This window comes from Leptodactylus fuscus, chromosome 11 (genome assembly GCF_031893055.1).
Source record: "Leptodactylus fuscus isolate aLepFus1 chromosome 11, aLepFus1.hap2, whole genome shotgun sequence".
NCBI lineage: Eukaryota > Metazoa > Chordata > Amphibia > Anura > Leptodactylidae > Leptodactylus > Leptodactylus fuscus.
In genome coordinates, this window is record NC_134275.1 from 6636000 (window position 1) to 6911723 (window position 275724).

At 44.8% G+C, this 275724-nt stretch overlaps 4 protein-coding genes across 5 annotated transcripts; 2 read left to right on the forward strand and 2 right to left on the reverse strand.

The window, feature by feature from the left end:
* Positions 1-31954: 31954 nt before the first annotated feature.
* Positions 31955-67368, forward strand: IL13RA1 (interleukin 13 receptor subunit alpha 1). 2 transcript variants are annotated; one of them, XM_075260819.1, is made up of 12 exons: positions 31955-32233; positions 51189-51334; positions 52734-52887; positions 54798-54921; positions 55512-55547; positions 56515-56690; positions 57754-57911; positions 59249-59384; positions 59593-59686; positions 61592-61666; positions 63456-63519; positions 65264-67368. In XM_075260819.1, the coding sequence occupies exons 1-12, from the start codon at positions 32149-32151 to the stop codon at positions 65348-65350; spliced, it is 1335 nt and encodes a 444-aa protein (XP_075116920.1). In that variant the 5' UTR covers positions 31955-32148; the 3' UTR covers positions 65351-67368. The 2 variants fall into 2 exon arrangements, with proteins under 2 accessions (XP_075116920.1, XP_075116921.1); XM_075260820.1 differs by lacking the exon at positions 61592-61666.
* Positions 67369-68759: 1391 nt separating this feature from the next.
* Positions 68760-98710, reverse strand: LOC142185624 (interleukin-13 receptor subunit alpha-1-like). Its single transcript, XM_075261049.1, has 11 exons — positions 98632-98710; positions 81125-81258; positions 79247-79394; positions 78763-78883; positions 77135-77185; positions 76599-76783; positions 75800-75930; positions 74281-74446; positions 73856-73952; positions 73244-73307; positions 68760-70282 (listed from the first exon to the last, which is right to left on the reverse strand). Exons 1-11 carry the CDS (start codon positions 98708-98710, stop codon positions 70181-70183), a joined length of 1278 nt encoding a protein of 425 aa, XP_075117150.1. The 3' UTR covers positions 68760-70180.
* A 10193-nt stretch (positions 98711-108903) lies between these two features.
* DOCK11 (dedicator of cytokinesis 11) lies at positions 108904-227635 on the reverse strand. Its single transcript, XM_075259872.1, has 53 exons — positions 227509-227635; positions 214723-214839; positions 214541-214630; positions 213373-213455; positions 211558-211627; positions 209307-209402; positions 205562-205696; positions 200611-200788; positions 198225-198304; positions 194543-194626; positions 194158-194298; positions 193620-193832; positions 192543-192665; positions 192020-192102; positions 191802-191924; positions 190816-190892; positions 189174-189358; positions 189025-189090; positions 187974-188066; positions 187553-187676; positions 184883-185004; positions 183548-183631; positions 181850-181939; positions 181245-181363; positions 180253-180322; positions 179760-179885; positions 177325-177396; positions 176772-176918; positions 173619-173702; positions 170378-170489; positions 164338-164516; positions 161658-161774; positions 160968-161043; positions 158897-159000; positions 158184-158295; positions 157575-157641; positions 155855-155902; positions 152546-152685; positions 152249-152364; positions 150436-150573; positions 150150-150332; positions 148477-148590; positions 142974-143189; positions 141210-141267; positions 139337-139443; positions 128842-128964; positions 125985-126098; positions 118076-118222; positions 115556-115766; positions 115197-115387; positions 113952-114052; positions 112872-113010; positions 108904-108997 (listed from the first exon to the last, which is right to left on the reverse strand). Exons 1-53 carry the CDS (start codon positions 227608-227610, stop codon positions 108914-108916), a joined length of 6174 nt encoding a protein of 2057 aa, XP_075115973.1. The 5' UTR covers positions 227611-227635; the 3' UTR covers positions 108904-108913.
* A 14241-nt stretch (positions 227636-241876) lies between these two features.
* HTATSF1 (HIV-1 Tat specific factor 1) lies at positions 241877-268113 on the forward strand. The gene is made up of 9 exons (XM_075259049.1): positions 241877-242161; positions 244858-245038; positions 247739-247786; positions 247875-248029; positions 248283-248446; positions 260149-260248; positions 263788-263877; positions 263981-264118; positions 267501-268113. The coding sequence occupies exons 1-9, from the start codon at positions 242006-242008 to the stop codon at positions 267783-267785; spliced, it is 1317 nt and encodes a 438-aa protein (XP_075115150.1). The 5' UTR covers positions 241877-242005; the 3' UTR covers positions 267786-268113.
* Positions 268114-275724: the final 7611 nt, after the last annotated feature.

Here is a 275724-nt window from a genome sequence, read left to right on the forward strand (position 1 = left end):
GTTTGCACAGGGGTTCTAGTGCACCCTCGGCTCTGCTACATCAGATTGCTACATCTGATGTAGCAGTGCCGAGTGTGCATCAGATGTGTAGTTGAGCAAAACTGACTCAGCACTGCTAAGTCTGCATTCGCATAGGAATGCATTGGCCAGCCTTCGGCCAATCAGCGCTGGCTCTGCCGGAGGAGGCGGAGTCTAAGGTCGGACCTGAATGGAGACTGGTGTGGAGCGACCTTAGACTCCGCCTCCTCCAGCAGAGCCAGCGCTGATTGGCCGAATTCCGTACTCTGGCCAATCAGCACTGGCTAATGCATTGTATTGGCTTGATGAAGCAGTGCTGAATGTGTGTGCTTAGCACACACATTCAGCTCTACTTCATCGGGCTAATAGAATGCATTGGCCAGCGCTGATTGGCCGAATTCCGTACTCTGGCCAATCAGCACTGGCTAATGCATTGTATTGGCTTGATGAAGCAGTGCTGAATGTGTGTGCTTAGCACACACATTCAGCTCTACTTCATCGGGCTAATAGAATGCATTGGCCAATCAGCGCTGGCCAATGCATTCTATTAGCGTGAACTGAGTTTGCACAGGGGTTCTAGTGCACCCTCGGCTCTGCTACATCAGATTGCTACATCTGATGTAGCAGTGCCGAGTGTGCATCAGATGTGTAGTTGAGCAAAACTGACTCAGCACTGCTAAGTCTGCATTCGCATAGGAATGCATTGGCCAGCCTTCGGCCAATCAGCGCTGGCTCTGCCGGAGGAGGCGGAGTCTAAGGTCGGACCTGAATGGAGACTGGTGTGGAGCTATCTTAGACTCCGCCTCCTCCAGCAGAGCCAGCGCTGATTGGTCGAGTTCCGTACTCTGGCCAATCAGCACTGGCCAATGCATTTCTATGGGGAAAAGTTAGCTTGCGAAAATCGCAAACTGACAGGGATTTCCATGAAATAAAGTGACTTTTATGCCCCCAGACATGCTTCCCCTGCTGTCCCAGTGTCATTCCAGGGTGTTGGTATCATTTCCTGGGGTGTCATAGTGGACTTGGTGACCCTCCAGACACGAATTTGGGTTTCCCCCTTAACGAGTTTATGTTCCCCATAGACTATAATGGGGTTCGAAACCCATTCGAACACTCGAACAGTGAGCGGCTGTTCGAATCGAATTTCGAACCTCGAACATTTTAGTGTTCGCTCATCTCTAATAGGATCCCTTTAAACTAGCCATATGCCTTTGATAAATGTCTGCGAGAGATGTTTGGCTGCATTTTCTGCTGCTTTCCCTAGTTAGACAACATTCATGCTCATCCAAATGTGCAAGGTTGTGAGAAGAAGAGAGAGGTCGTTGTGGGTTAAAGAAATATTTCCTTATGTGTATCGCCAGAGCTGGTCTAAAAACCAAAACCAGATTATAAAAAAATCACCGGTTTCCTTAGTCCTAATGGCCTGAACTGCGCAAATTACATACTATAGGAGAGATAGTCTCGTCCTCAACATTTAGGGACACTTTGTGCGCTCGGAGATGATAGGGGAAGGGTTCAGAAAACATATCATTACTTTGTACCCTACTGACGCTAAACATGAAATGTTATTTGTACAAATGTTATTAAATAAACTCAACCTTACTAAAAATCCAGAGCGATGTGAGTACCCAAAGAACGCACCAAAGCGTAGCCCCTAAATTATACACCGCATCATGTATAATAATGAGTTTGTAGACGGCAAAGTGCAAACAAGAAGGAGAATGTTTTACCCAGAAGTAAAGATGACTTCCCTCTAATTTCCACATTAAGCGAATATTTAGAAACAAGCCGTTTATTTATAGGAACTCATTTTCCATTAGTCAACAAAAGCAAACCCCAAAAATCCTGCTTGTTTAGGATGACCACCGGGACGGTGTCCCTTGTGGGAATGGTGAGCAGAAATTCAATGAATCTTTATCAGCACATTCATAAAAACCCAGAAACAAGCTGACGATAATACGGTGTAAAATAACAAAATATTACTATGCTGAAATCCGTCCGGGCCCTGTGTTGTCGTGTTTGTGCAGCATATTATAGCAGTTTGGGGCTATGTGGTTGTAGTCCCCTCTATGTATATCTATGTGGTTGCAGCCCCCTCTATGGATGTCTGTGTGGTTGCAGCCCCCTCTATGGATGTCTGTGTGGTTGCAGCCCCCTCTATGCATGTCTATGTGGTTGCAGCCCCCTCTATACATGTCTTTGTGGTTGTAGCCCCCTCTATGGATGTCTATGGGGTTGCAGCCCCTTCTATGGATGTCTATGTGGTTGCAGCCCCCTCTATATATGTCTATGTGGTCCAGCCCCCTCTATATATGTCTATGTGGTTGCAGCCCCCTCTATGGCTCTCTTTACATCCAGTAAGATATGCCTTTCTTGTAAAGCTCACCGCTGGTATGTTATCTATATGAGACGTTGCCAGAAGTGACCGGCAGTAATTTAATTTGCTACACTATGTTCTGCTCAGCGTACAATTATTCATGGTGTAACGTACCGACCACATCTTACATCGCGTACAGTCACTTTTTCTCAGTTAAGGAAGCTTTACATTACCAAAACATATTAAGTATTACCAGTAGGCTCCTCTGTGAAATCTTATTTCAATACCGTACTACTGTGGCATGATATTACTGTGGTATGATATTACAAGCTGTAACTACTACATCATTTTATGCATTGCTGTTGGTTTCCTTTCACTATAAGATAAGATAAGATAATCCTTTAATAGTCCCACCTTGGGGAAATTTCAGCGTGTTACAGCAGCATAGTAATACAGATACAGGATAATACAGAGTAATATGTTACAGACGTAGACACAGATAAGCTGAGAAGACCAAACGTCCGCCATTGTGCTCTGGCATGGACAATGGTGTAGCTTTCCTAAAACTGATTGACCTATTCTCAGAAGTTTCTGCATACGTACACCAATGGCTACTCGCTTCAGTGCTGTCATGAAGTTTGTGGTTTTATCATGCTGACAAGTTGCAGTCATAATAAATGGTCATTGTGCTAACTCTTAAAAACAGCTAAGACACTGACAAAGCACACAATTGTGTGCAACTGGGGGGGTGCAGAGGGTACAGTCGGATCAGGGCACAGGAGCCTTGGGGGGCCCATAAGCACTGGCATCAGTATTTGGATTGCAGCTTCCATCTGTCCCATAAGCCAAGGAGACCACAGATTACCCGACCACACTAAGGTGGATTAAACTCCTTAGCACCCGTAACCATCAAAAATTTGCTATAGGGATGAGGTAGGGGGCCCCGGATAAAGGATTGCATCGAGGCGCACAACACTTGCACGTAAAAACATCATTCAAAAAAATAAAACAAAAACCCTCATCCACTGTTATAAAGGTTAAAAGCGCCCTCTAGGGGTGGTCTGTGCCATTACATTCAGCCATGTACTCCGTTGCAACACACATTTTGCATGACTTATACGTTAGTATCACTTGGGTGATCTTTAGTATATTCAGTAGCTTTCTGTGACTCTGGAGATTTTGTGACTTCAGGGCAATGTTTTATATTGAAAGCTTAAGATGGAATACATCGATTATTTTTGCAACTAATGGTAAAGAAAAGTAAATCTCAGGGATGGAGAATATTCCTGCGCTGACGTCTTCATCCAAGAGAGGGGGGCCTTACAACCTAGTGTCATTGCAGGGCTGCGAGGAACGCCGACCCTGACTCTTCCATAGCCTTGTACCGTCGGGGTGAGGGGACGTATTTATAACAATGACTAAAAGTTGATCATGTCAGCAACTCCTTTGCAGTTGTCTATAAAGCTGTGTGAATACAAGTCCCTAAAACATGGTAGTAAAAGTTACAACTAACAAAAAATACTAAAAATGTCTTTGACTATTGTTCTCACTTCTGAACTTGCTCAATAAGCCTTGATTTTACAGACATAATGGGGAGCTCCTGCCGTCACTTATACTTTTCTTTTTTCTATTTCATCGCATTAAGATTCTTTTTTTTATTTTTTATTTTTTTGCTGTTACAACGTAGGAAGTTGCAGCTGTTTCCTCCGGTATTCTCAAGAGGCTGTCACATTGTATTGTACTATAAAACAACAGGTAAATGTGTTATCAAACAGGGAGCGAAAGGATTTTTTTTTTTTATAAAAGAAATATCAAACATTATAAAAATAAAAGTCATTCGAAACGGCAGGATTTAAAAAAAGAAATTGTTTGTGCTACGGGATTCTTTTTTTTATGGGGGGGGGGGGTGGCCGCAGACGGGGGGAAGAGGTGTTGTAAAGTGGGCCGGGGTATGGGGAGGTGGAAAGGGGGCCGGGTCGCCGGGGGCCAGGTTATGGTGGTGGTGGTGGTGGTGGTGGGGGCTTGGATTGGAAAGGGGGCCAGGGTATGGAGGGGTGGAAAGGGGGCCGGGGTTGCCGGGGGCCAGGTTATGGTGGTGGTGGGCGTGGATTGGAAAGGGGCCAGGGTATGGAGGTGTGGAAAGGGGGCCGGGGTCGCCGGGGACCAGGTTATGGTGTGTGTGTGTGGGTGGGGGGGTTGGATTGGAAAGGGGGCCAGGGTATGGAGGGGTGGAAAGGGGGCCGGGGTCGCGGGGGGCCAGGTTATGGGGGGGGGGGGTTGGAAAGGGGGCCGGGGTTGCGGGGTGGTGGAAAGGGGACGCAGTGGGGGGTCGCACGAAGCGGGAACACTGGCATGGACGAAGTCGCGGGTACTGTTATATTTATCCCAATACACCTGCCCCACCCCCACCTCCAACCCCACCCCCCCATATAGCGGTCACCAACGAAGAGGAAGATGAGACTCCATGGACTGTTATATTTATCCCAATACACCCGCCCCACCTCCAACCCCACCCCCCCCATATAGCGGTCACCAACGAAGAGGAAGATGAGACTCCATGGACTGTTATAACCCAAACCACCACCCCCACCGCCCACTTTACTAGCTTTGGCAATGCCAAACACCTATTCGGACGTGCCAATAAAGCATTTTTGATTTGATTTGATACTGCTGCTAAGGGATATATATCTGCAGAATAACACTACACTAGGTTTGTAGGAAATGGAGCTGTTGAAGGTTTTGAATCGAGACTATTTGCAAATGTCTTTTTCATTTTTTTTTTTTTTTATGGTGGATGCACCATCCCAAACCACAAGAACAATTGTGTTACAAGGGTTACCAATCAGTAAGGCCTACGTGAGGGATCTACTTCTCCACCCAGCCGTTATCATTCTCTTTAGTTTGCTATGCCTACTAGCCAAACCCTGCCTGGGTCTGTCAGAGATTTGAGATTCAGAGCCAGTCAAGGCTGAGGCAGGGTATTAAAGTCTGACCCTTTCCTTGCCCAGGTGCCTGTAATTCTCAAGTGTCCCTGTATTCTCTCAATTCACTCCCACTATCTTGCCCTGTAAGGGGGCATTCACACGGAGGGAGTTGGCGCTGATTCTGGCACGATAACTCGCATCAGAATCAGCGCTGAAGTAAAGACTCCTATTGTCTTCAATGGTTTCCGTTTTTTTGCGCGGAACCTATTGAAATCAATGGAAGGCTTTTTTTTTCCCCTGGCAGTGAACTTAGTCTGTCTGCTGCATGAGTGACCTATGGAAAGGGATCATTCCCCCTATACATACCCAACCCACTGATCTTTGGTTGGATGGGCCTCCTGTAATTTAAAATTGCAGACCATGCCCCCCCATTTGCTGATCAAAAATTCCTCTTATTTGACCCACACCCCCACTCTACTTGCCCTCACATGTATTACCCCTTTTACTGGCTCCCACATAGTATACATATACTCACCTTGCCTCACCTCTCCTGGGCATCTTTGCCACATCCACTGGTGCCCAATGTCCTCTTCGGGCCTCTGTCTGATGTCATGTGCCCCAGGGTCACCACTGAAGCCAGTGGTTAGGTCTCATCTGTCACTTGGTGCACACCAAGCATCATGAAGTTACGATACCTGGCACACTCCATGTGACCGCTGAGACCCAATCATAGGCCTTAGTGGTGACTCTAGAACACATGATATGTGATGGAGACCAGAATTGGCTTGAAAAGACATTGAGAGACCACTGGTTGTCCAGGGGAGGTGAGTATAACTGTTGTTTTTTTTTTACTCACCTTCCCTGGTGCTGCACAAGTTTGTCCACTACCTATTGGATTATTCCAACAGGTAGTGGCTGATGTTTTACTCGCCGATCCCATCTTGTTGCCTCCAGGGCACGGATGCTAAAGTATGTTGCAGTGCCCTCTGGAGGAAGAAGTGGAACTGGAGCAGGGATTGGTGAGTAAAATGTAACTACCTGTTCATAGGGCAATTCTCAGTATGATTGTGATTTCTCCAACAAAGTTCATCTTGCTTATTTCCATCGTTCATTGAACAGGCCGATCCTTCTTGGCCTGCATCCATAAAACCGCTCTTCTTCACAGTACAACGTATACGATAGTATGAGCCAACACCCACCTGTCTCTGGCTCTGCCCAATGTTCTTTGGTTGTTGGCTATGGTTTCTCTTCCACATTTTAAACCTACTTTGTCATCCATGTTCTGCTTTTCGCCACGTGTAAAGTGAAGGGGATTGCGATACCAAGCACAGCTGCTACAAGATTTCCATGAGATGCCCAAAATAGTCTGTCGATATGGAAGTCCCAGAAACCCAATTAAGGCTAAGACCCCATGGGATGACCCGCAGGAAAAACCATGGCGGCAACACATCGCGGTTCTTCCCGCAGCTTTGCTGAATTTTCCTCTGCGGACTTTCTGTTACAATTATATCCATGGGGAAACTGCCGGAATTTCCTTTCTTGCGAAACTAATGCCTTTCTGAACAGACCTGGTCTACCAACATGGAGCAAACTGTAAAGTATCTAGAAAGCAGCGATTTTCAGGCAGAAAACAGCAACATTCTTAAATATAGTGCAACACATTGGTCCAGAATCACATGCTCAATGAAATATGTTGCCTAAAAAGTTAGTGACAATTTAAGCCAGTGGTTCCCAAACTTTTTGAAAGCGGTACCCACTTTTGGATGAGAATTTTTCTGGGGGCTTCCCCCTTAACAAACTTAGCCGCCTTTAATTGTCCCTACCTGTATTGGTTCTTATTCCACTATAATCTTCCTCTTATTCTGCCTTTTATTTATTCTATCAGAAATTTTGGGGCATTATAACAGCAAAATTTGTAGCCCCCCCCCCCTCCTACCCAATGTATCTTACAATTTCGTGTCCTTAGGCCTCCACAAGTGTATAGAATGTCCCCCAGTTCTCCATGGTGGCCTCACACAGTATAAAATGCTCCACATACATTACACATTGTCTCCATACAGTATAAAATACACCCAAGATCCCCCCCCATAGTGTAATACTCCTAAGCAGCCCACACTTTCATTCTGCACAATAGCCTTACACATTGTTATGCTCCCCCGCAGTATAATGCTCCACAATAGCCTTACACAATACAATATGCTCCCCGTAGTATAATGCTCCACCATAGCCTTACACAATATAATATGCTCCCCTGCAGTATAATGCTCCACAATAGCCTTACACAATATAATATGCTCCCCCGCAGTATAATGCTCCACAATAGCCTTACACAATATAATATGCTCCCCTGCAGTATAATGCTCCACACAATATAATATGCTCCCCCTATAATTTAATGCTCCACATTGGCTTCCACAGTATATGACTTACAGCGGCCACTTTTTCAAGATTATCCTGGGGGTACGAACCTCCATTACTATCAGGGTATTACTACCAGGTCCTCACAGTGTGAATGAGGCTGACGGTTCTGTCGTCATTCTGAATATTGGGTCTGCTGGTGATATCAGACTAAATGCAGGTAAAGGATAGAAAGCAACACAAAGCTTCATCTAAGTCTTCACTCATTGCCAAATTTTATATAGCTGCCAGCATCTGCCACTAGGGGGAGATCACTGCCTATGATCACATTCAACTTCTTCTGATCTGTGTAAATCTACATACAGCAAAATGCAACCAGTCGAGACTGTAGACAGCCAGACATTGTAAATATCTGCACATATGGAGGGAAATAAGAGGGGTTCAGCTTCTCGCTATGGTCCTTATAGCAGTGAGCAGTGGTATGTTCTGCCTGGGGCGTAACTAGTAGAGATGAGTGAACAGTGAAATGTTTGAAGTTCGATTTGAATAGCCTCTCAATACTCGACTGTTCGATCAAACATCGAACGCCATTATAGTCTATGGGGAATAAATACTCGTTTAGGGGGAAACCACTCTTCGACTCAGGAGGGTCACCAAGTCCACTATGACACCCCAGGAAATGATGCCAACACCCTGGAATGCAACTGGGACAGCAGGGGAAGCCTGTCTGGGGGCATCTAGCATGCCCAAGTCACTGTATTACGTCGGGATCCCTGTCAGCTGGCGATATGCGTGAGCTGACTTTTTCCCATAGGAATGCATTGACCAGCATTGATTGGCCGAATGCCATACAGAATACAGCAGTCGGCCAATCAACGCTGGTTCTGCCGGAGGCTCGTCTGTGAGGAGGTGGAGTCTAAGATTGGACCAGAATGGAGACTGTTGTGGACCGATCTTAGACTCCGCCTCCTCCGGCAGAACTAGCGTTGATTGGCCAAATGCTGTACTCTGTATGACATTCGGCCAATCAACGCTGGCCAATGCATTCCTATAGGAAAAAGTGAGCTCCTGCATTTTGCAAGCTGACAGGGATCCCGACCAGATAGAGCCCCAAAGAGCTGGGTGCGTAACATTCCCTCCTAAATAAAGGTAATCCCTAGCTAACCCTGCCTGTACATCTGTCCCTGTCTCACAGTCACATAATTCACAGTTACATTCCAATTACTTTTTCCGATTTTTTTTTTTTTTTTCCGATGCCTCCATTGTCATAGTTCCTGTCCCACCTCCCCTGCGCAGTTATTGGTGCAAAAAAAGCACCAGGGAAGGTGAGAGGGGAATCGAATTTTTAGCGAGTTTGCCACCTGGTGTTCAACTGGAATCGAACATCTCAAACAGCCTGATATCCGATCGAACGTGTACTCAATCGAACGCTGATCGCTCATCTCTAGTAACTAGCAAAAAGTGGCCCCCATAGCAAACTTTTGACTTGGGCCCCTCTACCCCCACATGGTATAGCGCCCCCTTTCCTGACCCTCACATGGTAAAATGCCTTATTTACACACAATATAATGTCGTGTAATGGCCCCTTCACCCAGTATAGAATCCGATAGTGGTCCCTCGGTAGCAACATTAGTGCAAACCCAACCTGTGAGAGACAGGGACAAAAAAACTGTAGCAAACCAGTTTATTCAGAAAAAAAACAGCAAAATAAGTAAACCTTTAGGGCTCGTTCACACAGGGATTAAGGGGGCAGTTTATGGCGCGTAATCTCGTCATAATCCTCCCCCTCACAATGGCGGTCTATGTAAACCGCCAGACTACTTTTTTTTCGGGTTGCCCTTTCTTCAGGCGGCTTATGCGTCTCGTTGAGCCTCGGCGTCCACCTGGCGGCAGTAACCTCTGCAGTCTGCCCATTCATTTGAGCTGACTCCGGATGGGGAAGCCGCGACTGTTGGAAGCCGCGACAGTCGTGGCAGGCGGCTACCCGCGTCACTCTCGGTGCTAAAATCTGCTCCACGACTCAGTGGCCATTATGTGCAGGATTCATTGTGTCTTATAGAAGATGTCTGCTGTATGGAGGAGAGGAAGCTACAGTAAAGTGACGCACACAGTGAAATTTTGCACTTGAAAAAGGGTTCCTTTTAACCCGAAACGCTGTACTGTATTTATTGCAATAAAATTTCTCTCATCTACATGATCGATCCCTGACCCTTTATGCACGACCTCTGAGCGCGGACCCTACTCTCTCCCTGTTGCTACGTCTACTTCCCGGTTTTCCGGTGTATGTTTAAAGGGATTCTACCACTAAAACACTTTTTTTTTCTAGTTACCACGTCGGAATAGCCTTTAAAAAGGCTATTCGTCTCTTACCTGTGGAAGTGCTCTCCGCCGCGCCGTTCGTTCAAAATACCGGTTTGTACCGGTATGCTAATTAGTTCTCTCGCAGCGATGGGGGCGTCCCCATTGCAGCTCGAAAACCGACCGCAGCACCGCCTCTCTGGTCTTCGGTGTCCTCCCCTTGCCTCTTCAGCGTCTGTCGGACGCCTGCGCAGTATGCTCTCTGTTCGGCGAAGCTTGCCGAATGTACTGCGCATGCGCGAAAGTGCGGTGCCCGCACTATGGCTGGGACCGCAATTTCGCGCATGCGCAGTACGTTTGGCAATCTTCGCCGAACAGAGCGTACTGCGCAGGCGTCCGACAGTACGCTGAAGAAGCAAGGGGAGGACACCGAAGACCAGAGAGGCGGCGCTGCGGTCGGTTTTCGAGCTGCAATGGGGACGCCCCCATCGCTGCTCCTGCGATGGGGACGCCCCCATCGCTGCGAGAGAACTAATTAGCATACCGGTACAAACCGGTATTTTGAACGAACGGCGCGGCGGAGAGTACTTCCACAGGTAAGAGACGAATAGCCTTTTTAAAGGCTATTCCGACGTGGCAACTAGAAAAAAAAGTGTTTTAGTGGTAGAATCCCTTTAAGGAGCTGCTGCCACTCTTGCCTGCACTACCTACTAGACAACCCAGACCTTGGGCGTTGTGTTTCATCACAATCAGGTGAGAGGCCAATTGGTCGTTGTTATAAGTCAAGACCTGACCCATCCCGACAGTTTAATACTGCACTTAGTGCACTCGGTGACTCTCTCTTTTCTCTTACATATGTGTGGAGGAGGGGATGTGCCAGGAAGGAGCATGTTCAGCGGATTATTCTGGCGCTGAGCCCCTTGTGCCAGCACTTCTGATATTGATAGGAGTTTTCTTTGGCTCATGTTGTGGTCAGCTGATCGGTATAAACACTTGGTCCGAATATGATCGTGTAGTCCTAAGTAATGATTGCTTTGTCTGATGGTAAATACAGGGGTTCGGGTTATACCTCCTTGGACTCTATCTATTGTGCTTTGTTCATTATTATTTCCTTACAATTGTACATTTTTGCATACCGCCCAACCGTCCCGATTTCCGCGGGACACTCACACTTTCCTGCCCTATGTGTCCCGCTATGTCCCTTTAATGATTTACTGTAAGGATTGGAGTCAGGGTCAGGCAGTGCAGAGTGACACAGCTGGGAAAGCAACACTGTGCAACTAATGACAAAAGGGGTCGTAGGCCCTGCAGCTAGAACTGTGCTGTAGATCTGAGATGAGACAGACCAATGCACTTCCTAATTGAAGTGCGCCTACCATGGCTCCTATGCTACTGTCCAGACGGCTAGGGTCAGGGAAGAGGAGGCCCTGAAAGTGCTAGGGGCTGGAGTAACGCGGGTGACACCTAAGCAGAAAGCCAGTGTAAAATGCAATGCAAAACCAAAGACAAAATAGCATAGAACAAGGGAGAACAAAAAGTCCCAGCAAAAACACAGAAGAGAAGGCGGGGTCGGACAAGCAAGAGGTTAAGCCAAGAGATCAGAATAAAGTACCAAATCAGAAGACAAGGAATAGTCAAATACAAGCCGGGTATACAGTAACCAATAAACAGACAGAAAGACACACAGACTGGATATCTGGAGGAGACCAGGAAACACTAAGTGAATGGCTGGCAAGGATCCATGCCTGGGTGGGGTTTAAATAGCAGCAGAGAAAACCACCCACAACACCTGTGATGGCTAATGGCATGGAGAACTGAGAGCAAGGAAAAGATTAACCCTTAATCACCTAAGCACAACCAATAGAACTCTTAACACGTCTCCCGGGGAGTCGCCGCGCAGCAAGGAGACCGCGGCGACTCCGTATCCTGACATTTACTGTTCAATCTCTCCTCTGATCACCGCCTGCTCTTATAACAGATAAGAGGCTGCGGTGATTGGAGGAACGCTTTACTATGGTTCAAGGACTTTGTGTGACATCACACGGTCACATGACTAGGTGGGCGTGTCAGTGTCCCGTGCAGTGAAGAGAGAAGAGATCTGTGTAAGGTACTGAGAAGGGAGGGGGATGTGAGATGGAGAGAGAGAGAGTGAGTGTGTGTCTCTGTCTGTCTGTGTGTGTTTGTCATTATACTGGGGGCAGAGATGGAGGGGGGACATGAAAATGGGGGCAGATGAAAGGGGATATGAAACTGAGCGAGAAATGGAGGGGGGAGATGAAACCGGGTTCAGAGATGGAGGAGGGGACATGAAATGGAGCAGATAAAGGGGGCACTAAAACTGGGGGACAACTGGAGAGGGCATTAAACTGTGGGAGGAGCTGGAGGGGGACTTGTCTGCCTCTAGTTGCCCCCAGTTTAATGTCACCCTCCATCTACCCCTACGGTTTAATGTCTGCTTCTAGTTGCCCACCGTTTAATGTCCCACTTCATCTGCCATTTATTTATTGCCCCCTCCAACTACCCCCATTGCTAATGTCCCCCTCCAGCTGATCCAGTTTCATGTTTAAACTGGGGCACCAGGAGAGGGATTTAATACTGTGGGGCAGTTGGAAGGGGGACATGTAATGTGCGGGTGACTGTAGGAGGATTATACTGTGTCGGGAGACTTGAAAAATGAATGGGAACGGGCGGAGTCAATATAAAAGTGGGCGGGGCTAAATTTGTGCACACATTTTGTCCCTCTTTCTGTTGTTCAAAAGTTGGGAGGTTTGTTTTTGCTTTTACCTTTCTATAGTATTGTGGGCTATTCAGATTACATTTGGGCTATGCACATTTCTTATGACTTTGTCTTTCTCTATAGTTACAGTCGGCTCCCTGTTTCCGCAGCTGCACGATTCCATCCAACTGCAAGGACTGCTGGAATTGAGTTGCTAACTTCAAAACTTTTTTTTTTTTTTTTTTTTAATTTCCGCTTAAGAACAATGAAGTTTTCCAGGGTAGCGTGCTATGCCCAAGAACAATGGCAATATGTCTTCTACCGTAATAGATATGTCGCGTCTCACAGGAAGGCTACTTGTGAGAAGTATTGTTAATGACTTGGACTAGTGTTAAGTATCTTATACCGTTATCTAATTTCTTGTACTACTTTTTAGAAACCTTGACTGTGCCTAATATTGATGGTGTATCTTTAGAAAGATCCTATATTAGATCTGCAAGGTTCCAACGTCAAGGACCCCTGCAGATCAGCTGCTTCGGCAAAGTTTAGATGTTGGGAGACCGTGCTGCTCGTTCGCCGCACAAAGTATAGTGGCAGCTTTAGGTACTGCGGCGCTATACTACTATGGGGCAGTGCTGCCATACCTAAAGCCACCGCACTATATATCATATAGCACTAGACTAAGGTGACCTTACAGGGCCAGTATTTGGTCAGTATTTTGCATCAGTATTTGTAAGTGAAACTCACAAGTGGAAGCTGTATAGATAAAGATATAATGGAAACATTTGCATCTCCTCTTTTGTTTTTGCTTACAAATACAGATGCAAAATACTGACCCTATGAAAGTGACCTAAAGGCAGTGGCGGATTGGTAATATAGTTTACTGGAAACTTTTCCAGGTGGGCCACTCCACTTACCAACTAGGAAGCCGGCCTCCTCCTGCACCGGCAAATGGAGGAGGCTCCATGTACTCTTGTTACTGTGATAGGTCATATGGAGCACCAAAAGGTCCTGCAGTCGCAACTAAAAGAAGACTCCGGACACTGGAAAAGGAGGAGTTAGAGAGGGCGTTCACACTTGCCCACGGTGTAAGCCCTGTGCCATTCTGCCAGGTTTCCATCTTCAGTCCAAAGAAAGTGGACAGGGGACATCTACCCGGCGATCATCATTCATTTGAATGGGTCTTTAAAAGTGACCGCCGATTTCCGCAGGGGGTGCGACCAGGCCTCGACGAGTACAAGGCCCGCGGCCAGCTGGAGATGCCTAGTTCCCCAACTGTTGTAAATATTGTTAATGGAATGGAGCCCAGCACTGTTGTGGCCTATGATTGGGCCTTAGAGGTCACATGGGGTGCACTGGCATAATGACATCAGGCCCAATCACGTCCCAGAATATAATAATAGCACCAAAGTGACAAATCTCATGAATATTCATCGAATTTGGTGGGGTTCACCTGAAGCGCCTCTAGGGGGCTCTTGGGATCATTTTATACAGTGTGGGGACCACTGTGGAGCATATTATACTGTGTGGGGTGACACTGTGGAGCATATTATACTGTGTGGGGTGACACTGTGGAGCATATTATACTGTGTGGGGTGACACTGTGGAGCATAATATATTGTGTGGGGTGACACTGTGGAGCATATTATACTGTGGGGTGACACTGTGGAGCATATTATACTGTGTGGGGACACTGTGGAGCATATTATACTGTGGGGGGACCCTGTGGAGCATATTATACTGTGTGGGGGACACTGTGGAGCATATTATATTGTGTGGGTATCACCATGGAGCATATACTACTGTGTGGAGCATATAAATGGGGACCAAAACAAGATGAGAGACACAAGGAAACATTGCACTGTGTGGGGACTACTGGGGGGACATTATACTGTGTGACGACCATGGAGGGGGTCATTCCATTGTATAAGGCCCCCTGGGGGCACTACATTGTGTGGAGGCCACTTATACTGCATATATACTGCATACTGCACTGAAGGGACATTATGTTATGTGGATGCACACAAGGCTTCACCACTGAGTGGTGCACAAAACAGTGCACAAAGGAACTGGTTGGGATTGGACAAGGTCAAAGGAGCCATGGTCAGGTATACAAGCTTAGCTTCATCCTATTATTATTATTAATATTATAAATGTGAAAGTTTGTGAGTTTGGATGTTTGTGGGTTTGTGTGTTCGGATGTTTGTTAGTCAATCACGCAAAACCCGCTTGACCGATTTGGCTGAAATTTTCCACAAACATAGTTAATACACCCCATTGCGCAGTAGGCTACTTTTCGTCGCAATAGCGCACATACGTTTTTCCCAGGACCCCCACAAAACCCAAACTCACACCACCATCTCTGCAATCTCACACACTTTGGACCATAGCAAGCCACAAAATTCCTATTGCCCTCTACAGCCTCGCCCCTAACCCCACACAATCACATATACATATACTTTACCACTTTGCCCCTCACCTTAACAATACTCCAGGAGGCGCTCTATAACGCTCCGGAGCAGCCATGTTTGCCAACCCCCACCGCTCTGACAATCCGCGACACCGCCCACCCATGTCAATACCCCTAGGCGGTCTAATAAATGCAAAAAAAAAAGTTTAAAAAAAGTAAAAAAAATATTAAAAACAAAAAAAAAAAAAGGATTAAAAATTCAAATCACCCCCCTTTCCCTAGAACACATATAAAAGTAGTTAAAAACTGTGAAACACATACATGTTAGGTATCCCCACGTCCGAAATCGCCCGCTCTACAAAGCTAGACAAATATTTTTCCTGTTCGGTAAACGCCGTAGCGGGAAAAATGGTCAAAAGTGCCAAACCGCCGTTTTTTCACTGTTTTTATTCTGATAAAAATTTGAATAAAAAATGATCAAAGCAATAACATTTCCTGAAAATGGTAGAACTACAAAGTACACCCGACCCCGCAAAAAAAGACGCCCTATACATCCCCGTACATGCACGTATAAAAAAGTTACGGCTGTCGGAATATGGCGACTTTTCGAAAAAAAATTTTTTAACAGTTTTGGATTTGTTTTTAGGGGGTCAAAATGTAACTAAAACCATATAAATTTGGTATCCCCGGAATCGTAACGAAGCACAGAATACAGGGGACATGTCATTTTGGTTGCACAGTGAACACCGTAAAACCAAAGCCTGTAAGAAAGTCGCAGAAATGCATTTTTTCTTGAAATCCACCCCATTTTGAATTTTTTCCCTGCTTCCCAGTACATTATACAGAATAAATAATGGTGGCATCAGGAAGAAAAATTTGTCCCGCAAAAATTAAGACCTCATATAGCTCTGGGAGCGGAGAAATAAAAAAAGTTATGGGGTTTAGAAGGAGGGGAGTCAAAAACGAAAATCAAAAAATGCCATCGGCGGGAAAGGGTTAACTTCAAATACTTCTGTCCCAAAGACACTATGTAAAGTTTCTCACAACACCGTATATATAGCAGCTCAAATACAAAATCACTTCAACACAAAAGTCTCATGTATTCTCTGAATTACAGCAAAAACAAGATACAAACTTACATTTCATATCCCATACCTTATACACACTACGAAAACCTTACCCGCGCCTGTATATACCCACTGCTACAATCACCGCAGACCAAGTCGCGGGTACCAGCTAGTCATATATACATTTTCTGCAGTGCACTGATCTGAGTTCTACCCTGTAGTCTGTCCACAAACTGTGCAACCAATACATAACCAGAACAGGTTTATGTCCATGGGAGGTAAATGATGGTCAGTAAGCAGAAAACCTTGAGGAACTGATACTGAAGTACACTGGAAAAATGAGTAACTTTACTTTGTAGAAACCCCAAACCAATACACCCCTTTATATTCCTCTGAACTGTCATGAGCAGGAAAGAAGAATCTCAGCTTCTTCATAAACGTTGTTTCTTTGTAAATGTATGGCGTATAGGGGAACAGACAAACCGATGACAAAAGGTGACAATTTCATACTTCATACCGCGCAGGAAAACTCTGCAAACTATCGCTTTATACCTGCGGCTCATCCCTTAGGGCCTTAGGCTGAACGTGCAGGTTGTACACGCCGATACAATACCATAAACCAGAGCAGAAGCTATACGGGGTATGCCAGTAGATAGGGGTATATACACACCAATAGACAGAAACACCGTACACATTACACAAGATTTATAGTAGGTGTCAGCTCAGAGCGGCTCACTAGTCATTGTCTGGTAATTCTTCTATCTGTTCTCACCTGTTCTGTAGACAGGTGAAGCCTTGATGGGAAGGGGTGGGGGCGATAGGAATCCTTCTCGCTCTTACGATCATAGTAATTTTTGATCTCAGTGGTTTTTTTTTTAATTTATTGTATGTTGTAATAGCACACCTATCCTATTGCACAACTGTATGATGCAGCGGTTCACAGTATATGACATGTTGTTAGTAGAGATGAGCAAACAGTAAAATATTCAAGATTCGATATTTGTTTCGAATAGCCCCTCAATATTCGACTATTCGAACGAATATCGAACCCCATTATAGTCTATGGGGAAAATGCTTAGTTTCAGGGGAAGCCACACTTTGACTCAGGAGAGTCACCAAGTCCACAATGACTCCCCAGGAAATGATGCCAACACCCTGGAATGCAACTGGGACAGCAGGGGAAGCCTGTCTGGGGGCATCTAACATGCCCAACTGCCTGTATTACGCCACTATCTCGTCAGGATCCCTGTCAGCTTGAGATATCTGGGAGCTGACTTTTTCCCATAGGAATGCATTGACCAGCGTTGATTGGCCGAATGCCATACAGAGTACAGCATTCGGCCAATCAATGCTGGTTCTGCCGGAGGAGGCGGAGTCTAAGATCGGTCCACAGCAGTCTCCATTGTGGTTTGATCTCAGATGTAGCAGTGTTGAGCACACAGATGTAGCAGAGCTGGCCGTGCGCTGAGCTCTGCTACACCCGAGATGTAGCAGAGCTGAGTGTGCACTGAGCTATGCTACACCAAAGATGTAGCAGAGCTGAGTGTTGGAGGAGGCGGAGTCTAAGATCGGTCCACAGTCCGATCTCAGATGTAGCAGTGTTGAGCGCACAGCTCTGCTACACCTGAGATGTAACAGAGCTGGCCGTGCACTGAGCTCTGCTACACCCGACATGTAGCAGGGCTGAGTGTGCACTGAGCTCTGCTGCACCAGAGACGTAGCAGTGCTGAGTGTGCGCTGAGCTCTGCTGCACCAGAGACGTAGCAGTGCTGAGTGTGCGCTGAGCTCTGCTGCACCAGAGACGTAGCAGTGCTGAGTGTGCGCTGAGCTCTGCTGCACCAGAGATGTAGCAGAGCTGAGTGTGCGCTGAGCTCTGCTACACCAGGCCACCCTTTCTGCAGGCGGATTCCTCAGCTAAGTCAGCCCTGACGTCCGCCTTGTGGCAGCACCCTCCGGTCTAGGCCCATTCATTTGAGCCAACTCCACAGGGGGAAGCCGCAACTGTTGGAAGCTGCAACAGTCGTGACAGGTGCATTTTGGTCCAATTCTGATGCGGCTTCCCGCATCAGAATCAGGACCAAAATGCACGGGGCTTATCCCCGTGTGAAATAGCCCAAAAGAGCAGGGGGCCACCTTCAGACAAAGGCAGATAGAGGGACATATTTAGCAATATTGTTGAATCCCGTTTGTAGTTTCTATATACTTATAAATCTGTCCTACGGACCTTCATAAATCCGTCTTACATTCTGACGCCTCAAAGTTCTGTCTCCCTTTCCAATGCATCACAAAATCTGTCTCCATTGCCCATGCACCAATGCACCAAAATTCTGTCTCAATTGAATCTTTACGCCATCTTAAACTTGGTATACATTGTGCAAGAAATGTTGCGGCACATTTGTACTGTTCTGTCTTAAATCTGTCGTAAAGTTGGACCCGGCCCATTCTGGTACACGTCTTTCAAAACGTTGTTCATAAATTGGTTGTAAATGCCGACACCATACATTTTGGCATCATTGTGGACAGGAAAGTGGCGGCCTTCTGTTGCCTCAAAGTGTGACTAAGTGGGCGATGTCACTGAAGCCAAGGGGGGCAGAGATGGATGGCAGTCACAGGGTTATCTAGAAGAGAAACCGACGCTATGGCAGGAGAGGAAACGCTCAGAACCCTCTCGTGCTTCTGCCAATTTTCGTATTGCCATTTCCGTTTTTCCCCCCTCTCTATTCCCAGAGCCATCATTTTTAAATTTTTCAGTTCACCGTCATATGATGACTTATTGTTTGTGAAACAAATTGTACTTTTGTACTGGCACCATTTAATATCCTGTACAATGTACTGGGAAGCCGGGAAAGAGTTCTGAATGAGGTGGAATTGGGAAAAAAAACACGGCATTTACGCCAATTTCTTGTGGGTTTCATTTTTACGGCATTAACTATGTGGAACATATGACGTTCCCTGTATTCTGCAAGTTAGTACGATCTTGGGCCGAATACTAAGACCTGCTCAGACTAGCTAACCCAGCACTTTCTTGGTGGGTGGGGGGAATCCTTCTCACACTCGCCTCTTCCCATGACTTCGGCTGCGTGTTGTTGGCGTCGACGATTCGCCTATATTCAGCAAATTGCTGCCGTCGATGGTTTGCCTGCTCTGGCGTTTCAGCAGCTCTTAAGCTGTCCTGATGCTGAACTTGTTCCTCACGCGGTGCCTGTGTTTGTTCCGGCAGCTCGCTGGAACGCCATATAATGAGCGCGTTTTTGGTGTTGATGATCCACCTGCTCCAGCGTTTCAGCAGTTCTTAAGCTGGCCCTTGCTGGACTCCTTCCTCGTGCTGTGCTCGTGATTGTTCGGGCGTCTCAGGAGCTCACTGGGACGCCATATAATGAGCATGTTGTTGGCACCGATGATCCCCCCCCCCTCCATCGCCTCCACTTGAGGAGATCTCTGTGACTTTTGACCCCTTCATAGCTCTTGTCGTTTTAGGGGGCGTTCACACTAGCGTCGGTGTCCGCTGAAGATTTTAGCATCGGACTAAAGCTGCGTCCGTTTACATTTTGCATTATTTTAAATGGGACACCATGTTGTGTCTTTTAGTGTCCGTGGGTGTCCTTAAGTGTGCGTTTAAAAAGATGTCTGATGTTTTAAGCGGACCGCTAAATCCTACATGTAAGATTTTGCTGTCCTCTTGACAATATGCAAATGCTTGTACACAAGCCACTGAGGGTTAGCTGAGTGTTTACACAGAGAGATAACAGCCCTGGTACCTGAGATAAGCTTCTGCAAGTGCAATGTAATACCCTATTTCCCCAAAAATAAGACACACCCCCCTTCACCTCCTGGACCACCTACAACCGGCAGTCATGTCAGTGCTCCGCTAAGGAAGTGCCGGCATGACTGCTGATTGTTCCCCGCTCCAGCTGCTGCATAAGACATCCCACGAAAATAAGACAGGTCATATATTTCATATATTTCTTGTCGCACACAACCGCCTCCATGATTTCTCCCGTGCATCCCCCATACTCTGGAACTCCTTACCAAGACACATAAGACTGATCCCCACAATCACAGGATTCAAGAAGGCGCTGAAGACTCATCTATTCAGGAAGGCCTACACCCCCCAATAACACTATCACCGCACCGCCATCTGTACAGTCTCCGCCTCTCCTTCTGTCTCTACCCCCTTCCCTCATAGATTGTAAGCCCTCGCGGGCAGGGCCCTCTACCCCACCGTGCCAGTCAGTCACTGTTAGTATTATATCTGCCTGTATATTTTGTGTATTGTATGTAAACCCCCAAATGTAAAGCACCATGGGATTAATATAATAATGTACAGCACCATGGAATTAATAGTGCTATATAAATAATAATAATAATATAAGACACTCTTATTTTTGAGGAAACAGGGTATAGTATGTGAACATAAATTCATAACAGTCGTGAAGCCATTTCATTTACCGGGATAAAAAGCAGCCGATGTTTTAATCGAAGTTACAAACTATCTATGTGCCAAATTTCATCCAAATCCCTTTAGCTGTTTTTGCGTGATTCAGTAACAAACACACAAACTTAATATTAGTACATACATACATACATACATACATACATACATACATACATAGTACATTTATAATATTAGTAGGAAAGGAATTAGTAGGATAGGATAGGAAGCAGAGGCGACTGTGATCAGGAGCGGGGATCAGTAAGTGAGGCCCATGGTCCCACGAACGTCCCGCTATCATTACACTCCAGGGTTTTCCCGACTTTAAGTAACCGCTTTTTTATGCAGATAGGTTTCTGTTTGTTGGCACCCCGAAATGAAACACAAGTGCAGAACTGGGCCTAATAAATGTATGATTGCAAGGGATTCCACGCCATACAGAAGTGGTGGTGACACATGTTCAGTCCCATGCACCGCATAATGCTTGCGCATCACCACCGCTCCCGAAAACCTCTTGTGGATCCTTTTTAAGTGGTCAGCGGGATCCTAGGGACTCTGCGATCACACCCTTTATCGTTTATCCAACATGGAGAATTGTCACAGTTTTCTGAAAGAACAAGATTGCACAATGTGAAACCTCCAGGAAAGAGAGATTGTAATAACTAAAGCCTGAACCAGTGTCACGGCTAGCAAAGGAGCAAACTGGGTAGAGTTTGAGGAAACCATAACCCTGACAGGAAGGTGCGGTTAACAGATTTTGTCAGTGGGAACTTGTGCACAACAGGTGTGAATTTGGTTTCTTAAGCTGCACACCACAGAATGTTTCGTCAATCCGCTAGAGTTCTGGATTTCCTGAGTTTGCCTGGTTTTTGCACCAGATTGCCCCTCGTGGGGTGTATTTGTCACACATCATAATCTATATGTTCTTATATTGCGTACTATAGTGACAGCGAACTGCTGCATAAAGTCGGCCTTTCATTCATTTATTGGAGCATATAAACGGCCTGGAATCCGGAGATGTACTACCGTATGTACTATTACAAGCATCTGGGGGATTTGTCGGTTCACAACTTCTATAAATCTGACATAGCAGCTGGGCTCTTACAAATTAGTGACATATAATGAGATTGATTGCCCCCATGGGTGGCCTTAGAGTCGTCCTTGGTCGCTGCGGCCTAACTACAGGCTCTTCCATGGACTGGAATCCCGGCAAACCAAAAGATTAACTAACTATATGTTGCAACTGTGGCGGAGGGTTCATATTAACTTTAACCCCTACCCGGCCAGTGACTCCTTCCAAACTCCATAACTTTTTTTATTTTTCTGCTCAGAGTTCTTATGAAGACAACGTTTGCGGGGCAAATTGCTCTTCATAATCCTACTAATATTATAAATGTGAAAGTTTGTGTGTTTGTTCCTCAATCACGCAGAAACGGCTGAATGAAATTCGGCACACAGATAGATTGCAACCTCGATTAACACATCGGCTACTCTTTATCCTGGTAAATTACATGGTTTCATGACAGTTATGAATTTATGTTCACATACTACTGTTCCTGCAGCAGCCTTATCTCAGCCAGGACTGTTATCTCTCTGTGTAAACACACGCTAACCCTCAGTGTGTAGATACATTAGCATATTATCTGATCTGCTCCAGTACTGACAAACATGGGCAAACACGTTTAATCCAAATTGGCAGTTTGCCAATTTTTAACACGCCTGGAAAAAGAGAATCTAATTTGTCACAACTACAGCTATGAAGGAGCCAGAAGTCACAGAGTTCTTCTCTGTGAATCATCGAGATGCTGGAACAATCACGGGCACAGCGCCAGGAACAAGTTCAGCGACAGGCCACCTTGACAGCTGCCGAAACGCCGGAGTAGGCGGATCATCAACACCAACAACACACTGATTATATGATGATCCAGCGAGGCGCTGAGATACCAGAACAATCCCAGGCACAGTGCAAGAAACGGCGGCAGGCCAGCTTCAGAGCTGCCAAAACAGCGGAGCATGCGGATCATCAACGCCAAGAACACACTCATTATTATAGTGTCCCAGCGAGCTGCTGAGATGCCGGAACAATCACAGGCACGGTGTGAGGAACAAGTTCAGCAACCCAAATGCCAGAGCAGGCAAACCATCGACGGCAGCAATTTTTTGTTCAGTGCTGCTGACCAGTGTCATGGATTTTTTTTGGCCATGAAGCCGGAATTCCTCATCAGGATTCTCCATTTTTGATAGAATTTTCTGAAGAGACCAAGAGTATAATGGCAGTTTTTGTTAGAACCTGTGCGGTCTGAATGAAACCACAGGGCGAACCTCGCGTGATGAATTTTGATTCGTCCAACACCTAATTTCAGTGCCGCAGTCTGCAGCGATAGTCAGGGTAAGGACAGGGCCCCTAGCGGTCCATCTATATCTGATCAGTGACAGTCTGACATCCCCCACTCCCACTTGGTACTCGCAAGCACCAATTACTCTTTCAGGCATGATATGTCTCATCCATTTGTTGCCACTCAGTCCCATCCAAATGGACTGGATTGAGCTGCAGTACCAAGCACGGCCACTATATAATGTATGGCTCTGCTATAAGTGATGAGGCTCCATCGCTTCTAAGAATACTACACCCCCTTCAAACAGCTGATCGGTGGGGGTGTTGGGTGTCAGCCCTTCACGTTTTTTGATATTGATGTATTAAGAGAAGGTCAACAATATTATTCTTCTACTAAACCTCTTTAAAATCTACAGTACGGCTTCCTAGTGTCTGGAGCCCTGCCGAGCCAGCACTAATAGAAAGATCAAGTAGTCGGCTTAGCCTTTCACATTCCAGGCATTCTCGCTCTTCATTGTTGACCCAGAGGGGAGTGACCCATAAATTTAGGAGCAACAAGAAATATCCAGCAGAAATACTAAGCGAAGATGAAAGCGTCAGTGTTTATTTAGTCACATTATTCCCGTACACAGAACACGACCTGCAGCGACTTCTATGTTTCGGGTAAATCTTTTCCTTATGGCTTATAACAACAGGTTGCACCTTTTGCTTTCAAGATCACATGACCAAGTCTCACTGAGATACAAAGTAACAGTTTTATCATATGTAATAATAGTGAAGACAAACTGTTAGATTGTATCTTATGTTCTAACTTCTCGCTTGTTTAGCAGTTAGCAGGTTTCCCCATAAAGTTGTGGAAATAGCGTCCGATATCTGCTGGATATATGATGTTCCAGCGAGGTGCTGAGATGCCTGAACAATCCCAGGCACAGTGCAAGAAACAGCGGCAGGCCAGCTTTAGAGCTGCCGAAACGCCGGAGCATGCGAATCGTCAATGCCAAGAACACGCTCATTGTTATAGTGTCCCAGCGACCTGCTGAGATGCCGGAACAATCACAGGCATGGTGTGAATTTGTCTCTGAAGAGCAGGTCTTGTGATCCTGGGGAGGTGTTCACCATGTCATTGACCTGTGGTAGACCTCCAGTTGTCTCTATATTCATTGTAGACACAGCGAGACCCCCGCTCTGGAATAGAGATCTGCAGATACAAAAATATAACTGGTCACGGCTTACCATGGAGCAGCGTAATATTACATATAAGTGACATACAATCAGTCACTGCTGGTCATTATAACCTGGGTTATACAGTAGTTGGTTCATGGTGGTAAGGACCAATCCTTTTTTGCAGGGGATCAGGAATTATTGGACTCTGCGCCCCAGTTTCTTCATTGCAGATCTCTGGTGACATGGAGGATCTGATCGGCTGCAATGTTCTGCAGAACCCCAGGATCATCTTCTCCAAGAACAATAACCACTTGTTTAATGTTCCTTCTGGTACAAAAGGTGAAAGCAACGAAGATCTGACCCCTATCTATAATATCAGTAACCCCCCCCCCCCCCCCCTTCATTTATTACAACCATTACATTAAAGGAATCATCTTAGATCCCTCACTGGTTATATACTGGTGCCATCAAGTCTGTGAGGCAGGGGGAGCATGGGAGAAGGGTTGCCTCTACGCGGCTCAGTGCCACCGCCAATCCGCGGACAAAGTTGCGGGCAGATGCTAGTAAAATATAAAAAAAATTAAATAAAATTAAAAAAAAAATAGTAATAAAAGAAAAATTTGTCCCGGAAACATTAAGACATCCTATGGCTCCGAGAACAGAAAATTAAAAAAGTTTTTGGGTTTGAAAGGGCCCCCCGAGGGTTGGTGGAGTCAAAATTGAAAAATGTCACCAGCCGGGAGGGGTTGAAGGGAGTTTGTGAAGACCAAACAACCTAATAATAATGCAGTGTAGGGGCCTTTAATAGGAGTAGGAGCCTTTATGGCTACAAACCATCCCTTATAGATTGGCAGATCAGCCTGCACATACATTAGGTCCAGCCTGGTCCCTTGACGAAGCTCTTTTTGAGCGAAACGCGCGTCGGGCGTGGGCAGGCTGTGTATGTGGTATAGGTAACAGCTTTACAGGGAGTTCCATGCATACCTTTATTATTTTACGTTTTGTATTTATTGGGTTTCACAGTAATTTATATCTTACCTCAGTGTTTATTCACTTCTTCCATTTAGAGTTGCACGTTGCAGTTATGTGATGATTTATTACTTTACTCTCACATTCACTCAGGCATTTGTTGTTCACTCTTCTTTATATGTATATGGGGTTATATATATTTGCTGTTTTGGTATGTTTGGCACCTCAGCTGATTTAGTACATTTTTACATGCCACATTCCTACCTGCTCATTTGGTGTGGACACTTCAGCTCCTCCATTTATGATTATTTATGTTTATATGTTTGTATATTTTTAGATTAATAAAATTTATATTTTTTGATAATCTCTTTGGTCCGGGTTTTTGTTTTTTATGTCCAGCCTGATATGTAAGATCGGCCTGCAGACAGCTGTAATACCGCCAGATGCTGAGGATGTCAGTCCCGTGCTATCCTCTAGAGACAAGACCTCCGTTATTGCCATCAGCTGTATTACATGTGTGTCGGTGAACAAGTGTTATTCTTGTCAGGATTTGTGTGGGTGTGCGGGGGAGGCGGAAAATTATATTTTTAAAAGTTCAAAAAGGGCAAACTTGGCATTATGTCTTCAATATTGTACCAAAGTTGTGCTTGTAATTTTATATCCTAAAACACATACAAAAGAATCATTTGCTGCTTACTATGGGTGTCACTACCGGGGTAGCGGGCATAGAAGTAAGGGGGGCATTGTCACAGCCCCCCCTACAGTGCAAAGTGATAACTATGGATGATGGAAGAACAAATGCACATCTATTACTTTACATCATAATGGCTGCATATGACATCATGGTAATATGCTGTGATGTCACCGTGTGTATTATCTCTGTACTGTGACATCACTGTGTGTATTATCTCTGTACTGTGACATCACTGTGTGTATTATCTCTGTACTGTGACATCACTGTGTGTATTATCCTGTACTGTGACATCACTGTGTGTATTATCCTCTACTGTGACATCACTGTGTGTATTATCCTGTACTGTGACATCACTGTGTGTATTATCTCTGTACTGTGACATCACTGTGTGTATTATCTCTGTACTGTGACATCACTGTGTGTATTATCCTGTACTGTGACATCACTGTGTGTATTATCCTGTACTGTGACATCACTGTGTGTATTATCTCTGTACTGTGACATCACTGTGTGTATTATCCTGTACTGTGACATCACTGTGTGTATTATCCTGTACTGTGACATCACTATGTGTATTATCTCTGTACTGTGACATCACTGTGTGTATTATCCTGTACTGTGACATCACTGTGTGTATTATCTCTGTACTGTGACATCACTGTGTGTATTATCCTGTACTGTGACATCACTGTGTGTATTATCCCTGTACTGTGACATCACTGTGTGTATTATCCTGTACTGTGACATCACTGTGTGTATTATCCTGTACTGTGACATCACTGTGTGTATTATCTCTGTACTGTGACATCACTGTGTGTATTATCTCTGTACTGTGACATCACTGTGTGTATTATCTCTGTACTGTGACATCACTGTGTGTATTATCTCTGTACTGTGACATCACTGTGTGTATCATCTCTGTACTGTGACATCACTGTGTGTATCATCTCTGTACTGTGACATCACTGTGTGTATCATCTCTGTACTGTGACATCACTGTGTGTATCATCTCTGTACTGTGACATCACTGTGTGTATCATCTCTGTACTGTGACATCACTGTGTGTATTATCCTGTACTGTGACATCACTGTGTGTATTATCCCTGTACTGTGACATCACTGTGTGTATTATCTCTTTACTGTGACATCACTGTGTGTATTATCTCTGTACTGTGACATCACTGTGTGTATTATCCTGTACTGTGACATCACTGTGTGTATTATCTCTGTACTGTGACATCACTGTGTGTATTATCCCTGTACTGTGACATCACTGTGTGTATTATCCTGTACTGTGACATCACTGTGTGTATTATCCCTGTACTGTGACATCACTGTGTGTATTATCCTGTACTGTGACATCACTGTGTGTATTATCTCTGTACTGTGACATCACTGTGTGTATTATCTCTGTACTGTGACATCACTGTGTGTATTATCCTGTACTGTGACATCACTGTGTGTATTATCCTTGTACTGTGACATCACTGTGTGTATTATCCTTGTACTGTGACATCACTGTGTATATTATCCTGTACTGTGACATCACTGTGTGTATTATCTCTGTACTATGACATCACTGTGTGTATTATCCTGTACTGTGACATCACTGTGTGTATTATCTCTGTACTGTGACATCACTGTGTGTATTATCCTTGTACTGTGACATCACTGTGTGTATTATCCTGTACTGTGACATCACTGTGTGTATTATCTCTGTACTGTGACATCACTGTGTGTATTATCCTTGTACTGTGACATCACTGTGTGTATTATCTCTGTACTGTGACATCACTGTGTGTATTATCCTTGTACTGTGACATCACTGTGTGTATTATCTCTGTACTGTGACATCACTGTGTGTATTATCCTGTACTGTGACATCACTGTGTGTATTATCTCTGTACTGTGACATCACTGTGTGTATTATCCTTGTACTGTGACATCACTGTGTGTATTATCTCTGTACTGTGACATCACTGTGTGTATTATCCTTGTACTGTGACATCACTGTGTGTATTATCTCTGTACTGTGACATCACTGTGTGTATTATCCTGTACTGTGACATCACTGTGTGTATTATCTCTGTACTGTGACATCACTGTGTGTATTATCCTTGTACTGTGACATCACTGTGTGTATTATCCTGTACTGTGACATCACTGTGTGTATTATCCTGTACTGTGACATCACTGTATGTATTATCCTGTACTGTGACATCACTGTGTGTATTATCTCTGTACTGTGACATCACTGTGTGTATTATCCCTGTACTGTGACATCACTGTGTGTATTATCCTGTACTGTGACATCACTGTGTGTATTATCCTGTACTGTGACATCACTGTGTGTATTATCTCTGTACTGTGACATCACTGTGTGTATTATCCTGTACTGACATCACTGTGTGTATTATCTCTGTACTGTGACATCACTGTGTGTATTATCCTGTACTGTGACATCACTGTGTGTATTATCCTGTACTGTGACATCACTGTGTGTATTATCCCTGTACTGACATCACTGTGTGTATTATCTCTGTACTGTGGCATCACTGTGTGTATTATCCTGTACTGTGACATCACTGTGTGTATTATCCTGTACTGTGACATCACTGTGTGTATTATCCTGTACTGTGACATCACTGTGTGTATTATCCCTGTACTGACATCACTGTGTGTATTATCCTGTACTGTGACATCACTGTGTGTATTATCTCTGTACTGTGACATCACTGTGTGTATTATCTCTTTACTGTGACATCACTGTGTGTATTATCCTGTACTGTGACATCACTGTGTGTATTATCCTGTACTGTGACATCACTGTGTGTATTATCTCTGTACTGTGACATCACTGTGTGTATTATCCCTGTACTGTGACATCACTGTGTGTATTATCTCTGTACTGTGACATCACTGTGTGTATTATCCCTGTACTGTGACATCACTGTGTGTATTATCTCTGTACTGTGACATCACTGTGTGTATTATCCTGTACTGTGACATCACTGTGTGTATTATCCCTGTACTGTGACATCACTGTGTGTATTATCCCTGTACTGTGACATCACTGTGTGTATTATCCCTGTACTGTGACATCACTGTGTGTATTATCCTGTACTGTGACATCACTGTGTGTATTATCCTGTACTGTGACATCACTGTGTGTATTATCCTGTACTGTGACATCACTGTGTGTATTATCTCTGTACTGTGACATCACTGTGTGTATTATCCTGTACTGTGACATCACTGTGTGTATTATCTCTGTACTGTGACATCACTGTGTGTATTATCCTGTACTGTGACATCACTGTGTATTATCCTGTACTGTGACATCACTGTGTGTATTATCCTGTACTGTGACATCACTGTGTGTATTATCCTGTACTGTGACATCACTGTGTGTATTATCCCTGTACTGTGACATCACTGTGTGTATTATCCTGTACTGTGACATCACTGTGTGTATTATCCTGTACTGTGACATCACTGTGTGTATTATCCCTGTACTGTGACATCACTGTGTGTATTATCTCTGTACTGTGACATCACTGTGTGTATTATCCCTGTACTGTGACATCACTGTGTGTATTATCCTGTACTGTGACATCACTGTGTGTATTATCTCTGTACTGTGACATCACTGTGTGTATTATCCCTGTACTGTGACATCACTGTGTGTATTATCCTGTACTGTGACATCACTGTGTGTATTACCCTGTACTGTGACATCACTGTGTGTATTATCTCTGTACTGTGACATCACTGTGTGTATTATCCCTGTACTGTGACATCACTGTGTGTATTATCTCTGTACTGTGACATCACTGTGTGTATTATCCTGTACTGTGACATCACTGTGTGTATTATCCCTGTACTGTGACATCACTGTGTGTATTATCCTTGTACTGTGACATCACTGTGTGTATTATCTCTGTACTGTGACATCACTGTGTGTATTATCCCTGTACTGTGACATCACTGTGTGTATTATCTCTGTACTGTGACATCACTGTGTGTATTATCCTGTACTGTGACATCACTGTGTGTATTATCCTGTACTGTGACATCACTGTGTGTATTATCTCTGTACTGTGACATCACTGTGTGTATTATCCTGTACTGTGACATCACTGTGTGTATTATCCCTGTACTGTGACATCACTGTGTGTATTATCCCTGTACTGTGACATCACTGTGTGTATTATCCCTGTACTGTGACATCACTGTGTGTATTATCCTGTACTGTGACATCACTGTGTGTATTATCTCTGTACTGTGACATCACTGTGTGTATTATCCTGTACTGTGACATCACTGTGTGTATTATCTCTGTACTGTGACATCACTGTGTGTATTATCCTGTACTGTGACATCACTGTGTGTATTATCCTGTACCCTGTACTTTTTATATCGTACAGCTATATCCGACAGTAGAACGATGCAATAAGCTCATTATCTGCGCACTGTCTGCTTTATTATCACTTCTATCCAACCGTCTCCCTACTTGTGACTCACCAACCAGCTCTGGTGTCTCCCCATAGAGGCCACTTCGTAGACGTTTTTATATCTGATCTCCATTGACTGTTGGGAGATGAAATCTACTCTTATATTATCAGAGAAGATAATGTCACACATTCACAGGACTTGTCTGAAAACCACATTTTCCACCACTCTTTCACATTTATACATTAATAAATAACATATTATGAAAGCTACATTCCACACGACATAACTCAGATCAGTGGAGTCGCTTCTATTGCCGCTGTAATTATTATTATTTTTTTTTTATTACAAAATCATTACAATATCAGCTAAGAAATCATTTATATGTTCCCAAAATACAACTCGACGTACAAAAGCTCCTCTACAGTTGTATTTTCCGCTGTATTGAAGGAGGTAGTTACATTTTAACCCCTTAAAGGGATCCTATCATTAGAATCCATTTTTATTTTCTAACAGGAATAGCCTTAAGAAAGACTATTCTTCTCCTACCTTTAGATGTCTTCTCCGCGCCACCATTCGCTAGATATTCCGTTTTCCGTCTTTATGTAAATGAGTTCTCTCCCATCAGTGGGGGCGGGCCCCAGTGCTCCTTCTGCACTTCAGAACTCTCCAGTGCCGTCTCCATCTTCTTCAGGCACCGCCTTCTACGCGTCATCTTCCGGCCTGGCTTTCAATCTTCTATGCATGCTCAATCAGCTCTGCACCTGCGACTGCACCTGCACGCGGCCATTTTTTTGTGGACGCTTACTACAAGAGCTTGCATAAGCGGCCACAAAAAAATGCCAGGCAGAGCCGATTGCGCATGCGTAGAAGATTGAAAGCCAGGCTGGAGGATGACACCGGTACCTGAAGAAGATGGAGGCACACTTTTGGATTTTTGTTAAAAGGATCCCTATCATTAGAATCCCTTTTTTTCTGCCTATCACGTAGGAATAGCCTTAAGAAAGGCTATTCTTCTCCTACCTTTCGTTGTGTTCTCCGCGCCGCTGTTCGGTAGATATTCAGTTTTCCATCTTTATGCAAATGAGTTCTCTCGCAGCACTGGGCGTGGTACTCAGCGCTCAAGCAGCACTGGGGGTGTCCCCAATGCATCGAGAGAACTCTCCAGCACCGCTTCCATCTTCTTCAGGAACAAGTCTTCTTCCGGGGGTTGGCTTCAAACAGACGCAAAGAAGACCTGTTCCTGAAGAAGATGGAGGCGTCGCTGGAGAGTTCTCTCACAGCATTGGGGACGCCCTCAGTGTGGTTTGAGTGCTGAGGACCGCCTCCAGTGCTGCGAGAGAACTCATTTGCATACCGGTGAAAACCGGAATTTCTATGGAACAGCGGCGCGGAGAAGACATCTAAAGGCCTTCTTAAGGCTATTCCTACATGATAGGCAGAAAAAATTAAGTTTAATTGATAGGATCCCTTTAACAGATCAGAGGAGGTGCAGTCCCCAGAATCACGGATGGAAAATAGAATAAAAAAATCTCTAATCAGATTGGAAAAAAAAAAAGGGACATATTTCACTATCTGGTGTTTGTAAATGAAATAAGGTGATACATTCCTATAAGGGGTTAACTTTTACTTTCTTTGTAATTATGTAACAATGAAGGACACAATCCTATTCGGGAATTTCCACGAGTCACATGACTACAGGTCTGTGGTTTCGCAGCCCCGTCTATGATCAGACTGTGGATACAACTTGGTCAGTCACATTGACATTAAGGCAGGGAGGTTTAGGATTCGAGCACAGGAGGAAATCATATCATGGTAGGAGGAGACGGGGCCGTCATGGCTGACGTAGAAAATGCCAGGAAGTTAGTTTTCTGGGAACATGAGCGTTTTCCGTAACTTCTCTACTAATGACTCACAAAGAGCAGAAGCTCCAGAAGACGAAGAAGCAGCAACTTCTCAGATCATTGTCTTAGTAGCAAAAAGTGCCCAAAAACATGAAGCCGAACGTCCCTTTCTCTGCACTTTTACGGTTATTCGTTCTGGGGATGGTGGCCGCACCGTCTACAGCATCTGAATTCAGTGAGTGGTATTTATTTCCAGTTTTTCTACATTGTTTCCATTCAGGTGATAGTGATACGGGTTCAGTGAGTGCAAACACAGCTGGATGTAGCAGAGCTGGATTTGTCATTTAACTCTTTCTTCAGCACAGATGTTTCGATCCTCCATTTACAAACAGTTTATTTTGTACTGGAACTTTTAAGCCACATATTTCAGAAAGTTGCAAGATTGTATCGTGCTGGATTCTATCTCCAGCGAGGGAATTGTTCAGGCCATTCTGACCCGGTGCAGGGTAAGACATGATCACCTGTAGTGTAAACGCCTGGTGCAGATTGCTAGCGCAGGATGCGGATGAGATTTTATTAAATCTGCTCCTCTTGGCTGCTCCTCTCCATCTTTGAGTCCTCAGGCTACATTCACACCACTAGGATGTATACAGCTGTTGTGCACACCTGTCATAGACATTTTTTTTTTTTTACTTTTATTTTAGTTTATTGTCTAGAAGTTTTTTTCTTACAGAATTGCTTGATATAACTGTGCCTTCCCAGCTTTCAGCTATATTATTCTTTATTCTTATTCTTTATTAATTAAATAATATTATAATAAAATTATTATAATAAAATTATTTAATATTAATATTTATTCAATGGGTTTTTTCATCTTATAAATTGATTGGGTATCACTTTATATAAAATCATTAGGATCGGTCCGACCAATCATCGATAGGCTTATAAAGTGGTGTAATATGTTAGCGCTATGCCTTCACTTCATAAGGTGAGAAAATGCCGAAACATATGTCATGGATTGTATTTGTCTATTTAGTGTTAAATTTTTTTGGGGGGAACTAGATACCAAGATATTAATATTGCTATTTGGCACCTATAAATCTTTATTAGAGATGGGCGAACAGTGAAATATTCGATTTCGTTTGGAATAGCCCCTCAATATTCGACTATTCGAATGAATATTGAACCCCATTATAGTCTATGGGGAGAAAAGCTTTGTTTCAGGGGAAACGACACTTCGACTCAGGAGAGTCACCAAGTTCACTATGACACCCCAGCAAATGATGACAACACCCTGAAATGCAACTGGGACAGCAGGGGAAGCATGTCTGGGGGCATCTAACACGCACAAGTACCTGTATTACACCACTAATAATGCGGGAGCTGACTTTTTCCCATAGGAATGTGTTGACCAGCATTGATTGGCCGAATACCATACAGAGTACAGCACTGGGCCAATCAACGCTGGTTCTGCCGGAGGCTCGTCTATGAGGAGGCAGAGTCTAAGATCGGTCCACAGCAGTCTCCATTGTGGTCCGATCTCAGGTGTAGCAGACTGTGCGCTGAACTCTGCTACACGTGAGATGCAGCAGAGCTGGCCGTGCGCTGAGCTCTGCTACACCTGAGATGCAGAAGAGCTGGCTGTGCGCTTAACTCTGCTACACCTGAGATGCAGAAGAGCTGGCCATGTGCTGAGCTCTGCTACACCTGAGATGCAGAAGAGCTGGCCGTGCGCTTAACTCTGCTACACCTGAGCTAGATCACGACAGAAGTTTAGCACACTGCTGGTGCACCCTGTATGATAAAATTGTATGGGTTGTTTGGAAAAGGGGGTGCAAGACGTTACCATCACAGCGCTGATGATGATTATAATAATGGACATCACAGTGCGTCCTCCCTGACTATATACTTATAGTGTACATTACATTATTTAGGAGGATATTCACAGTATATTCCCAGCAGGTAGAGCTGATACTGTCTCTAGCTCCCCATATGGTGCTGTGCTGAAACATTGTGGGATTGATAGTAAAGAGAAGAGAAATCTAAAATAAATATTAAATTCAAGATCCAGTTTTATTAAAAATGAATTATTATTAGAAAGAGAGGAGTCCTCAGTGCAATAAGTAAGTGCAGTATGTGCAAAAGTAGTGCAAAATACAATCAGGTGGGAGGTGCAGACATGAAACCTTTCTGCTCGATGTCTTTAAGTGTACCTGGTTAAGAATTTACATAATACTAGTGATCAAAGTGAAGGATGTTGGCTAATCTTACCAAGTAAGAACAAGTCTTATATCAAGATTTATCTGTAACAGACATGAGCGACTGTAGCCGCAGTTTTATAACAATAACCAGCGTGAGATAAGGTTCTGATTCTCTAACGGGCTGTATGTGGAGTGAAACCGGGGTAGAGGGACCTTCACCCCCACAAAGGGTAGTGACTGCCCCACCGGGATAGTAGGAGTAGTCTCTATTAGCAATGACTAGAACATAAGAGAGACATAATAACTCTTTAGTGATCCCACCATGGGGAAACGGCAGCATGGATAATACAGTAACAGCAGTGGGGTAACTAGGAATGGTGCGGCCCCGTGGCGGACTTTTGACATGCCCCCCCGAAGACCTCGACCGAGCCCCTCCTACGAATTCCTGCGTGCTTTATTTTGCCCCATAGTGGCCCCTCCACACAGTATTATGTCCCATAGTGGCCCCTCCACACAGTATTATGTCCCATAGTGGCCCCTGCACACAGTATTATGCCCCATAGTGGCCCCTGCACACAGTATTATGCCCCATAGTGGCCCCTGCACACAGTATTATGCCCCATAGTGGTCCCAGCACACAGTATTATGCCCCATAGTGGCCCCTGCACACAGTATTATGCCCCATAGTGGCCCCTGCACACAGTATTATGCCCCATAGTGGCCCCTGCACACAGTATTATGTCCCATAGTGGCCCCTACACACAGTATTATGTCCCATAGTGGCCCCTCCACACAGTATTATGTCCCATAGTGGCCCCTGCACACAGTATTATGCCCCATAGTGGCCCCTGCACACAGTATTATGCCCCATAGTGGCCCCTGCACACAGTATTATGCCCCATAGTGGCCCCTACACACAGTATTATGCCCCATAGTGGCCCCTGCACACAGTATTATGTCCCATAGTGGCCCCTGTACACAGTATTATGTCCCATAGTGGCCCCTGCACACAGTATTATGCCCCATAGTGGCCCCTGCACACAGTATTATGCCCCATAGTGGCCCCTGCACACAGTATTATGCCCCATAGTGGCCCCTGCACACAGTATTATGCCCCATAGTGGTCCCAGCACACAGTATTATGCCCCATAGTGGCCCCTGCACACAGTATTATGCCCCATAGTGGCCCCTGCACACAGTATTATGCCCCATAGTGGCCCCTGCACACAGTATTATGCCCCATAGTGGTACCTGCACACAGTATTATGCCCCATAGTGGCCCCTGCACACAGTATTATGCCCCATAGTGGCCCCAGCACACAGTATTATGTCCCTCAGTGGCCCCTACAGGACTAAATACTGTCATGTCACCCGCTGACCGCTATACCAGGACAATTGTGGATAAAAAGTCTGGTAATGTGCATTACAATTTAGTAACTCCATGTGCCTCATATTAATAGCAGTTAACCCCATCATGTCCCTCACATTAACCCTTGTGTACCTCACATTAGAGTTACTGATATGTGAGAGACATGGAGGTAATAATAAAGTATCTTCATTATTATTACCCCCATATGTCTCACATATTAGTAACTCTTATGGTGAGGCACACAGGGGTTAATGTGAGAGACATGATGGAGTTAATTGCTATTAATATGAGGCACATGGAGTTACTAAAAGAAAATTAATCCTCCCAAATGCCTGATATTAATAAGTAACCCCAGTATGTCCTGTGTACCTGTGTTTCTCTTTTTTAGTTTCACTTTCCTGGAGCTTCTTCTGCTCCTTGTCTTGTGTGCAGGACGGCAGGAGCTTGGCAGGGGTAAGCCCCGCCTCCTGGGCACTCCTCAGCCCTTTCATTGGTGGGTAGAGGACAGCCAGAGAAAGGGAGGGGGGGGGGGAGAGAAAGCGTCCTGAGAGCGCTGAGTGGAGCCAGACCTGCAGCTCCTGCATCGGCTCCTGGGTGTCAGCCATTGCTGCAGCTTTGGACATATACTTTCCATATATTAATAGGGAAAGTGTTCCACCAACAGGGGGCCCCTGCAAGGGCTGGGTTCCTGGGCAATAGCCAAGTTTGGTTTTGTTCCTATCCCTAGTTGATATCTACTCCCCTAGCAGGCCACTCTGAAGAAGATGGCTGATGCTACCACAGAGTTGAAAAAGACCCTAAGAAGTGGCCCCTGGACTCCAAAGGCCCTCAGTCTCTTGAGCAGGTAGAGCCTTTCTGCCCAGCGCATCAGGTGATTGGCCCAGTCCAGCATATTATTGAGGAGCGCACCCAGTTACTTGTAGGTGTTGGCTATCTCAATGCCCGCGCCCTGGACGTCCCCTAGTTTCAGAGCATGCTCCGCACCAAGCTAGCATGCAAGAAACTTTGTAAATAAGTGCATGATTCAAGGCAAGCGATGTCGGTAATAAATTGGTACACATGCAAAGGGCAGGACAGGTAGGGGGATCAGTAAAAAAAAACAAAAACTGATGCCAACCCCTTTGCAGAAGAATGAGCCAAATCTACCATATTACAGAAATGGCTGAGGAGTCTGTATAACACTCAGGTCTCCTGTCTGGGCGATTCCTTTTGGTAGCAATAGTTCTATCAGGCCAGATGTCTACGCAGGCACAAGATCCACTGCAGGGTGTTGCAATCACAATGTAAGAGGACAGTGGTGGACACTAGAAGATGGAGGAGGGTGTGAGATCGTGCAGCTAAAAACAGTGATGTCGAAACAGTAGCTTAGGGTGTGATTCATAATTCTATTAAATTATACTGTTCAGACATAAAACATCCTTCAAAAGTGGAATAGACCGAGTGTACTTTATATCATACTATCATATCCCACTTCCCTACCTCTTTGTGTTGGAGCTTCCACCCCTATAAAGCACATCGATGGGTTTCACTTCCGAAATGTCTTATGTTATCATCCTTACTGTCTGATTTATTTCCTCACATTATTATAGTCCTCCAATGATTAACTCTTTGTATCGCTGAGTAAGGTCCCATTCTCCTGTTTTGCACAATAAGCATTTCAGCTGGCAGAAATACATTGTATTACATGTTGTTCTGCTCTGGATATAGCTGCCGTCTTCTCCTCTAATAACAAGGCCATGGATCGTATTCCCAGGTTTTTTTTTTTAATAACATTTATATCTACTGTATCATGTACTGTCTTCTCCCAAAATTCCCAAACTCTTCTATAGCACATTCCTAGATTCTATGTTGTTGTATTCCTATTGCATCACATTAACCTCTAAAGCAGCGACCAGACACCAGTGTTGTCTCAGCTGGACTTGGTATTCCCGGCAATGCCGGGGTATTTGTATAATTTACCACATCCCGATGAAACTGTATCGTTTCCTTGACTTTTCTGGACTTAATCTCTATCAGTGGGCGTTACCTTCCCTTGGTTGTGTGATAAATAATAGCTGCTTGTCCGCGTTTACCAACCAATCAAAAAACTTGCGAGTCTTCAGTAGGTGATACCTTTTTAATAGCTAACTCATAATGATGACAGAATATAACGCTGTTTCCCTGATTTAAAATTCCCTCTTGAAATCAAAATTTTCATGTCATTGGTGATATGATGATCTTCATTGCAGAAATGTTTTGGCACGGGAAGGTCCATTCTCTGTTCTCTAATTGTATGGCCATGTGCGTTCATTCTCATTCTGAGCTTCTGACCGGTCTCTCCAACATATAAGATCATAATATCACCAATGACATGAAAATTTTGATTTTAAGAGAGAATTTTAAATCAAGGAAGCAGAGACGGATTCATGAATACAAGAGCATGACCCTATTTAACAGTCTGGAGAATGGAATGAATGTCTCACATGGGTTCATGTCATGCTATAGAAATCACTGAACTAAGACAGTCATAAAGATAAGAACCTGGGAACTGTGAATTGTTTACATGTATATACTAATAAGCCTCTTCTCCTCATCCCCCTCCCTCCTGAAATCCTATCCCTATGTGTCCTGTTGTACATAAATACACAGCCTTCAGAAATTGTTCTTAGATATATCTGAAGAAGGAGCCAAAGATCCTCGAAACGTTATATTCTGTCATCATTCTGAGTTAGCCATTAAAAAAGGTATCACCTACTGAAGACTCGCAAGATTTTAGTTTTTTATATTTCATACCCACTGGCTAACACAGTACAAAAACAAACATTTTCTTCCTTATACTAAAACCTGCAGTACAAAGTGACCTAGGCTGCTGGTTATAAACCCCAAGATTGTCAATTGTTGCTGTAGGTTTCGGCCACTGGAACGCAATGCAGTATAGGGTGGTGGCTTTAAGGGGAACACTCTGCTACATTCCCTTTATGTCTGATCCAACCTGATAACTTTACTACAATGAATCTTTCTGTGTCGCTCACAGAGCCTATAGTCACCTTGTAGCTGAGGTTTGGGTTTCGGAACGTGTTGTACAATGTCGCCATATGTACATAAAATGCCCTTATTCACTGACCACAAACAATATTGGAAATTAACAAGGAATTGAAACCTATTCGAGAATACCGCAGTTGAATCCAGCACCTGGTATATAAAAAAAAAAAAATCTGTTTAATCCACACCTAACTTCATCCTCCTCGAATGCTTGTCCCCCTCCCCAAACTCTATTCTAAAGCCTATATACATGGCCAGGAGATTGCTGTAAATTTTATAAACTGTTCAAACTCCGTATTTACATGTTATGTCCCTGGACAATTCAGGGCGGGTTCACACCTTCGCCCGGTCTCCGTTTTGCGGGTTTCCATCTTCTACCCGAGAAACTGAACAGGAGACAGAAACCCGGCGGTCAGTTTTCAAACTGAGTGGGTTTGCAAAGCGTCCGCCCGTGATCATCTTCTGCCTGTCCGAGGCAAAACCGTTTTTATGTAACCGGACACAAAGTCGGACATGCAGGACTTTGTGTCCAGTTAAAAAATAAAACTGGTTTCACTGCGGAGACCAGAAGACGATCATGCGCAGTCACTGACCGCTGGGTTTCCGTCTCCTGTCCAGTTTCTCGGGCAGAAGACTGAAACCCGCAAAGCGGAGACCGGGCGCAGGTGTGAACCCGCCCTCAGCGCTGATGTTTCGGTGCTGGAGAGGTGGAATATTCGATGAAAACTGTGATTTTTATTTTGTAATTGCTGTTGCGTTATTTTTACTCTTGGACAACCCCTGCACTTTATTTGCATAAAACAGGAAAATCCCTTTTAAGCGAATAGTTCTATAGAAAAATTAGATAAACAGAACGTGCCCCGTAGATTGTTCCTGCAAAGATACAGTTTAGTAATCCAGACCGGCCTTTTCTCTTAAGGGGTTAAACATTGGATCTGGTGTATCAGTCATGGAACGCATTATTTCCTATAGCATACAGTATATACACTCCGCAACATTGAAATCGCAACACCAAGATGTAAACGTCTTGGAGCTGAAGAATGGAGAGATATGTTATTGATAAAATAAAAACAGGAACAAAATATTCAAAACTCCAAATAACAAATGCAATGATTCAGTAATGAGTTTGGGTGCAGGCACCTACACGCCTTGGTACGCCACCAGCGAAGTTATTAATGGATGTCAGAATGTTAGGGCACACAATACACCTGGGCACTCACATCATCTAGACTGGCACCTGGCAGATCCCTTTGCAATTGCCAACCAATGATGTCCCAGATGTGCTTGACAAGTCTTGAGAGGCTGCAGGCTGTTGTGGCAAGTTTAGGCGGCACAGACTCTGACTTCTGCATGAGCAACATGTGTCCCTGGAGTACTGTGGAGAAATGTCTGTACTAAATCAACGCCAAGCACCAAGACTACAGAGGTCAGGCTATTGTACATCATCCCTCCCCACACCATAATCCTGGGAGTAGGGCCAGGGTCACATTCCCTTGTTAAGGCCTTTTCATGGTATTAACCACATGGTCTCCAGACCAATCTCCGGCTATCATTGCATCTGAGAAAAAATGTCCACGACCTGGAGGTGTCACACCATCTCACCTGAAGACTGGATTTGATTCGTTGAGGTTTCAGGAGACTACAAAGCTTTACTTTCAATCTGGCTTTTGCGCCCCCTCCCACAGGCCACAGTTTGAGAGTACGTGCTTGCAAATGTGATCATTTACAAATCTTAACACCACGGCCTACTTCCCCGATTTGCAAAACTTCGGCTTTTTCTTCTTGGTGTTGCAATTTTGGCGTTGAGGAATATCTGTTTTTTTCCTCAAACATTCGCAATACAAAGTTACATTGTTCAGGTCCCTTTATTTCTGCATTTCTGTCCATGTAAGTACCTTGGCTTTGCCAGAGAAGTCACGTCCCGCTACATAAAGGATTGTCTTTCACTTTTTTATCTGACTCGTGACATTTATCACCAGAGAAACTTGTTTTTGAGGATATAGGGCCTTTTCCGGATATTGCCTCCTGATAAGTTTTGCAGCGTCTTGCAACTAAAGGAACCCGGTGACGTTGAGAATAACTTCCAATCTGCAGGCGGCTGATCCTAGGACAGGATGAGAAAATAGTTTTATAGGAAGATACTCCATAGAATTTATCAATCAGACATTGAAATCGCTGCTCGTTCTGGAAAGTACTCGCCTTCCCTCACCTCTTTTGTGCTTCCTCATAGGGGACTCCAATGGGCACCCATGATGCTTGGCGTGCCCCATGTGATCACTGTGGCCCAATCACAGGCCTGAGTGGTGACCTCTGGTGCATGATGTCACCGAGGAGGTCCTGAGAGAGCGCCAGACACCATGGAGAAGGAAGGCGAGTGTCAAAGGGCCTCATATGTTACCATACAGTGCCACATAGGGTCCCATAGTGCCGACTTCTCCATAGCTTACGTATCTATATGTTCCCAGTACTACTTTTTCCACTGGAAGCCGCCATTTTCTGCACTATTAACAGCATTTAGTGATATACTTTACAGCAGTCTCATGGCCATAGACAGCAATAGTCTGGTAATGACTCATAGATGACTATGAGACGTGCGGGGGTTGGGGGAGGGGATAAGCTGTGGTATTCTCTATTATCTGTAGTGGTTGCAATCTGTCTGTCTTGTCCATGACGTAAAGTGAGGTGAGTATTGCAAAGAAAACCCAAACAAAAGACTCAAGTGTCAGTCCGTTATTAGGCTTGTCCACTAGTTGCCAGGTGAAAATTGCAGGATATGGGGCACGGTGAAATGGAAATAAAAAAAGAAGAGCCACAAAGCTCAGTGATGACCTGGTAGGAAATGTAATGGCCGTAGCTGAATAAGAAGGGACAATGACACCGGGATCTTACAGCTTCAGCAAATCCTCCAGTCCTTCCTGATGTAGAAGATTCCCCGCTGACCTATTATTAGCAAACAGACTGTTCTTCAGGAAAAAGTCCAACCCGATTCTAACATTATCTGATGTGTCTGCCAATTCCAGGCCCTGTTGGAGATGTTGACGTTACGAGTCTCTGTTTTATACTTTATATCTTAGTCTCTTTCCTTCCAGCCCCAAGTGGTGGCCTCTTGTCTTGCTGTGATCTTAAGAGATAGCTACAGAATTGTGCAGGGATCATATACATCAGGGGTTGGGAACCTTCGGCCCTCCAGCTGCTGTGAAACTACAACTCCCAGCATGCTCCAGTCACTTCCATGCGAGATCCAAGTACAGCAGAGCCAGTATGCATGCTGGGAGTTGTAGTTTTGCAACATCTGGAGACCCGTACGTTCCCTACCCCTGATCTACATTAACCTTACCTGTGTAGCCAGTATAAAGGCAGGGTACAATAACTATGTCCAAGTGAAATTATCCTGCATGTTGTACCTTGTCCCAGAATTATGGTGTTTCCCAACTCGCCACTGTTCGGGCAGGAAGGTTGTAGCAGTTTTCCAACAACTTCAGAATAGAGATCAGTTTTTCAACCGGAGGCGTTTTTTTGATTTTCGTTTTTGACTCCTCGCCTTCCACACCCCATAACTTTTATATTTTGCACTTAGAAGAGCCGTATGAGGGCCTAATGTTTTCAGAACAAATTGTTCTTTGTAATGGGATCATTTATTATTCTATATAATGTACCGGAAAAAATTCAGAGAAAAAGTGCAAAAAAAAAATAATTTGGTGCACGTGCCCAGAGATATGAATTGAAGCTCCCATTCCCCAATGTAGAATCTATAATGGGGCACCCACATAGAATGTGCTGTCTATAGTAAGTGGTTACTGATGTTGTAGAGAGGCCATTGGGCCCCCTCAGGCTCCAGGGCCCAGTAACCACTGCAGCCTCTACACCCCCTATAGTTACTCCCGTGCTTGTCCTGAATTTAGGATGCACCTCACTAGACTGTTTAGGAAACCATTTGGAGCATGTCTAAAAGGAGTCTTAAAGTGAGTCATATTTTGCACCAAGGAAGATAATCGTAACATGTCTAAGATATCTGGAGCCGCCATGATAAATTTGGGACATCTTCTTCTTGCCGGGTCTAGTTTTATAGGAGTTTTGCCATGAAATACAACACTCGGCGATCCCTGACACTCTTCTTACAATGAATGGAGCGGTGCGCCCCCTGCCTGACTACTGAACGGGGGACAAAAATCCCCTATTCTCCGGAGCAGTGGGGGTCCGAGTGGTCGAACTGATCTGCAAGTCAAGTTGTCTAGTTTAAAGGAATCTTATCATTGCATCCCCTTTTTTCTGAGTAACACGTAGGACTCCTCCTACCTTTAGGCGTCTTCTCCGCACCGCCGTTCGGTAGAAATCCCAGTTTTCGTCTATATGCAAATGAGTTCTCTCACAGCACTGGGGGGGCGGTCCCCAAAGAACTCTCCAGCGACACCTCCATCTTTTTCTGGAACAGCCTCTCCTTGTGTCGTCTTCCATCCTGGGTTTCAGTCTTCTAGGCCTCGGGTCTTGGAGCAGAACTGACTGCGCATGCCCGGGCCACAAGAAAATGGCCGCTTACACCATCTTACTGTGTAAGCGGCCATTTTCTTGTGGCCCGGGCATACGCATTCGGCTCTGTATCCAATGATAGGATCCGTTTAAGTTTCTTCTTGGCACCTTCCGTTTTATACAGACTGCTTTATTGTGCAGACATATTAGAAGTATCATCCCGTATATGAAAGCTCTTCTACAAGGTGCTGAGGTTCCTACTCCTGAGTCCTCTCATCTATATAGGTGGATTTTATAGATTTAGGGGGAGAGGCTGAGCGCTGCTATATATAGGGTTATATGTCCTATATACTGTTAGACACATATGTGTAGAATGTGGAGTCTTCTCTATAGAATATATGTATCCAATGTCTCTACTAAGTATCCATGTGTTGCCTAATGTATCAGCCGTTATAAGAATCCTTTATCTGGATTCTCAATCTGATAACTGCATTTTATGTAATAACGAAAACTGACAAAAATATTAAGATGATCTATTACCCTAAACTGGAAATTGAGCCTTTATAAGACGATATAGCAGGTGCTTCTTATATGTTACACAATAAACGTAATATTCTGCTGTACGTGTGTGTGAGGAGCGATAACACGAGATCAGATCTAACACTAAATTGAGATGTGATGTTTTAGTGATCGGTGGGTCTTAGTAAACCCCTGTGTTCCCCATGAATTAACAATCCTAAAACATGTTTTCTTACCATTCCTTTGTTATTCTGTACAAACGCACCCCTTTGACAAGGAGAATGGTAACGCCCAGTTGTCAATCTATTGATCTAGGAGGAATAACAGAAGAACATAATACAAGAAACTAGTAGTACACGCGACTTTGTCTGTGGCCCCCTCACCCCCTGCGTGACCCACCTGTAACGTGGCCACGAACCCCTACCCCCTTTGCTGTGCGGGCGCAGCGGGCACCTCCCACACCATTGCACCCATGGAACCCCAGGCCCCCTGCCACCCCTTCCTCCCCACCTGCGCCCCTGTCCCCCCCTCCTTCCTCCTCACATCCCATCCATCCTACTCCTCCATATACATAAGCACTCTGCTTTATTGAGTGTCTCCCTTGGCCCAAATCCCAGTTTTCACCACCCATTAGTAAAGCGAATGACCCAGAGCGGTCTTTCTTTCGTACGCCACATACACCCTTTACATAATACGGTATTTTTCTGGATCAATAGTGACGACTAATACACATAGGGTGAATGTTCTTCAGGAGAACCACCCAAATTGTATAGGAAAGTGATCAACGGGGTAACAATAGACGGTCAGCGTGCGTAATGTGTGTTGGAACTGAAAACTGATTTTCTCGAGAAATTCTTTAGAAGACGTTTCACTGTATTGTTGTGTCTAATAAAAGGGAAGTGCCAGGGTTACATCATGGAGGGCGCATGTCTACCTGAGGGTGGGGCACACACAGAGACTCCACATTTTCGGGGGTTGCATTGGTGAAATAGAGGCTAAATATTTGTCCTGATTGTGTAACCCCTTAACCCCTGATGGAGCCTCATGCTAGTGACAGACTCCTATATCGGAAGCAGCACCTAATGGATCCCTGACCTACCAAAATGTACCTGATTTTTTTATATCCACCCTTACCTGATGGGGGTGTCAGCAAGTCACTCTGCTTTAAAGGGGTTTCCCATGAACATAACTATATATTAACTAGCACTTCCCGCAACTTCTTCCCTGCCCCCGCGATCCACCGGCGTGCTGACTCCCGTCAACAGTCCCGCTTTGACTTCGTCCGCAGCCCCCCCCAGCGTGCTCACTCCCGTAAACAGTCCTGCTTCCCCCACCCCCGCTGCCCCCCTTCCTGTATTTCCCCCACCCCCGCGTGGCCCCAGCATCATGTGGCCCCTCGTGCCACCACACCACAGAAATTGTACAATCTATAAACCTAGACACCCGTATTCGTTCCACATCGGGGCTGAAGTGTAGCAATCCCCATATATATTACTCCAGTCTCCTGGGTGCGGTACGGTGAGCCGCTTCTATGTCACATCTGCTGATGTTTATCTGATTTTTGTCATTGCACTTCTGTTCTTTTGTTGCAAAACATTGTTTGAGTTACACCTTGTATCCTGCGCAGCTTTAACTTCCGCAAATGTTCTCAGGTGCTTTTATCTATTTCTATGTCTCTATAATGTTATTGTGCTCTTATGAGGGTAAGCGGGAAAACCCAAAAAGTATCTCACTTGTAACTGATAAAACTTCTTCAGAACTTGTCATGCAAAATAAAAAAAAAAGCCAAGTCCTTACTCGTGCCACTTCATATATTTGTGTCACTAAGGATTCTATAGCCAATACAGGCAGACTGTGTTTGTGCAAAAATTTTATGACTTCTTAGAAAGTTGCAACTCAATAATTGGAATGAGATGGAATAATAAATCGTCTATGGTTTGTAGCGCGGGCTTCAGGCCAACATCTGGTCACAACATTTAGAAGAGAAACTCTGGAAATGGAAAACACACCGAAAAAGTGCTGCATGTGACGCCATTGTCAGGGGGCGCTCTGTACTTTGTGGTGTGACTTTCTTTTTTTGAAGTGTGTTCTTAGGGTTGTTTTTGGAGACTACTTTATGACGCTCCTCTTATTGTAGCCTGTCTGGTAGGTTTTATAGTAATATAAAATATAATTTATAATCTTCTGACTTTTATAGAATAAAACTCTAAATTTCTAAAATATTGTAACAAAGTTGCGTTAATACTGCATGTACTTAAAGGGATCCTATAACTAAAACGACATTCTTCTTTAAGAAAGGCTATTCTTCTCCTACTTTTAGATGTCTTCTCCGCGCCGCTGTTCGGAATAAATTCAGGTTTTCTTCAGTATGTAAATGAGTTCTCTCGCAGCACTGGGGGCGGGCCCCAGCACTCAAACAGCATTTGGGGCATCCCCAATGCTGCGAGAGATTTCTCCAGCGACGTCTCCATCTTCTTCAGGAATGGCCTCTCCCTGTGTCTTCTTCCAGCGCTGGATTCAAACTTCTAGGCCTCGGGCAGAGCCAACTGCGCATGTGTAAAAGTTTGACCCCAGCGCCGGAAGAAGACACAAAGAGGGTGCGTTCCTGAAGAAGATAGAGGCGGCGCTGGAGAGTTCTCTCGCAGCATTAGGGACGCCCCCCGTGCTGTTTGAGCACTGAGGACCGCCCCCAGTGCTGCAAGAGAACTCATTTGCATACCGACAAAAACCTAGATTTCTACGGAACGGCGGGGCGAAGAAGACATCTAACGGTAGCAGAAGAATAGACTTTCTTAAGGCGTTTCCTACGTGGTAGGCAGAAAAAAAAAAAAAAAAAATTTTAATGATAGGATCCCTTTAAAATGTATTAAACCGCCACTCCAGGTAGGTGTGAACACGTCCATGAACATTTCTTCCAAGCAGGACGTAACTAAGTGTCAGTTTATGATCTTACAGCTGCAAAATATGGATGATGATGATTATAGGAAAATGTCTATATTCGTGTTTTGCAACAAGCTGTCACATTTACACTTCCCCAAATTGTCTCTTTACCTTGCCCTCCAGAGAGCTGCTGTCACTTTTTTTAGCCTTAAGAAACTGCAGCGTGAGTAACATTCACACCCCGAAGACCTTGAGGATCTATTGCCCAATATCCGAGAGGAAGCTTGCACCCTGCCGTCTTGTACCCCGGCCACTAATATTGGCGGTTTGCTTTTGTCCCCGTTTTTTAGCGCTGTGTATACCAGGAATCCGATGTACGGTCTTATTTCTAACGCTGCACTTTTTAGTACTGAAAGAAATTTTTGCTGGACCGTGACCAAATGTGTGTGTGTCCTTGGGAAGGGGACGGGGGGTCCTAGGAGTTCAGGAGAACGCCTAGAATTAGGAAGAGTTTGCATCTATTTTGGGAACTTTCAGGATCTTCACACAACAGACCCCATTGAGTTATAATATATACAACATTTTTCTGGAGAAAACAGCGCTCCATGGGGTTCAGTTTCTTCTGTAAAACGTGATATAACCAAGGATGCTTCATTATAATCCCTGGAAAACCCTTTACATTTCTTAAGAGCGGTGCAGGCAAAATCCATCATGTGCAGGAACTGGGGGCTTGTGCAAAGTAGTGTCTGCAATCACCAGACCAGACGTATGTCTATGGGGCTACAGCAAAGACTCTGTGCATTTGCACAACATCTAGCCTAGACATCTTCTCTATTACCAATGGAAATCCTATTGAACATTTGCAGTGTCTACATCGAGATAAACCGGCGGGGCTTCGCTCTACACCAACAAGCCAAATGCCCCGTCCGGGGAAAAGCTCCAACTGAGTATCCCCAATGGACACGGTCATGTGACAAATCCTGACCCAATGTCTTCTGACACCTGCCTCTGCTTTGAAGACGGTTGGGTGGGTTCGGGGTCACTAACCCCTCCAGGTGCCCAGAACCAAGAACCCTACATTGAAAAGATTTGTAATAAGATTCATAAGGTGAAGTTTTGTAGTAAGGTGACAAGGTCAGCATCATTGTGGTTAGGGGGGGGGGGGGAAGAATATTGTCTGAGTGCACTTGGAAACCCCCTTCTATATTATTCCTTTGTAGTGAGTGCACGTCATGGGTAACACAAGCTGCCATCGTGTCCGCCGGCCAGGGCGCAGAACTGCCAGGCCAATGACAAAGGGAGAGGATTCTTTCCTTGCTCTGCCGACATCTAGTGGTCAATACAAAAAGTGTAATATTTTTTTAAATTTGTCTCGGCACACTTAAAATAAAAAATATGAGAGAAGGGAGAGCAGCCAAAAACAATGTGTTTTGTAGAAAAACAAAACCCCTTCTATTTATGAATAAAGTTTGCAGTACAGAATTAAAGGGGATTATATACTCCCTTCCCTGCGCCCCAGATCCTATTGCAGACGAACCAGGGTCATGTGATTAGAACCAGAACCCATCCTTTCTGGTGTTCATGGGTAGTTACCTGTATTATTGAGGGTTGACTTTACTATTCCAATAATGTATTCAGCAGTGGCGTAACTAAGAATGGCAGGGCCCCATGGCGAACTTTTGACATCCCCCCCCCCCCCCGACCAAAAACGATGCCAAAGACCTCGACCGACCCCCTCCTATGCATTCCTGCACGCTCTATTATCCCCCATAGTGGCCCCTGCACACAGTATTATGCCCCATAGTGGCCCCTGCACACAGTATTATCCCCCATAGTGGCCCCTGCACACAGTATTATACCCCATAGTGGCTCCTGCACACAGTATTATCCCCCATAGTGGCCCCTGCACACAGTATTATGTCCCATAGTGACCCCTGCACACAGTATTATCCCCCATAGTGGCTCCTGCACACAGTATTATGCCCCATAGTGGCCCCTGCACACAGTATTATCCCCCATAGTGGCCCCTGCACACAGTATAATGTCCCATAGTGGCCCCTGCACACAGTATTATCCCACATAGTGGCTCCTGCACACAGTATTATCCCCCATAGTGGCCCCTGCACACAGTATTATATCCCCTAGTGGCCCCTGCACACAGTATTATCCCCCATAGTGGCCCCTGCACACAGTATTATGCCCCATAGTGGCCCCTGCACACAGTATTATCCCCCATAGTGGCCCCTGCACACAGTATTATCCCCCATAGTGGCCCCTGCACACAGTATTATGCCCCATAGTGGCCCCTGCACACAGTATTATCCCCCATAGTGGCCCCTGCACACAGTATAATGTCCCATAGTGGCCCCTGCACACAGTATTATCCCCCATAGTGACCCCTGCACACAGTATTATCCCCCATATTGGCCCCTGCACACAGTATTATGTCCCATAGTGGCCCCTGCACACAGTATTATATCCCATAGTGGCCCCTGCACACAGTATTATCCCCCATAGTGGCCCCTGCACACAGTATTATACCCCATAGTGACCCCTGCACACAGTATTATATCCCCTAGTGGCCCCTGCACACAGTATTATGTCCCATAGTGGCCCCTGCACACAGTATTATGCCCCATAGTGGCCCCTGCACACAGTATTATGTCCCATAGTGGCCCCAGTACACAGTATTATCCCCCATAGTGGCCCCTGCACACAGTATTATCCCCCATAGTGGCCCCTGCACACAGTATTATCCCCCATAGTGGCCCCTGCACACAGTATTATGTCCCATAGTGGTCCCTGCACACAGTATTATACCCCATAGTGGCCCCTGCACACAGTATTATACCCCATAGTGGCCCCTGCACACAGTATTATGTCCCATAGTGGCCCCTGCACACAGTATTATACCCCATAGTGGCCCCTGCACACAGTATTATACCCCATAGTGGCCCCTGCACACAGTATTATGTCCCATAGTGGCCCCTGCACACAGTATTATACCCCATAGTGGCCCCTGCACACACAGTATTATGTCCCATAGTGTCCCCTGCACACAGTATTATGTCCCATAGTGGCCCCTACACACAGTATTATGTCCCATAGTGACCCCTGCACACAGTATTATGTCCCACTGTGGACACCCATAAACAATTATTATACTCTATATATCTTTTCAGACCCCAGAGTATAATTATCGGAGACCCAGGGGGAGAAAAACATTAAAAAAACCCTCTGTTTACTCACCTATCACCTGGCTCCTATGCTGTCGGCCTCCACTGTAGTCCATCTTCAATGACATCAGACGTCACATGACCCAGGAGACAGGCCGGGGTCATGAGACGTCAGACGACTAGGCCGAAGCCTGCCCGGATCGTGGAGAGGTAAGTAACAGTGTTTTTTTATGTTTCTTACCTCTCCCGGGCCACCGATCATTATACTCGGGGGTCCGAAAAGACCCCCGAGTATAATGATAGCAGCGGTAGCAGCTGTCACCGGGCCCCTAATGTCTCTGCTGCTACGGCGGTAGTTACGCCTCTGGTATTCAGCCCCCTGTACTCCGATACCCCTCAATAAAATCCAGTGCGCAAGATGGACTTCAGAAGTCACTGAATGAGGTAATAGAGTCCGGCTGTGTGTAATGTAGTCTCAGTGTGTGTATATATATATATACATATACATATATATATATATATATATATATATATATATATATATATATATCTGTTCTGTGAAGGCCTCAGTGGATTGTTAGAGAACAATAGTGAACAAACAGCATCATGAAGACCAAGGAACTCACCAGTCAGGTCAGAGATAAAGTTGTGAAGTTTACAACAGAGTCAGGTTATAAAAACATGTCCCAAGTTTATGTCTGTTATAAGTATGGTCCAACAGGATAAGGTAAGTGGCTCGTATTTTTGGCTCATATTTTTAGGCCTAACATGGCCCTAAGTTGTAGCGGAGATAACTGAGATAACTAAGAACGTGAAGAAGAGCACAAATGTGAATCTTTAGTAACAATGTATCAGTAGGTGATACAAATAGACAGATTCAATCACAAACATACAAAAGATACAGGAACCGTCTGCTGACATCTGCTTTGTGGTTTCCTTTATAAAAGTGGATGTTGAATCTCTACCATGGCTCCTATATACGCTGCTGCCCGGCAGGTCCTTCCATCCTACAGTATATAACGTCTGGTTTTCTGTATTGCTAAGACTAGTGTTGGAGTTGCAGCAGAATCCGCCTGAAATAATGGCTTTGCTCTCAGATTGTTGAAAACTTGGGAGAAACCCAGCGGACCCCATTAAAGTCTATGGATCAGCGGGCTTCCTCATGTAACCACTTTTTGCCTTTCAGGTCCCCCATATAGACCCGAAGGACAGAAACCCGAGCACGAGTGTGAAGCTGGGGTGCCAAAGGTCGCTGGTCTCAGCTGTGGGGGGAGGGGGAGCAGGGGCAGCAATAGCCCCGGGAATCAAGTTCTCCTTTTCTATATGCAATGCACCTCGTAGGCACAATGGGACCCACAAGCTATAAGCCGTGGCTTGGCCCTTGTCACTTCCCCAATAATGAGGTGGTGATTGTCTCACCATCATGGGATCGACCACATGAAAGGAGTTGTATAACCCGGGCACTTCTTACACCACTTCATAAAAGTAGAACTCGCTGCAGAAAGTTCTGTGCAACCAAATGTAATAACGTAATGCCGTTCTTTTGTTTCCATGCAGATCTGCCTTCTCCAACCAACATCACTGCTGAAATGACCAGTATGTTCTGCGTGATCTTGAAATGGAACAATGTAGCTGCCAATTGTTCAGTAAAATACAATATCAATATTACATTCGAAGATTCCAGTCCGAAACCCCCAATACCGGTACGTTCACAGATGGCAGTTTTTTTTACTCACTTAGCCATTAAAACTGATGCAAAAATGCATCCGGAGTCATCAGGCTTTAAGCAGCATTGTACTAGGAGTGGGGGCTGTAACCCCTTCCCGATATCCCTCATACTAGTACGGCGGATGCTGGGTGTTAAACTATGTTAGCTATGGTGGCCGCCCGGGAGTTGGGCGGCCGCCATAGCCGCCTGGTGTCTGCTGTTTCACACCATGCGCTAGTGTCCACGGTCGGTACCCACACCGATCATGGACATTAACCCCTCAAAGCTGACCGAGACGCCATTTTCCCAGCGGCGCCTGGGCGCTGCCATTTTACTGGTGAGCGCCAGAGCAAGTTCCAGGGCCGACGTCACGTTACCATGATAGCCATGAGCCTTGTAAAGGCTCCCGGCCGGTCTGCATTCACTTTCTTTTGCAGGCTGGTCTATGCAGCCTGCAAAAGAAATGACGATTTTTTGCAATGTATTGCACTACATTAGCATTGTAATGCATTGCATCAGTGATCAGACCCCCTGGGGTTCAAGACCCCTAGGGGGACTAATAAATGCAAAAAAAATAAAAAAAACATAAATTTTTTTATAAAGTATTAAAAATTCAAACCACCCCCTTTCCCTAGAACACATATAAAAGTAGTTAAATACTTTGACACCCCTACATGTTAGGTATCCCCGTGTCCGAAATCGCCCGCTCTACAAATCTATACAAATATTTTTCCTGTACGGTAAACACCGTAGCGGGAAAAATAGTCAAAAGTGCCAAACTGCTGTTTTTTCACTGTTTTGCATCTGATAAAAATTTTATTAAAAAAATCATCAAAGCAAAAGCAATTCCCCAAAATGGTAGAACTGAAAAGTACACCCGACCCCACAAAAAAAAAAACGCCCTATGCATCCCTGTACACGGACGTATAAAAAAGTTACGGCTGTCAGAATATGGCGACTTTTAGAAAAAAAAAAAAAATTGGCACAGTTTTGGATTTTTGTTAAGGGGTTAAAATGTAAATAAAACCGTATACATTTGGTATCCCCGGAATCGTACCGAAACACAGAATACAGGGGACCCTGTCTCACACCGGAGGAGGACACGTCACTCACCGTACACTAAACAATCGGGATTGCTGAAATGTGAATAACCAAAACTCTGTGGCTCGGCATATTAGTAGGGGGTGTAGCCTGGAGAAAGTGGCGTGTCCCGAAATAATGGTCAGGGGATAATCGTACACATTAGGGAGAAATAAAGGTTCATTCATCATAATCCAGGTCAAATCCTCAATTCATCATGACTTTGATTTAGGCCGTAATCGCCCAGGCCTGGATGTAACCTATTGTCATTGTGTCCCATCTAACCTGGAGTCCTTGTCCTTTTCCTGTAACAGATGGAGGTCCCTAAAAGGTCATGGACGATTCTGCCTATTGGGGGACAACTTGATCTCAACAATTACTTTTCGACAACAATTCAGGCTGTTTGCAGAAACGACAACAACAGTAAAAGCGAATCGGTCAAAGAGACTCGCATGCAGTTTACACCAGGTAATGTACGAAAATAGAGATCTCAGCGGGGGGACTAAGTAGCCGGGGGATTTTTTAATACTACACAGCATGGACTCCAAAAATTAAAGCATTCAATTTCTGGACTCCACGCTGTGTAGTGAATAGGATCATTTTTAAAATCCGATCTTTGATCGTTAAAAAAAAATCCCATTGACTTGCCTTAGGATCGGAAATCGGATTTTAAAAACGATCCTGAAATCTGAAGATCGTCTCAACCCTACCCACCCTACCCTATATAAAGGACAATTGGCTGCAGGACATACAATGTCAGACTGACCGTCAGAGGAGTACGCCCCACCAGCCAGTGCTATGTGCTACGCATGTGCAACAGGAACCTTCTTTGTGTAAACTCTACTATGACGTTGGAACTCAAAGCAGGGTCAGGGGAATCAGCAGAATGACATAGGAAGGGGTGCAGGAGACACCAGGGGTGTAACTTCAGGGGGTTCAGAGGGTGCAGTCACACTGGGGCCCAGGAGCCTTAGGGGGGCCCATAAGCACTGGCATCAGTATGGAGATTGCAGCTTCCATCTGACTCATAAACCAAGGAGACCCCCAGATTACCTGAACCACACCAAGGTGGATTTAACTCCTTAGCACCCGTAACCATCACTATCAAGAATTCGCTGTAGGGATGAGATAGGGGGCCCCGGACATAAGATTACACCGGGGCCCACAAGATTTTATTTACGCCAGTGGGAGACACTATACTCTTTCTCCCTGCTTGAATGAATGACATACATGTGCCATCTGTCAACTCCACAGAGCTATACGTTTTCTTATTGTGCCTAGGCTGCAAAATGGATAGGAATAGCCTCCATGCTAACAGCCCCATAGACTGACCTGTGTGTGTATAAAGGGATCCTATCATTAAAACCACATTTTTCCTCCATCACACATAGGAATAGCCTTAAGAAAGTCTATTCTTCTCCTACCTTTAGATGTCTTCTCCGCGGCGCCGTTCGGTAGAAATTCCGGTTTTTGTCTGTATACAAATGAGTTCTCTCGCAGCACTGGGGGCGGGTCCCAGTGCTCAAACAGCACTGGGGGTGTCCCCAATGCTACAAGAGAACTCTCTAGCGCCGCCTCCATCTTCTTCAGGAACGGCCTCTCTGCGCGTCTTCTTCCGGCACTGGGGACAAACTTCTAGACCTCGGGTCTTGGGCAGAGCAGGCTACTCATGTCCACAAGAAAAATGGCCGCTTACACTCAGCTCCGGAAGAAGACGCGCAGAGAGGCCGTTCCTAATTAAGATGGAGGTGTCGGTGGAGAGTTCTCTCGCAGCATTGGGGACGCCCCCAGTGCTGTTTGAGCGCAGAGGACCGCCCCCAGTGCTGCGAGAGAACTAATTTGCATACTGTCGAAAACCGGGATTTATACCGAACGGTGGCGCGGAGAAGACATCTAAAGGTAGGCGAAGGATAGCCTTTCTTAAGGGAGGAAAAATGTGATTTTAATGATAGGATCCCAATAAGCAAATAAAAGGGTTGGCCATTAGAAACACAACTAGAACACTGACCAGGCTCCCGGCCGTGTGTATGGAGGTAACAGGTGACTTTCCTTAGCAGCAAATTGCATATTGACCTAGAAACAGCCTGTTCATTAGGCCAATAACAATCCCAACGAGCCTTATCCTAGGACATTTACGATGCTGAAAGGGATTTGCAGCTGTAACGTGCCCCATAGACTATCACATAACCGTCATACATCGCACCGCAGCTTATGACTGCTCGTAACTTGCTCCTTCTCCTAGATAAAACTTGAAAAGTTGCAGCCAGGGTGAGATTCAGTATTTTAGTATAAATCAGACAGCGCGGAGACCTGGCGGCAATGACACAATCAGAGATGACTTGTCAGACGGATGTAGAATTACTTTCCCTGAATTACAGGTGATGAAAGATCGCCAGTGAAAAATGTCCAATGTACTTGGTACTATCTGGAGTTCATAGACTGCACCTGGGAGCTCAGAGAAGAGGCTGCGCACAAGAATATTCAGTATAAACTGCTTTATTGGTGAGTATCGGGAACCATTTATATCTCCTAGATGTCTAGTATAGTATGCAGTTAGCAGTGTCAGGCTGGGGTACCTAGGGGGCGCACTATAAATTGCCGGTGTACATTTGTTTTCAATAGTAGCTTGCTTCCTTGCCCTTGCCTTTAATGGTGCCTGTCCTGGGGTCCCGTCCGTAGACGTAAATTAATAAATAGTTATACTCGCCTCTCCTGGGCTCAGCGTCCTCTCCGCTCCTCCGTCTCATGATTAGGCCCCGACAGTCACATGGGGGGCGGCAACCTGATGACATCAGTGCGCCCCTCCAGGACCAATCACAGGCCACAACAGGGATGTCCGGAAGATGGCCGAAGACAGCCTGAGCCAGGAAAGGTGAGTATTATGGTATGTGATTTGTATTCACCTTCCCTCTAGGCCTCCAATTATTATATTCTGGAGTAAATTTCTTACAAGTGGGAACATGATGTGACGATCGGTACACCGAGAAGGAAGGGTTGTGATCTGTAATACTGATTCACAGAGTCCAATAGCTTGAAGACCAAGATACATGTCTACTGCGTTTATTGACTCCATTTTATTTCTTTTAATGTAGGGAAAAAAAAGGAGACTTTTGCCCCGATTCTGCAAAGTAAGTAGATGAGGTGATAAGATTATTTTGTGCCAAGGCGTTTTATTATATGTAAATGTAGAGACTCAATATTTAAAGGCATCCTATCATTGGATACCCCTTTTTTTCCTCCCTTGAGAAAGGCTATTCTTCTCCTACCTTTAGAGGTCTCCTCCGCGCTGCCGTTCCGTAGAAATCCAGGTTTTCTTTGGTATGCAAATGAGTTATCTCGCAGCACTGGGGGCGGGTCTCAGCACTAAAACAGCACTGGGGGCGTCCCCAGTGCTGCGAGAGAACTCTCCATCTTCTTCAGGAACGCCCTCTCCCTGCGTCTTCTCCCGTCCTGGGTTTCAATCTCCTAGGCCTCGGGCAGAGCCGACGCCGCATGCTCGGGCCACAAGAAAATGGCCGCTTACACCAGCTTACTGTGTAAGAGGCCATTTTCAGCGAATTACACAATTCGTACGTGAAGTCACAAGTCAGAATGGTCATCACAATCGTTTACATTTCCCTTGGCAGGACACACAAAGACAATTACATAGAGATTATTTAATGGGTTTGTCCACTTTGGAACTTCCCTTTTCGGTAGCGCTGTCCCTTTATAAATTGTTTGTAATCTGTGAAGGAAACGGGCAGCAAGTGTTCAATTTCCCTGCAGCGCCTCTACAGGAGAAATAAAGTATTACACGGTGTTCATTGCAATCAGTTGGCTTTTCACATTAGACCAGGGGTAGGGAACGTACGGCTCTCCAGCTGTTGCAAAACTACAACTCCCAGCATGCATACTGGCTCTGCTGTTCTGGGAACTCCCCTGGAAGTGAATGGAGCATGCTGGGAGTTGTAGTTTCACAGCAGCTGGAGAGCCAAAGGTTCCCTACCCCTGCATTAGACGTACTTGGCCAATTCACATCTGCATGGTCATCTCTGATTTTCTGTTCCATAATAGGAAATTGTTTATTTATTTGTAAATTGTTTATTTGTATTTTAGATTTCACGACATATTACGCTCCGGAACTGAATGTCAGAATTCTTATCCTTCGGATGGATTGCATGTAGGGTGCACGTTCACGTACAGCACTCTGGGTCAGACACTGATGTTTGCAGTGACGGACGCATCCTACAGCGTGAAGCCGTTCTTGTACTATACAAATGTCAATGACATCGGTAAGTGTTATTCCAACCACAACTAGAAATTTTGTAATAAAATGTTGATCCAGGGGCCAAGTCCGACTGCCGTCTTCAGAGTCGGGAAGGAATTTTTTCCACTGATGGTGCCATTGGCATCCTTCTCGTGAGATCTTATCAACTTGGTAGGTTTATAGCTTGGACTGGCCGGACTGTGGACATTAGTGTCCTAGGTGTGACCCCAATGGTGATGAAATTGATGTCAAATTTAATGATAAACACTTTGGAGATTCTGCGCTGGAGTTTGGAGGAGCGATAAAGCTTGTGATAAGATGGATGCAACTAAGAATACAAAAAAGTAACGTATAAGGGGACCTGGCCATTGTATGCAATGTCGCTTAGACCAGACAGTAGGTGAGGAAGTCTGCACATAACTCATAAACCTGAATGGGGGCTCCGAATGTCAAGGAATCTGTAGAACGGCGAAGGCGATATTATCATCCCTCAAATATCAGGAAATGCAACACAAAGGCAGTAAAGAGGAAACGGGTGTCCAGGCCAAAAGCGATGGAAAGACAATACAATGTTGACAAGATGGATTGGAGGGATTCCATATAAAAGGTAGAACATTTGCCAATGAAAATGAGTCCCAAACAAAAGCGCCAAGTGACCTTGAAAGTCACTCAAGGCGAAAATATATTCCTTATTGGGATATCTATGGAGATCAAACTTTACGCAACTTAATGATGGAAGCAATTCCAAGAGAGAGAGATCTTGTAGATAAAATATGTAGCGAGAGGAGGGGCAACACGGTGGCTCAGTGGTTAGCACTGGAGTCCTGGGTTCGAATCCCGCCAGGAACAACATCAGCAAGGAGTTTGTATGTTCTCCCCATGTTTGCGTGGATTTCCTCCCATTCTACAAAGACATACGGATAGGGAAAAAAAATGTACATTGTGATCCCTATACAGAGCAGCTTCTTCACGTGTTTGCGGCGCCCCCTGTGTGACTTGTGGCAGACGAGGCTTCTTAATTCTTTCTTTCAGCAATGCTTTTCTTCTTGTGCCCTATTCACACTTCACTTTCACTTTATTTATTACAGCAAAGCCCAGAAGTCCGGTGATAACGAATGTGACCAAAGGAGAAAATAATACCCTACATATCAAATGGGATGTGTCACCCTATCACCGCAATATGGTATTTCAGGTGACCATTGATAATTTGGAGGATCCATTCAAGGTGCAGCCTACTGATAATAAGGTAATAATAATAATAATACTATATATCATTCACAGTATAAGATCTTCTATAGGTTTCCCAGCATGCATTACTACCTGATATTCCGTCACTGAATGTCTGACTCGTCACATACAGGACCGATGCCAATTGTATGTCTTAAAGGGATTATAGATTTTGATGACCTTTCCTTAGGATACAGCTGGTCTTCAATATCAGATCTTTGGGGGGTTGACCATAAGCGCTCCCGCCTATGAGCTGTCCTATGTGTAATGAGTGTGTCTGGATGGGGGCAAAGGGAATAGATGGTAAACCTGGCGTGGTCTCAGAACGGATCTCGTGGGTCTATTCTGTGTGTTCAGTTTGGCCTCGGCTACTGCTGCTGTGAATGGCAGATCGGTGCAGGTGCTGGCCATCAGACTGCCACCGATCCGATAGTAATAACTTCTCAGTTATGGTTACAGACTGACACAAAGAATACATGATGAATATTTCGTCATTGAAGCCAATTTATTTTCTTAATAAAAAACCCATTTGGGAGGTTTCCGCTTTCATAGGAGACATTTCTAAAACCAATGGATGAAATTACAGTCAGGTTCTAAGCGTCTGATTCCACAACATGGAGAAGCGACAGAACTTGTGTCAGGGCCTGTAGGACCGAGCTGGAAGGGGCTAAACGATGTGCAGTGTCAGGACGCCGGTCAGCTCTGGATTACTCCGGTGAACTGTAGGAGGAGCTTAGTCATAAAGATTCCCACGCATGATGGCGACTGACTGGGGTAGGGAACACAACTTTAGAACTGCGCCTCTCCAATGAGACTTCTCCTGCCCCGATACAACCTATAGCACCAGAATGGCGCACATCTCAAAAAAAGGAAGATATGTTGCTATTCTTCTCCTACCTTTAGATGTCTTCTCTGCGCCGCCGTTTGGTGGAAATCCCGGTTTTCATCTGTATGCAAATGAGTTCCCTCGCAGCACTGGGGGCGGTCCTCAGTGCTCAATCAGAACTGGGGGCGTTCCCAATGCTGCAAGAGAACTCCCCAGTGCTGCCTCCATCTTTGCCTGAAACGGCCTCTGTCCGCGTCTTCTTCAAACTTCTACGCATGCGCAGTCGGCTCCGCCATGGTGCCCTGGGCAATGCCCTTAGGACTATCCCAAAGCCAAATGCCTTGGGGGATGCAGAGGCCGCCCGAACCACTGACTCTAATCCAAAGCATATTGTGGGATTAAAACTTCATCCATGGGCAGGAGAGCAAACAATCCAGTAACTGCGCAGCCGCGTCTCCTTACTACATAGTGACATATAGTTTTGTATAACTTTTGTTCCTCTTGTATTTATTAAAATCTGTTGTTTTTAGGAGTCACACACTCAGATGACTATAACGATCCCTAATACTGATCACACATTGAGGATCAAAGTGCGGGCTCAGTTCTCTAAGGCTGTTGCTAATGCTAAATATTGGAGCGACTGGAGTGAAGAATGGATCATCCCAGGTAGCGTGCAAGGGAACTGTATGTGTATAATATAGAGATTACAGGAATAAGCATGGCGCCTACATCTCGCTAGTAAGTCGCCCCTGTGTGTTCACCTTAAATACAATTAACAAGTTTAACACCAACACCCCGAGTAGGAACTTGAGCGAGAAGGAAGACATGGCGGACGTGTCTTGTGCTCAGAATGAAACTTCTTCCTATTTTATAGGCAAAGCCAAAAATAAAACCCCTCTGCTGCTGCTGATCCTGATCCCGGCCGTCGTGGTTGTGGCCCTGGTCGTCCTGCTCATCTTCCTGAAAAGGTAAAACCAGCTTCTAGTTCGGCGTCACCGCCCCTGACGTGTCCCGTGTAGTGCAGACCTGGAATTCCCATGAAATGTCAATTCTGGAGTTATTTCACCAAGAAATCTATGGCTAAGTTGACAACTGGGTGTTACCGTTCCTTCTTGCCAAATAGGGGGGTGTCACCGTCAGCACAGATTGGAAGGTGTCGGAGTATATAGGACACACCCACAACTGGTAACACCCACTTGTCAATTTAGTTATAAACTTCTAATAATAAGAGAAGACACCACCGAGCTCTGAGGACAGAGGATCCTGAAAGGTTATGTTGGGGGTCAGTTCGTCACTAAGCCGACATCTTAGGGAGGTGACAAGTTCTCTTTAAGATCCAATCTAAGAAGTAATGTGCTAAGTATAAGTATATCATCCTGTCTCTGCATGGAGATGTCATTGTGCACAGTGCATGTGTGTGTGTGAGCAAATTTACATGTAAAGACGAGCAGGGTCGGACTGGCCCGCCGGAGCACCGGGGGATGCCCCGGTGGGCCCCCGGGCCCGGACTATACTACTAATCATTTTAGCATAGGCAGGGGCCCGATCGGGCCCCTAATCACCCCATTGATGATCGGGCCCCTGCCTATGCTAAAATGATTTCAATCGGGCCCCTGCCCATGTCAGAGGAGGATTAGGGGAGGCGCTTAGGGCCCCTCCCCTAATCCAAAGAACCAGCGCAAGGAGAGCTACCGATCTCCTTGCGCTTGTTCAGCCATCTACGTATCAGCGTAGGCGGCGTCATCACGCCGCCTACGCTGATACACAGACGTCTGACAGAAGAGGATGCGGCAGCAGCGGGAGCAGCAGCAGCGCGCGGTCGGTCGGTAAGTATAATAACTTTTTTTTTTTTTTTATAATAGGCCGCTGCCTGCTGGAGTATCTACCAGCAGGCAGCGGCCTATTTACCAACCCGGACCTGCTCACTGCCGCCCCCTCTTCCCCTTGTACTTTAGGCCGCGGCGAGCGGTAGTGAATAGGCCCGGGCCAGGCCGCGATCCCACTGCCGCTAATATTATACTCAGGGGTCTTTTCAGACCCCCGAGTATAATAATCGGGGCCCCAGGGGAGGTGAGGGAACATAATAAACACTGTTACTCACCTCTCCGGGATCCGGTGTTACTCCTAGCTGGCTTCGGGGCTATATGTTAATGCCCAGACGTCACGTGGTCTGGAATATTACCATATAGGCCCGAAGCCTGTTCTAGCAGTAACATATAGGCCTGAAGCCTGTGGTAGTAGTAATAACCTGTTACTGCGAGCACAAGCTTTGGGCCTGTATGGTAACAGGCTGTTACTGCTACCACAGGCTTTAGGCCTATATGTTACTGCTAGTACAGGCTTTGGGCCTATATGGTAATATCCCAGGCCACGTGACGTCTGACACATTACCATATAGGCCCAAAGCCTCCTAGGAGTAACATCAGATCCCGGAGAGGTGAGTAACAGTATTTATTATGTTCTCTCACCTCCCCTGGGGCTCCGATTATTATACTCAGGGTCTGAAAAGACCCCCGAGTATAATAATAGTTCATGGGTGTGCAACTGTGGGGCATAATAGAGCTTGAAAGGTCCACTGTGGCCCCTGTAACCTCTATTATGCCCTACAGTGGCCCCCCTGCAACCTCTATTATGCCCCACAGTCTATTGTGCCACTGTGGGGCATAATATAGTCTGCAGGGGCTGCTGTGATATATATACATATATATATATATATATATATATATATATATATATATATATTTATATATATATACATATATATATATATATATATATATATATATATATATATATATATATATATATATATATATGGTCTGGATGTGTGGAGAAGTGAGGAGTCAAAGATGTCTGTGTTTCAAACTTTACAGAGTCAAGTCACAGCTGGAAGAAGTGGTCATGGCGGTCCAAAGGGAAGAGACGGGAAATGTGGGAAGACGTCTCCTGTGAGTATTACTGCACAAAATATTACTGCATTGTATTTATTGTAATGTTGTGATTTATTGTAATGGTACTGCTAGCACCCCCAATCCCCCCGCTGTCTGAGGTGGACAATCGAAAGATGCCCCCAAATCTTTCAATTACTACAACTCCCAGCAGCTCCAGATGCCCTGGAACTGTTGAGAGTAGTAGTCCACCCACCCCATAGATAATGTCCCACTCTATTGTTATGCTGGTGCCCTTTTCTAGAGCTCCAGCATAACAATATCCAAGTTTCAGAAACGCTGAGGACTTAGGGTATGTTCACACATCAGTATGCCATCCGTCCGTTTGAATTCAGTTTGACACTTCAGAAGGGACTGATACACATACTGATCTCTACTCTGGTTACAATTGCTACTTTTAATCCCCTTATCTGTCCTCTAGGGGTCGGAGAGCGTTTGCTATCAGTATACAATCAGTATGTGCATCAGTCCGTTTTGAAGTGTCAAACTGAATTCAAACGGACGGATGGCATACTGATGTGTGAACATACCCTTATCTGGCTGAAAATGGCTGACACCTGGCGGACCTCATTATGTTAATGAGGTCTGCCACTGTCTGTGTGTAACCGCCATTTTAATAGTCCACCTCTCCGTCATTCTGGTCCCATTGTGGACCTGTATGACGGAGAGCTTGCCGCTGTTGTGAACCTAGCATAAGGCTATGGCTACACTATAACTTCTGTCATACAACCAAAGATGTGTCGCCCTGTGATTCTTTCACTCATGTTAGTGAATGGAGTCACATTGCAACCTGAGGGACCCAATGCGACTCCATTCACTAATGTGAAAGAGTCCCAAAGGGACACTGCGATCTTTGGTTGCATGAAGGAAGTAGTAGTGTAGCCATAGCTGTTTTGCACACTGTATTGTGCGTGAAATTGCACTTTAAACGAGTATAATGGCAAAAACTGGACGGGCGATATTACATATGGCAGTAGGGTGGGCCCCTGGAGATAATCCCACTGGTGGGCCCTAGGCACCCCAGTCCGACCCTGAAGACGAGTGTAATGATGTGCACTTACTCATGAGCTTGTATGAGACAGGAGTATGGAGTGTATTACTATATCTCTTATATACACATTTGTATCTGTGTGTGCGCATGAATTTGTGCGCACGCATGTGTATGTATGTGTGTGCATATGTATGTTTGTGTATGTATGTGTATATATATGTGTGTGTGTGTATGTGTGTGTGTATGTATGTGTGTATGTGTGCGCATGTATATGTATGTATGTGTATATGTATGTATGTATATGTATGTATGTATGTATGTGTATATGTATGTGTATATGTGTGTGTGTGCATGTATATGTATGTATGTGTATATGTGTGTGTGTGCATGTATATGTATGTATGTATGTGTATATGTGTGTGTGTGTGCATGTATATGTATGTATGTGTATATGTGTGTGTGTGCATGTATATGTATGTATGTATGTATGTGTATATGTGTGTGTGTGCATGTATATGTATGTATGTATGTATGTGTATATGTGCATGTATATGTATGTATGTATGTGCGTCTGTGTGCGCTTGATGCCGCCCTTTACTCTCAGCAGCCTGGGAGACCTGCCCGGACTTATTCGCCATACATAGTGCTGCAGCTTTCGGGCTCCAGACAGTGACAGACCCCTTTATGCCCGTTGCCCTGTTTACAGGCTGTGAATTTTTGCTATTACAGACACTGTATGAATCTTTGTATAATTTGTGCTGATATGTTCTGACTATTAATCATCTGACATTTCCATAGAATGAAAATTTTGATTTGGCCTTCAATCCCTCACCCAGGAAAGATGTTCCAGAATGATCTGCAGGTAAGTGTCCATTGTACCGACCTCATGGAGTGTCCTTATCTATCCCCTTATAGTGGGGGGATATTCAGATGAGCGTGCCATGTTCTCATCCCTGACTACATGGCCAAGTGGATTCCACGTTACAGATCCCTTATAGACTTGTGACGTCAGCCCTAGCGCGTTCTTTCTTCTCTCAGATCAGTCACATGTCAATTCATCCTTTCATATCTATAGACAGCAGCGAAACAACAGATGATGAATTCTGCCGTGTGAATGAGGTTATAAGACGAATACTTTCCATGTAACGTGCACTGAAATGACCGATACCGTTTGTCACCAGAGCCCGGCCCCGCCGGTAGAGAGGGGGTAATGTCTCCTGAATCCTACAGTGGCTTCCCCTTGTCACACTGCGCCTCAGGGTCCAAGATATTGCAAATCATCTCTTTGGAGCAATGAAGGCTTTGCTTCTTATCCTTTTCGAGCAATGGTAACGCCCTCATTGCTCCAAAGAGCTCATATGGACAAAAAAAAAGGGGGGATCTCTCAGCAATGGCGGCGCCAAGAGGAAATCACTGACTGATGGAGGTGACCCTAAACTATCGGCAGGGCCGTTACATTGGGTTCTGGTGACAACTCCCTTTAAGCATGAAGGAATAAGAGATGGATGAACCGCACAAGATTCGTTTCAACAAATATTTGTAGGGTTCAGCCCTCTGTCCTCTGCCAGTCCCCCTCTCGTTCCTCCTGGAAATTTATAAATAAGTGAACAAGACCAATATAAGGTTATAGTAACAAATAGATTTGTGCAAGATATTTGGCTGATTCAGTCCCTTGTATAAGGGGGCGTCAGTGATGTATAAGAGGACGTCAGGGATGTGTAAGGGGGCGTCAGCGATGTGTAAGGGGGCGTCGGCAATGTGTAAGAGTACATCAGTGATGTATAAGGGGACATCAGCGATGTATAAGAGTATGTCAGTGATGTGTAAGGGGGCGTCAGCGATGTGTAAGAGTACGTCAGCGATGTATAAGAGTATGTCGGCGATGTATAAGGGGACGTCAGCGATGTATAAGAGTATGTCGGCGATGTATAAGGGGACGTCGGCGATGTATAAGGGGACGTCAGCGATGTATAAGAGTATGTCGGCGATGTATAAGAGTATGTCGGCGATGTATAAGAGTATGTCGGCGATGTATAAGGGGACGTCAGCGATGTATAAGAGTATGTCGGCGATGTATAAGAGTATGTCAGTGATGTGTAAGGGGACGTCAGCGATGTATAAGAGTATGTCGGCGATGTATAAGGGGACGTCAGCGATGTATAAGAGTATGTCGGCGATGTATAAGGGGACGTCAGCGATGTATAAGAGTATGTCGGCGATGTATAAGGGGACGTCGGCGATGTATAAGGGGACGTCAGCGATGTATAAGAGTATGTCGGCGATGTATAAGAGTATGTCGGCGATGTATAAGAGTATGTCGGCGATGTATAAGGGGACGTCAGCGATGTATAAGAGTATGTCGGCGATGTATAAGAGTATGTCAGTGATGTGTAAGGGGACGTCAGTGATGTATAAGGGGGCGTCAGTGATGTGTAAGGGGACGTCAGCGATGTATAAGAGTATGTCGGCGATGTATAAGGGGACGTCAGCGATGTATAAGAGTATGTCGGCGATGTATAAGGGGACGTCAGTGATGTGTAAGGGACTGAATAAAACAATACCCACAATAAAAGGACGTTAATCCGGTTTTCATTTTCTCTCACCAGCAATGGCTAAGGAGTGAACGGCCGGCAACCGTCTGTCCGAAACCAGAGGAGGAGCAGATAAGTCCATTGGCTTTGCTCAAGGCTTGATCCCGATTCCTTCTTCCATCTGGACATATTTTCGTTACTTCTTTAGATGAAGTGAAAAATCCGACAACTTGTTAATATTTCATACAGGAGCCATCGGAGCGAAGGCACAGACCTCATTGTGGATTACTGTATTGGTGGTGACGGCGGATACATGTCCTACCACTAGTATCACACTGGAATCAGCTTGTGTATACAGTGTATATATATATATATACTCATTGACTTGTATATTTAGTGCTCCTATAGGAGCTACTGTAACACAATAACGCATTATAGGGGTCAGGTCAGGCAGAGGTCACCTGACGACCCCTGTCCACCTCTAGCATCTATAATGGGTATGTGAGGATCAGAACTGGACCTTGGACCATTCATAGACGGGCGTCCGCTGTGGCAAATCAAGTTTTCCTTTATGGCGCGTGCCCAGACCTGGGGAAGACATGGTGCCTGGATGTATTATGGGAAGAAAGCAAGGTATGATGGAAGGGCAATGCTCGGCTGAGAAACTCCGTCCCGTCTTTCAGGTGCTTGTTACATTGACCACCTACCGAAACATTGTTACAGATCAAGACAAGACCTTTATACCTTAAGAATAATTCCCAGTGACCTGGACACAATGCAAACATTATTAGGGACGGTTGGAGGAACAGGCCCAAGGATCCAAGGTGCTGGCCTTCAAAGTCTCCATAGCTCAAGCTGAAAAACAAGTCTGATCCAAGATGGCCTCACATCACAACTTCTAGGATCTGCTGCTAACATCTCCGTGTCACAGGACACCTTCAGAAATCTTGTGGCATCCAACAGGATTTCACTTTTTTTTTGGAATGGTCAGTTTTAGCCCACCATCACCTTACGATAGGATCAGTCTTGCAGATCCTAAGACCTAACCATAATGCATGTCAAAAAGCAAAGACTGAAGATGGAGATGAGATGGATGGAGGGAGTAGTGGTGGGTTTTATCTCTATTGCACAACTCTAGTTACTGGGGAGCGTTATTACTTGTCAGCGGGACACTGGGATGGCATATTACTTGTATGGGGGGGAATTATTATCTGGCAGGGGGTCAATGAGGGAGCACGATATACTATGTGGGGCCACTAAGGGAGATTGCTGATGGTAATATGTGAATTTTTGGACAGGATGATGTCACTTTGAGGCTGCATTCACATGGTGCAATTCTGATGTCACAATTCCACCAAAACGGCAACAGAATTTCGTTCAATTTCAGGTAAGTTTTAGGACAGTTTACTGTAGAAGACGTCTTATAATGCAGGTCTTGTATCTGTCCACACGCTGGTCCTTGTATATGACACATCACAGTCAGTCCAGGGTGTTCTAAGGAATAACTTACATGGTTAGACCGGTTGCGAGTCGCCGCTTATCTCCTTACCTCACCTTAAGGCCGTATTATACCGGAAGGAACAATGTGCAGCGACTCTTCCGACCCCATTCAGAGGCAGGGATTGTTGCCGGGTTAGCGGGTATGATGTGCTGTGTATATAGTATATCCTGCGGGTGCACATAGGTCAGCTGAGCGGCGGCCATATTGTGCTCTGTATATCGTCCAGTCTAATACGGCCTTTACTAAACCCAGGGATGATATTTTTGTATATAGTGTAGAGATTATTATGTAATGTCGGATCTACTATCATCAATATCATATATTCCATAATCCGACCTGATGAAGGTAATAGTACATCCCACAAATACTCCCTTCTACGTAACGTGTCCTGGTGTCCATTGTGCTGGCAGTGCAGCCATGACCTCTATCCCGTATTGATGGCCCATCCATTCCTTATATCTGTTTGGTTGATGTCAGACATTTGGGATCTTTACCAAGCTGCTGTTTGAAGAAGCGTTCAGGTCTCCGAGTACCAAGCAGAGCCCCCCCCCCCCCATACGTTGCATCAGCCATTCACAAGTGATGAATGAATGTGCCGATCAGCTGGTCTGCGGCGGTCCTGGGTACTGGACATCCACCAATAAGATATTGATGACCTATCACCATTATGTAAGTCATGGAAAACACTCATAGGGTGACGCCCCCCCCCCCCCCCCCCCCCCCCCTCAATGTATCGCAGTGTTTTCCTCTATTATACCTATAGAAATGCCGGCCGTTTCCCCATAGGTATAATTGACATGCTGCGATTTCCAAAACCGCAACATTTATGGAAATCGCCGTGTGTCTGCTACACGTATATGTGGCTGGGAGTCACTAGAGTCTCCTCCGCTTTGTAAGATGCTGCAGCATTTATAGCAGTCGGGGCCTCGGCATTACAAGGGATGATTCTGTTATTCTCTCATCAGTATTGTGATTTTTGTGTGTTTTTCATTGTGTTGCTTATAAAATGATATTAAAAGAATTCCCCGGTGAAGTTGTGCTGTCGTTATACGTAATGCAGAATGTCCTAAGTGCACAAGGCGTCCGTGACAAACGCAGGAAGTGGACGGAGGAGACGGGAGAATGTCCCCGGCCGCAGGAGATGGCCCCTGACCTCCAGCAAGTCACTGACCAGTCACTATGTTCATGCACAAGGTGGGGGAGGGTAACGCTGAAAAGCAGGAAATTAAAGCAATTGAGAATCTCTGATAAAGAAACAAACTGCGGCCTCAGACTAGACCGGCACCAGATGTGTCACAGGAGCTCACACTCTCTTATGATACATCGGGGGCATTCAAGCACCTCTTGGGTTAGTTCTCTCAAAAAAGTGCTAAAAAATTCTGCCACATTTTATTCCACACAACATAGCATCTTTTCTTCCCTCCATAATGTGCCCATCCCATAGACCAGGGGTAAGGAACGTGCAGCTGTTGCAAAACTACAACTCCCAGCATGCATACTTGTTCTGCTGTTCTTGGAAGTGAATGGAGCATGCTGGGAGTTGTAGTTTCACAGCAGCTGGAGATCCGAGGTTCCCTACCGTGGCCTTATAGATTTATACAGAAAATTCAGCCAATATTACCGTATTTAGTGATTCTCTTCTATCTGAATCCTTCTCCTCTGCCAGGTCCCGTCACTCGCACTCTGACTAGATACAATGTACACGAGTCAGTAACAGACAGTAACTTTGTATCAGGGACAGTTACACATACTCTCCACAGGGGGGTGACAAAGCGCAGAAGAGCAGACACTTCCTGTCACACAGATATGACCCCAAGGACTATTACACCCCATTATCACCCCCCTACACCCGCCCATACCCACATGGCCCAAACAAGACCCCCAGGACTATTCTACCTGCAGATATAGGAGCAGGTTTGCTCAACAATGAAAAAAAACTTCCCTATCGGTCACTAAATGTTCAGTAAAAGACATGAATAGCATAGTACCGCACATTTTTATTATACCTATTTAATTTATCCCATATAAAACAATGATCTGTATATTATTCTGACGTCTCCTATGACACTCGCAGCGCACGCTTACAGAGAGGCCCGATCCCCTTGTCAGGGCTCATCTCTGCACATCCGTCAGTACCTCACAATAGGGGGAGTCTATCAGCAGGTGGGTGAGGGTCAACTCCATCCAATGGATCCCCTGGTGAATGGCAACTGCCTAGAGATCTCTGGTGGTTATCAATATGCAAATGAGCTGTTTGGATCAGTGAGGGCGCCCCCTGTGCTGCAGAGAGGTAAGTGACAACGCCTGATTTGCGCCAAAGAGCTAATTTGCATATAGAAAAAAAACTAATATAGCACTGATTCATCGATCGAGTCCTTGGCGTGCCCGGATCTGATGGCCTAACACTCCTTCAGCTTCTAGCTATTCCTCCCTACCCCGCATATACACAGGTATGTATTCAGCCCTACAGCCGAGGGTGCATGTTCCGAATACGCAGAAGGGAGCTTACCGTTTGTAGGGGGCGCACTTTAACTCCTAATGGACAAGACCAGTTTTGGCCCTCAGAATACAATTGTCCTGAATTATGCAACTTTACTTTCAGGACAAAATTCTGTACCCACCTTCAGTATATGGGGGTTTGTTATGGGGGATGGGGCTCAGATGTTAGGTCACCTCTAAATCTCATAAGATGCCAAAAAGTTAAATGATAAAATTCAGGCCGCCACTAGGGGGAGCTCATCGAAGACAGATTTATAATTAGGTTTCCCATTAAGTTACACCAGATGAAGAACACAATATATTATTATATATACTATATACACTTATATTACACAATCCACCCATTATATATAAAAATAAAAATGATATTAAACAGTCCTGAGGAAGCGATTGCTGCGATACCTGATTCCATGGGAAACTTCTTCACCTTAGATAAATAAATAATATTATTTCAGGTCACAGAAACTTTCACTTCTAGTCGCCCTGTCGGCCCCGGGTCTCCTGACCTCACTTTGTACTAGAACGCTCCACTCGCTCCTGATCATGGCCGAGCTGGAACGCAGGACTTCCATTAGTTTGCTTCTCCGGCATTCGTGTCCACCCTGGATCTATTTAGCGCCAACATCCCGCTCCAGTCAGGCTTTTGTAGGACATTGTTGGTGCCATTTTGCAAGAGCGACACAGACGCCCCCTGCACACGAGCTCTTGTAACGTAGGAAGAGCACGGATGTCGCGGCTGGATGTGGCGACCAATCCACTTCTTTGTAGTGGTAACTCTTTCAGATAATGATTCCGATGAGACTTCCGTGGTCGTGACTATTCCTCTACAGTAGCAGTATACAGTACAACATGAATCCCAGGCCTCCTTGTCCCGGTTTGACAACGGTCACGCGGTGCGGCAGCGATCCATCACAACGCCTGTGTTTAATGTTCAGCTGACGTAAGGTGTAAACAACCGGACGGGAATAGAAATCGTTGACCTTGAAGTCTTCTTACGCTGGAGAAGACGACGGCTGAGTTTCTAGTAAAGACACCACACACACTTCCTCTCTCTTCGGCTCGTTGTAGACAGATTTCCCATATTGTAGCCAATGCTGCAGAGAGAAGGAAGGAAACCAATGAAGGAATAGACACAAGTTAGTGTATGAAGTAGTGACATCACAATAAAGGACGTATAACCTTACAGTTAGGACAAGGGATACGTGCACCAAGTAGGAGACGGATTACAAAGTGTCACATGATACGTCAATATCTTAAGAAGCAGACGGCAGCCTATGGAAGATTCCCAGGCTCGTCTTGTATTGGCTTCTATTACAGGCTAGCACGCACTTGGAAAAAGTTTAGGCAGGTGTGAAAAAAGCTACAGCACAGTCGTGTCCGTCACCCCGGCACATTCACTATGATCATGTAGATGGAGGGCAGTTCTATAGGACAAGGATTACTTGCTTTGTATTAATGCTGATAGGGTAGGCATGATGTAATGCACTCGTATAAACCCTGTATGGCACATGTTACATGCAGACTAGAGATGAGCGAACACTATTCGAAACAGCCGTTCCGAATAGCACGCTCCCATAGAAATGAATGGACATAGTCGGTGGCCGGTCGCTTAACCCCCCGCGTGCCGGCCGCTTCCATTCATTTCTATGGGAGCGTGCTATTCGGAACGGCCGGATATCACTGATCTGTCATTGCACTGGTATCATCCAGCAGCGGGAGAAGGACAAATAAGGATTAGATATATCGGACGTCAGCGGCGCACAGCGAGATCATGTTGGCAGGGAAATGGCTCTTTTAGTATTTACCCTCCTCATACAGAGTTATAAGCGCTGCACGGTACGTCAGAGCCAGCAAGACTAACGTGAGCAGACGCACTGAACCGTTCCAGCAAGATAACTGCATGTAAACACGTTAGGAACGTTTGCAGAGATTTCAGACGGACATGAAATGTATACAGTATATCTAGGCAGGATAATGTGACTGACAGGAAGATATGAATCAGATCCATGTGTGAGTCTGCACTGGTGCAATATTGTTAATAAAAGTATATGAGAACGTTTTATCGATTTATAGGCAAATTGGTTTAGGGCAGTGATATTTATGGGAACCCTATAAGACAAGCATTACCTACACCAGTCTCAGTTCCCTGCTTATGTCAGGTTCGCCTCAATTATTAAGAAGCTCCAACCTTGTAATGGAACCATGTGAGGAAAGTGGTCCCGACTATGAGACCCCCAACCTCTATAGTATCCTGATAGTCTAACAGGACATTTATAGAGAAGGCTATCTTCACGGAAGAATGAAATTAAGACAGGGTGTCCACTTCCCAAATATGAATAATCTAATAAATAACATTACAGTAATATTATATATATATATATATATATATATATATATATATATATATATATATATATATATATATATATATATATATATATATACACTAGCTGGTACCCACGACTTGGTCTGCGGTGATTGTAGCAGTGGGTATATACAGGCGCGGGTAAGGTTTTCGTAGTGTGTATAAGGTATGGGATATGAAATGTAACTTTGTATCTTGTTGTTGCTGTAATTCAGAGAATACGTGAGACTTTTGTGTTGCAGTTACTTTGTATTAGAGCTGCTATATATACGGTGTTGTGAGAAACTTTACATAGTGACTTTGGGACAGAAGTATTTGAAGTTAACCCTTTCCCGCCGATGGCATTTTTTGATTTTCGTTTTTGACTCCCCTCCTTCTAAACCCCATAACTTTTTTATTTCTCCGCTCCCAGAGTCATATGAGGTCTTAATTTTTGCGGGACAAACTTTTCTTCATGATGCCGCCATTATTTATTCTATATAATGTACTGGGAAGCAGGGAAAACATTCAAAATGGGGTGGATTTCAAGAAAAAATGCATTTCTGCGACTTTCTTACGGGCTTTGGTTTTACGGCGTTCACTGTGCAACCAAAATGACATGTCCCCTGTATTCTGTGTTTCGGTACGGTTCCGGGGATACCAAATTTATATGGTTTTATTTACATTTTGACCCCTTAAAAACAAATCCAAAACTGTTAAAAAAATTTTTTTTTGAAAAGTCGCCATATTCTGACAGCCGTAACTTTTTTATACGTCAGTGTACGGGGATGTATAGGGCGTCTTTTTTGCGGGGTCAGGTGTACTTTGTAGTTCTACCATTTTCGGGAAATGTTATTGCTTTGATCACTTTTTATTCAAATTTTTATCAGAATCAAAACAGTGAAAAAATGGCGGTTTGGCACTTTTGACCATTTTTCCCGCTACGGCGTTTACCGAAGAGGAAAAATATTTGTATAGCTTTGTAGAGCGGGCGATTTCGGACATGGGGATACCTAACATGTATGTGTTTCACAGTTTTTAACTACTTTTATATGTGTTCTAGGGAAAGGGGGGTGATTTGAATTTTTAATCCTTTTTATGTTTTTTTATATTTTTTTTAAACTTTTTTTTTTGCATTTATTAGACCGCCTAGGTGTATTGACATGGGTGGGCGGTGTCGCGGATTGTCAGAGTGGTGGGGGTTGGCAAACATGGCTGCTCCGGAGCGTTAAAGAGAGCCTCCTGGAGTATCGGTACGGTGAGGGGCAAAGTGATAAAGTATATGTATATGTGATTGTGTGGGGTTAGGGGCGAGGCTGCAGAGGGCAATAGGAATTTTGTGGCTTGCTATAGTCCAAAGTGTGTGAGATTGCAGAGATGGTGGTGTGAGTTTGGGTTTTGTGGGGGTCCTGGCACAAACGTATGTGCGCTATTGTGACGAAAAGTAGCCTATTGCGCAATGGGGTGTATTAACTATGTTTGTGGAAAATTTCAGCCAAATCGGTCGAGCGGGTTTTGCATGATTGACTAACAAACATCCGAACACACAAACCCAAAAACATCCAAACTCACAAACTTTCACATTTATAATATTAATAGGATCTAATAAATAACATTACAATATTATTATTCTATATATATATCCTCCCACGATGATTGTAACAAGAAGTATCAGCAACAAAAGGAAACCACCAGTGAAACGCTGACTTACCTGAAAGTCCTTTGATATTACTGTACTGGGGTCAGGGATTCGGGGACAAAGAAGAAGCAGCAATCTAAAAAATAAAATATAAAATGTATATAATGGAGACATTACACAAAAAACTACAACGATCTTTAGTGGGAGCTTCATGCAGATGATGACTTGGTTGCATTAGGACAATGATCGGAAGCCTTTGGGCCTCAAAGCAAACTCTATACAAGAGTAAAGACTCAGGTTTTTTATGAATCACAGCTGGATTGGAAACAAAGAGAGACCAGAACCGTCTGTCCTGTGCAGGTTTTGGTTTCTAAAATTGCATCGGAAAAATCTGAACAGGGGTCCCTGCTATCGCACATCATTGTAATGGGATAGAATTATATTACTGCATCGTCCATGGATCTGAGTTGGAAGACGTCTGTGCGGGTTATGTGTCATGTTATGGATCAGCGCTCATAGACGTCTCCTTGAGATTGCGATCCATTGAGTACAGGTCATTGGCGGTCTGGACATTGGTTACGATCACCCACCCTTTATATAAGTTGTGCCTAATATTGTACAACCCACCCAAGGCGATGCTCCTTATACCCATCGTCATACGCTCGGTTGGTGTGTGAGCTTTACCTTCTCAGGTTGATAAGCAGAAGGACCGTAGCCACGAGGACCACTAATGAAACCAGGAGAAGGACCACTATCAATTGGGTTCTCCCGTCCTCCTCAGCTGGAAAAGAAGAAATGACGAGGTCAGTCAAATAAGACAGACAGGACCGCTCTCAACCACAACGTGCGCGCATCGATTTTTCAATATAACTTATTAGGAAATCGGTTCACATGGATTCTAATTCTGAACCAAAAAGAACACAAACCTCGAAACCTGGTCATTGTATTGTGTTCATTGTCTTATCTGTATAAGGGTGAATTACGATACAATGGGACACATATGTGCCATGAGGTTGTAGGACGTTCCCGATCCCATAGAGTCACATTGGGGCTCGCCCCCTTTTGTCCATGCGCTACAAGGTGAAGAATAGCGGGATATTTGTCTGTACCTTGCAATGTCTTTTCCTCGCTCCATTCGCTCCAGGTGACATTTCTGCTTCCTTGGCGCGGATTGGGTGTGGAACAGGTCACGTATTCAGGTAGGGCCACCCGAACCTTAACGGAGTACGTACTATCCCGCAATACATTGGGAAATTCCTTACTGGTTCCTACAACCTAAAAATATAAGAATCAGAAGATACACACGTAAAGATCTAAGGTTGGAACATGAAAGTTATTTTTTATATTATAAATATCCATTGAAAGATTTTCTTTGGTCGATTTTTCTAAACTTATAGTGAAATGAAGACACTTCGTGGTGGCAGAGTTGGACTCAGGCTTGAGAATGAACATGAAATGGTCGGAAGCGTCTCAGGAATGTCACATACTTATGAATGTATCAGAATGGACCTCACGTAAAAGGTTACAATGTATTTTCTCCTCTTTCATTGTGTCCTTATTCCCCAAAAATTTGCAAGTTCCTTCTTTTCAGTTGGGTCATGTGATCTCATTCTGAGCTGCCTCTCTGTTCTGTGTGGTCAGAACTTCCTTTATACGTGGACAGTGCCAAGGTCTCTGGGAAAAGGGAGGGTGTGAAGGATCTCGCCTTACCAAGATGCTCGGCACTACCTGAGATCACCTTTCTTAACCCTCCACTCGCCAGTGAGTGTCTGAGCTCATAGGGTAATATGTAGAGATGAGCGAGTACTAGTTGAAACGGGAGTCTCTAGTAATATGATACGGGCTTTATAAATTTCATACACCGAGTGGGTCGGTCGTGGCCACTAACATAGGCAGAAATACATATCAGTGACTATCAAGCAAATACAGCTAAAAGTACAATACAATACAGAAAATAAAATGGGAATAAAAGAGCAGAAAAGATAGAATACCAAAGTTATGTTCTGGTTCGCTGGGACCTCCCTCCCACGTAGCCCCCTCCCCCCTCCTTCTTTCATGGCCTGGGAAAGAAGGATGTTTTCCTAGGTGCTGGGAGAGATGTGTGTCTGGAGGTAAACTTAGGGTCACTAGGTCCCCCTCCCTCTGTGTACATCTGCCGTCCAGGGGCGATAAACTAGAAAGGGCCATCTCCCATGGTATACACAGGAAACCAATGAAGTGAATTGACCCCCAATGTAAACACAACATAGACTGTCCCCAAAGCAGACAAAGATGGCCCTGTCCCTAGCAGCTCCTGTCATGTTGTCCTACGGCATCACAGGATTAACAGCAGAGCACAGAGAATCTACAAAATCAAGGTGGTGAATGTTCAAGAGTGGACAGAACAGGGTGTTGCAGGGATAGAAGTGCAAGTATATACCTAGAGGAGGTACAAAGTGTGATAGACAATTAGGTGAGGGTGCAGTGATATCAATAGATTTTGCTGGATTGCTTGATCTTTGACAAGGATTTTTGGAGGTTTCATAACAATTTGTGCCATTTACAATCCTCCAGGGATCAGACTATTATATAAAACAAGTCACATCAAACCTTTTTTGTACTTTTTAGAGATAAACATTGATGTCGTACCTCGTGGGTGCTGTCGCTGCTCGATACTTGATATTTCAGCTCCGGCATTATATCGGACACGTTCCAGCTGACAAACACACTCTCATTTTGGGTTCGTTTTATCTCCGTTATGACGGGGGCTTTTAGTTTTGCTGAAAACAATTTTATTTATTACAAAAATATAAATATTTCGCAACAACGGTGTAAGAAAGCGACACGACCGTAGCTGCGCTCCGAATATCACCCGCAACGCTAGGTTATGCTGTCCTACTATTATTCCTCCTAGAAATGAATTAATACATTGACAACTGGGTGTTCCCATTCCCCTTGTTATAGAAGTGTATTGGCAATTTATGAATACATTTCTATGAAGAGTTAAAGAGGAATGGCAGAGAGGTCTAAGACGATATTCTCAAAATCTGTAATTAGACGGAAGAATTTACTAAAACAGACAAGTCGGGATTGTGGGCAGGTCCTGCATAAGCGCTAATATTCCCCATGCACAGACACAGAATGAGCAGAATGGACACTCGGAGCGGAACGTATTGGAAGCCGCCATGGATGTGAATGTATAACGGAAGCCACCGCATTGCAAACTTGGCCCCATATCTGGAGCGCACTTGGTCGTGTTTCCCAATGTCCCTGCTACCATATAGTTCTACACAAAATCTACAAAATCCAGAATTATCCTCTGGAGTCCAAGCAGTTTGGCTATGGAGAAGCGGGTCAGTCATCTGCACTGGCTTCATCTACGGCCGCCATGTCGCCTTTATAGTATCCATTTGGTTTGCTGCTACGTTGTATGATCAGCAAGACTCACCGATGCTAGAGACGCAGGCAGTGAAATAAATATAGGGTTTGATGTTGTGCGCTCGGTCCGTCACCACTGCCACCAGCCTTAGGTCACCATCAGACGCCTCTAATCGGAATCGGCAGCCAACTGGGATTCCATTGTGATAGGTGTAATCCTGGCAGGGATCTCCTCCATCCAGCAAGTCAGCAAATCTGAAATACAGAACATAGATAAATTAAATTGGGTTACTGCTCATACTCTATAGCCCGAAAATTTCCTCTACTCCATGTTGGATAGCCACCAAAATAACATAACCTCAAACTGATGGAACGTAAAATACATTGACTTTGGCACACAACCACCTGATACGGAGCCATACTGTTCAGGGAACAACATTAAGATAAGGCCACACGTAACAAAACTTGCATTTTACTTGCAATTTATTTTATGGGGTGGAGCTAAAGGGCCCCCTGGAGGTCCAGGGCCTGGCAGTGACTGATTTCTGTGCCCCTTATAGCCCTGTTCCTAATCATTGAGAATACGCTACTTTCCATCCCACTTACGGTGTCGGCTGCTTGTTTTCTACTTGAGGACATGAATCTTCTTTACTGAGCCTGCACGGAAACAGAAAGAGTTACGGCAGATATTAAAGAGGAGACATCTATCATGGGCTCTCTGCGCTTGTCCACCGTATACAGGGACTCGGCTGCTAAAGGAAAATCTTAAGCATTGGAAATATGACTTGGATAAACATACTAATGCGTCTTCATCAGTGGTTCGGTGCGTTTTCTATTTTTCATGCACCTTGTTATGACAGCTGTATTCTCAGACTGCACGCGGCTCCATAATACGGCCACAGATGATCAGAGGTTTCATAGATCTATAGTTTTCCTATAAACCCTGAAATGAGTTATCTTTTTGACATGAAATAAATGTATAAGCGGCCATTTTCTTGTGGCCCGGGCGTGCGCAGTCAGCTCTGCCTGAGGCCTAGAAGATTGAAACCGAGGACGGAAGAAAATGCAGGAAGATGGAGGCGGCGCTGGAGAGTTCTCTCACAGCATTGGGGACGCCCCCAGTGCTGTTTGAGCACTAAGGACCGCCCCCAGTGCTGCGAGAGAACTCATTTGCATACCAATGAAAACCAGGATTTCTACCGATCAGCGGCGTGGAGAAGACATCTAAAGGTAGGAGAAGAATAGCCTTCCTTAAGGCTATTCCTACGTGTTTGTCTGAAAAAAAGGAATCCAATGATAGGATCCCTTTAAGCCTGTATTTTGTTTTGTTCATTTGGTGCCTGCAGTCGAGGTTTATTGGTTTTCCTGTTTTTTTTTTCTAAATAAACCAGTTTGCTGCACATTGTGTGTCCCTGTCTTCACTCTTTGGGTCTGCACCACTGCGGCTACCGAGCCAACATCCCCACATATGATCAGACCAATCTTAGGGAGCCTTCACATAGAGTAAATGCACTTGTATTTTTGCAAAATACACATGTGAAAATAAGACTCCCATTGACTTCAATGACATTTTACAGGCGTATTTTTACACGTGTAAAAAATATAATTGAAGTCAATGGGAGTCTTATTTTTACATGTGTATTTTGCAAAAATACAAGTGCATTTACTCCGTGTGAAGGCTCCCTTAAAGGTGACTAACACATTGAGGTGAGCAAGGGAATCACAAAAGCCAAACCACTAGTCTACTGTCTACAGGGGACGGTCCACGACTCTTAGATGTCACAAGTGAAGCATCGACAGAAGAAGACATGACAATAGAAGCAAATCGGGACTTGTAGTGGAAGGATCAGACGACTCTGGTGCAGGATCAGCTGGCAGAGACGGACAAATTCTGATTCTGATTTGTACAGCTGTTAATTTGCTGCTAGCCCTGCCGTGGTGTGCAATATATTCCATGCGGCCTTTATTCTCTATGAGCCTCAGTTCCTTCACTGCAGTCAGTAGTTGGGTGATACAATGCATCAAATATTCAGATGTAGCGGAGATAACCCAACTTTCTACAGCGGGATACATTGCTACAACTTGATGAATTATCACAGAAACCACCAAAGGTCAATAAAAAGAAATGTCTCGCCATTGGTTTCTGTTGTCTTCTGTCACAGGACATCACATTGTGGTAATTTATCCGATGCAAGAAAATCTCTGCTAAGTCACAAATATCCTAAATGACCTACCAGTAATGTAAGCTGTAATTTACATTGGGCGGGGTGACTTCTCCGGGATGCCATGTGCAATCGACATATTCCTTGTAGTGCCAGACACATGTCATATTCTTCACCATAGTTCTTGGGTCACCTGTAAATCCGTGCAAAACCATGTTCACATTATTTCTGCAGCAATGCATTACTAGACTAGACATGAAGCAAATATAGAATACAGAAGTAAACTTTTATATTATTTCATACATCCATCTCTGTAATAGACTTTAGGCAGGAAAAGTGCCCGAGTCTTCACTTATTTGCCCATTTCAGATCTGTACAATAGAAGTGTATGGAGAAGGAGAGAGCGCTGAACACAGAGATATCAGCAATATATAGAGTGACTTTTCACAACTCCACTAGGTTATCATGAATTACAATGTAACCTTCTATAGTAACACGTACAAGGAGCGCTGCTTTGGGCAGGTATGAGCTACATCTTATTTCGATAACGTCTTACCCGTGGTCAGCGCAGATGTGAAGGTCTTCACCAGACTCGTCCTGTTGCCACATTCAGTGGAAGCCTCTAAGGTGATGTCTTTGTTTAAATCAATTCTATTATCGATCAGTTGGATATAATAGAGGTTTGTATCCTTCTCTCCAGGCCGCTGAAACATATTAGCAGAAAACAAGGAACTATAAGAAACATCTTACTTCTGGAGGAATCCATATCTTATAAAGGAAAGGTAGGGGGTCCGGAGACTCCCAGGACACGTTATTGGAACCACAGGCAGAACCCTGGGTCACTCCGTCCTCTCTGGTAATGTACTTGTGCTATGGGGGAGGCTGACGATAGGAAAGTTTGTGGCAACAATACAAGCTGTGCAGGATCCATGCACTTACATAAGAGTATACAGTATGTCTGCATGCGTGCCTATTAGGCAGACCCAAGGGCCGTATCTGTAGATTTTGCAAATTTTTCTCAACCCTTTATATTTTAATTTTCTCATTTTTCAGAACAAACCACAGAGAAGGTTGTACAGCTGCGTCTGCAGGATTTTACCATCAACACCCAATTGTAAAGTGCTGGCGAATAACATTAGTAAGTGATATATAAGTCGTTAAATCATAAAATCAAAGGGGGTTTCTGGCTCTTAGTGGATGTTTGATACTGAAAGCTCCTCCACCCATTGCATAGCCTGTAGGGGAGTGATTCCCGGGAACTCCAGCTCCCTCTTATGACATGAACAGGAGCAGACGGCACAAGCGTCACATCCAATGGAGCTGATGTGAGTGTAGTCCGGGTGCTGGATCCCGCACAACATGTACTGAGGACCTGTCCTGTGCAGAGATCAGCAGTATGATCGATCGATCTATCTATCTATCTATCTCCTATCTATCTATCCATCTATCTCCTATCTATCTATCTATCTATCTATCTATCTATCTATCTATCTCCTATCTATCTATCCATCTATCTCCTATCTATCTATCTATCTATCTATCTATCTATCTATCTATCCATCTATCTCCTATCTATCTATCTATCTATCTATCTATCTATCTCTTATCTATCTATCCATCTATCCATCCATCTATCTCCTATCTATCTATCTATCTATCTATCTATCTATCTATCTCTTATCTATCTATCTATCTCTTATCTATCTATCTATCTATCTATCTATCTCCTATCTATCTATCTATCTATCTATCTCTTATCTATCTATCTCTTATCTATCTATCTATCTCTTATCTATCTATCTATCTATCTATCTATCTATCTATCTATCTATCTCTTATCTATCTATCTATCTCTTATCTATCTATCTATCTCTTATCTATCTATCTATCTATCTATCTATCTCCTATCTATCTATCTCTTATCTATCTATCTATCTCTTATCTATCTATCTATCTATCTATCTAATCTATCTATCTATCTATCTATCTATCTATCCATCCATCTATCTCCTATCTATCTCCTATCTATCTCCTATCTATCTATCTCCTATCTATCTATCTCCTATCTGTCTATCTATCTATCTCCTATCTATCTCTTATCTATCTATCTATCTATCTATCTATCTATCTCCTATCTATCTATCTATCTCCTATCTATCTATCTATCTCCTATCTATCTATCTATCTATCTATCTATCTATCTATCTCCTATCTATCTATCTATCTATCTCCTATCTATCTATCTCCTATCTATCTATCTATCTATCTATCTATCTATCTATCTATCTATCTATCTATCTATCTCCTATCTATCTCCTATCTATCTATCTCCTATCTATCTATCTCCTATCTATCTCCTATCTATCTATCTATCTATCTATCTATCTATCTATCTATCTATCTATCTATCTAGGGATTAAAATAAATGACTTACCATGCGTGCCATCTGTATTTCGGTTTTGTACCGTAGTAAGCACTGCGCGGTGCTATTTGTTGGCGTCCACTTCCAAAACAGACAAAACATATTGTACATCCCAAATGTTATGTTGGATGGAGGATAAAGTCGTCCTGTCATAAGAACAAAAAAAAAATTGTCAAAAAGTTATAAAAGTTCAATAAGCACATTTCTTACCAAAGCAGCAGAGGCTGCCTAAGACGTATACTCTCTATATACAGAGATGGCGGTCACTACCTATTTTGCTTTGGCTACTACTAGGAAAATTAAGTTGCCATCTTGATAATGTATAGCAGAGAACTTTATTTTAATTTCTTCAGAAGATCTGTGTTGTATCCGATCCAGCATGCCAGATACAATTTATAATAAACTTGTGAATAAGTCAGTCTAGGTTCACACTTGCGTTTGGGTTTTCAATCTGTGGGTCCATTTGGGAACCCGAAAAATGGAAACCCAATCCGCTTACAAAGTAATGGGGTCTGCTGGGTTTCTGCCCGGTGGCGTGCGTTACTTTTCTCTTTGCATTTTTCAAGCGGATTCGGAGACAGAAACCCGGAACAGAATTGAAGCGCTGGCGTGACCCGGCCTAGCAAACAGGACATCTATTCTCAGGACTTTCTGCAGCTGCGCTTCTTGCGGAGATTCCTGCAGCTTCCCTTTCCATTCGTTCATCTACAGGAGGGTTTGGTGGGTTTATACTCGGGGATCATAAATGTAAGCACAAAGGAGAACATGCAAATAGTGAAAATACACACTCAGTACCAAAGATGGTTTTATTACTGTCGGATTCTAGAATCCACTTCTGTAACATTAACAATGAAGAATACAAGGTAAACAAGTCACTGAAGTGAATACAGTGTAGCGATATCCACGGCGAGCCCAGGCACCACCATTTAGCCAGAAAATGGGGTTGCCAGTGAATTACCCCCTAGGGTTCATTCCCGTAACCCTGGTCTAAAAAATGTAACTTTTTATTTTTTTGTAAAGAAGGAGATCCTATAATTTTTGCACAAAATTCACCCATCGTTTAGAGACAATTTAACATTCCAAGAAAATATCCATGCCTATTAATATTCCAGAGAGCTGATCACATCAAGCATTGACTCCTCATTACCATCTGATTTTGTGATAAATTAGAAAAATGGAAAACATATCCAGACAGTGGGTGACATAAGTATTGAACAGGTGACCAATTTTCTAAGAAATTGCTATGAAGTTCTCAGCAGACGTCTTTACCAACCCATCCAATCCACACAAAGAAATCAAACCAGTGATGTCTATAACATAGGTTATGTGTAATAATAAGAAATGACACAGGGAAGAAAGTACTAAGTAGGGTTGAGTGATCGGGATAGATCGGATCCTGATCGGCGATTGAGCAAATTTCACGGTCAGGATCAGCTGGAAAATGATCGAAAATCGGATTTTAAAAACGATCCTGAAATCTGAAGATCGGCTCATCGAGATCGATCAGCGATCGAGATAGATCGGATCCCAATCGAGCAAATTTCACGATCGAGATGGGCTCAACCCAGGGGCGTAACTACCGTGGTAGCAGCAGTAGCAGCTGCCACAGGGCCTGGGCCATTAGGGGGCCCGGTGACAGCCGCTACTGCTGCGGGTTTTTTTTTTTTTTTTTTTTTTAAATAGTCCGTTACGGGCCCCATTCACTTGCTGATCCTGGCTGGGCCGGGATCGGCAAGTGACACCGCGGGCCCCACAAACACTATCATTATACTCGGGGGTCTTTGCAGACCCCCGAGTATAATGATCAGCGGACCGGGAGACATAAGGAACATAACAAACACTGTTACTTACCTCTCCACGATCCTGCCTCCGGCCTCCCTCATTCGTGTCTGACGTCACATGACCCGGGTCATGTGACGTCTGACGTCATTAAAGCAGGACAAGAGCGGCAGCCGGCAGCCTAAGAGCCGGGCACAGGTAAGCAACTGGTTTTTTTTTAAATGTTTTTATTCCCCGGGTCTCCAATTGTTATACTCTGGGGTCTGAAAAGACCCCAGAGTATAATAATTGTTTATGGATGTCCACAGTGGGACATAATACTATGTGTGCAGGGGCCACTATTGGGGTTAATACTATGTGTGCAGGGGCCACTATTGGGGTTAATACTATGTGTGCAGGGGCCACTATTGGGGTTAATACTATGTGTGCAGGGGCCACTATTGGGGTTAATACTATGTGTGCAGGGGCCACTATTGGGGTTAATACTATGTGTGCAGGGGCCACTTTTGGGGTTAATACTATGTGTGCAGGGGCCACTATTGGGGTTAATACTGTGTGCAGGGGCCACTATTGGGGTTAATTCTGTGTGCAGGGGCCACTATTGGGGTTAATTCTGTGTGCAGGGGCCACTATTGGGGTTAATACTGTGTGCAGGGGCCACTATTGGGGTTAATTCTGTGTGCAGGGGCCACTATTGGGGTTAATACTGTGTGCAGGATACACTAATGGACATAATAGAGTTCTGAGGAGGGGGTCGGTTGAGGTCTTCGGCGTTGGTTTTGGGGGGGGGGGGGGGCATGTCAAAAGTTTGCCATGGGGCCCCGCCATTCCTAGTTACGCCACTGGCTCAACCCTAGTACTGAGATAATGAAGATGAAACGAGGGTGGACATTTCAGCAAGACAAGGATCCCAAACACACAGCTAAGGAAACAAGCGGTCACCCAGAAGTGAAGGAAGTTGGTTTCTGAAGCCCGCTCCCTTCATTTCTGGGTACAGCCATTATCAGACATGCACCGGGTGGAGCTGAGCAGCCGTTAGCAGCAGCAGATAGTGAAGCCCACTGATGAACAGCCATGTCCCTAAGACCCCTTCTGCACAGGAATAAAAGGACAATTTTTACAAGAATGGAGCAGCGGTCCTGAATGACAATTTCATCACTGTAGATCCTGCCGACAGCCTCACAAGATACTATGATTCGTTTCGATCTCAATTTTGTGCTGACAGACTCCCTTTAAGCATGATGTAGCTGCCTCCCCCTTTATTAACCAGGTCTTCCGCTGAACATAACCAGATTTAGCCGTCTTTATTTGAACCTATTCTATTACAATGAAAAACTTTCAGAACTAGAAAACTGAATTTGATCCCAAATTAATTTATTGCTAGTAAAAAATATTCACGATTTATTGGCTCTGCAGCAGAATAGAGATCGTCTGGAAGTGACGGCAGTCTGACACTATGGACTACATAGATTACAGGGCGTTAACCACAGAAGGATTTTCACACTAACCTCACCGTGATTGACGGTTTCATATCAGTGCCCAAAATAAACTCGCCTGTAGAGTAGACAGAAGATTCTGTCTGATCTCTGGAGATTGCCGCCATGCTTATGTGAAGGGTAAGACTTGTAGCTTCACTGCTACACTGAATAGAAAACGAGTTCTCACCTATTTTTGTTCTAGGATTGAAAAACATTTGTCCCTTTGATTTTGGAAAAGCTGAGTCCGATAGAAATTAGGAAAAATAACGCAAGGGTCGACTTTACTCCTGTTAAGTTTCAATAGATGATGCAGAAATGTATCCGAATGGATAAATCCAATAAACCGTGAGAGATCAGTTCTATCTGTAGTGCCGGAGTGCACAGAACCTGGAGCTGGCCAGACACTCAACCATCATCGGACAAAATGTCCGATGTCGGCCAACGATCGGTCATGAAAATGGCCATACAATTCAGATTTTGGAGGTGGCTGCCCGAGTGATGAAGGGTCGTTCGTATGATCTGTCCTACCATTAGAGTTAAGAACTAAAGTTGACTGAAGATTGGCGGACAGTTGGCCGAAACATCCAACACATCTGTTTTTGGCAAAGACTGCTGTGGACCTTCTGCAATGGCCATGTCTAGTAGACAATGTACATGACGGGATCGCTCATATGATGGTGGAGAGGACTGTCAACTGGACAAGCATTTAAGACTAGAATCACACGGCCATGCCGACTCTTGTGTTTCTCACCGATCCGTGTAAGTTTATTTTCATTAAACCATTCACGTCAACTGGTGAATGTGTTTAGAAAAGACTCTACGGGGAGATCTCATGACGATGTACATGAAGGGACAACAAAGAGAACTTTCTAATGATCTTTTTACTCCTAGACTGGTGACAGGGCCAAGGGGACGTCCTCTATGTCTAGACCGGTGACCGTGACAAGGGGACGTCCTCTGTGTCTAGACCGGTGACCGTGACAAGGGGACGTCCTCTGTGTCTAGACCGGTGACCGTGACAAGGGGACGTCCTCTGTGTCTAGACCGGTGACCGTGACAAGGGGACGTCCTCTATGTCTAGACCGGTGACCGTGACAAGGGGACGTCCTCTATGTCTAGACCGGTGACTGTGACAAGGGGACGTCCTCTATGTCTAGACCGGTGACAAGGGGACGTCCTCTGTAACTAGACCGGTGACTGTGACAAGGGGACGTCCTCTATGTCTAGACCGGTGACCGTGACAAGGGGACGTCCTCTGTGTCTAGACCGGTGACCGTGACAAGGGGACGTCCTCTGTAACTAGACCGGTGACTGTGACAAGGGGACGTCCTCTGTAACTAGACCGGTGACCGTGACAAGGGGACGTCCTCTGTGTCTAGACTGGTGACCGTACAAGGGGACGTCCTCTGTGTCTAGACCGGTGACCGTGACAAGGGGACGTCCTCTGTAACTAGACCGGTGACCGTGACAAGGGGACGTCCTCTGTAACTAGACCGGTGACCGTGACAAGGGGACGTCCTCTGTGTCTAGACCGGTGACCGTGACAAGGGGACGTCCTCTGTAACTAGACCGGTGACCGTGACAAGGGGACGTCCTCTGTGTCTAGACCGGTGACCGTGACAAGGGGACGTCCTCTATGTCTAGACCGGTGACAAGGGGACGTCCTCTGTAACTAGACCGGTGACCGTGACAAGGGGACGTCCTCTATGTCTAGACCGGTGACAAGGGGACGTCCTCTGTAACTAGACCAGTGACCGTGACAAGGGGACGTCCTCTGTGTCTAGACCGGTGACCGTGACAAGGGGACGTCCTCTGTAACTAGACCGGTGACCGTGACAAGGGGACGTCCTCTGTGTCTAGACCGGTGACCGTGACAAGGGGACGTCCTCTGTGTCTAGACCGGTGACCGTGACAAGGGGACATCCTCACCGTCTGGAAGAAGGAACACTTCCCCAGCATCATAGAAGGAGATTCTTTACAGCAAGAACAACGAGGCCATGCAAGTCACTGCCACAGGAATTGATGATGGCGGAGTCATCGAACAAGTTCAAAGAGGGCCTGGATGTCTTTGTCTAACAGAACAATATTACAGGTTATGGGTTTTAGATTTTGTTAAGGACACGGTGATCCCGGGTTTTATACGGATGGCCAAATTGAACTTGGAAAGCATTTCACCTGACTTGGCAAATTGGCATAAACCTCATGGGTTTTTGTTTGCCTTCCTCTGGATCAACACTGTAGGGTTATAGGTTAGACTTCACTGACCGGTGTCTTCATCCAACTTCACGTGTATTGGCAAGCCTTGAACTCCACAAGTCAAAAAATTACAAATTTCTATTTTGTGACTCTTAAAATTTTATTTCTGCAAAAATATTGTGACTTTTTATACCATTCACTTCACTCTTGAGGAAAGTAGGTAGCCTGGTGAGCTGATGTAGTCCAGAGAGATCACAGGTGTCTTTTTAAGAATTGCAAAAATCGTCTCCATCTCACTCCAGTAAAAGAGTCCTAGAAAGTGTTAAGCACAAGTCTTAGGCTTGAAGACGTGCCAAATCTATCCATCAGCGTTGGATAAATTTGGTGTAAATCACGATGAAGCGGACTCCAGCAAAACGGACTTTAAAAATTCTCCTCCATGATAAGTTTCTCAGCGAGATTTCTCTCCCATAAGGAAGGTCATGGTGATTCTGAAACACGACAAGACTTCCTTTCAAGATGCTTGGTACAACGAAGAGCTCAGATCAGCAGGTCAGATATTCTTGGAAAGGAGTCAGAAAGTAAACAGGGCTGTCATCTTAACCCCGGGACAAAGGAGAAGACAGAGAGACGAGGCTGCCAGGACTATATTAGTGGTGGAAGAAACTAACCACAAAACACTAAGCACTCGTAATAACACCAGAGCGCCAAAGAGTGTTTGGGAAAGTGGGAATGGCTTCTGTATTAGGGAGGGAGCTTGCTGCGGCAGCAACCTTCTCCCACTACTCTTTCTGCCCTGCAGACCATCCAAGTGGACAAAGGATTACACCGAGGTATTGCCCCTGTACAAGTACTTAAAGAGGTGACTTCATGTCCTCAGGAACATGAATTTCCTAACTCATCAGTATGTAATTGGTTGAGGTCCAACACCAGGACCCCGCACCTATCACTAGTTCTATTATCACATGCTTGCTCAGCGTCTAGTGATAAAATCCTAGTGGGTAGATCATAACTATAATTTACTGCAAAGGTAAGACGTTCTTCACAATTATATGGCTTTGCCTTATCAGGGTGGGTCGTGAATGCTATCTGGATGAAGAAGTTGTTTCTTAAGGGCCAAGGGCTACAGTATAAAAACGAGCGTTTGATTGATTGGTCATACTTGTACAAATAGAGGACCCAGACTGACCGAATACTGTCAGAACGGGACCGCAGCCTACAAAGTATTAACATGTGGCCAATTTGGCAAATAAAAAATACAATAAAAACGCTGCAGCCCATTATCCCCTTTCACTAAACTGATAGGTAATGTTCTTCCGGCACCTACGAAACCAACGAGAATGGTCTACAAGACTGGTCAGACTGAAGGCGGGTCCCTTGTCGGCTTTCTTATGCGTCCCTGTAGGCCATTCTGACAACATACTTGTGACGTAGCTGAACCTAGAAACCAGTCCTGTCACATTCTGCAAGTGCACGGCCTCAAGTGTGATGTGATCTGTCAGTAAATAAGTCCCGACGGGCGGGGACAGAAATGAGCCCAAGAACGGGAGAGGTAGAAAATACAGAGCGGACGTGCAAATAAAGGGATTCCTCGTCAGGGCAAAATACTTATTAATTGGTTGTGTAGACGGAGGGTGACGGGCTCTGGGTACCAGTACGACAATGACACTAGACTTCATGGGGACGGGGGTGCTGGCAGGGTGAAGTACTGGGTACAAAATCTTTATTCCAGGATGAAGAAAGTCTTGCACAATTTGCTCCTAGGTGAGGACAGGTTTGCACAATACCACAGTGAGCTGTGAAAATATCACCAAAAATATCATAAGACCTCTTTACCAGAACCGGACACGGCTCATCTCCCTCATCTACAACTGTGTGTTTTATCACGTAGAAGGAAGACGTCACCGAGAAGACGTCAGCGAGATGAATCAGAGACTGATGGACTTTGAGCTTCTAGGTCAGGGGAAAAAAAATAAAAAACTTCCTTTATTTGTTTATGGGCCGGATATGAAGAGAAATGTAGAAATAAATAGAAGCTCAGAGATGTGAACGTCACAAAGAGTATCAGAAACGTGGCTACAGCATATGGATTGCATAAGATATAGTGCAGTGCTAAAGTTTTAGGCAGGTGGAGGGAGAGGCTGCAAAGTAAGAAAGCTTCCAGGAATAGAAGGGTTAATAGTTTATTGCTGACCGTTATCAAAATGAAGTGAATGAACAAAAAATAGAAAGTGAAACCCCATCAATGTTTGGAGTGACCTTTGCCTTTTGCCTTCCATCCATTCCTCTACATACACTTATAGACAGTTTTTGAAGGACCTCGGCAGGGAGGTTGTTCCCGTCGCCATCTTGGAGTAGACAACCCCTAGGTACATGACCCATGAGGGCGTACTAATGGGTCAACTGCAGAGATTAGGCTGTTTTTTGTATAGGAAAAGCGCCACACCGGTTTATAGGTTGATCATGGTATTGCAGCTCAGCTCTATTATAGTGAAGCTGTAATACCCCGCACAGCCTGTGGACGGGTTTTTTGAAGAAAGCACCCATCTTTTTCCTAATCCTGTAAACACCCTTACAATCAACTGGGAAAGGTACGGCTCAGTCCTGAGCTATTTTACAACTATTAGATTATCGCCGTAGACCGTGTAACGATTTCACTTCCTCTGGAAACTTTATACGCCGTACACTCATATCACGCTCCATGTTGTCCCTGAGTATAGTATGTAGATATCCATTTCTGGACCGGTCTGACAGGTCCCCGTTGGAAAATCGTAAAAAGGACGATTCAGTGGAAATCCAGCACCGCGATCAAGTGTACGTGGAGGTGTAACAGCTCGGCAAGACGAAAATAAATACTATTAAGCGTGTTCCTTCCTGTCCATAAGCAAAGTAATGCAAGTACCCGGCTGTGGCTGCCCAAACACGGCAAGACTCCGAAGAGAGGCGATAATGCACACCATGACCCGAGCGGCTCCGTGCAGGTGCAATATGGCTCTAAGTTGGGGTTTGCAGAGGTAACATTCCCAACCAACAAGTTTCAGTCTGTTCTCACATTAATAAAAACAAGTCGCAGGGTGAACAAAATATCTGTATGTGAACGACAACTATCAAACTACTCAAAACATCTCCAGAATACGCGCTCGCCTTACCAGAGATACACTAAAGACACTTATTGTCTCTCTGATTCATTCTCGCCTTGACTACTGTAACTCCTTACTAATCCGTCTTCCCCTCACTAAACTCTCCCCTCTACAATCTATTCTGAATGCAGCGGCTCATCTACCAGGCTAGACGCTACAGCGATGCCTCTGGTCTGTGCCGGTCACTACAGCGAGGCCTCCGGTCTGTGCTGGTCACTACAGCGAGGCCTCCGGTCTGTGCCGGTCACTACAGCGAGGCCTCCGGTCTGCGCCGGTCACTACAGCGAGGCCTCCGGTCTGTGCCGGTCACTACAGAGAGGCCTCCGGTCTGTGCCGGTCACTACAGAGAGGCCTCCGGTCTGTGCCGGTCACTACAGCGAGGCCTCCGGTCTGTGCCGGTCACTACAGCGAGGCCTCCGGTCTGTGCCGGTCCCTACAGCGAGGCCTCTGGTCTGTGCCGGTCACTACAGCGAGGCCTCCGGTCTGTGCCGGTCACTACAGTGAGGCCTCCGGTCTGTGCCGGTCACTACAGCGAGGCCTCTGGTCTGTGCCAGTCACTACAGCGAGGCCTCTGGTCTGTGCCGGTCACTACGGCGAGGCCTCCGGTCTGTGCCGGTCACTACGGCGAGGCCTCCGGTCTGTGCCGGTCACTACAGCGAGGCCTCCGGTCTGTGCCAGTCACTACAGCGAGGCCTCCGGTCTGTACCGGTCACTACAGCGAGGCCTCCGGTCTGTGCCGGTCACTACAGCGAGGCCTCCGGTCTGTACCGGTCACTACAGCGAGGCCTCTGGTCTGTGCCGGTCACTACATTGGCTGCCTATTCATTATAGAATAAAATATAAAGTTCTCTCCCTCCCCCACAAGGCTCTCCATAATGCCGCACCTCCCTACATTTCTTCCCTCATCTCTGTCTACCGCCCAACCCGTGCTCTCCGCTCACTCAATGACCTAACACTTCCATCCTCTATTATCAGAACCCCCCCCCGCTCGTATACAAGACTTCTCCCGAGCTGCACCACTTCTCTGGAATGCTCTACCCCGGACAATCAGATTAACTCCCAATTTCTATAGTTTCAAACGCAAACTAAAGACACATCTTATCAGACAAGCCTATCACATGTCCTAATGTAAACCCTTCCGTACGATAATTAGAATCCCCAAAATGTAACCCTCCTCTGTCCCCGCCCCCACATTACCCCACATGATATGAGGCCATCTCAGGATAACTTTATAGGTCCAAGCTCCATCCACATGTTAAAGGACACGACTGGTGACGGCTCATAAAGTTTTATGTTTGTGTAATGACAGTCACCTCTATTACAGAAGTGTCTGACCCCTGTATAAGCAATGCCGCCCCTGCCACCTCTTGTGTAACCCCCTCTACCTCATAGATTGTAAGCTCTTGCGAGCAGGGCCCTCAGTCCCATTGTGTGAAATGACTTTCTTTGTTATGTATCTTTCTGACGGTTTTTGAACCCTACAAATTGTACAGCGCTGCGGAATATGTTGGCGCTATAGAAATAACATGTATTATTATCATTAGGTCAGTAGTTAAAATTCCTTACGAGTTAAAATCTGACCAAAACTAAGAAGATGAGTATTTCTGTGCAAATAACAAAGCAGTCAGTGACAATAGTAAGATTACAGACTAGGGTGAAATTATTCGGTAAGACGTTTGTATTGTTGCATTCTGTCACTTCTACTATCACAAGCGTGGCGCTGAAGGAAAATGGGCCAAAGGGTTTGTAAAGGCCCATAAAAGAGAAAAGTGTCAAACAAAACCAAATGTTGCCCATTCTGTAGAAACAAGTGACAAAGTCTTTGATACTCGGTAGGGAAACATCACAAGATGATCCTGACACGAGTCCCACAAAGAGTTGCCAAGTGTAATCCATTGTCATCCATCCAAACGAAGTGTAATAAAAAAAAAAATAAAAACAAATTAATTTTTTTTTTTTTAAAGGGAATCATTGGAATTTTACATTTCTAACTAAACCGAATGAAATGTCGCGCTTGCGCTGTACGCTCAGGCCCGAAGCTGAAGTGGCCTATAGCATACATACGAAGCATAAAGCGCATGCGTGAGATTTCATTTGTGCCAACGGGCCAAGGAAGAAAGAAGAAGGAGTGAACAGCGAGCAAGAGAGAGGCGGCGATGCAGATGACGCGGGGGTGCTCGGAGCACAGGGGGAACGCCCACTGTGCTCCAAAAAGACTGATTTGCGAAAGAAGATAAGAAATTTTTCTTGAAATTGGCTGCATCGATCACAAAACAAAAGTTATTTCTACAATAGCCCTTCTAAAGGTTACAGGAAGATACAGGCAGGTTAAAAATGTAAAATCCCAATGATAGAAGCCCTTTCACGAAAATGTCTCCTTTCCTGCCCCATTCCCCAACTGATAATGTATCTAATGTACCCTAAAATGGAAACAAAATGTCATTCCACAACAACAAGCTGTCACCTGGCTACGTCAGCAGAAAAGTTAAAAAAAAAATGATATGTCTCAGAGTGGCCAAAGAAACTGGAGCAGAACATAATAATAATTCCAAGCTACACGGACAAAAAAATATTACAGATTAAATGCTGTCTATAGTGATATTTGTTAGACTTTATACTTTGTTAGGATTCATGGTGATTCTTTAGGTCACACCCTGGGCATGCACTTTGCGAGGTTCTCCCAGTAGTTTAGTTCAGACAACGCAACGTCAACCAGAACCACCAAAACACAGCAGACAGCCGGAGTATAGGAGAGGAAGGCCTTGTTCACATCTGCGTTTGTATTTCGTCCAGGGGAGTCCGCATGAAGACCCCCCCCAAACGGAATACCGAACGCAACTGCAAGCGGTGTACATTGAAAGCACATGGACCCCATAGACTATAATGGGGTCTGTGTGTTTGCTGCCAGATCTCCGTAGGGAACATGTGGGTAGCACGCAGCAAGCACACGGACCCCTTTATAGTCTATGGGGATCCATGTGCTTTCACCGCACACCGCTTGCAGCTGCGTTCGGTATTCCGTTTGGGGACTCCCCAGAATACCAAACACAGATGTGAACGAAAAGTAACTCTGTTACAGGAACAGGCGTTCTTCCGCTAAGTTTACACCTGCATTCGGGTTTCCGTTCTTCGGGCCCACTTGGGGTCAAGCATGACCCTTGTGGCTCGTCTGAACAGGAGCGAAGATGGGTAAAATATTGGCTGCTCCGTCATCTCTAACGCTCCATGCAATTACGCTAAGACCAAACCTGCCCCTGACTGCATGGGCCGAAGTGGACACAAGTTACTTGGAATTAGGATAATAAGAGATCCTTACTTGATCACGAGGAGTGAAAATGTGAGACGTAACATAGAAGAGCTAAATCCTGACTACATGGAGGCAAAAGTTTCAACATGTCAGTGCAGGTGTCGGCTGCCTTCATGTACAGGACACCATTAAACTCAGGAACATACACTATACTACTTACAAGTTACAATCTGGACAAAATGAAGAACATTAGTATTTATGTGCAAATAACAAAGCAGTGACAATAGTAAGATTACAGACGAGGGGGAATCATCCGGTAAGAAGTTTTTATTGTTACATTCTGTCACTTCTCATTTATTCTTTGAAGCTGCAACATTATTACAACTTGCTAGAAAAGATACAAGTGTAGACAAGCGTGGCGCTGAAGGAAAATGGGCCAAAGGGTTTGTAAAGTCCCATAAAAGAGAAAAGTGTCAAACAAATACTGAAATACTACTGCTACCCCCATCTGGGATCGCCTTCCCCATAAGGTATCATTTCTACTAAAACAGGATTCAGCTCCAAAAAATGGGTCACAGAGAAGGGCAGTCAAATGTTGACCTCGTCAGGAAACCGTCCTGACCATGACCCAATGAGGTGGACATCAAATAGAAAATACTGAGGCTATAAATACTGCTGTGAGGAAGGCGACAGATGTAGCGGTGACACAGAATAATGGTCACATCAGATTGGTTCACACCATCACATTTTTCTTTTTATGTAGATTGTGAGCCCCATATAGGGATCAGTATGTCTTTGTAGAGTGGGAGGAAATCCACACAAACACGGAGAGAACATACAAACTCCTTGCAGATGATGTTCCTAGCGGGATTCGAACCCAGGCCTCCAGCGCTGCAAGGCTGCAGTGCTAACCACTGAGCCACCGTTACAGATATAGGTCATGTAATGTATAGATTTTTTTTTAATTCAACTCTAAATTTGCATTTAATGAAAGATAACCTTGTGCAAAGCTGCAAAACGAAGTGTCCACAAGTGTCCCTGTAGCAGAGGCTTCTATTCTAGCGATAGGGTACCTGCCTGGTGTGTCTGGGTGATACAACCCCGACATCCGTCATTTGCCTTATTGGTTATATTAACCCTTGCAATGCTTGACCAAGGGCGTCCCGACTGTCTCAGAGACGTGAGCCGAGCGCTCCAGATTACTTCCTGGAATTTCTGAAATATCTAAGTCCAAGCCTGTGCTTAAGAATTGTATCCTAGTGCTGCTACAGAAGAGATATACACTGCGGAGGTCAACTTCACTTCTATGTCAACACTTTTACAATATGGACTTTGTTTCCTCCATAAAAAAAATTCATAAAGGAAACAGAATTTAAAGGAGCAGTGTCACCAATGGCGCTTATCCTCCTTCTATTACCATGATTGTGGGTGCTGTGGATGCTCAAAATGCGTGATTTTAAGATTTTAAGCTTGAATAATGTTCATCATTTTATACCTCCCGGGCGATGGATGTTTAGTCTGATAATGGATAAGGGCAGTGGCGTAACTACAGAGGCAGCTGCCACAGGGCCCGGGTCATTAGGGGCCCAGTGACAGCCGCTACCGCTGCTATCATTATACTCGGGGGTCTTTTCAGACCCCCAAGTATAATGATCGGCGGCCCGGGAGAGGTAAGAAACATAAAAAACACTGTTACTTACCTCTCCATGATCCGGGCAGGCTTCGGCCTAGTTGTCTGACGTCTCATGACCCCGGCCTGCGTCCCCAGTCATGTGACGTCTGACGTCATTGAAGATCGACTCCAGTGGAGGTCAACAGCGGAGGAGCCGGGAGATAGGAGAGTAACAGTGTTTTTTTCTCCCCCTAAATCTTTAGCAGTGTATTGCGTGATTCTCTGGGAGCTCCTGGCATCTTCTGCATTTGTTTACATGGGTATCTTCCTGTTCTGTTTTCCTACAACTACCATGATGCATTGCTATTCGCTCAGAGCTGACTCCTCCTACCACCTCCCTCTCTCACTCACACCCCCTCCTTGTTTCCCCAGCTTTGGCGTAAGCTTGCAGCACATAACTTTTATTATTTTCGAACACCTGTCTGCTCTCTAGCTTACGCTATACCTAAATGACAGTGCCATAAATACACTTATATCCATACGTTGGCTGTTCGAGGTCACAGATGAGGCTCAATAGAACGACATGGCCTGACAAGGTAACAACCTCCTTACAGTGCTGAAGATACAATCACAGCCAATGAATTGAGAGGGGCGTACGGTAATATCTGAAACCTTTTCTATTTCCTGGAAACAAGTTCCACTTCTGTACGTTGCTGGTGGTCCGGCAGCTGGGACATGTGGAAAACGTCATAACAGATGCAAGAAAGTCATTAACGAAATAAAAGGAAGAATTCCAATATTAGGCTAAAAAACCTGGACTGTGAGTATTTCTCTGTGAGTCACACGGCCGGACTCACTGCACAACTCATTACGTTACATTGACCTTTTACCTATCAAATCCAGGAATCCCCAACTCCCTATAACGTGCGTTACATGTGACTCACCACCAATCAAATCTCCTGACCACAAGGTTGTGACAATGGTTCTCTTGTATTGGGACTATTGCAGCATTTAACCTCTTAAGGACACTGAATAGTCTATTTTCGGGTGGCCATTGAGGGGATTTCTGACCCACAGTCTTTTTATATGTGTTGCCATCCTCATGTCCAGTTTGTTACTAAAAAGCCTCGAGTATCAGGTCAGATCTGACACCAATAAAGCAGTCCTAGGGTGTGAACACATTAGATGATGTAGTCCATAGTGAAAGCAGTGTCTAAGAAAAGAGATAAGAAATTCCCAAACTGCATGTTGCAATGTATTATTGAAAGAAAGAAAAAATTATAACAGTGTAATAACATAAAAAGGAAACATATATATTACAGTATATATATGGTATTGCTACATTAAGTCATAATTTACCAAACCATAAACAGCAAAACACAAAAGCAATGGTTGAAATGCTGTTTTTGCTAAAATGCTCACCCACAATAAAAAAAATTAATAGCTAATCCATATATTATATGTACCCAAAAATACTGTCACTGAAACACACAAATCATCCTGCAAAAAACAATCCCTGCATTGAAAGGCTGAAGCCACACGTTGCAAAAACAAAACGTTTTACAGCACCTGCAAAGTGGATTCTGGGTAATCTAATCCACACATTGCAGAAATAAATCGGCAGTCTATGGAATCCCTTGTATTTCCCGCATAGGTATACTAGGGGAAGAAAGTCCACAGATGAAAATTCAGCAAAATCGCAATTAAAAACCCACCATACCGCAAATGCACTGGGTTTTTTTTTTGTAAAAGCTTAGATACGTAGGACCTTAGCCTAAATGCTGCAATGACCAATATCAGGGCGCTTTTGCAGGACAGAATCTGCTGTTGATTTTGCCTCATTGTTTGCATCTGTGGTTTAAGATTCCCCGTTCATGTGGGACTAATCGCTTTTGTATGCGTATGGGTTTCCATTCAGGGGGAACCCAAGCGGACTTCCCAAACACAGATGTGAATAGAGCCTGAACTGCCCTTTATAGGTTCTCAACTTTTAGCATCCACCTTTAGCTTTGGCTTTAAAAACTGTATTAGGCTAAGACCCCCACGGGCCGTATCCGCAGCACTAAAGCGCTGCGGGAAGAACCGCTGTGTAATCGCATTGTGTTTCTTCCCGCATCGATTTTAAGAAAAAGTTCACAGAGTTTTCCTCTGCGGACTTTCTCTTCCCATTATATCTACGGGAAAGCCGGCGGCGTTTCCGTAGATATAATTGACATGCTGCGATTTTCAAAGCCGCAACGGTTTTGCAAATCGCAGCGTGTCCGTGCTGCGATCTTTTCCGCAAAGTGGGGATGAGATTCGCATGAATCCCATCCACTTTGCCTGCACTGTACAACACCGCGATTTTTTCCAGCAGCGTCTCCTCTGCGGGCAAATTGCGGTGTTTATGACCCATGGGGCCCCGGCCTTACATGTTTTTTTTTTTTTTTACAGAATTGTGTTTGCAGCTTCTGGAATACACAAAGTTTATAACTCACAACTACCGGTAGTACAAGACGGAAAGCGTTTACAAATTTTTGCATCATTTGAAGTAGATGTTATGTAAACTCTAAAGGGATTGCTTAAGAGGAAACATTTGGAAATTTCTAGGAATTAAATAAATCAAAAATATTCCAAAAAGGACACAGTTAGGTCAGTTAACCCGGAAGCCGTGACGTGCTGCAATTTGTACACACAGTGACTGGTCAGGGGATGGTGCTGCGCAGAGACAAAAAAAAAAACAAAAAAAAAACACTAGAGTGGGTCTTTGTTCTTTGGACATTGGGAGCACAAGTGGTTGCAAAAAATATTTTTTCCATTATGGCCAAACCAGAGCGTTTACAATGTGGGGTCCTGGCCTAAGGCAAAGCACAACCTGGCCAGGCAGTGACAAGAACTGGACTGCAAAGATACCTCGTATAAGAGAGAAAATGATTTATAGAGCTGAGTAACTAGACAAGTATTTACTATAGGAGACGACCTCTCCATATACAACACGTCCTATATACACAATCTACCTACACAAGGACCTGCAGCAGATGCAGTGAGTGCACCGCACCTGTAATACTGGTGCAGGACGTTCTGTCCTGTATATAACAACAACAATTCATAGAAAGTGAAGTCTCATTTTAGTGAAGGTTTGACATGTGGGGAAAAAACTGGGAGAATCTGGAGGAAATCCAAGAATACACAGGTAGACAAAGGGCAAGCATCCGTGCTACAAGATTGTATATACGTAGGTGTATATATAGGAGCAAAATGGAGCTGATAGAAAGCGGAAACAACAATGCTGATGTCAAAGTCCAAACATGTGCCTATACCTGTGTATACGTGTATGGCGGACAGAAACATACAGACATCTTTATCATCTGATCATTTACCAAAGTGTCCAGGATGGGTTTTACAGAAAAAAGCAAAACCAGTTTGTATACATATACCCATATATATCTGTGAGTGTATACCTCTATATGTGAATACATACCTTCATATTAGATTAGTGCATGTATTACTATAGGTGTACACATACATACAGATGTAATACCTATAGAACTTTACATCTACCAATATTCTGTCTTTCTATATAAAGTTTACATATATATATATATATATATATATATATATATATAGGGCAGATATATCTATACATGTGGTTCTATGAAGTGTGAGAATACTACAAGTATACAAGGTTTGCATCTATCTATATACAGTGCACATACAGTATACCTATGAGTGTATATATACTGACAAAGTGCATGTATCTGCATGAAGTGCATTTATACCTATAGAAAGTGTATACAGCTGCATAAAGTGCACATATAGCTATAGCTGTATATATCAGCATAACATGTATGTATACAGAGTGCATATATACCTACACAAAGTGCACCTATAACTATATGTGTGTGTATAGGTGTATGTACAGTATTACTGGGGTATATATATAGGTGTATGTACAGTATTACTGGGGTGTATATATAGGTGTATGTACAGTATTACCTGTGTAGCTATGTATACATATAGAAGTGTATACACCCACCCCAGTAGTTCCATTGCTCAGCCTCCATACAGTCCCTGCTCAGGATACTCACCGGTATGTACAGAACCGCATGTCCAGTCTGCACACAGGCAAACGAGCAGGAGCAGCAGCCCGCGGTTCTGGCCGTCCATTACTGCAGAGAGTGGCGGCTCCGGTCCGGCAATGTCCTCCGTGTGTACTGGGCAGAGTTCTCCTATTCCCAGAAGCCGAGCCGCCTCCAGTCACTGCCCGGACACCTCCCCGCACAGCCCGGTCACCTCCCCGCACAGCCCGGACACCTCCCCGCACAGCCCGGTCACCTCCCCGCACAGCCCGGTCACCTCCCCGCACACCTCCCCGCACAGCCCGGTCACCTCCCCGCACAGCCCGGACACCTCCCCGCACAGCCCGGTCACCTCCCCGCACAGCCCGGTCACCTCCCCGCACAGCCCGGACACCTCCCCGCACAGCCCGGTCACCTCCCCGCACAGCCCGGACACCTCCCCGCACAGCCCGGACACCTCCCCGCACAGCCCGGACACCTCCCCGCACACCTCCCCGCACAGCCCGGTCACCTCCCCGCACACCTCCCCGCACAGCCCGGTCACCTCCCCGCACACCTCCCCGCACAGCCCGGACACCTCCCCGCACAGCCCGGACACCTCCCCGCACAGCCCGGACACCTCCCCGCACACCTCCCCGCACAGCCCGGTCACCTCCCCGCACACCTCCCCGCACAGCCCGGTCACCTCCCCGCTCTCACCCCCTCACGTCACGTCTGTGCTGAGGTCCCGGGGCAGGTTGTGGTGACGGGCACAGCTTCACCTCACAGCCCGGCATTGCTTTGACAACTGCTTAAAGGGGACGAGAACTGCAAAGAAATCCTGAAATCCAAAGCGGCCGCACTGGAGACAATGATAGCGCCGTGTAGTGTACACCCCTCTGAGTGCAGGTGGTGGCAGGACAGGGGCACATTACTATAGTACAACCCCCCCTCACCACATCCACTATCTGATCCCAGATGGACTCGCCCAGTGCTGCGGCCGCAGGTGCTTCCATGTGTTTCCTCCCTCTTGTTACTTTGTAACATTTTAATGAGAATTGAGTAAAAAGTTACATTTTATGGAAAACCTTCTACCCGGTGACGCTGGATTTATATCTTCATTGAAGACACATTGCTATGGTCACACCTGGTCTGATAGAGGAGCAGAACAATAGACATATGGACCGCTATAACAGCAGGCGCCACAATACTTGGTGGACACCAATGGGATCCGTTCTTGTGCACCCGGTTCCAATCCGTTCCCCATTCCACTTCAAACAAAAATAACACTTTTCTCTTCACATTTTTCACCCTTTCCAGGCGGAAACCAGGCAGACTCCATTATAGTCTATGGGGTGCGCGGGTGACCGCTTTTATAAGCAGGTTAGGTTTCCATTCAGGGGGTCCCCAAGTGGACACCCCGGACACAAGTGTGAGCCTAGCGTTCAGCGTTTTTGGTGGTCTCTGTGACAGAGACTCATGGACTGGCATCAGGGCCACCACCAGGAATTTTGCCCCCCCCCTGCGCGCCGCAACAAGTTTAGCTCCGCCCACTTTTCTGTTGACTCCACCCATTCTCATTCATTTTCATGTGCTCCCACACAGTATAAGCCTCCTACAGTCACCTGTAAATTATATGACCCCCCCTCCATCTCTCCCCAGTTTCATATACACCCTTCATCTGCCCCCAGTTTCATGTCCCCCCTCCATCTCTGTCCCCAGTTTCATGCCGCTCTCCCCCTTCATCTGCCCACAGTTTCATGTTCCCCCATCTCTGCCCCGGTGTCATGTCATTCCCCCCTTCATCTGCCCCAGTGTCATGCCATTCCTCCCCCTTCATCTGCCCCAGTGTCATGCCATTCCCCCCCCCTTCATCTGCCCCAGTGTCATGCCATTCTCCCCCCCCTTCATCTGCCCCAGTGTCATGCCATTCTCCCCCCCCTTCATCTGCCCCAGTGTCATGCCATTCTCCCCCCCCTTCATCTGCCCCAGTGTCATGCCATTCCCCCCCCCCCCCATCTGCCCCAGTGTCATGCCATTCTCCCCCCACCCCCTTCATCTTCCAGTGTCATGCCGTTCCCCCCCTCCCCTCCCCTCCCCTTCATTTGCCCCCCAGTTTCATGGGCCCCCTTCATTATGTTAAACACAAAACAAACACTTATTTACACTCACCCTTCCTTCATCACTCCCTCGCCGCTCCTCTCTCTGACGCTCCTCTCACTCCACTGACTGGTGTAAGCGCGATGTGACGTCGTGACGTCACGCGCGATGTGACACACGCCGAAGCCGGGCGCAGCATTAAAGCAGGAGCTGAGCTGAGCTCCTGCTTTAATCGCCTGTGTATTCAGCTCAACGGCGTCCGACGGACGCCGATGAGCTGAAATTGGGACAGGCAAGTGCCGGGGGGCCCCAAGAGGCTCTGTGGGCCCCGGCACTTGCCCGACTATACTATAGTGACGCCGGCCCAGGGCACAATTGCTGCTGCGGGCGCCAGGGGGCTGGCAAAAACCGCCCCCCCCCCCCCATTTTTCAATTTGGCCGGGCCCCTGACACCAGTAGCGGTAATACTGGCCTATTGGCGGCCCTGACTGGCATGAATTCAATGATGGCTGACTGGTGGTGACCAAGGGTCCTTTCACACGGAGTAAAGTGCCGCTGATTCTAATACAATAACTCGCGGCAGAATCAGCGCTGATAAAAAAAAAAAAAAAAAAAACAGTTAAAGCGCCTCCCACTGATTTCAATGTGTTACACACGGAAAACAGACACCAATGAAGTCAATGGAAGTCTTTATCAGCGCTGATTCTGCCGCAAGTTATCATGGCAGAATCAGCGGCACTTTACTCCATGTGAATTCCCCGACATGGATTCTGAGGCAGATTCAGCATCAAAATCAGTGCCAAAAAAACTCAGTGTGAATGGACCCTAAGAGCGCTGAAAAAAAAGCCTCCCATTGATTTTTTCGGCTAGCAGATAAAGGAACCTATTGAAGTCAAGGCTTTTTTTTCAGCACTGAAATTCCACACCAAATTCTTCACCATTTTCCTCTGTGTGAATAGACCCTTAGGACTAGTTCACACAGAACTGAAGACCGCGGTTTTTGGTCCTGATTTCGACGCGGGAAGCTGCGTCAGAGTAGGACCGAAATATGCCTGCCACGACTGTCGCGGCTTCCCACTCCGGAGTAGGCCCAAACGAATGGGAGATAGGAGATAGATAGGAGAGAGAGAGAGAGAGATAGATAAGTTCACACGGAGTAAAATGGCGTGTATTTTGGAGTGTAATTTTACACGTGTAAAATAAGACTCCCATTGACTTTAAATGACATTTTATACGTGTATTTTGACGTGTATTTTCAACGGGAGTTGAATTCAGTCAATGGGAGTCTATGGGAGTCTTATTTTACACGTGTAAAATTACACTCCAAAATACACGCCATTTTACTCCGTGTGAACTGGCCCGACTGTTTCAAGAACTGATTTAATGCGGAGAGCCAAGTGCAGACGTGATCCCAGTCTCTCAGCTATTTTGAGGCAATTTTTGGTCTTGTATAAAAAAAAAAAAAAAAAAAGCTTTGACATTCTTACACTTTCAAGCAACCTCACCCATGACAGACAGTAATAAAGCAGCTGCACACAAATCAGTCATATGTCACCGTACTATGTAACCAGGGAATGCAGATCATATTCTGAACCCGCAGGACAAAATGGTTTAGGTTTACTGATATAACAAGATAACAGCAAACCACAACCAAACAGAAGTAGCTATATATACACATACACACACACACATGTATACACACATACACAGCTTTATACATAAGGTAACGTAGTTACTAGAGATGAGCGAGTAGTATTCGATCGAGTAGGTATTGGATAGAATATTACGGTATTCAAAATACTCGTACTCGTTTGAATACTACTAGCTAGAAGTCTCCATTGTGGTCCGATTTTAGACCCCACCTCCTCACAGATAAGCCTCCGGCAGAACCAGCGTTGATTGGCTGAATGCTGTACACTGGCCAATCAACGCTGGTTAATTCATTCCTATGACAAAAAAGTAAGCTCCCTCATAACAGCAAGCTGCCAGCTCTCCCGACTAGCAAGGACGAGTCTGCTGCAGAACCAGCGTTTATTTGCCGCAGGCTCATCTTTGCTAGTCGGGAGAGCTGGCAGCTTGCTGTTACGAAGGAGCTTACTTTTTATCAGCGCAACTGCAAGCACTGTGTAGTTAAAGCGCACGGACCCCATAGACTATAATGGGGTCCGTGTGCTTTAACTGCACAGCGCTCCTCCTAAACACTCTCCTCCTGCTACTCGTGGACTTGGTGACTCTCCTTTAGTCGAATAATGGTTTCCCCTGAAACGAGCATTCTTTCCCCATAGACTATAATGGGATTCGATATTCAATCGAGTAGTCGAATATTGAGGCTCTGCTCGAAACGAATATCGAATCTCGAATATTTCACTGTTCGCTCATTTCTAGTAGTTAACCCTTAGTCACACCACAACAGGTAACTATTACCAGGTCGGCTGTATTATTATTATTATAATTATTATTATTAACATCAATCTGCACAGAGAACTAAATGATCCTGCAGTATGTCTGTGTTTCTTTCTTTTTTAGTTGCTATGATTCCTAGGATTTCTCTATCTGCCATGAGCTTCTATGTGTTTCTCTCGTTATATACTACTGTACCATCTATGAAACTGTATCACTGAAATTTCCCCATTGTGGGACTATTAAAGGAATATCTCATCTTATCTTATTAGAGGTGAGCGAGTAGTATTCGATCGACTACCTCTGCGCCATAGGTATGCGCGTAAGCGGCTGAACACCAAGGGGTTAAATGCATTGAATATTCGATGCGCTTAACCCCTTGGTGTTCGGCCGCTTACACACATCCATTTTCCACATCAGAAACTCTCAAAACAAAACAAATGCTGAAGAATAAAAATAAAATAAATATGTCCCAGACAATGAATATTATTAAATGTCCTCACCGATTTGCAGATAGCTGGTTATTCATTAATACCATGTTTTTATTTTCTGTGGGCGGCCATCTTGCCCGAGCTTCTCCTCTCATCTATTGTCAGTGTTGGATACAAAGACGTGTTCTTGGACAACATGTAAGTTTTGCTTTGTCTGTCGCTTTTACCAGTTATTAATAGACACGCGGAAAATCGTGATTTATGGGGAAACCCTACAGTCTAGGAGAGAAGTTCACCAATAAATCACGTTACCCACAAAGAGGATCTGACATCTGTAGTGTGATCAGTAGTGACCTCGCTCTAGAAAAGGAACAGCAAGGAGAAAGTACAGAACTATAAAATGTTACTCGAGTTGTAGAAAATTCATAGCCGAGCCCTGACATCTAGGACACGCTGCAGGATCTCATCACAGCAGTATGTGGCTCAAGATATATCCCATAGAATAAATGTTGCCTGTCTTTTATAAAACTGAACTACAATGTATCGTCTGGTCACTTCTGGAATGAACAACCACAGATGAACTTGGCCTAAGATCAGCCGCTACTTCCTCGAGCACTCAACAGACTTAATAGGATTAGAAGCATCTTCTAAGGATCATATAGGAGACACAGTGACTCTGCACTACAGTCAGGCAAGTATTAGAAAGCAGGAAACATTGAGGTTCACATTGCGTTGGAGCATTTCTTTGCCAAACTTTACCAACTATAGGTCAAAATTAGGTTTTTGGCATCGGTCAGTAAACTTTAGACATTTCGACACAGTTGGGGCAAAAGTTTACTGACTCTCTACATTTGTCGACCCTTTTCTTAAACGGGTTATCCATGATTTATGTTTTTATGGGCTATAGGATAGGCCATTAATATCTGATCGCTGAGGGGCCAACAACCGAACCCCGCACTGATCTGTATGGAGCGGCTTCTGATGCCCATACTATATACAACGCGAGGCCAGAAGTCTTGTATAGAGGCTGGGCACCACTACTGCAGCTCAGCTCCTATTGATTTCAATGGATATCAAGCAGTAGTACTGGCACCAGTGGTGTAACTACCGCCGTAGCAGCAGAGGCAGCTGCCACAGGGCCCGGGACATTAGGGGCCCAGTGACATCCGCTACTGCTGCTATCATTATACTTGGTGGTCTTTTCGGACCCCCGAGTATAATGATTGGCGGACCAGGAGAGATAAGAAACATAAAAAAAACATTGTTACTTACCTCTCCACGATCTGGGCAGACTTCGGCCTAGTCGTCTGACGTCTCATGACCTTGGCCTGTGTCCCGGGTCATGTGACATCTGACGTCATTGAAGATTGACTACTTTGGAGGCCGACAGCGTAGGAGATGGGAGATAGGTGAGTAACAGAGTTTTTTTTATGTTTTTCTCCCCCTGGGTCTCCGATTATTATACTCGGGGGGTCTGAAAAGACCCCAGAGTATAATTCTTTATGGGTGTCCACAGTGGGGCATAATACTGTGTGCAGGGGCCACTATGGGGGATAATACTGTGTGCAGGGGCCACTATGGGGGATAATACTGTGTGCAGGGGCCACTATGGGGGATAATACTGTGTGCAGGGGCCACTATGGGGGATAATACTGTGTGCAGGGGCCACTATGGGACATAATACTGTGTGCAGGGGCCACTATGGGGGATAATACTGTGTGCAGGGGTCACTATGGGGCATAATACTGTGTGCAGGGGCCACTATGGGGCATAATACTGTGTGCAGGGGCCACTATGGGGGATAATACTGTGTGCAGGGGCCACTATGGGGGATAATACTGTGTGCAGGGGCCACTATGGTGGATAATACTGTGTGCAGGGGCCACTATGGGACATAATACTGTGTGCAGGGGCCACTATGGAGGATAATACTGTGTGCAGGGGCCACTATGGGGCATAATACTGTGTGCAGGGGCCACTATGGGACATAATACTGTGTGCAGGGGCCACTATGGGGGATAATACTGTGTGCAGGGGCCACTATGGGGGATAATACTGTGTGCAGGGGCCACTATGGGGGATAATACTGTGTGCAGGGGCCACTATGGTGGATAATACTGTGTGCAGGGGCCACTATGGGACATAATACTGTGTGCAGGGGCCACTATGGAGGATAATACTGTGTGCAGGGGCCACTATGGGGACATAATACTGTGTGCAGGGGCCACTATGGGGGATAATACTGTGTGCAGGGGCCACTATGAGGTATAATAGAGCACGCAGGAATGCGTAGGAGGGGGTCAGTCGAGGTCTTCGGTGTCGGTCGAGGGGGGGGGCATGTCAAAAGATCGCCACGGGGCTCCACCATTCCTAGTTACGCCACTGACTGGCACACGCTCACTATACAGGGACCTGAGTTATCTGCTTATGGCCCTGTGTTGTATATAGTACGGACATCAGAAGCGGCCCAGTATATATGTTGTTGGTAACTACGATCAGTTATTTATGTCCGACACCCTCCAAACAGAGCCCAAACTAGCCTCCAGAGGTTCCCACCCGAGCTTCTGATGGTGGCGATGGACTTAGCGGCTTCCTTTGGCCAGAGTAGCAGCAGCGCAGGATGCTCGGAGCACCACAAGTCACAGCAGCCCAGAAATTCGAAACACTTACCTGAGCGTGTGCAGAGGTTTATGGAGTATCACAAGTAGAAGAAGTTGCAGGAGCAGGCAGGTTTTAGGCAACGAGAGGGATGGGGTGCGAGTTTAGTCAGCCGGGTCCGTATGAATAGGTCAACGCAGTACAAAAATCAGAGATGAACGAGGAGCGGTCTAGAAGGCAAGCAATGTCATAACAGGAGAAAGCGGAGGTACAGAAGCGGCAGGCAGAAACCATATACATAACTATATTTCAGGGTTTTCAGAAGATTTTATTAAAAAACAAATAAAAAAAATACTGACCGTGTTCCATACATAGCAATACTGTTTTACATAAAACAAAAAAGTACATTTTTTTGCACAGAATTTCAGCTAAACCAAATTTCTACTGCAATATTGAACACCGGTACTGACGAGGACAATCGTGAGCGGTTACAACCACAGATTGGATTGTATGAGACGGCTGCGCCTAGTAGGGAGTCACCAGAACGCAGCCCCGCAGATAGATAGGTTATGTTAGGATCACCTGAACTAAACCCACGCTTCCTCTTGTAAATCGGGCCTCAACTTTTCATTGTGACTACAAGGTGCTACGACGTCTCACCATACGGGACAGCCGCATTATTGCACATATACGTAGGTTTATTACCCTGATCTTAGCAAATCCTAGAGACCGCCAAGGATTGGGCATATAAACTCACACATGGCGGCCGCTGCTTTAAAGGTTCTGTAATAGTCAATGATACAAAGTATGTATTTTTAGATTTTCTCTCACCCACAGTTCTAAGAATTGTCTGTCCCCTCTAGGCAAATTTTCTTAAATCCGCACCCACCCCGTCGCTCTTGTGCACCTGGCTTTCTACAATTGATAGGCTATAGAACAAGACTTGATAAGAATCTTGTGCATGTTCTATGACTTGTAATCCAGCGTTACAGGTGCGGTGTCATTTCCATGTTGCTGCGGGGGCAATGCCAGGACTCACTGAGGGCAGAAGTCCATGCATGGGGTCTTAGGAAGGGTTGCCTTCAATCAAAAAAGGATGGGAATGCTTGTAGAGACATCAATACTTCCTCTGGGGTATTTAGGAGGTGATTCCAGCTGGTTACAACACTGGACAAGCACCTGGCCCCCAGGTCTCCCCCCCTACCTCCATTGTGTGCTATGGTGGCTGACACTACAGTAAAGCAAATGCCTAAATACCTGCAAACACTGCGGAGGAGGGGGGAAGTGCAGCAACTAAAGCGTGCCAAGTCTGATCACATGACCTGGTTAAAGGGATTTGCCAGTGCCAAATCAAATTTTTATACAGATGACTTATACAGTAGCAAGATCATTTGTTCTAGCCTCCAGGTATCAGAAGCGGCTAGTGGATGGCCAGTGTGTAATAGGAGCAGCGATGTAGTTCACCAGAACCACCACTAGGACGTGGATGGCGCTTGGAACAGGAGTGTTGCTGTACGTGCTCCCCATCCAATGGCAACTTCCGACATCCCGAGGACAGGTCATCAATATGAACACACGGTTTAAAGGACCAGTCCTTACAGAACCCATCCCTTGTGGTATACCTTGTACAAGACTTCAGAGGGCCGGTCTAGTAACACTTGGCTCATTCTCTCCCTTAGATGTATTGCAGGGTCTCAGTGTTGCCATTATAAAAGAGCTGGTTGGATAAGTGATGTGTGACATGTATCAGCCAATAAACCATTTTATACCAACTATTTATTTGTGTTCCAGACAGTATAAGTCAGGATGTCTGTGCATAGTAATAGATCTCCATCATAGGACACAATCCTCTATATATATATATATATATATATATATATATATATATATATATATATATCCTACTTTATATCTCGCCTCGCCATGTACACGGTGAGGTCCTTGTTCAGTCGTACAATAAATATCATTATGAAAACGTAAAAATAAAAGGATCCTATTTAACAGCTTGTTTACATCAGGCACTTGCATGTCGCACATACAATATTTACAAGAGATAATCACCGGTGCCTGCAGACAGACCAGTGTGAACACCGCCATACCGACACCAGTTCTAAGTGAACGGAGCTCAGTCCCAAATCCCCAACGTTCATCTTAGAAATCTTAATCCAACTAATAAAATGTTTCCTCTTTTACAAAATGTGTCCTCTGAATAACTATAAAAGGATACTTGTGATTATTTCTTTGCACAGATGTGTCTTTTCATTTGTAGGCACTGTGATGTAACATGGCGCTGATTCTGAGACGTAAACTTGTTTCAGAGTCGGCGGTTAAAAACAGAGTCCATTTGACTTCAATGGGTTCCGTCTTATGTGCACGCGTAAAACGGAAGCCATTGAAGTCAATGGTGTTCTGTTTCGAAGCGCTGACTCTGACACGAGTTTATGTGTCAGAATCAGCGCCGCGTTACATCGTGTGCACAGGCTCTAAGACAACAAACCAATAGATACCTTGTTGACCAAGATGGCACGTAAAACACTATAAGTGGTGCTGACAAACCCATCTCTGCTACATCTGTATGTACAACCTCCAATAAGCCCATACAGTACTGGATACTGTACGGTCATTATCAATCTTAGCTACGGCAATTACATTCTACGGTATAATGGCTTTAGGACAAGTTAGAGAGCGAGTTGTTGTCCGTTGCGAAATCCGATAATCCGCATGAGCTTAGCAGTCTGTTCCTGAGATAGATGGATGTGAGACTTGGCCGTCCTATACGTAACTCATTCAGCTGCAGTCCCACTGATGGCACAGAAGACGTGCAAGGAATTCTGCATCCACGAAGACTGCGTATCTTCCTGATAAATCTAAAAAATAAATAAACAAACATCCCCCCAAAGGTTAACATGGTCTCAGAGGTTTCCATCTAACCTATAGATAATGGTTGTGTTATTCTCACACTCCAGATTTACCTTCAAAGCTTTCCAGAGGCGGCATTTAAAGAGAAAACACAAGTTATTTTTCTAGTATTGTACCTACAACTCTTATACAAGTATACACAAACTGGATCGGCTGTTCTACTCCTTATATCTTGTTTCTACTTCTAAATTGTGGAATGAATACAGGAAAAATGAGTGATAGGAGAATGACTAAGGGATGAGATTATACAGGATGGGATTGCAAAGTGATACATCAGTTATAGGCCCTTTGAAACAAAGTTACCTTACAAAGTTACTTATTACAAGATGGAATGTAATCTGTAAAGGCCTGTTCACATGGAACTCATTCATATCCGGAAAAATTCTTCTAAAAATCTGCCAGGGAGATTCCATGAGGGCAATGATCGGAGGCAAAATTTCTATGGCGAATAGTACCAAATGAACCAAGGGCGCTTTTTCCTAAGCAGAAGAAATGGCCTCTACTTCTCTTTTATCATGTCCAGCCTGCATTAGTATTATAAGTTGCCAATCTTTTCTTAACACTTTCTGTTTGTAGGTGTGTTCCCCTTTAAAAACGGCTTGTCTGTCTTCCTGAGTCTTTATTAGGCCACTTCCGTCTTTCCCTCATTGCTGGCTATTCCGTACTCCTGGTGGTTAAGCTGTTTGAAGTTGTACCTGCTTGTTACTCGTCTCCGTTATCTGACTCTGTCCCCGTCTTCCAAATCTGCCTCTACGTTCCTCTCTGTTACGACCCCTTCTTGCCTCCTAGACTTCACTGAACTGACTTTGTACCACGCCGATCTCTGGCTGCCAACCGGACTGTCGACTATTCAACCATTTTGCACTCTGCTGACCTCTTGTTACTGACTGGACCGACGACCACGATATACTCTGCCACAAGCCTTGTGGATGAAGCTGCTCTCCTGCTATTACAGGCGCTTTCTGACCATCTCCCAGGGCCAACACAATTCTGGAAAGTTATTCTGCTCTTCTGGATTTGCTGTTACCTGTGGTGCGCCCGGCCTGCTGTACTCTCTTTCAATAGTTGCTAACTCCGGAATTTGCAAAGTCCTACCCCACCACTAGGGGCTCTGGTGAACACGTCTGGAGGCTGGACTTGGAACAATGGTCTGCGCACCCTGCAGCTCACAACAGAACCTAGTACAACCTGGTTTCTGGAATTAGCCTCGTCTGTCTGAGTCTTGAACTGTATTTGCTCATAACAGAGGACGCCATGACCCTTCTGTACTTCTGCCGCTCATTCACTTCATACATTAGAGGGCATTCACACGGAGTAACACCGGGCGTGTATTACAGCCATACACGCCGGTGTTACGGCAGACTGCTGAACACTTCCCATTCACTTCAATGGGAGCGCTCATAACAGCGGCGTTTACGAGCGCTCCCATTGAAGTGAATGGTAAGTGTTCGGCAGTCTGCCGTAACGCCGGCGTGTACGGCTGTGATACACGCCCGGCGTTACTCCGTGTGAATGCCTCCTTATGGTGATCGCCATAGGTCAACACACTGGAGAAAAAAGTATTCTGAAGTAAAGTGGTCAAACATATGTAAAAAAAAGTCACTCTTTTCCCATACCTATGGATATCAATAATCTATGGGCAAGTTAGATGTGTGCAAGATTTTTCTGTATGGAGGTGTGAAACTAACCTTACACTGACAATACAGTTAAAGTGTCGCTAGTAAGAGTATATATATATATATATATATATATATATATATATATATACACAGAACAATAACCTAGTGCAGCAAATTATGTTCTGTACTCCTGACCTGTGACTAAACATTACCCAGACAGTCCGCTGCCTTTATCAGCCCTCTATTTATATCATTGGGCAGATCCATTTATTGCATCGAATGAAGGAAATAAAACAGATCTGCTGGGCTCTTTGCTTTACATACAATGTAATCTAATGACTTGTTTTTCGGTCACTGTCAACACGAACGTTGTATCTGACGGGATATTATAAGATTGTATCAATATTTGACAGAAACGTATCAGTAGGATGGAACTAGAATAGAAGAGCGGCTGATTTATTGTAAATATCCAGACCATTAGATTTAGTTTTTTTTTTTTTTAGGAAAGCCTTAAACCTTTGCTTGGATTACTAATCCTTTTGTGGATCTACCAAATAAATGAATAGGAAAGTGAGACGCATAAAGAATCAAACATTAACATAACAGACCAGGACTGTCCTTGGCCATTACAAGGCTTCACGTATTATCGTGCAACATGTAAGCACATGAAGTCACTGGATCGTATACTTTGTGGCTCGATTCCTTCTCCGTTTCAAGACCTCTCTTGCTGTTCCGTTGGCATCCGGTCTGGACCGTTCTGTCTCCGCTAAATACTAATGGAACAAGCTGTGAGAAGTGATAGATCTTTACCACTTTTCTTTGTGGTGTAAACCAGATGTTCCCATTACCAAATACCTAAAAGGAAGTCATGTTGCAAATACAGATTTGAAAAAAGATCTGTTATGTTTGTCTATAGCTCGTATGAAGACCTATGTGTCTCCATGAGGTAATAAATGCACCCATATACCTTTTAGCGTGTTTTGAGGGATTGCTGGGTGTCTCTGGGAGATCCTGGTATCTCCTGCATTTGTATACAAGATTCTGCTTCCTTTTATGTAACTTCCTCACTAACCCTCTCATCTTATTCCCCCCATAACCCCCTCCCTGTCTCTCTAACTATCCCGCCCTTCCCTACCTACTTAGCCCAACCCTCGACCCATATTATATACTTACCCTCCACGCTTCTTCTTGGCCCCTCCTCCTGTACGGATTCAGTCTTCTCCTCCAGCGATGATCCACCTCTCCTGCACATGCTCAGTAGAGGTGAATTCCTGGCAGCAGCATGCAAAGTGAAGAAGAGCACGCACCCCGCCGAATCATTACAAAGGGAGGAGCCGTCTCACCGGAAGTTATAATGGGGGAGGAGTAGTAGCGACAATCCATTTCCGGAAATGGGGAAACGGATTGTCACCAGATATACATGACCGCCCCAGGGGTATAGGTAAATATACATTTTTAATTACTAATGTTATTCAGAAAGTAGGAGGGTATTTAGACTAGTGTAGGGAGTTCACGTTTTCTTGGACAACCCCTTTAAGCTTTATTGGTGTTCCTATGGGCCTAGTCCAGAGGGTGCTGTTGCGAGGCGGACGCCGTGGATGAATCTGCCTGAAGAAAGGGCAGCTCGCTTCTTTTTTCCGTGAGCGGGAACATGACTGGCTCCCATTGATTGCAATGGGAGGCAGCAGGATTTTGACACAGATTCCGCGTCAAAATCCTGACCTGTGTGAACTAGTCCTAACTTGGCTAGGGCATTTGTCCATGAAGGGCAGAATCGCTGCAGAGAACATTATGACATATGGACCTAGTGACAGGGAAGATAGCAGAAAGCACGCAGGAATGGTTACTGAGCAAAATTCAATAAAGCCCAACACATCTACTGGTAAAACACCACCCAATACGCCAATGCCAAGGATGTTGGACTCCTTATTTAGGTGCTCAGTCTCCAGGTCTCCTTTTTTCCCTGTAACCAGGATCTGGCATTAACGTTAGAACCTGAACTACATGGGCTTCACTTTCCACGGGGTGTACATAATTAGGAGCCCTCCCCGCCACCCTTAGATGACACGTTCCCAGGACAGAGGACGTAAATTTCTCCCCTCGTTCAACCAGTCCGCCTGCTAATATTTATCAATGATATAATGCATTCCTCTTCAAAAGCGTCCTCGACAGATGCATGGACCTGGAGTAAGCGATCACATACCTGCTCATGGATAATGTCAGAAAGCTCTTTCACCATTTCCCGGAAGTTTGTTTTAAGGCCCTCGTGGTATTCAACCTGATCCTCTTTGATGAGCCGCTCGTTCAGGTCCAGAGCTGTGGCACACGCTTGTATAAACTGTCTAGATGTATAGATAAGGGCAAAGAACACCTTACAACATGTCTATGCACACGCTAAATACATTAGATAAAGATCAGATAACCGCACATTGCCCAAGACCAGAATGATGAAGTTGGAACAGAACCATATCTGCTGAGTGCCATAAAGCAGAAGTCAGGAGAACACTGAGAAGATACTAAGTATCACACGACGTTTATTGTTACCAAGTAACTATAGATGACATACCTACATGTGCCTACACGTTAGCTAGATTTCCTGGGTCTTACAAGGTAACACAAGTTGCACTGAGATGCGTAATGTAGCAATGCCATAGTCTCCACCTTCCCGCAGGAGGATACCGGGGTAGATCTTATCAGAGTGGTTTATCAGTTATCTATACTTGGAGACAGACTAGGATCTTATAAGGTGGAGCATTGCACTTTTTATATATTTACCCTGCAACCCGGGCACGGAAGCAAATATTGATACTACGGAGGGTGGATAGGTTAAATTGGCCGTACGTGCCAACCATAAAAGGTTCTCAAGTGTAAACCACTTGTCTACATCAATATACAGGGTTAGGGAATAGACTAGGCGTATACACCATCACAGGCAGGAGGAGCCTGGGCAAGGGTAGATGTAGTACCAGAAAAATAGACAAAAAAAGAGATAGTATGTGGACACGGGAGCAGGTATAGATAATAAGTATGATGCACTGGCTAGGAAATTACCTAGAATTAGATCATGAATGCATCATGTAAAGGCCCTGTTATACCCATGGAGGGCAAAAATTCAGAATGATGGACAGAGGTGGGGTCTGAGCAGTTGGATCCCAAACAATTTCTCCTATCCTATGGATAAGGGATAACTTACTCTGATGGGAAAACCCCTCGAACAGAAGTATTCACCGATGACAGAATGCAAATGAGAAACATAGACCAATAGAAATTCTCAGGAACCTACTTAAAAAGATCTTTTAGCTCCTTCGTCTTTTTGCCAGTATACTTGCTGGACCGACTGTCGTCTAGGAAAGCTCTGGCATAGGCTAAAGGCCCTGCGTTTACCTGCAAAAACAACCAAAAAAAATATGTGTTTTTCTTTTTTTACGGTTTGGAACATTTAGGCTTTGTTCACACAGAGGAATTTGCCACAGATTTGGGGGCCCCCAAATCTCAAGCAGATTCCTCCTAGAATCCATATCCTATTGTTTTCAATGGGAGGCAGAGATTGCAGCAGGACGCGGAAAAAAGAAGCGTCCTGTTCGATCTTGCCGTGGATTCTGCGGCTGACTAAGGCGACGTGTCCGTGGCTGCTGTTTGGGAACATTCATCCGGGTCTCATCAATAGCGGGATGCTGCGGCATCCCGCTGCGGCTAGACCGCTGTGGAAAACGAAGAGGCATTAGTCTTCATTTTCCAGCGTGTGAACCTTAGTTTTTGAAGGCTGATTTTGAGGCAGAATCCGATGAAGATAAAACAGAATACATCTCTTTTGGAGGGTCCATAGGATCCTTGGCATCACACGGATAGGGAAGGCCCTGACCAGGTAAGACTTCATAGCTGGCAACACTCCCAATCATGTGAACCAGATCACAGTCAGGGCTGTGGAGTCGGAACCATTTTTGGAAAAAAGAAACTTCAGCTTCAAAATAAAATGATTGTAATTCTTATACAACTACGAATATTGCAGAATTAATTAGATGTAAGTTTGTTACATATCCATCTTTTTATTTGTTACTGACTTTAGAATGAATTCGAGGAGCTTTACTGCTTCTGACTACGACTACATAAATGGCTGACGCCTAGAGTCCGGCTGACCACAGTGGGACAAGGGTTATGCAAACCACACCCAGATATTAGTATTTTTGGAAGTATTTGTGGACATTGTCAGGGGTGTGACAGATTCCCAGATTCCGTTGGGGAGTATGCAGTTGGTGTAGGAGGACTATTCTTCTACCACGACTAACGTCTGACTATATTTTTGTTATCTATTTAGCAATGTTTTATGGTCACCCACTCTTTAGCCCATTTTGATTTTATCTTGAGCATTCACGTTGAGTAGACTTTGTCTGTTGCTGCCATATAGTATACTGTAAGCACATCACCCATCAATTCCTTCAGCACCACGGACAGAGACATCGCTTACAGCTACAGCTTCACTGACGACTTCTACGAAGAGCCAAGTAAATCGCAGAGACGCCATTATTACCTGCACAGACACACAGCCTTGTAGTTTCAGCTGTAACTGGATCATGTCGACATCCGGAGACGAGCAGATCTTCTGCAAATCTGCCGTCTTCTCCTTAATCTCGTCAATAGCAACATCAATGGGCTTGAGATCTACCTGGTGCTCGTAGATTACAGGTATCCTTTTCTTCACGTATGGAAAAGAGTTGGAGGCTGAAAAATAAGTATTTTTATTAAAATACAATTCATGCACAACAGGTGTAGTCAATGTATACTAAAAACACGTCACCCAGGATAGGATCGCATCTGCGTCGGAGTCTTTGTCGCAAAAACCACCGATAATCGGCGGAGAGAAAAATCCTGCATATGAAAATGACTTACTGGTTAGTATGGTTCTCTTCTTACACTGTTCCTCAACACTTCCGTGTTTCTTTCCTGACAGGGTGTAAGGCGTTTCGAAGACAAATCGGCTGATGTTGTGATTCCTCTCGAAATCTGTCTTTCTATCAGAAAGCTCTTGCTCTTCGAAATAGGGCTTTACGTAGGTTATCTGAATGTGGGCGAACTTCACATCGAGATCTTTTACGTTGACCTATCAAAATAAAGAGGTCAACGCACTTACTATGGCGCCGTTGTATAGATATGACAACCTTAAAGGGAGAGGTGATAAATGTCCGATCTCCTTGGGACTCATAGACATTGCCTTTACCATGAGAGATTATTGGTATGATTACTAGAAATCTAAAATCAATGCAGATCAAATAATAGGCACAGTAAATGTATATTACATTACATAGGTTTGGAGAGAAAAATAACTTACATGCTGCCAGGAATGAGAGTGTATTTGCACAAATTTCAACAAATTTTCAAGAATATTCTGATAAAGTTCCTGCCCTCAGTCACTGCCCCCCACTGAGAAAAAGTCACTGCCCCCCAATGAGAACAAGGGTCCTGTGGTGCATGCATGCTGCCCTTGTGCGTGCATGCTGCTGCACTGTTCAATGTACTTGCAGACAAAGAATAAGTGAAATTTGTGCAAATACACTCTCAGTCCTGGCAGCATGTAAATTATGTTTCTCTCCAAACCTATGTAATGTAATATAAATTTACTGTACATATTATTTGGTCTGCATTAATTTTAGATTTCTAGTAATCATAACCAATAATCTCTCATGGTAAAGGCCATGCCTAGATCAACTGAGGTACTTCAAAGTGATTTGTATACCTTCAAGGGTAGAGGCACTGTTAGAAGGAAAGACGTACAATACCCTTTCAAAAGCTAGTAGGGTAGATAGTGAGCACAGGAAGCGTTTAGCTTTCTGCTCTGCCATGCAGGCATCTGCTATTGAAAGAGCTCTGGATTACGGTCTCTTATTTATATGGCACAACCGGCCACTGGAGAGCATTATTTCTTATCTGGGGGCCAATGGTGAGCATTTTTGCCTTCTTGGAAGCCATTAGGGTGCATTATGACTTGCCTGGGGCCACTAAGGAGCATTATTAAATTTCTGGGAGTCATTGGGTTGCCATATTGTGTGTGTGTTGGGCTACTGGGGAGCATGATACTATATGAGGACTAATAAGGGAGCATGGTGATGGTAAAAAATGAATTTCTATATGTGCTGTATAGGGTTGGTTGGGTGGGAAGAATAAGGATCTTATAGCTTTAACACTGACATGTGTGGCAGGGTTGGGTTGGAATATCTTGACTATTTAGCCCACAGCTTTCTAATGTATTTGGCTGGTGTAATGGCAGTCCGGTCAGTGCTCATGCACTCGCCATAGAACAGGAATAGAGAATCCCCTCTTATTTTTTGCATGCTATTACTTTCCTGCAGCCACCATTTGATCACGTGTAGTTTTCTGTACAGGAGATTATATATCTTACATATACGTAACAAGACAGAATGCTCAAAATGATCAAAATCTGCAAAGACAGTGTCTACATGTGAAACCTTTTATAGCAAAATGATCTAAGCCAAGGCGTAATTCATCTTCTACGAATAAACGGGAAGTCCTGAGCATCTGGTTATGTTATAGTGGTTATGTAACCAGTGTTATTGTCTGAGAGACCCAAACATACGAGAGAGAGAGTTTATTTCACACTTCATTTTTACGTCAAGTATTTACATAGTGATGTATCTCTTCTCCTCGCTGGAGCATCAAGTGAAATTCTCGTGATACATTTGCAGCCGCGGAGTACTCGCCGTTGTTTATACTGTAAGCAGAACAGTCCTCGGGCATCTGCGACGAATCATCCTGACCTGACTGCTAAAAATATCAATGCCAATTTCTCTATAAATATGACGATAAATCTGTTGCCAGTTTCACGATTCGCAACCATCGGAATTCTATCTACATTCTAATTGGAAAATTGTTCTGTTTGTTTTTGCAGCTTGGATTTCCCAAAGTAACAAAATCATATCTAAAAATCTCTGCTCGGATTTTATCGTCCTGTTCGCAAAATAATACATTAGGGAACAAAGTTCAGAAGGAACCGGATAGGAGAATATTGGAGGGGATTTATTAACCACTTCCTATCATTGCATTGTTTCTTCATGTTCCCATATTCAGACCACTTGCCATTAGGAGGCCGAACTAAAGCCAACTTTATACATTGCATGGAGTTTATACATCCTCCCTGTGTTTTCATGGCTTTCTGATCAGTTACTTCACAATTAGATAGTGAGGCCCCCGGCGAAAGGAACCAAAGTATGGACAGCGCTGCGACTTGGTATGGTAGCAAAGCTTCATTCACTTGAATGGGAAAGATCTGCAAACAGGCCATGTGATTGATGAATGTGATTTGGAAGTGGCGCTAACAAGAGCGCAGCTGCCCGAATTGCTAATCTGTGGGGTCCAAGCGGTAAACCCCTTTAAGAATACACCTTCGCAACATACCTTGTTGGAATCCTGGATCATTTTTACGTTATCTGTGCCAAATTTTTCACCGTACAGATTCAGTAGTCGTAAGGATATCTCAGAAAGTCCTGTTAGCTTTGGTTCCTTGTAGATATATTCCTTGCCATCTTCTTCCTCGAAGTAACCCTGTTGAAATAAAGTGGTTATGGTAATAAGAAGAGTCAAAGGTAGCCATATAAGAAGCCTACGCTTCCAGGACTTGGTGTATACACACTGCATTATTCCAATTGCAATGGATGGGAGTCAATTTGCAAAAAATGTCAATACACTAATACAGTCTCCAGGAGAAGACCCTATACCCCTGAGACAAGGGGGGGGGGGGTACAGATTGAGATTTATTTGTGTGCACCCTGTTTTTCTGACTCCAGGGTTGAGGTTAACTTGTCCAACTTCTAAAGGTAATGAGATGCCTTTATTTAAAGGGATTGTGCCTTTAGAGACACTTCTCCCTTATCCACAGTACTAAAAGCCCCCTGCATTCTCCCTGGGACTCAAGCCCCAGTGCGCTTGCCCAATTGATGCTCCATTTACCTCTATGGGGCTGCCAAATTTGCAATTGACAGCAATCCTAGCAGCCCCAGCCAGAAAACAGTGCAATAAGCCGCACAAATTAATGCTTACTCATAGCAAGCATAGACTTCATTGTGCGGCTTATTAATAGCCTAAAATGCACCAAATTTATTGAGAAGCATGCAACTCTTATTACATTATACTCTATCACAACATGACACATACTAAACTCCTTCCATAGTGTTGGCTTCAGTGAAAAAACACCAAAAATGTTATAAAAAAAGAAAAAAAAAAAAAAAAAAAAAGGCTGAATCCCCACATTGCGGAATCACAGCTTTTTTTTGTTGTTGCATTTTTTCAAGCCAAAGGCAAGAACGGCTGCAAAAGTAATGGGAAAAATATAAGAAGTTCTTAGACTCCTGGCTTTGGTGCAAAAAACTGCAGCAAAATCTGCAACAAAAAAATGCTGCGTTTTTTTTTTTTTTTTAACCAGACACAAATTCCTGCATGTCTGAATTTGTTACAAAAACCAGTTTCTCCGCGGACAGGCACAAAACGCTCACACGCGGTCACTTTGCATTCAAGTGAATGGGTTTAAAAACTGACCGCCGGGTTTCTGTCCCCTGTCCAGTTTCTCGGGGCAGAAGACGTTAGCCTGCAGGATTGCCTAAAGCGGGCACGGGCGCAGGTGTGTCCGGAAGAGGGTGTGTCTTCAGGCCGAATCGCGAGGCCTGAAGAATGAACACCTCGCTTCTTTTTTTCCGGGAGCCGGAAGAAACGACTTCCGGAAAAAGCTCCTGCGGATACGGCCTCAAAACCCTGACCAAAAAACTCTGTGTGAACTAAACCATACCCTACAACGAAACATGTGGGAACGGTTGTGCCCTTGGCATCAGCCACTTCATGTACAAAATGCTTCACCGCAATATTATCCGAACATCAAAAACAAACACGGCATCACAAGGTCTTTGTTGCAAAAGAGGAGGGAAACTTAATATGATGAAACAGAGAAAACAAAAAAGCCACTCAGAATAAAGCAAGATGCAAAGTGAGGGGATTAAGAGTTTAGAAAGAGAAATATTTACTTTCTTGCAAAGGTACAACATGGCCATAATATTAGTATTAGAGATGAGCAAGTACTAGTAGAAACGTCCGTTTCGATTAGCACGCACCCATAGGAATGAATGGACGCAGCCGGCACGCAGGGAGTTAGGGGCCGGCGACAGCCACTAACGCTGCGGTTTTTTTCTTAATAGGCTCTTACTGGCTGGAGTTTTTACTTACTGATCCTGGCAGGGGCTGGGATTGGTAAGCGATGCCACGAGCCCCACAAACACCATTATACTAGGGGGTGGGGGGTTCTTTTCAGAACACCCCCCCCCCCCCCCCCGAGTATAATGATCGGAAGGGACATGGTCCCGAAACGCATAGCCATTATGTAAGTTGATTTTCTGAAGTCAAGATGTGACTTTTTTATCCTGTTTTTGGAATAAAAGTTACATTTTATTGAACCCCATATGTCTGGACACATTGCATCGCAGTTGAAGCTGGATTTTATCCATTATATAATGATCGGAGGCCTGGGACAGGTAAGAGAACAGAAAAAACACTGTTATTTACCTCTCCAAGCAGGCTTCGGGCCTACTTCTGTGATGTCCCTGACATCACATGACCCGGGCCTGCATCCCGGGTCATGTGACGTCACGGATGTCATTGAAGATGGCCGACACCACCGAGGACTGCAGCGGAGCCAGGGAGAGGTAATGTAATAGGAGAAAAGATCCAATCTTGAGATTTCAGGATCGATTTTAAAATCCGATTTCCGATCATTTTCCAGCCGATCCTGATCGTGAAATTTGCTCGGGATCTGATCTTTCCCAATCCGGATCACTCAACCCTAGTCAATGCTTCTCTATGGGAAAAGTCACTTTTAGGATTGAGCTGATCTTGAGATTTCAAAATCCGATTTTTGATCATTTTCCAGCCGATCCTGTGAAATTTGCTCGATCGCCGATCAGGATCTGATCTTTTCCAATTCCGATCGCTCAACCCTACCAGCGATAGATCACTTATTCTGTATCCTGTAAATATGGGATGAATGTCTCTACCCGGAACCTGATATGTCTGCTTTAGCAAAAAGTTGCATCCTGCCTAAGCTTAGAGATCTCCTGGACAAGCCCTTCAATGAGACCGGATACCCCTTCTGACCTCTCACCCAGCCAGCGAGGACTCTAATCTGCACCTATGAAAGACAATAACCTCAAAACCGCTGTCTGCAGATGCGGCCCCCTTCCTTTTGGAGACTTTTTGCTTTGGCTACATTCCCAGATCATGCCACTAGGTTTCAGGAAAACCAAGCATTGATCTTTAAGGAGCTACCCTCCAAAAGGTGGTGCTAGAGAAATTCTCCTTTTCCACCAAGGATGACTTATTAGTATGTTCTTTCCCCAGAATTCTCCTAGTGAGACCAAGTATCCCATCTGACCCCGGACGACAGAATTCTCCTGAACTATGTTAATGTTATCACATCAGCTCTAAATTTTGTAGCGATACTCATCTCCCCTAGAGCATTATTAGACTACAGTAGATAACTATATTATTAGATTTAATACTATGGGAAATACAAATATTTAACGAAACATCGATGCCCAGAAAGCCGACACGTTCTCTTAAGACTATACCTTGCTGAAACCCAATCTTAATTATAGGTATGGAACTGTGCGGGCGCAAAAATCCTAACAAATAGGGACAAGGAAATAATTGTTGACAAGTTTATATGGCTGACTGGGTTCTCATGAACTATGTTAATGTTATCACAACAGATCTAAATTTTTGGCAAATGACACAAAGCACAGCTCAACGATAAGGAAAGATGCAGCTGGGATACATTACATGTTTAACTCCATTCTGCTCGAAGACGTCCATTTACCACCAGCTCTTTGCACCCTTCAATACGTTGCGCTCCACTGACTCTAGTGCAGGTAAAATCTTATATCTAGTCCCTATTGTTCTCGTAGGTTCTTCGCTGTCAAGTGGACAGTCCCAGACTAGATGCTCCAGCACTGAAAACTAAGCCAACTAGTAACTGGGCAGGGGCGTAACTACCGCGGTAGCGGCTGCCCAGGGCCCAGGACATTAGGGAGCCCGGGGACAGCCGCTACCACCCCAGCCAGTAACGTGCCCCATTTACTTACCTCTCCTGGATCCGGGCAGGCTTCAGGCTTACTAGTATGACATCCCTGACATCACATGTGTCTGTGTTCTTATGCGTTGTGACGCAGGTCCAGGTCATGTGACATCCTGTACGTCATTGAAGATGGCCGATATCAGCGGGGATGGCAGTGGAGCCAGGGATAGGCAAGTAACAGTGTTTTTTTTAGTTTGTATCCCCCAGAAAAGACCCCAGAGTATAATAATTGTTCATGGGTGTCCACAATGGGACATAATACTGTGTGCAGGGGCCAATATGGGGCATAATACTGTGTGCAGGGGCCACTATGGGACATAATACTGTGTGCAGGGGCCACTATGGGACATAATACTGTGTGCAGGGGCCACTATGGGACATAATACTGTGTGCAGGGGCCACTATGGGACATAATACTGTGTGCAGGGGACACTATGGGACATAATACTGTGTGTGCAGGGGCCACTATGGGACATAATACTGTGTGCAGGGGCCACTATGGGACATAATACTGTGTGCAGGGGCCACTATGGGACATAATACTGTGTGTAGGGGCCACTATGAGGCATAATACTGTGTGCAGGGGCCACTATGGGACATAATACTGTGTGCAAGGGCCACTATGGGACATAATACTGTATGCAGGGGCCACTATGGGGGAAAATACTGTGTGCAGGGGCCACTATGGGGGATAATACTGTGTGCAGGGGCCACTATGGGGTATAATACTGTGTGCAGGGGCCACTATGGGACATAATACTGTGTGCAGGAGCCACTATGGGACATAATACTGTGTGCAGGGGCCACTATGGGACATAATACTGTGTGCAGGGGCCACTATGAGGCATAATACTGTGTGCAGGGGCCACTATGGGACATAATACTGTGTGCAGGAGCCACTATGGGATATAATTCTGTGTGTGCAGGGGCCACTATGAGGCATAATACTGTGTGTGCAGGGGCCACTATGGGGATAATACTGTGTGCAGGGGCCACTATGGGGCATAATACTGTGTGCAGGGGCCACTATGGGGCACATTAGTATGTGTGGGTGGGATGTCGATCAGTCGGGGTCTTCGGTGTCAGTCTGAGGGCGTCCCATGTCAAAAGTTCACCATGAGGCCCAGCCATTCCTAGTGACGCCACTGTAAGTTGGGTAAAGTAAGACTGGACAGTCTAAAAATGCACCAGATTTCCACATATCAGATACTTAGGAAAATCTGGTGCACTTTAAGACTGTCTAGTCTTACCTTGCATTGTCTAAGAGCTAGACAGTTTTGGTTTATCTGCCTCAGTGTCTCCATTGCTCTGAACTCACTGTTTTTGTCATTATGTGAATTATCTCTGCAGAACGATGAGGACATTGCCATTGCCCCATATAGGTAAGGGGCAAGAACCTCATTGCTACACAACGCATTTGCATATCGAGAAAAGTGTGATGTCTCGATTCACAAGGACAAAAGAGAGTTTGGTTCAGGTGACCCAAAGCTACCTGCGGGCCTGGGTTCTGGTGACAGAGGAACACCATTGTAAGTTCTGCATTGATCCGTTTCTTACAGGTAAAGGGAAGACATTCACCTTAATCATAACCCGATTACCTACCGTGATATAACATCTTGAGAATATTTACAGGCTAACCATTATTTTGATTTTTTCTTCCTACTAATCAATAATGGTGATAAGAAACCTTGTTATATCTTGTTACATAATAATGTCTTTGTCTCCACGTATCTGATAACACTCCTCGTCCCTGCCTCCTACGCTGAACACACACTTTGATGGCAAATTCATCTTCAATAGGACATGAAGATGGATCAGCTCATTGATGGACCAGGTGACAGCTTCTGGGAAGTCTATGGTGAGAGGAAGAGGGAGCAGCTGCAATAAGAATGAGGGTCGTATAGACAGAGACTCTGCTTGTCCTGCTTATAGAAGTCTACAGAGATGTCACTTAGAGGAGGAGGAAACAGCTGCAGAGAGAGAGGTAAAAACACAGAGAGGCTGCTGCTGCTTCTAGTAAGTATTGTATCTCACACCCGTGCTGGAGTCACAGCAACACAGCTGTTATATATCAGCCTCCATGTTGTTGCTGCTTCTGAGTGTACGTGAGAGAGAGTTAGCAGAGAAGGATCAGCTCTTCTCCCTGTGTATGGGGGACATCAAAGCAGCGAGTTGTTCCCCAATGTGAACCAGAACTATAAGTCTATAAGAGTGAAAACACAGAGTATAAGTCAAATAATGGCCAGAATTACGGCCCCTCCTCAAAAACACACAGTGTGACTATCTGAGAAGTCACCTGAACAGTCAACTACACTTCAATATACTGCCGTTTACTGTCCTTAGTCATAATTTATGTAAAACCACTTCCTCACCTTCTCTATCAAGATATTGATGCAGCTCCAACTGAATGTGTGTTGTATTATACAGAAGGTATGGAGTCCTGTTCTGTTTGTTTGAGATAAACATTGTTTAATGGGGGTTAACCCATTGGCTTCCCACAGGGACAGCTATGGGTGACAGTGAGCCGTCTACTGTCAGCAATGAGAGCTGCTACTTTGTAACCATTTTCTGGAATTGTTGTTGCATACATTTTAGGAAAAATATTTCTTTTTGTGGGCCGATAAGTTTCGTTGATACCCGAACACGACATAAGGTCGTGCACTTGTAGGAACGGAGGATATGTAGATTTATAAACTGGTTTTAGTTGGACTTTATATGACACGGATTACAAAGTATTACCTACCTGACATAGTCTTCACTACTGTTGCAAGCATGTTGTTTCTAAATCCACCCAAATACATCTGCCAGGAGACGAACAGCGTCAATGTTCCTTGTCCATTTCCTGTGAAAGCCATTCTCTTGGCAATAAGGCCAATGTTTCTGACTGCTCTTTGTCTGCAGATCGTTGAGAAATTGGCATCTAACTATGCTTGGGTCACTACAGTGGCAGCCATTTTGCTTGAGGACATGTTGTTCCGATATACCCATCTACTCTGACACCCCAACATTGTGTCCTACAGTCTTATTCATATATCCTGAAGGTTTGTGACTCACAATCTGCCCGTTTTGGTTCCCAGGGTTTGGGAAGGTTCCTCGTCCTCCTACCATTCAGTTTTGCTTCTTTTGGTATATGGTTAGGCCATTATACTAGGGAGAACATGTTTGATGTGTTTTGACTATGAAAACACCCTAAATCCAAACTTTCTTGCTAGTGGTTTAGTTATTTGTAGGTTATAATATTTCTATTCTTATAGGGATTGAGAAGTGAGGACTCCTGGTGAAATCTTGCTGATAAACAGCCGGTATACTAAAAGCTAGCTTGTACATCTCCTTCATTTCCTTTAGACCAGTGGTGCCCAATATGTCAATTGCGATCTACCCGTCGATCTAAAAGGAAGTATGGGTCGGTCGCGTGACATTTTTATTTATTTATTTTTACCTTTTTTTTTTTTCTTTGGACCAGCGCAGGAGAGCTGCCACTGGTTCAGACGTCTACGTTTCAGTGTAGGCGGCATCATCACGCCACCTACGCTGATATGCAGACGTCTGCCAGGAGAAAAAGATGCGGCGGCGGCAGGAGCAGCAGAAGCATCGAGGTCGGTAAGTATGAGAACTTTATGTTTGTTTGTTTTATAATAGGCCGCTACTTGCTGGAGTATTCCCAGCAGGTAGAGGCCTATTTACCAACCTCCCCGGACCTGATCACTGCCGCCCCCGCTTCTCTTGAACTATAGGCCGCAGCGGGCGGTAGTGAATAGGCCCAGGTCAGGCCGCGATCCCACTACCGCTATTATTTTTAGACTTTCAGACCCCCGAGTATAATAATCGGAGCCCCAGGGGAGGTGAGAGAACATAATAAACACTGTTACTCACCTCTCCGGGATCCGATGTCAGTCTGACAATGCTGTGGCCCAGGCCCCGCCCACAGGCCCCACCCACAAGAAGCGGGTAGTAGATCTTTTGACTTGGTCATTTTATAAGTAGCTCACATGCGGAAAAAGTGTGAGCACCCCTGTTCTATAATATATGAAGACATCAGTATAACAGATAGCATAGGGTAAGTGGGGACCCCCTGCTTTAGACCAATGTAAAAAGTCAATAAAAATGGTTAAAGACAAAGGTGTTTTATGCGAGTTAAAATACTGACAAGGTGTATGAAGAAGCCCAATACCCAAACTAAATTGGTCTTACCTGTCCATAAAAAGCTACCCTGAAGTACGTTCCCAGAAGACGCCTTCCAGACTGCATGACTTCCAGGATCTTTGTATAGGCATTGTGCAGGGTCCGGTAGAGTTGGGTGAGTTTCTAAATGATAAAAATACATACACACACACATATATATATTATATATATACACACACAGGCCTCCTCTGCCTCCGATGTTCCGTCCTTCTCCTCCGGCGCTCGCTGATAATGGCCGGGGCGCATGCGCAATATCATAATGCTTCTACTGCGCATGTGCCCTGGCCATTATCAGCTTGCGAGCGCCGGAGGAGGACGGAACATCGGAGGAAGAGGAGGCCTGAATGCCCGCCCACCCTGCACCGCTCGGTAAGTTTCACATTCTGTTTCAGGCTTTTATTTTAAAACGGGGGGAGGGGGGGGGGGTAGTTTAATCTAACGTTTACGGTTGGGCTCTATCAGCATGATTTTGCTGATAGAGCCCCTCCTCGCCTGCCGAGCGCTTCCAATAGAAGCGGCTGGCACGCGGGGGGTTAAGCGGCCGCTGGCAAAGTCTGCCTGCCGCCGCTTTCAATAAGATATAATGCGCACCGGACTGCGGCTTATAGTCCGGTGCGCCTTATATATGAACCGAGACGGACTATAAGGCGCTCATGGGCAATGCGGCTTATAGTCCAGTGCGCCTTATAGTCCGTAAAATACGGTATATGACCATGTGTATAAAACACTGGAGATGAATAGGAAGTTTCTATCTAACCCCGAATGCTTTAGTCACATGAATAGAGGTCATTACAATGTCCTATGTCATCCTGCTGATGAAAAGACTATCCTTTGCTTTCTGTCTGAAGTGTATAAGACCCAGCGTAACAGCTAGTCTACATCCATCAGCTCAAGGAGAACTAACAACTGAGACAGAGACTGCAGGAGGGAAAAGCTACTAAAAATTTCTAAATAAATCAAAAAGTTGGCCACACACAGTATGAACCTTTATAAACACACGCTGTATTTTGTTCCCCTTTTTTTTATCTGTTTATGCAGACACAATGTAAACCTCAAAAGCCTTGACAGGCTGTACATTGTAGTCTGCATTATGTTCTGTTTCCATCATGTTTGCACCTGTAGCTTTTAACGGGGGATGCCCCATCAGTGACAATACCTGATCGCACGCCCACTCTTGCAAACTTCTGACATTGCTGGAAGAAGCCAGGCATTTTCCATAATGAGCCGTGTAATATATGTCTGGCTGCTCTTCAAGAGACACTATTATAGAGTAGCTCCCCATTAAAGGGATCCTATCATTGCATCCCCTTTATTCCCTGACTAATACGTAGGAATAGCCTTAAGAAAGTCTATTCTTCTCCTACCTTTAGATGTCTTCTCTGCACTACCGTTGGGTAGAAATCCAGGTTTTCTTTGGTATGCAAATGAGTTCTCTCACAGCACTGGGGGCAGTCCTCAGCACTCAAACAGCACTGGGGGCGTCCCCAATGCTGTGAGAGAAATCTCCAGCGACACCTCCATCTTCTTCAGGAACGCCCTCTCCCTGTGTCTTCTTCCGTCCTAGGTTTCAATCCTCTAGGCCTCAGGCAAAGCCGACTACGCATGTCCACGGCCACAAGAAAATGGCCGCTTACACCAGCTTACTGTGTAAGGAGCCACAAGAAAACAGTTGATTACACAGCTTACTGTGTAAGCGGCCATTTTCTTGTGGCCTGGGCATGCACAGTCAGCTCTGCCCAAGGCCTAGAAGATTGAAACCCAGGACAGAAGAAGACACAGGGAGAGGCCGTTCCAGAAGAAGATAGAAGTGTCGCTGGAGAGTTCTCTCGCAGCATTGGGGACGCCCCTAGTGCTGCGAGAGAACTCATCTGCATACCAAAGAAAACCCGGATTTCTACAGAACGGCAGCGCGGAGAAGACATCTTAAAGGTAGGAGAAGAATAGCCTTGATGAATAGGTTTTGTGGCATAACTTTTCTGAAAATCAGTCAACTACTGTCAGCAGCCATACATAACTGTACAAAACACAAACCTGCGCACCGAGTGTATGCGCCAAACAATACAGGGGTGTCCTAATTTGATGCAATGCTCATTCTTACACCCTCGCCAAAATACACTTACTATGACTATAATCAGTCTTGTTAATCTGAATGAAAGCAGATGACACTCTGTCAATATTGTATCCGTTATTATATCAATATTAAGAACTATTTTCTACATAAACAAAACCTATTTTGTTAGGCTCTGCCTAAACACAGAACAGTTCCCTTGACTAAACAGCAGGCATGAACAGATGCGCCCAGATATCTGCCGGCTGCATCCAAGCTTTGGCTTCTAGATCCAGTGCTCATGGGAATGAAACGTATCTCTTCGTACTTGTTACCCTGTAGCAACAGCAATCATCAGGGTCTCTGTATACAAGGATCAGAGTGGAATAAATCCAGAGCATTGCTGTGAATCCCACCGAATGTTTTACGTCCTTAATTATTTACTCAGTTTAGTCCCATCCCAGACTGAATCCATCAAGGCTCTTGTTATGTTTGGGATTCCTGCTCTCGATGCTCTACGTCCAGGCCAGGCTGCACTAAGCTGCTCTGTGTGTTTACAGTAATGGGGGGGAAATTATTTACTTGGAATAGCTACTACATTTTATTACATCAGTGATGAGATTAAGGGAGGTTTCCCAGCACAGACTTTTATGGAATAGGCCCTGCCGGATAAGGAGAACGACCAGCTCTGAACCCCGTCCCTCCGGGTTGTGGTGGTGGCCCCGGGCTATCTCTTCTAGGCACAAGATGAATGTACAAGTAGCAGAGGACGTCTTTATGGGAACACCTGAAAGAAGTTTGCTCTTTGTGAAGACAAACCTCAAATTCTCGCCTCTTTTCGTAAATTGGAACAAGGAGCTTTGACACTTCAGAGATGGTTTCGTATCTCTCTGCTTTCCACAAGCCGTCCACGCACTGCTCCAGCAACTCCACCAACACCTCCTGGTGGGAGAAAAGCAGAAAACTGTGAAAAATCTTAAATTATACATCATCAATTATTACAATATAGGTCACTTTAATGATTTTCACTCTTTAAAAGACTCATTCATTGGGCCATGTTTACTTTGATTGACACAGTTCATGTGATGGACACGTTTTCAGGACCAACCACGGATCATCTGAATCAAAGTTACATCACTGCAGTGATTTATGATGCTGCGAGTTCCTGAACTACCACAGACCTACTGACCCTTACCCTTGGGTCACATCTGTGTCTGGTATTCCGTCCGGGGGAGTTCGCATGTGGACCCCCCAAATGGAATACTGAATGCAACTGCAAGCGCTGTGCAGTGAAAGCACATGGACCCCATAGACTATAATGGGGTCCGTGTGATTGCCGCACAGTCTCCACATGAATCTTGTGGACAGGAAAGTAGATTGTGAAGTACTTTCCTGTCCACATGATCCCTGCGGAGATCTGGTGACAAGCACATGGACCCCATTATAGTCTATGGGGTCCGTGTGCTTTCACTGGCACACTGCTTGCAGTTGCATTCGGTATTCCATTTGGGGGGGGGGTCCTCATGCAGACTCCACGGGACGGAATACCAACGCAGGACTTACTCCGAGAGCATTCTTTCTCTGGTCCCTTGTTGGCTTTACACTCTCTTCAATATACCCAATATTTTGTGAAGTGCATAAGATAAGCCAGAGCATGAATGTATTGTCTACAATAGGGTCCTAAACCCCATAAGCAGTGGCGTAACTACCGCCATAGCAGCAGAGGCAGCTGCCACAGGGCCCGGGACATTAGGGGCCCGGCGACACCCGCTACGTTTTTTTTTTCTTAATAGGCCGTTACCGGCTGGAGTTACTCCTGTGTTGTGTAAAAGAGGATATTCTAATATTTGATATTACACTAATGCTGCGGTTCTATCTGCATTGCTTCCAGAGATATCATCAGATGAAAACACAGATGGGATTGGGAAATGTTGGGAATATATAAAGCTGCAGCTGCTCTCAATCCAGACAGTTTCCAACCAGAGCAACATTGTTGTCATATGAGAATCTTCTCCCATGTTACAGTTCTGCGTTTTATAATGGTGACATATACGGTTCTTCCCCTCATTTTCCCTGCATTACACACAAGCCCGTGACCTTAAGCAGGGAACAGCTTTCAACACAGAAGCAAGGGAAGGAATCAAGAAATGCAGGATTTCACAGAAAGGAGCCAACATTTGTTCATAAAGTAGATTACAACATGTATTAATGACACAAACACTGCAAGAAAATCAAAAGTGGTTCCAAAGTTTAGTTACGCTTTCATGGTATACAAGTTCCCCCTATAGCTTGGATGTTCCAATATCAGCAGTATATTATAATGGTGTGTATATACCGTAGGTCTACCTCCCTGATGTCAAAAAAGGACATGGAGCGTTGACTGTAATGTGTGACTCTAGACTATAACCTAAAGGACCGTCATGGGAAATGGTCTGGGAAACCAAAATGACTATTATACAGACACGAAGATTTTGGCTAATTATAGTCATTAAAACATACAAACGAGAGAAAACCACGTAAACCACTATAAACAAGATTTCAACTCCAAAAGCTCCCAAGTGCAGACCATATACTTTGAGTTCCAGTCTCCTGAGAATACAGAATATTCATGGACCTGGCGGAGATCACGCACAGTCACACGGACACTGCATAGAGCAAAAGGCTTTAGAGGGATTGTCTCAGCGCATCTCCCATGTGAATGTACACCGAAAGTAAGCCTGGCCACCACCCATGGTAATTTAGAAATGGAAGAGAATCGCACCCGTTATCTTAGTCATATCCTGGTGCAGTGTCACACCCTTCCTCTGGCGCCAGTTTTAAGACTCCAAGTATACGTCAAATGATCCTTGGGCTGTATTCCCAGAAGGCTGAAGGTCAGAACCAGTAGCAGCGAGTATGTATAAGGTCAGCAGGGATGCAACAGTACATGAAATGCAACGTCAGCAAACAGGGGAATGTCTGGCAGCCATTTTCAGGCTTCCATTGTCCAACAATTATCAATTACTAGCATTTGCCCGCAACTTCGTCTGCGTGTCGTTGTCGGCGATGATGCGACTGCGTGTCAGCTGTTGCACAGGTCTGTATGTAAGCACGCCCCCTTTCCCAACCCCCCCTTCCTCTGTTCCCCCTTCCCACCGGCCCCCAATCCAGACACCAGTTCTCCTCTTCTGCGACCACCTTTTCCTTGGCCCCCTCCTGAAACCCATCTTCCACGGCCTCCCTCCCTGGGGCCCCCCAGACCCCTCTCCAGGGGGCCCCCTCCCGCAGGGGCCCGGGCACCCCCCCAAACCCCTCTTCCGCAGCCCCCCTCCTCCCGATCCGCCACAATCTTCCCCGGCATGCAGTGTCCATGTGCCCGCCCACACAATGGCCTGAACCTATCGGCGCATGGCTGAAGGACCTGGGATGACGTCATCTCAGGCCCTTCAGCCGAGCGGAGATGGCATTCTGGTGTTTGCGGTCGTGATGTCCGGCTATTTAGCGGCATAAAAGGCAGCCTAGGTTTCCTTCTAGGGTCCAAGCTAGCTATGTGCCAATTGTCAGCCAAATCCTTGCAGCGGTTTGGCCGTGATTGAGGAACAAACATCCAAACACACAAACTTTTTATAATATTAGTAGGATAACAAAGGAGAAAAAAAAAATAAACCTTGTCAGGGAGGGGATAAAGAGGGGTAAGGGGCAGTGAGATGGGTATAATATGATCTGTAAATAGAATGGTTCAGCCCATCGGACTATAGCGATCAGGTCTGTCTTATATATGGCTTCTGGACACGACCGTCTTACTCACTGCTCCGTCACTTTCAATAAAGTTTCAAAACCTTTTCACTTCTAATCTCCTTCCTGTTTCAGCTGTTCCGTTCTCTTCCCATTACCTTGGTTTTTCGGTCTGAGCTTCACCTTCCCACTTGTCGCTACTTCCTTTTAACTGTTCGTGGGTTTTTTCCTTCTCATTTTGAAACAGACCCACATGAGGTTATGCAAAGTGTCTGCAGATCACAGAGCGAGCCGCCCGTGTCAGGAGTTCATATACTGTATGACATAGAGAACTGTATACCGCTTTATTACATTGCACTTATGACGACTGCCGTACCAAGGTCCAATGGGAATATGAGCCGTTTCTATACATTACATGACCTGCATAGAACACGGGGGTGCTGGTCCTTGTACTGATACATTTTTGAGTCTTGATATCGAATTGTTGCTGTCTTACCGATATGAAGTAAGACAGACCAATAGATCTTTCCATTCTGTATGTCTCACAATGACTCAGGGTGTTTTCAGCGCAGAAGAATACAAAGATGTGACCTAACCCGTCAGTGTGGTTACACATTTAATGGGGTGTATATAGTTTAGGCGACCTAAACTTTCCCCAAGTAAAGTTCTTTAGAATTGTCCTTTCCCTAAGACGCCTCTTTGTGGTTTCTCAAGTCAGTGGCTTCCTACAGGATGGTCTTTTACGGGTGACCCTTAGGGTAAGTTTACACGCTGCAAATTTGTTGCAAGATGAATAATAGGTTCTTAGTGTGGTTGGTTTGTCAGGGAGCGCACGGATTTCTGCAAGAGCCATTTAGGTGAATGGAACAGTTGCAGAAAACGCTAGACACTAAGGGGGTCATTCCTACAGGGCGTCAGGTCAATTGACCACAAGTTACATGAAATTTTGCCACAGCCTACACTCTTAGCTCTTGGATAACCCATTACCTTTGTGACTACCCCCTAACAGGGCTGAACTGAGAATATGACATTTCTTTATTTGCCTTGAACTGGTCACATCAATCCCAAACCAACGCGGTTACAAGTGGATGGTCAAGTAGAACTGCAATGCAAAGACGTGTCTCTTCTTAGCTCTGCTACAAAGGTGTGATGCAAGGTGACCATACTTATTAAAAAACAACATTGATTTTGAAATACTCTGTCACAAGAAGTCTATGCTATAAGTGTCTATACATTTCCACGCAGTGGTTGTGATGTAAGGTGCCAGTGTCGGGGGTTTTGCAAACAGGTCATTAGACCACATTGAATTTACTTTATGGGAAACTGGAGTCCTGCAACAAATAAGGTAAGGGCGCACGCATCTGAATAGAACAGAATACTACCACGCAACATTTCTATCCCTATATAGTCCTTTTTGTATATAAAGAGAACTTTTCACAGCTCCAATATTTTGCATTATTTAATAGACATTCCATAGCAAAGTTGGAATTTTTCTGTAGCCCCCGCCTTTCCTGAGCAGCCAGTTGTTCGTTTCAGCACAATTCGTTCCGTAGTGTCCCTGACTGTCTGCTCCAGGCCAAGACCGCCCACATGACTATAGAGAGTGTAGTTAACGTATTGGGTGCTGAAATGAACAGCACCAATTGCTCAGGAATGGGGGGGGGAGGTAGAGAAAAAATTCCAACGGCATTAATGGAGTGGGGCCTATTGAAGGATGCAGAGGGACTGGAGTTGGCGGAGGGGGTGTCAACTTCCATGTCACTATGAATGTAAGCATGTACTGGATGTATGATCCTATCTCCAGTGCTCGGGGTGAAGAATGTGCTCAGGCCCAGGAATCCTTCCCCTCGGTGCTGAACACACCACATTAACATATAAAATAAAAGCCGTGATTATTAGACGTGTCTTTATTCCCCCCACAAGGCACTATGGCTACTGTAATAGCAATGTGAGCGATGACAGACTCCATGTAAATTGAACAGCTCCAAAAATAAGAAAAGGTCGACGTCACATAAACCGAAAGACGTGTGAAACCTGTCTGCAGAAAATGAGGCAACGCATAATGCAATGTGTGATGTGATGTGTGATGTAAGCTTTCATACAACAGAAGTACAAGAATAGCTGGAAGTTTCCAACCAACAGACAACGCACCGACATCCCTTTCATGTATTTCCTTTGCTGCGTTGGCATTTCCACTACAATAGTCACAGATTTGTCTCACTTACTGCTCCATTCACAGAATGACTCAGGGCGATGGGAGAATACATAGAGGCAACATCCCATATCAATGTGGTTAGATACAATATAGAGAGATACATATCTATCAAGAACTTTCCCTGCATCGATACAAGGCAAAGGTTACATTGTGAGTAGGATCATGCAAATGAGGCTTCCGAAGAAAAACACTGAGCACCGTGTTGACCGTAACGTTGGTGGTATATAACCATATAGATCAGTCTCCTGTGGATAGTGGAGGAAGTTCTATAGATCTGGAAATTGTTATCGCATACAAAGTAGATCTCATCCTGGAGAAAAAGTCGAGTCTCTAGTGCCACCCTTGACATACTTACCCTCTAAGTCAATGCCTAACTCTTTACCAGGCCTTGCAACGTGACCCATGACCGCTGTTTTTGTTGGTTTTTCCCCTTGCCATGGCAGATCACGTAGACTAGATGAAAGGTTTTTGCCCCCCAGCCCCATTCTCTCTGGAATCTGTACAGTCAGCAGGAGGCGATAAACTGCAGCCGCCCGAATCAATGGGGTGACATGATGGCTTAGGACAGATGACTAGCCAGGGGCGCTCTACTTGATTTATGGGTGTCAGGCTATTGACGTTCTTGTTGGCAGCCACACCTTGGCATTCATAGTTGTCATCTGTGATGAAACATTATAATACATACCTTGCAGACAAGGAAGAACAAGGCAAAACAACACAGGTCATTACATACATATATAGAATATAAAATAAAATATATAATATAACAAGACTATAGACCATGGAATATTCATGAAACGCTCCCTGACTACATACAGAAGAGTCCCCAGAGGTACAACATGATGTCGATACAATAGCACATCTGCCACCGACTCCATGTCATGCAATATACAAAGGGTTATTGTTAGAGATGAGCGAACAGTGAAATATTTGAGATTCGTTTTTCGAGTAGAGCGTCAATAGTCGACTACTCGATCGAATCCCATTACAGTCTATAGGAAAAAATGCTCGTTTCAGGGGAAAACACTACTTGACTAAAGGAGAGTCATCAAGTCCACGAGTAGCAAGAGGAGAGTGTTTAGGAGGAGCGCTGTGCAGTTAAAGCGTGCGGACCCTAATAACAGTCTATGGGGTCCGTGTGCTCTAACTGCACAGCGCTTGCAGTTGCGCTGATAAAAAGTAAGCTCCCTTGTAACAGCAAGCTGCCAGTTCTCCTGACTAGCAAGGACGAGCCTGCTGCAGAACCAGCATTGATTTGCCGCAGGCTCGTCTTTGCTAGTCAGAAGAGCTGGCAGTTTGCTGTTATGAGGGAGCTGATTTTTTCTCATAGGAATGCATTGACCAGTGTTGATTGGCCAGTGTACAGCATTCGGCCAATCAACGCTAGTTCTGCCAGAGACTTGTCTGTGAGGAGGCGGAGTCTAAGATCGGATCACAGCAGTCTCCATTGTAGTCCGATCTTAGACTCCGCCTCCTCAAAGACGAGCCTCCGGCAGGACTAGCGTTGATTGGCCGAATGCTGTACACTGGCCAATCAACGCTGGTCAATGCATTCTTATGAGAAAAAGTCAGCTCCCTCGTAACAGCAAGCTGCCAGCTCTCCCGACTAGCAAGGGCGAGTCTGCTGCAGAACCAGTGTTTATTTGCCGAATGCTATACAGTGTACAAAATACGGCCAATCAACGCTGGCTCTGAATCGAATAGCTAGTAGTATTCGATCGAGTACGAATATTTCGAATACCGTAGTATTCTATCCAATACCTACTCGATCGACTACTACTCACTCATTTCTAGTTATTATTATACAAACTGTTGTGTAAGAGAGATAGATATAAAGACTGATATGTCTCAATGTCAAAAACAAGACTCAGAGTCAATCGAAGTCCTGTTTAGCAGAATTTCAGGGAGTTTGGGTATTAAATCCACAATACAGATGCTAATACGTGCACATGTAATGGGTGTGTGAAAGAAGGATAAAGTATATTGTATAAGAATATTGGATAATACTAATTGCATCTATTATCAAGATCAATCCTAGAAGTGCAGAGGAGATGTTCACCGAATTCAGCCTGGTCTCCGGGAAAGACAATCTGGGGACACATTGTATGAGTGACTACTGCAGCTACACAGTTGTTTGGAACTGAAATTTATAGCAATTTTTACTATGCCAAGAAGCCCATCATGAATCGCAACAAATTCAACAAATTCTATTTTCCACAGGCAGAGCCAGGATACCAGATTTATATCATGGATTTTCTTTGTCCGTCTCCGTGGGCCTATTTTAAGGACTACTCTGTTTACAATATGTAATATTTCCCATTGTAGCCATTAGGAAATGGGGAAGAAAGGAAGGAAAAAATTCTATTTTCGCCATCATCTACCATAGAAGTGTGCATGTGTTTTTTTAATTGCATGGTATAAGTATCTTATAGATGGAGGTTCTGCCCTTGGATATATATCTAAAAAACAGGATGGAACCCAAGCCTGGAAGAACATGTATAGGAGTTCCGAAAGCACTCATGCAAGCCCATAGAAGTGTGCATGTGCTTTAATAATTGCATGGTATAAGTACCTTATAGATGAAGGTTCTGCCCTTAAAAACAGGATGGAACCCAACCCTGAGGATGCTGTGAATGGAGAAGGTGGAAGAACATGTAATAAAGCTCTTTATTCACTTCTATGGGCTTGCATGAGTGCTTTCGGAACTCCTATACAAGTATATGGAGAGAGTTTGCATGCACAGGGTTCCCTGGCCAAGTGTTAGTAGTTGCGTCCTTCATTCTCTCCTAACTCTATATATATAATTTGTACCAAGTGTTTGTCTAAGGCTTCTCACAACTGGATTTGGTTTGGGAGATACAGATCTGATGTTGGCAGTAATTCCCAGAGCCAAGACTTGGACTCCCGCATTGTAGTGATCTGGGTCAAGGCTCTGGGAAATCCTTCCAACATCTGGTCCGCATCTTCCAGACCGATTCTGCTTGGAGCTGGCCTTATACCAGTATACGTTTCAGGACAAGCTTCAACTGGAAAAATATCCCGAAACTTGAATCCTTTGTGCCGGCCCTGACACATACATGGTTATATCAGTGTGCGACAGACGTCCTTAAGACAGGGCGCAACGTTCCCACTGATACAGAACAAATATTCTGCATGGAAGTGACTTATATTAATGTTTGCATAGCTACTTATTTTGTGCTGAAAAGTGAAGTGAACAATCCCTGAATTAACCCCGTTATTGCCAAGTCTTTTATCCTTCTATAAATCCCTGGATACTTTACATAGCTAATTATTAGAGCGCCCATGATATAATGTCTAGATCCCATGATAACAAGGATAGTAAAAGTCAATGAGATCATAAATAAGAACACGGATGTATAATGCATAAAGGTGAATGAATACAAGACGTTACACCAGGGAGATGTTGTATCGTCACGCATCTTTCTCTTAAATATTAATGTCCTGACGATCTCAGATCTCCCTGGGGCATCGGCTTTTATTATATTTTATGAAATCCCCTTATAAAATATGCATCTGTGTACTTACTGTTACATGTCTATCCATTTCAAAGGATTTTGGCATAGTATTGTTATGTTTACATGTATTCACCATTGCTGTGCATTCTGGCTCTCCAGGGTCCTTGGCTATGGAGGCCAGGGAAGGTGAAACAAAAAATAATCCCTGTCCTCGTGCTCTGCTGTCCGTTCAGGTTCATGCCGTGCCTTTGGCCCCCGGAAGTCCTGCGCTGAATGTGAGCACTGAGAAAAATGGAGTATTTACCCCAGTTCTATAGAAATGAAAGGAAAAGTGGAGCCTTTGCAATAATTGCTCGATCCAGACCTGGGATAACAGAGCCCCATGCTTTTGGGATTTTAGCAACGGGATCCTCACTGACCTAAAAGCTCTATTTGTGGGCAGGATCCTTTAAGAGATCAAAACTGAAACTAAATGATTATACTGCAATAACAATAAGTAAGATAGCAAACAATAACAATATCTGCACGGATATAAGTACATAGATATACCAATCTAACATACAAATACATACAGATGCATCACTTATAAAAGGTGAATGCACAATAAAACAAGGCCCCAGGGAGATTTTGGATCGCCGTGACATCAATATTTAACGGAGAATTGAGAACGTGTTATTAAAGAGGTTGTCCCATCACAAGGATCCTATCTATACTGCTTGTTAATGTGGATTTAAGACTTCTCCTAAATACACTGCTTCAGCAAAACTGCTTTGTTTGTCCACTATCTTAATTTATTCACTTCATTGTTGACACTGGCCCTTGGGATTATCTGCTCATTTGTCAAGTGACTTGTAGCTGCCTGCTCTCAGGGGGAAGGAGGGGTAAGTGCACGGGAGTTTGTAGCTGTGTCTGCACCACACGTGACCTAGCTTACTGCTCTCAGATAAAGGAGGGGGGGAAAAAAAAGAGTGCTGCTTTCTTATGTAAAACAAACAAATAGTCTTAATCCTAGTGGGACCTGGTCCCTTAGCCCACTAGGATTTAGCCGACTCTATATAGAACAAGCTAAATCCAAGTGTTACAGGACCTTTGATGACATCACAGGCCCTTCAGTCATCCCACAGGATCACGCTATGTGGTGGGTGGAGCTACACACTAATTTGGGGGGCGGAGCTCAACTGGAGGTAGTCAGACAGTATGGCTTTGCATATGAAACCCCGTCCACCAATTGACGTCGAAAACCAGGAAGAAAGAAGTCTTTGCAGCAATGAAGACTGGTGAGCAAGGGAAATGGGAATACCCCTTTAAGGTAATTTGGATGAACACATGACCTGTATATCTAAACAAATCTCCCTTTAGCTAGGATTATCCCATGATGCTAATAGGAGATGTTAGACAGAGAAAAACAGTTTAGTAGATAAAAAAAACACCTTATCCAAAGGCAACGTGCAGATAGGTGTGAACTTACCTTGCATTGTTGTGCTACATATGGGTACAACTGAGAGATCTGTCCATACTGTCCATACTGTCCATAATGCCGATGCACCATTGGCATTCCGTTGTGGCACCCCGCTCCTGTGTAGGCCCAAATGAATGAGCCTACACTGGATCGTGTCTCGAGCTACAGACGTTGCAGCTGATTCAGCCACAGAATACGCGGCAAGACAGGAAACTAGCAGTGTCCATGCCATGAGGAAGGGGGCGAGATAGCCCTCAAACGCGTAGCTCCTACATGTTACAGTCTATCCCACGAGTTACTTTGTAATATGAAGTAAATAAAAGTTATCTTTTTATATTTAACTTTGGATCAACGTGGAGTTTTCGCCTGGTAGTCGCTGGATTTTATCCTTGGTGCTACTTTATACACACGTCTGAGAAGAACCACAAAAAGGAAGCAAAGTAAAGTTACCTCAGTGTAATAGACATCCAGTATGCCGGCATCTTCCTTCATGGCCGCCTCCTCATCGATATTGGGTGTGATTTTCTTAAATATGGAACAGCCGGTGTGAAAGAGTTCTGATAAAGGAGAAGATGGAAACGGGATTATTTAATTTGCAAAGTAGTTACAGCTAAGGTAATAAGGTACCGTATATACTAGAGTATAAGCCGACCCGAATATAAGCCGACCCCCCTAATTTTACCACAAAAAACTGGGAAAACTTATTGACTCGAGTATAAGCCTAGGAGGGGAAATGCAGCAGCTGCTGGAAAATTTAAAAAATTAAAATGGCCGAGTTCTTGGGTGCAGTAGATACTGGGGAAGGGGAGGGGGTGTTTTGGTTGTCTGTCTGCCCCTTCCCTGAGCTTGAGGACTGGGTTTTTTACCCCCAGTTGGAATTCAGCCTGGCTGAATATAGGGGATCTGCAGTGCTCCTATTAACCCCTTCCCGACGGAATAGGAGCACTGCAGATCCCTATATTTAGTAGACCGGGCACTTTCAGACACAGGAATATCTAATGTGTATGTGTGTCACAGTCATTTTCTACTTTGAGGGCAGGTTCACACTAGCGCCCAATCTCCGTTATGCATAACGGTTTCACCATGGGCAGCAGAAGACGCTCACCAACAGACACTGAATGTCGGTTTCTGTCCTCTCCCGACAGAAAACGGAAACCTGCATAACTGAGATCAGGTGCTGGTGTGAACCTGCCTTTATATGAATTATAGGGAAAGGAGTGATTTAGAACACTTATTTATTTAATTTTTTATTATATATATATTTTTTTAAACTTTTTATTTTTTTACAATTTTTTTAGCCCCCCCTGGGGGATTTGAACCTGCAATCATTTGATTGCAAGTCCCATAGACGGCAATACAAGTGTATTGCCGTCTATGGGAGATTCTCTACATTACTATTACGGCTGGTCATAGACATAGCAGGGCAGGAAGCAGCCACACGCCGGGTGCGGGCCTGAGCTTACGTGGCTACGTCACCCGGCGTGTGATGGAGCGGTGGGGGAACGGAGTCTGCTATCCTGGCCTGCTAGCAGAAAATTACCGTAATGACCCGAATATAAGCCGAGGAGCACTTTTTCAGCACAAAAACTGTGCTGAAAAACTCTGCTTATACTCGAGTATATACGGTAATATTCTCTAGCGTGTCAGTATACCTACAGGACAATGGCAGCAATCTATGTAAAGCCTTACGGTCCTTAAAGGGGTTGTTCAGTTTCAGCAAATAAATGTTACAATGTGTAATAAGTTGTACAATTTTCCAATATACTTTCTGTATCAATTCTTCACGGTTTTCTAAATCTCTGTTTGTGGTCATTCATTTTGCTTGCATTCAGTGTCATGAGAAAGACAGCCCACGGTCACGTGACAGACAGCCCACGGTCACGTGACAGACAGCCCACGGTCACGTGACAGACAGCCCACGGTCACGTGACAGACAGCCCACGGTCACGTGACAGACAGCCCACGGTCACGTGACAGACAGCCCACGGTCACGTGACAGACAGCCCACGGTCACGTGACAGACAGCCCACGGTCACGTGACAGACAGCCCACGGTCACGTGACAGACAGCCCACGGTCACGTGATGGACACAGAGGTGTAACATAAGATTCTGGCTGACCTTATGTTAGTAGAGGAATGCATTAAAACAGTCACATTTGTCCCAGTATGTTCCATATTTGGCCACCTTTATTTGTATTGGAGAGTACATGGTTCACAATATCACTTATTACATCATTATTGACCAAGCACTAACGACAAACCAGCAAGTCAAATAATACTGAACAATAAAATGTCATCCAATTCCAAAAGATGCAAAACTTACTTTTCCGGTTGAGGAATTCAGCGACTAGAGCAGCGACGTGGATGCAACACATTGCAGCCTAAACAACAAAAAATTGTAATATTCAGATCACTTGTACTTCCTTTGCACATTTCATTGCAGATTGTACATTTCTTTGTGTGTATGAGCAGATTCTAATAGAAATCCACATGACATAATACCCTACTGAACAGCAGAATGGGAGGATCAAAAGCCCTGACATTGGGCACCTCCTATAGGCAATCTAGAAGTTTTAGGGTAAGTTCACACGGGGTTCTTTGGATCAGAACCTGAGGCAGAGGCATCCAGCTGCGCACTGTGCTCCGGATTAGGTCCAATGAATGGGCCTAGTCCGGAGGAGGGAGTGTCTTCAGGCCGAGTCGCCTCGCTCCCTGACCAAAAAACTCAGTGTGAACTTACCCTAAAAGAGAGTCTGTCACCAGAAACCAACATATCAGGCAGATAGATGGGTTCGTGTCCCTTGAATCACATAGTGTTTTTCCCTTGTGAATCGGTGACTTGGTTGCTGATAATTGCATATTTGCAAAAATAGCAACATAAGTTCTTTGGAACCTCAAGGTTGCTGCAGTTGCTCCAAACAGGTAACAGGCAACACCTTCATTGCTCCATAGAGCTTATTTGCATTTTGATAAAAATGGCAATACCTGAGCAATGGAGGCCCCAATTCACAAGGGAATAATACTGTTTGATTCAGGTGAACCTGAGCTATGCATCTGCACGTCTGGGATGATGGACTGGGGTTCTGGTGACAGATTACCTTTAAGCTGGGATATCTGAGACAGATATAAGTTATTGTCTGTTACTTAAAGGGATCCTATCATTAAAAGTCATTTTTAGTGACTAACACATAGGAATAGTCTTAAGAAAGGCTATTCTTCTCCTACCTTTAGATGTCTTCTCCAGGCTGCCATTTGGTAGAAATCCCGGTTTTCTTCAGTATGCAAATGAGTTCCCTCACAGCACTGGGGGCGGTCCTCGGAGCTCAAACAGCACAGGGGACGTCCCCAACGTTGCAAGAGAACTCTCCAGCACCACCTCCATCTTCTTCAGGATCGGGCTCTCTTCGCATCTTCTTCTGGTGCTGGAGACAAACTTCTAGGCCTCTGGCAGAGCAGACTGCACATGCCCACAGGCCACAAGAAAATAGCTGCTTACTTCCTGTGTAAGCAGCCATTTTCTTGTGGCCCGGCATGCGCAGTCAGAAGTTTGACCCCCAGCCCTGGAAGAAGACGCGAAGAGAGCCTGATCCTGAAGAAGATGGAGGTGGCGCTGAAGAGTTCTCTCGCAGCATTGAGGACACCTCCAGTGCTGTTTGAGCGCTGGGGCCCGCCCCCATTGCTGCAAGAGAACTCATTTGCATACTGACAAAAAGCGGATTATATATCGAATGACGACCTGGAGAAGACATCTAAAGGTAGGAGAAGAATAGCCTTTCTTAAGGCTATTCCTATGTGTTAGGGACAAAAAATTGGATCACTAAAACACTAAAGGGATTGCCATGTATGCTCTTGGTAAGCTGATGAGCATACATGGCAATCCCATGACTTACAGCAGCTCCTTGTCCGATCACTAAGCCCACACCTTTTCCATTGCTGGTTAGCAGAATTAATTTTTAACTTAGAATCCATAACCCAGTATTGCAATATTCACTTACCGTTCCGAACAATTGTGTATTTCTTACACTATGTCAAATTGTCAAAAATAAAGTCAGATGAACAAACTACAAAAGAGCACAGCAGCACCCACCTCTGAGTAGTCTCCATTTTTCACGTGGATCTTGGCCATACTCTCCAGCCAGGTCTTCCTCAGCTCGGGCGTACTAGCATAGGACTTGGCCAAGCTGTACTGCAGATCTATTAACATTTCAGGATCACGCTCGTGCTCCTTCATCTGCGCAGTCGCCATGATGACTGTACGGATCCTCTTTGTCAGGTCTTTCACCTCTGTGGGAAAGGTTGTTCCCTGTTGTAAGTCACCATAGAAGATAAAGGGAAAAATTACATGAGCAACACTCATATGTAAGTAGTGTAACAGCTGGTAACATCATCCTCTGTACAGGAGTATTATCACATATTGGTCAGGACTTAAGTGTATCAGGGCATGTACAGTTTCCTTTATAAACAGGAGATACAAGGGAAGATGTTCAAAAAGAAAACTTTTAAGCAAATCTGTGTAACAAAATTTTAAATAATTGCAAATTTATCAAATAGTTTCCAATTGGTCCAATTTGTCCAGTGTAGCGTGACGTCCCGCGCAGTAGATGTCTCTCTGAGGCCTGAGCCGGGACAGAAGGTGGAACTTCAAGGTCCCTACACGCCCCCAAAGCCCATTACAACGAATATACCATTATAGAGAAAGTCAATCTGTATTATATATGGGAATATACACATGCCCATGACCAATTCAAGCTACAAAAACTCTAACGATTGGCAATGCTGGAAAACATCCTACTCGGCCTCCGCTCTTCCACTCCAGTTATATTTGGTCAATACAATACGTGTGTTACTAATCTAATATGATCTCCCCCTCCCGATTGTTCCCCTTTTATTAAACACATTGGTAAGACATATTGAAACGTTGCTTAGTTTGACAGCATCATCATCAATATATACTGTTAGTAGGGTTGAACAATCGGGATTGGAAAAGATCTGATACTGTTCGGCGATCGAGTCAATTTCACCATTGCGATCGGGTTTCGATCCAGTCTAAAAAAAGATCGGGAACGGAATATAATCCCAATCACTCAACTCTAGTAGTTAGACAAGTCAATGTACAGTCATGGAGATGTAGCAGAGTCCAGTATGACTAATGGAGATGTAGCAGAGTCGAGTATATGGTAAAGCAAGGACGAAGCAGAAGAGTAGATAGACAAGTCAGTATACAGTAATGGAGATGTAGCAGAGCTGAGTATATGGTAAAGCAGGGACGAAGCAGAAGAGTAGATAGGCAAGTCAATGTACAGTAATGGAGATGTAGCAGAGCAGAGTATACGGTAAAGCAGGGACAAAGCAGAAGAGTAGATAGACAAGTCAATGTACAGTAATGGAGATGTAGCAGAGCAGAGTATACGGTAAAGCAGGGACAAAGCAGAAGAGTAGATAGACAAGTCAATGTACAGTAATGGAGATGTAGCAGAGTCCAGTATGACTAATGGAGATGTAGCAGAGCTGAGTATATGGTAAAGGAGGAATGAAGCAGAAGAGTAGACAGACAAGTCAATGTACAGTAATGGAGATGTAGCAGAGCTGAGTATACGGTAAAGCAGGGACGACGCAGAAGAGTAGATAGACAAGACAGTATACAGTAATGGAGATGTAGCAGAGTCCAGTATGACTAATGGAGATGTAGAAGAGCCGAGTATAAGGTAAAGCAGGGATGAAGCAGAAGAGTAGATAGACAAGACAGTATACAGTAATGGAGATGTAGCAGAGCTGAGTATATGGTAAAGCAGGGACGACGCAGAAGAGTAGATAGACAAGACAGTATACAGTAATGGAGATGTAGCAGAGCTGAGTATAAGGTAAAGCAGGGATGAAGCAGAAGAGTAGATAGACAAGACAGTATACAGTAATGGAGATGTAGCAGAGCTGAGTATAAGGTAAAGCAGGGATGAAGCAGAAGAGTAGATAGACAAGACAGTATACAGTAATGGAGATGTAGCAGAGCCGAGTATACGGTAAAGCAGGGACGACACAGAAGAGTAGCCAAGCACAACTTGTGGCAGCCCATGAGATGCTACTTGGAGAAGCTGGCAGCTTGAATTATGCGAAAAGTGACATTTCCCATAGAGATTCTCTGTGTAGTGATTAAAAACCAATGTTTTATGGCCATGTAAGTGTTCCCTTGCTCTTTCTATGCATTCTAAGAACTTGTATTTTTTGGTAACTTTTCATAGCTTTTGAAAACTATCTAAAAAAAAAAAAAGGGATGGGATGGGATCGGCTGAAAAATGATCAGAAATCGGATTTTAAATATGATCCTGAAATTTGAAGATCGGCTCAGCCCTGTTAGCTGGAATGTACATGGACTTTGCTACTGTCTACACCAAAGGATTTACAGATTGTATAATGATAATGTAGTATGGCATTCCTATGCAATCTTAGATTTTCTTGCCTCCCTTTGTACCTCTACTTTCACTTTTAAAACAACAATAAAAACACTTGAAGCAAAGTGCATAGAAAGGCCGCAGCACGGTAATGTGTGCACTTTATCAAGCTATGTCTTGCTGACAGACTCCCTTCACGTATAATTTGACGTCTACAAGCTACCACTTTGTTATTAAGTCTTATCTGATTCTTCCTTAAAAGTCCACAGTACAGTCAACAAGTGTTCTCAGAAGGAAGTGATCTGTAAATGAACTGCTGGCACAGACATTCTTTGTATTGGAGTATGATCCCTTCTCGGCTTCTATTGTTTGTACAATGTAACTGAAGAGAAAGGAATGAAGAGAATTTACTAAAAAACCTCATGTCGGATTTTTAGCTGCGTGTCCCAAAATACGCACCGCTTTCTCCATTTTCTGACCTGTTTGCAGGGCAAAGATCAAGGAGCGCTGGAGAAGGAGACCTTTAGCCTGACAGATCTACTGTAACTCGCACCAGGACACGAGCATTGGTTATGCCCGAAATCTATTCCCGTCCCAAACTAGCAGAGGTTCCAGGATCTCACAAGATGCACCAGAATTATTAAGAGGCTGAAGCCTTGAATCACCAGTCTTATTGATTCGCCTCAATGTTGTACTTTAAGAAAATCTGTAACAATTCAAGAGATTTTTTACATAGCTGCAGCATTTAAAGGGGTTGTCCGCTTTCAGACCAATATCGAGACACGAATGTTATGGTTTGTGTAATAAAAAGTTGTAGAGTTTTCCAACAGACTTTCTGTATCAATAACTCCTGGTTTTCTAGATCTCAGCTTGCTGGCATTCATTCTGATTATTCTCAGTGGAGAAAAATCAGTACATGGTCATGTGCTATACAGTCCCTGGTCATGTTCTATACGGTCCATGGCCACGTGCTATACGGTCCATGGCCACGTGCTATACGGTCCCTGGTCACGTGCTATACGGTCCCTGGTCACGTGCTATACGGCCCCTGGTCACGTGCTATACGGCCCCTGGTCACGTGCTATACGGTCCCTGGTCATGTGCTATACAATCCCTGGTCATGTGCTATACAGTCCTTGGCCATGTACTATGATGTACTGTGATGAACACATAGGTGCACAGCTCTGTCTGAATGCCCTTGTGTTAAATGACCATGGACTGATTTTTACCCGCTGAGAGTAAGCAGAATGACCAGCAAGCAGAGATCTAGAAAACCCTGACGAATTGATACAGAAAGTCTATAGGGAAATTGGTCTCTCAATATTGGTCTGACAGTGGACAAGCCCTTTAACTTCAGCATGTTCAGTCTGTAGGTCCCGTCCATATTTAAGTGGGTTTTCTTCCAAGCCTCCTGTATAACATCTGACGTCTGCCAATTATTAAACATTTTACCACTCTCAATCCATCAAATGTCAGAGGACCTGCTGAGTATTAACGTCTGCACAATAACCCAAATACAAACAATCCTCACAGACGTTACAGTCATTTGTTTATGCCTAAAATTCTAGAAATCCATTCTAGTTTTATTCCGTAAGTCTGAGCAGATCAAAAGCCCCAACACTTGATAAATTAGAGCTATTACATGGGAAATGAGAGATAATGACTGAAATTACAGCTATTCATTTAGTATCTGCTGAATTCAGGAATGTCTATTTAATACAAACGGCATTGTACTTATTTTGGCCTAAGAACATTTTTCCCAAATTTTTTTCTGTTTGTCCTCTACGGCCAGTATGTTTCCACGTACATCGCAAGCTGCTGTGACTACTATTACTATGTAATATTACATTCCCATATCTCTGCTTTCCTGAGAGCTTATAAACACTTCCTATAATAATTTCTTATCCATCGGAGCTAAATTCAGCTTTAATGGGAGTCTGAGCGCTAAGGTAAACAGAGATAATGATATAGAACTCATAAAACATGAGAGGGATCCACTGGTGACAAGGAATGTTCTCTCTAAACTGTTCCAGAAATGATAGACTTAAAGGATTTGTTTTCTAATTGTTAATGATAATGGCTACATCTACGGACAACTATTTAAAGGGATCCTATCAGTCAGAAACAAATTTTTGTTGGTACCACGTTGGAATAGCCTTAAGAAAGGCTATTCGTCTCCTACCTTTCGTCGTCTTCTCCGCGCCGCCGTTCGCCTACAATCCCGGTTCTTGTTGGCATGTAAATGAGTTCTTTCACAGCACTGGGGGCGGACCCCAACGCTCAGACAGCACTGGGGATGTCCCCAATGCTGAGAGAGAACTAACTCCTCTTCTTCAGCAACGTCATCTTCAGCCTCTTCTTCCAGCGGTGGCTTGTAACTTCTAAGGCCTCGGGAAGAGCAGACTGCGCATGGCCACAGGCCACGAGAAAATGGCCGCTTGCACAGTATTGGAAGCGGCCATTTTCTTGTGGCCTGTGGGCATGCGCAGTCTGCTCTTCCCGAGGCCTTAGAAGTTACAAGCCACCGCCGGAAGAAGAGGCTGAAGATGACGCTGCTGAAGAAGAGAAGGTGGCGCTGGAGAGAGTTCAGTTGCAGCATTGGGGACGCCCCCAGTGCTGTCTGAGCACAGGGGCCCGCCCCCAGTGCTGCGAGAGAACTCATTTACATACCAACAAGGACCAGGACTGTAGGCGAACGGCGGCGCGGAGAAGACGACGAAAGGTAGGAGATGAATGGCCTATCTTAAGGCTATTCTAACGTGGTACCTACAAAAAAATTGTGTCTGACTGATAGGATCCCTTGAAGACCAGATCTAGTAGGCAGGCATTGCCGCATAGATGTCTATGACCTATCAAATATCGATTGCAATGATGCAAATTGTATCGACTAGTATTTTTTGTTTATGTAGATTGGGAGCCCGATAAAGGGATATCTATATAGGGATCACAATGTACATTTTTCTCCCTATGAGTATGTTTTTGTAGAATGGGAGGAAATCCACGCAAACACGGGAAGAACATACAAACTCCTTGCTGATGTTGTTCCCTGCAGGATTAGAACCCAGGACTCCAGTGATGCAAGGCTGAAGTGCTAACCACTGAGCCACTTTGTTGCCCCTATCGACTAGTATTCTGAAAGTGATATAAAAAATGTCAAATTATACAATTTATTTAACAAAAAAAACTTAAATGGAACAAGACTACCTTCATGGCTCTGTCACTGTTTGCAAAATTGTTAATAATAGAAAGAGATTCCTGGAACCGGGATCCTCCGCTAAGAGCCACGTCGGCGATCAGCTGACTGACAGCAATTATGATCTGGAAATAGAGAGTGCAAATGATAGATTAGGATTATTATTATGCATTGTTTTCATATTAGAATATGACCCAGCATTGTTCGGATTTGCCCATCTCAGACATGTAGGACATGCTCACAGGATAGGTTATACAGGTACAGCTCTAAAACCCACAAAAAACGTGGCTCCCATTGTTGCTGTGAATGGAGGGGAGGCAGCGCATGCGCGACACTCTTCACTGACTTTTTGAGTTCTGAAATCAACAAATATTATACCCCGGTTCTACACAAACAACATGCAATGACAAGATGAGTTCAGACATTAGTGGTATCCTGATATTAATTTACATCAGCTTATTTACAGATCTCACGGGAACGTCTTCTTTTCTTCTTGACATTTCTAACCTTCAGAATACCAGATGTCTCCTTCTTGTCTGTGATCGGCAAGGGGTGACTTCCGGAAACCACATTTTTGTACAGACATGTCTATTAATATAACGTGGGGTCAGAATGACTGTCATTGGCGCCTACGTGGTTTAGGGCAGTCTAAGAGGTATGTTTTATTTCTGGACCCCTGAGGAGTTGCATGCACAGAACACTAGAAAGGAAAAAGTTTTAAAGGGAACCTGTCACCAGGTTTGAGATTGCTAAACCAAAAGCATGCAACTGGGGTTTAGGGTCCTGAACCCGCTAATCTCAGTCCCATTTGTTCCTCCATTTATTAGTTAAATTACTTTTAAAGGGATCCTATCATTAAAATCAAATTTTTTGTCCCTAACACGTAGGAATAGCCTTAAGAAAGACTATTCTTCTCCTATCTTTAGATGTCTTCTCCGTAGAAATCCTGGTTTTTGCCGGTATACAAATGAGTTCTCTCACAGCATGGGGGCGTCCCCAATGCTGCGAGAGAACTCTCCAGTGCCGCCTCCATCTTCTTCAGGAACGGGGTCTTCACCCGTCTTCTTCCGGCAGTTGGCTTCAAACTTCTAGGCCTCGAGCAGCTGACTGCGCATGCCTGCCGGCCACAAGAAAATGGCAGCTTACACAGTATTGTAAGCGGCCATTTTCTTGTGGCCCGGGTATGTGCAGTTGGCTTTGCCCTAGGCCCGAGGCCTACAAGTTTGAAGCCAACCCCCGGAAGAAGACGCAAAGAAGACCTGTTCCTGAAGAAGATGGAGGCGTTGCTGGAGACTTCTCTCTCAGCATTGAGGACACCCCCAGTGCTGTTTGAGTGCTGGGGCACGCCCCCAGTGCTGCGAGAGAACTCATCTGCATACCGGCGAAAACCGGGATTTCAACGGAACAGCAGCGCAGAGAAGACATCTAAAGGCAGGAGATGAATAGTCTATCTTAAGGTCCAGGTCCATCTCTGGTGTCTCTAGGCTCGTGCACATTGGAGGAGATTTATCATTCCTTTGTACACTAGTATTCTGGTGTCCAAAATATCAAAAAGTCAAGAATTTAGATACGCAGGTAGTTTAGGAGCCACAAATCTGCTTCTCTAACCTTTTCTAAATATTGTAAGTGTCATTTGGCCGGAGATGGACAGAGACATGGACCACAATTCTCTTTACAAACTTGCCTGCAAATGTGTTCTGAGAAATGTTCGCCTCTTGGTGAACTCAAAGTTGTTCCTCATAAGAAGGTAAAGAATGGCCGAAGCTTCATTTCTGGTGGAGTTGAGTTTGGACGTGCAGCATTTGAGAACCTCATAGCAGAACGCCGCACACATGTTGACTCTTCCTTTGAAGAAGGCCGAAGGAAACTTTACAACAGACAAGGAAAGATTTAATATTACTGTGCTATATGTATACAACACATGTCGAAACATTATAATCCCAGCGTGACATCCTACATACACAACCCACCTTGCTAATGAAAGATCTGAGTGATGCAAAGACGTGTTTTAAACAGATCTCAGATTGTCCATTTTTCAGAAAAGCTAAGTAGATATCGAAAACTTTCTTCATCAAAGGGTTCTGACATTCACTGTTTAGGAGCTGAGCCTACAGGGTGTGAAGAAAATAAAAATGGAGTTGAAGTTATAGTGATAAACGTACAGTAATTCATACGTTGTGTTGCTGGAGCTGCATGCATAGCGTCGAGACCTATAATAATATCTTTATAATAACCTTATTTATATAGCACTAAACATATTCCGCATGGAATAGGAGTGAAAGTCTTGCAAGCTTGTATTGGCTAATGCAGGTCAATTTTTGGGAATACTGTATCTCAGGAACGGTACGTGCTAGAGAGCTGGGACTAAAACCTTTCTGGACTCCTGGTGCACTCGTGTGCCAAATTTGGTGAGGATCGATCCAGTCATTTGGTCGTGCATAAAGAACAGACAGAGACTCATATATATATACATAAGAAATAGATACAAACCTCAAACAATTGTTACATCACAAAGGGGGACTAAGGGAATACCACATAAGTAACACATCCATGTGCATAAGATTAACAGCGGACAAAGCCAAAGCTCTAATTCTATAAATGCAAAAAAACCTCCAATACAAACTCACCAGGATGGAGTGCAGGCAGCCCATGGTGGGTTTGTATTGCGGTTTTTTGCCTTTGTATAATTGGGGCTTTGACTGTATCTGGTGTTAATCTTATGCACCTGGATGGGTTACTTCTGTGGAATTCCCTTCGTCCCCCTTTGTGATGTATATGTAATCAATAAATATGAACTGTTTTTATGTCGTTCTGGAGTTTATCTTTTGGATCCATTCTATTTAATAGGACACATGCACAAGACTTGCTGGGCATCAGGTGACTGCTTTGGCTACTGTGACATCCAGTAACGTCTATCCAAGAAAGCGACCAGACAACCCATTTTCCACGTATTTACCTAGAACCTTCTGGTTCCATATTCCGGACAATGCACCAGATATCTGTTCTTAAAGGGACCCTATCATTGGATACCCTTTTTTCTGACTAACACATAGGAATAGCCTTAAGAAAAACTATTCTTCTCCTATCTTTAGATGTCTTCTCTGCGCCGCCATTTGGTAGAAATCTGTGTTTTCTTCGGGATGCAAAAGAGATCTCTCGCAGCACTGGGGGCGGGCCCTAGTGCTGAAAGAGAAACTGGGGGCGTCCTCAATACTGTAAGAGAACACTTCAGCGCCGCCTCCATCTTCTTCTGGAACAGCCTCTCCCTGTGTCTTCTTCCATCCTGGGTTTCAATCTTCTAGGCCTCCAGTCAAGCCGACTGCGCATGCCCGGGCCACAAGAAAATGGCATCTTACACAGTAATCTGGTGTAAGCGGCCATTTTCTTGTGGCCCGGGCATGCGCAGTCGTCTCTACCTGAGGCCTAAAAGATTGAAACCCAGGACGAAAGAAGACACCGGGAGAGGCCATTCCAGAAGAAGATGGAAGCGGCGCTGGAGAGTTCTCTCGCAGCATTGGGGAAGCCCCCAGTGCTGTTTTAGCACTGAGTACCGCCCCCAGTGCTGCGAGAGAACTCATTTGCATCCCGAAGAAAACCGGGAATTCTACCGAATGGCGGCGCAGAGAAGACATCTAAAGGTAGGAGAAGAATTGCCTTTCTTAAGGCTATTCCTATGTGTTAGTCAGAAAAAGGGTATCCAATGATAGGATCCCTTTAAATAACTATTCGTTATGGATGGTTTTACATGACGACAAACGACATATTCTATCCGTAAAAGCTTACCCTAAAGGTCTGGGTGAAGAAGGAGATGGCATCCAGTACGGTTAAGGACACTTCAGTACTACAGTTACCTTCTAACAACGCTTGATGTAAAATATCGGCTTCAGTAAAACCTGAACCTGCAAGTACAATGAAAAAGAAAATAAAATTATTAAATAAGGGGACAGCGAGTATTTGGTGCAGAATAGACCATGTGAGCTTACACTTATAACTGCCACATCAGTACTAGCAATAGACATTGTAATACATATTACCGCCATCGCTCCTAGAAAGCCGATATAAAGTGTTGCAATAACTTACTATGATTAAGTGTGAAAGAACTTTCTAAACTGCTGAGGTGTTGCAGACGCGAGGCTCCGGTTCTGCTCCGCAGGGCCGGCATTGTCTGAGATTTTCTGTCTCCTGCCACAAAGTGTTTCGATATCCAGGCGTCCTGAACCCTAAAGACACAGAAGATTGTAGAAATTATTACCTATTAAGGCAGCAAAGACCGATGGGTCAGATCAAGTTTATGGAATAAAGAAATCGTGTAAACAGATGAACAAATATTACAGAATATTGCAGAATATATCCAACAGATTCAGGGCAAAAGTCAGCAAGAATTTCTTTACTAAATCTCCAAAAAAGTAGAAAGAGAATACAAAGTATCCAAGAAATTCAAGATACACGCATTGTAGAGGAAATACATATCAGGGGTAGGGAACCTCAGCTCTCCAGCTGCTGTGAAACTACAACTCCCAGCATGCTCCATTCACTTCCATGGGCATTCCAAGAACAGCAGAGCCAGTATGCATGCTGGGAGTTGTAGTTTTGCAACAGCTGGAGAGCCGTACGTTCCCTACCCCTGCTACATATGAACAAGCATAGCATACAATAACTATATAACATCAGCTTTACATAGACACATAGAAACCAGAAGTCGCAGTGAGAGGGCGCGAACTAGGCTAAGTTCCCTTCTGCGTCTTGCTGTCCGTTGTTCTGGTCTGTTGGACAGGCAGATGGACCCCCAACAGACCCCATTGTCTAATAATAATAATGGGGTCCATCGGGTGTCGCTGTTTTTAAACTATGGCGGCAGACGAAGATGTAAATACAATAAAACATTTCAGGGTTTCACTTCTTTGGTCAGATGAATTAAAATTATTTAAGGAATGGGTCAGGCCCCAAATACATTGCCAGAACCATAACCCTAGTGTGCCTTAGGTCATCTTAAAGAGGGCAGTACCTTCATATTGCAGAGGTCCCCCAAAAGCCACCGATTACAGAGAAGAAAGTGCCAGTGTGCATTTACTCTGCAGCGCCCCCACAGGAGAAATGAAGAATTACACAGCTCTCATTGGAACCAATGGACTATCTAATAAATGCATAAAGCTGGGTCCTTCAGAATAAGACCTGCTCTTCTGTATTGGCTAATAGATAATCCCTAATCCATTAATTCTGAATTAATTGTGGATAGGCGGCGTTTACAGACCCTCACCTATTAAAGTAATAGAAGTGGTGCAGTACCCCGTCCACTGTATAACGGTGGTGTCAGTGCACTCCAGTGCCGCTCCCATTACATTTGGCTTCATAGCATATGACACCAAGGACATGGCAGGTTCCCCTGTGCAGCCCCACTCCCTGCATGGGTCGTTGATGTGTATATACCTCTCTCCTCCACTATAGATATGATATGAGTAATCCCTCCAACACTCTCCATACAGTTTCCCCAGTCTGTCTATACTATACTGCACAGGCTTGCATTATGATCAGTAATAAGTTAGGTTTGTCACTATTATTTACTGCACAGCTGGATAGAAGCCAGAAAACAATCCTCCAGCCACAGCGCCTGCACATCGCACCGCAGTCAAGTTCATTCTTGTAAATATTGTTTGCAATGGTACCTCCAGTATACATTATACAACATGTAGTCTACCACACCTTGCCTACAGATTTGCACCACCCCTCTGTAATCTTTAATGTACTAGTTTGAGCCACTGGCAAGTAGATGGGAGTATATTTAATACATAAACTCAATCCGAACAAAGGTCAAGAACAGAGCCGAGGTCAAGTCATAGGTCAAGAACAGAGCCGAGGTCAAGTCATAGGTCAAGAACAGAGTTGAGGTCAAGTCATAGGTCAAGAACAGAGTTGAGGTCAAGTCATAGGTCAAGAACAGAGCAGAGGTCAAGTCATAGGTCAAGAACAGAGCAGAGGTCAAGTCATAGGTCAAGAACAGAGCCGAGGTCAAGTCATAGGTCAAGAACAGAGCCGAGGTCAAGTCATAGGTCAAGAACAGAGTTGAGGTCAAGTCATAGGTCAAGAACAGAGTTGAGGTCAAGTCATAGGTCAAGAACAGAGCCGAGGTCAAGTCATAGGTCAAGAACAGAGCAGAGGTCAAGTCATAGGTCAAGAACAGAGCAGAGGTCAAGTCATAGGTCAAGAACAGAGCCGAGGTCAAGTCATAGGTCAAGAACAGAGTCGAGGTCAAGTCATAGGTCAAGAACAGAGTCGAGGTCAAGTCATAGGTCAAGAACAGAGTCGAGGTCAAGTCATAGGTCAAGAACAGAGCCGAGGTCAAGTCATAGGTCAAGAACAGAGTCGAGGTCAAGAACAGAGTCGAGGTCAAGTCATAGGTCAAGAACAGAGCCGAGGTCAAGTCATAGGTCAAGAACAGAGTTGAGGTCAAGTCATAGGTAAAGAGCCCGAATACAAACACCATGGCTGCACACTAGCAGGCTCTTTGCTGAGGCAGCTTTCGATGGGACAAGTTACCTTAAAGGGGTCGTCCAGGGAGTTTAGATTAATTTACCTGATCCAGCGGACTCTTGTTGATGGACCCAGGGGTTCTGGCCTGGTTCAAACCCCTGGAACAGAACCAGCGTTCCATTATAGGTCGCTCCGTTCCCTCCCTTCTCTCTTGATCTGACAGGGGAATTAAGGAGGAAGGAAGGGGCAGAGAAACCCAAGAGTCGGAATACTGGTTCCGATCATGTGACCTGGGCATCGGAACCAGGCCAGAATCCCCCCCCCCCCACACCCCATGTCATCATATCATGTAACTTAATCTTTGGAGACTGATTGGGAGCTGATATCAAGGATTAGAGTTTGTTAAAAGCCCAGTCCACCCTACGACAGTGGAAAGACACTGACAAGTATGGCCAGGAGCACAACAATAGGTTAAAAAGTCAAAATGTTTAAGCTCAACAATTGAGAATAAAAACCCAGAGATGAATCCTTGTCCTAAGTAAAGTCATGCACTGTTTTGGCTTCTGTCACTTTGTTAATTTACATTTCTTCAAGTGCTCGTTAAAGAAGAAGAATTACCGGCATGTCTGCATTTCTCCACAAATACCGTGAAAGCACAAGACATGTCTGGGCTCATCTTCCCAAAGCAATAGACAGGTGCAAGGAAAACATTGTTAAGCTCGAGTTACTGTAACGAAATCTCTGTTCCCAAATAGGACACAATGTCAGATTAGTACGGCAGGTCACACAGGAATACGTTACAGACATGTAGAGGTATTCGTGGAACGCTAACATATTGGGCTTGGTCCTTAGGGGTTAAGCCAAGTATTTATTTTACCCACAATTCACTATACTCCTTCCACCACATAAGAACGCTCTTACCTGGCAATATTTCTTTTTCCTACATATCTGAAATGGAAGAGGCAAGCCCTATAAAAGAGCAAAAAGAATGCAAAACAATTACAGGTCGATGTCTAAACACGTGAGAACATCTTGTGCAGCCAAACTAAAATAGATGAAAACAGGTTACAAATAATACAACATTCTATTAATAAAGATATAATATAATATATGATATTAAATGAAGCAATGGTTACAATGTTCACAATAATAAAGAATAGAAAAGTAACCAATAGAATAATAAACAATAAAATAGTAACTTCTTAGCTATTTGTTGTACAGAGTCCTCGGTAGCTCACAGCAACCAACCGCCATGCATCCCAGGTGAAACAGCCGAGTGAACATGTCCATCGGCCATTTTCCTGTGGCCTCTTACACGAGCGCCCATTCGGCCACAGGAAAATGGCCAACGGAAACGCACAGCCGGATCTTTCGACTGAAGACGCGGCCGAAAAATCTGAAGACGTGGCTGTATTATTATGGGCCCATGCATGCAGCAGTGAACCTCGGCAAAACTCAGGATAGGCCCTATACCTTGTGGCCGGGGCTCACTGACCGCATTGAATGAGGCTGTGCAGGCACAGAGGGCACATGGATGTGCTGTTGCAACACGCCTGGCTACACGCAATTCCAATGTACTTTAAGAAAGCGTAGTCTTAGTACAGGGGAGTGTATCTGCAACTTTTTGATGCAATTTTGCAAACCAGGTACTGGGGATCAGGAATGCAATTTTTTGATTCAGTTTTTTACTTTTTTTTTTAACCAACGGATGCAAAATGGAATACGTATAGATCTTTCCTGTATACTTCTCCCATCATTACTATTAACCCATGACAATGATTTAAAAAATTGCATCAAAAGTACATGTGTTAGCTAAGGCCCCATGTAGCGGGAAAAATGGCGGTAGCAACGCATCATGTTTTTTTCCGCATCGCATATCACAAAAGTCTGCAGAGGTTTCCTCTGTGGATTTTCTGATTCCATTATACCTATAGGGAAACCGTTGGCATTTTCATAGATATAATTGACATGCTGTGACTTCCAAAACCATGGGGGGTCCCCGGTCTAAAACGCACAAATAATGGTTGACTGTTTTATAGGCCGCTCATTTCATTTTAGTTTATGTTACTTTATGTCGAGAAAAAAAAAAAAAAAAAAAAAAAAAAAAAAAACTAACCCTAACCTAAACCTAGCCCTAACCCCAAACTAAACCTAACCCCAACCTAACCCTATCCTAAACCTAACCCCAACCTAACCCTATCCTAAACCTAACCCTAACCCTAAGCCCAACCTAAACCTAACCTAGCCCTAAGCCCAACCTAAACCTAACCTCAACCTAAACCTAAACCCAACCTAAACCTAACTTAAACCTAACCCCAACCTAAAACTACCCTAACCCTAACCTAAACCCAACCTAAACCTAACCCCAACCTAACCCTTACCTGAACCTAACCTTAACCCTAACCCCAACCTAAACCCAACCTAACACTAACCTAAACCTAACCCCAACCTAACCCTAACCTACCCTAACCTAAACCTACAAAAACCTAACCACAACCTAACCTAAACCTAACACTAACCATAACCCCAACCTGAACCTAACCTTAACCTACCCTAACCCCAACCTAAACCTAGTACCAACCTAACCCTAACCTAAACCTACCCTAACCCTAACCCTTGTGCATTTCCATGTTCAACTTACTCGAGGAGTGTAAGGAAGTTCAGCAGTTCTTGTGGGGACATTTTATTCCAGTAACTGATCAGAGAATCTGAAACAACACAAACATTTACAGAAGGATACACAAAAGTCAAGTGTGAAATATGGTGCTCGTAATCTGACATGTAATGTACCTCCCAAGTCACAGAGTCAATCCTATTCCGCTCCTGAAGTCGTGATACCAAAAGTTATCTTAACCCCTTAATAACCAGAGACATTTTAGTGTTTTTGAAGACGTGTTATTTCTACTGCCCTAACTCTTTTAAAAGTTGTTTTTGTACCACACGTGATATTTTTGTGGTATTCATCTGACGCTAGGTTCGCACTAACATTTGGGTATCCAGTCTTAAGGTCCGGTTGGGGACCCGAAAAACGGAAACCCTACACCTTTAAAAAGTGATTACCCGCAGAAACCTGCGGACCCAATAGACTATAATGGGTTCCACCAGATTTTCGAAATCGATGGAGAGAAAAGCCCTGCATATTTTAAGCAAAATGGGGGATAAAGTTACACTAGTACAGCTTGAACAGCAATTCGGAAATGGTGCCGTGAGATATTGCACGAAGTACAAGGCATGTAATATAAGCACTTACCTTCTGAAATGACTTTGACTATGTACAGATAGCAGATGAGCAAGCTCTTAATTTCGTACGAATCCAATCTGGTATAAGGTGACACACTGCTTTTCGTTGAGCTTCTCCGCATCTGGAGGAACCATATAATACAATTTAGACACTTTCATAGGACTCTCATAATGTCCTATGACTTCCCACTCATTTCTATCTCTATGACTTCTCCTGTGCTGCACCGATTCTCTGGAACTCACTGCCTTGCCCATTAGATATGATCTTAACATCTCCAGTTTGCAAACTGATTTCTTCAAGGAGGCCTACAAAGCACTCTGTTCTCTGTTCCATTAGCCTTACTTTCTCAGTTGTAATGCAGATTGTGCTGCTAATACTTTTGTAACCCTTTAGAATTTTCTATATTTCTTCACAAATCTGCAGACAAGTCTTAAAGCTACATAAAGAGAACCAACTCAAACAAATGAGACAAAATAATAGACTTGGTCATTTATCTGTAGAAGAAAATGACGACATATTACACATCAGATGTGAATCTTTAGGATTAGCAAATAATCTGAAGGTGAAATTACAGTAAAGTGTTTCAATCCAGTGCGATTTTGTGACCTCTTTAGAGCAGAGATCTATCAAACACTGATATGCAGACGTCTGCCAGGACTATTGGACTTGCCAAATATCAGCTATTGCAAATTTGTGTTTATTATAAAGACAGTAAAACCTACATGTTCCCCGTTCACGCTGTTGTCAGTTGTCACATCTGTGTTGATCGACCCGCGCGAGTCTTCTCTCTTCATGAGGCAACCATTTGAAAAGGATGAGCTGTAACCTTACAATAGAACAAAGGACGTGTTCAATCATATTCCGTTAAAGAATTTCATCCAATGAATCATTTCAGAATTTTGGGATGAACTTAGGAAATTGGACTGATACAATTCAGTCTGTGTCACATTTTGTGCAGCTACTAAAACATACAGGTCACTGTGTAAGAGTGCATGGAGAAAGCAGATGATCATCACAAACTCTGCAGGGTTAGAGGAATAAATAACACACTCCTCAGCATCAGTGTCGGTCACAAAAGGGAGAAGAAAAAAAATCCCTCAGTGGCTGTAGAGGGAGAAAGCTGTATAGTAGAGATGAGCGAGTAGTATTAGATCGAATACCTCACTGCTATTGGAATGCGTGTAAGCGGCCGAACACCAACTGAACGGGTTAAGCGCAGTGAATATTCCATACACTTAACCCCTTGGTGTTCGGCCGCTTACACGCATTCCTACGGCAGTGAGGTATTCGATCGAATACTATTTGCTCATCTCTACTATATAGTAATGACGCTGTTCTGATACATGGTAGCCAGTACAGAAAACAAGATTTATAATGCAATTCTGTATCTATAGAAGGGAGTTTGAGTTATGTTCTAGAAAAAAGGCGCTAAGAGAGTCACAAAAGGGTGAAATAGCTACTACTAAAATTTATGCACATTCATTTATAAACACAGAGAAGTTACACCTCATGTCTAAAAGTTTTGCATTCACTTTCCTACAAACATTCCCCACAGTGTAAATAGTTTACTTTAAGTCACTGACTGCGACTTCTCCAATGACGAATCACCTGACATTTCAGTCATCGGCTTCTAACAGAAAGCAAAATAGTAGATTTGCAGCCTTGTTTAGAAGCCTCGTGTCTTGGTTATCTATTACTAAATAACAAAAAGTAGTTACAAATTTACTGCTGTTTATTTTTTCTATTATTCCAGTTCTTTCCAAGACGCTAAATAAGTGCGAACGTGTATTATAAATGGCTTAAACCATTCTTAGTAGAATTAATATCTGCAATGGAGGAGACTGCGCCAAAGATTCTGCTTAAAATCGACAAAGAAAAAAGTCCTGCAAGGAAGGAAGGAGGCCAGCGGCTAGAGATGGACGTCTGCGCTCTCTGGTCCATAGACTGGAGTGTGGACAAGGTGAATAAAACATATGACTTTTATTGGACAAAAACGTAGTGCACAACGCGTTTCGAGCTCCACAAGCTCTTCGTCAGGTGCACAATTACTTGCCAGGTGAGCTCGAAACACGTTGAAACACGATGTCTGCACTCTCTGTGGACCAGAGAGTGCAGACATCCATTACTAGACGCTTCCTTCCATTACCGTCTGGTCCTCAGTGACCAGTCTGTGGACTCTGCAGCCACCTCATCCTCTAGGCTTCCATTGGTGTTGTGACTCATTCACAACACCTGAAGGTGAGGGACCAACTGGTCCATTTCTCTGCACATTTTTATTTGCAACATCCATTGCAAGCTCATCTACACTATAAGCACGCTCGGTGTTCTCCTCCTTTTTTTGTACTTGTAACTCCTGCAAGGAGGAAATTATAGTCTATGGCAGGGGTAGGGAACGTACGGCTCTCCAGCTGTTGCAAAACTACAACTCCCAGCATGCATACTGGCTCTGCTGTTCTTGGAACTCCCACAGAAGTGAATGGAGCATGCTGGGAGTTGTAGTTTCACAGCAGCTGGAGAGCCGAAGGTTCCCTATCCCTGGTCTATGGGGTTGGTTCATGGGTGTCCACCAGTATGTACTTTTTAAGCTCTCCCATGAGGACCCGAACTCTGGAGAACCAAACACTAGTGTGATCCTATGTAATAAAATTGTTTCTATATGTACTAGTTTTGTTATATATAAAGACATATAAAAACTGCCCCATAACCGCACTGCAAGATTGTGACATTTTCCACTTCCTCATCTAATCTAAAGTGGCATTTTTTTTTAATAAAAATTGACAAGTCACTACTCACCAGTGTCTTTGTCCATGATCAAGCTGGATCTGTTTGAAGGAGAGGAAAAGCTGCAAATAAATGTATCCCTGGACGCCTGTAATATTATATTATAGTGTGAGTTAAGCAGACCTTTATAGGCTTTAATACTGTGCACTGGGTTTTAGATGCTACTAAACGCCAAAATCTAATCTACAGGAGTTGTTGACATTAGTGCAGATACCTACAAGACAAGACGCACTCCACTAGGGGCTTATTCACAAGACAGTGTAAATAGATGTGCAACGTCCGCTTTTATGACGTCCGTTTTGAGAACACATCGAATCCAATGTGTCTATTCGCATGTACGTTTTTTTGATGTACGTTTTACACCCCATATAAACGTATCAGTGGGTTGGGTGAAAAAATGAAGGGAGGGGCTTTGACCCTGAAACGCGTAGGCGGCTAAAGTTTTTTTCGTGTATCCATTGTCCCATGTAACCCAAGTATCGTCTATATGTAAGTGCTGTGTCTTTTTTTGCTATTTTTTACTGGTTTCTGGTGATTGTGGAATTTTAAATGGCTCAATTAAAGTATGTAAATCTTTTAAGTCTACACTAGACTGGATGCTGAATTACTATATTTTTTTCTGGGACTGAAAAAATGAAAGTCCAATGAAATGCATATACATGATACAATACACGATTTCTACGGTACATAACAACTACTTACAGAGGCCGATATAGCCGTACAGTGATACAGCGTGTCTTTGGTAGCAAACCTGGAGACATTATCCAGTAACATCCCTGCCAGGGGAAGGTAAAGCTGGGCGATTTTTGCTTGCTGGTTCTAGAAAAACAGACATGGATAGAAGAGATAAAAATCAGATCAATAAAATCAATCAATCATTCTCATGCGTAATCGTGGTCGCCCAGACCGCAAATCAAGTGGATTGCTGAGCAACTTCACAGCTTGTAGGAGGAGGAATAAACCCAGCTTGTGAAATGGGATGCAATATGTATTATACTACGTGTATGCAGACTGTGGGGGTGAACATAGGAGATGCAACAGAAGAAAAGCATATTTGCTTTCTGTAAGTCTCCATGTGCATGACTGAGTGTGCTGTCTGATGTGGGGCAGTTTGCAGCAGAATGCACTGGGATAACATATCAGAGTGTCATCCGAGTGCATTCTGTGATGTATTTACCTCTATGGGGGCTTCTGATGGATAGCACCTGCTCTATGTTCATTGGAGGAGCACTGGCCTGCACACTCGATTGTATGCAACTCAAATGCGTTTACGTTAATGAAACTGAGCTGCAATACCACGCACAAGCCATGTACAGATACAGGAAAAAGCAGACGTGTATTTCTTAGGGCGGGTTCACATCTGCGCCTGTGTCCGCTCTAGGCAATCCTACCTGTTTCTGTCTTCTTTCCCCCGAGAGACTGGACAGGGGCTGCAAACCCGACGGTCAGTTTTCAAACCCATTCACTTGAATGGGTTTGCAAAGTGACTGCCCGTGAGCGTCTTGTGCCCCACGTGGTATGGATGAGCACAGATAATAAGGTATTTAGTTCTTTGTTCCTTTACCCTATGGTGATACAGATGTGGGACAAGATGGACGCCACAGATTATTTAGATCACCAGGTGCCGGAGCTGCTCAGGACTGATAAACCAATATAGTAGAGTCCCAGGTCATACAAGTTACAGACCAGCTCTCTATTGTTCAAGATTATCTGACAGCAAGCCAAGGAGGTGTTTGTGCTGTGGCGGGTCCTTCTTGTCATTACAAGGATAAGTCAGGTAACATGCAAATCAGGGTAGAACTTGATAACAGTCAAATTCAGAGACAGGTGGTTGAAGGAACACAATGAAGCCAAAGTATCACTGGGAGCAGAAACTTTCTCACTTCTGAACCGAGCCAATTATAGCAAAGGAATAGGAGAGAGGATTGCAGGAGCGTTGCAGGGGCTCGGTCCGATCCTGCTACTTGGATTCAAGATCTAAGTGCGACCTCATTAATAGTTGTACAAAGAGAAGCAAAGTATTGCTGAGGATAAATACAGAGGATTGTGTGACCCTGATAAACCCCAGAAGTAGGGATAGAAACAGGAGACACGAGGACAGAGCGGATATGTCCTGTTCCCTTGTGGGGACCGTCATATCACAGAGGGTCTAGCTAGAGACAAACTTCACAGGCTAAGGGAAGTCAGATTAAAGGGATCCTATCACTGAATACCCTTTTTTTTCTGACTAACACATAGGAATAGCCTTAAGAAAGTCTATTCTTCTCCTACCTTTAGATGTCTTCTCCGCACCACCGTTCAGTAGAAATCCGGGTTTTCTTCAATATGCATTGGGGATGCCCCCAGTGCTGCAAGAGAACTCTCCAGCGCCACCTCCATCTTCTTCTGGAACGGCCTCTCCCGGTGTCTTCTTCCGTCCTGGGTTTCAATCTTCTAGGCCTCAGGCAGAGCTGATTGCACATGCGCAGGCCACAAGAAAATGGCCACTTACACCAGCTTACTGTGTGAGCGACCACAAGAAAATGGCCGCTTACACCAGCTTACTGTGTAAGCGTCCATTTTCTTGTGGCCCGGGCATACGCAGTCGGCTCTGCCTGAGGCCTAGAAGATTGAAACCCAGGACAGAAGAAGACACAGGGAGAGGCCGTTCCAGAAGAAGATGGAGGTGTTGCTGGAGATTTCTCTCACAGCACGGAGGACGCCCCCAGTGTAGCGAGAGAACTCATTTGCATAACTAAGAAAACCCGGATTTCTACCGAACGGCGGCGCGGAGAAGACATCTAAGGGCTAGTTCACACGTGGGCAAAGGGGAGGTTTTTGACAGCGGAATTCGCTTCAAAAACCGCTCCTTTAACATGGTGGTCTATGTAGACCACTAGCTTTTTTTTTTCCTCCTAGCGTTTCCCGCCTGAAGAAGCGACATGACCTTTCTTCAGGCGGAAAACGCCTGAAGAATTGCATAGAAGTGAATGGGAGGCGAAAACCGTGCGGTAAAAAAACGCGCGTTTTTTTGCACACAAAACCGCGCGTTTTTTTTTGCAAAAAACCGCGCGGTTTTCGCCTGCAGTTTCTATATCACATATAGGAAAAAAAAACCCTAGCGAAAACCGCGTGGAATGCAAAAAACAGCGTCAAAAAAACTCCCCGAGGTTTTTTACCTCGCACAAATAAGCTAGGCGGTTTTCACGTGTGAACTGACCCTAAAGGTAGGAGAAGAATAGCCTTTCTTAAGTCTATTCCTATGTGTTAGGCAGAAAAAAAGGGAATCCAATGATAGGATCCCTTTAAGGCTGGGGGCTCCATGTGGCAAAACGCGCAGCGTTTTACAGTCACTGGAAAGTGGATGGGATTCTCAATGTAAGATCATCTGACACGTACTTACCTTGTGCTGATAGCGATTGTCAAATGCATGCTTGATCAGAAGATGTTTCAGACTGGAAATAGCAGCAAATCTGATCTCACAGTTCTCCTGTATGGCCTGTAATACTTCTCTCAACAAGAGACCCACAAGGAAATGGTTCTTGCAATAATCGTCTGTCAGACCGCATTCAAGATTCATATCTGCAAACAAAGACAGACACAGATGGATCTTGTGCTTCACCACTAATAATGGCTATGGAGAGAATCAGAAGTGCCATGCCCACTAGGAAAAACAGAATATTTTAACGTATATTGTAGGAATCACATAAGCGGACACTTGGAGGTGCTGATAAAAGCTCAGAACATGACCAAAGACAATAAAAGTGAGCACAGCCAGAGAAATGTCATGTAAGGTGCAAATACTACACCGGTCCCATCACCCACAACACCTAGAGACGGTAAAGTAACATCTCAATGATAAAGAACCTGCACAGCGGAGAATCTTACAGACCATATCAATGTATTTGAGGGAGTCTAGCAGGTCCACAATGACTACCAAACCAATAGTAGTGCCATGAAGTGACCTTTAATGGGAGACGAAGCCTTTTGTGGACTGGAATATCTGCTTGTGTCTCCAAGTCCGGAGCGCTCCATAGATACTACATTAATATTCTGCACCATGTCCCAGGCTGGAGGAAGCTTATCATATGGAAGAAGTCTAGAGCATTGCAATAAGCAGATCATAAGCGTTGCATCTATTGTACTGAAGACCTTTCCTTAGGTGATGAATAAGATATCGGTGAGGACTAGAGATGACTCTTCGAGATGCATTTAACCCCTTGGTGTTCGGTCAATTACACACATTTCCTATGCCGGTGAGGTATGCAATCGAATGCTACTCGCTCATCACTAGTGGGACGAACAACTGCGACTTCCACCGATTGTAGGAGCCGTGACACAAGTACTATGTAGTGATTAGAGCTGAGCGATCAGGAAAGATCGGATCTCGATCAGCGATCAAACCCTACTGCATATATAATATATAATTAGGTTTGAGCGATTGGGAAAGATCGGATCCTGATCGAGCAAATTTCACGATCGCGATCGGCTGGAAAATGATCGGATTTTAAAATCGATCCTGAAATCTCAAGATCGGCTCAGCCCTAGTAGTGATCTCTTCACACGCTGTCTACTTCATACGGTAGTACTCGTGAATTGTCCTTACAGTTTAGTCCTATTCGCTTCTATGGGACTAACCTGTAACTATATTGCACGACTGCTAAAAAGGTGCTGGTGAAAAACACTGGACCGGTCAAGACAAGACACTGGACGAGACAAAGTCTGGATACCATAGTCCTTCTAGTTATTGAATTTACTATAACATAGGATTGTTGTTTAAAGTTGCAATGTAAACCCGGGTGCGAGGTAGGATCCTGAATAAAGCCAAAGCTGGGACAAAGATAAGATTGGAGGCTATGCTGTATACTCCAGACACACCGGCACCAGGAGACAATGGCTAGCTTTGTATTAAGGAAAAAGAATCAGGTCCTGATATCGGCTTAGGTGTTGTATCGCAAGGTGCTGAGATATGATGAAATAATATTATCGCTCCATTTAAAGACATAAGTACAAGGGGTTTTCTGAGACTATCCATGTAAATTAACTTGGTGCAAGATTTTAGGGGTCTGGTGATCCACTAGTGAGCGGCTACAGATAGCCCCATGAAGTACGGAGCTTAGGAACTAGGGTTACTTCTGTCCAAGAGCAAGGAAGACGGATGGAGCAGAAGAATAGGTCCTAAGATTAGTTCCACGGGATTATGTGGGGAGATAAAAAGTTTCAAACTGTATACGAGATATATATATATATATATATATATATATTGCACCTGACCCCCAGTCATCCCCATTATTAGGCTTGCAGAGCACAGCGCGGGTCAGAAGCCTTGTTACCCCGACTCCCCAATGACCCCTGTTCCCTTGACAAACTCCGCTCTACGCATCCAAAACCGCCGTCAATGCACGGGTTCCTCTCCCTTTTGCAGGAGATATTCTGACTTGACTTTATCCCCATATTATGCCGCTGGGTTTTAGGAAAACCAAGAATTGATCTATCAGTAGCTACTTTCCAAAAAGGTGGCACTAGAGCAAGTTCCTGCTGGTCACTAAGGACTTATTTGCATATTCCCAAATAATGGTGCCCACTGAAATCAGTGAGTGATCTGCAAAGATGAGTCGGGGTCCTCCGGTGGGGAACTGGCTATTCAAATCATGGCATTTCTGACTGTTCCAGCCCACTTAAAGGGAGTTTCCCATCTCAGTGTTTCAGCAGCTTTGCCTGCAGTCTGTTCTTCACACTTCCTGTATTTCTCTCCCCTCCTGCTGAACAGGACACAGAACACTTATACAGATCAGATAATATGCAGATACTTGTACAGAATGGACTCGGTGTTATCTGTGTGTTTACATAGAGCGCTAACAGACTCAGCTTTATCAGTAAACTGCAATTAGCTGAACGTATTGTCCTGCTGGTAAAGGATGCAAGTGAGTGACGTCACTTGTCCTATACTGTAGGTCCGTGGTTATAGCGACCCTGTGTAAACAATGGGAGGAATAAGGTCACATAGCAGGCAAACAAAGCAGAATTTCTAAAGTAATATACTTAGGAAAAGTCTTCAATTCATATAAGCTACCAGTATAGATAGGATCCCTGAGATGATCCTAGGATTTTCGTGCCACCAATGTGGAGCAACCAGACCACCAGTCTCCACCTCCTCGCTATTGGCTCTAACTAGTTTATAATGTGTCCTATAGATGCAATATCAAAGGTACAAAGATACAAAATACATAAAGATGGTGATCAAGAGAACAATCCTGAATGTGGTAACCAGAAAACAAGGCAACAGCAAATAAAGCGATCCATAGATAGAAAATAATTAAAGAACTTCCCCAATTTAATAAAAACAAACTTGATTTGTTTGTTGATTGTAAATGATTGCTCTGGAAATGAGGAAATAGCGGTGTTCTAATTCCAAGAATACAGAGGATGGAAGCCTAGGACAGAGTCTATACATCTACAGAGGCAAACTCAGCAGTTTTTTCCAGCTTTTTAGCAATGTTAGTAGTAGAAGCCATCTTGGCGCTATCCGGTTAGTGAGCGTTAGTAAGTGGAACATGGATCAGCAAATATGGAGTCATATCATTCCACAAGGTGAATTAAGTTTACCAAACCAACCTACCTACGGGTTTGATCCGCTCCACAGCATATGATAACAAATCTAATGGTTTTGTGAAAAGAAAAGGTAAACGTATAAAATAAGGCAAGAAATCAATTTGTACAGATTCTTTATCACCAAACATCAGTAGGGAATAATACAGTTATTATTCGGCGCATGCCCGGGCCACAAGAAAATGGCCATTTTCTTGTGGCCCAGACATGCGCAGTCAGCTCTGCCCGAGGCCTAGAAGATTGAAACCCAGGACGGAAGAAGAAGCAGGGAGAGGGCGTTCCAGAAGAAGATGGAGGCAGTGCTGGAGAGTTCTCTCACAGCATTGGGGATGCCCCCAGTGCTGTTTGAGCACTAAGGACCACCCCCAGTGCTGCGAGAGAGCTCATTTGCATACCGAAGAAAACCCGGATTTCTACCGAACGGCGGCGCGGAGAAGACATCTAAAGGTAGGAGAAGAAGAGACTTCCTTAAGGCTATTCCTACGTGTTAGTTAGAAAAAAAGGGTAAGTCTTTAAGTCTATTTGTCCTCCAAACTATCTGCACTAAAGTAACAACATGGTTAGAGATGACATGGGTGTCAGCAGCGGTAAATAGAAGAAATAAAGTGCGTTATCAATGTTAAATTAGGATATGAGATTGCTTAGTAAGGTCAAGGAAGCGAAGGATCACAAATGCTTCTAGTATCCTTTTTTTTATTGATTTATTTACAATGGGGGAAATGTATCAGTTTTCTGTCCTAGCAGGCATTAAAAGTCACAATTTTGTGCAAAAGATTGAGACTTTTGCTCTTAGGCTCAGTTAACATCTGCATTTGGGGAGTCCGCTTGGGGACCCCATAGATTATAATGGGGATGGTTTGGTTTCTGCAGAGAGAAAAATGCTGCATGCAGTGCTTTTTCTCTCCGCATTCTCTGCAAATAGGTGAATGAAACCTTCAAACGCAGATGTGAACTGAGCACTTTCCTAAAAGGGGATATGGAAAGGCTGGTGACGTGGGCAGTGCCGAACCCCCCCCCCCCCCCATCAGATTTATGATCTTTTATAAGATTTTACTGGCGTAAATAATCCCTGAAATCTACACCCGTTTCGAGCTGGCTAGGTCAGTTTCAGCGTTGGCGCACGGACCAGCTGGAAGTCATGCCTGCTTTGTGACATGGTGTATGAAATACTGGTCTGGACAAGATGCCCCCCGTATGTTTTGACTTCATCTGATCAGTTACAGAAGAATTTCATCCATGTATCAGTGCTGGACAAAAAGTGTGCAAAGATCCTATCATGTGTGTGTTTATACAGTAACGTTGCAAGATGTTACAAGTATTGTTACAAAATGAGTTCTACAAGATTGCAACTATGTTGCATGGGATTTGTCTAGTCCTGGGCTAAATACTGTATGCCAGAATAATAATAATAATATCAAAGCAAACTGGTCAAATAGCATAAAGTAGTGTCACAGAAAAGTTGCTGTGACGACATGGCTAGTATAAATGTGTCATACAAATTTGCCAGCCAAAGTCCCCCACCACTAGCCACTTAGCTAGCGCTATCCCATCTGCACCGAGATCTCAGATCACATACTTATTGCATCCTAGTCCATTGCAAGGAATATAATCTTAGGATACAGAAGTCTCCACCATTACTATAGCTTGAATTTGGTGACTGCAAGCCACAACCAAACCACTAGGTGGCCACACACAGACACATAAAGGACGGACGTCTCAGGACACAATATTGCAAAAAATGTTTTAATCTAGTAGCCTCAAGAAACACAACTGAGTATATGTTGAGCCTAGACAGTAGGTAAGTAAGGACACGTCTGAATAGGTTTTCTATAACACAGACTGAAGCCAGAAACACATTCAGTAGCAGATTTTTGGCTGTAAGTTATCGCTCATGATGATCACTCCATTAAAGTTTGTCCGGCAGACAGCTATTCCTCCTGATCAAGCAAATGATATGTATTCTTACCTTATGAACCCATCTCTGGTGAGAATAGAATATTAAAAGGTATGAGAAAATGTACACGCCTGCCTATGGAGGAAAGTCAGACCTGACCATACATAAGAAAACATGATGACCCTACTGAAATCGTCAGTTTTGCTTGACTTCAATCTACATTAAAGGGGTTATGTCACGGAACAGATTAATCCTCTACCCATACAATAGAGGATAAACTGGTGATCTCCTAAACCAATTATGAGAATGAGCGTGTATTACCCCAACCTGGTGAACGTACCCTTGGTCCTACTCACTGTAATGGAAGCACCAGATTTAGCCTGTACAATGAGTGCCGCACTTTGGCTATCTTTAATGCTACCATTGGAGGTTTTTTTTTATTTTTTATTTTTGGGGGGAGGGGGTTGTGTAAAGCAGAAGCATAGCTACAATCATTCCGGGTGCATTCCCAACAGGGGTAACCCCTCCTTCTTTCTGTGGATCAGTGAGGGGGATGGGGGGCTACCATCCCCCCTCACTGATCCCCATTCCCATCCTTTAATCTAATGTGGCACTTAAAGGAGAACTGCCTGATATCCAACCATGGCAATACTTACCCAAGGCGAGACTGAGAAATGCCTAATGTACTTATGAACACGTCTGCTATTCCGCCCTGACGATGAGGTCTTTGCCATATTCTCCTAAAACCAACTGGATCCAAATACAAGGATCAAGTGTAATCTAATCTAATGTATCCGCTTACCAGTAGAATCTGGCTCAGAGTGGTCTTACAAGGAGAAACATGGACACTTCCATAATGGTGATAGAACACAGAATCACACACAATGTATGTATTCTATCCACAGTCGCTGGTGTCACGTGTGCAGGATATAAGTCTTACCTTGCACTCTTTGTAGTTTTGGCTTGGCAAATACCATGGGCAGGTTGAGAGGGATGAAGTGCTCGTGACTGCAGATGGTTTGTAGAAACTCAAATTTGTATTCATTTAGTATCTGCCATTGAAAAAGAGATAACATATCATACATGTTCATCTGGCGACACTCACAGTCCACATGGAACACGTCTGCTGCTGATTTCCCACTGCAGGAAATTTGGACTGGATTCAACAAATCCTTCATAGCAAAAACCTGAAATGGGCGATTTTGGGCCAGAACTGAAACAGTAGACAAGAAGGTAAAGGGGTAGAACCATTACTACAACCCTTGTAGGGCTTAGTGACTACTCTACTTGTGACCTGCAAACAGTAACTCCTGCTTCACACATAGAGGAGCCCTTTTCTTTTGGCTGGACATGTCGAAATACTGTATATCTTTTGTAAGAGGACTAGCTTCTCAAGACAACATTGTTTTACAAAGTATTGTTCTATAGGTGTCTATGTGCTGCCACCTAGTGGTTGTGTCTGGGACTGTATCCTTTTAAGGATTTTGTTAACCTATAAAAAAATATTGTGCCGAATTGTTTGCATAAGAAATTTGAATCCTTAGACAAATTAGAGCCAAGTTACTTTACATGGGATGCCATTCATTTCAAGGGCCATCGTGTAAAACTACATTTTCTCTGTCGTAGCTGCTGTGGTGAATATATACGGACGACTAGAATTTTCTTTTGTGACAATTGAATGCTGTCATTCCGTGGATCCGGATCGATCTTGATCTGGCTAGCTTGAGGGCAATGGTGGGGAATACTTAGTATATACACTATGTGATCTAAAGTATCCAGACACCCCCAATAACATCCGAGTTCCATATTAGGTGCATTGTGCTGCCCCCTACTGCCAGGTCCTCCATATCAGCGACCTCAGTAGACATTAGACATCGTGAGAGAGCAGAATGGGGCGCTCCGCGGAACTCACAGACTTCGAACATGGTCAGGTGATTGGGTGCCACACATCACGCAGGTCAATGCCAGACGACGCCTCACTTGGTGTAAGGAGCGTAAATATTGGACGATTGAACAGTGGAAAAACGTTGTGTGGAGTGACGAATCACGGTACACAATGTGGCGATCTGATGGCAGGGTGTGGGTATGGCGAATGCCCGGTGAACGTCATCTGCCAGCGTGTGTAGTGCCAACAGTAAAATTCGGAGGCGGTGGTGTTATGGTGTGGTGGTGTTTTTCATGGAGGGGGCTTGCACCCCTTGTTGTTTTGCGTGGCACTATCACAGCACAGGCCGACATTGATGTATTAAACACCTTCTTGCTTCCCACTGTTGAAGAGCAATTCGGGGATGGCGATTGCACCTTACAACACGATGGGGCACCTGTTCATACTGCACGGCCTGTGGCGGAGTGGTTACACCACAATAACATCTCTGTAATGGACTGGCCTGCACACAGTCCTGACTTGAATCCTATAGAACACCTTTGGGATGTTTTGGAACGCCGACTTGGTGCCAGGCCTCACCGACCTACATCGATACCTCTCCTCAGTGCAGCACTCCGTGAAGAATGGGCCGCCATTCCCCAAGAAACCTTCCAGCACCTGATTGAACGTCTGTCTGCGAGAGTGGAAGCCGTCATCAAGGCTAAGGGTGGGCCAACTCCATATTGTATCCAGCATTACCCATGGAGGGCGCCACCAACTTGTAAGTCATTTTCAGCCGGGTGTCCGGATACTTTGGATCACATAGTGTGCCTGGAATCTATGGATTTATTCGGATCTTACCATTGCATCGGGGACCTTAGGTTGGGTTCATCCCTTATTTATTCAATGATACTGTATCATTGGCCCTGCTATAAAGCTTCAGCATCGCTTATCAGCAGGAGTTTATCTGAGATCATTTAATCCCATCTGTCGAACAGCGTAATAAACACCGATAAGATATTTTATAGTGGAACACACATCTGTATTACAGCGAGGCCCTTGTATTGTATTTGGATGCCTATCAGTTGCAAATAAAAAGTGTTTTCATAAGATAAGGCAGGGATAGGATTTTAATATTGGATACCTGTTATCAGTAGGAACTTAGCCGGCAGCACGTGGCTCCATATGGCAATCAGAGAGTAAACATAGATAGGATATTCTATAGTCGGACACACAGGACGTCGGTATTACGGCAAAGTCTTTGCTTGGAGGACTTATCAGTCGAAAATAAGTTTTCATTTGATGTAATATTTGTTTGATGTCTATTCATTCGGATATAATAATGTTAAATGTTACACTGCCCAGGCGTCAGGGTGGACAACATTGATCATCCACATGACTGATCGGTGCTCGGGGTTTGTTTCCACAAGTCTACACAGTACAAAGGGCTGAATAATCACAATAGCAAAGAGTCATATTGACTGTCGGCAGCACATCATGGTTTACGTACGGCAATATACTGCCCATTGGTGTAACTAGGTATGGCTTATCCCCAGCTCAGCTGCAGCCCTCGGTGGTGTCAACCATCTTCAAAGACGTCCGGACATCCCATGATCCAGAACGCAGGGCCTGGTCATGTGATGTCAGAGACGTCACACAACTAGGCCCGAAGCCTGTCTGGAGCCCTGAGAGGTAGGTGACAGTGTATTTTTCCCATAATCCCCCCAGTGGAGCGAAAATGGCTTTGTAAGACTCCATACGTCTGTGACGGTGATCTCTCCGTAAGCAGCAATATTACCCTCATAACCTCAGTAACTCCCAGTATAGATATAGCTACTATGCTCTTTCCATAGCTCCCATTTACCTCTGTGTGAGTTATACCATATCACTCGGGGCAGCCGGTTATTTCCATTTTAGCCATGATTATCAGAGATAGGACTAACCCTTTAAAATTGCCAAGTTGCCTTGTGGTGGGTGCATTTATTATTAGAACCAAGGTTGTTATCTGCTGTTTGTATGGAAAACGGTGCCAATATTTACTTATTATTACGTCTGCACATCAGTAATTCAGGAGTGTGTAAAGCAGTAGGACTGATAGGGATCTTTACAATATGGTCACCTAAAAATAACCTGGAATAAAATGATAGTGTTTTATTGCTGGTCATGTCCAGCATACAGTACAGTAACTGGGGGAAGGTTCCAGCACCGATAGTAGATATCACTGGGTCTGTATCATTTGCAGGGCACAAGAATGACCTTGTTGCAAATGACAAATTAAATGGAACGACATTCATATTATTTTGTGAATATAACGTACCTTTGGATCCTTAAGGCTGAATCCGGACATGTAGTCATTGATGAGATTAAAGACAAATCCTCTATCCATAAATGTAAGGCATCTCTGAAATAACAACAAGAAGTAGAATATTGGATCATTATGAAGGTTCATGTTTGTTCTAATGCAGGTAAATCTATTCACAGCAGGTAAAACAAAAATGGCAGGTCTAAGGAAGAGGTTGCTTCATGGGGATTGTGTGGTGATCCACTCTGGCTTGTCTAAATATTGGCCATCAAATGCTAAACCGGGAGGAATCGGCTTCTTGATAGAAGGCCCGTTCATGGAGGATGCACTTTAATAGTATGGCAGCAATTCCATGGATTGATCAACCATGTGATACATTATAGCACAACATAACGGAAGACTATCTTATAACCTACCGGAGAACTGCGCTCTATGACGTCCACACCAAATACAACTCATTTTAACACGAATGGTCAACAAACGGTCGTCATATAAGTCATCTTCAACATACGATGTGTCATAATATATATCTGCATAGCATAAAACTGACACCTAGGAATAGGGATGTAACACGTGACCATAGGGCTTCAGGGCAATCCTTGGAACATGGATCCACCAGAACCAGCTCCGTCAGAAAAGGAATAATATGTAAGTGTTATCTCAGAGAACTTTGGACATGTCACAAGTTTTGGGAGTTTAGGTGCTAAGACACTCACTGACCACTGAAACAAAGGAAAAGAAGAACTCGGCTGAGTCTTCTGCTTTATCAGCTAGAGCTAGTTTAGCCTGATTCTCCTTGGAGAACCAAGAACGTTGTAGAAAGTGGATAAGTCAGTAATCTGTATGTGCTGAGCAAAGTGGACCAAAGCTATAGCGGCAAAGCACTCATGTCTCTTAAAGGGATTCAGTCATTAAAATCACAGTTTTTGTCGATCACACGTAGGAATAGCCTTAAGGAAGACTATTCTTCTCCTGCAAATGAGTTCTCTCGCAGCACTGGGGGCGTCCCGAAAGCTGCAAGAAAAATCTCCAGCGCCGCCTCCGTCTTCTTCAGGAACGGCCTTTCTGCGCGTCTTATTCTGGAACTGGGTTCAAACTTGTAGGCCTCGGGCCGAGCCGAATTCCTGTGTAAGCAGCCATTTTCTTGTGGCCTGTGGACACGCGCAGTCGGCTCTGCCCGAGGCCTAGAAGTTTGATGCCAACCCCTGGAAGAAGACCCGTGCCAAAAGAAGATGGAGAAGAGTTCTCTCACAGCTTTGGGGACGCCCCCAGTGCTGCGAGAGAACTCATTTGCATACAGACGAAAACCGGGATTTCTACCGAACGGCGGCGCGGAGAAGACATCTAAAGGTAGGAGAAGAATAGTCTTCCTTAAGGCTATTCCTATGTGTGATCAAGAAAAAAAATGTGATTTTAATGATAGGATCCGTTTAATTTCAGAGATGGGTTGGGGTCTCAGGACTTCCACCAGTCAAATTACAAGACAGTAGTTCTATCTTATTCATATTCCCGATGAATGTGGTTGTGGTGGAGTCGTGTGCGAAGGTTTACTACTTACCACTTATGTTCCAGTTCCTAAGTGTCACTTCAGGGCTAAGTCATTATAAATCATCACCTTTATGAAGATACATAAACTATCTACACAGCGGAGGATTCGGCTGCCGACATAAGACAGGTCTATTAGCTGATGTTTATTGATAATTGAAGAGTGCGCCGTCAGATTTATTGGCATGTAAAAGTAGGTCATGGCAAATGTGCCAAAGGGAAATGGAGATCAAATGCTACAAGTATAAACAATGCGGTATTAAGTATCTACACGGATATAAGCATGAGGGATCTAGTAACCATAGGTTTGGATTTTGGACTATCCAATATTAGATCCAACACCTAGGACCGGGACCCCTGCAGATCAGCTGTACTGAGACAACACAGTTCCTAGTATTGTTTACAAGCTGTGTAAAGTGGCGTGTTATAGTACTGCAACGCTTCCCCAATGAAGTCTATGGAGCAGCGCTGTGGTGCCTACACCCACCGCTACGATTTGTAATGATGCAGCTCCTGACACGTAAACAATACCAAGTGCTACGCTGTCCCAGTACAGCTGGTCTGTGGGGTCCCCACAGATCTAATATTGATGACCTATTCTAAAGATAAGCCATAAATAATAGACTCTGGACAACCCCATTAATATATCCTTCTCAGTTACCACAATAGGTAACAGCGATATCCAGCTCTCTGCCAAAATCTTTGTCTTTATTAACCCAAAGCACATCCTACTAATATTATGTGAAAGTTTGTGTGTTTGGATGTTTGTTCCTCAATCACGCAAAAACAGCTCAACGGATTTGCATGAAATTTGCCACATACATAGATAGGAACCCCGATAAAAACATAGGCTACTTTTTATCCCGGTAAATGACGTCTCTACATAACCACAGTGAAGGAATGTAGGTTCACACAACACTAAAGGACCTGTGGTGACATCATCACAGGTCCTTGAGCCATTGTAGGATAGGATCATGCTAGGCAGTGGGCGGAGCTACACGCTATTTTGTGGGCGGAGCTATATAGGATGAAGCTACACAATGTGAAAGCTGAAGAAAATGGAATCTCATGGAAGATCAGGAGACTACAGAACATGCAGGCTGTGTGTGGGCAAGAGGAGTATATCGGGTGAATGTGTTGTTCTGCCAAGACGTGGGAGCAGGCTGATCGAACTGTGGCAAATTTCGACTACATCCGTTCATCTGTTTCCAACACAGAAGCTGCTCACACACTGACATAAGAACACCCCTATAATACAAATGGCCAGATGTAGCAGAGCTTAAGCAGCGATGTAGCACAGCTGAGTACGCTTTCCATAAGCAGAGACGTACATACAACTGAGTATGCTGCGCATATGCAGCGATGTAGCAGAGCCGAGACGCGGGAGCAGGCGGATCATCCACAACAGCAATTGGTTAAATATAAGCGGCTCAGCGCCAACACCAACCCGCAGACGAAGTCGCGGGCAGATGCTAGTAAACGATAAAATTAAAGCGTCCAATTTCCTACAGGTTTCAAGTCGTACACCAGCCAGACTTGTATCACCGAGCACTACAACCCGACTGAAAGGAACAGCAGAGGACGGCTGAGCTGATCTTCACATTTTATTTTGTATCATTTTACCTTGATGAAGTTGGCCAGGCTCATGTTAACGTTTCGAGACTCCTCCGGAATCTCTCCATATCTTATGGTGACATGCGGGATTATTGAGAGCAGCAAAGAATGGAGAACATTTTGATAAGAGTCCGGAAACCTCTGAGGTCGAGGAACCTATCGGAAACAAAACAGCATTAAAAATTATTTTGCTGGTTTTAACTGATCGCCCACCACTGCGCTCTCGGTCCTGATCCCCATCGACGCACTAAACTCAATAACAAAGCTGTATACAGTAAGAACCTAAAGCAGATACAATTTTATAGTTTATATATTTGAAGGGCGTTTGCTGTTTTAAAAGATGGAAATTCAAGGAATAAAATGCTATACAGTACAGACCAAAAGTTTGGACACACCTTGTCATTCAAAGAGTTTTCCGTATTTTCATGACTATGACATGTAGAAAAACTACAATTGTCATAGTCATGAAAATACAGAAAACTCTTTGCATGAGAAGATGTGTCCAAACTTTCGGTCTGTACCGTATATGTGAAAGATTCAGGGGTGTGACATTACAGCTTACCTTTATTTTGTTCTCTTCTATTAGATACAATGCCATAGCCTTTGCCAGAGCTTCAAAGAAAAACCAAGAGTACTGGGGGAAAAAAAAAAAAAAAAATCGAATTTTAGAAAACAGATATATATACACCAGGTGAAATAATTCTCAATGAACTTTGTCAAGACCTTTGCAACGTTATTGGCATTGGTTACAGAAGAATTTACTAAATTACTGAATGTTCCAGTGAACACTGATGGGGTCATAATCCGGAAGTGGAAAGAACATCATTGACCATAAACCGGCCACAAGATGGCGCTCCCCGCCATATCAGAAGAGTTGCTCAAGAGCCAAGGAGCAACGGTGGAGAGCTACAGAAAGACCGGGAGCCAATAAGTAATGCCCTCAACCTCCATGGCCTGTATTGTATTTGTATGTGTATGTCTGTATACATGGAGGTGTAACCTGAAGCTCTGACGGGGTTTGTTGGTCAAGATTTTGATGCCATATCCGCCTCAAAACCCTGAACAAAAAGACGGTCCCCATTGAAATCAATAGGAGCTGGTCACTTCAATAGGCGACATGCTCATTCTTCAGGCGGAGTCGCCTCGCGAATCGGCCTGAAGACGCTCCCTCCTCCCGACTAGGCCTAATCCAGAGCAGAGTGCACGACTGCATCCAGTCGCAGCTACCTGTATTTTGAACCGCCTCCTCAGGTTTCGGACCGAAAAACCCTGTGTGAACCCGGCCTTAGGCTTCCAACTCTAATTTATGGTTTATAGAGCTGATCCCCCTAATATAGGGAGCATAAGGGGTTATAAGGCTCCTGGGCTCAGGTTCGACCGCAACCCCTCAATTTACGCTCTTGCTATTCCCAAATTTATGTGCGTACCATTACACCAAATGTATGCATACCAAAAACTGCTACAAAATCCACAAATGATTGTTCAGTATGTTCAGCTGATTAAAAAATATCTGTGCCTGGCTATGGCAGGATCAAAGCAACGCAAATTTTCCGAAACAAGATTAATGAAATCTACAAGCGCGGCTCGTATTTGTAGATGGAAGGTCAATATTGAGCCGGCCATGTTATCAGCTGTATATTTCTAGGCATTTGGCTGATGGTCAGTTTGGGATTCATAAAACATGAAAGTTTTTTATGGTTCTTTGCTTTTGATAAAATACACTTTAACCCCTTCCTGCTGCATTTTTAACTCTTCACCGCCCACAGTATGATCTCAGTGACACCGCAGACCCCACTTATAAAGTTTTTAGAAGCCGTTCTATTCTGTCACCAGTCACTTTTTGATATTATTGTAGGGCCTGTCGAGTGTCTTACTCGGTAGTTTTCTGTATCATTTTTGGAGAAGGTCGGACATGTTGATTAGAGATGAGCGAGTACTGTTCAGATCAGCCGATCCGAACAGCACGCTCGCATAGAAATTAATGGACGTAGCCGGCACGCAGGGGGTTAAGCGGCCGGCCGCCGTCAAAGCGGAAGTACCAGGTGCATCCATTCATTTCTATGGTGCGTGCTGTTCGGATCGGCTGATCCCAACAGTACTCGCTCATCTCTAATTTTGATCCCTTTTACTCAGCTTTTTCCTTCACCCCTCGCTCTGCTACCCTTAAAGGGATTCTACCATTAAAACCTCTTTTTTTGTGGATAAGACGTTGGATATGTGATTGGGGCGTCCCCACTGCAGCTCGAGACCACGATCCTGCAACACCTGTATGTTCGGCTGGAACCTCTCCTTCTCTGTCGTCTTCCACCTGCGTCACCTCTGACGCCTGCGCAGCTGGCTCTGCCACGTGCGAATGCCGGCCGGCGGCCATTTTTGGGAAGCCGCTCCTGCATTGAACTACAAGAGCAAGAGTGGCCTCCCAAAAATGTCCACCGGCCGGCATGCGCAGTCAGCTCTACTAGTGTCTCACTGGCAGAGCCAACTGCGCAGGCGTCGGAGGTGACCCAGGAGGAAGACGACAGAGAAGGGGAGGATCCAGCCGAAGATAGAGGCGTCACAGGATCGTGTTCTCGAGCAGCAGTGGGGACGCCCCCATTGCATTTTCAGCACTGGGGCCCTCCCCCATCGCTGCGAGAGAACTAATTTACATACCGGTAAAAACCGCTATTTCTAAGGAACGACGCGGCGGAGATCCCATCTAAAGGTAAGAGACTAATAGCCTTTCTAAAGGCTATTCCGACGTCTTATCCACCAAAAAAGAGATTGTAATCGTAGAATCCCTTTAATGTCCATAGCTCTCATTATGTCAGAAAAGAGCAATGGGCTTTCATAACGGTAATGTGAATGTGCCCTAAGGATTTTGGCATAAACATAAAAACCCGAAAAACAAAATAACTGCAAACGAATAGAACTAGAAACAGTCTCTCACAGTGAGCGACACAACAGCAGCCAAACACTACCCCTCAGCCCCATACCCAGCAAACACGGCCAGATTACCTTTAGTAACCGATTTATGACTAGGAAGTCAGCTGACTGCTTAAGAACGGTGATCATGGTGGTCGCCAAAATCTCATGGAGCGTCTTACATTGAGGAGAAGGCAGCTTCTCTGTTTTGAAGACATACTGCAAATAAAAAGGATCATTAGAAGAAGCTGCACAAAAGCCAAAAGATGATCGTTGTCAGTAATAATGTTCTTAGTGCAAGTAATAAGACAATGTAATAAGTCCACCATTAAAAATAAACAAAGGCTATTTTTGATACACTGTATACAGCACTTCCATAAGTATAATGGGGACCTATGGGCACCTGTATACTTTCTATAAGTCTAGAACACTCACATGAAGACTCTGATATACAACCACATGGTGAGTGCGGGGTCAGGGATTAGCAGACGTCACTGGTAACAAAGTATTCGTATGAAATGGATTGTGGATTTAAAATCCGAAGTGACATGACCAGATACTGACATTGGATTTATTTTCATCTTACCTTTACAAAGGAGCGAAGATAATGGTCTAGACCTTCTTCATGGCACTTGGACACAATATGGAGTAATACCCTTCAATGAAAGCATCACATAAATTATTCACAAGTGAGAAACAAACCCTTCAGATACAGTAGCCTCTCCCAAGCAGCAATTGTTGTGAACCGTTTGGGAACCTGTACAAGAGCCCGGTTACTTCTGCACATATGTGCAAATTATGTCCCAAGGTGGGATATACCTGCAATGGTTTTGGAAATTGCATTGAGTCCGCTGTGTGTATTAACGTGGGGATGGGATTTGTTTACGACATGAGGGATCCCAGCCTTAAGCAAAATAAGAAAGGCAAGAGTCCTGAGCCCATAATCTGGAGTGTGTGCAGAGGCCTGTCACCAGGAAATTGAGCCACAGTGGATTTTAGAGGACACTATGCCGAGTGCTATCCTATCTTGTGATCGATGCACCAATAGAGGCACCATTTCCTTCAAAAAGCACTTAATAGAAATATTCAAATGAGGTTCCAGTGCGATGAGGGCAGGCCAAAACCTCCAAGGGCTCTGTACTCAGGTTAGAATCGCCTCCTCTGTACACCTGATTGACAGCCAATTCCTATCACTACACCTATAACAACACTACTTGCTGAATTCCGGCACATGGGCCTGGCATTTCCTGACCGGAGCTCTTGGAGACTCTCATTGCAAATTTGCAAGGAAACGTTGCATGTGCAAGGAATAGTAGTGTGTAGCATCATGTTCCCTAGCATGCACTGTGGTTGGTTCTGACTCCCTTTAAGTGTGAAAAACATTCCCTTGCTTTTTTTAATCTTTCAATTTCTAGCCCAAATTTTGCGCTCTGATTTCAAAAAAACAATTGCATGGATTTGTAGCATTAAGCTGTCATCATTTATCAAACCATCGATAAACATGGACCATTGTTGTCTGGGCTTAAGTATTTCTTGCCTAATTCCAGCCTATTCTATTTATATGGAAAGCAAACTTACAACGTGCAATTTAAAGCTACTTCATCTTCATTGGAAACGGACGTCAAAACTTGAAATAATTGCATGAGTGTGACGGGTAAGAATTGCACCATGACGTGGACCTCCATGGCATGCAAACACTGCAAGGAAACGACAAGTAGCATCAGCGATGTAATATATAGATTACCACTAGATGGCAGTCACGCTCCACTTAATAGGTGCACCGTATATTCGTATATAGTCCTAGCCTAGTAATGCACTGGCATCACTTGTGGACACAAGGTTTAAGTAAAATGTGTGTTATTCAGATCACTGAAAGCGTCCTCAAGTCTCTCCCAAGTGACCTAGCACTACAGAGTGTATAAAATATATCAAGAACTTCCTATCAGTCCTCGCCATTCCCTATGACATGATAAGACACTTAGTAGACAATACAGTTCTTAAGACCTTGTTAAGGATATAGTTGCAACTTGTAACTCTTACTGTACATAAACTGTATCATCAATGTATCAAAGTATATCTATAGCCGCCCCTCCCCCTTCATAAAACGTAACGCTGTGACCTCAGCTGGAAACAGATCAGAATTATTCCGGGAAAATCTGACGTAATGAAAAAGCAATTTGTACCTTTAAATATTTCACAAGTTCTCCGGGAACCTCTTTAGAGCTGGACACGATTTTTTGGCAGTACTCAAAGAAATTGTACAGATGTAAATCCTGAAACAAGAGAACGGATCAGTCGCTGACTAGGAGTAGACGCGACAATGAACACTTCAAGCGGAACTAAACTTTCACACAAGTGATTTACTGGAATGGGACTGAGCTGCAGATGTCTGAAATGACTGATGAAGACGATGTCATTGCAAAGAGACACGGCCTCTTCGAGCAGCTCATCTGTGGGGTCTCATTATCAGACCCTGAAGGATCACATATAAATTACCTAATTCTAAGGATAGGTCATCCCGAAAAACAGCATTAAAGGGATTCTACCATGGAAATGAATTTTTTTGGCGACCACACATCGGAATAGTTTTTAGAAAGTCTATTCTTCTCTTACCTTTAGACGTGATCTCTGCTGTGCATTTCCTTAGAAGTACAGTTTTTTACCAGTATGCAAACGAGTTCTCTCGCAGTGATGGGGGCGGGCCCCAGCGCTGAAAATGCGATGGGGGTGTCCCCACTGCTGCTCGGAAACACGGTCCAGCGACGCCTCCATCTTCGGCTGGATCCTCCCCTTCTTTCGTCATCTTTCTTTGCGTCACCTCCGACGCCTGCGCAGTTGGCTCTGCCAGTGAGACACCAGCAGAGCTGAGTGTGCATGCCGGCTGGCAGCCAATTTTGGGAGGCCGCTCTTGCTCTTGTAGTTCAATACAGGAGCGGCCTCCCAAAAATGGCCGCCGGCCAGCATGCACACTCGGCTCTGCTGGTGTCTCACTGGCAGAGGCAACTGCGCAGGCGTCGGAGGTGACGCAAAGAAAGATGACAGAGAAGGGGAGGATCCAGCCGAAGATAGAGGCGTCACAGGATCGTGTTTTTGAGCAGCAGTGGGGACGCCCCCATCGCATTTTCAGCGCTGGGGCTTGCCCCCATCGCTGCGAGAGAACTAATTTGCATACCGGTAAAAAAGGTATTTCTAAGGAACGGCGCAGCGGAGACCACGTCTAAAGGTAAGAGACGAATAGCCTTTCTAAAGGCTATTCTGACGTGTGAGCACCAAAAAAAACATTCATTTCAATGGTAGAATCCCTTTAATGCAGCATCATATGCCGCCTGTATTCTGTTAATAGTGTTGAAATGGCATCTGTGGGGAATTAGAAGTCCCTGCTACTGCCCTGGTCTATTATACAAATAGTTAATAAAAGGGTATAAGATGTATATGGTGTTACCTTAAGTCCAGGGCCCCACCTAGTGGAAACACTGAAATTTTGCTGTGGCAGGAATGCAGGTACAAAAACTGCAGCATTTTACGGTTACTGCAAAGTGGATAAGACTCTGACTAATCCCATCCACACATTGCAGAAAAATATCTGCAACGCACATGCCGCAATTTCAAAAACTATCACGTTTTTGTAAATGTCAGCATGTCAATTATACCTACGGAAACCTCGGCGTTTTACATCGAAGTATAACTGAAACAGAAAGTCCGAAGGGCAAAACTCTGCAGACATTCTGTGAAAAGCGCTGCGGGAAAAACTGCAATGAGTTTCTGCTGCGGCATTTCCCACGTCACTTTTTGACTGCAGCTTGCTATGTGGGGCCTTGTAGCCTAAAGTGGATTTTCCAGGTACATATAGTGTGAACATACCCGCAACATGACACACTTACTTGTGTATACACAGTGGATTCCAGATGACTCCCGATTTTGAACAAGGGTTTTGCTCCATCAACCCATTTGACATCACTGCTGCCCTAGAATTACACAAAAATAGCAACAATTACTACAATAAACATACAACTGATTATCAATGATTATATACACTATGTGATCAAAAGTATCCAGACACCCCCAAAAACATACGTGTTTCATATTAGGTGCATTGTGCTGCCCCCTACTGCCAGGTACTCCATATCAGCGACCTCAGTAGACATTAGACATGGTGAGAGAGCAGAATGGGGCGCTCCGCGGAACTCACGGACTTTGAACGTGGTCAGGTGATTGGGTGCCACACATAATGCAGGTCAATGCCAAACGACGCCTCGCTTGGTGTAAGGAGCGTAAACATTGGACGATTGAACAGTGGAGAAACATTGTGTGGAGTGACGAATCACGGTACACAATGTGGCGATCCGATGGCAGGTATGGCGAATGCCCGGTGAACGTCATCTGCCAGCGTGTGTAGCGCCAACAGTAAAATTCGGAGGCGGTGGTGTTATGGTGTGGTGGTGTTTTTCATGGAGGGGCCTTGCACCCCTTGTTGTTTTGCGTGGCACTATCACAGCACAGGCCTACATTGATGTATTAAACACCTTCTTGCTTCCCACTGTTGAAGAGCAATTCGGGGATGGCGATGGCATCTTACAACACGATGGAGCAACTGTTCATACTGCACGGCCTGTGGCGGAGTGGTTACACCACAATAACATCTCTGTAATGGACTGGCCTGCACACAGTCCTGACTTGAATCCTATAGAACACCTTTGGGATGTTTTGGAACGCCGACTTCGTGCCGGGCCTCACCGACCTACATCGATACCTCTCCTCAGTGCAGCACTCCGTGAAGAATGGGCCGCCATTCCCCAAGAAACCTTCCAGCGCCTGATTGAACGTCTGCCTGCGAGAGTGGAAGCCGCCATCAAGGCTAAGGGTGGGCCAACGCCATATTGTATCCAGCATTACCGATGGAGGGCGCCACCAACTTGTAAGTCATTTTCAGCCAAGTGTCCGGATACTTTGGATCACATAGTGTATATGTATTATATACCTAATATTATATTACACACATCTATCTATCTATCTATCTATCTATCTATCTATCTATCTATCTATCTCCTATCTATCTATCTCCTATCTATCTATCTCCTATCTATCTATCTCCTATCTATCTATCTCCTATCTATCTATCTATCTATCTATCTATCTATCTATCTATCTATCTCATATCTATCCATCTCATATCTATCTATTAATCTATCTAACTATTGATATCCTCTATCTTTTACCTTCTTCGTGTCTGTTTCCATCTGCCCGAGATACCCAGAGGGCAGATTGGCAGAGACGGGCAGCTGTTGGTCACACGTAATAACTCGGCCTTCCTTTAATAATCGCACCCAGCTATAGCCAACTGCAAACAGTAAGACATTAACAATAAAAACAAGGAATCCATGATTAAATATAGGTGAACCGATAGTCTCCCTTACATTGCTGCTTACAGTATACGTATATCACCCTGTTTCCACAACCTGTAAGGCCATGTTCCCAGTTCACAGAGGACGAAGAAACAAGGCGTTTTCACAATAAGGGGCCCCGGCCTTACACACAGGACTAATGTGGGATACTCTGCTTGGGTTGGTAAGTAATAGAGCTCCACACGTAAACTGTGTTCAAGGTAATTTATTGTAGCGAATGAGTGAGTACTTTCGGTCTATTTTTCGACCTTCCTCAGACTCTACATAGAACATAAAGAGACATTCTGTCATGAAAATTGCAACATGTTGTAACAGCACATGCTGTAAAATAAAAAGAACAAAATATGAACATTTATAACACAAACAAATCACAAACATTAAAGCCATGTGTCAGCAAAAGTGGGTCTCCATCTGCAGTGTAGTTAGGGTCTGGATAGTAATAGTAGTATATATTGGTCAAGGAAAATTGTCAAACCAAAACATAAAATCTAACATTCCAGCAGAATAGTCTATAGATAAAGATAATACAAAAATATGTCATTTTGGTATGAAGCTGCATGTATTGTCCCATAAATAAAAACATAAGTAAAGCAGAACAGAAATAGTCACCTGTTGATTCAGTAGTCCAGTATACATAGGGAGTTAATTCAGTTCTGCCTATTGGATTAAAGAGTGCATAACATCAGTATAATAGCCCCCCATGAGAAGGGAGTATGAATGTAATAGCAATGCTCGTTGCCAAGGGTCCTTACCTCCCGCCCGTCCGGGCCCGCATAGGGTTAATGCAATGAAAAGCAAAGATTTTTGCAGAGATGCGCAGCAGGGAATTGCCTTTGGCGAAATGGAAAGAAGCGCGCCATGTCAGCGTCCCTGTCCGCCTTAAAAAGGGGAAGTTCCGGCCTCTTGCTATTAGGCCGACGCGCGTATGGCAACGAACGTACGTGCATAGAGGTGACTGCGCATGCGCGCGCGCCCGATGCATAGAGAGACTGCCGGTCAAAAAAAAAAAGGGCGTCCGCCCGAAAAGCGCATGCGCACTAGGGAAGTGCGATGTGCTAGGAGATCTCATATATATGTGCTTGTGTGACATAGAGCATAGGTAGAGAAGGAGAAGCATGTACAAAGGACTATGGGGCAGGGATGGGAAATGGCTGAAAATAGAGAATACTATCTAATACTAGAAGAAAGATAAAAGGAAAATGAGGAAAAGAATGTGGTTAAATAGTGAAAAGACCCAGTGAATATAAAGGTGGAGATAAATAAAAGGTAATAAAGACCAAAAAATAAACAATTTGAAAATTAAATAAAAAGTAAAAAAATAAAAAAAAGAAAGAATAAAAATAAAAAATATGTAAAAAAGTAAAAAAATTGAAAAAATTTTGGGGGGCTATTATACTGATGTTATGCACTCTTTAATCTAATAGGCAGAACTGAATTAACTCCCTATGTATACTGGACTACTGAATCAACAGGTGACTATTTTTGTTCTGCTTTACTTATGTTTTTATTTATGGGACAATACATGCAGCTTCATACCAAAATGACATATTTTTGTATTATCTTTATCTATAGACTATTCTGCTGGAATGTTAGATTTTATGTTTTGGTTTGACAATTTTCCTTGACCAATATATACTACTATTACTATCCAGACCCTAACTACACTGCAGATGGAGACCCACTTTTGCTGACACATGGCTTTAATGTTTGTGATTTGTTTGTGTTATAAATGTTCATATTTTGTTCTTTTTATTTTACAGCATGTGCTGTTACAACATGTTGCAATTTTCATGACAGAATGTCTCTTTATGTTCTATGTAGAGTCTGAGGAAGGTCGAAAAATAGACCGAAAGTACTCACTCATTCGCTACAATAAATTACCTTGAACACAGTTTACGTGTGGAGCTCTATTACTTACCAATCTTGACGGGGTGGGACCCTATCTCCACCAACGGGACAGCAACTGTATCCCTGATTCAACTCTGCTTGGGTTGTTCCCATTCCAGTTTAAGGCTCAGGTCCCACATAGTGAAGTGGAAAAAAACTCTGCAGACATTTTGCTTCCATTATACCTATAGGGAAATTGCTGGCATTTCCGTAGGTATAATTGACATGCTGCGATGGCTTTGGAAACTGCAGTGTTTCCAAAGAATTTCATCCACTATTCAGTGACATGGTAAGATTTTCTGTAGCTATAGGTGGACGCGGATACAAATAAGACGTGCAAGTCTTCCTTTCTCTTGAATCCACCTCTGATTAAAGAAACGGCCCCAAAAACTGAATGTGTGAATTATGTCTATGTACGTATGTATAAGACATCGGGGCTTCTAACCCTAAATAAGTGAGTGACGTGATCATTGCCCGATTTATAGAGAGTACCCTGTAATACCTTCTTCAGAATCCAGGGAAAATAAGCGTCAAATGATCAGTTTCCTCATAGAGAGATGAACCTACAATCTGAAGCAGGGCAGTCCATCGCCTTACCTGGGGTTTCTGCATTTTCATGCTTTTTACTGCTCCCCTTGGAATTTATGTCACAGCTCACGTGAAAAAAGCTGAACAACAAATGATGCTTCTGGTGGAGATGTAAAGGAAGCTCGATCTTTATCTGAAAAAATATAGCAAATAAAAGTAACTATAATAAATATAATACATAACACAATCACACATTTGCACAATACAGTATATATATATACATATATAAAAATATATATATATATATATATATATATATATAATATATATATATATATATATATATATATATATATATATATATATATATTTTTTTTTTTTTACTTTTTTCTTCCATACATAATGGAAATTTTAAGCATGCATGAGTATTGTTATATATGACAGAGTTTACTAGGTCTGTATGTCCGAACTATGCTGCAAGAATACTCACCTCATCGTAAAACTCTGGGCTCTGGTTATGGTGCAGGACCACAGCGTATGCATTTGTGGTAAATACGGGTCCGCCAGGCTTTCCATAAATACACTACGGCCGACAAGAAGTCATAATGTCACACTGCATTTACGGAGATGTATATGCATATATATAGACCAAGTGAATGCAATATCAGGACATTTTAGAAAGACTTGACAGGCTGTAATCTACAATACAACCACTAGGTGGCCACACATGCACAAGAAGGATAGACTTCACTTGGCAGAGTATACAAATATAATATTGTTTTGATAATATGCTAACCTCAAGGCGCACATATCTGAACATGTCATGTCAAGAGGACACATCTCTGATCATGTAACCACACTCCCTTTAAAGGGGTTATCCCATTATGGAAACCTACCCCTATCCACGGGGCAGGGGATAAGTGTCCGGACACTGGGGGTCTGATGGCCGGTTACCCCAAGGATCAGGAGGACTGAACGTCCCCCTGAGGCCTCCTTGGGAATGCCCTTGTGTGACCGGCCCTCCATGAAGTTTTATGGAACTGTAATCTCCGCAAGTGCCCGCAGTCCCATAGAAATGAATAGAGCGCCGGTCACACAAGTGCATTCACAAGGAGGCCTCAGGGGGATGTTCAGACCTCCATCTTCCTGATCATTGGGGTAACTGGCCGTCAGACCCCCAGTGTCCGGACACTTATCCCCTGTCCTGTGGATAGGGGCAAGTAACCGTAACGGGACAACCCCTTTAACCTGATCTCTTCGTCGTCGTCTTACCCACCAAATGTGAAAAGCAAGAAGAGAAAAGAGAGAGTGACTACAGGATCAGACTACACAAAGCGTGTCCGTAGTCTGTAACTCAGGAAACTACTTACAAAGTTGCTAGTTAGTTTCCATCTTAGAAACAACAATTTGTTTGGCCATCGCTCATTAAATATTCCAGAAGAGCCCGTGTGCATAGAGAACAACGCACAATGTCTTCAAGCTTGTGGGAAAAAATAATTGAGGTTTCAGATGTGGAAACATAAGCAGAAAAGACAACAGACCTTCAGAGCTGGCGCATCGGGCTCATCCATGTCTCGGAATTCAATCTTGACCGCGATGTTCCTCGCCTGAGGAAATTTAGCAACCACAATACATTAGCAGAAAGCCATCGTGTAACCAGAGAGGACAACACTGAACGTCATGGATTTACCTTCGCGAATGATTTCTGGCTATCGTACTTTAAATGTAGAGGATAGACATAAAGATGGTTTTTGTAGGTAGTAAAGGGATAGCAATACTTGGTCATTTCTGGGACAAATTCCTCAATTTCCACGGCAATTTTTGGTTTCTCTCTGTCATACGGTCTAACGGGTACGTAGGATGAGGTCACACGATCTGGAGGATAGAAATCATAGAATAATCAATAGGGTTATTACTAATACATTAACTAGAAGGGTGTAAATGTAACAGTAGTAGAAGTGACTGACGTGGGATGGCTGATTGATTATCAATAGATATATTAATATAATCTATATGTATATACACAGAATATTATAAATATTGTTTTTAGAACAGATACTGTTTCAGGCCTTCATTCCCTTTTCTTATGACCGGAGCCCCACGTGACGTAAACATTGCGGTTTGACCTATCCACAATTTTCGGAAAAATACGCGGCGAACACTCCGATTTCCAAAACTGTTGCAGTTTTGGAAATCACAGCAAGTCACTTATATCTACGGAAACGCTGATATGGATGACCTAGACTAAACATAGGCCATTCATTATATCTCTGCAGCGCATTGACTGTAATATTATTTGCCAGTTATTAGTAAATGTCACAGAACGTTCCTGATTCAATTGTAAGAATGATTATGAAATTAGTAATTTACCTAATATCAAAAAAAACTGCCACAAATCTAGTTATGTGTTTATAAAGCAGGCGGACGGGAGAGAGATAGGTTAGCTTCGTACAGCCGTAATAAGCCGATGCCTGCCAAGTCCTCGTGTAATGACACATTATTAAGATCACGCGTTGCGTTCACATCCAGCAACTCCGGTTCTTCTTGTAGTACAAAAGCCAAGTATTAATGTTTTCTCATGAAATATTGATTTTCTTGTTTCTGCAGTACTAATGGTTGTTATCCCCAGAGAAGAGAGCACGGTAGTTGCCATTGGCTCGGTTGCTTTTGGAATAATCAGCAAATGCTTTACATAGGAAACCACGTGGGAAATCCTTGAACCTTGACAGAGGTCACGTGAAAAAAATTAAAATATCCAATGTATAGAAGCAGTGCTGTAACTAGGAATGGCTGGGGCCCAAGGCGAACATGTGAAATGGGTAATGTTCCCTCACCTCCCTGGGTCTCCGGTCATTATACTCTGGGGTCTGAAAAGACGACAGAGTATAATGATAGCAGTGTCTGTTGGGATTGTGGGCCCGCGGCCTTACTTACCGAACCCTACTCTACAGAAGGGGAAGCTCAGTGGGCCGCGAGCCGGAGCGAGGATCAGTAAGTAAATAGGGCTGGGATTACTCCGACAGGTAACGGCCTATTAAAGAAATTTAAAAAAAAAACACAACAGGGGCCCACCAGGCCCCCTAATGTCCCAGGTAGGATTGAGCCGATCTTGAGATTTCAGGATCGATTTTTAAAATCCAATTTCCGATCATTTTTCATCCAATCCTGATTGTGAAATTTGCTCAATCACCGATCGGGATCCAATCTTTCCCGATCACAATTGCTCAACCCTAGTCCCAGGCCCTGTGGCAGCCACTACCGCTGCTGCCCCGGTATTTATGCCACGGCTCCTGGCCGTGAAACAATTTTGAAACATTTTATGTCAAACATACTTGAAAATTCGAGAGGAACACAGTCCACAGTAACATCCAGGTGTCCGGGTATAATTTGGAGCTTGGTCTTTTCTGGTCTGTGTTGGAAAAACATGATCAGATAATCACTACATTAGTAACAGCATGAAGTTTATAACTTTTCTTTTTTATATAATACATAGTAATATAAAAGCACAAGTCCATCACGTTCAACCTACCATATTCATCCAGAGGAAGGCAAAACCCCCACCCCAAACAATTGCCCTATATTACAGCAGAAAATCCCTTCCCAACCCCAAACATGGCAATCAGAATAAATCCCTGGATTATTATTCCATCTCAGAATGCTACTTCCCATAACTTGCAATATTTTAACTTTCAAGCAAAGAGTCCAGGCCCCTCTTGAACTTAACAAGTCTATTTTGACCAAGGCTGCCATAATAAAGTGAACTTTTGGCAAACTGTTAAAATAGATTGGTAAGGTCTCCTATACAAGCCCAACCGGACGTGCAGGGAAAGACTGTAAAGGTGATGCAATGCTATATGATCACTGTGGCCCCTTCAGGCACAGGATTGGTAGGGGTCCTAGTGGTCCGAACCCTCCACCAATCATAAAGTGATGGCTTATCCTAATGAGACGTCTGCACTTACAAGACTTACAGAGGACGCCTATGAATCTATTAATCTTGCTTTTCATGGCTACACAGAATGACTGACAGATTTTCTTGTATCAGTTTGTATGTACTGTATATACAGTTGTCAATCACTGTGTATTGGTGGAGAATACAAGACTGACAGGCTTCTCTATTGATTCGCGCACGGAACAAAAACTTCGGTCCATCCCTCATTTTTTGCATTTCCCCACCTGTTCTATATAACAGACAGATAGAAAAGCAGTTTATATCAAATCTGCAAAAAAACAACCATTGAAGAGCGTGTTGTCTTGAATGATCAATACTAACAGCAAACTGCCCATAATAGACGTGAGATCTATAAAGCCGACGTACTTCCTGTACTCCGCCAGCAGCTTCAGAAGATCGTCATTAGAAAGTTTGCCGCTATCCTGTTTGTATAACGGAGAAAATTTCCCTTCGGCATCCAAGGTCCCCTGAGTGTCCTTAAACACCGGCCTTAAAAAACAAAACCAGAACACAATGAAAATGCATTAAAACAATGACTATAGCTACAAACAGACCGAAGATTCGTGCAACAACAAGACGCGTACCTTGCGGCCCAAGCAAACGGCATTCTGTACTGACCCAGGCGACTGCAGACCTGTCTTGCAATCTTGTGAACTTTTTGTGCCGTCTAAAAATAAGAAGAAAAACATCAGCTGCAAAGATTAGTGAAAAAAAATTCAATAAAAAAAAAAAGTTTGCTGACCTGCAACACTGTCTAAAAGGAGATGGATAATGAATACATAGAACATTCTAAAGATACATTCAGATACAATAAGATCTGACCAATGCTTCTATAAATATACATTGTTTCTAAATTCTAATTTTTATCTCCATCGTAGGAGGAGACGATTTGACCTCTCGATTTTGAGCTTCGCAATTTCTAGGCTTGTGAAACAGGAAGCTTTTCAATGACTATAAATTAAATGGAAGGAAATTATTAACGACAATGACAGGAAACTATAGGCGACGACACAAGGAAAGAATGACCCGGGCGAAGCAGAAACAACATATTTCCTAATAAGTTCCAGAGATGACAAGAGAGAGGAGAGGAGAGAGAGGAGAGGATACCTTCGCTGGGTCCGAGTTTTTGATGTAAGGTTCGGCACAATGTGTGATATTTCCCTGTAAGACTTTTTCAACTCGCGCCACCAAAAAAACCTCCGGATGTGGATTCGTCACTGAAAATATCCCCTGGAACGCAAGAAGGATAAGAGTCATTTGTGATTAGTAAAAGGAGCAGGAAGGCGAGACGGCTGCAAAACTCGGCCTGAGGTTATGAATCAGATAGGTGAATGGTTACTGGTGTAATACTGGGCCTTACCACTAGAGGGAAGACAAGGGTTTCCCTATAAAAAGCTCTCAGAGGCTACTTTTGTAGTAGTAGTAGTAGTGTACCTATGGGTCCAAGATTGTCGAATGCAAGACATCCCACTATGAGCAGACCTTATGTCTAGTTGACAGACTTTGAAAGAGGGCGCATCATTGGACTGAGGCTCATCTAGGCCATTCTGATCTAGCTGCTATGAGGTGCAGTGATATGTGTAGGTATGCACACACACAATGAAAGGCTCTTGATGGCCCAGACAGACCACCGGTAGAGAGGATTGCTTGATCCACTGACAAGCATGAGCAGCTCCCACAGATTCCTTGTTCACCATTACACATCCCTGTCTCTGCCTGGACTATTTCCAAATGCTTAACAGAAGGAAATTTGGTGTTACGGCACCCATTATATGTTCTGCCATTGACAGCCAGCTGGCAACGTCTTCATTTGCAGTGGTGTCATGAACAAAATAACCTAGACTTATACAGACTGGAACAAATCCAAGTTCTGCTTGGGATCTGATAATGGTAGAGTTCAAGTATGGAGGTGATATGGTGATCATTTCCATCCTGCCTTTGCTATGGAGAACCCACTGACCCAGGTGCTGGTGTGATGGTCTGGGGGACCATTACATAGGACAGTCGGTCCCCCCTAATAGTAATACCAGTGACACTAACAGCTCAGCCATAAGTGCATCCTGTAGATAGATAGATAGATAGATAGATAGATAGGAGATAGATAGATAGATAGATAGATAGATAGATAGATAGATAGATAGATAGGAGATAAATAGATAAATAGATAGATAGATGATAGATCACCTCCTTTATGAACTGGATCTGAGATTCTGGGATGCCATGGATGAGATTCTGTACAGAGGACTTCTTAGGACTTCCACCGTCGGTTCCATCTGGCGACAGATTGTTTAACATTTCTCTTACTAACGGAGGGTTAAGGTCCACATGGAAGTCCGCAGAAATTTTGCAGTTGTTTTTCACATCAAACAGAGCTAAACTGACAAAAAATGGCTCAACCTGGAAAAAAAATAAATAAATAAGGGAGCTGAAGTGCATTAGGGTCTAAAAATGATGCAGCTTGAATGGATGTGAGAAAGTGACATGTAATCGGTGATACAAATTTGCATCAAGAAGGAAAAAAAATCACCCCCAATATCACAAGATTTCTATTGATATCAATTTAAACACCAAAATGTGCCTAACACACACAGATTGTATTTTTATAATAAAACACCACTATAAAAACTTTAAAAAAGATCCAAACAGCCAGAATTTATTATAAGGAGTGAGCAGTGCGACAAGTCTGGAACAAGGCTATTCCTTGGAAATTATAAGTGCTTACATTAGTTAAGGGTCCTTCAGCATTTTCGGTCACACTCCCAAGTATATTAAAGCTCAGCTCCTGGCAGGTCACTAAGAAATGACGTCTGCTTTTCTCTTCAAATGGCCGTATGTCTGGCTCGATACCAGAGAAGTCCAGTCTCTAAAAACAGTAGAAGAGAAAAGCTTTACTGAGTACATAGGCCAACATTAAACGCAGAACTAAAAAGTGAATTAATAATATCCAGAAATATCTTATTGTAGAATGTCCAATACATATCTTGACCACCATAGTGTAAGGATGTATCACTAGGGGCTGCCATAGATAGATAGATAGATAGATAGATAGATAGATAGATAGATAGATAGATAGATAGATAGATAGAAGCACTGAACAAAACATTCACCTGCACGTCCGAGTCGAATGAGAAGAGGTTTTGTCGTCCTTCACTTCTGCTCAGTTTATTCAACTGGTCGGTCTCTCTTCCGTACTGTAAACAAGGAGATGGCAGTAAATCAGATCCAGTGACCTCATGATGGGAATCTAATATAAAACACTGAAAAAACCCCAAAGTATAATAATTGTTCATGGGTGTCCACAATGGGGCATAATACTGTGTGCAGGGGCCAATATGAGGTATAATACTATGCACAGGGGCCACTAGGGGATAAAATACTGTGTGCACACGCCACTATGGGACATAATACTGTGTGCAGGGGCCACTATGGGACATAATACTGTGTGCAGGGGCCACTATGGGACATAATACTGTGCGCAGGGGCCACTATGGGACATAATACTGTGTGCAGGGGCCACTATGGGACATAATACTGTGTGCAGGGGCCACTATCGGGGATAATACTGTGTGCAGGGGTCACTATGGGACATAATACTGTGTGCAGGGGCCACTATGGGGCATAATACTGTGTGCAGGGGCCACTATGGGACATAATACTGTGTGCAGGGGTCACTATGGGACATAATACTGTGTGTAGGGGCCACTATGGGGCATAATACTGTGTGCAGGGTCCACTATGGGACATAATACTGTGTGCAGGGGCCACTATGGGACATAATACTGTGTGCAGGAGCCACTATGGGACATAATACTGTGTGCAGGGGCCACTATGGGGGATAATACTGTGCGCAGGGGCCACTATGGGACATAATACTGTGTGCAGGGGCCACTATGGGGCATAATACTGTGTGCAGGGGCCACTATGGGGTATAATACTGTGCGCAGGGGCCACTATGGGGTATAATACTGTGCGCAGGGGCCACTATGGGGTATAATACTGTGCGCAGGGGCCACTATGGGACATAATACTGTGTGCAGGGGCCACTATGGGACATAATACTGTGTGCAGGGGCCACTATGGGGTATAATACTGTGCGCAGGGGCCACTATGGGGTATAATACTGTGCGCAGGGGCCACTATGGGACATAATACTGTGTACAGGGGCCACTATGGGACATAATACTGTGTACAGGGGCCACTATGGGGTATAATACTGTGCGCAGGGGCCACTATGGGGGATAATACTGTGTGCAGGGGCCACTATGGGGGATAATACTGTGTGCAGGGGCCACTATGGGGTATAATACTGTGCGCAGGGGCCACTATGGGACATAATACTGTGTGCACACGCCACTATGGGGTATAATACTGTGCGCAGGGGCCACTATGGGGTATAATACTGTGCGCAGGGGCCACTATGGGACATAATACTGTGTGCAGGGGCCACTATGGGACATAATACTGTGTGCAGGGGCCACTATGGGGCATAATACTGTGTGCAGGGGTCACTATGGGGGATAATACTGTGTGCAGGGGCCACTAGGGGATATAATACTGTGTGCAGGGGCCACTATGGGACATAATACTGTGAACAGGGGCCACTATGGGGGATAATACTGTGTGCAGGGGCCACTAGGGGACATAATACTGTGTGCAGGGGCCACTATGGGACATAATACTGTACGGAGGGGCTGCTATGGGACATAATACTGTGTGCAGGAGCCACTATGGGACATAATACTGTGTGCAGGGGCCACTATGGGGGATAATACTGTGTGCAGGGGCCACTATGGGGTATAATACTGTGCGCAGGGGCCACTAGGGGATATAATACTGTATGCAGGGGCCACTATGGGGCATAATACTGTATGCAGGGGCCACTATGGGGCATAATACTGTGTGCAGGGGCCACTATTGGACATAATACTGTGTAAAGCACCATGGAATTAATGGTGCTATATAAATAAATAAATAAAATAATAATCATAATAATAATAATAATAATAATACAGTGGCCACTATGGAGCATAATACTGTGTGAAGGGGCCACTATGGGACATAATACTGTGTGCAGGGACCACTATGGGACATAATACTGTGTGCAGGGGCCACTATGAGACATAATACTGTGTTCAGGGGCCACTATGGGGGATAATACTGTGTGCAGGGTCCACTATGGGGCATAATACTGTGTGCAGGGGCCACTATGGGGGATAATACTGTGTGCAGGGTCCACTATGGGGCATAATACTGTGTGCAGGGGCCACTATGGGACATAATACTGTGTGCAGGGGCCACTATGGGGGATAATACTGTGTGCAGGGGCCACTATGGGGCATAATACTGTGTGCAGGGGCCACTATGGGACATAATACTGTGTGCAGGGGCCACTATGGGACATAATACTGTACACAGGGGCCACTATGGGACATAATACTGTGTGCAGGGGCCACTATGGGACATAATACTGTGTGCAGGGGCCACTATGGGGTATAATACTGTGTGCAGGGGCCACTAGGGGATATAATACTGTGTGCAGGGGCCACTAGGGGACATAATACTGTGTGCAGGAGCCACTATGGGACATAATACTGTGTACAGGGGCCACTATGGGGGATAATACTGTGTGCAGGGGCCACTATGGGGGATAATACTGTGTGCAGGGGCCACTATGGGACATAATACTGTGTGCAGGAGCCACTATGGGACATAATACTGTGTGCAGGGGCCACTATGGGACATAATACTGTGTGCAGGAGCCACTATGGGACATAATACTGTGTGCAGGGGCCACTATGGGGGATAATACTGTGTGCAGGGGCCACTATGGGGTATAATACTGTGCGCAGGGGCCACTAGGGGATATAATAAGGTGTGCAGGGGCCACTATGGGGTATAATACTGTATGCAGGGGCCACTATGGGGCATAATACTGTGTGCAGGGGCCACTATTGGACATAATACTGTGTAAAGCACCATGGAATTAATGGTGCTATATAAATAAAATAATAATAATAATAATAATAATACAGGGGCCACTATGGGGTATAATACTGTGTGAAGGGGCCACTATGGGACATAATACTGTGTGCAGGGACCACTATGGGACATAATACTGTGTGCAGGGACCACTATGAGACATAATACTGTGTTCAGGGGCCACTATGGGGGATAATACTGTGTGCAGGGTCCACTATGGGGCATAATACTGTGTGCAGGGGCCACTATGGGACATAATACTGTGTGCAGGGGCCACTATGGGACATAATACTGTGTGCAGGGGCCACTATGGGGGATAATACTGTGTGCAGGGGCCACTATGGGACATAATACTGTGTGCAGGGGCCACTATGGGACATAATACTGTGTGCAGGGGCCACTATGGGACATAATACTGTGTGCAGGGGCCAATATGGGGCATAATAGTGCCACTGAGTGTTGGTCACTCACTACCAATCCTTTTCATGTCTATAAAGCAACCACAACTCTCCTTGTATCCAAAGCTTGTAAATGTTACGTTACATTGCTATTACCTTTCATACATCAAAGGCTAAAAAAATACAAGCTTTTATTTTTTGGATTTGGGGTTTTCATAAATTCTGAATATTTAAAAAAATAAAAAAAAAGAAGAGAAGTGGAAAATCCTTTATAAAAATACAACCCCCGACCTCCTTCCTGAGACCAGACCTCAAGAAACACATTGGAAAATGGTTTTCCAGGCGCTCGGTGTTATAACAACTGCTTTAGTTTCAGTTCAGCAATGCGATTCCAAGTCGTAAAAGCCGATACCTTCACCAGCTCGGGATGCATGCTCTTCTCCAGGCTTTCCATGATGTTATCCGATTTCCCAGCACCGCCGCCCTCATCATCTGTATATTAGAGGAAAGCAGATGTGAGTAGCAGCGCTCTATGAAATTCCCTGAGCTCAGCATCAGTCTTGGATGCAAATCTTTCTGGTTCACTCTCTGTTTCCTATAAGGAAAATATATCTTTGTACCGTGTAAGCAGTGGATACGAAATATAAAAAATATTGAGAGTCTTCAGTAGTTGATACCTTTTTTAATGGCTGACATATTGCAAGCTTTCGAGGCTCTAGTCCCCTTCCTCAGGAATACTAGGCCTGACAAAGGGGCCTAAGCAGCCTCGAAAGCTTGCAATATGTCAGCCATTAAAAAAGGTATCAACTACTGAAGACTCAATTTTTTTTATATGTTTCCTCTCCTCTATAGCTGTGATGTTCTATCATATAAATAGAACTAGGGGGCTCGTAGCGGCCTATGGGCTCTCATCCCCAAGACCCACAAGAAGAATTTGATTTACCCATCAGTATATTTATGGCATGTGGGAGGAAACCAAGGCAAATCTTACAAACTCCTTGCAGAGGTTGCCTTTGGTTGGATTGAAACCCATTGCAAGGGCCCAATGCTAACCACTGAGCCGCTATATTACCCGTCCCGTCTAGTTCTTTATTGTTTACATTGGAAAATTGACACTAAAGTTTAAAGATTGATTTCCTAATTTGTTTTGGTCATTTTGGTAGGTAATATGTATAGTGGGTCACCTGTGGGCTTGTGCTATGGTCTGTGTGTTCTTTTACCTTATTTGCAGGTCATTTTTGCAAATATTTTTTAACTATATACTGAATTTCTTTATTTTGCTGATTTGAAGACTAACAGCCTTGAAGGAATCTTGTAGTCCTCTAGCAGTGACCCTTTGGGCTGGTTCCACAGGAGTTTGTCTGATTTTTTTCCCCAATTGCCTCTGTATTGTTCTTCTTACAGCTTTCTCCTTCTGACTTGTTACTTTTTTGTTGTCCCTAATCCTTTTATACTCCCTTCTATTGCGTGTCTCCATTTACAGTCCAAAATTCTCAAATTTCCATCTACGTGAAGCCAAAAGTCAATCCCAGGAAATGTTCTAAATACACAGAGTGCTGTCTACACGGCCGCCAGCTAACAGCTGTTCAATAAGCCCAGATACTTCCAATCCAGACGGCTCATTACTCAAAACAAATCAGACCGAAATCACCCGTACAATGTATTCTTATAGCCAAAGGGTGACAGTGAGAGGACGGGTGTACCAAAAGGGGCTACTAAATTCATCTGCTCGATGTACAGTCCTTAGTAAAGTCAAATGGTGCAGATGCCTTCCCCTGACAATGGCTCCAGTTCCTCTGTTGCCTGATCTTCACCAGTCTTTATTGCCACTTATTAATATAAATGCAGCATCACCATCATGCCGAGCTTTTATAGATGACTGTACAGGGGTTGGAAGTCTTTCAACATGTCCATGAGTAAGTGGGACCTTTAAGTGCAACATGAAGGCCCACAAAGTATACTAAGATGTCTACCGCTACTCTAGAAGACAGATACCATATTGTGCAAAAGTTCTAGACACCAGCAATTATTTATGTTTTGCCTACAGTATGTGCACGACTCAAGTGTCACTTTTTACACTGTTATATTAATATACTGTTGATTCTAAAGCAGAGTTACAACAAATCCACCCCATGTATGAGACCTTGATGGCACTTGGCAGCACTGTAAGTGACCGTCTGCTTCACCCCAAGTGTGAGAAGGAGCTATCGCAAGTCCTTCCTTCCAACAGCAATCAGGCTGTATAATCTACATCAGACCAAGCGAAGATCACTCCTCACAGAGAAATAAATGACCCTGAAGTCTTCCTTCTTTGTTTCTTCTCTTACTTAGCTGCTCTGGACTCCTAGTATATCTTCTCTTCTCAGCATATGTGTGTCCTGTAATATATTACTGTGTATTATCCTGTATCTGTATTACTAGGCTGCTGTAACATGCTGAAATGTCCCCACTGTGGGACTATTAAAGGATTATCCTATCTTACATCAGCAAGATAACAAGGTGCTAGCTTAGAAATGTAGAGCAACTACTGAAATATTTTTTTTTTTACATAAGAATATTTTGGTAATATTTGAGGTCTGGATTGGATTTCTGCACCTGTTATAATTCCCTGCGTATATTCAAGCAGCTTCTGGGAATATTGGATGCATTTCAGTAACTATAAATTATATTTTGCAGAAAGTGTGATAAAAAGGTATAGAGATGGCAAACTGTAAATGGTAATGTGAGCGTCTCCATCTGCCTTATTACTGTGTGCTGCTCATGCATTATACTATGTGCAATAGAGCGGTGTATATAACCTTGCACAGGATCTGCTGTGTATCTCTTCTCTTGCACCAAGCTGTCTGTATTGGATTGAATGATTTTCTTCAATGTCTGCAGCCACTCCTCCATTTCCTGTTCCGTCTCTGCTGCCAGATGATGGCTCGATTTATCTAACATCCTCAACTCGAAAGCATTGCGACGCAGCTTTGGACACTGCAAAAGAGGGGAAAAAAAATGAGTCTGGAATTTCAGCAGAGATTACAAATATGGCATCCCCCAAATAAGCACAGGGGATCATGTCCCCATATAGTGAAGTAAAGATGCACTTGTTGTTTTATAGAATGTATTTGTTACTCCATTCAGAATATACACAGATCCCCTTTTTGACGTCCACTCATTTTATGAAACACTTTGGCAATTTGTGCAGGTTACCAATGACATCCATTTAGCTTCTGGCCTATGCACTAAACTTCGCTTGGTTGCAATGTTTTTATTTAGGTTTTTTTTGTATTTGCAGGATATGGGCGAGCAGGCAGATCACTGGGGGGTCCCAAGTCCCCAGTTAAAATGGATATGTAATGCATAGGAGTGACAATGGCACCATTACATCCTAAGAAACTGAAGGAGATAGCCAAGTATAGAGATGTGTCAGTCCCATAGAAGTGAAAAGAAAGGGGCTGACACAGACACATAGTAGGCTCAGGGACCCCCATTCTTGTTACTGGTGGTCCCAGTACTCAGATGACCCATATCCTGTGCAGTGATCAGTGTGGGGAGTGGGAAGAAACTTTGAAAAATGACTCACAATGAATGGAGAGGGTTATAAAAAAAAAATCTGTACTGTAATACATGACTCAGATTCCTCAGGTTGTGGCTACGAGTCCTTGAAAAGGCCGAGAGCGCTCGGACTACACTAAGTTTCTCCATTATTTTACACCCATAGTAATCATATGTGGGCAAGAACAGATTTAGTTGGATTATAAAATGAAAAGTATTTTATCATAATTACATTTTTTTACTAGTGAACATATTTTAACATAATGAATGAGGTTTTTTTTTTTTTTTGACTATTCTAGTTTTCTATGGCTTTGCTGTATAGGCTGAGGCATAGTAAATAAATAATGGGATTTAGAGAGTTGTACCAGTTCTGTTTTTAAAGAAATAGGGTGGCTTAAATAACTAATACTATATAAATACCTGTGCTTATGGCCGAGGATCCAATGGAGAGTCTGAGTTCCTTGTCCTCGGTCTTACAAACAACATGGCCTGCACAGATTATTGGCTGAGCAGAGACAACGTACAAATGGAGCAGCAGCGCTCAGCCACTAATGGGTTAACAATGACCGGCAGAAAGTAAAAAAAAAAAAACAAGACAAGGGACCTGAACTGAGACAATCCGCTGAATCTCCAGCCAAATGGACAGGTTAGTAATTATTGTATAGTACATATGTATTGTATAGTATAAATAATGTATATAGGATTTTTTTTTTTTTTTTTTTTATATAGATTGTTAGCCCCCTATAGGCCTCACAATGTACATTTTTTTTCTCTATCAGTATGTCTTTGGAGTATGGGAGGAAATCCACGCACACACGGGGAGAAGATACAAACCCCTTACAGATGTTGTCCTTGGCAGGATTGGAACCCATGACTCCAGCGCTGCAAGGCTGCAGTGCTAACCACTGAGCCACCGCCGTGCTGCCCTAATGTATATAGTAATTGTTACAAAACTCTGCATATATCCAGCACTGTAATGGAGCCTAAATGTACAGTCCTATGAAAAAGTTTGGGCACCCCTATTAATCTTAATCATTTTTAGTTCTAAATATTTTGGTGTTTGCAACAGCCATTTCAGTTTGATATATCTAATAACTGATGGACACAGTAATATTTCAGGATTGAAATGAGGTTTATTGTACTAACAGAAAATGCGCAATATGCATTAAACCAAAATTTGACTGGTGCAAAAGTATGGGCACCTCAACAGAAAAGTGACATTAATATTTAGTACATCCTCCTTTTGCAAAGATAACAGCCTCTAGTCGCTTCCTGTAGCTTTTAATCAGTTCCTGGATCCTGGATAAAGGTATTTTGGACAAACAATTCAAGTTCAGTTAAGTTAGATGGTCGCCGAGCATGGACAGCCCGCTTCCAATCATCCCACAGATGTTCAATGATATTCAGGTCTGGGGACTGGGATGGCCATTCCAGAACATTGTAATTGTTCCTCTGCATGAATGCCTGAGGATTTGGAGCGGTGTTTTGGATCATTGTCTTGCTGAAATATCCATCCCCGGCGTAACTTCAACTTCGTCACTGATTCTTGAACATTATTCTCAAGAATCTGCTGATACTGAGTGGAATCCATGCGACCCTCAACTTTAACAAGATTCCCGGTGCCGGCATTGGCCACACAGCCCCAAAGCATGATGGAACCTCCACCAAATTTTACAGTGGGTAGCATGTGTTTTTCTTGGAATGCTGTTTCTTTTTGGACGCCATGCATAACGCCTTTTTTTATAACCAAACAACTCAATTTTTGTTTCCAAAATGAAGCTGCCTTGTCCAAATGTGCTTTTTCATACCTCAGGCAACTCTATTTGTGGCGTACGTGCAGAAACGGCTTCTTTCTCATCACTCTCCCATACAGCTTCTATTTGTGCAAAGTGCGCTGTATAGTTGACCGATGCACAATGACACCATCTGCAGCAAGATGATGCTGCAGCTCTTTGGAGGTGGTCTGTGGATTGTCCTTGACTGTTCTCACCATTCTTCTTCTCTGCCTTTCTGATATTTTTCTTGGCCTGCCACTTCTGGGCTTAACAAGAACTGTCCCTGTGGTCTTCCATTTCCTTACTATGTTCCTCACAGTGGAAACTGACAGGTTAAATCTCTGAGACAACATTTTGTATCCTTCCCCTGAACAACTATGTTGAACAATCTTTGTTTTCAGATCATTTGAGGGCGGGCTGTCCATGTTCGGCGACCATCAAACTTAACTGAACTTGAATTGTTTTGTAGAAAGAAATGGTCCAAAATACCTTCATCCAGGATCCAGGAACTGATTAAAAGCTACAGGAAGCGACTAGAGGCTGTTATCTTTGCAAAAGGAGGATGTACTAAATATTAATGTCACTTTTCTGTTGAGGTGCCCATATTTTTGCACCGGTCAAATTTTGGTTTAATGCATATTGCGCATTTTCTGTTAGTACAATAAACCTCATTTCAATCCTGAAATATTACTGTGTCCATCAGTTATTAGATATATCAAACTGAAATGGCTGTTGCAAACACCAAAATATTTAGAACTAAAAATGATTAAGATTAATAGGGGTGCTCAAACTTTTTCATAGGACTGTATAATTCATTGCACCCATGCCCTGCTATACTCGCTATACATGCGTGTCATTGCTTCAACATTTAACAAAAAGAAACGCAGGAATTCTCTTCTACATTCTCATTGATATAGCCAATATGAAATACATGATCCCGCACCTCTAAGGGTATGGAGCGCTGCCACCTAAAGCTGGGCATCCAAAGAACAGTCTGCTGTATCCAGTCAGCGTGACAGATTTCGCCAACGGTTGGTTGGACTCTCTCGTAATAAGAACAGTCTGCCCTTGGTAAGATTAGGAATGAAATGGTGTGTGCAGACTCTTCAATGGCCGTTCATTATCCGGATGAAGGGATCTGTTTAGTGCACCGCACTATGTGCTGCTAATATGTATACGTAGTTTACAGATCAGGTTCTACTTGCAAAAGCATTCGTCTCAGTCTTCCACCAGTTCCTAAATCTTTTGCATTCTGTGACATGCTCAGACATCCTTACCACTAGACAAAAGGAAACCTGCAAGCAGGTCGGACCCTGCAAAACTGCTGGCAGCCCCAGATAGGAGACCTGGCAACCTGTTTAAGCAGATTTATGTAGAGCATTTAGAGGCAGGAGATGCGTAAAGGAAAACTTCTAGCCCAGGGAAGTCCCATCATGTGATTAAATATCGTAGCGTCACCCTGTAACGTCTTCACTAATGTAAGGGAATAGGGTTGTTCTGTAGCCCCAATGGTACTGAGACATGTAGTCACAAAATCATGAAGTGCTGCTGGATTTTTCATAATTTGTTTGCAACTATAAGACCTAATCAAAGTACCCTCAGGGTCACAGCATGACTCCATTCACTTACATTGTGAAAAAAGTCACACAAGGGGAGATGTAGCCAAAATCTCCAAGTAGTCCTGGTCTTATTCTAGTTTGTGCAACTACCTGGGAAGCTCTAGCCCTGACATAGTTAGGCGATACTATGGCTGTAGCGCCTAACTAGGAGTCAAAACAGAGGAGTGGGTTGCATTAAGGATTGCCCGGGTAGCACTTATGGGAGCAGCGCATGTCAGTATAAAAATTCTCTTCCTCAGTCATGCACTACTACTAAAACCAAATAACTATGTATAACCAGGTCTCCTATGCAATGCTGTTAGCAGTATTGCAGGGTTTCCAATACCATCACTGCTCTGTCAAAGCAATATGAAGTTATAAAGAGCAGGCGACAAGAGGAGACAGCTGCGTAATTCTGAGGAATAGACTGAATTCCTCTAAAAACAAGGATTGTAGGGTGAGCCCGGGGTTATTCCTGAACATTAAAAATATCTGGCATTCCTCCAATTCGCTTATCGTTCCCAGTCATACGTAAGATTGGAATGATTTCTAGGACCTATTTTTACTCTGCATTTCCTTTAAAGGGTAACTACTGTTCAGAAAGTGACATCTACAACTACCAGAAATAGGTTGCCTCTTATTTCCCGATGAGGGAGCAAAATTTGGGCCAACTTGCAAAAATTACAAGAACGACGACCAAAGTAATATTGTCTCTTTTCTCCCATTAGTAAATGCAGCCAGGATAGAGGCAGACGCAACACTAGTGGACACAGAGGCGCCTCAACCGTCCACGTCACCGAAACTGGGAAGTGGTAAGTAATTCTCATACACGGTACCTGAGTGACATCGATGCAGGAATCCAGGAAGATGCAGCCTTTGGAGTCCTTAGAAGATTTCTCATCCTTGTAGGAGTTCAGAATATAAGAGCCATCAGGAAGCTGAGTCAGGTAGAAATATCTCTTTCTGAACACCTATGAAAGCAGTGAAAGAAAATAACATAAGTCACGAAACCTCCTGTAAAAAGCACAAGTGCAACAAACATGGAAGGACACTCAGGAGATCCAAAATGAGATGTAACCAACAGTTAAAGGGGATTTCACCTTCCTTACATCTTGTTGCTTGGCTGATTATTACTTCAGCTTCATTAGTGACCTAGCTACATTTAGCTACAATGTCTACAGGGGGTGTGAAGTAGTCTGAGACACGCCTCCTGCTGCGTCACTACCTCTGCTGCTCACTCCCGCCCCCTACAGTTCTGTCTATATATAAACACAAGTCTATCCCAGGCTTGCCAGGAATAAACTGTATGCAGAGCGGGCTTACGCTGGGTTCACACCTGCGTCTGGGGTCTCCGTACTATGGTTTCCGTCTTCTGCATGGCAAAAGACGGAAACCATAGATCGGGTCCGGCCGTGCGCGGCGGTGAGCGTTTTAGGCTCTCCGCCGCGAAACCGGATTTTTTTATCCGGACACAGAGTACTGCATGTCCGACTCTGTGTCCGGATTATAAAACCCGGTTTCGCGGCGGAGAGCGCAAAACGCTCACTGCCTCGCACAGCCGGACAGCTTTCTCACCCATTCAAATGAATGGGTGAGAGAGACTCCTGCAGGCTTCCGTCTCCTGCCTCTGTTTTATGCAGGAAACGGAAACCTGCAATAAGGACCGACGACGCAGATGTGAACGAGCCCTGATTGACAATTAAGAAAAATACTCATTTACTAGAGATGATCAAGTAGGTATTGGAAATACTTGTACTCGTTTGAATACTACTAGCTATTCTCAGTAAAGATTCGATTCAGAACCAGCATTGATTGGCCGAACACCATACAGTGTACAGCATTCGGCCAATCAACGCTGATTCTGCCGGAGGCTCGTCTGTGAGGAGGCGGAGTCTAAGATCGGACCACAGCAGTCTCCATTGTGATCCGATATTAGACTCCGCCTCCTCACAGACAAGCCTCCGGCAGAACCAGCGTTGATTGCCCGAATGCTGTACACTGTACGGCCAATCAATGCTGGTTCTGCAGGATGAGTAAGGGCCAGTTCACATTAGCGCTTGCCTCCCATCCGGAAGGAGTCCGCAGGAGGACCCCCCAAATGGAATATCAGGGCAACTGCAGGCACTGTGCAGTTAAAGCGCACGGACCTGTTATAGTCTATGGGGTCCGTGCGCTTTAACTGCACAGCGCTCCTCCTAAACACTCTCCTCCTGCTACTCGTGGACTTGGTGACTCTCCTTTAGTCGAATAATGGTTTCCCCTGAAATGAGCATTTTTTCCCATAGACTATAATGGGATTCCATATTCGATCGAGTAGTCGAATATTGAGGCTCTACTCGAAACTAATATCGAATCTCAAATATTTCACTACTCGCTCATCTCTACTCATTACCGGTCATTCATTTACAAACAAAAGATCTAATGCAAAACTTCTTACTACAGTAGGCCGACCCAAGAAAAACAAGAACTACTTAGTGTAATAGCAATGGGATTGATTTTATAATACATTAACTGTACAGGACATGTCTGCCCGGAAGACACCATCCTCTGACATCACATCACTCTTAAAGGGGCATCTATTTCAGCAGCTGTATTAAGCATGGAGATAGTTTACATTTAGGGAGGAGCGGTCGTGTCCTCTGACTATTGGAAAGATCTAGAATTATAGATTAGAGTCTCTGAACTGAATCTGCTACAGATTTTAATTTGTTATATAACTCGTCAAAGATATTGATAGCATTGCTTTCAGCTACTGAGAGACGTGTACTGTCAAGCGGGTGGTGCAAAGACGCTGAGCCGTGGAGAACACCCTATTAACAATACAATTATATAGTCAAGTGGGCGGAGCTCCGTAGCCTACAGGTAATGATGGGCAGTGAAGGACCACCCATTTGTTTAAGGCTGGTCATCCATGACTATTTTTGACTCTTTGCTATAATACAGTCAGCCATGTGTAACAAAAATTTTACATTTACAGGATAAAAATCCAACCCAGCGGATCAGATATACAGATTATTTATTGGTTGCACAGTCATAATACGACGGTCTTCTGTCCCCAATACCCGGACATCAGCCACTTATAGGGAGAATTTATAACGCACTCACCGTAATTGAATGTCTGAGTAGTTACTAGGGATGATTTACATCAAATAGGGAAATAGGACATTTTTATGCACCTTGTGAATTCCAAGAAACCAATCGGTCTTCTTATATATGTAGAGCATTTTTGTCTTAAGACATCAGCGGAGCATTGAATGGTCAGTGTTAATAGGAGCCCTGGATAGGCTCCAAACCTTGATGTGAATTCTCTGCATTGCAGATACCTCCTATAAGATATTTGCATGTATCTCGCCTACACATCTTCTATTCTACACTTCATTCTCAAAAGAGAAATCAATAAGTTCCTGAACTTAATAAGAAAACAATGACCTGGTAATTTTCCTTTACACCCGAGGACCCGTATTTTTTGCTGTATTTTCATCTAAGTTTCCTGTTCCGTCATAAGGACAGGAGAAGGTGTTAGACTATAAAGATGATGGACAACAACAGATCCTGAGGAATCAATCATATTGTGTATAATGGGGTCTATTTGTGATCTTCTCTTTTACATAGTGGGGTGAAATAGATGTGGCCATGTCTCTTCTGCAGTATGTCCAACAACATGTCTCTGTTCAGCACAATCTTACCATATGGCAAAGGATAAGAAACAGGTTAGCCCTCGTTCACATCAGCGTTTGGATTCCGTCCCCCGAATGGAATACCAAATGCAAGTGCAAGCGCTGGTGCAGTAAAAACACACGGACCCCATAGATTATAATGGGGTCCGTGTGCTTACTATGAGATCTCTGCAGGGATCTTGCGGACAGGAAAGGAGTTTGGAGAGCACAGGGACCCCATTATAGTCTATGGGGTCCGTGTGCTTTTACAGCACAGCGCTTGCAATTGTGTTTGTATCCCATGCAGACTCCCCCAGACGGAATCCCAACGCTGATGTGAAAAAGGGCGTACACTTGTGAGGTCCACAACATTAGGTATCACTATCCTATAAGTTAGCCTTGATGTGCAGGTATGTTTGATCTTGAGGAATGGAATAAATCTCCTCAACTGTTTTACCTCTGGTTTCCCATGTTATATTACTGAACTGCTCAGTAACAGCGTTTCCCTTACATAATGTTATTATCGGATTGACTGTGTTCTTCCTCGAGACAGATGCAGAGCTGCGAGACTCTTGGCCTGTGACCTTTAGTCTGTCGATGAAATCCAGACGCTCGTGAAACATGCGCAGATGGGTGTAACACGGGAAACAATCGGAAATTGATCCTTTACTGCAGCCTTGCACAATATTATTAAAACGTAATTGCAGCTGAACCAAAAATAATGATATATTAGGAAATTGCTCTGTAAGCAAAACCAACGTCTGTACGAGAAACAAACCGACGTTCTAAATGACCAAATGTCGCATCTGATACAAAAGATACAGATCTGACGCTGGCCTGAATATGTATACACATTCTCAATACACTGTATTACAGGAGCTTCTGCATAGAAGAAGAGATAGAGTTTAGTCTTCTGACCGCCTACCTTCATAGTGACAGGAATGGTGGTGCCTATATTGGCCTTATACAACCAGCCTTGTTTAATGACGCCTCCTTTATGCGAGCAGATCGAGGAAGAATCCTGTAGAAACATAACAATCATATCTGGATACAATGTCCATATTTCTATTACAGTAAATATTTGAACATAGTTAATGTGATGTCTCTAGTGGTGGAATCTGCGGCTGAATCGGCAATAAAATTAAAGGGATACGGGTTTTCTTTGGTATGTAAATGAGTTCTCTCACAGCACTGGGGGCGGTCCCTAGCGCTCAAACAGCACTGGGGGCGTCCCCAATGCTACGAGAGAACTCTCCAGCGCCACCTCCATCTTCTTCTGGAACACCCTCTCCCTGCCTCTTCTTCCGTCCTGGGTTTCAATCTTCTAGGCCTCGGGCAGAGTCGACTGCACATGCCCGTGGCCACAAGAAAATGGCCGCTTACACCAGCTTACTGTGCAAGCAGCCACAAGAAAATGGCAACTTACACCGGCTTATTGTGTAAACGTCCATGTTCTTGTGGCCTGGGCACGCGCAGTCAGCTCTGCCCGAGGCCTAGAAGATTGAAACCCAGGACAGAAGAAGACACAGGAAAAGGGCATTCCAGAAGAAGATGGAGGCGTCGCTGGAGAGTTCTCTCACAGCATTGGGGACGCCCCCGTGCAGTTTGAGTACTAGGCACCGCCCCCACTGCTGCGAGAGAACTCATTTGCATACCAAAGAAAACCCGGATTTCTACCGAACGGCGGCGCGGAGAAGACATCTAAAAGGTAGAAGAAGGATAGCCTTTCTTAAGACTATTCCTACGTGGTAGTCAGAGAAAAAGGATATTCAATGATAGGATCCCTTTAAGCAAGACGCTTATTTTTTCAGTGTCCAGCTTCGATCTCAGTCTCCCATTAAATACAACGGGAGACATAACTGCATGGGAAACAGAATTTGCCGCTGAATTTGGAGCAGAATCCACCTCAAAATCAGCAGGAGTTTACACTGTGTGAAAATACTCTTATACTTCTCCCATCTGCTAAAACTATTCCTGGCATCGGCTCTCAAAAAACGCTGCAAAATTTGCACCAAAGAAAAGAAGGTTTTTCTCAACAGCCTTAACCTGAAGCCACACAAAGCTGTGTCTTATGTTTTTTGATGCGTGCTTGTAAGTCTTAGGGTGGGTTCACATCTGCGCCCGGTCTCTGCTTTGTGGGTTTCCGTCTTCTGCCTGAGAAACTGGACAGGTGACTGAATCCTGGCAGTCAGGGCTAGTTCACATCTGCGCCCGGGGTCTCCGCTTTCAGGATTCCCGTTTCCTGCCCGAAACTGGGCTGGAGACGGAAACCTGACGGCATTTTTCAACCCCATTCAAATGAATGGGTTTGAAAAGTGTCCGGCGATGAACGTTTTGAGCTCTCCACGGCGAAACAGGTTTTTTTTTATTTAACCGGACACAATGTCAGACATGCAGGACTTTGTGTCCGGTTTAAAAAAAATGGTTTCACCACGGAGGGCTCGGAACGCTCCCCAGCACTCATGGCCGGTCCCGGTCTGACAGGTTTCTGTCTTCTGCATGCAGAAACCTCATAACTGAGACCCAAACGCTGGTGTGAACCCAGCGTCAGTGTCCGCCCGTGAGCCTCTTGTGCCTCTCCATGGTGAAACCAATTTTTTTTTTTTTTTTTTTTAACTGGACACAAAGTCCGGCATGTCCAACTGTGTCTGGTTAAAAAAACGGTTTCGATGCAGAGAGGCATAAGACGCTCACGGGCGGTCACTTTGCAAACCTATTGAATGGATTTGCTGCCGGTTTCCGCCTCCTGTCCAGTTTCTCGGGGCAGAAGACGGAAACCTGCAAAGCGGAGCCCGGGCGCCGGTGTGAACCCGCCCTAAGGCCGGTCGCAGATGTGTTTATTTGCTAAAAATCTGCATCACTTTTGCTCTGGATTCCCTACAAATTTAACCCCTATACACTGGAGAGAAAATCTGCAGCATTTCCACAACATAATGACTATATTACAGATTACAAAATTCACAGCGTGCTGCTTTTTCTGCTTCATGTGAATGAGGTTATGAAAGCCCCTTCACCCCCAGACAATAAGTCTATGAGACAGAATAAGCACTGAACTGTTTAAAGCAAATAAATCACATTTCCGGGTAATACTTTCATCCATATGTTCCTATCTTTATGTAGGAAGGAATGAATATATTACAACATCCACAAAGCGCTGACTCCAGTCCATCCATTACCTCATCTTTGTCAAAGTCCTCATCAATCTCAAACACATGGCTGGGCGTCTTCTCCGGCTGAAAGGATTTACTAAAAATGAGAAATGAGGGAATTTCAATTTATTAATGTCTTAAATTGCAGGCGAAGTGCTAGAGCCTCCATGCGTGATGGCAGAAAACGCGTCTAGTAAGATTTTCCAATACAAAGTATGAAACTGGAGAATTTGGAAAACAGATTCTATTTCTGAAAGGTTCAGCTTTTACTCAGCATAGACACTGCTATACAGTATACGGTCTCACTATGGCAATGCTCTGCATGAAAATAGAAATACAAAGTAGCATTAACTATTTAGGATCTATTAACATTCACATCTGGGTCAGTCTTTCAGGTATGTTTGGTGGAAAGAATACCAGTCCCATAGTCAAACATGGTATAACCCTGATGAACCTTATTAGGGTAATGAAGAGGAATTAGAGATGAGTATCTGACTCCGATCCCTCTTCATTTTCTGCCTCTCCCCCTGATGGATCGATAAAGCAGAAGCATTGGTATTCCGCTTGTCATGCATGCAGTAGGTGAGGCTTCCTTGGCCCCGGGAGTGTTAACTGTGCGGTCTGATGGGCTCTGCCAAAAAGTTGATCACATGGAGCCTTGGCATTTTTTCAGGTGTTGCATTGTTGAAGCATGCGTCTCCTACATGAAGCCCTAACTTGCCTGGTTTGCTATGGACACAGTAAAATAAGGTCCTGCCTGGAATGCTGAGGATCCAGTAGGTGGCGCTGCCTTCTGCGATTGTTAATACAAGGCACCACCTGATTGGTTAGGGTTGCATATAGGAGAGGCATAGTTAGCCTCTACTTAGTTAGCCTCTATTTTTTCAGTTAAAGGGATCCTATCATTGGCCACCCTTTTTTTATCTGACTAACATATAGGAATAGCCTTAAAAAAAAAGGCTATTCTTCTCCTACCTATAGATGTCTTCTCTGCGCTGCTGTTTGGTAGAAATCCGGGTTTTCTTACACTCACGGCCAACAAAAAAAATGGCAGTGGGCATGTGCAGGTGGCTCTGCGTAGAAAGTTTGAACCCAGCGCCAGGAGAAGATGCAGAGAGAGGCCTTTCCAGAAGATGATGGAGGCGGCGCTGGAGATTTCTCTCACAGCATTGGGGACGCCCCCAGTGCTGTTTGAGCACCGAGGACCGCCTCCAGTGCTGCGAGAGAACTCATCTGCATACTGAAGAAAACCGGGATTTCTATGGAACGGCGGCGCGGAGAAGACATCTAAAGGTAGGAGAAGAATAGCCTTTCTTAAGGCTATTCTTACGTGTTATTGAGAAAAAAAATATCATTTTAATGATAGAATCCCTTTAAGTATCTATGATGGGAAAATCTTCTTGTTTTCAAAGCAGTTTTTCTAAACAATGTAATAAAAAAATAAAAACTGAGAAGCAGAGGTCCCCGTTTTAGGCTACATTCACACAATAGGATCCTTTTGCCTCAGATCATTTGACACATAGCATTAAACCAATGGTCGTGTGAATGAGCCCTCACGAACCGTCTTTCTACTACTTTTGAAAACATGCAACTACGCTGTGAGAGCAAGGTCCAAATATCCAATAACACAGGCTGAAAAGGTAGCCAAGGGTACAGACTACTGGGTTGGGTCTAGAATGGAATGGTAGCCAAGGGTACAGACTACCCTTGGTCAAAACCTATGGACATGTGTAAAAGGATTACACCATAAAGTACCTGCTTTAAAACCTTCAACTTGAACAACACTTTGAAGTCTCAGAATGATTGCATTTTGCTTTACAAACTAGTGTACATAGGACTTACCAAGGCAAGGCGCGAAAATCCCCTGAATATTCCTCATACTTGTAATTCACCACTTTCCAGTCCGAGCTGTAATATTTTATGCACTATAACAACAGATATAATATATATTATTACAATCCTGAGCTTCATAAACAGCTTTACAGGCTTCAGAGCAGAGATCTTCCAGAACTCTATACTGGCCCAGTGTTCTCTGAGTTCTTTAGGCTGAGGTCCCACGTTGCAGAAACGCAGCTTTTTCGTTGCAGATTTTGCTGCATTTTTTTTTTTTTAAGCCAAAGCCAAGATTGGCCACGAAAGAAATGCGGAAATCTATAGGAAGTTCTTATACTTCTACCCTTTGCTCAATCCACTCCTGGCTTCGGCTCAGAAAACCGCAACAAAATCTTCAGCCAAAAAGCTGCGTTTGTGCAACGTGGGGCCTCAGCCTGAAAGCGTTCTCTTGTAATGTCTGCCATCTTACAGTAATAGGACGAAGGAAAATGTAATCCTTCTAATGTATTTACCCCAGCTAAACGGATAAGGATACGTCTAAACTTGTTGAGCGTTTCCCAATTCTGAAGGTAGCTTGGAATTATAATGGAGGCTGCAACTCAGGGTCAAAGCAACAAAAGTAAAGCAATAAAATTGCAAAGTGGTTGCCCCATGAATGTTTAATTCCTGGGAGTCCATCTATGCTGAAGGACCAGATGCGGATTCGGTTTCCATTCGGGGGTCCCCAAGCAGACTCATCGAATGGAAACCCATGCACAGATGTGAACCGGGCCCAGGATAGGTCATACGAAGCCTCCTATGCATAATTTTAGAGTTACTCTGTTGATGTAGTTTTATCTTATTATCCCTTCTGTTCCTCCCCTGGAGGAAGGCGCTGGTTACCCTTTCTTCCCTCTATTGTACCCCCCTCTCCCGAATGCAGTTCCTCATGTGTGTTCCCCTTGTCTGTTTGTTTTCCTCCCATCTCTGTATCCATGTTGTTTTCGTGGCCCCGTATTTTTGGGCCTTCCATCCCATTCATTATCTTAGCCTGTTTTATAACACCGGCTGGGGTCGCACCCCTGTCCTCCTGTTCATAGGCGAGGCCTGCGCGCCGCTACGCCTTTGTTTTTGTCCTTTCTGTTCTATTCGAAAACCCTAATGAAATCAGATTGAACATAATTTTAGCGTTACGTACCTCCTTCACAAACAAACTCTTGGCTTTGTTTTGCGCATCCTCTGGCACTGTGGACTGTAGGGTTCTGTGCTGACGGCCCACGATGGAAATCTTGGAAACAAAAAATACCGTTAGAAAATACACTAAAGTAACGTGTATGGTCGTATAGCCGAGTAAAACAAGTGTAACAGCAGCACACTCACAAAAACATCCTCCATGGGGAACATCAGCATATCTCGATGTGGATCACTGAAGATCTGAGCTTTTCTTTGAGAAATAACAGTCTCATAGTCCAAAGGTTCCACCACTCTCGCCTTCTCCTAGAAGAAAAGAAGAACGTAGCCTAAGACACAATTCTCTCTGCTGTCAACAACTTGCCGCAACATCACATTGCACACTCTGTACACCCAAAAACCATGTGAGCTGGGGGAAGTAAGAAGATACTGTGTACCCTAAACATACAGAAATCATTTTGTTTGCAATTGACCATTAGCAGATTTACAGGGGATATCCAGGGCTTTAGAACTGCTTGTGATAGGCCATGAGTAGTAAATCGGTGGTGATTCAACCCTTGGCACCCACAAGCTGTTTGTAGGGATCACGGTGTCCGATTTACTGTTTTTCAGGCAGATCTTAAACTAATACCATGCACAACTAAAAATCTGCAGTTAGTCTCCTAAACAATGAAGAGGAACAGGGCTGCAGCACCTCCAACTCCAAAAGGTCCTCTTTAAAGGGGCTCTATCGGCAAAATGATGCTGATAGAGCTCCACATATGCGTGAATAGCCTATAACAAGGCCTTTCAGGCATTGTTAATGTTATATTAAACTAACCCCCTGTTTTAAAATAATACCCTGAAAAAGAATATGATAATCATACCGTTTCGTGCACGCTGGGCGGGCATGCACGGTCCGACGTCATCTTTAGCCGCGCCTACATCTTCTTTCTTCTTGCAGCGATGTCCTTGGGTCCAGTCTTCCTCTTCTTCCGGCGTCATTGCTTGTAATCCCGCGCCGGCGCAGTAGCAGGGGAACTGAGCATACTGAGCATGCTCAGTTCCCCTGCTACTGCGCCAGCGCGGGACTGAAGACGAGGAAGACGGGACCTGAGGATTAGCAGGGGAACATGCTAACATCTGAGCATGCTCAGTATGCTCAGTTCCCCTGCTACTGCGCCGGCGCCGGAACATGCTAACATCTGAGCATGCTCAGTATGCTCAGTTCCCCTGCTACTGCGCCAGCGCGGGATTACAAGCAATGACGCCGGAAGAAGAAGACGAGGAAGACGGGACCCAAGGACATCTCTGCAAGAAGAAAGAAGATGTAGGCGCGGCTAAAGATGACGCCGGACTGTGCATGCCCACCCAGCGTGCACGATACAATATGATTATCATATTCTTTTTCAGGGTATTATTTTAAAACGGGGGAGGGGTTTTTTTTAAAATAACATTAGCAATGCCTGAAAGGCCTTTTTAAAGGCTATTCACACATATGTGGGGCTCTATCAGCATAATTTTTCTGATAGAGCCCCTTTAAACCCACTCCCAAGTTACAATTCTTTCCACATGGTTTTTTGCCTAAGCAGAAATAGGAGTGTCGGCAGAACTGCAGTTCAGTAAATCATGTTCAATTCCAGAAATACATGTATTTCCTAAAGGAAATCTATCCAAAATTCCTATGTTGTACCATGGACTTTCTCCAGATTTTTTTGCACTTTTCTTGATCTGCGTGAATAGGAGGCAGCTGCTAATATCAGGACCCTGGCAGAGGATCTGAATGCTCAGACAGGACAGAATTGGTTTAATAGTTCTTGTATACATAATATATATATATATATATATATATATATATATATATATCACAGTGTTACCTGCACAATCCTAGACATAGTCCTATAACTGGGACTCACTGGAACAGCTTATAAATTTCGGCTCCATAAGAAGACTGTACTTGACAAGAACTATACGCAGTAGCCAAGTGTTGGTGTCTTGCAGTATACAATGTATACAATGAGTAGTTATGGGTAGCCGTATACTCTACCAGGCCTCATTATAGCAAGTGACAGGTGCTAATCTCCACGGGACCGTAGACAACTGGTGCTGTCACCTGCTGCCAAGTACCCTAAGGATTTATCGTCCATTTCCTCCAATACAAGACGCTTGCCACCATGGAAGGACTTCTAACTTCTAAAAGTAGTAAAACTTTGCAATTTCCTGATGATTCATTTCATTATAATATAGGCAGTGAGATTTGTTCCTCTTTTATAGCCACAACAAGGCTCCGAACAGAGGACCATAAAAGCATAAAACATCAGAAACCAATGTAAGGCTCAGGCCCACGTAGCAAACTGCAGCAAGAAACGCGGCGTTCTCTGCAAACTCTTTCAATTATATCTATATGGAACCGCCAGCGTTTTCATCGGTAAAATGACAATCCGAGGTTTCCAAAACCACAATGGTTTTGGAAATCCCAGCGTGTTCGCAGCACAGGATTCCCGTTCACCTTGAAGTGACTGTAAAACGCAACATTTTTTTCCGCTGCGATTCCAGCTTGTGGGCAGAATATCGGCTCAACCCAGTAGATAGGTTAAGGCAGTGACGGCGAACCTTTTAGAGGCTGAGTGCCCAAACTTCAACCCAATACCCACTAATTTATCACAAAGTGCCAACACGGTAATTTAACCCAAGTAATGTGCCGATCTAGAATTGCACACAATTACAGACCTGCAAAATATGGTCATACGAATGGGGCTGTGACCCTCACATAGTCCAATCTGCTGCACAGTGGCCCCCACACAGTATAATCTGCTGCACAGTGGCCCCCACACAGTATAATCTGCTGCACAGTGGCCCCCACACAGTATAATCCGCTGCACAGTGGCCCCCACACAGTATAATCTGCTGCACAGTGGCCCCCACACAGTATAATCTGCTGCACAGTAGTCCCCACACAGTCCAATCTGCTCCACAGTGACCCACACAGTCCAATCTGCTCCACAGTGACCCACACACAGTCCAATCTGCTCCAGTGACCCCCACACAGTCCAATCTGCTCCACAGTGACCCCCACACAGTCCAATCTGCTCCACAGTGACCCCCACACAGTCCAATCTGCTCCACAGTGACCCCCACACAGTCCAATCTGCTCCACAGTGACCCCCACACAGTCCAATCTGCTCCACAGTGACCCACACACAGTCCAATCTGCTCCACAGTGACCCCCACACAGTCCAATCTGCTCCACAGTGACCCCCCACACAGTCCAATCTGCTCCAGTGACCCCCACACAGTCCAATCTGCTCCACAGTGACCCCACACAGTCCAATCTGCTCCACAGAGACCCCCACACAGTCCAATCTGCTCCACAGAGACCCCCACACAGTCCAATCTGCTCCACAGAGACCCCCACACAGTCCAATCTGCTCCACAGTGACCCCCACACAGTCCAATCTGCTCCACAGTGACCCCCACACAGTCCAATCTGCTCCACAGTGACCCCCACACAGTCCAATCTGCTCCACAGTGACCCCCACACAGTCCAATCTGCTCCACAGTGGCCCCCACACAGTATAATCCGCTGCACAGTGGCCCCCACACAGTATAATCTGCTGCACAGTGGCCCCCACACAGTATAATCTGCTGCACAGTAGTCCCCACACAGTCCAATCTGCTCCAGTGACCCCCACACAGTCCAATCTGCTCCACAGTGACCCACACACAGTCCAATCTGCTCCAGTGACCCCCACACAGTCCAATCTGCTCCACAGTGACCCCCACACAGTCCAATCTGCTCCACAGTGACCCCCACACAGTCCAATCTGCTCCACAGTGACCCCCACACAGTCCAATCTGCTCCACAGTGACCCCCACACAGTCCAATCTGCTCCACAGTGACCCACACACAGTCCAATCTGCTCCACAGTGACCCCCACACAGTCCAATCTGCTCCACAGTGACCCCCCACACAGTCCAATCTGCTCCAGTGACCCCCACACAGTCCAATCTGCTCCACAGTGACCCCACACAGTCCAATCTGCTCCACAGAGACCCCCACACAGTCCAATCTGCTCCACAGAGACCCCCACACAGTCCAATCTGCTCCACAGAGACCCCCACACAGTCCAATCTGCTCCACAGTGACCCCCACACAGTCCAATCTGCTCCACAGTGACCCCCACACAGTCCAATCTGCTCCACAGTGACCCCCACACAGTCCAATCTGCTCCACAGTGACCCCCCACACAGTCCAATCTGCTCCAGTGACCCCCACACAGTCCAATCTGCTCCAAAGTGACCCCCACACAGTCCAATCTGCTCCACATTGACCCCCACACAGTCCAATCTGCTCCACAGTGACCCCCCACACAGTCCAATCTGCTCCAGTGACCCCCACACAGTCCAATCTGCTCCACAGTGACCCCCACACAGTCCAATCTGCTCCACAGTGACCCCCACACAGTCCAATCTGCTCCACAGAGACCCCCACACAGTCCAATCTGCTCCACAGTGACCCCCACACAGTTCAATCTGCTCCACAGTGACCCCCACACAGTCCAATCTGCTCCACAGTGGCCTCCACACAGTATAATTTGCTGCACAGTGACCCCCACACAGTACAATTTGTTGCACGGATGGGTGCCCAAAGAGAGGGCTCTGAGTGCCATCTCTGGCACCCGTGCCATAGGTTTGCCATCACGGGATTAGGGTCACCTTAAACAGGGTTACTCCCTTGTAAATCAGTGACACCATGGCCGAGATATTGTCTTTTCTGACACAATATACGAGAGCTCTTTGAAACAAGACAATGCCATTGCTCTGAAGAGGTAAGCGGTAACGCCCTTGTTGCACTTAAGAGCTCAACTGCATATTGACCAAAAAGAGCGATATTTTAGCATTGGAGGAGGCAAATCACAAGGGGAAAACACTGTTTGATCCAAGGAACCAATCTATCTGCAGGGCTGGGATGATATGTTGGGTTGCGATGACAGACTCCCTTCAATGAAGCCGATCCCAATAATCTCAGAGAGATGGCAGCACTTGGCCACAATACAATGTCCAGGTAAATGTAATAGAGTTCAAACGTTCACTTATTCCGCTTTTACACTGGAATCTATTGGCAAACAAAACATCATGTAGAGGTTATGGTATGACTGGATTTCCTTAGTGACCTAATACAAACGTGACCCTGGACGAGCAGGGCCGGCTTACACTTCCTGGAAAATGCAGAAGTGCAGTATTACTATGTGCAAGTGTCTCTCCAACTAGGGACAGATCCAAAAGGGGATTCAGATAATAGAGGATGCAAAATGCAATGCTTAGGATGGAGGGGGGAGGGGGGACAAAAATGAGAAAGCCATAAAAACCCTAAACTTATACAAATAGTGATCTCTGGAACAAGAGAGACCGCCAGTCCTGTTATTCATCTTTAGAAATTAGAGCACAGTAAAAGAAAAAAGATTTAGGCCCCATGCACATGATCCATGGTGCGGGACAATGGGGATCCAATTTTCAGCCAAAATGACATATTACCTGTATTCTAGGGGTCGGTACGATTACAGCAATACCAAAGTTAGGGCGGGTTCACCCCTGCACCCGTGCCCGCTTTAGGCAATCCTGCTGGTCTCCGTCTTCTGCACCGAGAAACTGGACAGGGGACGGAAACCCGGCGGTCAGTTTTCAAAACCATTCACTTGAATGGGTTTGCAAAGTGACTGCCCGTGAGCGTTTTGTGCCTGTCCGCGGTGAAACAGTTTTTTTTTTTTACCTGGACACAAAGTCGGACATGCAGGACTTTGTGTCCAGTTAAAAAAAAATGCACCTGAATGCAACATATAGTTCCTGATACAGCTCCGAGGTGGTCAGTCCTGAATGTATAGGAATATCTACACAATCCAGCAACATTATTATTGAACAGACACAAATAGAAGCAGCGGCCGCAGTGAACAATGCTTTGTGTTTCATGAGATATAATTGTATTTTCTGCTGGTTTCAGAGAGGAGTCCCGGGGCAATGTGGGATCACATGTGGAGATGTTCAGCAACACACCCTATGTGACCCTTTTGCTACGTCACTATTGGCTGCTTATAATTCACTGTAGCCCTGTATATAAATACATATATTTATCACGCTCTCATCTAGATCTCATAGAAGAAGGTTTTCAAAATCAGACAAGCATGTTAAGCAGCCGCAGTGACCCTATAATGAAAATGCTGGGTTGTAGGAAATGTCAAAATTCAGATATGGACTTTCTGGAACTACGTGACACAAACAAAAGCAAATGCATTCTACTGCTAAAGTCATAAGGGGCTGAGCTAGGGCTGGGCTGTTACGACCTACATCAAAATCACAATTAATTGGCGTTTTACCCTAATTAGCAGCTTTGGTTCAGCCATGTTTGGTCTGAATGAAACCACCAGGCGAATCTCACGAGACAATTACACATGTAATAAGGCTGAGGCCCCACGTTGCAGAAATGCAACTTTATTTGTTGCAGATACTGCAGCTGTTTTTTGAGCCAAAGCCAGGAGTGTATTAGTATAAGAGGCTTCCTAAATATTTCCCATTCCTTTTATAGCAATTCTTGGCTTTGGCTCAAAAAAAAAAAAAAACAACAAAAAAAACAGCATAATCTGCAACAAAAAAGCTGCATTTCTGCAACGTGGGACCTGACACTTAGGCTAAGCCCCTTGTTGTGGAAACGCAGCTTTTTTTGTTGGAGATTTTGCTGCGGTTTTTTCAGCCAAAGCCAAGAATGGCTGCAAAAGGAAGGGGAAATATATAGGAAGTTCTTACACTTCTCCCTTCTGCTCAATCCACTCTTGGCTTTGGATCAAAAACCGCAACAAAGCTGCCTTACTGTATGAGTATTTGTCTCGCGAAACATGGCCAAACCAAAACTGCCATTATATTCTGGGATCATAGAGTAGAAGCCTTGGGGAGGTGATCAAACAAAAAAAAAAGAAAACAATGTTACTCACCTCTCTTGGGCTTTGGCACGACTCCTTGTCCTCTTCAGAGCCTATGACTGATATCAGGGGCCAGATCACAGACCTCAGCGGACACATGGGTCACGTGACCAGCTGTGGTCCAGTTATAGGCTTCAGCGATCCCTGACATCAGTCAGAGGCACCAAAGACAGCAAGGAGGCGCACCGGAGCCCAGGAGAGATGAGAAACAGTGTTTTTTAAAAAATATTTTCTCACTTCCCTTGGGCCTCCACTTATTATACTCTGGTCTGAAGATACCCCAGAGTATAATAGCAGTGCTGTAAACTTCCCTGGCGGTCTAGTGGTTAGGATTTGGCGCTCTCAAGGGTCGGGACCGGCTGCCGGAGTCGGAAGATACTCCAACTCCAGCTGATTAACCCCATGGATGCCGTGATCAGTTGCGATCACGGGAACCATGGGTTCCAGGGACAAGATCGCCCCTCCAAGATCACAGGTATCCAGGGATTAACATTGCAGCCCCGAGGCCGGGCATTGATGGTCTCCTGACTGCTTATACATAGTTCCGGCAATACGTACATATCAAATATTGGTACCCATAAAAAGTACAACTCCTGACACAAAGAATAATCCTTCACATAGTTATGTAGACAGAAAAATAAAACTGTTATGAATTCTGGAAGACGTGGAGGGAAAACATGAGAAAAGTAGATCATTAACATACAAAATACCTGGAGTCAATAAGAGGTTAATGTGTAAAAACTGGGTGGCTGGCCTCTAAATCCTCCCCAAATCATCACAAAGAAGGGAATAGAATTACACATTGCCAACCATTCATTGCAGTGTCCCGCTCAGTGATACAGTATAGGGGCCTGCCCATATGGCCTTTGGTATTGCCCTATAGTAACCATAGCAGAGAACTACATGAAGTTCTAGTAGACTGAGCACTATCATGAAGTTTAAAGAATGCATTTGATGTCCGCAGAGATGAGCGGTAGTTTCGGCACCCATATCCCACCCACTGTCAGAAGGGCGGGCCTTACAGCCTAATGTTATCACCTGGATTGTAAGGAATGACCCTACGACAGTACAAGGCTATGGACGAATAGTGTTAGGGAGGACGTAAGGACTCCATGCAGGACTTTTCTCTCTGCCAATATTTGGTGGTTTCTACAACAGAGACTCTGATGCAGATGTGAACCTAGCCTTAAAGGGGTTGTCCAGGCTAAACTTTTAACGTTTAAATACGTTGGGGGCAGTAAAACAAAAAACAGCATACACACCTGTAAATTGCTCCATTGTCGTTCCTCGCCTGCCTTTTCGTTTGCTATCTCGGGTTTCTTCCGCTGTTGTGCTAAAGCTGCTGATTGGCCTGAGTGATTGCGTGACCACTGAGGTCAATCAGCAGAAGAGGACCTGTGATGTCACAGGTGGCGACATTCAGGCCCTTCGCTGATTGGATCAGAGGCGTCAGAACAACGCTGAAATACGCCGAGGGAGCAGATGACACCTGAAGCGCAGGAGGACACCAGAGTAACAGGGACAGGAGAGCATGCATTTTTTTTACCTTTTTTTCCCACTGCCTACAGCTTATTTAAACTTTAAAAGGGTTGTCCATTTTTACCTGGACAACCCCTTTAAACCGCGCCAGTTTTGATAAATCCTGTGGACTATTACATTGTGTAGTCTAACCTTACGCCATTTAGTTTCCATCAAAAACAACCCCAAACTGTTCATTACATTTTTTACATTGCATATTAAATCTCACCCTCTTTTTTTTGACAAAAATCTTTCCCAATAAGCTCCTCCTACTTGCCACGCTAAAACACTTTAAAATAAGGTGTAAAGCATGTGCACCAAATGGCATCAGACGTCTGGCACCTTTTGCTGCTCCGCTGTGTAACCCTGTAGTGACTTCACTATTTTACAGCGTTTTTGTTCTGCCAAACTAACAATTAACAATCCATCGGTAAGACGCGTCACAAAGCAGCTCAGAGAAGAAAACATATAACATGTAAAAGCTGTGAAAGTACCAGAAAAAGGAAATAACTAGCGATGAATCAGAAGAGGTTATAGAATATTGCAAAACTTGTTTTCATGATGTGATCACATTGCCGGGTCATATGATCAGCGCAACGGCCAGACAATCATGTAACACATTGACTGCAACCGGCGTCTACAGAAATGTAAAAAGATTCCTATTCAGACTGGAGTAACTTCATGGCTAGAGAGACATACAGTTTTTAGCAGGCCCCCGAGCCTTGACGAGGAGAATACTATCAGTCCGGCAGAACTGGCGCTGCAATACTCCAAGGACATAGGAGGGCGTCAGAACATCAAGAATGATGTCGCAACATTGTGTATATACTGTGACACCAAGATGAAGGGAGTCTGTCAGCAGGAAAATCAGTACCAATCTAATGGAAGCACCTTGTAGGGCGGATTCTACACTTTCCAAAGATGTCTTTCTTATTCTGCATTGCAGCTCCATCTTTGTGAAAATCAGCAGTAAGGCTGAGGCCCCACTGAGGAAATGGTTGCAGATTTTGCTGCGGTTTTTTTGAGCCAAAACCAAGAATGGAAAAGAATTGGATAGGAAATATATAGGAAGTTCTTCTACTTCTGCCTCCTGCTCAATTCACTCCTGGCTTTGGTTCAAAAACCGCAGCAAAACCTGCAACAAAAAAAGCTGCGTTTTCGCAACGTAGGGACTCAGCCTAAATGTCTCCATTTAGCTGGAAATCACTGGAGCTTCTCACAATTTTCAATCTCACAGATTTGTACAGGATCCAACAACAACAACAAAAAAAAGATCTTCTGTGTGAGCAAAGTAAAGTCGAGAGAGATACACGAGATAGTTGGCAATAATCTTTTTAAAAATTAATCCGGTGTGTTATAAATTTTTGGCCACGGGTTGGTTGAACATATAAGTATACTGTAAGATCGGCCAAATTTTTCAATTTTTTTTTTTGGCTTGTAGGGAGTTTGGTTGGATAGGTTGATGGATTGTTGATATGAATGATCCCTCTATTGATCGATCCTCAGCCAGCTTAAAGGGGCTCTATCAGCAAAATGATGCTGTATGAGCCCCACATATGCGTGAACAGCCTTTAAAAGGGTCCGCGGCATGGCGTGGGATGAACAGATAACAGCGGTGGACAATGGAGCACCAAGGACAGGTGGTGAGAAGGTGCGAGTTTTTAACGTTACACCTGCCTTAGGCCCCTCCATAGTTTGTCCAGTTCCTGAACAAACCCTTTAGGCTGAAGCCCCACGTTGCAGAAAAGCAGTTTGTATTATTGCAGATTTTGCCAAGAGAGAATGGCTACAAAACGAATGGGAAGTATATAGAAAGATCTTATGCTTCTCCCTTCTGCTCCATCCAAAAAAAAAGTTGCATTTCCGAAACATGAGGCCTCAGTCTTAAGGTTTTTCATGGCTCTGTATAACATGGAGCTTGTAAAGGGTCAGCAGTGTTAATGACCCCTTAACATGGGGATCACCAGCTAGGGTCAAAAAGAGACAGGGCGTTATAACTTCACAGCCAGCAACAAAGTAACAGCACAGAATAAATATTTGTTCCATTTCCAATGTACAATTACCGTTCATTGCTAATACTATGTCATAATACAACATATTACATGTCTTCTACTATACTTGGTCCTAAAAACAGTCCAAGTGACAGCCGCAATTCCCAGAACAAATTTGGCTGAGAAAGGAACTCACAGGATAGTAATATATGATGCTGTGAGTACCCGATCTATCGCGGCCCTACTGCTCCGTACTTACAGCAACATCTGAATGTAGGACAAGTAGTAACCCATGTCAGTTCGGGAACTCAAATGGTCAAAAAGATAATAGGATGTCACTTCAGACAGAAATGTGGCCGTTACATGCACCGCACTTCTGGGACTGAACATGGCCGTCTGATCATCATACTAACCGCATGGGCTTAACATGACCCTTAGGGAGGAGTGATGGGATGAAAAAGCAGGTCACGGGCTATAATATATATATATATATATATATATATATATATACACACACACACAGCCAAACCATCCCACAAGGAGATGCCCCTGCTGCCGTCCCATACATCAGCTATTGACCTTTACCCTTTAACCTACAATTAGCTGAGGTAGGGAGGTTACATGGGACCAAAATACCTCTCTCCCAATTTTGGAACTAAGACTCAGCTCTGGGGTCAGGCTTGGTTCCCTGCAACCCAACATCTCCTACTCCTAACCTCAGTGGTGTCATCTGCTTCTATAGTAATGGTGCCACATCTAATAAATGTCTTCTGCACCTTGTTTTTTGCCTTGACCTCAGGTGCAGCCATGTCTCACAGTGTAGGAGGGATCCTTGACATTACAGCCTTTTACTGTCATATTTCTCTATAGAGAAATTCCCTGAACATTTTTTGTAAAAAGTACTTTTGGTCAGGGGCTTCTTATATGTATACGTTACTGGTATATACACCAATAAATGGTCAGGGGCTTCTTATATGTATACGACACTGGTATATACTCTGATAAATGGTCAGGGGCTTCTTATATAGATATGACACTGGTATATACTCTGATAAATGGTCAGGGGCTTCTTATATGGATATGACACTGGTATATACTCTGATAAATGGTCAGGGGCTTCTTATATGTATACGACACTGGTATATACACAATGGTCAGGGGCTTCTTATATGTATACGACACTGGTATATACACAATGGTCAGGGGCTTCTTATATAGATATGACACTGGTATATACACCAATGAAAGGTCAGGGGCTTCTTATATAGATATGACACTGGTATATACACCAATGAAAGGTCAGGGGCTTCTTATATAGATATGACACTGGTATATACACCAATACATGGTCAGGGGCTTCTTATATGGATATGACAGTGGTATATACACCAATAAATGGTCAGGGGCTTCTTATATGGATATGACACTAGCATATATACTCTGATAAATGGTCAGGGGCTTCTTATATGGATATGACAGTGGTATATACACCAATAAATGGTCAGGGGCTTCTTATATAGATATGACACTGGTATATACACCAATAAATGGTCAGGGGCTTCTTATATAGATATGACACTGGTATATACACCAATGAAAGGTCAGGGGCTTCTTATATAGATATGACACTGGTATATACACCAATGAAAGGTCAGGGGCTTCTTATATAGATATGACACTGATATATACACCAATACATGGTCAGGGGCTTCTTATATAGATATGACACTGATATATACACCAATACATGGTCAGGGGCTTCTTATATAGATAGGACACTGGTATATACACTAATGAATGGTCAGGGGCTTCTTATATAGATATGACACTGGTATATACACCAATGAAAGGTCAGGGGCTTCTTATATAGATATGACACTGATATATACACCAATACATGGTCAGGGGCTTCTTATATAGATAGGACACTGGTATATACACTAATGAATGGTCAGGGGCTTCTTATAAATAAATTGTGGCATTTCCAAGCACAGCCTCACTAGAGTTCAGTAACTTGGACTTACAGCTGTGCGTTGTTGCAGGGCAATAGAAAGCAAAGGTTGGGGGCGACATTATCATTGCCAAAAAGTTGTCTAAGTGCAAGGAAGCCCAAGCCACAATGACTGGTGCAGGACCTGAGCTACACAAGCATCTCCTTAGCTCAGCATCTCCTCAGCCAGGGTGTGGCTTCCACAAACAACAAAGATGTGTCCCTGCACTGGAGGAGAGGACAGCCAGGTCCTCCTGAGGGCCCCCCTATTATTTACGCCCCCCTGCCCTGCACATTATCAAGACGTGAGAAGTTGTGTCAAGCGGATACATTGTAACCACAGCTCGCTGCAAACTTCCTGTACAATCATGTCCTCCTGTCAAGCCCAACACATGAGGGCAGGGTGGGGGCAGGAGCCCAGTGCAGCCTCTATGGTGGGCACAGGACTGGTGCACGGCCTCTCCTACCCAGTCCTGGTCACAGAGATGGGGCAAGGGGTCAACTGAGGGGTAAGATGGACACTCACCAGTATAACCGAGCTCCTGACCGCCTCTGACACACTCTGCCTCAGCTCTGCTGCTGTCCCGGGCTTGCTGAGCCTTTTGGTGAATTTCCTGACTTCGGTCATGTTGCAGGTTCAGTGCAGAGACAAGTGCAGGGTCTGGTGTGCCCAGTGAGGGGCTGCTGCTGCTGTCTGACAGTCCGGGCTCTCCCTCACACTCCTCACTGCTGCTCCTCCTCCTCTACAATAGCTCAGTCACAGCAGCAGCATCGTGAGAAGAGTCTGCTGAGGGCTGAACCACATGCAGGGCTATGGAGGATGCTGGGAGGAACTCTGCTCAGGCACCTTACAGGAAAACTTGAGGAATCTTTATTTAACCCCTTCCTGCCGATGGCATTTTTTCATTTTCGTTTTTGACTCCCCTCCTTCAAAACCCCATAACTTTTCTATTTCTCCGCTCCCGGAGCCATATGAGGTCTTAATCTTTGCGGGACAAATTTTTGTTCATGATGCCGCCATTAATTATTCTGTATAATGTCCTGGGAAGCTGGAAAAAAATTCAGAATGGGGTGGATTTGAAGAAAAAATGCATTTCTGCGACTTTCTTACGGGCTTCGGTTTTACGGCTTTCACTGTGCAGCCAAAATGACCTGTCCCCTGTATTCTATGTTTCGGTACGATTCCGGAGATATCATATTTATATGGTTTTATTTACATTTTAACAACTTAAAAAAAATTCGAAAACTGTGTTAAAAAATTTTTTTTCTAAAAGTCGCCATATTCTGACAGCCGTAACTGTTTTAAACGTCCGTGTATGGGGATACATAGGGCGTCTTTTTTTGCGGGGCCGGGTGTACTTTGTAGTTCTACCATTTTCGGGAAATGCTTTTGCTTTGATCACTTTTTATTAAAATTTTTATCAGAATCAAAACTGTGAAAAAATGGCGGTTTGGCACTTTTGACTATTTTTCCCGCTACGGCGTTTACCGAACAGGAAAAATATTTTTATAGATTTGTAGAGCGGGCGATTTCGGACATGGGGATACCTAACATGTAGGTGTTTCACAGTATTTAACTACTTTTATATGTGTTCTAGGGAAAGGGGGGGATTTGAATTTTTAATACTTTTTAAAAAAAATATTATTTATTTTTTTTTTTACATTTTTTTAATTTTTTTTTTTTTTTATTTATTAGAACCCCTAGGGGTCTTGAACCCCAAGGGGTCTGATCACTAATGCAATGCATTACAATGCTAATACATTGCAAAATACCGGCACTTCTATTTCAGGCTATGTAGCATAGCCTGCTATAGAAGTAATGTAATGACAAGCCGGGGAACCTTCACAAAGCTCCCAGCTGTCACAGTAACATGACAGCCGGTTGCCGGCGATCACAAAGAAAATGGCGGCACACATGCGCCACAAGGAAAATGGCGCCTCTGACCGCGGCGCCGGAGGAGTTAATGCCTCTGATCGGTCCGGGGCCCGATCGGAGACATTAACGCCAGTTGTCTACTGCGTAAAGCAGTAGACACTAGAGATGAGCGAGTGCTATTCGAAATGGCAGTTTCAAATAGCAAGCACCCATAGGAATGAATGGACGCAGCCGGCACGCAGGGGGTTAAGCGGCAGGACGCCGGTCCCGTCTACGTGCCGGCTGGCTCCATTCATTGCTATGGGTGCGTGCTATTCGAAACTTTCGTTTCGAATACTACTCACTCATCTCTAGTAGACACCCGGCGGTTACACACCCGGCATGCGCTGTACTATTACGGCGGATGTCAGGAAAGGGGAATTCCAGGGGCTTTTACTTGTCAGAAGGGTCACCTGGCTGCTCTCTGATCTGTCCCTTTGTGTTCTTTTGTATTGTAAGAGATTTTCCTAATTTATAGAAATATTTATTTGTAAAGCTCTGACCCAGTGAAAGTTTTTTTCCCCCTCAACCAGTCTTCGGCTCGGTTCACCTCTGTGCCTGGTCTCCGTAAAGTCATTTTGTAAGCAGCGTTTTTCTCTTCGCATTTTTCACCCTTTTTGTGCCGAAACCGAACAGAAACAACACGGGTTTCCTAAGGTAACTGCTTTTTTATGCAGATTAGGTTTCTGTTCAGGGGGTCCCCATGCTCACCTCCCCAAACGGAGAACTGTGCGCAGATTTGAACCAAAACATAGCACAGCTTTCATTCACTGTTAGAATTCATCCACATGACCGAGGTGCAAAATGGCAGTGAAAAAGCCATATCTTATTCTCACGGATCAGACATTTCAGTGTATGGTCGGATTTGTGAAGACAGAAAAAAATAGAACATGATGTATAGATATCGGTCGTGAGAATAGTCCCATTCACATGTATTCAGTTTAAAGGGATTGTCCTGTTATGGCACTTATCCCCTAATCCACAGGACAGTAGGTAAGTGTCCAATCGCTGGGTCCCTGTTCTTCTGATCAGTGAGGGACCCGGCGATTGGGCCACTAGCAATTGGACACTTACCTACTGTCATGTGGATTAGGGGATAAGTGCCATAACAGGACAATCCCTTTAAACTGAATGCATGTGAATGGGACTATTCTCACGACTGATATATATATGTCATGTTCTATTTTTTTCCGTTTTCACAGATCCAACCATACACTCAAATATCTGATCTGTGAGAATGGGTGCCCCTCATTTGTAATTTTGAGGCTTAGCCTTTCTGTGAGTAGAGTTACCATTGCCCCAAAGAGGTAAGCGGCAACACTGATCCAAAGGACTAATTTGCATATTATCAAAAAAGGCGACATCTTGGCATTGGATTCACTAAAGCACTATTTTATTCAGGTAACCCTAACCTATCTATCTGCAGGGCTGGGGTGATATGCTGGTTCTGGTGACAGTAACCTATCTATCTGCAGGGCTGGGGTGATATGCTGGTTCTGGTGACAGTAACCTATCTATCTGCAGGGCTGGGGTGATATGCTGGTTCTGGTGACACTAACCTATCTATCTGCAGGGCTGGGGTGATATGCTGGGGTCTGGTGACAGTAACCTATCTATCTGCAGGGCTGGGGTGATATGCTGGGTCTGGTGACAGTAACCTATCTATCTGCAGGGCTGGGGTGATATGCTGGGGTCTGGTGACAGTAACCTATCTATCTGCAGGGGCTGGGGTGATATACTGGTTCTGGTGACAGTAACCTATCTATCTGCAGGGCTGGGGTGATATGCTGTGTTTGGTGACAGTAACCTATCTATCTGCAGGGCTGGGGTGATATGCTGGATCTGGTGACACTAACCTATCTATCTGCAGGGCTGGGGTGATATGCTGGGTCTGGTGACAGTAACCTATATCTGCAGGGCTGGGGTGATATGCTGGTTCTGGTGACAGTAACCTATCTATCTGCAGGGCTGGGGTGATATGCTGGCTCTGGTGACAGTAACCTATCTATCTGCAGGGCTGGGGTGATATGCTGGTTCTGGTGACAGTAACCTATCTATCTGCAGGGCTGGGGTGATATGCTGGATCTGGTGACAGTAACCTATCTAGCTGCAGGGCTGGGGTGATATGCTGGATCTGGTGACACTAACCTATCTATCTGCAGGGCTGGGGTGATATGCTGGGTCTGGTGACAGTAACCTATATCTGCAGGGCTGGGGTGATATGCTGGTTCTGGTGACAGTAACCTATCTATCTGCAGGGCTGGGGTGATATGCTGGCTCTGGTGACAGTAACCTATCTATCTGCAGGGCTGGGGTGATATGCTGGTTCTGGTGACAGTAACCTATCTATCTGCAGGGCTGGGGTGATATGCTGGATCTGGTGACAGTAACCTATCTAGCTGCAGGGCTGGGGTGATATGCTGGTTCTGGTGACAGTAACCTATCTATCTGCAGGGCTGGGGTGATATGCTGGATCTGGTGATAGTAACCTATCTATCTGCAGGGCTGGGGTGATATGCTGGGTCTGGTGACAGTAACCTATCTATCTGCAGGACTGGGGTGATATGCTGGTTCTGGTGACACTAACCTATCTATCTGCAGGGCTGGGGTGATATGCTGGTTCTGGTGACAGTAACCTATCTATCTGCAGGGCTGGGGTGATATGCTGGTTCTGGTGACAGTAACCTATCTATCTGCAGGGCTGGGGTGATATGCTGGTTCTGGTGACAGTAACCTATCTATCTGCAGGGCTGGGGTGATATGCTGGTTCTGGTGACAGTAACCTATCTATCTGCAGGGCTGGGGTGATATGCTGGGTCTGGTGACAGTAACCTATATCTGCAGGGCTGGGGTGATATGCTGGTTCTGGTGACAGTAACCTATCTATCTGCAGGGCTGGGGTGATATGCTGGTTCTGGTGACACTAACCTATCTATCTGCAGGGCTGGGGTGATATGCTGGGGTCTGGTGACAGTAACCTATCTATCTGCAGGGCTGGGTGATATGCTGGGTCTGGTGACAGTAACCTATCTATCTGCAGGGCTGGGGTGATATGCTGGTTCTGGTGACAGTGACCTATCTATCTGCAGGGCTGGGGTGATATGCTGGTTCTGGTGACAGTAACCTATCTATCTGCAGGGCTGGGGTGATATGCTGGTTCTGGTGACAGTAACCTATCTATCTGCAGGGCTGGGGTGATATGCTGGGGTCTGGTGACAGTAACCTATCTATCTGCAGGGCTGGGTGATATGCTGGGTCTGGTGACAGTAACCTATCTATCTGCAGGGCTGGGGTGATATGCTGGTTCTGGTGACAGTAACCTATCTATCTGCAGGGCTGGGGTGATATGCTGGTTCTGGTGACAGTAACCTATCTATCTGCAGGGCTGGGGTGATATGCTGGATCTGGTGACACTAACCTATCTATCTGCAGGGCTGGGGTGATATGCTGGGTCTGGTGACAGTAACCTATATCTGCAGGGCTGGGGTGATATGCTGGTTCTGGTGACAGTAACCTATCTATCTGCAGGGCTGGGGTGATATGCTGGCTCTGGTGACAGTAACCTATCTATCTGCAGGGCTGGGGTGATATGCTGGTTCTGGTGACAGTAACCTATCTATCTGCAGGGCTGGGGTGATATGCTGGATCTGGTGACAGTAACCTATCTAGCTGCAGGGCTGGGGTGATATGCTGGTTCTGGTGACAGTAACCTATCTATCTGCAGGGCTGGGGTGATATGCTGGATCTGGTGATAGTAACCTATCTATCTGCAGGGCTGGGGTGATATGCTGGGTCTGGTGACAGTAACCTATCTATCTGCAGGACTGGGGTGATATGCTGGTTCTGGTGACACTAACCTATCTATCTGCAGGGCTGGGGTGATATGCTGGTTCTGGTGACAGTAACCTATCTATCTGCAGGGCTGGGGTGATATGCTGGTTCTGGTGACAGTAACCTATCTATCTGCAGGGCTGGGGTGATATGCTGGATCTGGTGACACTAACCTATCTATCTGCAGGGCTGGGGTGATATGCTGGGTCTGGTGACAGTAACCTATATCTGCAGGGCTGGGGTGATATGCTGGTTCTGGTGACAGTAACCTATCTATCTGCAGGGCTGGGGTGATATGCTGGCTCTGGTGACAGTAACCTATCTATCTGCAGGGCTGGGGTGATATGCTGGTTCTGGTGACAGTAACCTATCTATCTGCAGGGCTGGGGTGATATGCTGGATCTGGTGACAGTAACCTATCTAGCTGCAGGGCTGGGGTGATATGCTGGTTCTGGTGACAGTAACCTATCTATCTGCAGGGCTGGGGTGATATGCTGGATCTGGTGATAGTAACCTATCTATCTGCAGGGCTGGGGTGATATGCTGGGTCTGGTGACAGTAACCTATCTATCTGCAGGACTGGGGTGATATGCTGGTTCTGGTGACACTAACCTATCTATCTGCAGGGCTGGGGTGATATGCTGGTTCTGGTGACAGTAACCTATCTATCTGCAGGGCTGGGGTGATATGCTGGTTCTGGTGACAGTAACCTATCTATCTGCAGGGCTGGGGTGATATGCTGGTTCTGGTGACAGTAACCTATCTATCTGCAGGGCTGGGGTGATATGCTGGTTCTGGTGACAGTAACCTATCTATCTGCAGGGCTGGGGTGATATGCTGGGTCTGGTGACAGTAACCTATATCTGCAGGGCTGGGGTGATATGCTGGTTCTGGTGACAGTAACCTATCTATCTGCAGGGCTGGGGTGATATGCTGGTTCTGGTGACACTAACCTATCTATCTGCAGGGCTGGGGTGATATGCTGGGGTCTGGTGACAGTAACCTATCTATCTGCAGGGCTGGGTGATATGCTGGGTCTGGTGACAGTAACCTATCTATCTGCAGGGCTGGGGTGATATGCTGGTTCTGGTGACAGTGACCTATCTATCTGCAGGGCTGGGGTGATATGCTGGTTCTGGTGACAGTAACCTATCTATCTGCAGGGCTGGGGTGATATGCTGGATCTGGTGATAGTAACCTATCTATCTGCAGGGCTGGGGTGATATGCTGGGTCTGGTGACAGTAACCTATCTATCTGCAGGACTGGGGTGATATGCTGGTTCTGGTGACAGTAACCTATCTATCTGCAGGGCTGGGGTGATATGCTGGTTCTGGTGACAGTAACCTATCTATCTGCAGGGCTGGGGTGATATGCTGGTTCTGGTGACAGTAACCTATCTATCTGCAGGGCTGGGGTGATATGCTGGTTCTGGTGACAGTAACCTATCTATCTGCAGGGCTGGGGTGATATGCTGGGTCTGGTGACAGTAACCTATATCTGCAGGGCTGGGGTGATATGCTGGTTCTGGTGACAGTAACCTATCTATCTGCAGGGCTGGGGTGATATGCTGGTTCTGGTGACAGTAACCTATCTATCTGCAGGGCTGGGGTGATATGCTGGGGTCTGGTGACAGTAACCTATCTATCTGCAGGGCTGGGTGATATGCTGGGTCTGGTGACAGTAACCTATCTATCTGCAGGGCTGGGGTGATATGCTGGTTCTGGTGACAGTAACCTATCTATCTGCAGGGCTGGGGTGATATGCTGGTTCTGGTGACAGTAACCTATCTATCTGCAGGGCTGGGGTGATATGCTGGATCTGGTGACACTAACCTATCTATCTGCAGGGCTGGGGTGATATGCTGGGTCTGGTGACAGTAACCTATATCTGCAGGGCTGGGGTGATATGCTGGTTCTGGTGACAGTAACCTATCTATCTGCAGGGCTGGGGTGATATGCTGGCTCTGGTGACAGTAACCTATCTATCTGCAGGGCTGGGGTGATATGCTGGTTCTGGTGACAGTAACCTATCTATCTGCAGGGCTGGGGTGATATGCTGGATCTGGTGACAGTAACCTATCTAGCTGCAGGGCTGGGGTGATATGCTGGTTCTGGTGACAGTAACCTATCTATCTGCAGGGCTGGGGTGATATGCTGGATCTGGTGATAGTAACCTATCTATCTGCAGGGCTGGGGTGATATGCTGGGTCTGGTGACAGTAACCTATCTATCTGCAGGACTGGGGTGATATGCTGGTTCTGGTGACACTAACCTATCTATCTGCAGGGCTGGGGTGATATGCTGGTTCTGGTGACAGTAACCTATCTATCTGCAGGGCTGGGGTGATATGCTGGTTCTGGTGACAGTAACCTATCTATCTGCAGGGCTGGGGTGATATGCTGGTTCTGGTGACAGTAACCTATCTATCTGCAGGGCTGGGGTGATATGCTGGTTCTGGTGACAGTAACCTATCTATCTGCAGGGCTGGGGTGATATGCTGGGTCTGGTGACAGTAACCTATATCTGCAGGGCTGGGGTGATATGCTGGTTCTGGTGACAGTAACCTATCTATCTGCAGGGCTGGGGTGATATGCTGGTTCTGGTGACACTAACCTATCTATCTGCAGGGCTGGGGTGATATGCTGGGGTCTGGTGACAGTAACCTATCTATCTGCAGGGCTGGGTGATATGCTGGGTCTGGTGACAGTAACCTATCTATCTGCAGGGCTGGGGTGATATGCTGGTTCTGGTGACAGTAACCTATCTATCTGCAGGGCTGGGGTGATATGCTGGTTCTGGTGACAGTAACCTATCTATCTGCAGGGCTGGGGTGATATGCTGGATCTGGTGATAGTAACCTATCTATCTGCAGGGCTGGGGTGATATGCTGGGTCTGGTGACAGTAACCTATCTATCTGCAGGACTGGGGTGATATGCTGGTTCTGGTGACAGTAACCTATCTATCTGCAGGGCTGGGGTGATATGCTGGTTCTGGTGACAGTAACCTATCTATCTGCAGGGCTGGGGTGATATGCTGGTTCTGGTGACAGTAACCTATCTATCTGCAGGGCTGGGGTGATATGCTGGTTCTGGTGACAGTAACCTATCTATCTGCAGGGCTGGGGTGATATGCTGGGTCTGGTGACAGTAACCTATATCTGCAGGGCTGGGGTGATATGCTGGTTCTGGTGACAGTAACCTATCTATCTGCAGGGCTGGGGTGATATGCTGGTTCTGGTGACAGTAACCTATCTATCTGCAGGGCTGGGGTGATATGCTGGGGTCTGGTGACAGTAACCTATCTATCTGCAGGGCTGGGTGATATGCTGGGTCTGGTGACAGTAACCTATCTATCTGCAGGGCTGGGGTGATATGCTGGTTCTGGTGACAGTAACCTATCTATCTGCAGGGCTGGGGTGATATGCTGGTTCTGGTGACAGTAACCTATCTATCTGCAGGGCTGGGGTGATATGCTGGATCTGGTGACAGTAACCTATCTATCTGCAGGGCTGGGGTGATATGCTGGGTCTGGTGACAGTAACCTATCTATCTGCAGGACTGGGGTGATATGCTGGTTCTGGTGACACTAACCTATCTATCTGCAGGGCTGGGGTGATATGCTGGTTCTGGTGACAGTAACCTATCTATCTGCAGGGCTGGGGTGATATGCTGGTTCTGGTGACAGTAACCTATCTATCTGCAGGGCTGGGGTGATATGCTGGTTCTGGTGACAGTAACCTATCTATCTGCAGGGCTGGGGTGATATGCTGGTTCTGGTGACAGTAACCTATCTATCTGCAGGACTGGGGTGATATGCTGGTTCTGGTGACAGTAACCTATCTATCTGCAGGGCTGGGGTGATATGCTGGTTCTGGTGACAATAACCTATCTATCTGCAGGGTTGGGGTGATATCTTGGTTCTGGTGACAGTAACCTATCTATCTGCAGGACTGGGGTGATATGCTGGGTCTGGTGACAGTAACCTATCTATCTGCAGGGCTGGGGTGATATGCTGGTTCTGGTGACAGTAACCTATCTATCTGCAGGGCTGGGGTGATATGCTGGGTCTGGTGACACTAACCTATCTATCTGCAGGGCTGGGGTGATATGCTGGGTCTGGTGACAGTAACCTATATCTGCAGGGCTGGGGTGATATGCTGGTTCTGGTGACAGTAACCTATCTATCTGCAGGGCTGGGGTGATATGCTGGGTCTGGTAACAGTAACCTATCTATCTGCAGGGCTGGGGTGATATGCTGGTTCTGGTGACAGTAACCTATCTATCTGCAGGGCTGGGGTGATATGCTGGGTCTGGTGACAGTAACCTATATCTGCAGGGCTGGGGTGATATGCTGGTTCTGGTGACAGTAACCTATCTATCTGCAGGGCTGGGGTGATATGCTGGGTCTGGTGACACTAACCTATCTATCTGCAGGGCTGGGGTGATATGCTGGTTCTGGTGACAGTAACCTATCTATCTGCAGGGCTGGGGTGATATGCTGGGTCTGGTGACAGTAACCTATATCTGCAGGGCTGGGGTGATATGCTGGGTCTGGTGACAGTAACCTATATCTGCAGGGCTGGGGTGATATGCTGGGTCTGGTGACAGTAACCTATATCTGCAGGGCTGGGGTGATATGCTGGTTCTGGTGACACTAACCTATCTATCTGCAGGGCTGGGGTGATATGCTGGGTCTGGTGACAGTAACCTATATCTGCAGGGCTGGGGTGATATGCTGGGTCTGGTGACAGTAACCTATATCTGCAGGGCTGGGGTGATATGCTGGGTCTGGTGACAGTAACCTATCTATCTGCAGGGCTGGGGTGATATGCTGGTTCTGGTGACAGTAACCTATCTATCTGCAGGGCTGGGGTGATATGCTGGGTCTGGTGACAGTAACCTATCTATCTGCAGGGCTGGGGTGATATGCTGGTTCTGGTGACAGTAACCTATCTATCTGCAGGGCTGGGGTGATATGCTGGGTCTGGTGACAGTAACCTATATCTGCAGGGCTGGGGTGATATACTGGTCTGGTGACACTAACCAAAGCAAAGGTAACAGTAGTGACATCTTCACATACAGAATTAGAAGGAATATACTACTTACAAATCAGGAATATTCGCCAAGTCTGGCCCCGTCCTTAGTCATATTGTACTTGATGCTTACGGTAATGGGGTGTACAGCTTATCTGTACCATCTTATCTATAATTGATGAACTTTCTGGACTCCTGGATTCCATTTCCCTATTTATAAAACGCTTTTCACTATTGCACAGTATACAGATGAATTATATTACACAGCATATCCTCTTATGGCACGTATAGAGAGGTTTAATAAGCAGCCGCATTCCTTTCGCCAGTAAGCAGATTCGTGTCCTATTAGCGGAAACTTACACGGTCTCATGATCATTGTACTAATAACCCTGAAACAACTTGTAAACCACTTAAGAATTGGCTCTTGAGGTATTCGGCTATATCTGTGTTTTATGTCCTCGTTTCCTCGTGCCCAAAGCATCAGTGACATCCCGATCCACTATCTATGAATGCAGATCAGTGTCCTTGTGTTGATACTTGCAGGAAATGAGCATAGAAATGGCTTCTGTGTTTGCAACTAAAAAAGCAACGTGTTTCTGCAACGTGGGAGCATTTGTCATCAGAAAATGATCAGTTCTTTGAATTGAATTTTGTTAAACACATTTAAAGTAATTTATATTGAGGTTTATTTTCATTTACGTGTCTTAGTCTATATTTAAAAAAAAATCCTATAATTTTCACAGTGACCACTAAGCCTAATAATAGACTGAAACCTCCTGTTCTCTCCCACGTGTACCAAAAATGTGCTCCTGTGATTTTATAAGGTGTAAGTGTTGGCTTTTACCTTGTCATTGTACCATTGGGATATTTATGCGATGACATCGTAGAAACAAATGAGAAGGATGAATCCGATCCAATTGCTATCATCCAACTCCATCGATATTATAATGGTGGTCGGAGCTTTCTGTTCCCATTGACATTGCATATTGATTTATGACAACCATATTGTCTGTTTCTTCATGCGGTGTCGTCATACCTTCACCTTTCTGGATTTCCAAAGACAGATTGTAGCTCTGACATCAGGGCGGTTACATTCTGTGTAGTCATATCCAATAACATGACACAAGGGATCCTACCTGAAGATGATTCTCATGCGTAGTGCGCCATCTGTTGGTCAGAAAGGAAATGTCAAGTCATTTGTTTCCATTCTAATATCACTGTATTTATCACCACTAATAAGTATCACAGATACAGATATGGTCTGATTAGACATTGGATCTTGCCACAAGTGCACCTATAAAATTATCATAGTGGCTACTTTTGGGTAGTGTACCTCCTGGTTGCTAGATGGTCACGGCATTTCTGTCCCATAGGACCCTGGTCTAAGACTCCATGATGATCTTGAGCCATTTGACGGTCACGGTAAAACCTGTGACTGTGACCACTTTGTGTGGAGATCTTGCCGATGTCATTCGGGAAACATTCAGGTCGCCCTTGTCACACTAGGCTCCTTAATGGCAAGTTATACGTAATATCTATTCGGAAAGCTGGGTATCAATCTTCGCTCGCTGTAATGGTAGCTAAATGCATCATCATCCAGCTTTTCTAGAAACAGATAAATAGAATCTGTGAATACAACGCCAACATTTTTTAGGAATCTATTTAGCAACTTGCGTGGCAATATCTTAGAAGGAGATTATTAGCACATAACTAGTCCCAGCCATAGTGGTTATCACCCAGCTTTCCCAAAAACTTGTAAAAATCACCTAAATAAGATAAAATGTCACTTTTTAAGTGAATCAGAACAGGAGGAATTGTCCTGAAGGTCATTTGGTCTCAGATATTTACAGTCAATAATATCCAGGGGCAAAACTGTGAAGCAAGGGGCAACACGATGGCTCAGTGGTCAGCACTGTAGCTTTGCAGCGTTAGAGTCCTGGGATTGAATCCGGCCAGGTACCCGGAATCCAGGACGGTTGGGCGGTACGCATATACATGTATGTAAAATGTTTGCTTGAGATGTTTTTCCTCTACTACATGAGCCTCCTGGTAAGTTGTATCTGCATACCTCCCAACCATCCCAAACTTAGTGGGACAGTCTCGGATAGACAGGGTACTATCCGGTTGGCAGGAGGGATGTCCTGACTTCAACCCTTCTGCATCTGGAATGGCTGAATGCTCTGCTTTACCATTCGGTCCCTGTCTCTGTTCCTGGTCACCTACCTCGTGTCTGAAGCCCCCAGGGGCAGACCGAGAGAGAACAGCAGTGGGCAGGTGAATATTGGTCTTATTTCTGTTCTTTGATCTATACTGTGGGGGAAGCTAGAGGGGGTAATAAATCTGTGGGGACCAACAGAGAAGGATTGTATAGTATGGGGGCAGCTAAAGGGGAATATTATACTGTTGGGAACCTGGAAGAGGACTGTATACTATGAGGACAGCTGGAGGGGGACATTATATTGTGGGGACTGCCGGAGGGAGACTTTACACTGTGGGGGAAGCTTGAGGGGGACATTTTACTGTGGGGGAACTGAGAGGGGGACTCTATACTGTGGGGGCACTGTATACTATGGGGGCAGCTAGAGGGGGAAATTATACTGTAGGGTCAGCTGGAGGAGACATTATACTTTGGAGGGGCGGATGGAAGGTGACTGCATACTTTGGGGGGCAGCTGGAGAGGGACTGTGTACTTTGGGGGCAGCTGGAGAACATTATACTTTGGGGGGCAGATGGAGGGGGACTGTATACTGTGGGGGCAGCTGTAGAGGGACTGTATACTTTGGGGGCAGCTGGAGGAGAACATTATACTTTGGGGGGCAACTGAGAGGGTCTATATACTTTGGGGGGCAGCTGGAGGGGGACTGTATACTGTGGGGGCAGAATGAGGGGGACTGTATACTGTGGGGGCAGAATGAGGGGGACTGTATACTGTGGGGGCAGCTGGAGGGGGACTGTATACTGTGGGGGCAGAATGAGGGGGACTGTATACTGTGGGGGCAGCTGGAGGGGGACTGTATACTGTGGGGGCAGAATGAGGGGGACTGTATACTGTGGGGGCAGATGGAGGGGGACTGTATACTGTGGGGGCAGCTGGGTGGGGACTGTATACTGTGGGGGCAGAATGAGGAGGACTGTATACTGTGGGGGCAGCTGGGTGGGGACTGTATACTGTGGGGGCAGAAGGAGGGGGACTGTATACTGTGGGGGCAGCTGGGTGGGGACTGTATACTGTGGGGGCAGATGGAGGGGGACTGTATACTGTGGGGGCAGCTGGGTGGGGACTGTATACTGTGGGGGCAGAATGAGGGGGACTGTATACTGTGGGGGCAGAATGAGGGGGACTGTATACTGTGGGGGCAGCTGGGTGGGGACTGTATACTGTGGGGGCAGATGGAGGGGGACTGTATACTGTGGGGGCAGCTGGGTGGGGACTGTATACTGTGGGGGCAGAATGAGGGGGACTGTATACTGTGGGGGCAGATGGAGGGGGACTGTATACTGTGGGGGCAGATGGAGGAGGACTGTATACTGTGGGGGCAGATGGAGGGGGACTGTATACTGTGGGGGCAGAATGAGGGGGACTGTATACTGTGGGGGCAGCTGGGTGGGGACTGTATACTGTGGGGGCAGAATGAGGGGGACTGTATACTGTGGGGGCAGAATGAGGGGGACTGTATACTGTGGGGGCAGATGGAGGGGGACTGTATACTGTGGGGGCAGATGGAGGGGGACTGTATACTGTGGGGGCAGAATGAGGGGGACTGTATACTGTGGTGGCAAACACAGATATGGCCAGAATGAGTGACGTCACAGTACAAGTGTGTGGGGCTGGAGGTAACTAAACCCCAGTTTCCCTCTTTCAGTATTTGAGGTCTGTGGCAGTTCCAGGCCCCTTCCCATACACTTCTGTACTCTGTCCTTCCTCCTGTGAGGAGATGTTACGAGCAGCTCCTGCCGGCGCCTCCTTCCTCCTCCTCCTCTCACTAATAACTTGTCTCCACTAGTCCGTGAGGTAAAGCCCTCCCTTATTTATACTCTTCGGTCATGTGATTGTTTCATGTTTCCGCGCATGCCCACTTGAGCTGTGAAGCCTGCGCGTGCAGGCCGCTGACAAGTACGCATGCGTATAGCGCTCCCTGGTCGTGCAGGGGCTGCCTGTTACGTTCGGGGCGCTGGGATCAGGCGCACTATTTGCGCACTATTTTGCACACTGCTCCATTAACCCCTTAGGGGCCCACAACAACATGGACAGCAACGAAGCGTTTTATGAGCAGCTGCGGCTCCAGCAGTTGTATGGAAATCGTGCTAGTGGGGACGGACAGGACCCCTATACCTATAAGGACCCCACTGATGGCACGGAGTATGAATGGGACCTGGAGAAGAAAGCTTGGTTCCCTAAGGTGAGTGCATGGCTCCTCCATAGCCTGGTATAGAAAGGGTGTAACTAGTACAGACCCCTCTAGTAAGCAGAGGCCTCTAGCTGTTGGAACTACAACTCCCAGCATGCCCTGCCAGACTGTGACACATGGGAGCTGTAGTATGACAAGAGCTGGAGATCTGCTGACCCTGCCATACATACTTGCAGCAATAACAATCCCCTATTATGACCACATTCACATCTCTGCCGGGCGTCCCGACATGGCCAGGCGAAAAAGCGCGCTAGGTCCAACTTTTTTGTCTTGCAATTTCTGCAAAAAAAACAAAAACGGACACACGATGGATCCAACAAACCTCATTATGGTTAATGGATTGTTTCACCATTCCATTGCGGTTTGTCTTTCTATTCGTCTGGGCCTGAAACGGATCAGAAGAACGAATAGGACAATGCAAATGTGACCGTAGGATTTATGAAAGATGGGCGCCTTGTCATGGGGTTTATGCAACAGGTTACGAAGGGGCGAGGCTTAGTAGGTCATGGTGCCAAAATTATAAACTAGAACGGGCCAAAATGTGGCGTAAGGCTGCATTCAGATGGTCACATTAAAAATGCATCATAACTGCACCCGGTTATTGTTTGTAAAGGTGAAATGTGTTAAAGGGGTTTTCCAGACGCCTGGATATAGGCTAGGATAGATTATCAATATCTGATCGGTAGGGGCCGGCACCTGGCAGATCTTCTGTCATACACGTAATAGGAGCGGTACTCCAGCGGCTGGGGGTCCTATCACTGAATTGCATTAAAACCTCTGAACTCGCATCAGACTAAAGTTACCGAGGTTCAAAGCAAAATTTTATTATATAATTATTATTATTGTATAATTCATTAGATGCCCAGTTTCTTGTGTATATACCTTGATCACGAATTAGTGGACTGTTACTACGTGTGGCCTGACCGCCATGTTTGAAGGAGTTGGAGTCGACCCCACAGCCCTGCTGGTGACCTTTGAGTGTAGTAATGTTCTCCAGCTTGGTGCACGCGTTGTACACGTCATACTGTAGTCAGTGACCTCACAAACATACTGAACTAGCAGAAAGGCCGCACATGTAGGTAGAGGTAAGGGGGAACTCTACCCACATGAATATAATCTATTCTTTCAGCACTTTTATCAGCCAAATGGCACATAACTAAATGATGGTCTAATGTCTTGGACTACCCCATGGAGAGAATGAGACATATACTAGCATAAATTGACAATATTGTAGTATTGTTAGTTTATCCTTAGGATAGGCCGTCAATATTAGATCTGTGGGGGCCCTGGGTGTACCCGCGACCATTGGTATTGTTTACATACCAGAAGCCGCAATGCTCACAAACTGTTGCAGAGAGTGCAGGTATTGCAGTGCTGTCTAATAGAATTCAAAGGATTTTGTTGCAATACTTACACTTGTTGCTACTGTTATGTACGGTGAGTGAGCAGCGGGGCTCGCTGTCCTGTGGACTGGGGATCTGGATGTCGGATCCCTGCAGACCTAATATTGATGGCCTATCCTAATGTTAGAAACTGGGTATTTGAGTGTTGCATAATATGTTGGTACTCTATAAGGAAATAAATAACTTGCTGATAGTTGGGTGTTCCCAATTCCCTGTCTGAATGGAGGTCAAGCATGTGTCTTCCCGCTCCATTCATTTCTATGGGACTACCACAGATAGTCGAGGACTTCAGCAGTCCCATAGGAATGAATGTGCAATCTGCCTCTCCATTGGTATGGGGCATGTGGGACCCCATTCTCCTGATTGGTGGTGGTCCTAGCAGCAGTATCACCATTGATCAGACAGTTATCCTTTGGATAGAGCAGGGGTAGGGAACATTCAGTTGCAAAACTACAACTCCCAGCATGCACACTTGCACTGCTGTTCTTGGAACGCCCATGGAAGTGAATGGAGCATGCTGGGAGTTGTAGTTTCACAGCAGCTGGACAGCCAAAGGTTCCCTACCCCTGGGCTAGAGGATAAGTTGTACTTGCTGGAATACCCCCTTTAGCGGACAGATCTGTCTTTACTATAACTGTATACTCCCAGTTATATACATGTATACGTCACTGTAGTTAGGTGCCGTGTTCATCAAGCGTGCCAGCAGGATTCTTGGTGACTTCTTCACCATGACACTTGCTTGGCCGTCTGACAAGTCCACGTGCTCTGGATGAACATATTCTGTTTCCTTGTGCAGGGTCGGACTGGTAAAGGTGTTCTCTACTCCTGCCCTTGTGATCCGCATTTCTTGGAATTAAATATTTGGCTGGGGTTTGCTGCTGGTTTTATCCGCTGTATTACATTTCCTGCCCTGTAAATCCACCATTCTAAACCGGCCGGCGTTGGACGAGCTCTGAGATCTAGTGCAGTCATTGTGACAGCTGTGTGCCTCACTCATCTGCCTGATCGTAATTTTACTTTTTGTCAGGCCCACTTCCACCAGGCTTCTAGAAAATTCTATTTTTTGATTTGCTTTGTCCTAGGTGCAGTAACTGGGTGACAGCTTAGTCTTCCTATACTTTCCCAAGCCTTAAACACAGGCCTGATGGAAAAATCTTAGATGCGATCAGATGTTCGTGCCAAGACCTAAAAATGCTACTGGTTTCCAATACTTCGGACTGTTTTCCATTGACATGAATGAAAGTCTTTACCTTCACTTAATATAATTTCACTTCTTCTTATTAGATAACTGAAGATTTCCTGGCAATGTATCAAGCCAATTACGGATACAACGCGTCTGAGAGTACGGAGCCTTCTCCAGCCCCAAAGGAAATCAAAGAAGAAGAAAAACCGAAGAAGGAGCCCAAACCTCAACCAGAACAGGCTGAACAGAAAGCGAAGGGAGAGAAGAGGAAAGCAGATCCAGGTAAGGTTAACGGTCTTTAAAGGGATTCTACCATTAAAATCACATTTTTTTTGTAGATCACACGTAGGAATAGCCTTAAGAAAGTTTATTCTTCTCCTACTTTTAGATGTCTTCTCCGCGCCGCCGTTCGGTAGAAATACCGTTTTTTGTCGGTATGCAGTTGAGTTTTCTTGCAGCACTGGGGGCGGGCCCCAGCGCTCAAACAGCACTGGGGGTGTCCCCAATGCTGCGAGAGAACTCTCCAGCGCCGCCACCATCTTCTTCAGGAACTGCCTCTCTGCGCGTCTTCTTCCAGAGCTAGCTTCAGACTCAGGCCTCGGGCAGCTAACTACGCGTGCCTGCTGGCCACAAGAAAATGTCCGCTTACAATACTGTGTAAGCAGCCATCTTCTTGTGGCCGGCGAGCGTGCGCGGTCTGCTTTTCCCTAGGCCCAGAGCCTAGAAGTTTAACCCCTTCCCGACATGCGCCGTAATAGTACGGCGCGTGTCGGGTCTGTAACTATGGCGACCGCCCGGGAGCCGGGCGGCCGCCATAGCCACCGGGTGTCTACTGCTTTAAGCAGTAGACAACCGGCTCTAATGCCTCCGATCGGTCCCCGGACCGATCGGAGGCATTAACCCCTCCGGCGCTGCTGTCAAAGGCGCCGGAGGCGCCATCTTCCCGGCGGCGCATGGGCGCCGCCATTTTGGCAGGGATCGCCGGCTCCTGGAGCATGCTCCAGGGCCGACCCCCCGTTGCCATGACAGCCGGGAGCCTTGTTAAGGGCTCCCAGCCAGTCTGCAAATTCTCTCTTTTGCAGGCTGGTCTATGCAGCCTGCAAAAGAGATGATGATTTTTTGCAATGCATTGCAATGCATTAGCATTGTAATGCATTGCATTAGTGATCAGACCCCCTGGGGTTCAACACCCCTAGGGGGTCTAATAAATGCAAAAAAAAAAATTAAAAAAAAATTAAAAGTTCAAATCACCCCCCTTTCCCTAGAACAAATATAAAAGTAGTTAAAAACTGTGAAACATATACATGTTAGGTATCCCCGCGTCCGAAATCGCCCGCTCTACAAATCTATAAAAATATTTTTCCTGTTCGGTAAACGCCGTAGCAGGAAAAATAGTCAAAAGTGCCAAACCGCCGTTTTTTCACTGTTTTAATTCTGATAAAAATTTGAATAAAAAGTGATCAAAGCAATAACATTTCCCGAAAATGGTAGAACTAAAAAGTACACCCGGCCCCGCAAAAAAAGACGCCCTATACATCCCCGTACACCTATGTATAAAAAAGTTACGGCCGTCGGAATATGGCGACTATTAGAAAAAAAACTTTTTAACACCGTTTTGGAATTTTTTTTAGGGGTCAAAATGTAAATAAAACCATATAAATTTGGTATCCCTGGAACCGTACCGAAACACAGAATACAGGGGACAGGTCATTTTGGCTGCACAGTGAACGCCGTAAAACCAAAGCCCGTAAGAAAGTCGCAGAAATGCATTTTTTCTTCAAATCCACCCCATTCTGAATTTTTTTCCTGCTTCCCAGTACATTATACAGAATAATTAATGGTGGCATCATGAAGAAAAAATTGCCCCGCAAAAATTAAGACCTCATATGACTCTGGGAGCGGAGAAATAAAAAAGTTATGGGGTTTAGAAGGAGGGGAGTCAAAAATGAAAAACGAAATTCAAAAAATGCCATCGGCGGGAAGGGGTTAAAGCCACCGCCAGAAGAAGACGTGAAGAAGACCCATTCCTGAAGAAGATGGAGGCGGCGCTGGAGATTTCTCTCGCAGCATTGGGAACACCCCCAGTACTGTTTGAGCGCTGAGGACCGCCCCCAGTGCTGCGAGAGAACTCATTTGCATACTGACAAAAAACGGATTATATACCAAATGACGTCGTGGAGAAGAGCCTTTCTTAAGGGTGATAGGCAGAAAAAATTGAGTTTTAATGATAGGATCCCTTTAAACCGAAAAAAATATAACATACGTTCCAAACGTTCCTGAATTTATATGAGATTAAATATGCACCAAACTATGCATCTAATTATTCAAGGGGTTGTCCAGGACCTAAAGGTAATAAATACTGAAGACCCAGCCACAGGATAGGCCACTGGTATTTAATCGGTGGTCGTCCAAACATGGACCACATACTGATCAGCTGGTTCTGCTTCCAGAAGCCATGTCTGAGGTATATGGCTGGCTGTTATTCAAGAATGTGGAGCTGCTGTTCCCTAATACTTGCACTACAGTGTACACACCCCTATGCTGTATACAGTTTCCAGATCTGTACACAGTAGAGGTATTGACTTCAATAAGAGCAGAGCTTCTATGTAACTTCCAGCAGATGAATCGGCTGATCAGTGTGGGGTCTGGGTGTTGGACCCACAGCAATCAGATACTGATAGGCTATTCTGTGGATAGGTCATCAATATCCATTCCCATCCAGTTCTGCGTAGACCCTTTATGATGGTGAGGATCCAACACGTTCCAGTGCCAGAATGGAGCAGGAAGCAGGGCGCTCTTTCTGCGTAGCGGTTCGGCAGGGTTACGCTAGATCAGCTCTCATTCACTTTGCCGTGTTTCAGCTAAATTCAGATCAATGGAGTTTGGGGGGGGGGGGGGATTCATTTAAAGGTGTCTGTCTCCATCTGTTCCGTATAGCTTCATTGGTGCGGCAGAGCATAAAATAATGTTCTTTCATTACAGGCTGGTTCAATGTGGAAGATGAAAGAAACACGAATGTCTATGTGACAGGTTAGTAACCAGAACCAGCGCCAGTTCTACTAGTCGTGACGTTCTGGATCTATCCATATTGTATTTGTCTTCCCTTTGTGCTTTACAGGACTGCCGCCTGATATAACCAATGATGAATTTGTCCAAATTATGTCTAAATGCGGCATCATCATGCGAGACCCTCAAAGCGAAGACTATAAAATCAAGCTCTATAAAGATAAGGAAGGGAACCTGAAAGGAGACGGCTTGTGCTGTTACCTCAAGGTCAGTCATCACTCCTCATCAAACCCATTGTCCGGGTGTAACGTGAGTCTTCCTCAGCCCATTGTTCTGATCATTCAGTTTGATTCTATAGAATCCAAAATCTCCCCCTTTTATTCCCATTTTTTTTCCCAAGAAATTGTTCTTTGAAATCATATAAATAAAGTTTTTTGAAAGAAAAGCAAACTATCCGCAGGTTCTAGGACCATATTGTACAAGGGGGTCATTGACGTCTTATGTTCTTTTCCACTTGCAGAAGGAATCAGTTCCGCTCGCTTTGAAGCTTCTCGATGAGTATGAGATCAGGGGGTACAAACTTCATGTGGAAAATGCAAAATTCCAGTTGAAGGGGGAGTATGATGCCACAAAGAAGAAGAAGAAATGTAAGGACTACAAGAAGAAGTTGTCTCTCCAGCAAAAGTATGTAGCTGCTGACTGCTGGATCCAGCCTCTTTGTGTTGTGGTGTCTTATAGATTATATAGAAGTTTATAGCACTCGGGCCGCGGCCACGGCATTGATCCACTGTGATATACAGAGAACTGGATCATATATACCCACCCCTGAGAAAAAAATCACAGTGCAAAGTATTTTCCACTTGGGGGTTTGAACCTGTTTTTTGTTTAACCTTCACAATGGAAGGTCGAAAATTGTCCCAGCTACAGGGGTAAGGCTCCGAACAAAAATCAGCATTTCCAGTCTCTTTTTGGTGCAGGTGGTCTGCTACATGGATGATACCCGCAGCTGATCCACCTTAGCTCTTCAGGGTAAACCAAACCTCCAACTTCTGTATTTTTCCACAGTCCGACTCCTTCATAAATGGCTGACAGCCGTAGTCAGAGAGACGCAGTAAAGTTTATTCAATTCACACAAAAAAACAACTAGTGATTGACTATATTGATTGAAACATGGAGCAAATGATGCGTCTAATGCTACAATTATATAACGTAGAAAACATTATACTGTGTAATACGTTAACCCTTTCCCGACATCCGCCGTCATAGTACGGCGCATGCCAGGTTTGTAACTATGGCGACCGCCATAGCCGCCGGGTGTCTACTGCTTTACGCAGTAGACAACCAGCGCTAATGTCTCCGATCAGCCCCCGGACCGAACGGAGGCATTAACTCCTCCGGCGCCGCGGTCAAAGGCGCCTCCGGAGCCATTTTCCTGGTAGCGTATGGGCGCCGCCATTTTGCCGGTGATTGGCGGCGCCTGGAGCAAACTCCAGGGCCGACGTCATGTTTCCATGACAGCCGGGAGCCTTGTAAAGGCTCCCGGCCAGTCTGCATTCACTTTCTTTTGCAGGCTGGTCTATGCAGCCTGCAAAAGAAATGATGATTTTTTGCAATGCATTAGCATTGTAATGCATTGCATTAGTGATCAGACCCCCTGGGGTTCAAGAACCCTAGGGGGGTCTAATAAATGCAAAAAAAATTTTTTAAAAAAGTTTTTCCCCAAAATTTCGGAGGAAAATGAGGGTGCGTCTTATAGTCTGAATGTGGGTTTGCAGCATGGCCGCGCTACTGCCACCGCTGGTTTTCTTCAGCGGCAGTAGCGCGGCAATCCGCAGGCCCCGGCAGCTAAGACAGTCCCCGGCATCTGCTGTAATAGACCGGCGGATGCCGGGGAGTGTCTTAGCTGCCGGGGCCTGCAGATTGCCGCGCTACTGCCACCGCTGGTTTTCTTGAGCGGCAGGAGTGTGACAATACTGCAGGCCCCGGCAGCTAAGACACTCCCCGGCATCCGCCGGTCTATTACAGCAGATGCCGGGGACTGTCTTAGCTGCCGGGGCCTGCGGATTGCCGAGCTCCTGCCGCTGAAGAAAACCAGCGGTGGCAGTAGCGCGGCCATGCTGCAAACCCACTGCTCCTCCGCAGGTCCCGGCAGTTAGTTAGCCCCCCCCCCCCCCCCCCGGCCTCATACCTTTAGCGATGCAGGCCGGCTCCTGCACGGCGAGGCCGCAGGAGCCGGTCAGTTCCGATGACAGCCGGGAGCCTAATGAAGGCTCCCAGGCCTGTCATAGATATATATTACTATCGCGGCTGGTCTCTATGACCCTCCGCGATAGTAATGTATAGAATCTCCCATAGACGGCAATACACTTGTATTGCCGTCTATGGGACTTGCAATCAAATGATTGCAGGTTCAAGCCCCCTAGGCGGGGAAAAAAACACTTAAAAAAAATATAATAAAAAATAAAATAAATAAAAGTTCACATATAAAAGTATAACATTACTGTGAAACATATACATTAGGTATCCCTGTGTCTGAAAATGCCCGGTCTACACCTGGCCCCACAAAAAAAACGCCCTATACATCCCCGTACAGCTGCAGGGTCACCTGTCAATGTGGCCTTGCAGCTGTTCCAAAACTACAACTCCCATTTATTAAATATTTTACCATTTTTTGCCTGAAAATTTTTTTTCCCTATTTTTCTCCTCTAAAACCTGGGTGCGTCTTATAGTCCAGTGCGTCTTATAGTCCGAAAAATACGGTATATAAAATTTTTAAAAAAGTATTAAAAATTCAAATCGCCCCCTTTCCCTAGAACACATATAAAAGTAGTTTGTTTTTTTTATAACTCAAATTTTTATTGAAAATTTTTTTAAACAATAAGAAAAGAAAAAACAATTACAAGTTACAAGGCGAACACCCGCCCTGCGAACAGAAAAAGCACACAATGCAACACAAAATACAATCAGAAGAATAAAATTAAAAAAAAAAAAAAAAAAATTAAAGACAAAGAAAGCAACATAGAAAAAAAAGAAAAAGGAAAAAAAGGGGGGGGGGGAGGGAGGGGTTAGTGGGACAGATGAGTGGGGGAGAGGACTAAATGTGGGGGGTGAAAGGGTAGGTAGGGGTGAGTGTGAGCAGTCAGGAAACCAGTGAGAGCGCTCGCCAGGTCATCCATACCACAGCCAGTTGGGAAGGGCTCGGGAGCAACCACTGGTCAAATACCTGAGACGAACAACAAGAGTATCAATCAGAGGAGGGGTCAGAGCCCAGGAGCGTCCGGTACTCTGCAGACTGTTGAAACCTGAACCAGTAGAACCAGGTTTTGATGTACGCCTCAGTCGTGCCATGCAGGAAAGACGTGAGATTTTCCATGCGCATTATCTCGTTGACCTTCGAAATCCAGAGGGAGAGAGGAGGAGGATCCACTCGTTTCCAAAAAAGGGGGATACAAGCCCGGGCAGCGAGGATCAGGAATCTAAGTAGGGAACGCTTAAAGACCTTTACAGAAGACTCACAATGATTAAGGAGGAACAGGGCAGGGCCCAAATGGTGAGAAGTTTCAGTAAGCTGGAGGGTTATCCGCTTGACCCCTCCCAGAAGGACGAAAGGGCAGGACAGGACCAAAAAATGTGTAGCAGCGTGCCTTCCTCGTCGCCACAGCGCCAACATAATGGGGAGACCTGAGGAAACATAGCATGGAGTCTCGTAGGAACCCTATACCATCGGGACAAGATTTTGTAGCTGGCCTCCTGGTGGCGAGAGCTGATGGAAGCAGTATGAGAAAGGCGAAAAATGCGCCTACGCTGTTCCTGAGAGAGGGAAAGGGATAAGTCAGATTCCCATTTCAACAAGAACGGCGGAACAAAGTCCTCCGGAGGTTCAACCAGGATCCGGTAAGTGAGCGAGAGGGAGTGGCGAAGGGGGCCAGCACCAACAAAAATCTTCTCCAAGGGGGTAGGTTCGACGCGGAACTCTGCAGGAGCAGGGAGAGCATGTAAAAAGTGACGAAGTTGCATCCCCCGCCAAGCGTCCAAAGGGGGCAGCTCAGGAGGGGCCTGGGAATTCAGAAGTGTAGTCCATCCCCCAGCGTCCTGGAAGTGACAGGCACGGAAAATCCCATGACGGCGCCAATTACGAAAAACTCGGTCAAACATTCCAGGTGGAAAGGCAGGATTGCCCAGCACTGGGAAAAGAGCGGAATCCTTAGGGAGGAGAGTGGAGCGAACAAGGCCCCTGGAGCAAATCCGAAGCGTGGGACCAAGGGTAGGGTGAGAAAAGAGAGATGACAATGAGGAGGAGTCCAACCATGGGGCAACCTGCAAAGGGATCGGAGAGAATGCCTGTTCGATGTAGACCCAAGGTTTAGAAACAGCATGCCTACACCAGTCCACGACACGAGTCAGGTGGGTAGCCAAGTAATAGGACTTCAGGTCCGGAAGCGATAAACCACCGCAACTCTTGGGACGAAAGAGAAAAGCCTTGCTCACTCGGGCGGGTCTGCCCGACCAGATGAACTTCAGTTGGACGGAAGTGAGGGATCTAAGAAAAGACAGAGGGATGTGAATGGGAAGCGCCTGCATCAAGTAGAGAAGACGAGGGAGAATGTTCATTTTAAAAATCGCGCATCTCCCGAACCAAGTAAAGGCTCCAGCGGACCATCGAGTACAATCAGCCCTGATAGACGCCAGAAGTGGGGGGAAGTTGCAACGAAAGAGATCTTTCGGGTCCGGAGTAAGATAAACCCCCAAATATTTGAGAGAAGTGGGGGCCCAATGAAAAGGGAAAGATTGACTCAAGGAGGTGGCCGCCGAGGAGGAAAGGGTCACATTAAGGGCTTCTGATTTCGAAAAGTTGATTTTAAAATTCGAAAGGGTCGAGTAAACCTGAAAGGCAGACATCAGAGCTGGAAGAGAAACATGAGGGGAGGAAAGAAAAAATAGCAAGTCGTCTGCATAAGCCGCCACTTTGTATAAACAGGAAGAATGAGCAGCGCCTGAGATGTTCGGGTCGGCTCGAACCTGGCGGAGGAAGGGTTCAAGAGTCAGGACGAAAATGAGAGGCGAGAGGGGGCATCCTTGCCTAGTGCCATTTCGGATAGGGAAGGACTGGGACAATAAACCGTTCACCCTAACCATCGCTGTAGGGAGAGAGTATAGAGCCATGATCCAACTCATCATGCGATTTCCAAGGCCAATATGTAACAGGGTCTCTTCCATGAACCGCCAGTTGACCCTGTCGAAGGCTTTCTCAGCGTCAGTTGAAAGAAGCATGAGAGGAGAGCCCGATTGTTTAGCCCCATACATGAGGTTGATAGCTTTGGTAGTATTATCTCGAGCCTCACGGCCGGGTAAAAATCCAGCTTGATCCGCGTGAACAATATTTCCTAACAAGGGCGATAAACGCGTCGCAAGGATCTTGGCTAAAATTTTTAGGTCAACATTGATTAGCGAAATGGGGCGGTAGTTAGAGCACAGAAGAGGGTCCTTTCCGGGTTTGGGGATAACCGCTATGTGAGCACACAGGGAGTCACGACAAAGGGCCGAGCCATCGGTGAGAGAATTGAAAACTTTCAACAGTCTGGGGCGGAGTTCAGGGCCAAGTTTCTTATAGTATACCAAGGTAAGGCCGTCTGGGCCTGGGGCCTTACCCGTTGCCATACTGGAGATAGCTAAAGAAATTTCCTCTTCAACAATAGGAGATTCCAAGGCCGTCAATTCCTCTAGAGACAACGACGGGAGACCAGAGGAGGAGAGATAAGAACGAATGCGATCTCGGAACTCCGCTTCAGGGAGAGGAGAAGGGCCAGAGTTTACAGAATACAAAGAGGCATAGTAGTCCCGAAAGGCAGCTGCAATATCAAGGGGCATGTGTAATCGAGTACCCTGGGTGGAATTGATGCATGGAACGTAGGTGGAGGACTGCTGAACCCGAAGGGCCCTAGCTAGTGAACGCCCGCTCTTATTTCCAAACTCATAAAAATGACGTCTGCATTTAGCTAGAGTACCCTTCACCCTATCAGTGACGAGCGTACGCAATTCCTCTCGGGCGCTGGCAAGCTGGGAATAAACATCAGGAGTGATTTGGCGTTTATGAAGAAGTTCCAATGAGCGGATCCGCTGCAGCAGAGATTCAATACAAGCCCGGCGTTCCTTGTTTAAGCGGGAACCATGTTGCAACAGGATACCCCGGATAAAACATTTGTGAGCCTCCCACACCATTGGAGGAGCAATCCCCGACAATTCCTCCCTCTCAAAGTATTCCCCCAAACGAGTCTTAATGTCATCCAGGATGGTTACGTCATCAAGAAGTGATGCGTTAAGTTTCCACTGACGCTGGAAGGGAATAGGAGAGGACAAGGAAACAGACAAAGTAACCAAAGCATGGTCGGAGAAAGTAATGTTATCGACTTCCGCAGCCAACAAAGAGTGGAGATGTTGGTGACGGATAAAGAGGTAGTCGATACGAGAATATCGGTGATGGACCGGAGAGTAATAGGAGTAATCCCTATCCAATGGGTGGAGTAACCTCCAGGAGTCCACAAGCTGGTGGGAATGAAGGTCCCTCTTAATCCTCCTGATGAGCGAGTAAGGGTGAGAAGAGACGCCAGCAGAAGAGTCCAATGAAGGGTCTAGGACCAGATTAAGATCACCCCCCGCCACCAGGAAGCCCTCCACAAAGCCGTCCAACAGCCCTAAGTAAGAACTAAGGGCACGACCCTGTCCCGAGTTAGGCAAATACAAAGAGGCAAAAGTAAAAAGCTGAGAGGAGATACGACCCTTGACCATAACAAGTCTCCCCTCAGAATCAGTGCGAGTCTCCAAATGTTCCCAAGGCAGGGAGCGAGAAATCAAGATACTAGTCCCTCTGGATTTCGGATCAGGAGAGGAGCTATGATATGCATGAGGAAACCAAGCATTAGTCAACTTGTATGGCTTGGTAGAGCAATGGTGAGTTTCCTGCAAAAACACAACATGAAGGCGCTTACCTTTGAGCAGATTGAAGAGTACGGAGCGCTTCTCTGGACTATGAAGGCCTCTCACATTGAGGGAGCCCACAGCGATGGAGGAAAGGCGATCAAGCGGAGGCATGGAGGGAGACGGGCTTTCCCAGCTCACACCCTAGGAGCAGAGAGAGAAAAAAAAAAAAAAAAAAAAAAAGGGGGGAGAGGGGGGAGGGAGGGGAGAGGGCGAAGAATTGAAGAGGGTAAAGGGGAGGGAAAGAAAAAAAAAAGAGAGAAAAGTAACAGAGTAGAGGAAGGAGAGCAGTAAAGAATGAGGGGGGGGGGGGGAGAAAGGAAAGGGAAAAAGAACCAAGAGTAGAACAAATCTAACTACCCCTAGACAAATGGGCCAGGGGCACAACAACAGACAGGAAGGAGTGAGGGAGTAAGAAAAGATGGGGGGAGAAGTGGGCCCGCAAGCACCACGAGTGTACCTGGTAAGGAAGACCCTATGCCCCCACCCCCAACAAAGTGTAAAGGGATAGGAAGCACAGGGCTACAAACTGACTCTAAGGTCCAAATAACAACATTGTATAAAAACACAGCAATACCAACAACAAGGGCCATCTATAAAGCCCAGCAGGAACAGGATCAAGAGGAACAGAGTAGTCACAGAACAAAATAAAATAAACATAGTGAAAATGTCCACCAACCGCGAAACAAGTCCAAGACCACTCAACATAAAAGGATATTAACACTGTCCTGTGGGCAGATCAAAGACCGGCGGTATGAGGGCTCATGCTTCAATGGGAAGCTGAGCTGAGAGATCTGGTTGGCGGAGTGGAGACCCAGGCGGATCCGGTATTGGAAGACGTCGTGGAGATGAGTTTCGCCGAGGTCTCTCTCTGGAAGCAGCCGAAGAAGAACGCCTGGAACCGCGGCCGCGCCTGGGTATAGTAGGGCGGGAGGAATCCAGAGCAAGCCAGTTTGGGACTGAGACAGGGCGCACATCCAGGGAGGCAAACAAATCAGGCAAGTCCGCCGGGGAACGGACAACAATCGAAGACGAGCCAACACGAACAATCAAATGGAAGGGATGACCCCACCTATAGGAACCTCCACAGTCCTTAATCAGAGTCAACACCGGCTGAAGGGCACGGCGCATAGCCAATGTGCGGGATGAGACGTCAGGATAGAGCTTGACAGAGGTATTCTCAAAAGGCACCGATCCCATATCCCAGGCACACCTCAGGATGTGTTCCTTGTCCGTGAAGTAATGTAGTCTACACAGAACGTCTCTAGGATTAGCAGGGTCAAGCGGGCCAGAACGTTGGACTCTATGCACACGGTCCATCATGAAGGTAGCATCCAGCGGGCGTTGAGTCGCCATATTGAAAATGGTATTAATACGGCTGATCAGATCATCCTGAGGGCCTTTTTCTGGCACTCCTCGTAATCGAATATTATTTCTGCGACCCCGGTTCTCCTGGTCATCCAGGAGCAAGGCAATTTGTTGAAGGCGGGCCTCAGAGTGGGTTTGATTGCTCTCCACTGCAGACAGGCGTTGTTCCAAAGAGGACAGTGTTTGATCAGTAGCGTCAGCCCTAGTAGTAAGTTGAGACACATCAGACTGGATCGCACCGAGGGCCTGTGCCTGGGATTGTTCCATTCGGGAAACTACAGCATCCAGGTCCTGTTTAGTGGGCAGAGCTTGAATAAGGTCCCGAAGTAGCTGAAAGTCCGCAGAGGCAATATGGGCTGCCGAGCAGGGCAGGGAGGCCGAATCCATGGATTGCACGTCATGTCCAGGGAGGGTGGCAGACAGTGAAGGAGGTGGCTGCGATTGGCGAAGCGGAGGAGATGGAGGAGCCATGTCATCAGTGCCAGACCCAGTAGCCGAGGTTCCAGATCGGGACAGGAAGGTAGAGATTGACGGTGAGTGAGTAAGAGAGCGACTCGGCGTGCGGGAAGGAGCAGTAGAGGTGTTAGGACGTCTTCTGGACATATCACAATGAGAAGCGACCATAGAAGGTAAGGAAGGTACACTCGCAGTATCACCAGGCCTTACATGAGGCGGTCACACAGTTTCATAATCAAACCTGGTACCCATGAGGTGCAAAAGGAGCAATGGGAGAAGTGCTAGTTCCGTGGGGATATACTGCAGAACGTGGAACACACAGCAAGTGGAGGAAGGTGAGGAGCCCCCCCTGATGGTGGAGTAGGGGCTCAGCACTCCCTTCACACCACTGCAGTGCACGACAACAACAAAAAAAAAAAAAAAAATTCCCTGCTAGAAAGGTCTCTGAAGAGGGTAAGAAAGTCCAAAAAACAGCAGGGAGTACTCACAGAGTTAGCAGAATGTCCCAGCAGAAAGTGTCAGGATGGGAGCCAAAACAGCAGGGGGGGGTGAGGTGTCTCCACTTCAGGCAATGCAGGGAGGCCAGGCAGCAGGTAGAGCAAGGGGTTCAGAGAGCAGAAGAGTTCCCTTACACACTGCATTAACCCCTTCACCAGTGGAAGTGTTGTCAGTTAGTCCCAAGGGACACTGTCTATGTGTGCCAGATGTAAAGGGAGGGGGAGGGAGGCTCACATCAATAGTGCAGACAGAGCAAGGGTTCTCAGACCTTCAGCTATGGCCCTCTAGTATAGCAAGTTTACTGTTGTCCTGAGTGGAGAAGTATCAGTCCGTACATCCAGGTTCCCCTCCCCCCCATAAAAGTAGTTAAATACTGTGCAACACATACATGTTAGGTATCCCCGTGTCTGAAATCGCCCGCTCTACAAATCTATAAAAATATTTTTCCTGTACGGTAAATGCCGTAGTGGGAATAAAAGTCAAAAGTGCCAAGCCACCGTTTTTTCACTGTTTTGATTCTAATAAAAATTTGAATAAAAAGTGATCAAAGCAAAAGCAATTCCCGAAAATGGTAGAACTAAAAAGTACACCCGGCCCCGCAAAAAACGACGCCCTATGCATCCCTGTACACGCACGTATAAAAAAGTTACGGCTGTCGGAATATGACGACTGTTAGAAAAAACATTTTTTAACAAAGTTTTGGATATTTTTTTAAGGGGTTAAAATGTAAATAAAACCATATAAATTTAGTATCCCCAGAATCGTAACGAAACACAGAATACAGCGGACAGGTCATTTTGGCTGCACAGTGAACGCCGTAAAACCAAAGCCCGTAAGAATGTCGCAGAAATGCATTTTTTCTTCAAATCCATCCCATTCTGAATTTTTTTCCAGCTTCCCAGGACATTATACAGAATAATTAATGGCGGCATCATGAAGAAAAATTTGTCCCGCAAAGATTAAGACCTCATATGGCTCTGGGAGCAGAGAAATAAAAAAGTTATGGGGTTTAGAAGGAGGGGAGTCAAAAACGAAAATCAAAAAATGCCATTGGTGGGAAGGGGTTAATTACTTTATTTTGGAGTTGTAACTTTTTTTATACTGCTTCACCCAAACTGGCCGTGGCTCCGACTCCCCAGCTCTTCTCAGTGTAAGGCTACGGTCTCACGGGATTTCCTGCAGTAATAAAGCGCTGCAAGAAACACCGCAGCGGCAATGCATCGTGGTTCTTCCCACCCCGCTTTAAACAGAAAGTTTGCATAGTTTTCCTCCGCGGACTTTCTGTTACAATTCTATCTATGCGGAACTGCCGGCATTTCTGTAGATATAATTGATATGCTACGATTTCCAAAACCGCAGTGTGTCCGCCTCGCAGTTTAGTGCAAAGCGGGCATGGGATGAGCTAGAATCCCATCCACTTTGCACTTACTGTAAAACAACACAATTTTTCCAAGCAGCATTTCCATCCTGTGGGGCCCCGGCCTAAAGGGGTTTTGCAGAAATTGGACATGGATGACCTAACACAGTGGCTGTCAGACCCTCACCCATTAGATGATATCAGGAGTCATGGCCGCTGGAACTCGCACAGGCTGCATAGTGACCATTTCTGGTTAATGGAATATGGGTTGCAGTAACTGGGCACTAAGGGCTAGTTGACACGGGGTTCCACGTGAACACATTCTGTTGTGGCTGGTGCAGTGCACCGGCATCCCATCACGGCTTTCAAATGACTGGGCCTACTCCGGAGGGTGATGTCGCGAGGCGGACGCCACGGCTGAATCAGTCGGGGAATCTGCCTGAAGAAAGGTCAGCTCGCTTCTTTTTTTCCGTGACCGCCTCCCATTGATTTCATTTGGAGGCGGCAGGATCTTGATGCGGATTCTGAATCAAAATCCTGACCATTTTGCCCCGTGTGAACTAGCCCTAACACTACACAGTGTACAGAAGTGTCTGATTGTGGGACTGTACACGGTGTTAGTGGTCAAGGCTCCTGATATGCGCTGGCTGCTGCGGATGTAGATGTCATACAGCCACACACACACCAATCTGCTAACCTAATGTCAGACCTTCTTTTGAATGGGTGACATGTTGTTCCTTTGCAGAGAGACCATAGGGAATAAATATGTTCCGGGGTGGATTTTCTCTTCTAAGAATAGCTGGTCCTAGGAGGATTAGGCTGAGTTCACACAGAGTTTTTTGGTCAGGAATCCGCCTCAAAATCCTTCTCCAAAAAATGCCTCACCATAGGTCTGTATGGTGAGGTATGTATGCTGGTATTTTTCGGCATGTGGGAGGAGACCCACGCAAACATGGGGAGAACCTACCAAAATGAGCTAATGTATATTGCTAGATTTAAAGGGATTCTACCACCAAACCAACATTTTTTCAGAAAGGCTATTCGTCTCTTACCTTTAGACGTGGTCTCCGCCGCGCCGTTCCTTAGAAATACCTGTTTTAACTGGTATGCAAATGAGTCCTCCGCAGCAATGAGGGCGGGCCCCAGTGTTCAAACAGCAATGGGGGTGTCCCCACTGCTGCCCGAGAGCTCTTTCCAGCAACACCTCCTTGTTCAGCTGCAACTCCGCCTCTTCCATCTTCTTCTGTCGGTCCAACTTCCGACGCCTGCGCAGTATGCTGCTGTATTGAACTACATGAGTGGCCTCCCAATAATGCGCTCTTGTAGTTCAATACAGGAGCACACAGCGGCCATTTTTGGGAGGCCTCTCTTGCTCTTGTAGTTCAATACAGCAGCGTACTGTGGAAGTTGGACCAAGACGAAAGACAGAAGAGGCGAGGTTGCAGCTGAAGATGGAGGCGTTGCTGGAAAGAGCTCTCGAGCAGCAGTGGGGACGCCCCCATTGCCATTTGAGTGCTGGGGCCCGCCCCCATTGCTGCGGAGAACTCATTTGCATACCGGTTAAAACTGGTATTTCTAAGGAACGGCGCAGCGGAGACCACGTCTAAAGGTAAGAGACGAATAGACTTTCTTAAGGCTATTCCGACGTGGTAATTAGAAAAAATGTTGGTTTAGTGGTAGAATCCCTTTAACTCTTACACCCATGTGCTCAATTCTGTTTCTTCCTTTCCAGACAACTGGATTGGAGGCCGGAGAAGAAAAACAACGACACAAGGAAACGTTTCGAGAGAGTTGTTATTATCAAAAATATGTTCCATCCCAAAGACTTTGAGGTGAGAAATTATTTCAGGAGGCTGAAACCCGGCCGCAACAATCCAGCACGGCCTGGTCTTTTATATGGAGTTGTATTATTTCTCTGTGACCTGTAGAGGGCAGTGTAGGATGCAGTAACTTTCTTTATAACCCTATATATCAAACAGCTCAGCTTCTCTCCTCTATCATATAACCCTATATATCACACAGCTCAGCTTCTCTCCTCTATCCTATAACCCTATATATCACAGAGCTCAGCTTCTCTCCTCTATCCTATAACCCTATATATCACACAGCTCAGCTTCTCTCCTCTATCCTATAACCCTATATATCACACAGCTCAGCTTCTCTCCTCTATCCTATAACCCTATATATCACAGAGCTCAGCTTCTCTCCTCTATCCTATAACCCTATATATCACACAGCTCAGCTTCTCTCCTCTATCCTATAACCCTATATATCACACAGCTCAGCTTCTCTCCATCTATCGTATAACCCTATATATCACACAGCTCAGCTTCTCTCCTCTATCCTATAACCCTATATATCACACAGCTCAGCTTCTCTCCTCTATCATATAACCCTATATATCACACAGCTCAGCTTCTCTCCTCTATCCTATAACCTATATACCACACAGCTCAGCTTCTCTCCTCTATCCTAAACCCCTATATATCACACAGCTCAGCTTCTCTCCTCTATCATATAACCCTATATATCACACAGCTCAGCTTCTCTCCTCTATCCTATACCCCTATATATCACACAGCTCAGCTTCTCTCCTCTATCCTATAACCTATATATCACACAGCTCAGCTTCTCTCCTCTATCATATAACCCTATATATCACACAGCTCAGCTTCTCTCCTCTATCCTATAACCTATATACCACACAGCTCAGCTTCTCTCCTCTATCCTAAACCCCTATATATCACACAGCTCAGCTTCTCTCCTCTATCATATAACCCTATATATCACACAGCTCAGCTTCTCTCCATCTATCATATAACCCTATATATCACACAGCTCAGCTTCTCTCCTCTATCATATAACCCTATATATCACACAGCTCAGCTTCTCTCCTCTATCCTAAACCCCTATATATCACACAGCTCAGCTTCTCTCCTCTATCCTATAACCCTATATATCACACAGCTCAGCTTCTCTCCTCTATCATATAACCCTATATATCACAGAGCTCAGCTTCTCTCCTCTATCATATAACCCTATATATCACACAGCTCAGCTTCTCTCCTCTATCATATAACCCTATATATCACACAGCTCAGCTTCTCTCCTCTATCCTATACCCCTATATATCACAGAGCTCAGCTTCTCTCCTCTATCCTATATATCACACAGCTCAGCTTCTCTCCTCTATCATATAACCCTATATATATCACACAGCTCAGCTTCTCTCCTCTATCCTATACCCCTATATATCACAGAGCTCAGCTTCTCTCCTCTATCCTATACCCCTATATATCACAGAGCTCAGCTTCTCTCCTCTATCCTATATATCACACAGCTCAGCTTCTCTCCTCTATCCTATACCCCTATATATCACAGAGCTCAGCTTCTCTCCTCTATCCTATAACCCTATATATCACAGAGCTCAGCTTCTCTCCTCTATCCTATAATCCTATATATCACACAGCTCAGCTTCTCTCCTCTATCCTAAACCCCTATATATCACACAGCTCAGCTTTTCTCCTCTATCCTATACCCCTATATATCACACAGCTCAGCTTCTCTCCTCTATCCTATAACCCTATATATCACACAGCTCAGCTTCTCTCCTCTATCATATAACCCTATATATCACACAGCTCAGCTTCTCTCCTCTATCATATAACCCTATGTATCACACAGCTCAGCTTCTCTCCTCTATCATATAACCCTATATATCACACAGCTCAGCTTCTCTCCTCTATCATATAACCCTATATATATATCACACAGCTCAGCTTCTCTCCTCTATCCTATACCCCTATATATCACAGAGCTCAGCTTCTCTCCTATCATATACCCCTATATATCACACAGCTCAGCTTCTCGCCTCTATCATATACCCCTATATATCACACAGCTCAGCTTCTCTCCTCTATCATATAACCCTATGTATCACACAGCTCAGCTTCTCTCTATCATATAACCCTATATATCACAGAGCAGTTGTTTTCTTCCATTATCATGTCACGCTCTCATATGTATGTGTGTATATATATATATATATATACTCCTATGAGTGTAAAGGTCCATATACAGGAATACCCACAACTTATTGGGATATTTGCATTAATTGGGGCACGGGCCATGCCTTTCATTAAGAAATGCTTTGCTTGATGACAAATCAACAGAATTTCTGGATGTGCAAGTACCAGTCGGACCAGATTGCTGTATATTTTTACGACCCTATGGAATGTGGGTAGGGCGACTCGTCTTCATGTGTTGCTTCTGTTGGCTGCTGAAAAATGATCATGTAGACAGTTATTGTAGATGGACTGATATGGCCGAAAAGAAAACCAGCTATTGTCTAGTTTGGGGAGAAAAAACCCAAAACTGTCTTCCTGCCTATTTTTGCAATATTCTATAACATTTGTATATTCGAGTAATAAGTAACGGGAGCGATTCTAGTATTGGGAGAGGGGAGACTCGGATTGTGTCGCCAGTGTCCTTGTCCTCCGTGTGACATAACTTTGCTTCTTCCGGCATTACCTCCCCCTGCCCTGTCTCATCTTCTTTTCTGCGTAGCGCCCGCACGATCCTTGTTTCCCCCTCAGGTCGAGGTGGTGACTGACTGGTTTACTGCGGGGAGAGGAGGGTGCTCAGCAGATAAAGTGCGAACAGACTCCTGAACCCGCTGCAACAGAGAGAACATGAGATCACTATGAGATTGGTGGGGTCCATTATCTGGTGACCCCAACAACCAGCGGGTATTTGCACACCGCTAGAAGCCTATAACTTGATGCACTGTGTATTGGCTGCACTATTACTATTATTACTCCCTTTTAAGTGAATGAGGTTGAGCTGGGATAGTGTGACGGTCACCGAAACGATGGTGCAAGTGTTCTGTACGCCATTGGCCTTGCTAACACTCCTGACACTGCACTCCTTGCCTGTCTGTCAACCATGACATGAAACTTCCCCACTGTGGGACTATTAACGGATTATCTTATCTTATCTTATGACATATCTGAGCAATTCATAGGACAGCTACGGTCTGATTGTAGCTTTATTCACACAGGGCAGTTTCAGGGCATGCATTTTTTTCATATATATGTATTATTACATGTTGTGCTGCTTGGAATGCTTTTCTTAATCTGCAGATTTGTTGTGTTTTTATTTTTTTTTCATCCCTTCTGTTAATTCACATTTTATTTCCTGTCTACTACATGGGCATGCTGTGCAAGAGCTGTGGACTGGGCTCTATTCCAATCTTATGTGGGGGTTTGGGCCAATCCAATGTGTTCCTCCTGTTGCACCCTTTTTCTGCAGCTGCAGCCCCCTCCTCCCCTTCTCACAGATTTTGCTAATCCTCCTTGTTCTGCCTCTACAGGAGGATCCGCTTGTGCTAAATGAAATCCGTGAAGATCTCCGATCTGAATGTGAAAAGTTTGGACAAGTGAAGAAAGTCCTTATATTTGATGTAGGTTTTTTTTTTTTTTTTTTTTTTTTTTTTGGTGCTGCATTTGACACTTGAGACTCGATTATTTTACTTAACCCTTCTCTTCTTTATGTTTCTTTCATAGCGGCATCCGGACGGCGTTGCTTCTGTGTCATTTAAAGAGGCCGATGAAGGTGACGCTTGTATACTAGCTCTGAACGGGAGGTGGTTTGGTGGTCGGCAGCTTGTCGTACAAACATGGGACGGAGTGACTGACTATCAGGTATGGTACAATGTCAGATCGGATATCACTCGTTGTGACGTTTTAGCTTGCACACGTCTCTTCGGAAAGGGCTGTCATTGCACAGCAAAAAACGAAAAGAGCCGGGGAAAGACGGCACCTTAAGGGATTATTCCTAACTAGAGATGAGTGAACACTGTTTGGATCAGCCGTTCCGAACAGCACGCTCCCATAGAAATGAATGGAAGCAACTGGCACGTACACTATGCAGCGGCTGGTCGCCGTGCCAGGTGCTTCCATTCATTTCTATGGGAGCGTGATGTTTGGAACGGCTGATCCGAACAGTGTTCGCTCATCTCTATTCCTAACCGCTGCATGGCCGTCTGTTATACCTTCCTACCTTCTATGGTCTGGGACTTGTCAGCCTTGATTTCATTATTGTGGCCGGGTTATCTTCTCAGCTGTAGTTGCTTATTATCTAAACTCTTACCATGAATAAAGTGGTCTGGGGTCTTGGAACGGGGTTGAACCCCTTTGGCGGTAGTTGCATGCATGGCCAAGGCTCAGATGGGTTTTTGCCCATTTGTGCACAATCTTTGAAGACCGGAATGGGCAGGGAATGCATTCAGATGATGGTGACGCGTGTCTTGGTTGATCCATGACATGCGATCCTTTAATATAATGTACCTTGTTGATCCTTTAATATACAGCAGAGACCCAGCGCCCGCACTGATCATGGGCATTAATCTCCCTCCATGTCAGCTTTGGCCAGGCGACATTATCCCGGCAGTGCCAAATATTTGATTTTGGATTGCCACAATCTGATATTGATTTATTGGATTGCAATTCTAGAAAACTAAATAAACCTCACCTTTAAGAGTATCAAAAATTTAGGAAAAACATGTAAATATAGTGCAATACGAAATCTGCTCCTAGCACACTGTATTTTCTCAGTTTGTTCCTTTCCTTGTCTTTTTTTCCCCTCTGGTCTTGTAAAATTCAGCATTTTTTGCAGTTTTCCATATCCTGGAACCAGTAATGGATTATCAGACCTTCTGGATTATTAAATCCAGGATTAAAGAAATTTGACTGCAGTATGTGCAGCGTCGGCTGTAATGACTTGGCCGCTTATCTCCGCAGTGTCGGTACTCGAGAGACACACGTAGCAGACAGATATTCACAGGACGGGTTTAAGGACTATTTAACCCAATTTATAAGTCATGTGGAATCCCTTTACCACCCGAAACCACCCGTGAACTGATGGAGTCAAATGGTGAATATTAAAGGATGAGTCCGGTAATGGGATCATTACATGTAGCATTTGGCCGCCTGTTCTGATGTCACCGAACAGACCTGATTCCGCCTTTGTGGTGTCGATTGTTGTTCTTTCTGTTGAGCTGTTTCTGTCGCTGTGTCATCCCAGGTTCTCCTCGTGGCCGTTCATAATAATCTGCTAATTGTTGTCTTTGTTCAGCGAAGTGCCATTAATTCCTTGGATGACGCCGTTCACTCGGCTGTGATTTCATAGACGCAGGAATGTTTTAGAAGACTCGGTCGTTGCTGATTCACCTTTATGGAATTGGCTGCAGCTACTTTGTATCTAAAGTCTTGTCTTAAAGGGATTCTACCATTAAAGGGATTCTACCATTAAAAACCTCTTTTTTTGTGGATAAGACGTCGGAATAGCCTTCAGAAAGGCTATTCGTCTCTTACCTTTAGATGTGATCTCCGCCGTGCCGTTCCTTAGAAATACCGTATTTTACCGGTATGTAATTTAGTTCTCTAGCAGCGATGGGGGCGTCCCCACTGCTGCTCAAGAACACGATCCTGCGACGTCTCTATCTTCGGCTGGATCTTACCCTTCTCTGTCGTCTTCCTCCGAAGCCTGCGCAGTTGGCTCTGCCAGTGAGACACTAGTAGAGCCGACCGCGCTTGCCGGCCGGCGGCCATTTTTGGGAGGCCACTCTTGCTCTTGTAGTTCAATACAGGAGCGACCTCCCAAAAATGGCCGCCGGCTGGCATTTGCTCTCAGCTCTGTTGGTGTCTCACTGGCAGAGCCAACTGCGTAGGCGTCGGAGGTGACGCAGGAGGAAGACGACGAAGAGGAGAATCCAGCCAAAGATAGAGGCGTCGCAGGATCGTGTTCTTGAGCAGCAGTGGCGACGCCCCCATCGCATTTTCAGCACTGGGGCCCGCCCCCATCGCTGTGAGAGAACTAATTTGCATACCGGTAAAAACCGGTATTTCTAAAGAACGGCGCCGCAGAGATCACGTCTAAAGGTAAGAGGCGAATAGACTGTCTAAAGGCTATTCTGACGTCTTATCCACAAAAAAAGAGATTTTAATGGTAGAATCCCTTTAAGACATTTGTTTGTGCTTGTCCTGATGTTAATGGAGATTTGCATTATTACCCTGAATGAAGGGGTCCAGGCTCTTAGAGTGGGATGAAACCCTCTGCAGTAAGGGCTCGTTCACGTGTGAGCACAGGGGAGGTTTTTGACAGCGGATTTCGCGTCAAAAAACTCCCCTTTACAATGGTGGTCTATGCAAACCGCCAGGCTTCTTTTTTCCGCTAGCGGCGGGCTGCTGCTTCCGCCCCCGGCAGCACTCTCCTATGTCGGCTCATTCATTTGAGCCGACAGCGGAGGGGAAAGCCGCGACCGCGATGGTCGCGGCAGGCGGGTTTTGACCAGAGAGAGACGTGGTTCGCTGCGTCTCTCTTGGTGTCAAAACCCGCGCGGGCAGTTCACGTGTGAACTAGCCCTTATTGTATACATGGCCAGGGCTCTGCTGGATTTTTGCCAATTTCGGAACAATTTTTGAAGATCATAATGGGTAGGGAAAGTATTCACTTGATGGTGATAAATAAGGGCTTATTTACATGTCTGTGGTTGATCCATTTTTGCAAACGTTAGTCCAGACCAATGTGATGACATTTTAGGGGGGTTTTTTTTTGCAAAGTTTTGTGGGTTTTAAGAGGTTAAAACATAAAATAGTACTATATAAATTAGGTATCCCCGTATTTGCTACCCATAGCATACAATTGACACGTCATTTTGGTTGCTGCAAAAACAAAGTCCATAAGAAAGTCACACAAACGCAGTTTTTCACTAATTCCACCCCATTGTGGTGATTTAGGGCTTTGTGCTGTGATTATCGCATCGATTGTCAGGTTTAGAGATGAGCGAGTACTGTTGGGATCAGCCGATCCGAACAGCACGCTCGCATAGAAATGAATGGACGTAGTCGGCACGCGGGGGGTTAAGCGGCCGGCCGCCGTCAAAGCGGAAGTACCAGGTGCATCCATTCATTTCTATGGTGCGTGCAGTTCCGATCGGCTGATCCGAACAGTACTCGCTCATCTCTAGTCAGGTTGGCTTTGACTCTTACGACAACCAACTAATAACCATTCCTGTTAAAACAGATTGAAGAGACGTCTCGAGAAAGAGAAGAGCGACTCAAGGGCTGGGACAACTTCCTGCAGACCGACGAGCAGAAAGCGTCTCAGGATGCGACTGCCGAGACGTCGACACCTGTAAATAATGGACAGTCTGAAAACAAAGAGGACAACAGAACCGAACCCGCACAAGATACAGACAGTGTCCAGCCGCAAGGAAGTGACCAGGCCCAACCAGCTGACGAAGATGCCGCGTCCACAGACAGCAGTATCGGCGACAGCGACGATGAGGAGGGCAAAGGACAATCCTAGAGCTTTGTGGGTTGTTAACTGGCTGCCCTATAGCTTACTAGGGTGATTTTCAATGTAGTTCCTGCTGACATTTGGCATATTTAATATCTGTTTGATTCATTTCGTTTCAGTACACAGTTCCTTCTTTACCCCCCAAAATGCAGGTTTGGATGTAGAAGAGAAACTATCTTGAAGGGATTTCCACTTTAAAGGGATTTCCACTTTAAAGGGATTCTGCCATTAAAACCTCTTTTTTGTGGATAAGACGTGGGAATAGCCTTTAGAAAGTCTATTCTTCTCTTACCTTTAGACATGGTCTCCGCCGCGCCGTTCCTTAGAAATACTGTTTTTTACCAGTATGCAAATTAGTTCTCTCACAGCGATGGGGGCGGGCCCCAGCACTGGAAATGCGATGGGGGCGTCGCCACTGCTGCTCAAGAACACGATCCTGCGATGCCTCTATCTTCAGCTGGATCCTCCCCTTCGTCGTCTTCTTCCTGCGTCACCTCCGATGCCTGCGCAGTTGGTTCTGCCAGTGAGACACCAGCAGAGCTGAGTGCGAATGCCGGCCGGTGGCCATTTTTGGGAGGCCGCTCCTGCATTGAACTACAAAAGAAAGAGCGGCCTCCCAAAAATAGCCTCTGGCCGGCATGCGCAGTCTGCTCTACTAGTGTCTCACCGGCAGAGCCAACTGCGTAGGCGTCGGAGGTGACACAGGAGGAAGACGACAGAGAAGGGGAGGATCCAACTGAAGATAGAGGCGTCGCAGGAGCGTGTTCTCGAGCAGCAGTGGGGACGCCCCCATCGCATTTTCAGCGCTAGGGCCCGCCCCCATCGCTATGAGAGAACTAATTTACATACCGGTAAAAACCGGTATTTCTAAGGAACGGCGCGGCGGAGATCAGGTCTAAAGGTAAGAGACGAATAGACTTTCTAAAGGCTATTCCGACATCTTATCCACAAAAAAAGAGGTTTTAATGGTAGAATCCCTTTAAGTTTTACAGCGACTTGTCACTTCATGCTGGGACTACCATAGCAGCCATAGAACTGGCGCTGGGACTACCATAGCAGCCATAGAACTGGCGCTGGGACTACCATAGCAGTCAGAGAACTGGCCATTGGAACGACCATAGCAGCCATACAACTGGTCTTTGTCCCCCATCATGGATCATAACTCACAGATGATGGGTTAGATATTCTGCAGATATTCGACCAAGGGCTAATTATACCTAATCCTATTAGGATATATGTAGGAATAACCTATACTGCTGGGGCTGTAGTGGCAATACGTCAGAACACAGCGATATACTACAGGCTGCGGTGAGACTAGGCCCATATAGTCACTACTTAATCCCAATACCTTGCTGCACCCTTATAGAAAATGCTGCCATTCTATTTGCTTATGCATTTATGGATATTTTATTGGAATCAAATAAGTTAAAGGGGTTGTCCAGAATTGGGAACGACGATCTGTTGGCCATATCTGGTACTGCATCTAATCCATAGAAATGCACGCACAAAAAAACAATGTATCCCAACAATTCCTTCCCAAGTCTCCGCCTGTCCTTTGATTGAAATGGTTTTAAAGTAGACTGAAAAGTTAGAAATAGAGATATCTTCCATGTTATCCCTTCCCCATTGTCAGTCCCATCTCTGATCAATCTCTGACCACACAAAAAAAATTGGAGTAACAATTTACATATACTTTACATAACGCTGTCAATGAAATCTGAGCAATGCCAAAGGGGTTTGAGTGATTTATTAGTTTCGTTCACGTTGCAGTTCTTCTTAAAATTACTCCCCAAAAAATGTGGCCTAACAGCAGCACAAATTTTGCAGCCCCATCATTGAAAGTGACCACTTGGAGACCTCGAATGATTTTATTTTGGAACACGAAAGCACAACTAAAAGTGGAAATCCCTTTAAGTGCAGAAATACAATGTAACAAAGACTATATTCTCATCTCTCTGGCCAAGGGGGTCTCCTTTGGGGTCCCTGTTGTTCCCGACCTTTGTCCCTAATGTGAACGCTTGATGTTCTGTTGAAATGGAGCGTTGTCACTCTCTTACATGTAGACACGAAGGTCAGTCCTAAGACCGGGGACCCCAATGGACACGTCCCACTAGATCCCCGTCTGAGCGGAGAGGTAAGTGAAGAAGTCTCTTCCATTAGGTTCATTGACTATAAGAATTTGTTATAAAATATGATCTGAAGCCCTTAGAAATTTAGGTAGCGCTAGTGAGAAGTGTGAGAATTCGCCAGCAGCCCCATAACCGGATGAACCTGTTTGGATGGCTCTCGTTTTTACGTTGGTTGTTGGTAGGGTCGGGGTAAGTGAGGGATGCGGAGTCGGCTGGTTCTGAAGTTGAGAAAGCCATTGTTTGTGCTTAGAGTTTGAGTTATGTCCTTTTTATTCCATGCAAATTTATAAGCTCGAGTTCATAAAAATTATTTTGCAGGCTTTTCATTGGATAAGATATTTTGTTTGCTAATAAAAATCTGTAATTTATTGGTTTCTGTCGGCATACGATATATTATAATATATACAGGGGGTTAATGTGTCAATACAGCCTTGGTAGGGGGTCCTTGCACTAGGACCTCCTTGATTCGTACAAAGAAGGGATTATGTTGTAAAATAAGGTATCAGATCCCATATCTCTCTAGGTGACGCTCCCTTGTGTCGTGCATTTAAAGGTTCCCATACACCAGGGGTAGGGAATGTGCGGCTCTCCAGCTGTTGAAAAACTACAACTCCCAGCATGCATACTTGCTCTGTTGTTCTTGGAACTCCCATGGAAGTGAATGGAGCATGCTGGGAGTTGTAGTTTCACAACAGCTGGAGAGACGAAGGTTCCCTACCCCTGCCATACACCTTCACTAATTGTACCTTGTTCCTTCCAAACCCCCCCATATGCTGTATATACATGTATTGTGAAAAGGGAGAGTTGAGTGAGCCCCTGCCGAATACATCTGGTGACCCCTTCTCTCCCCTGAGAGCAAAGGGACGGGCATTGAAATCGACAGGCACGCTCAATCCATCTTTCCCTCAACCCCCATTCTGTTTGAGGGGTTCAGGAGGTCTCCATGTAATAGGCAGGTTTGGCTAACTTTGGGGGGCCTTTACCCGTCTACCCACTTCACTTCTTTACGCCCCTTAATAGGTCCCGCTGCACAGATTCCAGCCCAGTTGGAATTTATTCTCTCGCCTCCACCATTCCTGAGTAGCCGCTGCAGGTAGTTTTGGTACTAATGTGGTTCTTTATGGTCAAGTGGGCGGTCTTGGGCTACAGCAGACAAAGCAGACATGATTCACACCCTCTTGCCACCACTTACTTGACAGCTTAAGCCTAACTAGCATTTTAGGCACCAAAACTAACTGCAGAAATGACTCAGGAACCGTGAGGACAAGAGAAAAAATTCCAACTGTGCTGGAATTCATGGATGCAAAGAAGAGCTGGAGTTCTTAGAAATGATGAAAGGTCCTCTTTTGTTCCCACACACAGACTTTTTTTTTGGATTACTGATGGAACTCTTGACCAACAGCCACAATTCACCAGATTCCTTGCAATTCATCTCCGTGTCCCAGACCTAAATCTGGAGGCTCCTATTGTTGCCTATTGCAATAGGTGTTACTTTTTTACCGTTCCCTGAAATATTGGGGCATATTAAGAGTTGCAACTGCATGTTGCGACTAAAAATAATACACCCCTTTAAGGCAAACCCGTTTTGTATACAGGTAAGGATTATAGCTGATCGGATCTCTAGGAGTCCATGGCCATTGCACTACGAAGTCCAAGGTTCTCTTGTGAGATTTGTGAGTAATGGTTTGGTCCAAGACATGCCTGTGGAAACTAATATTTTTCTATATGTCCATCCTGGTGTGTAACAAAGCCTGGTTACCTGTGTGTATCATATTGTAATAATAAATGGAATATAATATTGTGTATACTATAACCGGATGACATTTTCCAGCAAACTGTTGACTTTACCATCATTGGCCGACTCCAAGTACAAGGAAATTTACAGTAGTGCTTCCTCGTATATGGGGGAAAAAAATTGCTCGAAACCAAAGGATTGCTGTTTTCATTTGGTCGAGGAGCGAGCTGCACCTCTGTCCTGTGGTTTGCTAAGCAAAGCAATAAACTGCTGACTTTTGCTTTACTTGGTGCAAAGTTTTGCAATTTTTTGTTTTGTTGTTGTTTTAGCCTTTGTATCACTATATGGAACTTAAAAGAGTCCAGTGGGCGGTCCTATCTGTGATTGACAGCCTCCCCTCTATGATTATACATACAGAGATAGCTGTCAATCACTGATAGGACCGCCCACTGGACTATGTAGTAGTCCGCTCCTGTTCTATAACGTAATGCCTGTAGATGAAAGCGATGCGGTCACCGTGAAAATACCATCTAAGAACTCAGCCATTCTATTTCTGACTGCAGTGATCTATCGCTTTCGGTGACACATCACCATATCCGACAGTGAGTAGAAAGTCCTTGTGTATATATAGACGATCAAAAAGGCTCTTTCCCAATCTCATAGATTTGCATGTTGGCGTGCAAACCTACACCCCTGCTAGATACAATTCGCTGAGGGCAAACCTTATAATGTACTTGCATACTTCAGCAAACTGGTTCTACCTAAACATTTGTCACTATAGAGTGCAAGGAAAGTGCAAACATCAGAGCCAAGCAACGGCCAGCTATAAAAGTGCTGCGTGCACCGCGTGGAAACTGGGGATCTGTAAATTAGGGGATTGGCCAGTACATTGATTTCCATTAATAATGTAGAGCTGCATTTCTCAAGAAGGATCTGCTGCAGGTTCAAGAAGTGCCATATGGCGGGAAGGATATGTGTGTCCATCCTGTGCAAACCAGACCAAAAGCAATGTAGATGGCAATGGTGCTTTAGGCTGTAGTCACATGACCATTGTCAAAAGTGGCCAAGATAAATTAATGGAACCGTTTTACACGTGTTACATATTTGTATCCATTTTTAATGTCTGTTTTGTTATTCCTTTCTAGGGGAGCATTTACAAAATGGCAACTTCAACCCCAAATTCTATACCCTAAGTGTGTCTATAAATGCTCACGAATACAAGGAAGGGGCCAGAACAGCTGTGCCGTATAATAATTATATATAATATATTTTTATGGTCCGTGTCCATGTATCGGTCTGATTTATCACACATGACTGACCCTTACTATTAGCCGGGCTCATACTGTGACCACGACTTACAAACACTAACCAGAAGTGACAAGCCTTGTGCTATATATATGTATAGTCATCGGCTGTATAACGTGATGGGCTAATAAGGCAGTGACCTGTAATATTTATTGATCGAATAGATTCCATTTCATAGTCAATACCTGCATCCAGCAGAAGATGTAAGCAAGGCTCGTCCCCATCTTCTCTTAGGTTACGTGCACACAACCGGGTGTACAGGCCAACTTTATAGCGGAATGCAACATTCAACTGGCTTCTGTCCTCCATTGACTTCATTGAGGGGTTCTGTTCTGTTGTCACAAATCAGGGTAAGATCTGCTGTATGATCATCGAAATGGAATGGAGCCTTGTAAGATCTGCTCTATGATCATCGAAATGGAATGGAGCCTTGTAAGAACCTCAGTCTGCACCCTTGGTCGTGTGCATGAGGCCTTAGGATAGCAGTTTTTGCTCTGAGGACGACCTTTGCAACTGTTTAATTTCAAGGTGTTGATTTGGACATTCCAAAACTTTAACTTTATTCTTCTTTAACCATTCTCTGGTATAGCAACTTGTGTGCTTCAATGTCCTGGTAGAATTCAGAATTCACTACGACCAAACGTAGCGAGACAAGCCTAATCCATGATACTATCACCTACATGTGTCACAGGCGCTATGATGATTTTCTGCTCTATGTTCCTTTCTCAATGCAACATTTCTTACTTAAACCAAAGGGGTTTTCAGTACTAAAATATTGACCTTCTCCACCAAGCACATCACTGTATACTGTATAATAGCTATGCTTGGTATTGCAGACTGGTTCACTCACTTGAAGCTGCAAACGTAAGTGGAAACAAGGTGTCATATTCCTTGCAATCATCACTCTTTCAGTCCTGGAAAACCCCTTTAAGTTTTCTCATGTTGCCCTTCCATCGTTTCCATTCCCAGATTGGAATTATTAGGATGATACTTAAGATGCCAAGCTGAGTTAATAAAAGGACCCGGTTCCTGCTCCTGGGTGTAGTTCCCCATTGTAATGTCAATCCCTAAATTACAGCTGTTAGTGACTGTGTTGTTGTGTAACGTAACCTGGAATCCATTCCTATGTACTGTCTGGCAGAGACATCCCGCCAATTGTTGCTGACAAGTAACCTGGACCCTGTCCAGCCTCGTAGTGCGTTGCGATGATGTTTGGCTAATGACTAATCTCAGTTCATGATTGAAGTCTATTTTTACTCTCTTAGTCACCCTGAAAGCTCCATTTGACGTTGTTGATGTTTGCGCTAATTAGTTATGTAATTTGGGGAAGCGAGCGGTAAGCGAGCAGGAATTCGGAATGTATTAAAAGCCATTGATTGCATTGCAATTAACCAGCTAACTGTCCGATGAATGTGTAAGAGGATAATGGGCGATACTTTGGGAGGTTATTGACATGTGGCATCGCTCTGCCATTTTAATAACATGCAATTAGTTCCTTTATGTGGTGGCAAAAATATGTGGAGCATTATCTGGTAATTTCCCCTTCCTATGGGGTTTTCTTTCTGATTAACTTAGGACCATATATAATGCACCAATATGTCAGGTGATCATATATTACAATTCGTATATGTATTATTGATGAATTTACAGAGTTAGAGGTCATCCTTGGAACAAGAAATGATGAGGTTCTATATTGGATCAGTACTGGTTGTGACTCGGGATCGTGTGGCCTAGATTCCTCCTGCCTGTGTAAGTAATGTGATGAATGGGGGCGGACGGTCAGGTCATTCAGTAGCCAAAAATCTTCTCTGTCCATGCCTCAGCTGTGACTTGGCTATTCAGACGAACCCGACAGTCCGGCCCATTGATCATGTCACCAACAACAGAGCTTCTTTATCACGTGACCAGACCATAAGCGGAAGAACATGACCCATAAAACTTGTTGTACAACTTTCCAGTGACGGCTGGGGTGCAATAGCGTACACAGCCCATGTAGCTTTGTTTCTGGTAGAAAGTAGCCATGTTTTTCTACTGTAATGCATTACGTTTGACTAATCTTTCAGGGTACTGCAATCTACTCTCTTTGTGATATGGTAGAAGCCACCTCCTTCTATAGGTCTGGTCCTCGGTAGACGACTTATGCTGGGGCCTGAGCCATCGGAAACTGAGAATACGTTTTGTACATGTGTGTTATTGTACGGAAATAATGTAACGTTTTATACTGATACTGTTGTGTTACTGTCACTTTATGACACTAAGGTTGCGGTGCTAAGTTATTTCCAGAGATATCACTGATTGAAAACACAGTCTGGATAATATATGGTATAACTATCCTAAACCCGACTGTATTTCCAACTGCTGATATCTCTGGAAATAACTTAGGTAGCTCCTTGTGCCGTATGAAAGACGAGACTCTCCTCTCTCATATGACACCTAAAGCAAGTCTGTACGTTTTGTAATGTTTGACATGACCCCCCCCCTCATTTTCTCCACAGATTACCCAGCCCCGTCCTCCATACACAGTTACTACATCGATATCTCCAGAGATAATAACGGCAAAGCTAAACTCTGCCTTGTCTTCATATGACACCAGAACCATAGTTCTATGGTTTCTAGTGCCTGAGGTATGTGTTTGAAGTCACTTTCGCCTCCAACTTCAGTTTCTCTGCTGCCAATAACAGGGAGACGTGTACAGTCGTGACAGTAAGTAGATTTCGGTGCAGGATTTCACACAAAGGAGCCAAAACTTGTTAATAAACTATATTACAAAATGTGTTTG

Bases quoted from the DNA above. Each gene is read 5' to 3' on its own strand.
- IL13RA1 (XM_075260819.1), top strand. From the start codon at position 32,149: ATGAAGCCGAACGTCCCTTTCTCTGCACTTTTACGGTTATTCGTTCTG. The intron at 54,922-55,511 runs GTGAGTATCGGG...CTTTTAATGTAG, and splicing joins CAGTATAAACTGCTTTATTG to GGAAAAAAAAGGAGACTTTT. The intron at 55,548-56,514 runs GTAAGTAGATGA...TTTGTATTTTAG, and splicing joins TTTTGCCCCGATTCTGCAAA to ATTTCACGACATATTACGCT.
- LOC142185624 (XM_075261049.1), bottom strand. From the start codon at position 98,710: ATGGACGGCCAGAACCGCGGGCTGCTGCTCCTGCTCGTTTGCCTGTGT. The intron at 79,395-81,124 runs GTAAGTCATTTA...AATATGTTTCAG, and splicing joins AAATACAGATGGCACGCATG to CGGCCTGGAGAGAAGGATAC. The intron at 73,953-74,280 runs GTACAGACAAAT...CTTCTTTTCCAG, and splicing joins CGAGGAAAAGACATTGCAAG to CTGAGGAGGACGGGAGAACC.
- DOCK11 (XM_075259872.1), bottom strand. From the start codon at position 227,610: ATGACCGAAGTCAGGAAATTCACCAAAAGGCTCAGCAAGCCCGGGACA. The intron at 192,666-193,619 runs GTGATCTATCAT...CTTGCGTTCCAG, and splicing joins AGATCCAGTTCATAAAGGAG to GGGATATTTTCAGTGACGAA. The intron at 150,333-150,435 runs GTGGGTTGTGTA...TCTGTTGTAAAG, and splicing joins TCAGATCTTTCATTAGCAAG to TTTCCTTCGGCCTTCTTCAA.
- HTATSF1 (XM_075259049.1), top strand. From the start codon at position 242,006: ATGGACAGCAACGAAGCGTTTTATGAGCAGCTGCGGCTCCAGCAGTTG. The intron at 245,039-247,738 runs GTAAGGTTAACG...CTTTCATTACAG, and splicing joins GAAGAGGAAAGCAGATCCAG to GCTGGTTCAATGTGGAAGAT. The intron at 247,787-247,874 runs GTTAGTAACCAG...TGTGCTTTACAG, and splicing joins CACGAATGTCTATGTGACAG to GACTGCCGCCTGATATAACC.